The sequence below is a fragment of the Temnothorax longispinosus genome, chromosome 9 (genome assembly GCF_030848805.1).
Source record: "Temnothorax longispinosus isolate EJ_2023e chromosome 9, Tlon_JGU_v1, whole genome shotgun sequence".
Classification (NCBI taxonomy): Eukaryota; Metazoa; Arthropoda; class Insecta; order Hymenoptera; family Formicidae; genus Temnothorax; species Temnothorax longispinosus.
Window position 1 is genome coordinate 3,318,278 of NC_092366.1, and position 224,172 is coordinate 3,542,449.

The 224,172-nt window shown below is 35.4% G+C and overlaps 6 protein-coding genes and 2 long non-coding RNA genes across 32 annotated transcripts; 4 read left to right on the forward strand and 4 right to left on the reverse strand.

Annotated features, from left to right (window-relative positions):
• Positions 1-12,121: 12,121 nt before the first annotated feature.
• Trc (Serine/threonine-protein kinase tricornered) lies at positions 12,122-138,829 on the reverse strand. Of its 5 annotated transcripts, XM_071787343.1 has the most exons (12): positions 76,529-76,641; positions 76,126-76,409; positions 71,327-71,784; positions 23,031-23,107; positions 20,622-20,855; positions 19,661-19,868; positions 19,450-19,567; positions 19,008-19,147; positions 18,712-18,912; positions 18,240-18,392; positions 17,975-18,133; positions 12,122-17,887 (listed from the first exon to the last, which is right to left on the reverse strand). In XM_071787343.1, exons 3-12 carry the CDS (start codon positions 71,499-71,501, stop codon positions 17,772-17,774), a joined length of 1,581 nt encoding a protein of 526 aa, XP_071643444.1. In that variant the 5' UTR covers positions 71,502-71,784; positions 76,126-76,409; positions 76,529-76,641; the 3' UTR covers positions 12,122-17,771. The 5 variants fall into 5 exon arrangements, with proteins under 5 accessions (XP_071643444.1, XP_071643445.1, XP_071643443.1 ...); XM_071787344.1 differs by lacking the exons at positions 71,327-71,784; positions 76,126-76,409; positions 76,529-76,641 and adding exons at positions 130,296-130,423; positions 138,237-138,829; XM_071787342.1 differs by lacking the exons at positions 71,327-71,784; positions 76,126-76,409; positions 76,529-76,641 and adding an exon at positions 108,396-110,415.
• On the forward strand, positions 55,791-63,065 carry LOC139818587 (uncharacterized). 2 transcript variants are annotated; one of them, XR_011733455.1, is made up of 3 exons: positions 55,791-57,777; positions 58,644-58,682; positions 61,473-63,065. It is a non-coding gene; the product is annotated as an uncharacterized lncRNA (long non-coding RNA). The 2 variants fall into 2 exon arrangements; XR_011733454.1 differs by lacking the exon at positions 61,473-63,065 and adding an exon at positions 60,806-60,923.
• Positions 138,830-149,417: 10,588 nt separating the features above from the next.
• On the forward strand, positions 149,418-157,597 carry LOC139818721 (uncharacterized). Of its 6 annotated transcripts, none has more exons than XM_071787558.1 (11): positions 149,419-149,606; positions 149,940-150,096; positions 150,187-150,455; positions 150,549-150,636; positions 150,719-150,815; positions 151,059-151,185; positions 152,965-153,094; positions 153,178-153,445; positions 154,283-154,435; positions 157,055-157,278; positions 157,464-157,597. In XM_071787558.1, exons 2-10 carry the CDS (start codon positions 149,944-149,946, stop codon positions 157,222-157,224), a joined length of 1,455 nt encoding a protein of 484 aa, XP_071643659.1. In that variant the 5' UTR covers positions 149,419-149,606; positions 149,940-149,943; the 3' UTR covers positions 157,225-157,278; positions 157,464-157,597. The 6 variants fall into 6 exon arrangements, with proteins under 6 accessions (XP_071643661.1, XP_071643659.1, XP_071643658.1 ...); XM_071787562.1 differs by lacking the exons at positions 157,055-157,278; positions 157,464-157,597 and adding exons at positions 154,952-155,115; positions 155,190-155,375 and having other exon boundaries at positions 149,420-149,606; positions 154,283-154,537; XM_071787560.1 differs by lacking the exon at positions 157,464-157,597 and having other exon boundaries at positions 149,418-149,606; positions 149,944-150,096; positions 157,055-157,333.
• Blos4 (biogenesis of lysosome-related organelles complex 1 subunit 4) lies at positions 157,500-159,299 on the reverse strand. Of its 8 annotated transcripts, none has more exons than XM_071787572.1 (6): positions 158,983-159,299; positions 158,709-158,728; positions 158,501-158,596; positions 158,351-158,422; positions 158,053-158,274; positions 157,500-157,909 (listed from the first exon to the last, which is right to left on the reverse strand). In XM_071787572.1, the coding sequence occupies exons 3-6, from the start codon at positions 158,579-158,581 to the stop codon at positions 157,817-157,819; spliced, it is 468 nt and encodes a 155-aa protein (XP_071643673.1). In that variant the 5' UTR covers positions 158,582-158,596; positions 158,709-158,728; positions 158,983-159,299; the 3' UTR covers positions 157,500-157,816. The 8 variants fall into 8 exon arrangements, with proteins under 8 accessions (XP_071643673.1, XP_071643672.1, XP_071643670.1 ...); XM_071787571.1 differs by having other exon boundaries at positions 158,709-158,768; XM_071787569.1 differs by having other exon boundaries at positions 158,709-158,800; positions 158,983-159,298.
• Positions 159,300-166,887: 7,588 nt separating this feature from the next.
• On the forward strand, positions 166,888-176,578 carry LOC139818557 (putative fatty acyl-CoA reductase CG5065). Of its 3 annotated transcripts, XM_071787290.1 has the most exons (10): positions 166,896-167,048; positions 170,948-171,012; positions 171,352-171,567; positions 172,458-172,655; positions 173,070-173,266; positions 173,603-173,712; positions 173,813-174,011; positions 174,546-174,785; positions 174,954-175,211; positions 175,931-176,578. In XM_071787290.1, exons 3-10 carry the CDS (start codon positions 171,361-171,363, stop codon positions 176,091-176,093), a joined length of 1,572 nt encoding a protein of 523 aa, XP_071643391.1. In that variant the 5' UTR covers positions 166,896-167,048; positions 170,948-171,012; positions 171,352-171,360; the 3' UTR covers positions 176,094-176,578. The 3 variants fall into 3 exon arrangements, with proteins under 3 accessions (XP_071643390.1, XP_071643391.1, XP_071643392.1); XM_071787289.1 differs by lacking the exon at positions 170,948-171,012 and having other exon boundaries at positions 166,888-167,048; XM_071787291.1 differs by lacking the exons at positions 166,896-167,048; positions 170,948-171,012 and adding an exon at positions 171,034-171,184.
• Positions 176,566-190,710, reverse strand: LOC139818559 (uncharacterized). Of its 3 annotated transcripts, XR_011733438.1 has the most exons (4): positions 190,574-190,710; positions 189,093-189,216; positions 177,138-177,357; positions 176,566-176,692 (listed from the first exon to the last, which is right to left on the reverse strand). It is a non-coding gene; the product is annotated as an uncharacterized lncRNA (long non-coding RNA). The 3 variants fall into 3 exon arrangements; XR_011733439.1 differs by lacking the exons at positions 176,566-176,692; positions 177,138-177,357 and adding an exon at positions 188,405-188,681; XR_011733440.1 differs by lacking the exons at positions 176,566-176,692; positions 177,138-177,357 and adding an exon at positions 188,405-188,681 and having other exon boundaries at positions 189,093-189,245; positions 190,574-190,708.
• On the forward strand, positions 181,695-218,353 carry LOC139818555 (otoferlin). 4 transcript variants are annotated; one of them, XM_071787284.1, is made up of 28 exons: positions 181,695-182,277; positions 188,340-188,398; positions 193,526-193,714; positions 195,840-196,114; positions 200,476-200,737; positions 202,278-202,454; positions 202,696-202,758; positions 203,140-203,224; positions 206,479-206,822; positions 207,131-207,441; positions 207,691-207,934; positions 208,133-208,369; positions 208,888-209,196; positions 209,284-209,436; positions 209,792-209,992; positions 210,073-210,324; positions 210,665-210,715; positions 211,726-212,033; positions 212,475-212,836; positions 213,208-213,393; positions 213,575-214,307; positions 214,705-214,875; positions 215,350-215,519; positions 215,913-216,231; positions 216,494-216,692; positions 216,768-216,986; positions 217,169-217,269; positions 217,361-218,353. In XM_071787284.1, the coding sequence occupies exons 1-28, from the start codon at positions 182,199-182,201 to the stop codon at positions 217,539-217,541; spliced, it is 6,240 nt and encodes a 2,079-aa protein (XP_071643385.1). In that variant the 5' UTR covers positions 181,695-182,198; the 3' UTR covers positions 217,542-218,353. The 4 variants fall into 4 exon arrangements, with proteins under 4 accessions (XP_071643385.1, XP_071643386.1, XP_071643387.1 ...); XM_071787287.1 differs by lacking the exons at positions 181,695-182,277; positions 188,340-188,398 and adding exons at positions 191,958-192,051; positions 193,015-193,075; XM_071787285.1 differs by lacking the exon at positions 210,665-210,715 and having other exon boundaries at positions 181,702-182,277.
• Positions 218,335-221,488, reverse strand: Ns4 (Nucleostemin 4). The gene is made up of 5 exons (XM_071787288.1): positions 220,996-221,488; positions 220,232-220,548; positions 219,503-220,148; positions 218,942-219,364; positions 218,335-218,606 (listed from the first exon to the last, which is right to left on the reverse strand). The coding sequence occupies exons 1-5, from the start codon at positions 221,084-221,086 to the stop codon at positions 218,362-218,364; spliced, it is 1,722 nt and encodes a 573-aa protein (XP_071643389.1). The 5' UTR covers positions 221,087-221,488; the 3' UTR covers positions 218,335-218,361.
• Between the last annotated feature and the right edge of the window lie 2,684 nt (positions 221,489-224,172).

The following is a 224,172-nucleotide window of genomic DNA, read 5'->3' on the forward strand; positions in this document are numbered from 1 at the left end:
TTTTTTATAATTTATTTTAAGATTCTTTTTCTGTAACTTTATGATAATTCATTAAAAATTATGATTAATATTTATTTCGAAATAATTGCGAGGAATAAATTTTGTGGAGGCTGCCATACTGATTAGATGCAAGCGTAAGTATTACATGGTTGGAATGTACAAATATAACAATGCATCATGGATAAATAATAATGGGATATTTGAATCAACTAATACAAAAAATGTGACATTTCTTTTTTTCATGGAAAAAATAAAATAGAATTTGTTTAAAAGTTTAAATTTCGTTGCTTTGCAGTAAAATATGAATTTATTGGACCATATTCGTACCAAGAAGAATATTTGAGTTTAAAATTAGCTAAAGAGTCATTTTGATGAGCATTATTTCATTTGCTTAATTAACCTTTAGATCGCTGAATGTTTCCAAATAAACCACTTTTAATACGACGCAAATGTTCTCTTCTCTTACGGTCCAGAGTAGAAATTTGCACATAAAATTCCGAAAGAAAGAGGAGAAAAGAGACGAGGGGAGGATCACGACACGGAAGGCGAAGAAGCGGCGGAGAAAAAGGCAGCGAAGAAGAGAAAAAGGGGAGAGAAACGGAGTGTCTTAGCCGCCGAGAGGCCGCGGGGTCGCGATCGCAGACAGAAGTATCGCCGTCACGTCGGCCAGAAATCACTCGCGCGCGGGCCCGAGGAAAATTCGCTCGCCAATTGTTTATATTGAAATACGCTCGTGCAGGAATGCATCCCGGCAACCGCGCTGATGTAGCTCGCGCTCGCGCCTCTTTCAGGAATGAGAGGATACCCGGGATCGTGCAGCGCCGAGGTATTCGAAAAAGCAGCCGAGGGCGCATCCAAGCCGCACCGCGCCGCTTCCTTTTCCGCTCGTGGAACCCTCGCGTTCTCGACATATTCTTGCGCGATACGCGCCGATGAAAGCGAACGAGGTTTCTATTTCGGGAGACAGAATTCTCACGCGACTTTCCGAAGCGCGTGGAAGACGCGTAGTCTACATTTTTTCACCGCAAAAATTTCTCGGTCAGGAACGTTAACATTGTACGGGATAAGACAAATGAAATAAATTACGTTTAGTGTTAAATAAAGTATGATTGCGAACAATAGAATTTTCAAAACATAGGAAAATAATGTGCTTTCAAAATTTTTATGATAGATGATAGATAATAAAAACGTTAAATAATTTGACGTTAGAGTCTAGATTTCTATTACTAAGAAACAACCGGATGACAGCTTTTGCAAGCAGCATCAGAAATTGCCGAGAAAGAAACATATGTCTTTCTCACATTCGCGACATGTGGGGGACGACGGATAACGAATGACATCAAGTATTACATATTTACAGTGTTCGCGCGCATCGAGAATCGACGACAAATCAAGGCGGATCGAGCTTCCGTGGACGATCCCGTTGATTCTGAGACGTTTCCACGTGGAGAGGTGTTCTCTCACGATCTATGGAGACGCATACATAAATCTCAGATAAATCACGGAGCGGAGACGGCTCCGGGCTCTCGTCGGAGCGCATGCACGGAAAGCAAAAACTGTGGCTCGGCTTAAAAAGAAGCACCGGTAATCTCGCAGCGATGTATCTCGCCAAACACTTAGAATTTCGATAAATTTAGGTGTAGACGAGATCTGATATAATCGGGAATCCATGTGGAAAACGACAATGTTTCTAATATGGACATGTAAAATAAAATTTTCACTTTTTAAGGACCTGTTTATAAATTTTTGCAAATAATTATTTCGTCTCGTAATAAAATATCTGAATTATACCAAAATTATAAAGATGATAGAAATATTGTTAAGGCATAAATAATTAAATTATTATATTATTAAATTTTTACAAAATAATTAAGGCAAATAATTTGCCGCAAATTTATTAATGGCTCTGGTTAAAAAAAATCTAGGTAATTAATTGAGATTTGCCTAATAATATCTCATGTACGATTACGTTTGTTAATACTGTCCAAGCTAATATGAGTATATTTATTTCTGAATGATCGGTATTCATCATTTCTCTACTTTGGGTTCCCGAAGCTGAAAGTGAAAGAAGCTAAAAGGCAGCGATAAGAACGGACGTCGTTCGAGAACACGTTGCTGGTTTGGCGCGTTTCCAGAAGGCACGCTTCTCTCGGACCCGTAAACAAAGCGCTCTTGACAAGACATACTTTCCATGCCGGCGGCATCTTAGATCGAAATTAATCGTTCCTTTTTCTAGACGCAAGATGTATATATCCGCGACGTCGCGATGTTTGGCGAGTGAATTATTGCGGGACGCACGCGTCCATTCCGCGCGGAATTTCCAAGGACACCATCAAATCGTCACTGATGATAATGGAGACACGCGCGTATTAGTTTTAATTCTAACGATACGAAAATTCTCGCGTTTAACAACAATACATTTTATAACTATAAGAGGGAACAAAATACTTTGTATACCTATATTTATAAGTAAAGATTATAAGTTTCCTAAAAATATAATTCTGCGCTAAATAAATTTCGTTAAGTGCGATCATGAGAGAGAGAGAGATTTCTGCAAAAATTATTGTGCATAAATTAATATATTACAAAGACTTTAAATATTTTCCCGCTATGCAAATATGAGAATGTTGCGTTTAATATTATTAATAAATAATAATACACTTTTGCTGCCTTTTTCATCTTTAAAATCTTTGTGCTAAAATTATAGTTTCTAATATATTAAATTCTACTTCGGCTATAGACAATAAATTATTATTTTATGTTATGATACATAAATTATACATATCTTATGTTATCTTCTTTTTTTGTATTTAACATACAGCAATTTATAATATCGATATTAAATAAGCACAAACGACTTCCACTTTGTTGCATCTTAATAATAGCAAATGTCAGAAAGGAAAAGTGCCCTCGATAAGTCTCGTTTTACGTTCTGCGAGGCCTCGATCTCGTTAATCGCGCGCTTATAAGGAAGAAACGGCGATTGATCGCGCGGAAATGCGGAGAATCCGCTCTGATTAGGCACACGCGGGTTTTTAATACTCGATACTCTCATAGCTGATGATTTGTGTGCCACGTCGAACAGAACGCTTCATTCAGAATCCGTTTCCACCGCACTCGTTATCAAGACGTAAACGCGCAACGAGATAACGTCCCGCCCCGCGCGCATCAGTTAGCTTTGAAATTACATTTCTTCGTCTTTAATCGGGGCAAAATATATTCAGCTGAATGTGCGTGTACTGTTGCGAAACAATTCGCTTTCCGAGAATGATTACGAAATAACGAATATTAGAAAATTATCGATATAAGAAAAAAACGTCTATATCTAAAAAAAAATCGAGATACAGTTTAAGAATTTAAGTGATAGAGTTTGATTCTCTCTCTTTCGGATCTTTTTACATTTTACTATTACAAACATATAATTAAAATCTTGAATGGGCATTTATTATAATGATTTTTTACTGTCTGAATAAATTAAAAGACCGAAAGGGTTAAAAAGATGTTACATCGTGGAAAGGTTAGATATGAATGAAAAATAATCTCTATTAAAAATTACTTGTGTCTTTAAAATATGTCATTTAAAGAGATAAAAGTTATAAAACTAAAAAACGAATATATCAAGATTCTGAAAAGATATGTTAATAGAAGATAAAAATTAAGTCCGTGATCAGAAGAGAGAGGACGGTCGTGAGAATACGAATGTCCGAAAAACAGGAAGCTAACCCGACAGCGTCGGGACTCACGCGACGGCGAAAACTCCGAGAGGAGGATGGAAGGAAGAGGCGCGCGCGCGCGCGCGCAAGAGGATGCTACGGAGATTTTGGTACGGTTCCAGCGGCTCCAGCGATGGCCGCGTTCGCTATATATTCCGTTTTATCGTTTCCCTCGCGAGGAGAGCAGAAGAGGGAGTGAGAGAAAGAGAGAAGATACGGTCAACCCCGGCGATAACCCCGGCGTCTGACCTTATTATATCTCGCAGCGCGCGCGGCGGAGGGCTCTCCTCCTCGACGATATAATTTTAACGGCGGCGCCCCCGGTGCACGTCTCGCTCGCCCATTTCTCTCGCCGTGCCACCGAAAGAGCGAGTGAGATAATGGATTTCCTGGAAAGCCGCGGTAGCGCCCGGCCGGGCCGGTGCATCCGACGGGACAATCGAGGCCGCGAGTCAATGAATTTTCCCCATGAATGAAGCCGCGCCGGTCTCGCCGCGCCCTATCGCGCGCGTCTCCCGCGACGAAAGCGCTCGAACAATCGAGATCGCGATTTTCTTCGCGTTCTTCTCACGAGAGTCTTCCGCGCGATCTCGGCCACAGACGAGAAGTTCAGAACTATAAAGCCGAGCCGGGGTTGCGGAATGCGCGACGAGTTCGATGTGTCGTTGCAAACACGAAACGTTTAGGAGGATTATATGGAACGCATGCTAATCGTTCGACTATAATTGATGTAATCTAAACAAAATTGGTGTGGGGGAAAAAAAAGGTTTTTCCATTAATAAATTCAAATCTTAACTTGAACTTTACAGATGGAGGGATACAGAAGAATCCAAGTACTTAAATATGGCAGTTTTCATTATTTGATTATTCTATTACCCAAATGTCTTACTTTATTCGGTCTGTTATCTGAACACAGAAAACTCTTCTCTCATTAAAAGAAAAAAGCAAAATAATATACATGACGTTTGCTTCTTAAAGATGATATGCCATCTTCTTTTGAAGCACTCGTGGCATTTGATAAAGAGCTTATAGATGGTTTTAAGGCATAGAAATGACACAATATTGCGCAATTAAATGCGTTTGAAAAACTTGTTTGATTTAATAGAGATCCATAACTTTTTTAAGCAAATTATCAATTTTCTAGATTTTTAATATTCTCACTGAGAAAAGCAGATAAAACTCGAGAGTTAAGAAACCGATGATTCTACCGTTCGAAACTTTGCTTGTTGACTGTTTGTATTTTTCCATTAGTTATTCAGATAAAAAAAGGTTTCATCATGTTTGAAGAAGAGGAAAAAAAGAGCTGAATTAATTTCACATCCAACGTACTTTCGAATAAAATGAGAGCGCGATTCTGTGAACGTATATAAATTAATGGATTTATGCATCTCTCTCAATATAGCGCTCTACGACTTTATCCATCTAGCGATGTGGGATTTCCGCGTATTGCGAAAACGAAGATCTATGGATCTAAATCGATTCCACGAATTTTACGCATTAAGATACGCGGCCGTAAAGTGTGATACGCTCGTCACTGTACCGGAGTATTGTTGGTGTGACATAGCGTGACCCAATATTGCATCACTGGTAACGCGAAGTAAACAGCCGTTTTTACGTACATATCGCGTCTAATCGCCTTGAGATAACAAATGCTGAAAACAGTGATTACGATGCATCTCTTTTAATTGGACATACTATCTGTTGACATCGTGACGTTTCCAAAAAAATCGTGAAACAAGAACGTGTTCCGTTCGACGATCTAAATTTGATAAAACCAAGAAAGAAAATTTAATATTATTGTACAATAAAAGAATATAAAAGAAATCTAAAGTAGCATGGATAAAAATTTCAATTTTCCTTCCTTTTTTTACGTACACGGAGAGAATTTTTTGTTATATTTTACCCTTAAATTCACTACAAACTTGGGGCAACTTTGGCAACCAAGGAATTTTTAAAATATACAAAAGACATTTTACAAACAACGGTATAAAAATTACCAAGCAGATTGGTAAATTTTGAAAAATTATTGAAATTTCCTAGCTATACCTCAGTAAAATTAATCAAACATATTTTATATTTTAATGTAATAGATATTAATATTTCTTATAATGGTAGATATTAATCAGAATAGCTCGCATAAAATTCTTGGTGGTACATGTTGTCCCACAACTACCATGATTTCAGGATAAATTTTAAGAGAAAATTATCTCCGTGTAATATTTTCTAAAGGACACCATTTATATTTACTAGAATATATATATTCATAAAATAAAAAAATAAATTAAAACAGATATATTTGCGTGTTAAAGATTTTAAAATAGTATAGATCCAGTTTTGCCATATTTATTTTAAGTGTGTGACAGACATTTTTTCGCAAATTAAGAATGAGAATAGCAACCGTATTTATTTGTGACAATAATTTCTGTAGTCATAAAATTTTCGATTTAAAAAATATAAAAATTCGGAATTATATATGTAGATATGTTAAAACAAATTTAGCTGATAAAAATGTATCGAAAAAATTTTTTATTTAAAAATAATTCGTACTGCATGGAATAAAAACTAAACCTGTGTCCGCGATTGATATAGTAAAGGCTTAATGATAATATCCGACGGCGCGGTACGCACTCGCGCACGGGGATCAAAGGAATCAAAAGGAAGTCTGCCGAGGAACCGCGGTCGCTGCCTTCCGTTTCTTGATGGAGTAATGTGCGTTTGTTATGTTTCAATTGCCGTTTTGCCACCCACGCGCCAGTTCTCTTCAGGCTCATACATGTTGATCGAATCGTCTATTCGATCAATTCGTTTATTCGATCGTCCGCTGACTTATTTAAAATCGCACTTTTGACAGATACGTCCGGTCTTTGATAACTTCGATGCATTTCAAACCGGGTATTAATACTAGAATAATTTTGGTGAAATTAGGTCGCGTGTTTCGATAGCACAAAAAATCAATTCACCGAAATTGTGCTACGATCCTTTCATATTATTTTGTGCACACGTAACTGCAATAAATGCTGTTTAATCTTTTTAAAATTTATAGGAGTGATATAAAAAATTGATGAATTCTCGGCTCCCAAAGCTCATAGCACATTATAAGTAATAATAAATTAACCATTTTTTATCTATATTGCAATTTTAATTATTCTATGTAAAAACAGTTAATTTAGAATTAAATTATTTTAGTTCTAATTGTGATATAGGAGCATTAAAGCAGAAGATTTATACGTACATACATACACATAAGTTTCAACATTTTAGATATGGATTGCATTTATATTCCGTGCACATTCAGTTTTTAAATGTTAAATATGTCCCGAATTAATTTGCATATATTTGTTTAATCGTTGTTTATTTAATCCAGACCTATTCAAAGGCCGGATGTTATTGCCCTAGATATCACGTTTGATTTCGTAATCTGTCGTGATTAAATGAAAACCGCGGGCAACAGCGGAAATAGCGATGGAATTTAAAATAGCGCAAATCGCCGAACGATCGCAAACGTTGCAGCGAGATCGTTAACGACGCAGATTTAAAGCTTCTCGCAAGAGATCGCGAAATAATCATCACGGTAACGGAACGATCGGCAAATTATAGCCGATGCGGTAAGTTAATATCCGCAATGTTGCACAGAGGAACGATAATTTCCTCTAAGGACGTATGATGGAGGGCGTAGCATGTGTTTTCGATTCTCCATCGATCGTTCGTCGATCGAGCGAAAAACATCGGCGCGGCGAGGATGCCGGTGGAGATGCCGTTGCGTAACTCCTCGAGAAATAAATTGCACGAGTAGGAATCGATCGCGCCGACCTCGATTAACCCTTTAACTACGAGTGAGTCGTATCCAAATCTCTCCGCGCTCGCCAAAGTCATTTTTCATGAAATTCCGCGTGGATTTCCTGAAACACTTTTTTTATATTAATATGATAAATGTTTTATCATATATCATGTTAAATATAACAAAGTATCTTAAATTGATGAGAATTACGATTCCAACGTTTTTACAAATTCTTAAATAAGTCGGTGCTTGCATTGTGTGCCTTAATCTTTAAATTGTTTATAGGTTTTCACTTGATATTTGAATATTTGCAATTTCCGAATCATTAAATCTCTATTTTTTTTCAGAAAAATTTTAATTTTAATTTTTTAAGTCACTTTTATTACTAGAATTTATATATATATTACTAAAAATCTAAGTTCACGCCCATATTATAAAAATTTTAGTTTCCTAATCTGCACATTCTTCAATCTTTATATGTCCGAGGGTTTAAATGGCACTCCGGAGTCTAAATATCCGTTGATATATTTGCTGAAGCTTTTATGTATCATTGAACGTAAGAATTACTGGACGCACACAGGCCTAGATCTGAGTAACGAACTAATACACAAAGAGCATAATTTTCATCTCCCCGAGCTCTCAATTAAGCCCTCGACGCGGACTATAAGCGTATACGGTGAATCATGCGAGAATCGGAATGCCAAATCGAGCGATTGTCATAGCTCGTTTAGAGCCCACCGAGACTTTTAGCCCTGGCTTAATTAACGAGGTCGATGGAAGAGAACCAACACCAGAGTAAGTGCTGGAACGCTAATAATTCCCGTTCTAATAATTCCCACCACGACCACGGCTGCATTATGAAATATATTGTCGGTTGTCTTCAATTATCCAAGAATGTCATTAACGATTACGATAATAGCGAATATCGATGTAACTCTTCAACGCGCGTTTCGATTAACCGATATCAAAATCAGCAAACATTTCTAAGTTATTTCAAAACTTTAATTAGCGGGCTCAAATGTTGCTTACGCATTTTATAACTTCGAAAGACTGGTTCTGTAATCCGGTTATCTTATCGAAGATCAATTTTTTTTCTAGCGCTAGAAAAGGAACGTTCTCTATACACTTGAAAACGCGATCGCGATCGTGTAGCATGGTGTTGCAAAGTGGCGAAAAAAGTTGATTCGTTCGTTCTCTCCTCCTCGGGGGGGCTCTCAATTAGTATCTTTGCTCGTGGAAAATGCGCGGACGCCATCATGATGCCGGAACGACGCGACGAACAGCACGAGCGGCTCCGGCTCGCTCGCTCGCTTACGTACGCAAAGGAGGCCCGCTTTTAATGCGTGCGTGTCGGTGCGTAAGTGAGAGGCGGAGCCGTGCCTCGACGGAGGTCATAGGGCAATACCAATCACAGCCCCGTGATAACCATTCTCCTGCCATGCGTCCCGCGGATGCGTGCGTGAGTGCGTGCGTGAGTGCATGCGTGCGTGCTCGTACATGCGAGCGCGAACGCGAGCGTGCGTCATAGTTGCAAAACTAATTATTTCTCGCGGCACTCTTGTTGTCGGGCGTATCCCGTCGAACTTCGCGATTTTCAGGGAGAGGGAAAGAGGAGATAGAGAGAGAGGAGGAAGAGGGAGATCGGCATAATCGAGTTTGCATATGATTTTACCGAAGGTACCGATTCTTCGCGAAGGAAACGGGAACGAAGATTCGTTCCGGCGCTTCCAGGAAGTTCAAAGTTTTCATCGCTGAATCGCGGATATTTGACTGATTATTGACGACTCCGTTCCGGAACTGTCACGTTCGCATCGTCGCCGATGCAGCTGTCCGCTGTAAGAGCCCGCGCCGTTCTCTTGCTATCTGGCTAGCTCCGCATCTGGAGCTAAACGAGTGTCCTGTCAGATTAGCAATTTTATCTGCTCGGTATGAAGATTTCCTTCGCATTGCCGCGCGAGAAACCGATAATTAATTATACGATCGCCTTTAACGCTGGATGAGACTACGTGAGTTTCGGCTTACGATAATGCATGACGGAACGTGCTCTTCATGTTAAATAAATTGTTAATGTAGTTGTAATTACATTATAGAGCTTCTGAAGGAAAGCATAGATAGCAGATATAATTTAAACATTTCAAACTCTTATAGAAATTTAATACTGTAAGTGATTATTTGGCTAGTAATTAATTATTTATTTTGAGTATTAAAATCATTAAAAACAGTACTTTTAATACTCGAAATAAGTAATAAATCACTTACAGTATTAAATTTCTGTAAGGGAACATAAAAGTAGGATGAGTTACGAAAAAGAATTAAATCGCTTGAAATAATGAGATAGAAAGAATTCAAAGCCATTATTTAATAAGAAGCTTCCTTTTATCGAAAAAATCTAATATTGAAAAAATTAAACCTATCCAAATATTTAATCTTTTCAATTTTTGGCTGATTCTTCATCGTGCTGATTTTTCTAGAGATATTTCGCACAAGACTGATGAAGTCAACGCGTTGCATTTGTCAAACGTAATTTGTAAGCACGCGTTTAGTATTCTAGAGAAAGATAGACGTAACTATACGTCGCAATACATGCAAACTTCCTGCGGTCGTTGAGAATTCGTTCGTTGGTTAGCGAGGGAAAGGAAACTCACGCGGAAATGGACGGTAATACATCACCGGGATCAATCCAATCGCATTTTCTCGAGAGTCAACCGTCGGCGGGCGTCGTGTCACGACTCGCATAATCGTACGATTTGTACGTGTCGCTGTGCCACCTACCCCGAGACGTGGGGTTTCTCTCTTCGAGGCAACACCGAACATTTCTGTCGTTGCCTCGAACACGAAATTCGCTCGTCGTTCGGGCGATTCCAAATGCGGCTGGAACACACAACTCGATCATACTATTTTATGAAGAAGAGATACTGAGAGTCCCCGAGGATCTCGTCGAACTGAAAATTAACTTGCATAATTTAGTACTAATTTTCTCATTGAGAAAAATATACATATTTCTTCAAAATTGTATAAAGCAGAAAATTTCGCATTTATATATATTTTAATATTATTTTTATATTTATATGTATTTTTACGTCGTTATTTCAATTTTGCGTGTAATATATCGTATACGTGATAATATTTACTTTCTTTTAACTTAATTGAGTTCTTTGTTTGAAACTCTTTTTCTTCGGCAGAATTAACTGAGATATTTGGGAAAATAGTACACTGTAATTAAATGCATACCTACAATAATAAAAATAAACTACGATAATATATAATTGTAGGATAGTTAAAATAAGAATTTCTTAGAAATTCCTTAATAATTGGCCTAGCCAATATTCCTGTAACGCAATTTTCTTTCAGTATAAGTGGCAGACATAGTCAGACGCCATCTTGGTATCTGTATAGTTTTGCAATTTCTCCTTATGCATTTTTCTTTAATATATATATAGATAATTATAATCAAAATTTTGATTTACTAGAAATTTGTTACTAAAAATAATGCAGTATTGAATGCTACTGTAATTTATATGTAATTAAAAATTGAAATAAAAAATTATTATGTATAATAAGAAATTGAAATTTTTGATAATACCTGATCGACTGTTCGTCGCTGCGAGAGTTTATACATAAAAAAGCTAATAATTAATAAACAATGGTTCTTGAGCGACTCAAATCCGAGCTGCTAACGCCATCATCTCGGTGAAATACTGTGAACTGGAGGCCAGAACTGGATTGAAGATGTCAGTAGCGGACGGGGATAAAATTACCATTCGCTGTAGAAGCAGTTGCGTGCTGCACATATATCTTTATCCATAAATAACAATACTAAAAAAAACAATTTTAATTTGATTCAAAAATTATTAATTTTTCGTAATATAAAGTGCTGATTATAATTAAAATGATTATTACGAAAAAAGGGAGGTACAATGTTTGAAAATAAATATTTCGTACGTAATAATGCGAAATCTCAAAAAATAATATTTTACAAGTATCTGAATTTGATAATAAATTGTTTGAAACAAAAACATACAATTGTTGCATTTCTCTCATTTCAATTTGCGTTAAAGGAGCATTTATTTTTCTTTTTACTCGCTTTTTTAAAATAATTAATTTGATTGAAAATTGAATTAAGATAAAAGGCAAGTTTATATGCACATGTGTCACTTATACACAGAAATATAAAAATCTTTGTAAGATTTTATAGAATCTTTAAAAATCCAAGTTTTAATTTGTAATATAATGTTATAAACAAAAAGTATAAAATACAATTTAATTATAATACATCAAAATGTGTTTTAATTTTATATCGTTTAATGTTGAGGTTGTAATTTAATTAAATCATGCTATACAATATAAAATGATATGATATTTCGTTCAATATATATTATCTTAAAGCCGCAGATATGATACGTGTCCTCTTTATCACCCGAAGTTATAAAGTTATTTTCTTTATTGATTTCCGACAAACTTGCTATTTATATAATTTTATAGTTATACCGTTACACTATTACCGAGCGAATTACCGAACTCTGCAAAGCCTCCGGGGTTGCATCTCCGCCAATGGAGCTCCATGCTAAAAATCGTGAACCATTGGAACGCCATGCAGGGAACACGTGTACGAGAACCGCTTGCGAGAGAGTTAAAATAAAAAACAATTTATTAACGACATAATTACAATAGTATATTCTGCGTGTGGAAAGCAATATTTCTCTTTTTTTTTATACATCGTTTTTTATTTTATCTCGGACCATTCGACAATAATTCCTCGATTTAATCACAAGCCTACTATAAAATATCCGCACTCGATATACCTCGTCCGTAGTGCGTCCGCGTGTGTGGTTCGTGTCCTGGGTCTTTCTCCTCCGTCCCCGAAACGAATAGCCGACGATTTGCGTGTAATCGGTTTTAAATAATCGTAAATCTTATACGGCAAATACCACATACATCCAGAACGGCCAGAACGGCTAGACATCGTGTTACACAAATTTATTTGACGAAATCTATTCTCATACAATCGAGTACAATAATGCGTTCGCCTTTGTGCTTTATGTGTCGAAATCAAGAAATGGGCTCTTGAAGTTTTCGAAAGAGGAAATGATATGATAATATTTAATTTAAGAGACTAATTTATATCGCAATAACTTAAAAATGCAATCTTTAAACTTTTTTAGATTATTAAATTTGTACTTGCGATAAATATTAAAGAAGAACTTGTTTAAAGAACAAATTAATAATTATTAATAATTATTATTAAATATAAAATTTTTTATTAAATAATTATTAATTTTATAAATAAAATTATTATTAATTCATAATAATTAATTAATAATTTTATTAATTATTATTAATTAATAAAAACATACATTTTTCGATTTTTATTAAAGAACGTCTAAATGGTTTGAAAGATTACGTGTTTTTGACATTATGAGAAGTAAATAAGTGCCTAATATAAATTAAATATGTATATTTATTCAAGGCATATATATACGTACGAACTCAGAAACTGAGACTTTTCCATATTAAGTCGCCCATTTAAAAATTCAAGAAAAAGCACTGCAGCATCATTACACTCGCTTGTACTCGCACGACGATGTTATCTAGTCACCGTAGACTTACGACGCGCGGGACTGGCCGTGTCTAAGAGTTTACTATCGCTACGCTTGAACGGGATTAATCATGAAGAACTTCTACCTAATAACGCTATATACTAAGTCCGGCTTATAAAATTCAGCTAAATCACTGTACAAAACGACAACAAAATGAATCGAGCCGCGCTGATACGGAACATTATCGCTATCGCGCAGTTACAGGTGACAGATAACACTCGTATCCCCGAATAAAGAAATTCGTTTCGTTCACACACGATTGTCGCAACACACGTATTCGTTTCTGTTAATCCCGAGCGAAACCCGTGCTGATATTATTTCGGTTCCTCGGCAATGCGCATCGGGACGATTTAAGTGACTCACACGCGACCTAACGGTTTGCGTAGAATACGGATGAGACGTAACGAAACGTGACACTAAGATGGAATAAAATGTAAAAAGAAAAGATAAAATTCTGGAAAGGATAAACCGCGATGTTCTTTAAATGTTAAATTTTGATGTTGGACACAAGCTGTACGTTTGTGACACAAATCTGATATAATTCTAATGGTTTCTCTTTCTCTAGCTGTTTTTCTACAATCATTGTAATCCGAATAAATACAGCAGCTATTCGATATTTGTTATTTATAACTTATAATTAGCGTAAGTTATACATATTTAAATTATAGAATTTTTTGAACTTTTCCTTTGCTTTCTTCTGAATGTCCTTTTTTGTAATTTACTATATTATTTTCAGTTTGAGAACGGTTTCTTCTTAAGCTTCGTTACGCCTCAATCCGCAGTTCTAGATTTTAAGCGTTGTAAAATGATAAGCGCAACGAAATATTTATCCAAGAGCACTTTGCGCAAATCGTTATTTCGCACACGGGGGCAATCGAAGGATCGTCATCGCGTGCGATCCTCCTTGATCCTGGATGAGTAATATGCAGAAAGCAATAGATTCCACGATAAACAATCCATCCGAGAAGTGGCTTTCATATCATCAGATCGGCAACACTAATCTTTGCAGTTTTAGATGTTTACCTAGCTTGACTTAAAATAACTGAGCTATCGCTCGTGACGTAATTTTAATCAAACAAAATAACCAGATCGTTGCTTTTTCATCATTTGCTTGTTTAAATTGCAATTGTGAAATATATGATCAATATAGAATAGTTTAGCATTAAGTCTAGCATTAATATTTGTACATCGCCGATTTGTTTCGAAATTCACTTACCTGCCTCAGATTAGCGCGTCTATCATTTAATTCTCTGTCTAAAAATAGACAATAAAAGAATTAAATCATAGCCAACTTTTTATCTAGTATTTAAGGAAATGATTTTGTTCTATTCATGACTTTTTATAGACGTGTTAAAATTCAATACTAATTATTTATTCTTCAGTGGGAAGAGCTTTATTCTTGTAAGAGAATTTCCATGCCTCTCTTCCGAGACACGCTTCAGCAAAAGTCTTTCTAAAATAATCTCACGCGCAGATTTTAACCGGTGATCTCAGTATTTGTAACTTCAAAACATTACTCATCCAGGCTTAAAGTGTATCGATTAAACAACCGAAGAAACGGCTCCTCTCAATATTCCAACGCGAAGAAATAATTGTTCCGCTTTGCTACATGCGGTCGATATACGTGCGTGTGCGTGTGATTAATCGTATATGTATGATATTACATAATCCGAGAATCCTACCATATCGCGACAGAAAGAAATCACATGAACGAAACTCGACAAGATGACAGCTACAAGAGAGACAGAAGACGCGAATGTGTAGGAAGCGACTCCTATTCGACGAGAGAAAAGAAAGAAAAAGAAGAAAAAAAAATAAGAGGCTCCTCGCCCCCCGAAGAAAAAAGAGTAACTTAACAACTAATTAGTACGAATTAGCTAGGAGAGATCTATCGCGGTTTCTTTCATTTAAATTAACCGTAAAATTAACAACTAATCAGTATTCGTACAATGATAAGAACACTAGCGTAAACACGAGCAAAAACGTGTGATTGGATGATATACCGTACGTTTAACACACCCGTAATGCGATTCATCATGCGCGATATACAATAATAAAAAGTCGAGGATGGCAGTACAGCGGTAACCAATTAAACACCGGAGCTCAAACTGCCTTTGCTCTTAATAATATTTAGTTGCCTCGTCAGTATTTACAGTGTACACCGATAATCAATACCGTTAAGTCTAATTTGGAGATTTCCCTCTCACGTGTCCTCAGAATTACGTTTTACATCAAATGTGTAATAACTCGATACGTGCGTACATACATCTCGTCACCACTCCGCTTATGTTATAATCGCTCGTTCCCTCTCTCGCTTTCAGAAAAAAAAAAGAAAAAATGTACACCCACCTGACTTCGAATTCAGAGCACACCTATAATTCAACACCTAAATTTAGCGCATATTACACTTCCCTCTCTCTTTGCTAAAAGGTATCTCTATGTATATATATATATACTTTTTTTACATATATACTTATATGTTTATATATATGCACTGTTCCAGGGCACCGAAACTTGTTGCGTCGAAGGCATCTCGTGGCTATTGTTGTATCATTTAATTAGACTTTCTCTTTAAATAAATAAATTGCGATCACTTCTTCGTTTTTTTTCTTTTCTTTTACTTAGTAGCATGGACGTCAGAGCATCTGTACTCAATGGCGACAAGGAGAGACTAAAGTATTCCGTAGCTCCCTAACTTTCCCGCTTACACGTTACACTCGTCGATTTAACTCCTAGCATAGTGCAGAAAATAGCTTTCATCTTTTTTTTTCTACTAGCTTCATTTCGCGGGTGATTTTCTTCCTTTCTTTTTTCTCTTTGTTTAAATTACTGGCTTAACTGGTAGTACACCGTAATCTAGGCGCTCTCTGCTTTATTTAAACTACCTGGAGAAACTTTATTCAGTAAACGGCGTTAAGATACATACGCAGGCGGAGTAGTCGTACGAAACTAATCTCTTCGTCGAATGTACAGTACAGCGTGATTGCGTGATTATTAAGTGGAGACACGCCGGAACGTTAACGTGGAAGGAGCGTTGAGAATTTTCTTTTTTCTTTTTATACATGTACTATATTATCCAAAACGCAATTACGTTTCGAACGCGCACGCGTGCATTTCCTTTGTTTAATGTTATAGGTACTTCTGTGTGAATGTATGTTTGTTATCTTAAATGTTACCTAGTCTTTATCGTTATTACGCTATTTTATTACCAAGGTGCCCTGGTTGTCAGCAAAACTACGAAATGTATATCGTAAAATTGTTCACAGTGCGATCGAAAGAAAAGGTATCCGGTTTCATCGAGTGTTAAAATACACGTGCGTACGATTTTCTACATCGTTCGTAACACACTGCCTTATTTCCTCATCGTTTTCCGTCGAAGAAGTGGCATGTCTGGCTCATCTCTTTCGTTTAAACGTACGGGTTTTGTTGGGCTGTCTGTTAGGAACCTTAATAAGGCAACGAAGGAGCCCTGAATCTTACAAGTGTAATCTTTCTCTCTCCCTTCTTACGCCTTTTTACGGTATCTTTTAAAGCCTAGCATCCTTTATCGTGTATTCAGACACGGCTAAATGTTTATTATTGCCTTACAAGAGAAAGAGAGATAAAGAGAAAGAGAGAGACCCGGTACCGAAAGTATACCCCATTACACAATGCTGAAATGCAATGATAAAACATGTAAAATATATATTAGGAAATATATATTATTTGTTTACATATGAAAAGCTTCGCGCGCGTGTCATTAATTCTGTCAATAATTCCCTCAGTTTCGTGAACGGATCTAAGCTCTCAAAAGTAGCGCAAAAATACATAATATTATAAAATTCCATCGTAACAACTTTTAAATTTTCAAGACATATCGAAATACGATTAATCACATATATACAACATCAATAAAAGCGTAGACATCCGCTAACAGACAAAAAGGTCCGAAGGTAGCGGATATTTTCAACAACTTCACATATCACAGAGAGTTAATTATAAATACAACGTTTGAACATAGAAAAAGAGAGAGAGCTTGATTCGAGAGCTTAGCCGAGCGTTCGACAAATGTATTTCGCGCAATAAAATTTTGTTGACACGCGCGTCGCGTAGATAAATAAGAAGTACGTGTGAGGATCACGGGACCGAGGCTCCCTCCGATCGTTTCCGTTTAATATCATTACCACAGAGAGCTTATTATGCTACGCTTCGCACAAAACGCCTCCTCCGCGGCACGACAAGAGTAAAGAATAATGCTTCTCGACGGGGATACAAACGAGGATCACCGTGTAAGTCACACAAAACTTCCCTCGCATCGCCTTATCATGCGTTATCGACGCACGCGTTGAGGCATGCAATATTCGTGTATTGTGCACCTTTATCGCTATACTCTCGCGTATCCATCCGCTTGTCCGGGCTTTCGGTTGGATCGTGCTCTTCGCCTCGCTCGCAACTGTCGATATCCGTGATTGATGCTGCGCGTATTTATGACAATCCATGGTCATCACATATATACAAATAAGAATGACTTGTGTCCGATACTTGAACTGCGTCCAAGAGACAGGATCAACCGTCCGTCATACGCGACACCATTGCCGTCGACGATGGCGGATGAGGATGATGTACCAAGGCCGGAATTTCGATCACGTCAGCTGGCTGCTGATTGACGACGGCGCTGTTGATCGAGCAGGAAGTGAGGGGTTGCTATTTCTTGGTCGGCGTGCCCCGTTGTGTCAGACCCTCGAAGCGCTTGAAGGTGTAATTAATAAATACCCAGTCCTTGTATATTACCTCGCCGTCCTGTGGCATCGGCGCGGACGCTGTAATGAGGCAAAACGAAAGAATAAAGCGTGTGTTTCAGAGACTATTGGATGCAATAATGATAATACAGGACAAGATATACGTACGTATCTCTAATTTCACGTCTGGAAATTCGTCAAAGTTTGACGTGTCGTCGATGGAACGCACCTCGACCGGTATGGCGGCTGGTCTTTCCCTGATGTGCTCCCAATCGACACCGCGGAAAAAGGGCGCTAACTTGAGCTCTTCGATGCCTCTTTGTGCCCCTGCGAGACAATCAACGATAAAGATTAGTTTCACGATTAGATTTATTGCCGTGAAAGAGATTTACTTTTATTTTAATGATTCCGAGATAAAATTCCAGAAATTTACCTAATCTTCTATCGGCTTCGCAGCAAAATCTGATAATGGTATCTTTAGCCTCTTCGCTAATGGGAACCTCCGGCGGAAACACTAACGTTTCTCGCCAGTTCATTACTTTTCTATACGTCTCTTGTGGATTCTCACTACAGAATGGTGGATATCCTAAAATAGAGTTATGTTATTATTAATTAGATCTCTAACATTAATTAATTTAAAAAAATTTTATTACATTCATGTTTATCCCTCTTAGGTATTTTGCAATCAATATAATCGTTGCTATAACATTATTTATATAATATATGTAAACTACATTTACATGATATAGTATTATATGGTATAACAAAGAAGTATACTAAAAGAATAACTTTTGAAACAACTAAGAATAATTAATATAAATAGATCGACAATTATGTAGATCATTTCTTAAATAATTTATTAATTACAAATGAATTTAAAAAAGACAATACGAAAGGCATCGTACCTATAAGCATCTCGTACATGATAACTCCCAGGGACCAACAGTCGCAAGCCGGTCCGTAACCTGTTTGCAGAAACACTTCCGGCGCAATGTAGTCTGGAGTGCCTACCGTACTGTAAGCCAGCGCTCTCCTGTTTCTCTTCCAGCTCTCGGCTCTCCTTTTGCTGTCCATCGCACCGCCGCTTCCACTCCCGCATGATGTCACTGTGTGAGAAAAACAGATGAGGCATTAGTTAAATTATAAACCGACATTACGTAAATATTTATCTCCGGCGCATGCGAGAAACGTCGTTACTTACTGAAATCGGAAGGTTTCGCTTGACTCAGGTCTCGGTAGAAATCAGTTCTATGTGATTTCTTCAAACCCGTGCACAGCCCAAAATCAGAAAGTTTTATGTGGCCCCGTGCATCCAGCAACAGGTTGTCTGGCTTGATGTCTCTGCAGAACAGTTAAATTAATATAAACAATTGTTTACTGTACATACATATAACGTATACAAAAATTACAAGTATAAATGCAGATCAAATTGTGTAATTCGAAAGTTCAAAACTCTTGATTACTAGAACGATAAGAATTAAATTTAAAAATCACAAAAAGACCCTCGCAAATATATTTAGAACAGAAAAGACTTTAACAGATTGAAATAAATGACTTGTAATATAATTAAACTTCATTTAATTACTCTATTTAATTATTTCTCTTTCCAAAACGGATCTTGACGAAACCGCGACGAAACTTACCTATGAATAAAACCTAATTTGTGTATGGAGTCGATCGCTAATGCCGTTTCGGAAATATAAAATTGCGTGCACTCCTCGGAAAGCGTGTCCTTCTTCATGAGCAGCGTCATCATGTCACCTGTAATTCATCCCGCACGAGTTATTCGCGATATATCCAGGAGTAGCGCTTCCGTTTTCAGCCGTGTCGCTGAAGACCGATAGCGGGACTTACCGCCGGGCAGAAACTCCATTATTAGATAGAGATTTATAGGATCCTGGAAACTGTAGTACATCTTCACGACCCACTGATGGTCCGCTTCCACGAGAACGTCCCTCTCCGCTCTGACGTGCGCGACTTGCTCCTTCTCGAGCATGTCCGCTTTCCGGAGGATCTTCATCGCGTACACGTGTCCAGTGTCCTTCTTCTGCACGAGTCTCACCTGTTCGTTTTTTTTTCACAGAACAGCGCGCTTTGAGTGAAAATACCGGCAGACTTCCGTGGCGAGCGATTAAAAGCGTTCTCCCGTTCTAATCTCGAACTTTACGAAAGGGATTCCACTTGCTCCGCGAAGCGAGGCGAAACGCTACTTCTTCTGAGAAGTAATGAGAAAATTTCGCTCTCTCTCCTGGACGTGACTACCGCCTAAGAGAGCCTCTCGCGTATTTCTGTTATTATACGTAATTATTACAATCACAAGCAGAAGTCAATTTTCATCTTTAATGTTAAAAATCGCTACATAATTATAAATAATTTATATGTGGCACACATACGATGAGTATGTCATTTAAAATGTCATTTAAACGAAGAAAATATCATTTATAAGATAACATTAAGAATTGACATTCTTCGACAAAATAAAGACGTTCGGTAACATCCGCTTATTTAACACCTATATTTATGAAATCCTGCAGATATATCTATATATTGTAACAAATCGCATTTACAATTAAAATGTCTTCCGTATTTCTCTCAAATTACGTAAACTACTTACGAACTGCGTGGAAAATTACGACAAATTGTACGCCGATTACGACATCGCGACATTTTGTTCTCATTACATCGCAAAAAAAAGCTTCGCTTCACAATTCCTCGTATCAAAAGCCGCAGCGAATCTAGCGCGCAATTAAACCCACATCTAACTATCCTAACTCGCTCGCTCATTAGCCGCGTGTCATCAGCTATCGATCCTCACCTCGCCGAACGCCCCCCTGCCAATGACCTTGAGAGGCTCGAAATCCTCGACGCCAAGCCTGGACCGTTTCAGCCGGAGGAACTCGGTCTCCTTCTGGGCATGCTGCAGCCTCTTCTCCTGCTTCTGCTGCTCCGAGAGGCCCTCATCCTTGAGGGACTCCTCGAGCTTCGCCAGCCTCTGCTTCCGCTCGATGTGCTGCGCTATCAGATTGCTGTAGTAGTTCTCCAGCGTTACCTGCGAAAGGCAAAACGCGATTATTATCATCATATGTACCGAGCTCGTATGATCCTTTACTTCCTGTCGTCGCTCGAGAGCTCGACGTAATGCGATCGATAATGTTTTATCTCGCGCACGACAAAACCACTTCCGCTGGTCGCGCGCGCGGTTACCACGGCGATTATTATGCTCGCTGAGATTAGGTTCGCGCTCGCGGCGTTTCGCGAGACGTTTCGGAGCCAGCGTTATACTTCTCGCCGGAGCAACCGCGTAGAGACGAAGAGAAAATTCTGAAGAGACTGAAAGAAATTCTTAAATTTTCCTTCAGTAAACTGCCACCTTTCTAAATTGAAATTACAACTGTAGATGAAAATTCTACTTTAATTACATTTCCGCTAGTGTAAATATTTGAGATTATAATGCAAATTATATAATTCACGTTTCAAGAAAAGCGGACGTGAAGTAAGTAAAACGAAATGAAATGAACGGTGTAAAAGACGAGGGAAGATTCAGAGCGTTTAATTATCCTGTTCAAACATTTAATAATCTATTGTAATTACATAAATACGAACGTTCGTAAATGTTGTTAATTACGTAATTCACACGATCTCATTTCTGTCTAGCGGAGTGCTAAATTCCAGAGATTTTTTGCAATTTTCTCCGTTTCTAATTTCCCCAACTTTTTCGGGTTTTCACCAGTTCTCCAAACTTGCAAACCCTTTTCATCGTAAAAGTTTACGCAGACACGCTGACACGGGCAACTTTTTTGCAACGGTCAACAATTGTTATTAACGAAATTATCGAGCATTGTCGGCAACGCCGGCAAACGTTGAGTAATCACGTGGTAATTAGCGTTACACAGTAACTATAGTAGGAAGAATTGGCTAACTTTCGGTAAGTTTTTTTTCTCAGGAAAGCATACGTGGTTATTATAAGCAAGGAGCGTTTCAAATTAAGCGGAAATTTTCGCAATTCGATGAGCAATACAACGTGAGCAGTATAACATGATGATTTCCAAGTATTAATTCGCAACCGACATTTTATTTAGGCTTAATACTTTCGGGAAATTAAATTAATAAGGAAGCATTTTTTTAATTATCAATTTTTTTCTAGCATTCAGATATTTATATCTACTAATCGAGATGTGTCTTTTGTGAGATATATATAGATACCTTTTTCTCTCATCAGTCTCATATTTTATGAAATTTACAGAAATAGCATCGTAAATAAAAATTATCGTACATGCCGTTATTTGTAATTTTATTCATTATAATATAGTAAACAGACAGGGAATTGCAAATTTATTACATTATTAACTGTAATTCTGAATATGGCGGCCGGTGGAATTAAATCCAACCAAGCCGCGTCGGTTGGGTATATAGAATATTGCAATGCCCATCTTGTTAAAACGGCGACCATTAATTAGCAACACAGTACGTCGACATTGCCTCTACATATTGCCGGTTAAAATTGTTCCGGTGTTGACCCACATTTCTTGCTCGTGCAAAATGTTCCTGGACATTCAAGGTTCTTTGCCGAGTAAGCGACGACTGAGAACGCGAATATTAAATTATCATATATGATGTAATGATTCTTCTATCGATTTCTACCGTTCTTTTAGCCGATTGGCCGTACGGCGGGTCCGTGATCAGATTAAATTTATTAAGATATGAGAGCAGTGTTATTACATAGTTCAATTACTATATTATGTAACGAGTTTGTGTAACACCAAGTTCCCTCGCATCAAAGTATGAAAGTTGGTAAGAAAATTTAATCGGTTTACGTGCCCTTCCGCATCGGAAACTTTTAAGATACTGACATACGTGTTTACAGTGTTATTTAATAAAAAAAAATTAAAGAATCTGAACAAAATAAAAAATAAATTGATTCAAAGAGATAATAAAATTGCATCTTTACTTAATCTCAAAATAAAGATAACTCAAAAGGTAATATAAGCTTCTAATTCTCAAATTATTAAATGTCTGATGTTTTATTTGTGCAAAATATATCATCACAGAGAAATATCTTCAAAATTAATTAGAAAATACCATCTTAATATAATCGTATCAATGTTTTATGCTGTACTCTGTATATTAAATCATTTATTCCGAATGAATGGACGAATGCAATATAGAGAGCAAAATGGTCGCTATCTTAATGGAATAATCAAGTTGAAACTAAATCCGAACTCACCTTAGCCTTGGTCGCTTTGTCCAACGTGTGGCCGCTAAATCGGATCGTGCTCTCGGTGGCCGCCATCTCCAGCACCCCTGCAACGAATACAAGAAAAGAGGTCATTCAGTGTCATCAGTCTCCAGAGTTAATGTTGCCTAACGCAACTACTCTCAATAAAAGTATCGCTTGAACGAATTAAAAGGCAAACGACACCCTTGCAAAACTGACAGATAATTCGTTAAACGAAGGAAATATCAGCTATTTTTGTATTAATTTTAGCACGACATTGTTAAAAAATAAATGTACCTAGGATATTTTATATTTTCTTTTCGTAAACAGAGAAATGGAAATATACAAAATATTCGTTGTATCTTTAAACCATTTTTAAATTAAAGTTCAAGTTTTAAATTTTACAGGTATATATTTCAGTAGTATAAATACATTAAGTTTTATGTCTTTCTGAAAATTCTGTTATCAGTTTAATTTTAAATTTCTATTTCATAAATTTTTATTTTCTCCTATAAATACATATATTTTGTATTTTAACAAAAATAAACTCTTAAAAAGTATCTTAAGACATTTAATTGTTGTGTCGATTTAGTCTCTTATATTTTACAAAGTAGTTGTGTTGATATTTTGGAACCAGAAAAAAATTGATAAAACTAGAAAGTTTTATCATTATTACCATTATTGGAACATCGGCGTTGAACACATTTAAGACACTCTATCTTCATCGTCACGCTTGAAGAAAAGAGTCTTATATGAAGAATTTACCCTCTATCGCACGCGTTACACAACAATGTTACACTGCCGATGACGTCGCTTGTCTTTTTAGAAACAAGAAAAAATCTGAAGTTACACACCCACAAAAGATGACGGAACATTATAAACGCGCATTATGAGCAAATTGTCCCGACACTATTGTAAGCGTGGACCGCATTTATCTATTCGAAGGCCGACACGTGGAAAAAGTGAAAAATGAAAACGTCCGTCATATAATTATTTGAGCAATTTTTGTGAGTCACCCTCCTCTGCAACATTAATTTTTTTCTGTGAGATGTACTCGTGACGTCAACATTCAATGCAATAGATATTCTGAGCAATTGTCGAGAAGTTATTTATTTTGAATAATTATAAAAATGGTTTTATGTTTCACATTAATATAGTTGTGATTAAAAAAATCTAAACATAACTGTGTAAAGAATTTAACATGAATCTAGGGCAAATTAAATTTGAATCATACTCTGACTATTCTTAAATATTTAAAAAGTTACTTAAATATTAACATATCGTTTCTATATCGGAATTATTTTGAAACTGTTACAATGCAATTACAAAGTATTAATAAAATAATCGTACAATTACGGCTTAAGAAAATATTCCTACTAATATTCCTATTATTAATTGTGATTCTAATTGGACTAAAGCAAGTATTCTTATATTTTTCATTTTCTTTTTAGAAAAAAACTTATTATTAAGCGTTTCAAATATATATTATATGTTTAATTAATTAGTTACTAATTGTAATTATAATTTAATGAAAGCAGAAAATATTCTTACATTTTCCATTTCATTTTTAGTAGAGAAAACTTACTATCGAGCATTTCAAATAAATATTGTATATTGCCTTTCCAAACGTGAGGAAAATTGGTGAAATATGTCTCATTGTGATTCAATTGAATACATCGCGATACACTGTTTCTACGCTAACCCATATTTTCCTTTGACACTTTCTACACTAATCCGTTTTCCTTTGCAATTCAGGATTAAATGGCTGATGACAGGTGCTTAAGGGTGACCCAATTACAACTTGCTACTCCACAACAAAGTCCCTTGCGTAACTCAAAGGGATTTTCAGGATGAAAGATCCTTTGTTAATTTTGCGTTTTATAGCAAGCTGCATAACGTGCAGATAGATTTACAACCACATGTTAAATATTTGAAATAACAACGTCAAACCGCGAAGAGCTTTACAACAGATGTTAATTTGTAATTACGTTGTAACGCTATTATTCTAACTCGCCATATATCGCGGCTTTAAATAATTAAGATTTATAATTGCGTCTAGAACAGTCATTTAAAGTGAAGAGAGAAGTGAATGAGAAAGATACGAAAGTTGTCATATTGCATTATGTACGTAACATTTTACATTTCGATAATCTTATAACGCGATTAATTATATTAGGGGATTCAAAATAAGTTAGAGATTCTTAACGGTTTGACGAGGTTATGTCGGGTTAAAATCGGGACATTAAACAGTTAATTTTTACACTTTTAGACCCAGAAGATTGCGATGTGATAGGGTAAATGAAGTCACTTAGGTATTTTGCATAATAGCCTTAAAGAGTAGCGCGCCACAAAATTTAATTAATTAACTTTTCATCGACTTTAACCCGACATAAACCTGTCAAACTGGCGTTAAACTTTACCTTATTTTGATACCGCACTATGTAGTCTTCTTTTTATATATAATTATAACATTTTTTATGCAGTTGAAAATAAAATAGGCTGTTTTAGTCAAGATATTTATAGAAAATAAATGCTTATAAAATTTGCAAGGAAATCTTTCAAGACAGAACAAGTCCTCGTTGAATACATTTAAAGTGACAACGGAAGCATCATTACGTTATCAGACGCTGACTGACGGAGCGACAAATCTCTCGTCGTCCGGCTTAAAAGAACGGGACATTTCGCAACCGCACGACAAGTGTGTTTACCATAACGCAAATGATGGTTCTTCACGAGGGGGGTTTATTTCGAGGACACCGGGTGGTGTCATCGAATGAATCATTATTACGCAATCATGCGTTACAGGTATCAGAGTGACAATGAGGCGCAAGAAGATCCGTTCTGTTGGGCAACTTGGCGGTGTTTCCTTTTACAAAAGTTGCACGTTATTACGCTTCCGCAATGACAGCACCGCAATGACTCACTTACAGAAATTTTATTCGTATAAATATTTACGACACTAGAAAAATCGCGACTCTCCGTACGTGTCTTAGCTGCCACATCCTGCCTCATCTGTATTACAATCAGGAGATAATTTTAATTAAATTATTTTAATTACATTATTTATTTTAATGAGAGAAACATTGTCGCGCGTAAACTTCGTTACTTTAATGATCGTGGTATACACAGGTTTTGTCGGTGTAATGGCAAACGTATGCGTTAATCTGTAGCGCACCTATTTGTTTCGATACTCAATTTAATAGGATCAACGGTACTTGGCGAGTGGTATTGATCCTGCAACGTTATGAAACAATTAACGTGGACATTAGTTCCACGTGTAAGACCGGAGCGTTATACGACGCACGAAAGCAATTAAAATGTAAAATCGATCGCTAATAATTCATCTATTAGGTACATCTTATTTGTATTCGATTTATGTGCGTAAATATATTAGTGTATTAAAAAAACTGTTCTGTGATTATTTATTCCGTTTCTTCTGTGTTCGCACTTTGGAACTAGAGCAGATTGTTAAAAGATTAAACTGACACAGAATAACGTGGGAAAATTAACGAAAGTTCAACACAATTTCTTTTTCGTGTTTGATACACGAATTCGCCCGCAATGCAGCGGAGAAAGGTTCGATGGCCCGAGCTCCAGCACGGTGGACCTACATACAAGGGTTTCCCCTTGCGGTTTATTTTATGAGCGTTGATTAGACGCGCCTGTCAGGAATATCGCGCTATCGTAACTGCACACTAGACGTTAATTATCTCGGACATCGTATTAATCATCGTTGCGTGATACGCGTTGCTTAACGGAGTTATGACACAATATATTCAACTAAAAGCAGAGCTCATTTGTTTGCCTGGGGTTAATTTGACTCATTTTAAAACGTAATTAAAACGATATAATTCCCTAAAAAAACTCTTGAACACGTATATGGCATGTACGTCAAACAGAATATTTTCCTGAAGCCCACAGAAGGACTGACTAATATCACGTACATGGACATATGACATTTGTCCTTCTACCTTCAAGTCGCAAAGTGATATTGATCGTCCTGGTTCTAAATAGATATGTTCACGTGTTGGAAAGTGCGAAAAAGTATGAGAAAGATTGATCCAGAAAAGGTATCGAGTGATGACATAATTCGTATTGAAAGCTCTTAACTCATTTAAGCTTTTATTTCTAAAAATTGCTACCATTTTCGTTACTTTCTCCGCTCTTACATAAACACCAGGGAATTATTTGCGTCGACAAAAATAAAAAACAAATAATAATTTTAATATTTAATTTCTTAATCGTTACAAAATCCTATCCTTTATTTAGTAGCCGTTCATTATCGACAACAATTACAACTAGAGTAGCAACAAAGATTTTTTCTTAGTACGCAGACAAACTCTAAGTCAGGGCGCACGGTCAGTTGTGTTGATAATATCGTAACACCTTCAGGTTTCATCTCCTCTGCCACAGTTCCCAAGTACAAACTATCTGGATCTGCTGAAAATCAACAAGTACATACGCACGAATCTGTGCACGTTTCAGGAAGGCTCTTCGGGTCGCACGTGGGTGTAATTCACGTTAAGCGACAGGATGGATGTCTATTAATTGCTGCCGCACGAGTAACACGAGTTGTAGAACATGTAAACAAACTCGGTGACGCGTTTTCCCGGAGCACACGTGTACGCGGATCATGCTCATACATCGTGCTCATACGCCACCGTGTATATCAAGACTTAAACACGATCGAGCGATCCTGCCCGATTACGCCACCATGAAATTATCCAATCCTGCCGGGGAACTTTACAAACGTCAACGGGTTATTGCAGACTGAATATCAGATGGTATAATATGAAAACGTTTGACAGATAGCAAAGAGGGAATATTATTAAACGACGCGCGATGCACAGGCAAGCACGCGCTTCACGAAACGACAAATTATCGTATAAACGCGTCTTCTCATGTGTCATCTGTCATGAATTGATACAAATGGCAAATAAAAATGAAACAGTTACGACAGCACCTGAGAGAGTGCGCTATCTCTTCAAGTTTAAATTCAATAAATTTAATTTACTTTATTTTTCTCTAAAAATTAAATAATTCTGCAAATAAAATCTAAAAAGTACAAATAAATAAAAAACGATCACAATTAGAGTAAAATTAAAAAATAGTAGTCCCTTTATCAGACCTTTGTCGAAAACAAGAGAATTCGAGATGTTGAAAATTAATAATTAAAAGGATTCCACCTGAAACACTAATGTAAGTAATGCAGAACATAAATTTCTGGCAAGACGCAGTCCGTTGTTGAGACGTCACGTCGCAGTAACCTTTAGGAAAGCGGCGCGGCGGGTCGCGTGCGAGAGAAAGAATATCATATGTTCTCCAAGCGGAACGCAGGGGAACCGTAAAGCGGGTCTTAAACGGCAGCGAAACGTGGGTGAATCATAGGGACAGTGTTTGACTTGAAGCATCTGCAATGTCGCGCACTTACGTCGGCATTTCAGCCTTGACGCTTATTAAATAATAACGGCGGCCCACCACCGATATTTATGCGGGCGCGTGGCATTTTGCTCGCATCCGGCGCGTACAATCCGATATCTCCTGTCGGATTTACGCAAATAATCACTACCGCGATTGCTGCCGTCACGTTAGCGCGATTAAAGTTGTCCGCACCCGGAGGAATAATTTCGTCGATGGTAGTTCCTTTTTCTTCAAACTGTATAACTCCTACGCGGCGCGGTGGCTCGCGTTATTCCGAAACGGATTCGTTCATCGATCAAATTACGCGTCGCGACGACAAATCACGGAACTTCGCGCAATTTCATTTCGCGACGGTGAAATGATTTTCTTCCTGTCTCCTTTCCCGATTGATATTTCTCCGACTGCGATTTCCGATTTTCCCGATTCGCGTGCGGCGACTCGACGCCACGAAACAACATATACCGTTGAAATTTCTCCGTTTCCGATTTTCCATCTCGCGACTTTCGATCTGAAACTCTGCACTCCGGCATGGTATTTGCCGATTCGTTTCACACGCAACAATCCGTTGGAACGCCATCCGCTGATTGCGTTACGGATTACAATGCCGCGCAGAACCGTCCCTACAGGCCATTAGATCTAGTTTGCCCATTGCAAGTATACAGAGAGCGACGTCATCAGGAAGTCGCGATGAAGATTCGTCGTGAATGATAGTTGAGTACGGTAAAACTTACGTCGAGGTACATCTCATCTCTCCATAAAGAAAATCATCGAATAAAATTGAACAAGCGCTCGTCGCTCGTACTCCAGAAATGCCTAAACTACATATCTTTTATTTTAAAAAGTAAGGAAATTTAAGTTTTCAAGTTAAGGAAAAATATAGTGAAAGGTTTAAAATAAATTTCCTATTAAATTCGTATGACAAACTCCTCACATTTAAAAAAGACAAAACATAAAATATCTAATTTCTCTTCGAAACTCTTCGTCTCATAAAGCGCCCTATAAAATCTGTTTATTTCATTACAATGTACGTATCTTCTGTGTTTTTAATTGTCTTATACGTATGAATTTGTCGAACGTCGCCCATTCAATTTCATTTCCAAGCAAACAATCGTGCCTCTCGAATTTGCTTAAAGTAATCAATTCTGGCCTACATTTCGCTTCGGATCGGCATAGCCCGTTGCGTGCAGCATGACGATTCTCACGCGGTAGTGATTTCACACGGCTCTCTTTCGCGACGGAGGGATACGGAAAATCGATTTCACGGCGCAAAAAGTCGACGGGGCCGATCCTCTCGTCTTTCGCAAAGCGCGCGTGCGGCATATCGCGTGCGCGCTTTACGCGCACGACCAACCTACTTGCTCGGAGTGAGGATAACCGTAAATAACGGTCACTGCACTTTTTGCCGGATCGGCCGGACGGAATCGGTGAGTGCCTGAGTGCGCGAGGAGATCGGCAAGATCGACGGGGATCCCTCGCTTGTCTCTCGCCTATATTTTCAACGATACTCCCGAAAATAGAGATGAGAGAGGCGAACAAGAGCGAGTACATTTAGATAGGAGAAACGAGAGTTTCTAAATATTAACAAGAAATATTTTTGGTTAACGAGATAATGGTCACAGCGTTCAAAAGTTGATGATACAGCATGAAAAATAGGTAAAGATTTTCTCCAATTTAGTTTTAGGTGCAGTTTTATTCTTCTTTATAAGAAAATTTGAAAGACTAAAATCTTTCACAACAATTAATATACTTTCTGCGAATTAAAGAATGCAGTGGTGTAATATTGACTCAATAAAAAACGACTAATGAATCGACGACGACTTATGACGGCAGAATTTAAGCCCGACAAAAGCCGATTAATAGGATTGCTCGATTTTTAATTTTTACTTCCGGATTTCGTAGCAACTCCTAACGATTTCCTATATAAACGTCCTATGCAGAATGGAACTAATGTTTTCGCAATGTGACGTGGTTTGTTCGGACATATTTTAATACGATTATAAAGCAAATAATACTCCGGCAGAAATTGACGTCGTGTAAACATGGCCGAGTGATGGCTTTCATTCTATTGGTTGCCGAGCAGGGCTTCTCTGCCATATTACATAAGACATGGTTCTCGCACGGGTGTTAAGTCCCGCAGCTAGAAATGGAAATGTAACGAATGAAAATGCGGCAAAGTGCATAGAAAATATTTAATTAAATAGCGTACATTAACATGAGAAAAGTCCTTTACTCCTGGAGGTGCATATATACATGAAAGCCTCGTTGTTAAATAAAAAGAATTATACACGAGAAAACGTATAATTGCAATTATAATAGGTGTAATTTGTCTCCTATTTTTATCACCGGAATTATTTGGCAGTATACAATCGCTAACGCGTTCGTATTGACTTCATCGGAAAACTGTCAGACGTTACTGGACGCGCGTTACTTCAAAGTTGCAGCAATTTTAGCCAACCCTGTAGTAGGATTATAGGGGCCATTAGATTATTTTAAATTTTTAAAAATGACAAAAATAATTCGTGCATTTTTCTTTTAAATCGCTTCCGATCAATAGATGTAAACTGTGGTTTAACCGACTAAATATCCCTAAGAACTCTATCAAATTATCGAGGGCACGTGTCGCGGTGTAAAGAAATCGTAGAACTGCAAGCATATTAGTAGCAAGCAATTTTTAAACACAGCACTTTTATTTTTATATGTCCAAGAAATAAATAAAATAAAATAAAATTATAAGTCTATTAGTCTCAAATTTATGATAATATAAACGAATGTATAGTGTAATCAATATTAAGGACATATATTATCTTCACATTTGTTCTCTTGTTAAAAAAAAAACACGCTTCTGCAGTGTAATCTAAGTCAACACATCTCTTTAATATCTGTAAAGAGCTCAGCACTTCCTTTCAACAATCCATTAAATTATCATTACACATTCACGGGATGATAAGTTAGGACGAGGAGACGGAAAATGCGGTCGAGACTGCTCGAAATTGCATTTTGAGTATGATAAGACGAGTAAGAACGAGGCCTAGAGCACATCGAGGTGAAATATCTGCCTACGAGATCCTCGAAGGGAATACTAATTTTGATCATGCACGTAGCCACTCTCGACACCTCACCGTGATAGATACGCTAGGGGAGAAATAAAATAATAGAGGAAGAAAGCAACAGAATGCGTGGATGGCGAATACATAACATGAAACAGTGTCGACGGGACGATAAAACTAATTTTCGACGTGCAACCTCGCGATGCAAAATTATAATTGTAATGTATAATAATAATTCGTATTCCCTTGGAGAAATATTACAAAGAAACGTGCTCTCATAATTTCAAAATGTTGTCAGCGCAATAATAATTTAATAACTTTGTCATTATTCTATTAAAAAAAATATTAATTTAATTCAATTATCAGATGCTAAATATTATTACATCTCTCTCTCCCTAAATAGTAATTTAATTAATTCCATCCATTTTTATATCTTTTCAATAAATATCTGATTTTTTTATTATATTTGTTCTATTAATTCTTTTGGCGTACCAATCTATTGACAGCAATAGATTAAATCCTTAAATGCATAGATTAAATGTTTAAAATATCATATTAATTAAATTAAAAAAATTGATATATTCGTTTTATTTCACATTATTTATATATTAATTTAACTTTAACAGTATAAAGATTTTGCAGAAAATATTTGATAAAACATTTCAGATATTAGGTTTATTAACAGTCGTTCCTAATTTACATTTCAATGATGTAGCTCATACACATGCATATCTTTCATCATTAGTATTCTCTACTAATTCTAAAACTCGATAACAATAAGTAGTATCGCAAGATTGTGGCATCTCTCATCGGTCCCTGCTTCGAGAGTGCCGAATTCTTCGACAATGGAGAGAAACTTTGGTTATTACGCGACTAAATCGAGGGTGTATGTGTGTGTATATGTGTGCGTGATGCGTCTCACGCGAGCGGGAAGTACTTCGGGGTAAGTTAAAGTTTAATTTGTCGAGCGTATATACGACCGCGAAGAGAGGCCTGAACGAGGAGAGGCGCGCAGAAGTGACATATAGGGTGACGACGCAACGCGGGTTCGCTCCGAGGAACAATGAATAACACAACGAGAAGAAAGGAATGGAAAAAGGAGAAAGAGAAAGGCGGACGAGGAAAGCATCAATGCGTGTAATCGCGCGACTCTCTTTTCTCATTTCCTATTATTTTTTTTTGTAGTCCCGTTTTAACCCTGCCATTCGCGGTAGACCTCTCGCCGCTAAATCGCGGCATCCGATAAGAACTGTTGTGGGAATCGTCGGTCACGACCGGAAATGATTTGCAAGACGATCGAAGATCTTATTTTAAAGCTTGCGGAATTTTTTCGGAATCGCGAAATCGAAGCAGCAACCAACTCGAATTGCGATCTGCGATCTGATTTTTAGATACGCGCTTTGAAAAATGGAAATAAGAAATCAATTTTCTTCAACGAAATGTATTAGCTGTTTATAAAAAACTATATTAATGAGAAAAAATGCATAGGTTAGTACACAAAAAAAGACAGAGATCTAGTTTCATATTAAAAGTAAATATAAATTTATAATATCTATATGAAAAGTAAAAGTATGTACCTAGTACCTATATATCTTGTTGAAACTATAAAATATATATACTTATATCTTATAATTAAATAAAATGTTATTCGCTCGAAAAAATTGGAAATCAATTTTAATTAATAGAGTTATATAAGATGTGTATCTCACAGCATGCATTTTTCACTAAATTATCATGAAAAGCGAAAGATATTTATCAAGGTGTACTTCGTGAGATTCTTATTAAGAACTGCACGCGTTGTTCACACAATGCTTTTTGTCTGCCATTACCGCTACCATTTGTCTGCCGTTTTTATAAATGGCACGACTAGTATAGAGAACTACTAAAATGAACAATACAGTCCGTGGAGCTCTGCTGAGAACTGCGGATACTCGAGAAGTGCGGCAAGAATATTTCTCCATGGTCATTCATGAAGATGATATATATTCGAAAACACGACAATGATCTAATCGCTATCAATAGTCGACGTAGGAATTTGTGTTCCGCACTTCGAGGAAGTTCGCGCAAAAATTGACATAAATGCACTCCGGTAAATATCGCGAGGAAACATTTTGTTAAAAAGACGTAATTCCATTGCTAAATAGATAAAAATATCTACTGTTTCTATATACGAATTTCCATTTATTTTAGATTTAAGTTACACGCTTTAAATTTTTGTACAATTTAATTTTAATATAAATAACGTGTCTAACATTAATAATGCAGAGAGGATTTTAAAATTGATGAGCATTAATTAAAATGGTGTTTTTGGAAAAATATTTACTATTCTATCAGAGGCGTTCGCGAAAATATATCGCAAGTCACAGTCCTGTTGGGCTTCCATTTATTTTATTTGCGGCCAACGAGAGAAGCCGGCTTAATTAGTTCGCAGGCACGCAAGTCTATGTTTATCGCGGCTCTTGACGAGCGTTTAGACTGCGTGGTACTATTTGTATAGGCTGCGCTAGAATGTCCAAATAGCTTTCTTCTAGAATAGAGCCTGGCTTTTAACTGGACAATGTATACCGTTAAATAACTCTTAATGCGAGCATATGGTTGTTTTTTAACGTTAAAGACAAAATTGCACGAGCAATCGAACCATAATGAGCGAATTAAATGAAAAATAAGTAAATATATCTATTTCTACGAGCAAGTTTTTTTTTTTTTTCAAGAAACAAATTTTTGTCCATAGAAAGATTACAAATTAAACAAAATTTTTTAGTTGAATTGTTGAGTCAGCTAATCGTTTCATCATAATTAAATACACAGTGTGGACGTAAGTATGTAACATCGTGCAACATCTATTATACGTTGATTCCGCTAAATCGAAGCGCAACAGAAAAAAAAGAAACAGCCGGGCGAAACTGCTGACACACGGCTATTGCCCGAAATGTCAGATACTATATTTTCGCGTTTTAACACGTACGTGCGAATTCCGCGGCCGTCTATTTCCGTTGAGTATTCCCTCGCAGAAGCAGATAATATGAACATCGCCGATGCTTGCAAATCCACGAGTGAGGTGAGAGAAAAACAGAAACGCGAAGTGCGTGTGGAATAAGAGAGAAGAATAAAAAGGCGGGATCTCGTCAGATCTCTCGCGAGCTACGATAAATATCGTTCGCGCTTTCGCTTTGAGCAGGCAAAAACGTGCTCGCGTGCGAAATATGAGCGAGTGTGCGTGTATAGCAAAAACATATATTCCTTCCGCTACGCCGTATGGCGTCTCGGTCAATCGGCAATAAAACGCAAATCGATCACGAGGAAACATTACTGCTTTCTTCCGGATCGATTACACGCAGAAATAAAATGCAATAAGATAAGTGACATTAAATAAGTAATTTAATTCGAAAGTGGCTAGCGAAATAATCTTAATACTATAAATGCCGATCGCGCGTCGATAGGAATTGGATTTATATTTTCCATACAAGTGATTCAAGATAATATTTTACTGGGATTCACCTGATTGTGGGATCTAATTAAAAAATAAGTTCAGTTATAAAGAGACAGAAATCTAATCTTCGTGATTATGACTTACGAGAAAAGCAATAACAGTTGCATAATTATAAAAATTAATTCATTGTTCCTAACTACAAATATAAGGCGTGGAATTTACCTACATATACAAGCGCGTTGAATTATTCAGAAGATAACATTTTATTTAATTCAATAATTATTTCTGATAAATATTTTCTAAATGTATAAGTATCAACAAATATATTTTTAAACAAAAAAAGTATATATAATTAAATTTTATATTTTCATATTTCCTTAATAACTTCCTTAATAAATGTTCAGATGATTTTATCGACTCTTTTCCGCGAACAGCTTTTAATAGACGACATGTTCAACGTTTACGTGACTTGTGATATAGTTTAACGGGCGTATTCCATTAATTAAATAATTTCATTAAAAACTTAATTGTTTAATAGGAAGCATTATATATGTACGTTCGCCACGTGAGCGCGTATGTCTTGCACGCGTGCCCGTGCATGATAAACGTATAGCCACGTGCGAGACGATATATTCCACGGCAACCGGTAATTGGATCTAGCCTAGTATCTCCCTCTCTCTCTCTCTCTCTCTCTCTCTCTCTCTCTCGACCGGTGAAGCATGCGAAAATAGACGCTGGCCGACGACGACGACGGCGATGTGTCGCTAATCATGGATACATCTAACGACGACGCAAGAAGTCGAGAACGACGTCGCGACGCGCAGCTTCGTATTAATCAATTGAATATTAATTAATTTCGTTACTTTCATGATCAAAGCAAAAGCAATTTATTAAGTTGGCATGCACACCGCGCAGAAAGTGTGATACCTATACATAAAAGAAACGTGCCTTTTAAAAAAAGATTTTTGCTATATAATTTTCTGGGATAATTAAAGTTGTTATGTAACAAAGGCACGTAAACGAAGGAATATTGTATTAAAATTATTTTTCGTAAGATTCATCTCTTCAGCGCCGGAAAGCGTGGATATCTTTTTAGTTGTGATGAAATAGACATAGCATTTTTTTTTTAAATAAAGTATTCGATAATTTTATTTAATATTTATTCAGCCATCTCTTTGTACTAACTTTCAATATTAAATATTTTGGTGATTAAACTTTAGATTAGATTTCTTTTAAAGCAAAGTCCAGTTAAAGTCTGCTGGAGATGATAAGAGTTTTTTTTAATCATTTTATATCATGTCATTAAAACGTAATAAAAATTATGAAGAAAAATAACTGGTAACGATAAGAGAAAATAAAAGGACTGAAAATCAGGCGACCGGAAATGGAATATATGATAATATATCAAATATGACGTCAATCGAAGATATTAATCATCAGATGCGCTAACAGGTTATATCGATCAACGTTCAAGCGCAAACCGTCTGGACGTTGGCGAAATTTGTTTGTCACATTCCTGCCCGTCATCTTAATTGATATCGCAGACGCAACGCGGGATGTTGAATGCAGAAAATTGGAGTTCAACCAACTTCTCCGCGAGAGAAGATAGCGCAGTCTGTAGTCTACAGCCCGTGGCCTGTAATCCGCCGTAGTATAGGCGACCGGAAGTGTGTCGTCCCGCAATTGCGTCTGCGATCCGCGGTACAAGCGGTAGATGCACCTTGAATGGAACGCGAGGATGACGCTCGTTGAACTTCGGCTAGAAATCGTGTGAAAGTGAAAACTCAGCTCAATTACGCATCGAGTTCCACGGTTCCTTATGAGAGACGGTACAGATAGTTGAGAAAGAGGAAGAAGGAACGGGCGGGCGGCAAATGCAAATGTTAGAATTATCGAGGAGAAAGGAGAGAGACAGAAAGAGCGAAAGGCCTGCATCGAATTACATGCAGTGGAAATAGATGAATGCGTTGCAGGCTCGAAACTCTTGCTTTGCACCTTTTGCGCTGTATTTTCAGCCCGCGTCTCGCGTTATGCATGAAACTCTCGCCTGATATCGACACGTCACGTGCAATCTTCATGCATGAGAAAAATTTGAAATAAAAACCGTCACGTAATTTAATGTTAAATAAAGATAAATATACGAGTAGCAATTCTGCAGGTTCCAACTTCGTTTAGCTAAAAAATTTCACGCAAAGCTGAAAATATATATTTATTTTTTTATACTCAATATATTTTATATTTAAATAATATTCACGTATATTTAACTTTTAATAAACTTCAAAGAAATAAGAATTATAATCATATAAGAAAACAAAACCAGAAATTGCAAGGTAAATCGAATCATGTTTAAACAGTATCTTTACACAATAATTATAAAATATTTTACTTCTCATATTGTAATTACGATAATGAGTTTAAGACACTATTTAGCAGCAAATTGGAAATTATTGTAATTAAAATTGCCAACTTACATAGAAAATTAAAAATCGAACGAAATGATATTTTAAACTCTTCGATGCAAGCCGCTTTTAATTGTATAATTGTTAATTGTTTCTTATATGTCATCAGGAATGTTCATCATACTGAAGACGAGATACATATATAGCGACGAGGCCTTATCCAATCGGCTGAGAAAAGGTGATGGGCATCGAGATACACCGCGAGAGCAAGACGGCGCGCGTAATTGCACGCAGAGATATTACTGTTGCACCACTGTATCTCGATGCCAGGAGCGACGTAACAGAGGTGAGCATGATAGTGTCCCAATGATTAATGCTCGCCTGAATTAGAATCAAGCGCGCGCGAGTTTTCGTTTCGACATTAGAAGCCACGCGAACAAGGTGCACCTCGCACAATCATTTGACGAGACATGATTTACAATCGCAAATAAAAGATTTGACAAACGAGATACGGTTTCCCGACGAAGATCAGTCGAGAATGAATAGCGTGAGTTAATGATTACAAAAGACAAAAATAAATACAATCGAGCTTTTCAGTATAAAGTCCTCAATCGTCTACGAGTAGGTAATCAATCGAAACAAACTGTCAATTAATTTTATGAGCACACGTTAGTTCAATTGTAATTTAAATGTTAGTTTACCAACCACTTTATAATAAAAGTACGAATAAGATTGCAGGAAAAAGATAACAATTAATCGAAATTTCGCTCGAGAATTTTTACTTAATATTGAAATTTTCTCTAGTTAAAAAGAAGCATGCGGCAACTTCCGGATCATGCATCTGTATTTATGCAAATAATCTATCCCTGGTATGCATTATTCACCTTATCTGAAAGTTAAAATACAGTATAATGAAATGACAAATGTAGCAATTCAATTATTCCAGATTAAAATGATAATCGGATTTCTCATATCGCTTCTCCGCAGTATAATACGGAATTTAAAGAATTACTTAATGAGATTAATTTCGTGTCTTCCGTATGAACGGAATGAGTGAAATGACAAATGTACCTGTCAAAAATCAAAAAGCCATTCTTATGTCAAATAACGCTTCGACGTTTCTCGTCGTTCTTAGCAGATAATACAATAGAAAAGCCAATGGCAAACTCGTCAGGTGATGTTAATGCAACGCTTGAATGCATTTGCACACAAATGCGTGGAAGTATTTTTACGCAAATACATTTTGCTTAGCGTCGCGTAACGAGTTTATTTTGCATCGCGCGTTGGAAGATGAGACGGCGGCATAATAAATTTATGAATGAAAAGATATTTTTGGTTCGCAGCCGCCGGGTCTAGCGATTTTCTACGAGGATAATAATCCATAAAGCTATAGAGATACACTTGAGAAGCTCTCCCGGCTACAAGTTTTTTACTGCCACGATATCAATATTATCAACGTAAATCGAAAAGTGAGAAAAATTGTCTTGCACCTCATGCTGAAAATATTTTGATATATTTACCCAAAGGATTAATTTCTTCATTTGAGACAGAGATATAACTAAAATATTTAAAAAATAAAATTCTTCCCGATATTAAAATTTTTATTTAACTTACGAGAACGTAATTTGATTCTTAATTATGTAACAAAATTTAATATTAAAAATTAAATTATGAATTATGTATAATATTATAGACACGGCTTGTAGTTAATTAAACTTTACAGAAAAATTTAATACAGTAGAAGTCTCTTCCCGTGCTTCATTATTTACCGTTTTTTCACTTGCCCATTAAAATTTACATCTGAGTAAACCATTTACTTGATTTATTCAATTTATATTACGCTTCTTTCAAATTGTAATCTGTATTCCTGTCACATGTACGGATGTAACAATAATGGATGAAGCAATATTAAATGAGTCTTGCAACGAGGAAATGCCATCGGCCGGCTGATTGAAAATGCATTTCTCGGAATTATGGCAATCATGTCGTCCGATCTCACGGTAGTGTAATAAATCTTTACGAGAAAATTCTCCTGGTGCATATTGCAGTGTATCGATCATACGATGCGGCGCACCTGTTCGCGCGCGCGATACCGCTGCATTTCGCGACAACAACGACGACGACGACGACGTGAATCATCAACGACGACTGTAGGCGTCAATGCCATTATCTTTATCGCCGCGTTTAGAGAGATTAGTCCCGTTCGATGGCTGAACAAATAACGATGCGATGTCGCTCGTCGCTCGAATGCGTTAGCCTGATGGGAAACGAGCAAAGTGCATATTTAATACGGATTTTAAGTGGTCGGCTTGACCACCGACCATTGTTTGAGTCTAAAATTGCATTTAAGCGTATAGTATTCTCGACCACGCGATTAAATCATCGGATATAAAATGTTAATTGCGCTTAGCGTTTAGCGGGTATTTATGCAAGATGCAGTTGTCTGCTTGAGAGAGAGATTACTCTCCATGTAACTTTAATATCTAAATTAGGCATTCTACAAAATTACATTACCGATAAGAGCAGAAGCTCATCCCTGATGATGTAATCAGATTCTACCTCTTTGTTAATGAAGATAATAAAGATTAATCTTACATTTAATTACCGAAAGTTATACAGTTAAGCTTGCAGAAGATTGCTCAAGTAATGGAAAGTTATATTTCTATCTATTTTATTTCGCATGATACGATCTCTACTGAAAAATTGTTTGGTCAACTTAAATAATTAAAAGTGTAATATTTAATTAAAAATTAGAAAATTGCGTTAAGAATCGAGTTCAGATTGCCGCGTGAGACACGAGAGATTTCTATCCAAGAATAAAAATTTGGGCCAATAACGGATTTCATTAATCTCCCTCAAATTCTCGTTAACGATGGTTGCATTCGATTTTTAGTGCCTCGTTAAAACCATCACGCGATTCCAACAATCGTCAGTACTAACGGACGTTGATGAAACGGCCGTTATCTGCTTGAGGGAACTTGATGAATCCCGGCCATAAGTCTTGCAAAATGCTCATATGGTCTACGAAATGACGAGAAATATCATTTATGTCAAAGTTAACTGTAAGGCGTTGAAAGTAGTCATTCTGTACAGTATATTGCAAGATATAGATCTCTTTTAGTTTGTAAAGTATTCATAATTGATAACTTATAGAAGTTATAGAATATTCAATTCAATCGCGCAGACGCATGCGATCTTAATTAATATCTCATTAATTCTTGAGAAATCGCAAAAAGTTAGAGAATTAATTTTTCAATTCAACTTAACTCGCTTTATTTCTATTATCAGACACCCTGTATAATATTTTAACTTTTATATTGTCTAAAACAGATACCTACATCAATAATTTCATTTTAGAATTATAATTTGCAGTACAGCTATCTCGAACACTTAATGTTAGACGTTAAAAAGATTAGCTCAAAATTACTCAAGTCTCTTTTGAGATACGCGAATAAAATATTCGACAAGTTCGTAATAAAAGCGCCAAGCTGGCGGGTTCCTCGATAATTGCGAGAGACCTCATCAGCGAAAGTAAGACAAATTCCAGCGGCAAGATCATCGCCGTCGGCGTCGCCGCAAGCTGAGAATAATGCGATCTGTCCGAATGAGTGCCGCGTTCCCGTTCGCGTTCGGCAGTTCTTCAATATCGTTCATCTTGTAAAGTGGAAGAGGGAGACCGACGCGATTTCGCGTCGCGTACGAGCTTTTACCGCATTTCTGATCTATTGTTTCGTTTCCGTCGCTCGTCGTTCTTGCTCGAGTTGTCAATCTTGGTCCGAGAATAAAAGACATCGAATAATACCGGTGCATTTTCGAGTAGCAAAGATATAGTAACGTGATTCCGCGGATATCGTTATATGTGACGGTGAGAGGATAATAAAATGCCATGATGTAAAATATTGCAAAAGATCGCGATCGCCATGAGGTTTTATGATTACTTTACGTCGCAACACACGTATCTAGGTTAATTAATGTCTATTGTTAAAATATCTTCGCGCTAAAGGCGAATCAGCGGCGCACTTAATCGGCGTTTCGTATCCGCCGTTACGTTCGTTACGCAACTGGCATGTTACACGTGATTATCGTTATTATCGCCGACATTATAATCCGCGATTACAATTAATAGAGTTATCAACTTGACTGCTAACGAGGCGAACTGCTTTAACGCGCGGCTGCTCTAACGCGCTTAATCCCGCTCGCGAGATACCAGAGCTCGAGCGCATTAATTAGCTTTCCGTCCTCTTACGCCGATAAATCGAACTCGCGCTGTTTGCCGGGAGACGGAACATTCCTTTTGTTTTTTGCCAACGCGCGCGACCGGCCCCCAGTTTTCACTTTCCCCTCGACTTTTAGCCTCGATATGGAGGACGAGGAGACGAGAGGCGAGATGGCCATTATAATGGACGTTTATCGTTAAAAGCGATTTCCATTAACTGCACAGCTCGAAGCGGCGACCGACCGGAGCGGCCAACCCGTTGGGAAAAGTGAGCGTCTATTGAAAACTTTCGTTCGCTTTTGCATGTTTTTTGCGCAAATCTCGTCGCTCATACCAATGACGGCTATCAAATATGTCCTTTCAAATATTCTCTCTTTCGGTATTTTAGATAAAAATGTGATAAAACGCAAGTGATCATAAATAATGTGTACTTTGTAAATTCTTCTTGTGTTTTCAAGGGAAACACATTGGGTAATATTGTTGATATAAGTTTGGAAAAAATATAAATAGCGCACATTTTGTAGGAAAAAATCTTGGAAATTTTAACTGGAGAAATATTTCGAATTTAGATACTCTCTGTTTAATTTTTCTTGATTATAATATTCAATTTTAAATATTATTCGAAGAATTTTTAATTGTATCTTACAATTAATAAAGAATCACAATTATAATTTTTTAAATTTTACGTTGCAATATTAATTATATTAAATCATAATTGTTTTGACTGTAATTATAAGTTTATTATTTTATTTATTAATTTTGTATAATAAAAAATTTATTTAATTTGTAAAATTTCTCTCCTACATTTTTGTTTCGGAATATTCAGATATTTAATGACTTTATTAACTACTTTACTAATTAATTTACAATGCGCTTAAAATTCATAAATAAAGAATAAAATATAAAACATCATAATAATGAAATAATAAAATTGAAGATAAGTGTGCCTCAATAAATACATTATAAATATTTAATGGCAACGACAGTTTGATCAATTTTATAAGGATAGCAATCATGAATATACAATTGTACAATCTCAATATTTATATAATCATCACGTGATTGTGAATATGTGTAATATATACCTCTCTTCGTAAGTCACCACTCTGTTATTAAAATTAACCATTAGTATTGTTCTATTTCCATAATTTTATTATTCATATATGAGAATGCAACAAACAATAAACTTCAGGACTCAATATATAAAATATGCAATATCTCGTAATAAACCGTCATGCAAAATGTCAAAAATCCATTCGCAGGTTTTACCGCGGGTCCATCTCGGAAAAACATTCGCGAATGCCAGATTCAATGCGGAGTATGACGTAAAACGGAATAAAAGTTGACTTACGTAACGGTATGTATACTCGTCGGATTACTTTTCTCTAGCAAGAAAGCCGAAGGTCACGATCGATCTTCAAGCCCTGTTCGGATCGGAATAGGTCTTGGCATTCGCTCTTGTTTGACTTTCTCACGGATCGCAGGATCCGCGTTCGAGATATCGCGAGAGAAGATGGATGGAAAGTGCGAGAGATGGAAGATGAGGTAAAGGCGAATCTGCACGGTTCACTTTTGATGATGATTTCGAGTGAAATATTCAAAGCGTCCAAGAAGTGAACATATGTTTCTGTAAAAATAATCATCCGTGTTAAAAAAAAAATAAAAGTTCAAAATATACTTGACTTTCGTTTTCGATAAATATTAAGCATGATATATCCGAAATAGAACACATAAACGTTTCAATCTGAAGTATTTGCATGAATGTTAAATCAAGAATGACATGGAATGATTTATATTTATAATTAGATTATGCTATTGGATTATTTTTTGGTAAATTCTAAAAACAAATTTCATAGATAATTGTAGTGACATCTATCAATCAAAACTCATCCAACATTTTTTGGAAGAATACAATTTTTATTCCTATTTTTTAAATCTTTTAATTTAAGAAATTTATATTCACTGCCCGTATATATGGTAGGTATTTAACATATTTCACATTTTTATGATTAGCTCTCCTCTTAAAATTCAATTTGATATAATCTTTATTTATTACTCATGAGAAATACAAAATCTAAAATCTCACTGAAAACAAATTAAAATCGTTATTAAACAAAAATTGACTAAACCGAGAACTTTGTTTCTCATTTTGTTCTTTCGAAAAATTCAAACATTTCGAAACTGCACTTGATTGTAACACTGTTTGATTAAGTTCTTGATACTGTTTCAACCTGTATAGAAACTCGGATTTGCCATTGGCATTTAATCAGGAAGTCCATTCACGGTCGTAATCGAGAGTGAATCGTGTATATTCGCCTTGAGAATTCGCGAAAGAGATGTTCTTGCTCGCTTGGTGGTCTCTTATTCGTGAGCGATTTCTCATCCTTCGCAGGAGATGTTGGTGCACGGCATTCTTCGCGGAAAGATTTTACAACCGACATCTTACCTAACTACCTCCAAACAGGGCTGTTCGATCCGAACGAAACGCGTTTTAGTTTGCGAAAAAAAAGCATCACAAAGCATCGAAAAATTATATAGAAAGAATTAAAAACAGTGAAACCAGATCACTAAATTTGAATTTTTTTATAACGTATATATTAACTAACAATAAGATTTAATTATTTTTTAAAACTAGAATTTTTTATAAATTGTAAAATAAAAATGTTATTTAATTAACCTTAATTTAGCAATTGAAAACTAGCTATTCCTCATATTTCAGATTTGTATATCTTTTCTTCCAAGATTTTCATAAAAAAATATTAGCACGACAAATAATATCGAATGATATAGTGTTTATAAATCTATCATATTAAGCGATGGGAAAGTTCCACTGTTTTCTCTATTGCGCGTCTGATAATTATTGATTGTTCTCATATCACAAAGCGTGATAGATGTTGAGTCAGTTGAGCGATCGTGGCGTTTTCAGTTTGATCAGCGAGGTGCTATCGATTCCACGTTAGCCAATGAATAATTTCTCGCCTTTAATTTCTACGGCAGGTCGACGACCCGAGTGCATCCGGCATTCGTCGCGAATCAAGTTACAAGTTAGATTACGGAAACCATTTGTATATCGATAGTGTACGAAACATATTACATGTTCTATGGTTTCGCGATATATCGAACGGCGGTGTGGTGACTTTTGATCTCGAGCGCGCGAAATAATTGAAAAAGTTTCTTGGACGCTAATAAAATCGATAGGTGCAGCAAGCGGAGGCAAAGCGTTCTATTCGATAAATGGCCTTTGTCTTTTGTGGAAACTAGGACTATGATAGAGTTTCTAATATCGAGAGCTTTTGGCCGAGCTCCAAAAGCTGCGGACAAACGGGATAGGTGTCGACGTTTCGATAGCCGTTTCGATAAGACGATTCACAGTTTGGAACAATAACTGAAAACTATTTTTAACTGCACTGTTATTAAAATTGTGATTGTCATTGTATCTAAATTAAAAATTAAAATAAATGATCATCGCGCTGTAAAAATACGACTTGAATTGATAAAATTGTGTAAATAGATGTATATAAATAGTTCAATTTGTAATACACCAGTCACGAAATTCCGCCAGCAATAACCTGTCTTCGCTCATTTTATCGTCGACGATATAATTTATGCTTTGAGAAACTGCAGAAGAAAAAAGGAGCGAAGTACATCGTCGGCAGGATGTTAATTGTGGACCAAAATTCTTACTGGATGGATGTTTGCAGTGTGGCGTACATACGAGCTTCAAATATCACGAATTCCTACCACATCACTCTGTTTAACGCGAGGTTTAACGTTTATACATTTCTTTTTTTCACGACAATTATATTATCATAACTCGATATTGTTAAATAACCGGAGTTCGTCCGTAAAAAGAAATGCGAAGTTCATTCTAGAAAACAAAATGTATTTTTCTCTACAGCGGACAATTTTATGTATAATAAGGAACTAACAACCGGCAAACAAGAAATGAGTATAAAGAACAAATGAGTTTATAACTTTAACGAAGATTTTTTACCGCGCCAAAATTGGACTTTAATGAAAACGTTGCAGCGTCATAATTACAAAGCAGTTTTCTGTGAACTCGCAACACATACTCTTAATTTATTTTTTAATGCTCTGTCATCCCTTCTGAGTAATATATTGATTCTCTCTCTCTCTTTAAAAAATCTGAATGTACGTATGTAAGAAACTTACTTTATATATTTGCAATAATAACAAAATAATATAATAGATATAAGTGTAGATATTAAAAAAATAACAAAATATATACACATATAGTAAAGAATAATATTTAAGATATAGAACACAAGATTCTCTAAAAATGGGTCATAACGTAACTTTCTCGAAGTTCTTAGAGAAAAGAACGACTTACTCGCGCAATCGTGATCGATGGCCCGTTACATAACGTTCAATTTGACGGAACAGCTTTTGACATCGTATCCCGCCGTGTCAACGTCAAAATAGAAGCTAACTGTTTGTTTGGATTTTGTAATATCCTAGTACGCGCACTCAACATAAGGTGTCGAGAATACCATATTAAAGTGAACTGTTGTGTAACGTTTGCTTATACTTGAAAAGACAGACTTTAATTTTGATTTGCGCAACATGCGCCACGAAATAAGTGAAACTTTACGAGCGTTTAATGAAGGCAGTTACGCACACGTGATGCATATATACATAACATATGATACTTTTAAATTTCTGTGCGTCATATCCCAAAAATAAAAGTTCAAAAAAAATATATAAGGAAGTTTTATTTGAATAGAAGCAAATTAACGGCTTTGTTATGATTAAGAATGTCATTTGTTTTAATACCATAAATGTGATAGAACGATAGGAGAGGTATGATATAATAAGAGGTTAAAGAATATATAATCTACATGAAGATTAATAGGCCGGCACGCAAGTGGAAGCTATTAACAAATAGATCAAAGCGATATCTATTCGGAAACTTTCTCGCAGCTCGCGCATCGAACCAATTTGTACGTGAGGTCAGTGTATTTTTAGACGGAATCGTTTCGGGGAACAGTCGTATCGAACTCGGTGATGTCCGACTAACGATCAGTCGTTCGCGCTTTTACGCCCATTGCGTGTAAATCAATGAAGAACCTGTTTACATGCTTTTTACATGTTTCTGAGGCGCAAGTCTGCGGTGTTGAAGCAACTACATTCCATACTATTCTTCTTCCGACAAATAAAGATCAACGAAAGAAAGTCGAGCAAACAGAAATAAAAGTTATAAAGATAGCAATCTAATTTAATATTATTCAATGTAAAAAACTCGATAATAAATGAAACACTAATTAAATCATGTATATATTCCTTTTCTATACTGTATTCATAGATTATCGTTGATCTAATTTCCTGTCTCTGGCTCTTTTATCATGTTTTTGTCGAATATCAATCTCTTTGTCAAATAAAAAAAGTACATTCTCAACTGTCGTAAGAAAAGTACAAGCATGCGTAGAGTTTAATAAAGGAAGTTGGTTCTAAATCATTTTCTCCGGTCATATTTTCTTTTCTTCTCAATAATGATGAAATTCCTCGGATAAATAACTTCGACGCGGAATGATCACTGCGCTTTGCCAAGAAATTTACGAGCATCGGGGGACAAGGTTCCATTTCTATCTGCGATGAACACGCCGGTCAATTTGTAGCTTTTGGGCCACTCGCCTTAAAACTCACGGTATTTCCATTAAACGAAGTTATTCCCATCGAGAAATTGCATTGCGCGCTGTTGGCGCACGAACTTCAATACCGACCGTCTTGGAAAATATTTTCACGGAGATCATCGCGCGGTAGAATTTCGCGATATATAGAAATAGCCTAGTGATCGAAAATTCCCATCTTATTCGCATTAGAACTTCTTTTTTTTTAATATCTGAGAACACAACATATCAATTTGTACTGGCTCTCTATTCCAAAATAATCTCTGACGATCTTTACGATCTATATATTTCGGTTATATACGCATGCTAATATTTTACGAAACGTTTATTTGATTTATTGGTCCATCATTTTCATGTGATACTTTATGTATGAGGCATTTATATATACTTTGAGACCGAAGATCAAGTCCATAATTTGTATGATCCACTCTAAGTATGCAAGACCTGATCCAAAGTAAATCTTGAAATTATAGGCTTGATTCGCTCTAATTCTCTCAAAACGCTTTATATTCAATCTGTCAGACTCAAAATTATACGTGCAAAAAAAGGCTATGAATATTTTATCGTTGAAGTAATGGAGCTCTACACTGTGAAAAAATTAATAGCTCTATAGAAAATCAATAAGATTATTCTTTCTAATAAAAAACAGAGCAAATTTAAGAATTATCTTGCTCTGCATTGTTTTATATATTATTTACATAATACAGATTAATGAAATTATTTTTTGAAGGATAGAATATTCCAATATTTCCGTTTTCGACATAAATAATATAATTGTTACGTCCAACTGTCAGCTTTCCGATAAATATCATGAATTATAATTTTGTATATGCAAGGAAAATTGATCCCCCCCTTCTATAACGCTGCATCCTATCTCTCTCATCCCTGTCACACGTTTACATTCTTCGCGCCCCTTTCGTACGATGGTAGTATCCAGGAATGAAGCCTGTCAGGGGGAACCGTTGTTCTAGACAATCTAGACATCCGTCTATGCACGCACACCGAAAAAGCCGATCTACTCCCGGCGAAAATGGAAGTAGCACCCACGCCACGTTACTTGCAGGCGAGTAGCCCGACAGCGGCGTTATCGATATCCCTGTCTTTTATACCGTCACGACGACATCTCCCCGATAGCGATATCGCTACACGGTAACTTCCGGCAGGAAGACAGGCACAATTCTGTATTTGGGTCAAACGTAACCTGCGTGCGTGGAGAAAAACATCGGAGCGCTCGTACGGGAGATGGGATTCGAGCAGATCCCCTGCCGTCATTCTCCCTTTTTTCGGGATCAGAATTGTTATTTAGGTCGAGATACTTGGGGGAATGTGTATCGAGGGTGCGGGAGAAAAATTCCTATCGAATGTAAAAAAAAAATCCGGATCAGTATTTGCAATGATTTGAAGATGTATTATTAATAAAGGATAGATTAAAGAAATTGGAGTAAATCCTGTTTGTTGGTTTTTATAGATATTTAATTTGTTACTGGTTTATTTGTTTCTTACGGAAAAATAATATTTTTTTCAATACTTAACTTTAAGATTCGAAATAAAGAGCTTACATTTTTTATATAATACAAAATAATACGAATAAATTCAAAAAATAAATTCAAAAAAATTGTTTCAAATAATAATTGAATATATATAATATCCTATAAATGCCAAAGTAGATATATCAATGATTGCAAAGATGATCGCACAGACTCGGCATTCATGTTCTTTTAAATTAAGAAATGTAAATAAAAAATAAGCTTTGACTTTCGCTATCCTGCTCTATCTATATCAAATACGAATTATATTTTTATTATTATATTTTCGTTTATTTTCATATTACGTTAACTTAGTTTCATTATGAGCTAGCTTCTATTTCTTTTTCTACAAACATTTCTTGCGCTATCATTCACAAGTAGTGTTGTATATGGGTGTATATAAAGCGTGTAAATGTATGAGAGTATCCACATAGGGTATTAAGCTCGGGTCCGTGGGTTCGTTAAGCCCAAATGACCATGCGGATCAGTTATCCCTGCGGGAGATAGTCGTGCTATCGATATACCTTGAATTGGTAGCGACATCAAGCGTGAATCGCATGATCCCAAAGTTGTATTGACGAAACTGTCTTGTTTCTAACAACGTAACGTCAAGCTCTTGTACGTCACGATCGATATTACGAATTCCACGAGCAGATTGTGAAGCTCGTGATGAAAGAAAGGTGATCACAATGGCCGTCACGAGTTTCTGTGCCACGGATACTCGGACTCTGAGTCACTCGACTACTCGCTCGCTCGCTCGCTCGACCGCTCGCATTGTGATCTTTCACCTAGCAACGCACTGGTTCCCAAACTGGACGCTACAAAAATATCGAGTAAAAAGAAAAAAAAATTTATATACATTTTCCGGTTGAAAATTAGATATAATTTCAACAATGTATAAGATAAATATAAAAGAAAATCTCTTATACCTCTCCAGTATAAAAACAGAAAAATAATTTTAATTAATTAATTACTAAACAGAAAAAAAATTTTAATTAAGTAAAAATATCTAATTCTAAATAAATATGTGATTATATTAAGTAAATATGTCATTAGTACTATATCAAATAAATATTTTTTTGAATCTAAAAAATTTTTTTTCAGTGTATCTGAGAAAGTTCGATTATAATAAATAAGATCTTACCTCATACATCAGAATCATTGTACGTATGTCTATAATAAAATTCGATGTATAATTAAGTTTGGCAACGATACTAAAAAAAAAAGAAGTCGAACAGTTTGGGAACCTCTGTGGTAACGGCTTTAAAATCTCGAGGTAGCAATTCCCGCCGACTGGCACAGAGGAAAGGAACGAGGTACCGCCGATCGAGGATAATGCCCGCTTCGCAGTCATCGAGTGCGTGACCCGCGTTTCGCAACGGTTGACGCCGCGATTCATCATCCAGGAACTAATAAAGTTCCAAGCGTAAAGTTTCAATGAGATCCGCAAAATTTCCAGAAATATTCATTAATTTGTGTAGATATGTTACGTAAAGCAGAAAGAAACGTATTCTCGTGAATTCTCTCTGTGTCCTGATTAACGTATGATATATGTATATCAAGTCCGTATCTGACAATATTTTCAGTAATCCTTTACTTATAATATAAAAATTGTCAGGATTAAAAATTCAAATGGAAAGAATTAGCATCTGTTTACGGCGAGTCACAAAGAAATTTTAAGCCCGGAAAGATATACACTGCGGCCCTGCACATCGCATTTTTCTTCGCGGCGATTACATAGTTGCGAAGAATGCGCGGCGTTCGTTCGGAAATCGCTCTGTTGGGAAAGCGCGTACCGCGAGGGAGCGAAACCGATGTCGTCCGGGGGAGAAATCAGAACACGTGATGATCGCGAGTACATATACGTATTTCGCAAATCGACGAAAGCGTACGAGATCTTGGCGCGCGGCCGAGATAAACAGGCTATTTGACGATTTAATCGTGGAAATTCATATTTTGAGACCGATTTAGAATACACGTTTTTTTTACACCGACACGATTCCGGTCTACATTATTTTTTCTGCGATGGGAAACGAAAAATCTATTCGACATCATACAGCTCGCATCGCACTGCGTTTGCCAAGCGAAAGTTTCTCATCCCTCGCGTGAGATTTTGGTCGATCAAATCATTCGATCGATCAACTTCTGATCTCTCTAAATAGGGCAGTTGAACATAAAAAGTGCAAGTTTCCTGTCTAGTTGTAGAATAATTTTTAGAATAAATTTATTTGCTTGTTCACGTTTATATATAAAAAAAAATTATCATTACTACCAGCAATAACGAGTCATCGCTAATTATATTAAGCCATATACCGCGAAGGAGACACATACTTCGCGAGATTTATCGTCGCGCTTCGTTCATTGGAATGTAGTTCGCATAACGGAGCAACATATACGCACGCGTTTGCGGTATATCTACGGATTTGATCTACCTTCAAGGCTTTACGTACGGCAACGTGCGCGTTGCCGTCTCTGAATATTTACACAATGGTCAGGGAGAAACACACACACACACACACACCACACAACTTCTCTCGCTCATTTAAAATTTTGACGAATGACGTTAGCATCATCAAGGCACTTCTTTTCTATCTTGCCACAAGCGGAATATCTTACGTCACTCGGGATCGAGCCGTTATATGCGTCGTTATGCAGAACCGAGACGCATAATGCACGCCAGGGGCATCAGCATTTCCACGTGCACGCGCGATAAGGTCGTCGGTGGAAATTGATTTCGCGAAACGAGCCGCACTTTTCTATAAATGGGCGTGGGAACAAGTGGCGGTAATATCGGTACGATTATTGTACAATTCGCGCTAATCAAACCAGGAATTCTGACGAGAAACGAAGTTAATTAAGAGCTCTGATAAGAACGAGCCGAAAGAAATTAAGGATCTTACGGTAACGGTGTATGGTGTATATTATTATAAGTACTAACTGTGTTATATTATCTGTGAAGAGAGCTACGCGACAATAGGTTATTAATAAATTAGCGACCTAAATAGTAAATCGTGCGAACGACTTGAAAAGAAACGGGATTAGTACTTTTAAATTTTAATTTAAGAGATTGGGGTTAGGAATGTGCCATTTAAAAAGTAGCATTAATATCATTCACAGTACTATGAATACGGTAAACGTTATCAATGATGAAAATTAATTGGGAACGAAAGCCAAAAAAGCGGTAAATAATAATTTCAAAATTATTCGGGAAAGTAGGTATCGCATCCAGTAACGGTTATTCGATTGAAGCAATTTATAATCTATTATAAATTCATTTTAGGGGGGACTTAAGCGATTTGTTTCCAAGATATATTCAATGTCAAAATGTCTCTCGCACAAATGAGATATTTACACAAATGAGTATACGCGCGTCAGGTATAATAAAGCGTCGTGTTCACGAAGATCGATATTCAGTGAACCAAAATAGAATCCGTTCGGGGGTAACATCCAACGCGAAAACGCATTTTCCCACCTCGCAGGCGAAGCCTCGACATTTCAGCGGTCGCCTCTAATTAATGCCGTTAAAGCGCGCGCGGTATTTACCGCGCGCGGCGGCGGCGGAAGAGAGGAACTTGCCTTGCGTTACCTTCGTTATCGCTCGCGGGGTGATCTCACGACGAGGCGCATCTCATATCCGGTTCAGCGGCAGCGCGGTCAGACGCTCGAGCTCGGCGCGACAGAGGTATCCAATTTTAGCGCTTCTCGCGGCGCGGTGCAGTCGGCGGCAGTCGGTGTCAGACGGCGCGAATAACTCGGCGATGCGGCACTGTCCTCGAGCTGTCTCTCGAAGCTGCCCGTCGAGGATGCACGCGCTCCAGAAGACGTCCCGTCGATCTCTCTCTCTCTCTCTTTCTCCTTCCTCCTTCTCCTCTCACATACACGCGCGCGCGCGTATATATATATATACACACACACACACACCACCCACCGCGCACGTTTCCTTCCTTCGGTTCGATACCGAAAGTCACCTCATCTCTCGCGAACCTCGCCAATCGAGGACGAGCCCAGAGAGGATTTTATCGCGACAGGTGCTCGTCGTGCGAACGCGAGTGATTGGACGCGCGAGACGAGCCGCGCGCGAGTGCCAAGCGGCGACTACTCCGATTTCTTCTTCGGCACAGGACGCAGGGCGAAGAGGGGAGATTCATCCCCGAGGGATGACGAAAAGGCCCGAAAGCGCGATGGACTCTCGTCACCTGATCGTGACCGCGTCTCTGTCCCTCTTCCACCTCTTCTTCTTCTCTCTCTCTCTATCTTTCTCCACTCCGTCTCTCGCTCCGCTACCCTCGACCGCGAGTAGGTCACGTTCTCTGGAAGCTTCCGCGCACGGTCACGTGTCGCGATCGCGGATCCAACGGTCTCGCGATCGTCGAACTCCGAACGTGTGTGTTCTCCAAGTATACGTACGATCCGATTTGTTTCGGAGCGTCTCGATCAAGGGGAACGAAGAGTGGAGAACCTCCCGAGCGCGGGGAGCGTGGGATCGCGGATAACGGAACTTATATACTCGCGGGGCGACGTGACGCGACAGGGTGCACGGTTCTCGGCCGTCTGAGCGCGCGCCGATGCGGAACCCGGTCTCTCGGCGAGCGACCCTCTCGCGGCCGCTTCCGCCGGCGCCGACGCGCGGTCGCCAATCGCTCCGCGGTCTTGTTCCCCACTGTCCTCGGTCACGGTCCAATGGTGGAGCGCGGACGAGCGGACACCTATGCGGCGCGCGCGATGGCGCGAGGTCCGATAAAACGCATCCAGGCGGTCCGCGTCGAGAACCGAGCCGCGCCGGAGGCTTTCTTTCTTCCGTCAAGGCGAGTTCCCTCTCGCGAGTTCTCCCCTCCCCCCCCACCCCCGCCCCTCCTCCACCACCATTTCTCTTTATCTCTTTCTTTCTTTCTGGGCTGGGGCCACGAGATTTGAAAGTAAGCGCGCGGATCCGGCACACGGCCGGCCGCTGCCGCGGCGCAGTGGTCGAGGCGTGATTTATCGCGGGGAGCCGAACGCGCGGGGGTATCATGCCGCGCGAACGCGCGCCCGTTAACGAATCGCGAAGGGGGTCAAACGTGAAGGGCCCGCTCCGATCGCGCTTTCTAAAAATTAGCGACTCCGATGGCGAGCGGGTGTGCCGAGGGAATTCATCGATCAGTATACTGTACAGTCGTCTGCGGTGCGAGACATTGGCCGCGATAAATAAATGCAGGCAGATAGATAGATAAATGTATTTCGAGCTGCAGAGACAACGGGTATTAATTGGAAAATTATATTGCACTGCAATAAACTTACATTTCATATACATTTCTGTATCCACGTGCAAAAGAGAAAAACCTGAGAGATACCACTTTATTTTTTGATGATTGCCTAAAAATTCGTTTTTTATGCGACAGCAACTTTAAGAAAGAGTTATGTGATATTGCATTTGACTCGATTTTTTAGAGGAAATAAAAATTTTATTGTGTTTTGATAAAGAATAAATATAGTTAAGTAACATGTAAAAATAACATGATACCAAAATGGTGTCGAAGACAAAGTTGCTTAAGCGTATAATACAGTGGCAGTCAATGTATTAACGTTATTGTGCCGAGGAACGATAACGGCTGTCGTGAAAAGAAGAGGCAGTTTTTTATCTACTTGCTCGAGCAGGGTGAAAAAAGATTGCGGCGTTCTTATCTCGCCGACCGCGACCATGCGGCCAACACGGTGCGTCGTACGCGGCGCATTTTGGTAAACGCGCGAAGTGCGTTTCCCGGTAGAAAATTGATAAATCTCTTATCACACAAAGCAAATTCGACTTCCGTCATTGTCGAATAGGATATAGATAAAAATAGCTCGTGCAAAATCGAGCGAGATTAATTTATCTCAACATATGTTCGAGTAACGCAGCAGTACATATGTTTCCTTTTTACACTAACAAAGACAATTATAGAACTGCAAATTGATAATTCGTTCCCAGAAACGTGAAGAGTGAGAAAATACAATAGATATGTATTTTTATCACTAACCTACATTTGATAAACAAGTCAACATTCTTTCTTGGAAGTCATTCAAATGAGTAAAAGAGTATTCCCTTCAGAGAATTGTAAAAATAAGAATCCACTGTCGCGGTTCAACTTCTCCAAGTTCTTCGATTCTCGATAATTTCTTAATTAAGTATCTCTATTGAAAAAACGTCAAACATATTTATCGAAAGACATAGATCTACAAAGATTACGTAACAAGGTGAGACGTTCTCCAACGATAACTCCAATATTTGTTACAAAATCGGCCGGAGTAATTTCTTATGTATTTAATATATAACATATAATATTTAGTATTGTATAATATCTGTTATACGATCGTTGAGAAACCAATATCGTTACATCGTTCCGAAACGCATCGATGTATATATGTGTGTTCACCCCAAATCACTTTGATCATCATTGCCGTTAATGACCGCTATACCTTTCCCGGGTCGTCGTGTATACACCGTTTGAGAGCGCGGGTTGGCCCGTGCGTGCGCTATATACGCGTACACGTGAGAATATTGATTCCACCGCGTCAGCTGCTTGCTTGTCCGCTTGCTTGCCTGCTTGCTTGCGCTCGTCGTGGCTTGGTTAGTCTACCGCATTCTAACCCACATTCACGTGCACCGCCACGCGGCCGCGCACAAGTTACTGACTAGGATATCCCCATTCCGAGCGCCCGGTGTTTTCCACTGTATCGGATTTGCTGAAGAGACGGATATCGATACCCGATGAACGGAATTGCAACTTAAACATCCGTAATCGCGACTTAAGCCTTTCGGACACGAGCTTCTGTCTGCCATCGAGGAAATTATATTTTAATTCGAAGTTAAATCTCTCTCTCTCTTTCTCTTTTGAATTTTCCTTTGTACTGAAATTCCACAGTGTAAAGAAATTATTGCGTTGGGACAATATAGAATTGTCTGAATAACTTAAACAGGCAGAAGAATGAAATGAATAATCTGAAATGTTCGTACGAATTTTATGTTGATTAGAACGACCTAGGAACTCTTGTGGAAAGCGTGGTTCTTTTTGAAAACTAAGGTTTAACACTCATAAGGAAAATTCGAAGCTAAATGTCAGGCTCGGAATACTCCGATCCTTCATGCAACGAAATAGCGGCTTGATAATGGGATCAGGCACATGAGTGCGTAATTGCGGAAGCGATCTCTCGCTTCCGATACGCGGACCCGATGGGAATCGTTTAATGCTTCCTTAACGGGAATCTCGCGGGCGGGGTCGCGACCGCTATTCTTTATCCGGCATGCGCTATCCGGATCCTAATGCAGGTCCCCCGTCCTGCGATAACGCCGCACAGCAACCGCATTCAATAATGTCCACCGTCACGCGAGTGGTACAAGCAAAATTAATCCGCTTAAATAAGCCACATCCAAGCTTTTGATACGCGAATCCTTTGACCGTAAAACCTTTTTGTTTGCTTACGATCACGAAGGGAGCTGTAGCCGTTCGGTACTCGGGGTTATCGGCGGCGTCAACGTATCTCGTTCGGTTATAATTGTTGAACCACTTGCGTTCAATTCGATTATTTACAATTCTGCCCGAATCAAACTCGACGATTTGCGTTCCTCCTATATGTTGGTGCAAATTTGCCTACAATGCTCAATGTTTATCTCGTGATTTCAGAGCGATCAGCCATAATAACGATCGTAATAGCGGGCTGAAATAATTAGGCGAAATATTTCTAACGACGTTAGAAGCTAGACTATATTAAAACCCGGTTTCACCAGTTCGTTAATTTAACCGCAGCTTAATGAGTCTCTCTCTCTCTCTTTCTCTCTCTCTCAAGTTCTAATGCTGAGAAAAGACACAAGCATCTATTAATTTCTAATGATAGGATTCATAAAGTTGATTATTTTAAATGTTGATTTACCAATGTGCTGATAATTTCTTGAAATTGTTAAAAGGCGCACGTTCCTTTTAATTATAATTGTTTGGACCTTTGGTAAAGGGAAAATGGCTGCTGAGAATAAACGAGAATCTTACGTTTCAATTTACAGGGGTATATCCTCGAGCTGCTGCCATTCTTCGACCTACTTCCAGCTCATCTTTCTTCTGTAAATATTTGATTGACCTATCTCGTTAAATCGAATATCTTTTGTCAAGCAAAACTCAAATTAAGAGTCTGTCCGTCTAAAATTAAATAAACAATAAAGATCCTACATCCATTTGTTCGATTCAAAATTTACTTAGATATTTCTGCAATCTTGAATATTTTTATGGCTTGTAAGTCAAAAACCATATGAATACCTCTCATCACCGTTAAGGAAAATTCTATCCCAGGCTATGCGAAGAATACTTTTCGCATAAAAAAAGATCGATCACAGTGGCGGAACACCCTGCGTGTCGAGGGAGGTAAAAAGTTAATGCACGTGCTGCGAACGTTATTCCGGAAACATTGGCGCAAAAGCGTGAAACCCGACTCCTTTGTTTCTGGGCACGCTCGACGATCTCGAACGGATGCATTGACCCGCTCAAAAGTACCGTTCTCTAATTGCGGTGAACGCGGACCGTGAAAAGTAACAAACACAAGGTAGAATCGAAATTGATAGTTTCGGGCCGCGGGACGAAAGGTAAGAAAAAGTGTCGGGATGAAAGTCACCTTTTTCGGGGCTTGACCTCGAGAGATCGTAGCAAAAGCGAGCAATATGTCGCAATTAGAGTACCTATCTTACCGAGGTTATTTCTCTTCGAATTTCTAGATATCTAGATAAAATCGCGCAAAAATATTAATGATTTGTAGATAAATGAGAAATACGTTGGCAATTGTTCTCGTATAATTAAAATTGAAATAGCGTTCATGATATTTAATTCTCTTCTGCTGCTTGCGCGTATTTCGTCTCTGCTATTGCTGTATTTATTCAAATGTAAAATTTATAAATTTTCAATTAACAAATGTACATGAAAAAATTGATACGTTTTATTTATCGTAGAGGTAAAACTGAAATAAAAGCGGTGTTCCATTTTACGTTTCAGCTTTGAGGGGCTAATATTGCTGCGAAAGGGTTAACCAACTATCGTCGGGAGGACACGGCCAGGCGTGCAGTCGAAGGATTACGTAAGTTTACATAATTTAGCCGGACGTGACTATCACCCGTAACTCCGCTCGATCGCATTCTCAGAGCGAATTGCAGGCTCCCCGATGTATGCAATAGCGAGGAAGCTCAGTGTGTCAGGATAGATCTCTCGTGGTCCATTTATCGTGAGAAGAATTATACGCGAAGATGGAGTAGATTGGAAAATGGATTAAACAGATAATTTCGACGTTTCGAGAGAGGAAAATGAAGATAGCTGCGGAAGTAATAACGTGTGCCGGGCTACGAAGGAAAAAGCTCTCTAAATTATTTAGCGTCGGGAAAAGTAATCAGCAAACACAATTTCGTGAATTCCGGAGAAAAGCAGCTAATAAATGATTCCTTACTAAATAAATAATTAATACAAAGAACGAACTACATTTCTGTTCATGTTCCTTCTTTTACTTTTTCTCCTTCTGCCCTTCTTTTCAGCACCGCAAAGAAGTATCACAGTATATACGGTCGCCGGACCTCACGTTATGTACTTTCACGAAATCTTTTGTTCCTCAAAAGGAAGAAAATGTAACTTTCGCGCGAATAGCACTATATTTAGACAGAAGAGATATTGTCGCATTTGTGCAAGCGATATCTTTTGATATCGAACTCGTTGTCTCGCCGATAAAGGATATCTAAAATCGTAGATTCGCTTATCAACTCAAGTCTGAGCAAGCAATGTAATTCGCATCTTCGATCGTATAGATTGCGACAGAAAATATTGCTCACATTTGTGCAACTCATACCTATCTTCATATCGAGCTCTTTGTTCCGCCGATAAAACTATAAAATGGAATAAATTCGCTTATCTCTGGATTAAATCGACATGTTTTGACGTATTCTCTTTTTGTTGCAGGTCGGTATGCTCTGGTGTCGGAAATCGTCCGCGAAATGGGTAAATAACGCATTTAAATGATTTATCGCTCGAACGATCTTTATGCAAAAAAAAGACGAACGCTCGTTTTAATTTTATGTTAAATAAGAAAATATTGTAGAAATATTTTAAGAGTTAACCGTCTTTAGAACAGTATTTTTCACATTGTTATATCGGAATTTTCATAGTTGAGAAGACTCGATTACGTGAGCGCGACACAAAAACTTGGAAATCATCCGCGCGTTTTACAACGCGCAACGGAGCGTCTTACATCACATTAATGGCAATCCCTTAACATTTTACGGATGGTCGCACCGCGATTTTCTATTCGGTAACGTGCAGCTGCGATTAGTTTCCGATGTGGGGAAGCGAATAACGCAAACGGAACGAAGGGTCTAAGTGCACGAAAGCGATAAGTCTCGCAAACTTTTTACGAGATATATATATATAACATAGTATTAAACTGCAATAGCACGAGTAATTTTGCGTCACATGGAATAAGAATAAAAAGCAGCGTGTATACGATCAGAGATGCGAATTACATTATTCACTCAGGATAATGTAAAATAATGCAACGCTAATACAAATGAGTGTAATCGCAACCAAAGGATATAAAACAGTAATTTTATTTACAATTATATACTTGACAAAAATTTCAGAATGAGGATATTACTTTTTCTAGAAAGATATTAGAAAAAGTTGAATATATAAAAAAATCTCGTTTTTTTTCTATATACTTGACATAAAGATATTACTGTCTCTTGAGTTATTTGATAAAAGATAGAAATTAATTTATTTGTGGAAATAGATTTAGAAAATATCAATCAAAAATTATATTTTTCAAACATTATCACGATACCTATTATTCTATCGTAAAAATCTAACTATTCAAGGAATATCAAATTACTAATTTCAATGTGCCAGTCTCATTTCATAGATACAATGTTACAACAAATTACGATTGCGTAAATTCAAATTGGGTATTTGCTCGCGGTTAATAATTACACGAAATTGGCTAACGGAACCGATAATGTCGCTAGCACAACTCATCATGGTAATAGCCATTATAATACGACAGAGGATGATATTAACTGAGTCAATGGAATAATATTATTCCCTTGAACGTACAAGTACAAAGTCGTCATCGAGTGAAAGGTACGTTCGACGAGACTAACAGGATTCAAAGCGCTTAGCGAAATACGCGTACAAGTTGTGTAAATAAACGTCCGGGACTGGCTGAATCATGATAGAAAAATCTTTGAAGAAAAAAAAACTGCGTATTCGACATTAGTTTCCATTTTTCTATCTCTGGAATTCGATCTGCGCACGAAAAGGTGGGGATAAACAACAACCGAATTCTTTCTTGCGCAATGAGCATAATTCTAACTCCTTCAGCCAACGAATTTTACTAACTAGATATTCAGAAGAAAAATGTGATACAAGTTATCATTTCACTCAAATGTCTAAATTTCAATAATTCACAATTCAGACATCAAATTAAAAAGTTTTTAAAACAAAATTCGATTTAAGACAGTGACACGGATAATGTTTTATTATCCATTTGCAGAGTTTTCGCATATCTGGCTGTATATAGCTTTTTAAACTTTCAATTCGCGAAATATTTTATCGAAGATAACTTCCGTTGAAACTTGGTAGAAATAACACGGCCCGACCACCCTCCGTCAGTTCTGGGATAACTAGTAAAACGGTAGCCGGTTATTGTCAAGCGTAGCTTCTTTCCCATTGCTACCCGTGGGAATTAAGCACACCGGTCCGTCAGACAACCGCTACGAACCACCGAGGACTACCGCGGAGCACGGTTTGTTCCTGAAGGCGGTAGTATTACCGTGCGCTGGCCGAAGAATATAACGTGTTTCTTTCAGTTAGTCACGATATAACGCGCTTGTAACATGCGATAACTATAGACTTCGTACACAAAATCGTGTTCATTATACAATTTACAGCGGCGCGGGCGGGTGAACGGCACCGGAGGGTGAACCGGATCTAAAGCTAAAATTCTTCGCGCTCATTTGATTCCCTCTCGCATTCACTTCGGGCTGGTCTGTTAATTACTTATCCTAATTTCGCCAGGAAACAAATTTATCCATTAGCGCTATAGATTTCTCTTTGTCTTTTTTTTTCAGACGCGTAATCTGTAACTTTGATTCGCTTTCTAAGCTCGTTCGCCGAAACATGCTATTTGTAGAGGAATTCAGTTCCTGAAATAATTCAGCAGACTTGAAAGTCGGACTAGCAACGTTCTATTGTGCAGCTGAGATAAAACGACAAGTTGTATCTGAACTTCTGAACTGCTTTACCGAAATCTTTATCAAATAACCCTATTTTATTTATGATAAGTTCAAGATATCGAAGTAATTTATTCTTTTTTTTTTCTTCTCTTTTTTTAAGAAATTATAAAAAATATTATAATAAATATAAAATTTATCACTTTCTGCCAAATTTGTGTTATATTCAAATAGCAAAAACTAAATTTACTTTCAAAATAGACTTTTTATACAACTTTTTTCATCTTCTCTAATGAGACAGACTGCATATATCATAATCCTCTACATGTCAAATATTGAAATACTTTGAATTAACAAGACAATTTGTGAAAGACATTAAAATGTCTTTTTTAAATTTATTTTTCCTCTTTTCAATTCACCTCTAACTGAAAACGAGCCTACATTGAAAATAAAATCTTTCTCATTTCGTCTAATTCCATCCTATATGGTGCAGTACCTATATCTATGCAATCTCCCATCTCAATATCCAAGGCATCGAGAGGCAACCTATCCGTTACATTCTCAGGGCAGCTCATGGCAACCGTATATCCGAGTTGGAAGGTTTCGACCGAAGGATCGATGCTCGCCTTCGAGACGTCGCGTCGGGTCGCGCAGGAGCAGATCGAGACACGAGTACATGCTTCGTGCGATCAGCTGTGCCGGATACTCGGTGGCCTCAACAAAGCGCACCACGTGTGCATTCAACCCTTCTGAGTCATCCTAACCCCTTTATTCCCCGCGCGCCACTTCCCTCTCTGTAGCGGCTCTCTTCCCAACGTGTGACGTAAAATGTCGCGCTGGAGCCGAGAGAGAAAGCAACAGGGGAGAAAGAAACAGAGGGAGAACCGTGTCGCAGAAAGAGAAGGCGATGGAACGAGCCGGCAGGGAGAGTCTTATTGATTTTTTCGAACATCTGATCGGCGAGACGGAGACGAAAGATGGGGAGAAGATTGCAGAAGGAGGATAGCGAGATGAAACTGGAAGGGCGAGAAGGAAGGAGTCCTTGCGCGTTTTCGTCCCTCTCCTGTTCGATGGCCTTCGGTGAAGTCTTCAGTGTCCTGTACCTGTGTTGCCACGGTAACAGCCTAGATTCCAGAGAAAACTTGGAGAAGACGCGGAGCAGATGGATAGCTCAGAGAGAAGGCGAAGAAAAGAGAGCGGCTTAAAGGAAACAGCGAAGAGGAGCTCGTGTTACGCTGTCGCGTCCCTTTGTTCCAGATTTCCGCGTCAGCCGCGGTATCCGCAAGAATTAACACATCGCGAAGTACAGACATGCAAATGCGACGGCGCATTCAGAAGTTAGATGGGTAATTCGGTGAGTACGTAAATGAGAGGGCACGAACAGCTAAAAGTTCGACGTATAATTAACTGCTGTCGTTACTCGATCGGAACTAGCTGTTAAAACATTTCTCTCGACATTTTAGAGAAACGAGGGAGAAACTCTCGTATGCTTCACGCGCTTTTTATTAAATGCAATATTAATTACACATCAAAAACGTTTCTACTTTTCTCTTTCCCTCAAAAATGCATGTTTTATTTAGATTTTATTAAAAATCTAGCTCCAGACTTATGGTAAATAATCTGGCTCTATATCAATACTTTAAATGCTATTCTTTTTTCCTGATTTATTTATTTATCTCGCGATCATCGCTAATTAAAGCAAACGAACTCTCGGAAAATTGTTTAATTAAGAGTACGTGTGCCTCTGTTTGCGCTTGCCAAATAAATGGCCCACGTTACGTCTATCACTCCCTCATTCCCTTCGTTGAACTGTATTTACTGAGTACCTGCGAAATGATGCAAGAGTACACGTAGGTTTTTATGTGTATTCCCTCTGCGTGTGTGGAACCACTAAAAAAGTTCGGAGGAAGCGAAAGTATTATGAGAAAAAATTGCGAAAGCTACTTTGCCACAACGTCACCAACATGTACTCCTTTTCTTTCTTTTACCACACAAAATACAAAAAAGTTGTACGCATATGCACAAAGAATTAAAAGCCTTTTAATTCTTTTAGTAAAATTACAGTATTTATATATAATCTTGTTCTGTAATAAATTATAATTATTATGATAAAATAATAATAGTATGTTAATGTAAGAAACTATTATTTCTTGTTTACACATTGTGTGACTGTATCTTTCTTACTGTTATTTTCATTTTTTTAAATAAAAATCTAATAAAAGAACATATTTACTGAGATTAAAAATATTTTATCTTTTTATTTTAAATATTTTTTAAATACATAAAAGCAATTTAATTTATCAAGATAAAGTTTCTCAGCTCCATTTTAAATATCGTATATTTTTAGCCGTATTTTATAAGATAGATAAAACATCTAAGGATAAGAACTCTACGCAACACAATCTATTTCTTCTGTAGATTAAAATTGCAATTCTGATTGTGATAGATCGTGGTATGATTATGACAGCTTAGTTCTGATTATGAAGGTTCGCGTTATGTAAGCGGCAAATCGAGCAAACAATATGTCAGAATTTTCATAAATATACAATGAAAAACCGCAATCGCACCGGTGATTATACGTGCCCATCGAAATAAACAACCATTCCATTTTAGCGCTTTTTTCACGGAAATATAGATCGCCCGCAATTATTTTCTCGCCAACCATCGCTCTTTTCGTGAAAAGCTTTCACGTGAAAAATCGCCGGGGTAATAAATCGAATCGCTCGTAAAATCATTATTTCGTTCACGCATCAGTGGCTTATTAAAAAGGTCGCGTGAGAGAGTTTGCCGTTTTGCATCACCGCGACAAATAACGTGCGATAGAAAAATGTTTTTTGCAAACAATTCGATTACTGCAAGTTCAATGGGAGACAAATTGAATAAAATTGTATCTGATCATAATCCTGGCGGACCAATATAAACTAGACATGAATAAACAAGCAATTCCAATACTTTTTTGAAATGTTGATAATTTACATAGAAATATTCTTATTGTATATTATATAATAAAGACAATAATTATAGTATTTCTTACGTTTTCCGTCTCTCTCCATAAGATAATAAAGTTTATTAGAATAACTTTTTAAAAGCAACCCCATGCATTTAACTGATAATTTAAGACCGTCATTTGTCGGGGAATTCTCGGAAGAAACATAAATTTCAGGAAAGGTCAACATTTTTCACGAGATATCAGCTAACACCCTATAATAAATCTAGCAGCCGCTAAAAATCACCGCAATTAAAATAGATTCACTATAAAACTCTAAACGAACTAAAATTCGCGATCGCTCAGCGAAAAGTGAAGTTGCAGATCTAGTTACAATTTTGCAACCTCGCTCTTCATTTCTCGTCTCATCCTTGCTCCAACGACTAACCCAGCATCTCGGAGTTAGCAAATCCGCACTGATGGTGGATGGACTCAACCACCCCGCGTAACGATGGGCATCCTGCCAGACAAGAACGTTCCGCATGCCAGAATACATAGAGCGCGATAATCCAACCGCTCGCGCCGCATTTCGGAAGATTTAAGGGCGAAAATAAGGTTCCGCTGAAAACTGCCGCGGTTTGCCTGAACGATTTTCAGATGAAAAAAAAGCGACCACGTTACGATAATTCGCATGATGATAAGATCGCAAAGTAAAGAGGGAAAAAGCAGAAATACACGTTTGATCTCAGAAGTCCACACTGGGGGGATATCATAAAACGCACAATCTTCTTTTTACTATAAAATTTTGTTAAAATTACCGTAGAGAGAGGATGCCTATCTTTGGCACCAAAGTTTACTCTTTAGCCTCTAATTATTCTCCGTTTTCAAATTTATTTAAATTTCCATGGAAAATAAACTTCTCGCGAATTAAATTTCGGAGATGCAAACAGATAGTAAAATATAATTGCCCCTTATTTAATTTCACGAATTTTAATTTAAAGCTCGGTTAAAATATTTGATGTTAAAAGTTAAAAGAATGTTTAGAAATGAAGATCCAATCAATCCAAAGATGGATATCAAAATAGCTCTGCAAATTTTGGCTCATTTGATCAATGGCATACGCTGTTGATTGAATGAGAGTGTATCTCGCCAACACATCTCGGTATTGATGTAAAGCTTGTGACGCGCGCATCATTCAGAATTCACGCACATTTTGTGTGTTTTGTGACATTACACAAACACACCCTCACACGTTATTTTTGCAGTTGACAGAAGCGTCGACGTCAAAGTACACTTATATCACCGAACACGACAATGAATCTTTTAGAAGATGCGTGGGTGTATATATCACGTGAGGTATGATTTCAAGTTGGCGTGACTCGGAGACCGTATAGCAAAGGCAAAGAACGACTTCTACTTACTCTTCACGTGGGTTTTACGCGGCAAAACCATTCAGATGGAAACGCTGAAACGGCGTTCTATCGCGGCGGCTTATGCATATTTATAGGAAGACATATTGTTCCTTTCTTATGACACACAACGCGAGCTGTGGCATGCGCTATAATAGATTCTAAATATATTTATAATTGTTGGTATTGCTATGATTGTTTGCAGTATGTTGCAACGAGTTCTATAAGTTTATGAATGTTTCGTACGTATTGTAAATTCTTCTAATAAATTTCAAGCTCAATAAATGATTCAACAATTTGTCGAAATGTATATCTGTGCGGAGGGGTGCCAATTCCTCCGGAAGCGAAACATGCGGAAAAAGACTTGAAGGGCCGTGAGGTGGGGGAAGGGGGAATATAAAACCCTTTCAGCAAATAAAAGCAAACGATAACTGAAAAGTGACTTACCTCATGCACGTTGCGCGCCTCGGTGTCCCAGCAATGCATGCCTTCTCGAAAGTCAAGTATAGTCAAGCCAGTAGATGCGTTCAGATAAGCGTAATTAGGCAAGCCAAGCAGAGTAGAGAGATGTCCAAGCAAATGTCCATGCAAGATAAGTCTGGCGTGTGTATTGGCGTGCATGCGCGTGTGTTGCAGAGAGCTCGATAGATAGTGTTCACACGAGGACATACAATTCATTTAGCATTAAAGTAATATATGCTTTAATAAGCGTTAATAAGCGTAAAAGTTTCATGAAAAAATCAGAATTGTGTAGCATCTTTACATGAATGAAGCATTTTTTAATAATTCAATGATTTAGAAAATTAAAGGATATACAAAAAACTTTTAGATTTTGCAGAATTTACATTTTTATCAATTTTGCCTGAATTCTAAAATTATTCGATAGGTAATTATTCGAATCTGGATTATTTGCTCATTCAATTTTTATATTTTTAATAAAAGTTATATTATTTGCATTATTTGCTACGTCAAAAAGATACATATTGTAAAATCTTATTTAAAAAAAAATACAAAAATTTTTTCAAATTTACGCAAATATTGCAATTATCTGTCCTGCATTTTATCTGTATCTACTAATACCTATGTGAATAACACGAAGTTAATTAGAGATAATATAAATGAATTATTAAGAATTTTAGTTTATTAAGAAAAAATAATTAATAATATCGCTAAATTATTTGAACATGCAATCGTAAGGAATGTATAGTAGTTGGAGTCCTGCGATCGCGAATTTCGGTCAAGAACGCATCTGGCAAAACCGGCGGCAAGCGCATCGATCCTAAGGATGTCAAACCGGAAGTGCCGAAATGGAAAGAAGTTCTAGGTCGGGGGCTCCGTGAACCCAACGGGCTGTAACCCAGTTTCTCGAAATGCGTGGTCGGGTTCTCGCGATGCGTCACATACTACATGCGCGTATGTGTGACATGTGCAATGTGGCTGAACCAATCGCACATTCGCCAATCTATCATCGGCATGCACAGCCGCACATATCGATTCTTACGTGCCGATACTTTCGTTCCGATTAGATCGCTTTTGTTTAAAACATGCCGCGAGAAATATAAATGAGCTCTCGTTTTCTCTCTCTCCCTCGCCTCCTTTTCATCGATATTATTAATTATAATGAATGCATACGCTATTACACGTGTACACCGGGTGATTCATTAGCGCGCCTTTCATCTATATCTCTGGCGTTTCTAAATTTAAAATGGAATGACGCAAGCGGCGATGAGTGGATTTTAAACGACGCACTTTCTATTCGTCATACATTTATAGTCTTTTTTTTTCAGTGACGACAGTTACAATAATGATATTTAACTTTCGCACCTAATTATTCTCATCGAGCTACAGTATTTATCGTATTTATATGAACAATATCTATATATACATATATAAACAAATGTCTTGACTGACTGACTCATCAACGCCCAGCTCAAATCCCTAAACCTAGAAATATGAAAATTCAAAATTAAGACAAGACAAAAAACTCGTTTTTCATCTTTTTTTAATTGCCAATTTATTTGCTGAGGATGGAAACGTTTTTCAAAAGGATATTCATTACTGTCAGAGATAGCTCCACTTCCGACAAAGAACAATATTTAGCGGAAGTACGCGCTACAGAGCGAAAGTCAACGACCACAGTGTGCGTTCGCGGCTTGACAATGCAATGGGACATTTTTTCACTTATAATCAGTAAAAATGTACCTGGCAGTTTCTGTGTTAGAAATATTCACGATTTGCGGTTACATCTCCACTTTCACTCTTATCTAAACTTCTTCTCGTTGTAATTTCTTATAATTCGACAAGTATTTTACACATGCACGCATGCAAAAAAATTCTACAATGCAGGCTACAATGGAGACGCTAATACACAGATACCAGTTATCAGTTTTAATAAATAAATAATTCATTTCTCTACAATCACTAAAGAATAAGTTAAGAGAAATAGTAACAGTTATAAAGTTACTCAACATTAAAAATTAGAAAATTTTGATAGATTATGCTTTTAATATTTAACACATAAATTTATTGGTTTTGGAATTCGCAATCAATTATAAGTACCTATAATTATTTGTATTACAAAATTTAATTATATAGTCATCAAGCACAACCACACCCTAAACTCGATTTGGTCATCGATTTGTGCATTTGTTTTAAATTTATTCGTTTTTAATTGAATTTTATTCTAACAGAAGAGATAAATTATATCATTTATATAATCATTTAGCATCTAACGTTAAAAATTAATATTTAGCGACGAATTATAGCCTTCCATAAAGTTTTAATGAAGGACAAATCGATTCTATAAATCAAGAATTTATGAAACAACTTCCGGCGAGTCTGTCGATATCCTATATTAATAATCCACTCCTATAGGGATTCGATTCGAACAATACAGTGTACCGCGGTGCGAGATGCGTTACACGGGAGGTGCGTGCTTTTCTGATCAAACAAGCGGATCTGCGCGAGAAGCTCATTATCGGCGAAGAGTGAAAGTGCATCCGTGTAGCGGCCATCACTTTGTTAACAGTCATTTTTTTCCGGCAGCGCTTTCGCACGAATCGGCAATTCCGCTCGGTCTAGCGATTTAGAATCGCCTTACACCGTTATCAGCGAACAAATATCCAATCTACGTGCCCGAGCTGCAAGCCCGTGAATTACAATTGCAAAACGCCCGCGAGCTTACGCAACGCAGTCGCACGCGCTATCGATGCTATAATCGCGCCTGTTACGCGGAGCGGAATCAAAACGGATAAACAGGTTTTAAGTCGAAAAACACGTAAACAGGCATTGGACTTGATCTCCAATAAATTGGAAAATAAACGCACGATGGGAAGAATTTGATCGCATTGTATTTATTTTTTTAGACTGCCCATAAGAAAAAATAGACCATTAAGAAAATAAACTTGGAATTATAACGAGAGAAATATTTTCAATAATATCGTATCTTTCTTAACATATAACATTTTCCTAAGATATGATTAGATAAAATAGAGAAAATTCACAAATGGTGCATTTCGCAAACATCTTAAAAATCGGGAAGATTGTATTCTATAGTAAGATTCTGTAAGGTCAAGTAATTCCAGCTCTAGATAATGAAATACAGACCTAGCTTGGAGTCAATTTAGACCGGAGTATATTGATTTATTGCCAACTAACTACTAATATACTATATATACGAGCCACATCGACGGACTATATAGCCAATGGTAAAAGAAACCGCAGCTGAGAATAATATATCCAGACGAATAATATCGATCGTGCGAGGGCTCTTTCGAAAAGTGTTGTGCCCGTAAATATACCCAGGTACTCCTCTCGAAGGTACTATTATCCTAAACGCCGAACGATCGTCGGTTTCTCTTCTCATGCTAAATTGTCTTCGCGATAATCGGCGGTTCACGTTCTGCAGGAAATAACGCAGACAACGCGTTTCTTTGCACATCCGAAAGAACGAAAGCTCAATTTCGGTTGTTGTTCTAATTATGAAGAAGCTCAAACGTTTTCGGGAAAAAATATTACATTATAATTGCCGAAATTAATCCAAAAATTAATCAACATTAACACTGCAAGATTCCACATAATTTTTTTGTATTATTGTCATATTATATTAGACACATTTCTCTCTTCAATCTTGAGCTAGGATGATCAATATTCAAATAGATCCTGTTTAAGAGATCAGCCACTTCCTGCCTGAATATATCTAATAATAAATGAATATTATTGTGATATTAAACGTGATCTGCGAATGCGGTTTCGTAGGAAATACTACGCAAGTTTTCCCGTTGTTGAGGATACCTTCGGTCGCTTTCACTCGTTTTTCCACTTACTTTCTACAAACAGGTCGCCTCCTTTTTCTTTGCTCGAGGAAACAGGACCGACAAACGCGCTTTGGCGGTCGCTTTGTTCATGCAATAACTACTTGTCAACAACTATACTTTAAAGAAAGAGAGAGACCGAAAACGCACATCATCACTTTCCGCTTTGAAGTTTTCACAAAATGAAAAGCTTCTGCATTAGAGCTATGCGTTTAGTCCTAAATATAACTATGTAATTTTCTTAATTTTTATAAACTTTCCTCGAGAAAAAGATAGCGTTTGCTTGCTAGTAAATATATATAGCAGCTTACATACTGTACTTTGGTTTCAATGACTACTTCTATTTTGCGGCAATTTCTACTTTCAACGAGGCATTAAAAAGTAATGTTTCGTCGATTCGACATTCGTTAATCAAGTTGTGACAGCTTGATAAAATCAAGAGATAATACCTGGGCGACTAGACGATAAAATATTGCAAACGTGATCTGCAGATTAGATAAATAGAACTCAGAATTAAAGCACATTTGATGTTAAACATGAGATATACAGAATATAAATACGAGAGATAATTATGCGTTTATCGATAATATGAACTTCATCTCGGCTTATTTAATAGAATGAAAGTAATCATGTGATTTTTATTATCTCCAAGAAAATAAGTGTTTGAAGTTCAAACGGAACTTCGAATGAGAAATCAAACGACACGCTAGATCCACGCGCCAACAGCGTGCGTTTCCGCGCGAGCGAGAGAATAGCGATGCGAGCAAAAAAAATAGTTTCAGCGGATGGACGCGATCAATCCAAAACGGGGAGAGAAGGCTTTCGCACAACCCTCCTCGTACCTCAGTGGAACTTTAACACAAGCTCGAGTAAAGTCGATCGACGTGTATCCATTCGCCTATCTCGTTCGCTTCGCTTAAACGTTCGCGCGGCTATCTAAATCTCCCTAATTATTTGTAACGATTGTGATGATCGTGTCGGAGTGTCGGGCGGATGATCGTCTCCCGTCGTGTTAAAACGAGTTCTCGTGCAAGATCTCCAATTATCGAGATTAAGAACAACGATCGCGCGGAGGCCTCGAAACAGATATGAGGCCTCCTCATATAAAATATACGCATCGCGGACGGATAAGAAGATCTCCGTCTGTATTCGAGACGACGCGTCGCTCACTCCACGCTGTGTACGTACACAAAATTAAACTATGTTCTCCAATCTCCGATTCTTTATTTTTACCGATCCTCCCGCGAATCCTCTCGCGCAACACCCGCGCCGCGTTCAAGTCTGAGCGGACCCCGGCTTCTCAGGCGATCTCGTTGAGATCGATCCTGAGCAAATAGATTACCAGAATGATTGCGATTAAGTACAAATTATAATTTGTTCAAAACACCTACATACATATATAGTATATGTAATATAAAATTGCTAGACAGCATAGTACAAAGCAATTGAAACAAAGTATAAAATAAAATATTTTACAAAAAGTTTTAAAAAATATGTTTCTCGTTATCCATTGTGAAATTATAATTCCAAATAAACCAAACAATAAAAAAATAAGTATAGACGTCGAATAATACATGTGAGAAAATCTAATAAAATGTATATTAGACAATTAAAAATTTACAATAGAAAACTAATTAATTAAATTTACTGAAAAATTCAAGCTATAAATGAAATCGAGGCTCCTATTGTACATACATAGCATTATTTCTTTCCAAGGATAAGATATCCACAATCAAAATTCAGGTATTGTCCGATAGCGTTATTTACTGACCTGAGAGGTAGGATTTGGCGCAAATGATGTAGCCACACATCCGTCCTATCTTTGTCCACACAGTCTTAAAAATCTCGGAGTTGTACATCGGTAAACAATGATAATCGCCTCTTTCTCTTATCTCTTCCTCGATTGTCCCACCTCGGCATTCGCGCGTTTGTACGTCGCGAGACATGTATTTTGCCGTTTGCTGTTGCACGAATGTCGTTGAACCCGTTCGTGGATTCACGCGGCGAAATGTCACACCGATCCGTCGCAATTTCCAAGATCTCGGCTCCAAATCACGCGCGAGATTATGCAATCGTATGTTCGTGTGGACAAGGTGCGCCCATGATTCTTGTAAGACGTTATTCACGTATCGAATGTCGATATCAACCAATGAATCACTCAATTACGATTTATCACTCGATTATTAGCCGTACAAACGACATAATGTGCGATGATTATAGTCGTTATACCTATTATAATGATATCTATGTCATGCTATCGATCTTCGAGTACTTTTAGAATGTAATAAAAAATTGAAATATTTGCTCAAGAATTAGTTAGTAAGCAATAGTTAATAGTAAGTAATAAGTTAAAGTATTTAAAGATTTATGTAATAGTAAATGCTTCTCGTATACTGAAAATCATTTTAAATTCTGTATTGACCGGAAATATAAGTAGATATGTAAATAAAGATTCGGCAGTTGCACGCAGTTCGCACGTTCGCAAAACAAGAAAATATGTATTACTTTATTTATTAATTTTTTATCAATTATATAATACTGCTTTTCACTTTTTGTTTCCTGGACACTATTATACTATTATATATATACTTGTCGCGATCCTTTCTTGAACTTTCAAGTCTATTCTGCTTACTACTGTAATTCATGAGCTGTTTTGCGGCGAACTCTCACTATTTATTCATAATTTTTATTATTAAAGGTAATTCTCAAAGTGAAACTCTAAAGTATATATCACGTTTTAAAGAGACTCGGCCAATAATAAACGAGCTAGAGCGAGCAGTCAAAACGCAATCGGCACGATAAGTAATTAATTGTAATCGTTGACTCGTCATTAAATCGTGCTGTATCGTGACACGATCCTAATGGTCGTATATTATGTCACGGAAAGCGCATTTTGTGTTCTGTCATTTATAGTGACGTTCGTACACGCGGTCCGTCCCTCTTTAACCAGCTGAGAAAACACGAAATTACGCGTACACCCACGTAATTTTCTCGTCCGACGAGCTCGCGGTGATTATTGTGCTTTTACACTACCGTGCAAAACCATATTTCAAACTGTTTAAACTGAGCGACCACCTGTCAGATAAACCCATAATTCTAGAAACTTCATATGTACATAGCGTTTCGTATAAGGCTTTCGAGCGACAAATATAAAGTTGCTTGTCTTTCTTGCGAAGAATTTAAATCAGTTTCAAGGAAGTTGGAAAAAAAACTTTCGACAAATTAAACATTAGACATGTATATACAAGTTGATAATAACAATTGTTCTTGAATTACATCGAATCTTACGCGCTATCGCGCTAGATTCTTGAATTTATGAGTTTTATGGCAAGGTTGAAGTTTATAATTGCAAACATTTCCGAACAATGATAACGTCACCGATTTTTCATGAACAATTATAAGCTTATTTGGGTACTAAATCATCTAAATGTGTAGTGTACAATCTAAATATTTAGTAAAGTAAATTATAACAAGTCGAACGATATACAAAGAAAGAATAATAATTCATTCGATTATCTTTTGAATGACAGAAGATGTACTGCGGCTGAAAATTTATGCAAGCATTGACGAACTTAACTATACGTGTAATCGCAGCATGCGCCGAGTGCCGCTTATCAAGCTTAAGGAATGCGCATTCGTTTGTCAATGTAATGACGATATGAACTAATAAATAGATATTTTCTATGATAGAAAATGAATTTTTCACGCGTGACCATCCACGAAAATATATTTCTATATAATTTAATAATTCTTGTTCCATTATTTTATCGCAAACAGCAACTTCACTTTTAAACGAGTAAAACTGTGACTCGGACAGATATATTTAGCGCAACCGGAAATTATTTATCGCAAAGTTATAAACATTGTGCTTATGACCAAGCAATCAATTGAATTCGATTATCGAAGCGCGATGATACCACATTATGAAACAATGCCAGAGTAACGATTTAATTCAATACCTAGAAAAATTTGTATTTGTATCTGTATTGTAAATTTAATGCTAACTGGTCCGTTTCTACCAAAAATTTATTTAATACTAGATAAAAAAAACATGCAGTAATGCACTATAAGATTTAGATCTGTACCTAATAAAATTGTGAAATAAAAATAATTTGCTAAGTATGTATTACAAACTCGCTGTAGTGTCCGACTGGTTTGCATTTATACAAAAATCAAGTCGACAATTTCTGACGTTAAGTGAAGGCAAAAAATCAGTCCAAAACATTTGGAAATTCTTATCGAATACATTTTGGTTTGTATACTTCAAAATTAAATATTAAAAGTGCATTTTTGTGACTAAAAAATCTTTCACAATTTCAGTTTTGCTACAGAAATAAGATTTAACCGAGTTTCGGAGTCAAAAATGCATTTCTATTATTCTTTTTGACCACTAAATAATTGATTTATTACAAAATAATACATGTGATGCAGCTTCAAGTCTCAAAAAGAACATTATGTTAAGTTTATCTATTCAGGTGATGGTTTATAGATTTCAGATATTTATATATTCAAATGTATGATTTATTCTTTCACTTCATTTACTAGCGAAGAAAAATGTGCAAGAATGAAAAGAAAAGTGATACGTATATACGGATATGCGGATACGTATAACGTTTTGCGATAAATAAACACCGGCGATAACAGAAACGATTAATGTTTTGCTGCTCGTCCATAAGCATGGCGAGTATAAAAAGCGATGTTACTGCCTTTATCTCGAAAAGAATATTCTTTTCTATCTGACGTTATCGAACGCCATACGCTTGTATTTCTTTTGACGTAATAGGAAACGTTAATCTGATTCCAAAGAAGCTTACGCGATCATTGGTTACTATCAATAATATAATTTTTCTTATTTCGTTAATAAAAATCCTAACATTTTTAATCCTTTCATCTCAATTTTCCTTATTTTGCCTAAAATACGTGTTTATCCTTTTTGCATTTTTTGTTAGTATGGAAAATTTTTTTCCTTGCAAAAGAATGTAAAATTACGAGGTTTTAAATATGAATTAACATAACTTGTTATATTTAACAGTTAGTTTAAAAATTTAAACTAGATATGATAATTACATGAATCCTTATCACACTTTAGTTTCAACTTTCGCGAATAGTTTTACGTCTAATTATTTATATCATAATATTAGACTTGCTTATTCAAATTTAAATTATTTACTTAATGTAAATATAATTTATCTAAATATAAAAATATTCTTACGAGCTGCTAGAAAAATCTTAACATGGCAATAATATTTAGCAGTAAGATTCTCAGTTAGAATTATAAGTAAAATTATCGAATGAATTTCTTCTTTATATGAGATTTGTCCTTTATATTTCTTCTCAACTAGACTAGAATTAGAACGCAAATTAGAACCAGATTTTACCTAATTTCCAAATCATTATAAACAGCAGACATTTAAATGTCACAGTGTTTCAGATGTCAAGATCGTTGCAAAATCAATAGCAAAAAATGTAAAGTAGATTCCAATTTAAGCAACTCCTGTTATATCATTCAACATTGCATAATATTGTTGTCATCAATATCTCGTCTTTCTTTTTTTATCCTGTGTAAATTTTAAATTATCGAGTGCTCGCAACTCGTCGCGTCGCGTAAAAGAGTCACGGTGCGATCTTGCTTCGCGTATACTTGGTGCGAGACACTACCGTGTCTCTTGATCGTTGTACGAAAAACATATCACCCGTGACTTACTGAAGAGAGAGTATAGGTACGTGTTACGTAATAATATTTCTAATACAAAATCGTTCGTTTTAATTTCTCTTTTCACATACCACTTTCGGTGTTAATGTATGATTAATAAATCGTAATATTATTGCGATGTGACATGCAAAAAGAGGAAATAGCAATATTATAATAGAAAGTAACGATTTCTCGGATACATTATTCAACCTTTTCAATATTGGTTTACATGACTAACGAAGCGCAATGTCAAGTGCACGATAATTTTCCGACATGTGTCAATAAAAAAATGCTTACACAATGATAACCGAGTATTCTCCAGTACCTTCAATATATCGTAATCTTTCAATATTAATGCAACGCGTCTGACATAAAATATGATATATATAATTCAGATGCATATACATATAATAAATCTTAATTATTCTAAAATATCACACAACTTGTATACAAAATCAATTCGAGCGAATGAACGTGAATAAATATGAATAAACAACTTGTTTCAACGAGCGCCATCACGGCAGCGTCGTTTGCATTTATCGAAGCTGTTTATTCGTGTTTGTTCGTGCTTTTACTTGCTTTGTTTGAATCCGACTTAAAATCCATTGTGACATATTATGCAATGTCAAATATTGCGTCGAATATGTCAAATAATGATATCAAACAGAAGGGTTGCTTAATTCGGCTGGATCTCATTGCCGAATATAAAAAATTAATTATCATATCGTCCGCGATTCGAACTTTACTCGCTCTAGCGTGAAAGGGTTAATAGGTGTACTCGGAAGAACGATACTAAAATAATCGATAGAATATCGGGGACATAGATATATAGGATTTCCTTTTCTTGACTCTTTAAATAATTCTCCGATTTTCGTCACCGAATAAAGCCCGCAGATCCTTAACACTTGGAATCAGCACAAGTTTCGCGCTGTTTTTCGAACCGCGGCACTGTTGCGCTCAAGTTGGAGTTACTTCAGTCTATAAGTCTATGTCACTTATTCTACCGGGATATTATTATCTCGAAGGCTGGAGAACTGTTCGAAGATTCTTCCCCTCGGAGGGACTTGGAACTTTCACGACGAATTTACGTCGCCAAGTTCATAAATCACTCATCCTTGGACTCGCGCTAAGAAACTTAGTATTTGAAGTCGCGATTCTTCTTCTGTGAAGCAATATAAATTTTGGTTCAATTCAATTCCCATGGCCACAGAGACGGGAAAGTGCACTTTATGCCAACTATTCGCCACTCAATCGTAGTATATATATGAGCGTAGATATTACTTTCGCCTATCTATATCGCGCAGAAGCCTAAGCTCCAGATTACACCGGTAATCGAGGCTCGATATTAATCGGCGCGATTTGTGCGTGCGTATCACGAGCTAAGTTACGAACCGGTTGCGCGTACTCGAGCTGACTGACTGACTAACTGACTGACTGAGAAGTTAACACTAGTGAGTGCGAGCGGAGCGTGTGGTAGGATCGGGGGACGACTTCTATGCCCACGCATGACTTCGTCTGTACGAGTAGAAAAATGGACGTAAGTATGCTGTCGTGTGTGTGTGCTCACAGGTGCGCCGCGCACACGCATGTGCGTGAACGCGTACGAGTGTGCCAGCGTTCATGATTTCACATGTGGAAGCACATGATTTGCGCATATTTAAGACACATTAATTCATAAGAACGGAAGTGTCACACTAACACAAATCGGCTCTCTCCGCGAAAAGTGCCATAAGTATGACGAATCGCGAAATGTATTATCGTTAATTTAATTCAATTTTAATTTTATTTAATATAAACAATTTAATCTTATTGAATATAACTTACACTTTTTCTACACACCGGGAGATTATATTATTAGTCAGAACAATAAAAAAAGATTTGTATATAGATAATAAATAAAAGCAGGATGATCAGATTCTATCTTTCATCTTTTTATCGTATAATGTTGAAGTAAAGTGTATCAGTCTTGTGAAATATGTCTCTCTTTCTTGAGAAATTTGCGTTATCTTTCTTTTCCTAAAAATTTACATATTTTTGCACTTCGATGAGAAGATCGATAACTCACGTTCCGAATATTCTGAGCTCTGAGACTTCTATTTTACATCACGATTGCCGATACCGACAACGATGCACTCGCGCTGATAATTACGATATCATTGTTTTCGAATACTCTTAATCTTCCACGTGACGGATATTGTAGATCGGGCAACAAGGTCGGTGGAAGATTTCGAGATTACCGAGATATCCTACCTCGCTTTTCCTGGCACGGTACCAACCGCGCGGTCGAATCGTTAACCGGAAGCCGGAGTGCCGGAATGAGTACCATCAAGACAAAATTTGTGCTACATGCGACGGAGCTGGAGGCCCGCTCGGATGAACTCGCGCTCGCTTAACTTTTCCCTCGGACAACGAGCGGGTCGTTTTTCTACCGCACAACCTAAATTGCTATTCTTGCTGAAATGCATTAAAGTAAATGTACGAACAGCATCTAAAAGTTGTATTTTAGTAAAACCGCTAACCGAAAATACAGCCATTCTGCAACGTTTGAATAATAAACGACAATTTCCATCAAAAGCAGTAATTAATGCTGGATATACTCGGAATGTCTAAACTGTTTTTATGATGTATTTATTGCGCGAGTTGCTCCAAATAATGTATGTTCTTAAATGACAGAAATAATTATCTAACTAAATTTAATATCACCGTTAAAACGAGTTAACGGACTGTACGCGTCATCTCGACGGATCATGATGTTCGATGGGACACTTCCTACCAGCGTGCCGTTACGTGCTGACGACGGTCGAGGGCAAAAAAATAAACAATTATTAATTCGCAACCGCGTGGCAAAGGGGCGAACCAACGATGTGGCTGACAATGAGTTCAGTTCGCTTGGCCCCAATCGACGGTCGCGGTGACGCCATCGATATAAAGTTGCACGCGTGTGTTGACTAACTGTACTTCGCATGAAAGTAGGGGCGGTACACATACACGTAAGCAGGGTGTCCCAGAACCATCGCCAGACGCCAATCCTCTTAACTACTGAGGATAACAAGAAAATGATGGAGTAAATAGTCATCAAATTATAACCAATCGGAGACGGTACGACTATAGACAAATTAATGATTTTAGAAAAATTAAGCTTCAGCTTAATTTTAAAGCAGACAGTTTGTCCCGAAATAAATCTTAATTTTATTATAGAATTTGAATACGCCAAATTATGTTGCTAAGAGACAGTCTAAAATAGTAAATTAAAGAATGGCGGGTAGTAATGGATTACGCGAGCTCAAATCAAGTCTTTCAGTAGATCTATTTCGAGTTTCTGTGATTTCAAGTTCAGGAACAAAAATACACTTAAAATAAACTTCAATATTGCCACGAATAAGAGATACTGATCAATTTCAACTAATATTTCCAGACTTTACTACAAATATTCGTATTTTTGTTAAAAGTTAATAAACTAAAGTAAAAATTATTAAGACAAAATTGTGAACAAAAGGATATTACGTTGTTCGAAAAATTTATTTACGTAGAAAGTGGCACAATTTCATATTTTATTTGTACATGTTTAATACGCATGCATGATATTGTATATAAATTGGACACATTAGCACGCATGAAGAATGCTTGTATCACACTTGAGCTTGGATGTATGCATGCCTATAAACGGCAAAAAGAGTGGTCAGCTCTCGTACGTGCTCCGACATACTATATGTAATACAGAAGAGACGACTATACGACCGATGACACAAATAAATGTCGATTATTCTCGTTATCTTCCGACCGCGCGGTGCCCGAGACAATACGACGAGACGCCAGTTTCTTCCAGCCGCGCGACGACGCGTCGAGTGAAAAGCCTTCGAGATAATTGAAAATCTCAATCATAGCACTCTTGACACTATTATTTAAATTATTGTGGAATATGTAGGTGCATATATGCAGCACCATTAGATATACGGTGCGTAAATGGAAAAGTAAAATAACTGCAGAGTATTTCTATTACATATATATATCTATAAAATTTATGTATAAAACTATAAAATCTTTCAATTCCGCTCTTTACAGCACCATAAAACAATAAGTACTACGATAAAACAATTTTATTTCATACTGGTCCATTTCGGCGAAATTAGTTTCGACAATAAAAATTCAAGTTTTAAAAATAAAAATTATAGTTCCGAATATTTAACAGTTTTTCCGATACAAATCAATATTATACAATATTTCAAAATCCTCTTTTTAATTTTGTATAACGGAAAAATCATAAAACATTTGTGTTAGATACTTCTTTTTATATTTCTAATTGTATCGTAATACAATGTTTTAATGTTATTAAGAGATGTGCGCACCAAATGACATAAAAGGAAGCTTGAAAAATTAATACATATGACTATCTACGAGTGGCGTTTGTAAAATCCAAATATTATGTAATTTCGTTTTAATGATCTTCTGTCCCTCTTTGCGAGACTTATCACGAGTGAACTGTATAATGTAGACCGGCGAGGAGAATTGAGTTAACTCTGCGCTTAGCGGTAAGTGACTCGTTGCACTTGCAGCTTTGTGACTAATAAACTTATAAATAGCCATCGTGAAATGGAAAGTAGTTGCGCCGTTAACATATTTCTTCGGACCCCGTTTAATGTTACAAATATCGCGATTCATCAAAATGAGGTCTGAAACTAATCACGTTAACACCTCTTTTATTAAGCTGCTATCAATAATATTGTGGTGTAAAAATAATTTCTCATCAACAATTCATTTATCACTCTCGCATATACCATATACGATACAAAATTTCGCTGTGGATCAGAATATAAAGGAAAACCTTGTTTCGAAGTATCTTTATCGTTTGGCTCGGCGAGAGATAATTAATGTTACAAGAGTAGATAATAATTAGAAGACTTAGTGCGCCACGTCAGCAGCATCTGATCACAGTTAGTCCGGCAAAATTGGAGCAGCTAATCGGTAACCTAACTCCCGGAGGCAGGCACCCACGCGATATCCTTGCACGACGTGGAAACGAGGCGTCTCCGACACACGTCAGGCGTCACGACGGCGGCGAAACAATATCCGCGCTCTCAATGGCAACCCATGCTTGTCCGGTACGGTATAACACGGTCGCACGTCGTTCAGGGTCTGTCTCACGCCTAAGCAAACTAGATGCCACGCATCTAGAACTCGTACTTTTTAGCTACTTTTTAGAGTCTACGGGTACCTAATGGAACGCAGAGGGATAAAAAAAACTCTGAACACAACGATCGAGTCAGCTAACACTTTTATGGTTTTTATGATTCACGATTTTTATAATCACTATATGTTAATTTTTTGCTTAAGTACGTTCAACAATCTAACAAACATTTCTTAATATCTGTAATGTCAATTTTTTTCTATTAAAACAGAATATGCTCCATAATGCACAAAGCACTTTATAGATTATCGACTAGCCCCGCGTAATAATAGCAAAAGGAAAAATCATTCTTTAAATTATAAAATTTTCTCTCTTTTTTTTAAATTCTATTTCATTATTCTTTTCAAATCCTTATCAGAATTGTTTGATTTTCAACGTTTTAAATTAAAAGAAAAAAAATTGCAGTGTGTGCAATAATAAAGCTGATGAAGAAAGCCAACCAAAGAAGAGAAAAATACCTAAAATGAAAATATTCGGCGGTTTAAAAAAAATTCGCGCAAGCCTCACGGGTATTTAAAGCGGGTGAAAGAGAAAGGTGTGTGTCAGACATGTGTTGTTCCATCTGTGCCGAGAGCGATGCATAAAAAAATACAAAGCCTGTGGCCGAAGGGTAAACGTGATGCGATCGATGGAATGAACAGCGTTGCAACTGAAATTACACATTGCGGAAAAACGCATTGCTCCGATCAAATCTGGCGGGGAAATAAACTGTTGCTTCTTTGAAACGATAAGATAAACCGTTCGCGTTATCTGCGAAATCGAATATGCAAAAGCACGTGGAAGAAAATAGCTGTATTCTACGTAAATGCTATCACCGAGATACAAAATGCTACGTAAAAACAAACGCATAACTTTCTCCGAGTCGTAAAAATATATCTGTCTTCGTTATAAGTGTTTGACTACCACTCCATAATTTACATACGTAAAAATAGATAACCTACTCTTTTCTAAAAAGGATTGGTTTTTTGGTTATTAAATCAATTTTTGCAAAATAAAATCCTGCAATTTTTGCAAAATATTCTAATATAATCTAGTTCATGGACAGCATGAGAAAATATTGTTTTTTGATCCAACTTTTACAGAAATTCGTGAGAATTAACAAAAATATCGAATTTCAATAAAATGTTCGATAAAAAGAAGTTTATAATAATTTAATATAATCTACTGTTTCTTTTTCCACAATTTAATATGAATCACTGGTAGTTATAGGTCATAGATATACGTAATGTTCCTGTCTTTCCACAAGCACATTATGTAACAAATTTGACGCTTGCAACATTTTTTCAAAGGCTGTATTCATTTTACAAAATAATTCTCACGTTAAAGATTCACGCTAGGAGAAACTTTCACCAGCACTTAGCCATAATCCCACTAAATTCATACTCGCGTGTTCCCATGTGCAGTATAGTCAAGTACCTTGTATCAAGTAGCCTAACTATCGAGAATTAGAAATGATCGATGGATGCCTGTAATACATAATATTACTCTCTCTCTCTCTCTCTCTCTCTCTCTCTCTCTCTCTCTCTCTCTCTCTCTCTCTCTCTCTCTCCCCCCCTCATCTTCCTTCTACCATCCTCAGTTGTACCTATCTATTGATCTTAACTTACACTGTGGGAAAATTCTCAAAATACAGTAATTGCTCCAGGTAAAGCAAACATTCCCGATACCTTGGAACATTTCGCTCTTCTCTCTTTCTTTTTCAAAGAAAGCTCAACTCGTGCTTGTGTGTTGGTAAAAAGATAAAAATAACAATATATATTTCAAATAATACGACAGGAAGATTTAACAAAAATATCTGATAATTTTTCAAAAAATATACCAATTGTAATTTAAGATGAGATTACATTGGCATATTTATATTTATTTTAATACATATATTAATTATATTTTAAATTTGAACTAGAAAATATATCGTTTCTGTAAATACTACTCATTGTTTATTTAGAAAGTAAAAGAATTACTATCAATTCACATATAAGAGACTTCTTTGTGATATCTTTTTTTTCATGCTTATCATTACGAAGGCATGAAGATATGTGCATGTCGTTTGTCCTAGATTTCTCGTTTCTTATAACATCTATGGATTCTTTAAAAGCAATTGAGTAGCTTATGTGGCATTAATTGTTCCGTATTGAACCATACCAAATCGTTATTATGCATATATCGTTTTTATCGTTTGCGCCAGTAAAAGTTACGAGGAAGTTTCATGCCTCACTATATTAAATTCATGGCGCAATTACGTTTTTTTGTAAATTGTAGCGCGATAACAAGGACGGATTAGAAGCCGGCGCCGATATATAACCGCGAAGAGCGTAGCCGCGCGAGATTAACCGCTGCACTTAAGAAGCCTAAGAACGAACCCATTACATAGGAAGGTGCTAAATGTGGTTCCGCGAAGTGGTTCTGGCCACGCACTCGCATCTCCGCGATACCCGGAGAGGTTTATGACGCAAGCGGCATTGCCGCCCACAATGACGAATGTACGGCTGCGGCGCATTTATCCCTCTCGAAAGTCGACGAACCCCGCGGCGTTCTCGAGGTCAGCCTCGAACTACAAAACTGACGAAAACCAAGTAATGACGGTGTAGGACGTGCAATTACGCTAAGTGCGATCGTTACGACCGCTACGAATGGTTCGGCGTCATTAATTATTCACCGAAACATCGCAATTTCGACGGGAGCTTCATGAGAAAGAAAACATCATAATAAAAAACATATCATGAATGAAATATATTAAATATTAACATTAAATAATAAGTGTTAATAATATATTAATCATTCCTTTATGGTTTAAAACAAAATTATTATTTTGCATTATTAGAATATCATTAGTTTATAGATATAATAATGATATTGTCATTTTTTCATTTTATATCTAGTAAACCATCTATTTCGAATACTTATATATCACAGAATTTATATGCTTTGCACCGTTAAAGAAATCACGCTTATTTTTCGTTGCGAAAGATTGCAAGTCGTAAACATATATTTTACCGTTGACGTTTCACGAATTGTACGCGACCATGTTAGTATATTATATCTCTTTAATTCTGTTGAAAATATGTAATATCTTGTAATTTTATAAATATTATATGTATTATAATTTATTTAAAAAATGTGTGTCAAATATCATTAAAATTTCAATAAACTTTATTCGTTTGTACATGAAAAGATAAACTACTTTCTTGGCTATTTTTTTTACTAAAGTGGCTAAATTAAATACGAATGTCCTCAAAAAATATATCTTAGAATTTCAGGCGCTAATGATGTCGTAAAATAAGGTGATTAATAGACGCGGACGAGAATACAAGTAAAAATAAATCGTTGATGACGTCTTTATCAGAGCAAATTACGACACGACGAAGAGAGATACGTTGTACTCCTCATTGAAGGCGTGTTTCCGATGGTATATATTTTCGAAAGTAGATAATAAAATCGTTAACGCACTTCGTTAACTACGTCCAAAGGATGAACGAATTTTATACGACTCAATAAAACGCCGTTATATCCGTAAAACAGAATTATCTGCTACACATGTCTCCCGACATTTCTTTCATCTAGGAATCTCTTATTCGATTTGAAGTATAATAATTTCTAATGTCCAATCTTGTTGGACATTAAAAATTTTTCAACGTGCAGTTTAGAAATGTTACTCTATCTCTAACACACCAAGCTCGTGAAAAAAAAAAAAATATACATATATATATATATATTAAAACTGAAGACCTTGAATAAGATGCAGGATAAGACTTTATTGTCAATTTTTACCTAAGAAGCTTATCTCACGACATTGAAACGGAGAATTAAATAAGAGGCTAACATATAGAAGATCTTGCGTGCATAAGTTGGACGGTCGATTTCGAAAGGCTTGAGAGCCTTTTATTGCGCGAAAACCATGCACTCACGGGCGCGCGAGGTAATAACAATAATCCCGTAACACACGTGCGCGAAATACGCTCGTGAAATAAGTATGATAGCGGGTCGAGATTGTCGACCCGATGACCCACTTTGACGGCCAGGACACGCACTACCATCCCGGTTAGCTGGTCCTGCGGAGTCAAGATTGGCGTTGTGCCGAATGACGACGACGCCGTTCCAAACGGCTTACGAGGAGACGGGAAATTTTGGCCTGTCTTTTTATTGCCCTAATAAACTCGATGTCATGAGTATTTGGACACGAAGCGTTTCCTTGACCGAGATAATGATATGACGCGAAAAGTTACACCGTGTTGATAGTATCTCAGAACTATCCTGCAACTATCACGCTTGCCTTTGGATTCATCCCATGACGATCCAACTGGTCGGTAATTTGGCAAGTTAAATATTTTACAAGACAATATTTTTAAAAATCTGTAAAAAACTTTCTGAAATCAAACAGGCGGTATACTGTTAGATACTATTATTTTATATCTTATTCTACTATTTTTAATTTACTTTAACGCAAACTTAATCGATCTATATGCCTTAATTGTAGAAATGCGCAATGCCCAAAAAATAATTAAAATTTTGTAATCAATAAAATTAAATTAAAGAAGAATAACTTATGTAAACAATAAATACAAAATTTTCCTCATAAAACTTTATCTATAGAAATAGAGTTCCTTAAAATTCATGCTAGGAACTAGGAACAAATTTTCTTGGTATAAAGTGAAATTTATGCTAAAGAGTGGTGATGTCAAATTTATCGAAAAATTCGTGATCGAAAATGAGTTTATATCCGAACAAAACTGGAATGATAATGGAAGTAACCAGTAACCTAGATTCGATAGACTGAAAAACATTATTTTCCGATTCCAAGAATTTCGACAAAAATACGTGATTTCGATATCGGATCAAGTATAGTTACAGTAGATGCAAGAATAACGCAGCGTAACCTCGATAAATAGATTTGCAAAAGTAGTTCACGGGTCAAGCAATTATATCTACTGTCAACTGAATTAAAATGGAATCAGGATAAGACAAATACAGTTATCGCAGTGCGTATTTTAATAGGAAATAGTTTGAATATTCTGTATTTAAAAATCATCCTACATTGTCGAAAATTGAATGCCAAAAATCAAATATATCTTTCTACGCTTTTAAAATAAAATTTACGATAATGTATGTTCGATGACCGAGTTGACTTAGAATAAGATCATCGAATGTCCCTGTTTCGTTATAGCTATAGCGCGAAAAATCGAAGCTGCGCGTTGCAGCGATAATATTCTATAAAAATGTATGTGTTGATACAGATTAATATCTGGTTAATGTGCAATATGTCTGTGAATAAAATACATATCCCGATAAAGGTCGACTTTATGGAAATTATGATGCGAGTTCTGCTTAAATTTAATACGGCTTCTATCAATATCTTTAACGTTAATTATTTTTCATAAGCGTAACGTAATAATTAATTTAATAACTGATCTTATAAAAAGCAAAACTAATATGTAAAGTGTACAGATTAAAATGCCTTCCATAATAGGTTAATCTTTAATTTCTTATATGCCTTCTTTAAGTTTCATCAGAATGATATAATTTTCGATTCATGATTCACTTGGGTCTTTAAAAATTCCATTTTTTTTACATTACTATTTTATTACTAGAATGGAAAATTCTTATATTCTTGTATTAATACTGAATTGCATGTACTACAACCTCAACATAGTTAAAATTACCGAAATATTGCCTCCATTGAAATTGACCGCCGACCTGATCCAAATATATGTATAGCTAAATATAGCAAATATACCTAATAGTTTTACTAATTTAATTGCAAATGACAGTACGATCAGTTTCATTACTCCCGAAACCGAGTAGGGATTCAACAAATCGGAGAGGACCAAACGGTGCAAAAGCGATGCTGAGAGTAATCTCGCGACGATTGATTGCGAGCAGACGAGAAGTATGGACCACCGTGCATTCAAGTTCCGTGCCGTAATGGAAAAGCGAATTGAAACGTACTCTCTCCATTATCGACATCCACGTATCCGTCCGGGTGAATTCGATATGACAGTTAGCAACGTCATCGTGATATCAAAATCGAATACACATGTGTATGACTATGGGCTCGGTAATCTTTCACCGAACGTCCGCCAATTCGATCGCGGGATAGGTCGACCGACCAATAATACCCATCGCGAAATATCGACAGAAAAAAAGACATACGGAATTTTTAAGAGTTTCAGCCGATTGCACCGCAGTTGCGCCATTTTCACCGTCGAACGCTATAGCAATCAGTTGATGGCTACATTTTAATGAAAAAGGATAAAGATCAAAGGAGAATCGAGATAGTAACGTGAAGCTGAAACTGTAATACCAATTAATCAATTTCATTTGTGGATAGAAAAACAGCGCAACATATCAAAACATTTGATTTTCAAAAACGATCCTATTTTAAAAAATATATTTTTTTAAAAGAGTATAAATAATTTAAAGAAAAACTGATAATAAAATTAATAAGAATGTAAGAAATGGTGTTTAGAGTGTAATATAGAAAAAATGAGCTTTCCATTTTCAAAGATAATCAAAGATAATCACTGTATCGTTATTCATTTCTTTAAAAAAAATTAGTTGTGCTAAGAAAATTGGAAAACATTTTTGGCTACAATATCTCGTATTATTTAGCTAAGTAATTTTATTATACAGGCAATCTTATTACAAATATGCCTTAAAGCCTGTATATGATTTTGAGCGCCTCATTTATGACCTGCATATTTCACGCGATTATTTAAGCGTCAGGTGAAATTACGTGCGACGCCGACATAAAATTATTATGATGCTCTAACCGATTCACAAGGATTTTAACGTGTAATTGCGGCAGCAAGTCGGAAGAGGGAAAGAGAAGCGATGACAGCGTTTCGGCTGGGTAAAAGAAATGTCCGTGTCTTACGTTATTATCGCGGTTACCGTTAATAACGTTACCGGTCTTATGGCGCTACGCCGCCTTCGTTATATCCCTGAACCTCGTTAAAAAGCACACGCCCAGAGAGTGATGACATTTGACGTCAAGCAACTTGCATCTCTTTAAAAAATTTATCGGACAGAAGCGAATATCATAAAATAGACAAGTCAAAATACTTTAATAACGTATCTCGGAGATTATATATATTGCGAATGTAAGCAGTAAAGAAATGATCCCTATCCCTTCAAAGTTTACTGTTAACGATTAAATCGAAAATATCTACGAGGCTGTCGCCGCGACACACTTCGTTAATCGTGAGAACTATCGCACGGATTAATTGCTGTTCACAAAGCGTTCGTAAGGAATGATCGTATTAGACGTCTCCGTTATAGTGCCTCACGTCGTGTCTCGAAGGGTAATGCGATAAGACACGGAAGACATCCGCGCCGGCTATAAGAGTCGCGCGAATAATTGAGCGGCGACCTTGTGTGTGTAACGCGGCGCGGTGCGACACAAAAAAACAAATATCAAGGCCGTGTGTCAACCGTCGAACATTTAAACGTGCTGTAACGTACGCCAAATACTATACATTCTTCGTATTTCCGATTATAATTATTAATACGCACACAGTCACGATATACCGCAGATCCGTTTTTTAACGCGCTGTGAAACAGACGTTGATCAAATATCTCTCGCATTTCAAATTAATTATTAATACACACAGTCGCAGTATATCATGGTTATCCGTATACTTTATGTTACTCGACACGACGATTGGCGCATCAATGCGCGCGCTTTCGGTCCAAAAAACGGGTAGAACTTAATGAGCGAAAGATTCAATTTAAAGCGCGATTGCGTCTAATATACACGTACAAATTTGAAAAATAAATAATAAATTTTAATTTTAATTTTTTGATCAAAATAGAAATAAACTTCATCTTCTTTAAAGTTAAACTCAACATTAATAATTCCTCTAAGTGTAGTAATTAATTACTCAAATTTTCATTAAAAGGAAAAATTAAATAATATTGTATATAAGTAAAACAGTTAAAGTTTGCTATTAGCAGTCAATATCAGCGGATTGTTACAGCATAATATATGTATCTTATGATATGTAATATCTGTGTCAAAAATTAAAAAAACGAAATCAGGGCACTCAATAGTATCCGAGAATGTGAAAATCAATAAAAGACAATACATTGACATACCTGTAATAGTATAATTATAGCATGCAAATTTTACGCTATATTGACTACAGCTCCTACAGCTATCAAATTTAATCAACTCTGATCGTCATAACTCGAAGAGCATCGCGACTTCGATATTAGAATTTTTAATTAATCTCTAAAATACAATATCGTTAAAGAATCGTCTGTAATAATTGCGGAATATCCTGTGCCAATTCCCCATATATGCCAATTCCAGTACGTACTGCAGTCAAATATGTCGATATTAGTTTGAAATTCAAGAGAAACTTCGCGGCAATGCTAACGCAATATCGAAACAGATATTGATGTACTTTCAACCAGTAGCTGTGCTGCATCGGCTGAAAAATTACAGCCGGATGTCAGTTCGCGAGGGCTATTGTCAGTATCCTGCGTGCTCGCGCATTTCACACGCGCGTGAATGCACGAGCACACGTATGCGTCGTGCGTGCGCGTCGCGTCGCGTTGCGCAAGTACGCACGCTCATTGCGCAACGTGGCGAACGAAATAAACGGGATGGGATAGCCCCGTTAACTCATAATCGTTTATCTTACTTGAAAACTAATAAAATCGGAAAACATATCGTTCGTTTTCATGGAAACCAATAATGACAATTATCTTTAAAAATAAAAATGAGCAAACGCGATCCTACCTAAATTATTTAATAGATTTACTCAAGATTCAAACTTCGGGTATTCTGCAATATTATATTTCATTTCTGGGCATTTCGTAATATTAAATTCCATTTTTATAACATTTACAATATATACATATATACATATATATATAGCCGGTTCACATAAAGTTAGGCAGCTTTCTCGCGAAGTGAAATATCGTAAATAATGAAATAGCGGTGCACTGTCGCAAGTAAAAAATAGCGCGTTATTTCGTCATGCATGTATTTTAAGTTTTAAAATTTTTAACAAAAGAGAGTTATGGGAATAATCTACCTCACCATAGAGGTGCGCTCCATATTTTCGCACGGTATCGAAGTGTCATTACTCGTCGCCAAGCGTCGTGCCGATTAAATCGCGTTACCCCGAGAGTATTACGCGAAATCAATACTCGAAGAGAGCACCTCGTTATTCTCGATTCCAGCATACGAGAATACCGTTTTTCAACGCGAGAGCGTATCACCTTGACCTAAAAAATTCCTGCCGCGGACGTGGACGTCCGCGTTTTAACGCCGGTCCGCGCGGTACTTTATTGCCGCTCACCTAATCCATAATTCCGTCACGCATCGAGCTTTGATACCGGTTTCATACTTTCTCGAACATATACGTGCCGTTGAGATGCCGAAATAGCAGCTGCGACTCGGAATAATAATTATTAACCGCACCGTGTACGCCGGTATTTCTTCCGCATCAGAGAATTAACTTACGGCACGTTGGATTAATATATCCTTCACTTTAATCAAGTCATTCAAATTGAAATGGATGACGGATATAAATAGCGATCGAAAATAAAGATACGAAAGAAAATTAATATATATTCGTAATGAAGCGAAGACATCATTTCATTCTTTATTTCTTTGAATCATTCTCAACTATAAATTATACAAATAATTAAATTTTGTAGTAGAGTTTATTATCTTATTGGTGTTTTCTAGTTATTAAACTGCTTTTTTATTTCCGATAATTAAAATGTAAAATACGACATCGCGATGTAGCATAAATTTAATACTTTTTGCGCAGAAATTGATATGTAAAAATAAAGATGTCATAAGTTAGCAAAAAATGTTAATTTCATTTCCTTATTCATTATTCAACAATTATCATAAATTATCATTTTCTTTAATCTTACTGTCTAATTGTCAATAGATATATAATATGCTGATACATTGTGTTTGCATTGAAGAGTTTTAGATGGCAATGTGAACAACTATAAGTATAGTTCGCGTTATAATAGTAGAAAATTATATTATATAAGACAGAAACTTTACTAAACTCAATAATGTACGAAAGTGTACACTTGCTTTATTGCGAGAAATTGAGTTTTCTGAAGTTTTAAGACATATATATATAGTCTCATACGTTATACCTTGCACTTCTTTGTCAAATACATCGAGAAGAAAAAAGTCAAAATTAAGAAAAAGTAACGGTAAAAAAAATAATTTAGTTTTTGTTATTTATCTAAGTAACGTTTTATCTTATCGCCAATTTTGCGGACAGCGACTGAAATAACAAACAAAATCCAAATTTATCGAAATTATATACCATATGATGACTGCTTTTAAACCACTTATCCATGAGACAATAACTTCCATTTCTATATTATTGTCAATCTTAAATCCATATAATAATATAATTTTTCATACATAAAAAACAAAAAATATAAGATAATAGCTCATATTCATTCTCTAGGATTTTATTCTAAAAATAATTAATTAACTTTAGTCACAGTCAATCTCTAGCACCCCAATTCTAGAGAAAGATAGATAGACTACTCCCCAATACTGCAATTTTGTAATTCCACCGATTTTGTATTTTTTGATGTCTATATATTTCTTTTTTATCTACTTTCTTTTTTATCCTATATATAGAATATAAAGGAAACTAATAGATTTAATTAAAATCGTATTAAAATTAATATGTGGATATGTGGACATCTACTTTGAGACAAACTTATCACGTCCGTAGGAAACGAATGAAACATATAGCAATAGGCCCTTTATTCTCACGTATTTGCCTTGTCTATCCGATCAGATGCCAACCGATTTTTCCACGCGAATACGGCGAGTGCCTCATCGATACTATCCGACAGAATTCAACGAACGGAGAGAAAAGGTGCGGGTTATATCGAGCGAGTGATTGCACCGCGCGTGCATTCACATGCACACTCAACTTCCCGATACCAATACCACGTACGTGGTGTCCCTGAGCTAAATAGTCTCGGAAATTTGTTTATGAAATAGGAAATAAAGTGGTATTGGGTTATCAATGTAAGTAAGGAAAATTTGAAGAGACATATATCTAAACGTGACACGAGCAGCTCTAAGCAGCTCTCATCCGAGATCGCATTTAATCCGCAAAGCAAAAACTTCGCGATCGAAAAATTCCAAGTTTAAACTAAACGCGTGTCTGACATGTTACAACCGAGAGATTACGGCGTATATCTCGTAAGATATATTGCCAGGATACGGAAGATATATTATCGGTCAAAGAGTCCGTGGAATGGAGGTTCCTCGACGTTATTTCGGCACACCCAATATCTCGTAAAACAGCAACGTAGTACGTCAGCTTGTCTCGAAGCGAATGCAAAATCGCGTGACTAGGAACTGCGAGTTTGTATGTCCCGACGTCGTTTCTCAGCAATTTTCTAACGTCGCGTGAAAATAGCCCATGCGGTAATCTGCAGGCATCGATATTTTTATTCATTCCATAAATGAAGAATAGTACTTCCTGACCTATTCCTCAAAAAGCACCTCCAAAAAATAAGACTATATCAGCGGTATCTGAATACACCTAATTGAATATGCAGCGCTTGTAAAATATGGGTGTTTAGCCACTCACAGAATCGAATGAATAAACATGTCGAATGAAATTGAACTTGTCCTTCGAATATCGGATAAACAAAAATATCCAGTAGTATTAATATTTATTCTTGATCAAGCAAATGAATGAATAATATTGTATATATATTGGTTGAAGACATTAATATTTTCGACTCCTTTAGACCTCGAACAATTTCGAATAATCTGCGAGATGCCAAAAATATCACGATATTCTGAATCCTATTTTATTCGAAACCATGCAACAATACTCACGTACCATTATTACATCGGTGAATCAAGTGTATGTACGATTTTTATTCTCGTCTCGCAACCATAATATCTCTTGAATCAGAATACGAGAAAATAGGTCAATAAAAAATAATTTAACGAGCAAGATCATTTAAATATACTTGAAAAAATCTGCTTAAAAAATTCACAAGCGTACGTTGAATAAAGTTACAGAGGAATAGCTGAATAAAAAGTAATGAGACTGGTAAAGAATAAGAAAAAAAAAGATTAAAGAAATAATTTAAAAAAAAGTAATAACTGCTACTGTGCAGTTACGTTCCTGTTGCATTGCCTTTTGAATACTTTTCAAACATTCAAATGAATCATATTATGTCGATAAGAATTTATTTTAAAATTATTTAAGCAGATAAATATTATTATTTAAATATCGCTGTCGTCTTATAACAATAATTCGATTAAAAAGATTAATACATTTGATGCGATAAAGATATTAAGATTTAAATTAAATGTTGGTATCAATTAACTTTCACATACATATCGTATTTTGTTAAATCCGCTAATAATTAGGCAAAGAATTTTTTAGCTGAAATCGGTCAGGGACAGTCCGTTTCATTATGCGCTCCATATTCCGCTAAAACCGGCTGTTATATATATACGATTGCAAACGTGCACGTCCGTATAAATCGCACAGTTCGCCGAGAAGGAAAGGCACACGAGGACTACTTCATAAATTCACCGTCCTCCGATTCGGAAACGAATGGCTCACCGCGTGATAACATATTCGCATGGCGGAAGGCGAAAGGAGACATAACGGACGTAAGGTCGATCGCCTTAAAAGCGCGTGAGAATTTAAGACAGCTTGCGAAATACAACGCCCATAGCCTTGGAATATGCCACGCGTGCTTTCTGCATTACAAAATTTATCGTGAACGCAGGAGAAAGGCGAAAGAACAGCGCGAATCAACTCGATTGTGCCGATTGCCGCATGTCCGTAGATCTATAGTTCTATATCTATATGATGTTAAATATAAGGGAAGGCAGTAAAAATCTCACGCGCGAAAAGAAATAATTTCCTTCCGATTATCCTGATGTAAATATGAAAATTCTTTAATTAACAACGAGTTGAAGAAAGGGCTGTATAAATTAAGGTGAAAACATGTTAATGAATGTCTGAACTTTGCTTTTGGTTTATTTCAATCGCAATTTTGCTTAACAACTATTTAATCGCTATGTAATATCAATTAATCTTGAAACCATTAAAAAATATACACATAATTGATAGTTTTGTAAGAGAGTTTACTGCTGAAAATCACGAAAGAATTTTTTTGACATCATATAATATGCAAATCATGCGCGTACACATCGCAAAGAGAGATCAATTTTACATTATAAATTTTTAGTATTAATTATTTATAGGATGTGAATTTTCAAATAGATATGTTTGAGTCGAAATTCGAAAAGTAAATGATTTACATACGTATGTCAAATTTCCAAGGTGTTCCATGAGACAATTCAGGTAAATAATTTTTGGTTCGTTACCGATTCAGCTCGTTACACGTCGGCAGGATCACCGTTAAAAGTAAGTATAGAAAGATTATTAATTCTTGTTAATTAGAAGGAACTTGATATTCCTATAGAAGTGGGCGCTTTTCCATATGCTGGACGTGCTGATAGCTATTATCGCGTGTTTAAAACTTCCCATTAATAAAGCTCGAGCTTTCCTGCAGCTGCATGCTATTCAACGATGGCAGATGGATTCACGAGCGATCATCCACCCACGCAAATACATTAAATATACGTGAAATACATTAAGTATACGCGACTGTTGTTAATTGCATGCACGAGACAGGTTCGCGTGTGTGCACCCCGCGGGAAAATACGGCGTGCCGGCTCATTGTGCGCGCGACCCGTATACATCTTGCTTTGGCGAGGAGAGGAGATAATGTTCGCGACGCCGCGTATTTCACAACGCGCTCATTGACACAAAGTCACAAACAAATGTCTAATTTTCGGTACGAACGCCGGAAACTGAGTTACGACACTCGCTCCGTCATTCAAAGGATTCGGGAGATCTTTGCACGAAACGTTCGTCTCTTGTTAGGCTGAGTTGGTTAACTCGTGATGACGCGACGCGTGACGCGCTCAGTGGAAACTCAACCTTAGAAGATACATGTTTCATTATTTCACACGTTTTGTCTTTTAACCTTTCTCTGTATCATCGAGGAGCATAGTGAAACCTGAGACAGGCCAATGCAGATATCTGTGCGTGTTGTAACTCCCGTTTGGATATTGATTTCTCCGACTTCTTATCGTCGCATCAGCGAATAATCGCGATAGCTTATAGTGGCGGGAGATACCGGCGACTAAGTAAGCAGAGATTACCGAGAGCTCGTTGGTTTCGCTCGAGCGGGCAACTGGACACGAACATGGGCGGTAACCGTGGCGCACACGTAATTTTCGCAATAACGTTCGTAACAATGAGCAGTGCGCGCGTTTGCTTGCTTGTCCACCCACTCGATGTAACCCCGGCCTTCGTCTCACTCTCGCGGCTAATGTAGTAATATGCTAATAACGCGTGTGTCCCGCGTCAGATGAAATCGTGTGGGAAACGCGGCGCGTCGCAATGCCAACTCGAGATTTTACTAAGCAGTTTAGTAGAACTTACCGTTCATTACGTATTTCAGCTATTTTGCGAAAGATTTGCATAAGATGAAGATAAGCTTTGCAAAGATCTTATCCTTCAAGGATAGTGCTTTGTAATAATTGATAAGAGCACCGATAATGTCGGAATATCTTACGTAAGATGTTCGCTATAGGTTAAAAATGTTTTGATTCCATCAAAAACAAGATTGTGATTGCTTAGATTTGATAAAAAAAAGAACACACGATTGAAACGTATTGTATTTATTGATATTCTTAAAAATAATTGTTTTAAATTGAAAAAATTAAAGATACTTTTCCTATACTTAAAAAAGGAAATAAAATATGATTAAAATAAATAGCTCAAAATAAATGAAGATACCTCTACGTGATTAATTATGTATACGGATTAACGTTTTTTTAGATTAAGTTTTTGCATTTGTCTAATGATTTTATAAAAACAACTCGGGTGAGCTTCTGATTTAACCGTATTAGTTATCGCTTTTTCCATCAGATAGCATCTATAATCGATTCCTGATTGAATTATTCGCTTGCTTCTCTATTGACAATTAAAACTTCGCGAGACAAAGTATAACTTGATTTCGTTAGACTTCCGTTGAGATGGAGCAAATTAATGGGAAAAGCATTTTAGTCTCTAATATACGCGTTGGTCCGCCTGTATAAGCTCCGATTACTATCGATCCCCGATAGTTCAGCCGAGCCTCATTAATGTTTCATGCAGGTCAGGACTTTATTAACTGGACTTTTGCATATTTGTTTCAGGTGAGTGCAATGACCAACTACAATCGGTGCGCCGGCGCCGTCTGCCCGTGTGTAAGTGGAATCACAAATGAGTTTCGTCCGAAAAAGGGCGTATTACGTATATAGGAAACGTGACAGACATGTATACAATTTCATATATCTTTGTTTTTTATTTCGCTTTCAAGGAATTATTTCTTAAATTATATTTAGTTATTTAATTATATGTACTTCTATATAGATAGATTTCATAACGGGCTTTTCTAGCTTCAAATTCATTTTTTGTTTTAAATCCGCTATAACTTAGGTGCTCTTTTTAGGATAATTTAAAATTTTTTTAAATAAAAGTTTTTGCACATCATTAAATATTACATTTTGCTTATACTTATTATTATATATGCTTACATATTTGCGATTTTTATTTTAAATAATTACTACACAGATATCGTATATTCTCTATTGAGTTTACATTTGATGATGATTCCAAGAATCTATTATCACATATTGATTATTATTTATTCGCATCGAAAACGCGCTGACAGTCAATATAATGGCTTCGGCCCTTTGAATGTTAATTGATACCACGAAAGCAACGATAAAGTAATATTATTATAGGCTGTCGTAACATTACGAAAAAGGAAATTAATAGTCACGATACTTTTCTATGTACTGCTTTGCACGTGTATCGGTTCGCAAAAATCGCAGAAACTCATCACGTATAGTATCGTCATTCAATGTTCGTTATTTAGTATGAATTGCAATTCCAGGAGCTGCTACGCTAAACGTCGTAAACGGCATGTCGTGCATTACTTAAAAACAAGCCAGTAATACCAATCAGGCATAAGTACTATTATCTCATCACTGCTTTAATTAAAAGAGTGACAAGTTGCCTTACTTGCGTAAAGAGAAAATCGAGTGTTTTAAACAAGTAATTTATTTCGAAAAATTGTCTTGCATAAATTAAATTTCTAAATTATTTAAACAAATTAAAGATACAATTTCAACCTTTCTCTGAACTAAATAAAAGAGTCTTGTATATTTATATACATGTATAACACTCTATAATAATATAACGTTAAAAGGCATATAAGTTGTGCGCCTGTAGTTCGATTTTCCGAGTTACTTCGAGATTTAGAAGCGTAACAGCTATATCGCGTAGATCCTATTTCCTTCTCTGTCTACCTTCTGCTATATAGTGCTGTTTTAGTAGAAACCTCTTTCTTGCGTGGGAACAAGAGTGAGTTAGAGTTTCGAGGGTACACGTCGTGCCCCGTGGAGAGCAAACGATCCTGGACGTATCGTTGAGACGAGTCACGCGCGCGCGCGCGCATGAAAGAGAGAAAGAGAGAGAGAGAGAGAGAGAGAGAGAGAGAGAGAGAGAGAGAGAGAGAAAGATAAAAACGCGGAACAGGTCCATTAATATTATAGGCAAGGCGGAGAAAGGCTCGATGCGCAAAAGCTAAGAGAATGCTTTTAATTATTTGCGTCCTATGAAGCGGCGGTCGATGCTGATCAAAATTATAGCGACCTAGGTACTCGACTGCAGTCTAGATGAGAAGCAGTTACCGTCCGTCATCGAAAAAAAATTAGAAATAAATTCCGCATATGTTTAATCCAAAATAATATTCGGTTCTTTTTTATCCAAGCCTCGTCGAGCGGAGGAAAGTGTAAATAAGTATCACATTATGCCCATTATGCAAATATAGAAATTAAACGTATATCGGATATATTTCGTTGTCAGTGACGCAGGCAAGTTGTTTGCGAAATTCTAAATAAGTAGGATCTTGGACGTGAGTTGTTTGCGATAACCTTGCCTTCAGACGGATTTACGTGTTACGAAACCGTATTTGGTAGGCGCGAACTCTATAAAATTTCCGAGACCGAGACGCACAGAATGCCACGCGGAAATCGAGTTAATAATATTTATGAATATGACAAATAATAATCTATTAATTTAAAATGTAAATTGATTTAGGTTTCGAGATCTCAAATTTTACTACATAAAATTAATTTTATTTTTCTATGAAAGGGATTATAATCAAAGTTCAATTAAAGATACTTAATAGATACGTTATTAAAAAATCAAATCAAATTTATAGAAATAAATAAGTTAAGTCTATAAATAAATATATTTTATATTGAATCAAGATTGATGTATCTGGATTTTAAATTTTGAGGATGAAATATATTTGCCTATTGAGAACCAGTTTTTTAGAGGATTAGTAGATAAAAATAAAATTCGACGAAATATGCATGCAGAGTCCGAAAAAAGATTTCAGGACGCATAACGCAAAAATTAAATACATCTGACGCTATAGTATCTGTTGCTTTGTTACGTAACTACAGCACGAGCCACCTTCACTTCCTAGTGTTATGCAACACGCGTGTTTGTTCAGAGAGAAAATACTGGAGCGTGGTTCGTATCGGGATGGGGTTCCTGAAACCCGAAGTTACGACAGTCTATTACAGGACGCGCGTTATTATTACGCAACTAACCGATATCGCTTATAGAAATAACCTCTCTATTATGTATTTCACATTATTTCTATTTTACGTTAAATTTTCATTTATTCCATGGCTATCAGTTAATTCAAAAACATATCAAAAACAAAATTTAATTTAATCCACCATAGATTATTTATCGATGTATATAATGTAGTTACTCTGGATTAAGTTATGTATGTAACTTTTCAGTAAACTGGAAATCAAATAATACACTATGCACGTGTATTTTATCAATAAAATAAAAATTAGATTAAAACATTCAAAGAATTTGTGAATATAATTAACGTACTCGAGTAAACAAGTCGCTAAACTTTTTCCATAATACATTTCATTAAAAGCCAAACGCAAATCAATTCTATGACGTTAGTGTATTATCATAATACGTCAGAAGAGATTTGCCATGCAATGCTTATAGTAGTAATAGACGTTAATCGTTCAATGTTTGTCGATGCTTGTATCAACTTTAGATATGAATCTGTTAGTCATCGCGACGAATAGCTCAATGTCATGACTTGATTGCTCACCTGACTCGGTAAGTCTCTCAAACCACCGTACCGGCGACAGTTTCCTCGATCCGCATTTCCGCGCCACCATATTTTCCGCGAGCGACGTTACGTCCCGCGTGCGTGATTTACGGTATAATCGTGAGACCACACGAAGCCGGTCTAACTCGGTTCCGCGGCTCAGTGTCCCGTTATGAGATGCAACAGCCTGCGCCATTAACGAGCGCGCATCATCATATTTGCGAATTTCCACTCATTTCGAAAGCGGACACGATTCTCTCCCGCAATCAACGATGTCTCTCGATGCAAGTGTTTCATGACTTAATTGTATTTTATTGCAAAAGTGATTACCGTACAATAGTAACCATTAAAGTTTGTACAATAGCGAATTAAGTATCCATTCACAAATTAACGATACCAATATGCTAAAATTTGAATCTTGCGTACTGAATACCAATAAAAATTTTAAATATCTCCATTCAAAAGGCAATCAAGTTTTCTTATAAAGAAAAGAATTCATCAATATTGAGATTAACTAAATTTATTTTTAAGAAACAAAGACATTTGCATTCACATCGAAACTTATGAAGAAAGTTTTAACGATCTCTTTATTTTTTATATTAGTTTTCATAATCATATGAAATAATTTATTTCAAGCAAAAAGAGTTGAAACAAAACGATATATAGAAAAGTTCAATTACTTGAGCATAATTGTCATGAAGAAAGTACAGAGCTTTAACGTTGTAATAACTTCTATGTATTTGTAATGATGTAATGTATATAGAACGTAACCAGCAAATCGTTCTCCGTAACGATAATCGATATAAACTCGTGATCATAGCTTGATTTCGATTCACTTATTTGTTCGCTAACTGACGCAAATGAAATCGGTTTCGTAACAGGCATAAGTTAAAGATTATTTAATCATGTGACGTCGTATTTACGATATCGTTACGATATATATAAATTTATGATATCGTTAAATTTTAAATGGATATTTTAATAATTATATTCTAAAGAGATAATGAAATATTTAAGATTAACATATAAGCGTTAAAAATAAATAAAGAATGTACATAAAATAAAAAATGCTATAAAATCTATAGACCTATTTTAATTATATTATGTTATATTTTAATTATAATATAATAATTTATTTCTAATGTTTCCAATGTTTAAATATTACACTTTCACAACTAATCGAATGCACTAATAAATAAATAAAAAATTATATCTATATATATATATATATATATATATATATATCTTGGAGGCAATTTTCTCCATTATTTCTCAATCCAATTGACAGAAAGAACAGAACGATTCTTCACGAGAATAAGAACTGAATTCCTCATTATTCGACATTTACATATGTTACATATTTGATAAAAGAGCCGTCGTAAACGAGTTATTTCTGTTTCGCCGAGACACTCGGCATTGTGGGACTCACGGAGCAAATAATGGCAACCACAGTGTCGACCCGTTATCCTTCCTTCGCGCCGTAACGAGAGACGGCGGTTTCGCAAACGCGGCCGGCGCACCATAAGAGCTCGCCCGAGAGGCGCAATCTCGCGCGCGCTATACGTCGCACACGCGCGATGACAATGAACGCTTTGTTCGCGACTTGGCGTTTACAGATTGCCAAAGTGGACTTCGCGAAAGAGACAAGGAGTCGCCGCGAATTACAAATAATAGTCATTCACGCATAATCCTTGACCTCGCGTGGGAGATCGCGGAATATTTCCCTCGAATATCTTCCACGCGTGGAAAATGTACATTACGACACTGAGCCGTTAATTATAGCATTGAAAAGAATTATTCAAAAAAACCATATGCTTAGAAACACATGAAAACAGCTTGGAAAATATTTTTTAAATAAAATGTTTTAATAAGAAAGAAAATATTTTAAATAAAATTAATGTCTCAGAAAGAATAAATGACTAGATTTTTCTTTCTTATAATACAAGTTACTTTATGTCAGTATCAATATAAATATATAGTATATTTTATGATATTATTAATATAGATTTAGTATTACGTATTTAATATCCATTAGCTTTTAAAAATAATGATTTATTCACAATACTGCTCCCTATGAAAGTTCCATAACGTAAAATCGATCTTTTAAAGAAGTAGGATACTTGCGAGTTTACTTAAATAAAAATGTAGCATAACAATAAACAACATATAAATAAGTTGTATTTTACAATCTATGTAGACAGCTTATACTTTTCGATTAATTTGCGTAACCACAGCAGCCTGTTTACTGTTTAAAAACGCAAGGCTAGTGTATAGCCTTCTACTTTGGAATATGTGATAGTAACGGTCAGTGAATGAGGTCAGAGGGTGAATTGCATTAAGCTTAAAAACCCGGGTCCCAGAGAGAGAACGGGTCATAAAAGTAACTGGTCTCTGGCGAACAGTTAGCGGAGTACCTACCATATAACTAGTGCAAGTAAATCAGTAGGCGAGTCCTTAATCTTAATTCCATTTATTACTTAACTCAATTTGCTCATAACGTTTTTTTTTGTCCCAATACACTTTATGTGATTAATAGACTGTATCGAAGGACGGTATATATATACCTGATGAGGATTCCCGTATCTTGGCGTTCTTTCGATTTACGTTCAAAAATTCTGAAATTACGAGACTCGGTCCTAAGACACAATTTTTCAAATCAAATTTAAGTTTATTGTCATCATGACGACTTCGTCGAAATTATATAGATTATATATGATACAAATGTGTATAAGTACATTAGAATTGATTAGAAACTGGACGATGCGCCTCGGCGCAACGAAAGAATTGCAGACAGTCGCATCCGTTCGTTTTCCACAATCGCGTGAAAGTCTCCCGAGAGAGACCATCGGTTGTGCTAATCTTCGCACGAAAATCGCGTTCGACGGGCCCGTCCTGAATTTCGAAACCGTCGTTACGCGCACGTGCCTCGAAAATGATCGCGGTTTCGCTTTCTTGCTGAGTGTAAATCTCAAAAGGTGACGTCTCGTGACACGCACTTGAACGTGATGCGACCGCTCGATTTCCGCGTATTTCCCAATCGCGCAAAATGAGATGTTATTAGGTAAGCTACAATTTTATTTATAATTCAAATGTCTATAATTTAAAATGCATTTTGTATTTATATTCCAGACGCAGACTTGTATCTAGAATGTGGCTTGACCACTGGATAACTCACAAACAACCCTAGTACCATTCTATTTTTATAAATTACTATTAAATATCATGAGATATTTGTGAAAAAAGTTGATTCACTTTTTGAGACTTTGCCTACTTTAAAATCTTTTTTTTTATTAATTAATGCGCATCTTCCAAAATTGCAGTTTATCTAAAGACCTTGATCAAAATTAATAGAGCAATTGTACGCGATATTTGTCTAATAATGATATAATTATAACTGCTATTTTTAAATAATTTAATAATACTTATAATAAAAAAAATTATTATTATTTTGTACAATAACTATCAATTTATGATAAATTATTGATGAATGTCACATTTTAATCGCGATATCGCAAGTGAATGAAGTGAATTACGAGAAAAATGCAATTTCCCTGTTATATCTCAACTTACGTATAAAATGAATAGAAATACCGGAAAGAACGTCGCAGCGATACAATTGCGCTTTCCAGGGAAGAAGAAATAATTCTCGTTGAATAATTTTGCGATGGTCGTACGTGAACGAGGAAAGGAAACGACGCGGCGGAACGTCATTGTTCTGATCGAAAGGATTTTCAAGGAAATCCAGTTCAGCCTCAGAGACGAGCCAGCGTGCATTTTCCTCGAGATACATTAGTCACGCTCGCACGGAGGGGGGGGAGGGAGGGCGGCGAGTATCACGAGCGTGCACGGAACGGATGTGCACGCGTGTTCCGTGGCGTGTACGTGCAAACTCGCGAGACGGTAAACGTTTCGTTCGCCACGACAGTCGATGAATTCTTTCCCGGCACCTGCGTAATTTTCCTCCTGGTAGATTACGAGGCAATGACCCCTCTGCCAGGGGCCCTAATAGCGGTTAGACGACTGTATAGGAATAATCGTGTTGCGTCGCGTCGCGTCCGCGTTTTACATGTTAACACCTCGCGCGGGCTTCGCTCTCTTGTCGCGGATTACCGCTGGATTACGGTAGAATTATTACGGAAGCACACGAGCGACGCGAAATCTTATGCAATTTCGTTGAACGACAAGCGTTAACATCGCTAAATCTGGACGATTTAAACGGCAGCAAAGAGGTCCTAACATTTTCCGTGAATAGAACTAAAAGCTCGATTCTTTCGTATGACTAATAAATGTTATTTTATATATACAATTAACTTTATGATTTTATAAAATCTCTCGTAAAGAATTAGTACTTCAAATTGCAACTATACTTTGCAAACATGTTAAATGCTTTAAAAGCATGCAAATAAATGTACTTAATTTAAAATTCTTATTACGTCCATCAACACAACCATCAGTGATTTAAAAACGCCAATTAGTCACTTTCAAACGGAGTGTCCCAAAACTAGTGCCTTACAAACTGTGACTACCTTGACCAAAATTTGGGGTCGATCTCTCCTTAATCCATAAACACACATACCTTTTTTTAATTCTAAACCTACACGTAGCGTGGTTTAATCATACAAAAAAGTTTCTAAAATCTATAATAATATTTCTTTATATTCAGTCAAATTTTAACTTGAAACATTTTATATGAGATTCTCTTCTCTCAAAAGTTTGCAAATTTAAGACCTCGTACATTATAGTTAATAAAAAATATATGTGATTCTATGTTAATTTGAAATAGTAAGACCTCTTGAAAGATTTAAAGAACCGATAAATATAATTACAATTGAATCTATTTCAAATCACACGCGAGACAAGTCGAGGTAATTGCACGTGACCTCGCCCACACCTTCGTCTCTCGTGTGTCGAATGAGCACACGGAATGGCACAATGCCGACAACGCGTCGTCGTTAAAAAGCTCCACGTGTATATACTGTATTTCTATACACTTACGTTAACGCCGCAAAGGCGTCTGCGAATGCGATTTACCATACAAATCGGCTGTTCTCTCGCCAAAGCTCGCATTGCACATACATGCACGCGATACTTGTCGCGCAAACACGTCTATCTACCGGGTGTGTCATTGGCTGGCGCGTTACCAAAGTTTCGAAACGTTACGACACGGAGACAAGTTCGGAACGTCGCGGCATCGGCCTCGAAGTGCGTTACGTTCGTGTTAACGCAATCACAAGACATCACGGGAATCTATTTTTTTAATTAAAGGATATTAAGATTTGAATATCATCTGTACCTGCTTACAACAATTCGGCAAAATGCTAATTGAATATATATATTAATCGATTTTTTAAAACTCGGAGTCGAATCTTTCTCACCCATTTTAGGCTTACTTGATACTGAAAACGGTAATCTTACTGATTTCCGATAGAATATAACAGATACTAAAATATTTAAAGTTATATAAATTATAGGGTAATGATAAGTGACTTCTCTTATTCATTTTTTACAAAATCTTCAATAAATCTTCAATTATTGATCGCTACATTTAATTTCTAAATGTTATTAACATTTATAATGGTAATATCATAAAATCATAATGTCAGTTAAAATCTGCTTCTGCTACATAAAATTCATATCCAAGAATTAACTATTTTATTGCGACAATTTATATTATTTTTAGATCGCAAAGACCATGACTGCAAGAATGCTATCAGAATAATTTCAAGATGTAATGGCCCGTTTCAACGGCAAAAAGTTAGTCAGACCGATGGTCGGTCGACAGGTGCGAATGGCAGCCGACAGGTGACAATGTGCGGTCGACCTGTGAGTCGAACGTGGAACGGCTTTAATTACCTAGTCGAACGTTTCCGTCCAATCTAACAGAGTCGCCGCCTATATCCGGAGATACGAGTTTTCACAATATTATCAATGTACATGCGGAAACAAAAATATCTGTCTAGATATTAGCTGTCAGATAAGTATATGTAATAAAATAAGACATTTATACATTTTAAAATTTATACATTTAAGATACAAAAATGTGCAAATTGGACAGCACGATATAAAACGCGATAATATATACGTATAATCGCCCAAATAATAATTAATAATCTATGTATATATTGAAGTTGTAAAGAATTAAGTTTTAAGGCAATAATCTACGGAAATTACATATTACATTACATATCGTGGAAAGTGTGTATTCTTATTTATTAAAAGTAACTAAAAAATCAAAGCCATATTAGTCATGGATCAAAGATTTGCTCTCTACAAATCTGCGAAAGATCATTTCAGCTGGTCAGATCATTCCGTAACCCTCTTTTGCGTCGGAGCCAAAGAATCGTTCCGTAGCACGTCTGACCGCAGCCTACTTTTAACGCATAGCAATCCCCGTCGCGGGCGTCGGCTAGCGTGAAGATCCTACAATTCCATCCAGCAGAACACAATCCTGTTCCCATCTCCTCGAAAAGGACTCGCCCACCTACCCACTTCGGCATCGCGATGCTACGCGACACTATACGGCATGCCGCCGTGCGTTTCTTTTCACGCGAAAAGTATACAGAATGTCGATTATTATTGCGAATGCCGGCGGCGACCTGGTTTTACCTTTTACCGTCAAGTTTAATGTTTATTTATCGAGTTCACAGTTCATCCTCTTTCCGGCCCAGTTATCGCGCTCTGCGTTGCGTTCACGTCGCGAGAAAATACCAATCTCGGGAATACAGTGGCGTAAGAAATTACACTCGGGTTATTATAAGAGATAAAAGAGAGAGTTTGATATTATATTTTGCACACATTAAAGTGTATTATAGAAAATTAGATTTACACTTTGTTTAAGACATACACGCCAAAATTTGCCATTACACGATTATATCGCGCTCTTTATATCAAGCTTAAGTTCTAACGTTTCTCTTTGCATTTCACAAGATTTGTAACTTATGAATTCTTTTAAAGATCGCGTACTTTTTAATAGAATTTTATAGCGACGTAATTATTAATTTATTACTTTTATATTAGCGATGCAGTGATTGACTAAAATAAATTTAATGTTTGATTAACATCAATCTACATTGACAAATATCTATTTTATTTTAAATAAATTTATAGCTTTTCCTTCTTGCAATATATGTATACATATAATGCGGTGCTTAACAGACTGTTATCTAATGGAGAGAAAGTGTCACTCCCCAAATAAAGAAATTCCTGTTGCGTTTTGGTAGTTGGGTTTATCGACCCTGTTTTGTTATTGCGACATTCGAAATCGCTTGTTCTCCCGGTTGTAATATACACAACTCAACACGTGTGGGCTGACTTATCGAATACTGCTCGCAATCGCACGATTTGTATTTCGTCACGTGTACGACCCACTTGAGCCATGAAATACGCGCTAGAGCGAGAACATCAGCCCGGAACGGCGATTTCCAACCGCCAATTTGCGAAGGCAGTTTTATATCAAAAGACAAAATCCAAGGGTTAAATTAATTGCAGGGAAATTTTTGCTGTTCAAGTAGCCGTGAAAGTTAATTCAACGATCTATTTGCTAACAGGCTTTTAAAATAACTCACTTTCAAGACAGAATTATTGGGAACAAAATAAATGCACTAAAAATATTATATATTAATATAATAGTTATATATAAATGGATGAGTTAAACAAACATGTTAAAAGAGAAGAGAAAACTTCGAAATTAGAAGGCGATTTTTATTTCAAAATAAAAAAAACGTAGATTTTGCAAAGCTTTTTTTGTCTTCTGAATATCGACAATTATTTGTAATTGTAGGTTCGACCCTAATTTTCGCAGGTGCTCAACGAAGCGCGCGGTAAAATCAATGCCGGGCCTCGAATGTGGCACGTGTGCTATACGTGTACTCAGTTCCACCCGAGGAAGCAACGGCTTTGTGCGAATTTTAATGCCTCCGTTGGTTGTAGAGTCCTCATATAATTTTACGCTTTGTCGATAAAATTTAATTAGGCGATTTCTTTTGCCGCCCGGCGGAACTTCTGAATAACGCGCGGCGCGTTAGATATACGATATCAATTATTATTCCCCACGAGCCATATAAACGCGAAACGCTTGTTAATGCGCCGTTAGACATTCGATTTAGATTTCACGAGAATTACGCTACCCAATGCGATTTCTCAGGACCGAAGTTAAAACGGTGAACATAAATGTTTGGACACATACAGAATCTAACATGTAAGATATAACTAATTGTAAGAGAGAAAACAAGAAATCTGAATTTTCATCTATGTTAATTTTCTATTGTCTGAATGAATGAATTAATGAATTTTCTATTTCGCAAAATACAAGAAAAATACGCGAAATATATGTCTCGATAAAAATAGATACTAATTTAATTAGTAATGTTTTTAATTAAAGATTAAAAATAACGTATCTCAGCAATAAATAATAATGAATTTTTAGGAGAAGGCACCAAGATGATTCATGTCGTACAACTGTATAATTTATAATAAGATGAAAAAATATGCACGTAGGATCTATCAAACCTCGGTATAGATTTGTAAGATTCAAACATCTGGTACATCGCGCTACGTGAAACCTGTTCAACCGAAGTGCTCATTTGTCACTAGTTTTAGATCTGCCGGTTTCTTTGTTCGACGCTATATGGACGGGACAACGTCAGCGGCCGCGCGCACGTATTATGAAAAGCAGAAATCCGTGTAAGAGAAGAACCGTTAACGCACCGCACAGGTATACATACATATAAATGCGTATACGCGCGCTTCTCCTCAATTACCCATTACTACTACGAGCGCGTATTCACCTCGCACGAACACGTTCTTTTTATTAACGGCAACTACCGCGCACATGCGTATGTGATGCACCTGCGATAACTAACAGTAACGCGTGAATGGGAAAGAGAACGAGAAGGAGATAGGGCGATTGGGCTCGATCTACGCGAATTGAGACAATCGCGCGAGAGCCGCGAGTTGCTCCACCGGTTTGCCACGAATCTTATCTAACCACGATGCCATCGTCGATTACGGTATACGTCACATTTAACAGTTTCCGCAGATAATGTCAAAGATAACGTGTGTTGTAAGTTATTAATTGCACTGGCAATCCTGCACTCATCGTACAGGAAAATTAAATAGAGAAATAAATAGACAGAATTAATATTGTACCCTCCCAAATTCTTGTACATTTCTTAAATTATGATTTTTACCGGTAAAAATACAAGTGTGTTTCTAAAGACAGAAAAAGACCTAAAAACCGGGATATCGAAAACTAAATAGATGTAACTTTCATTGTCGTGATGATATTTAAACGAAATTATTGAATTCGACTAATTTGTTTTTACGCATATAATAACACACTTTTTTGGACCTCAAAGTTTATTAATTTCATTTTTATTTCATATCTTTGTTTTTAAACAACTAAAGATAAAGTTAACATCGCAATAAAATTACGAGTTAAGTATCGATCAGTATCGATCGTCAAAAAAGATCGATCACAAACGAGTTTCATATATCATTGCAAAACCACTTAAGATTAAAGAATTAAATATAGAAAATTTGTGACGAATGGCAACTCTATTTTTATATTCCGATATTTGGATATTTTATTTTGTGCCCAGAAATTTTCATCGGTGCTATAGAAAAAGAATGCTTTAAGTAGCTTTTACAAAAAAGGAGTATAGTCGCGAGTGTATATCTTCTCCATATAATGTCAAGTCCCTTTACCTGTCTTGCCTATCGGCGGTTGCCCTAATCTGCTAAACCACCTGAAGAATCTCCTGGCCGTCGTGGCCGCCGGTGGTCTGCAGCCATCCAAAATAACCACGCCGTTGTTGTTGTTATTGTTGTTATTATTGTTGGACCCACCGCGATCCGGCGGTGCCGTCCTGCTGTAGGGCGACATCCAGGCCGTCGTCGTGCTCTGTATGGTGGCACCCTTGACGGTGGTGATGGAACTGGTTATCTTGGCGCCCGGGTGGGGCACCCAGTCCTCCGAAGCGACCGGCATTTGTCTCGTCTTCTCGTCGGACGAGTCGAAGACGAAGCCGCAGAATACGAAGGTCATTCAAAGTCGCTTGCAGCCCTGCCGCACTAGTAATTGAGCCCTCTCTTCCGGAGGGGGAGAGGAATTTCCGGAGTACCTCCGCTTTCTGCCCCCTCGACAAAGACTCCTTTAAGAATACTCTCGCGTCGATACCTCGATCGAATAACGTTATCTACATCGCACACTGTCGCGATGCTGCGAACTTCGAAGGATATATAGAGATCGGAAATTCTCTCGAACCTGCGAAACTCGGGCCTGCGAGTTCGATATCGCGATTTACGGAACTGGCGTTCGGAGCGCGATTAAAAACGCGAATTCGAAGCGTCAAGCTTTTCGGAATTCTCGCGGAGAGATACACTTGCGTCGCGTTGAGCCGCTGTTTATCGACTGACCGCTCTCTCGCGACTTATTGTCTGCTCGTCGCGAAATCTCGAAGCCCTTATCGGCGACGAGCAAATGTTATCGCGCTGATGCGCGCGTCACCGGGTGATGCTCTTACGTAAGGACAAACACTTTAATTGATTCGAACGCGCTGCTCTCGCCACGTGCTCCTCCTCAACTTGTTGCGTGTTTAACGCAACCCCGCGGTGCTCCGAAATCGATCGGTACTCCGAGCTCGGAAGAGCGCGTAATGCCGGAACTTAGACCTGCGGATCTCGATCGCGGTGACGTCTAAGATTCCGTTTCCTGATAATCTGGGAAAAGCGGTTTTAGCGGAATCGACTACGAGACGACGACGGTCCACTTGTTGAGCCTGCGAGGCACAGCTTACGAACGGTTCCGCGAAGTCCCCGATGGTTCTCCAATTAATCCAGGATCTTCCTATCGCGAGATTAAGCTCTTCCTTAGAACATAGACTCCGTTAAGCGAAATCGAGAAGAGATTATTGCACGTTCGGTTAATAGGTTTTGCTATTTGGTACGTTACAAGGTACTCCGTTTCCAGGGGGGTTGCAGCCTTACAAAGTAATACTAAACGCCGTACATCACGAGGGCCCTCGTTACCGCGACACGTCCCGCACCGTCGAACATCCGTCTATAACAGCGTGGCGTGATCACGACGTCGTTGTGCCCCGCACGCTACCACACAACAACCCGACACTTAGAGGTCGAGGTTAGATATATATAATTTCTCTTTCTTTCTCTCCCCCCCTCTCTCTCTCTCTTTCTTTCTTTCGATCACCGCCGGTCGTGCTCGGTCGATCACGCAGCTCCCTCATTACTCGCGCATCGCCGCGCTGCGGAGAACTATCATCACCGTGCGCAGTTCATTCGCCCTGAACGCGAGCAGACGACTCCGGAATGCCGACGACTTCGGACAACGGCGGTTACCGATCTTTCTCTCTCTCTCTCTTGCGAAGGACGAACAATTCGTCGTGGAATTTCACTGTGCACGTCTGCGATCGTATTCACGTCACTGAATAGGCGAGATCAAAAATCACACTCGCGGAAAACCACGTTTAACCCATCTTGGAAGGGCACGGGAGCGCCGGTTGCGCAACTCTCGCGAAGGACACGTTTTCTCGGTCTCGTATTCCACTCGGGGCTCACACACGCGCGCGCGCGCGCGCGTCCACCCGCACGTACACGACGAGGACGCGGGCGATCTCGACCACGAAGAGACCGGAATCGCTCGCTCGCTCGCTCGCTCGACTCGACTCGACTCGGGTTCGCTCCTTCGGGGGCTCGCGATAGACTCCGCATGCCGCTAACGTACCCACCTCGCCGTGCCTCTCTTCCACCACCTCGTTCGCCGCGGCGCGGCTCGCGCGTTGCTCGTAGAAGACTGCCGCTAATTCCCCCCACCGACTTTCTTGCGCGCTTCCCCGCTCCGGGACCCGGGACACGCACACCCGCGCGCGCGAACATAACTTACCACACAACCACCGTCACTGCTCACCACTACCTGCGCGACCGCAACACACAGCCCGCTCGCCGCCGTCACCCCCTTTACCCTAGCATCTCGCGCGGAGCTGCGTAAAGGCCGTATTACGTCGCGCGTATTGAGAATGGGAAACTCGATTCAAAATTGGAGCCGGTTAGTCGTAGGCGGACAAATTTCACATACGAATGCCGAAAACAGAATCGTATACATACGAATATCGAAAACAGGTCAAGAATCTTCGCCTGTGATTGCGTGGTGCATTTGAAATACGAAAAAAGGAGAAATCTCGCTCTCGGAATGGAAGCAGAAATCGTATATGAATGTAAATCATCTTCCTATTTTTCTCTTCGTGCGTATTGCCAGCGGCGCTACAGAAACAGTGATGATGAATCGCTAACCGAGATTTACTCGAGTAGACGTTAATTTTGAATTATGATTTCTGTGAATTTTATTGCCGGTTTCGAAAGGTGAAGCGTGAAACAGGCTTAATCGTCTCTTTATCTTACTGTGCTTCTTCCTATCCTCCTGCTCTGCCCGCCTGTAGGCCTGTATCTTCATCTCTTTTCCTATCCGTGACTAGACCGGTCTCTCGTGAACACACGTGTGGCGCATATACACAAACAAGCATACTTGATACTTCCCTCTACCGCACACTACACGATGCCGTACGCGTCTGTTGGACTCGCCGCGCCGGGTCGTCAGGTCGGCAGGTTCGTCGCCCACGGACCGACGGACCCTTTTCGACTCTCGTAGAAACTTTTTCGGAAACGTGGTAACCGAATGAAACGCCAAGAGAAATAAAAACAACGCAGGAATACAAGTGTTAATAATGAATTTAAAAAACGAGAGCGCCAGCTCTTATCTCTTCTCTTATCTATTTGTTCATTTATTTACAAAATTTTGCAGCCAATACCCCCGACGGGAAAAGATGCGCGACGACGGTGGACTGGCGAGACGATGCGACGCTATTTGAGACGTGTGTCTGCCTCACATTGGGTATCGCGTGGTATTGTGTGCGACGCGAAAGAGGCGTAGGCGGTGCAACGCAAGCACACGCACGTGTACGTGAATACATGACGGCTGAGGAGGAGGGACCGAGAGATCGGGCCCCACCGACGCTGGCGCACCGTGACTGACAGAGAGTTGCTCTCTCGCGCGTATATGTGTGTGTGTATGCACGACTCGGTTGCATCCCCCCACCTTGCACGATGCACCGAGGTGGTTTTACCTGCGCGCCGCAATCATGCGGTCTCTCGTCGCGCCATGTTTGAAAGTTTCTAAGCCTCCCTCGAGCCCCGTCGCGCACCCCGCGAGACCGCGCCGCGAGAGAGCCCGCGATATAATCGAATGACGAAAATATATTTAGCGGCTGGACAATCTCTTTTCTCTCGTTTCTAAGCGTATATCGAGTTAGAACCCCTAACGCTCTCGGTTCCGGCGCGTTGACTCTTCTCGACTCTTCGCCTTTATCTTCACGCGAATAACCGACTCACGCGGATGAAACGCGACGCGATAGCGCGAACGGTTTTCTCCTCGGTTCGCCGAGATCGAAATGCGATTCATATTCAACGAGCCGGCGTTATCGACCTTTATTGTATCCTCGATATTTGCTGCGAGGCTCCAATTTATCGGCGCTCTAGGAGCGTGACGTTCACGCGCCTCGGTTACGTCCGCGTTCTCAGAACCGGTCAATTGATTCGCTGATAAGTTTAAACAGCGATTCGACATGTACGATCGATAAGTGATCGCTCGGGCGGCGTATGGCTGGTTGCTAACTGGTGTACGAGGGAAAACAAGGGAACGACGCGCGCGGAACGCGAAAGGGAGGAACAGGAGATAGGCGGGAAGATAATAGAGTAAAATGGAATAGGAATCTATTGTAGGCTCTGGAACAAAGCTTTCAGAATTGCTTGCAAAGTTGAAGCGTATTAAATCCACGTGAATTAATAATATGAAGAAAAATGGCGAGTATTATGATGGAATGCTAGACTCCGGTGACGGATACAACGAAAGTAGATAAAATTTGACAGTTTAAACAAATAAGTTGCCGAGAATATAAAATATTTAAATAAATGAACCTATAAATGTAAAAACGTTGTATGTACCTTGTGCATAAATGCGTAATAAAAAAGGAGAAGAATAAGGAAGAGCAAAGCGAGAGGAACTCTCGAGGGCGCTTCCCTGGTAATTTCTTCTTTCCTGTACTATTGACAAACGGGTGAACGTCGCATTCTCGTTGAAAATGGAAAGTCGAGGCAATTATTATTCGGCCGAGCGGCGTAACAGAGCCCGTTCCAAAGGCGAAGTAAAAACAGAAAGCGTGTCCGCGCGCGAGCGCGAACGCAGCGAGACTTCACGCCCGCGTGTGGTGGCGTTTAACGTCCGTCGTTTCTGCAGACAAGACGTGCTTGCGGGGGTTTCGGATACGAACGCACACGCGTAAGCGACACGTTGAACCTCACGTTACCGCAAATGCATACGAACTACGGTTACAAAGAGTCCCATTACAAGCGAATGTTTCATGGGAATCAGAAGTGGAACGAGGAGAAATGCCATTTAGGTTCTCAGATCAACACGTGAACTCTTTTTAAAACTACAGAAATTGGACTTCTTAATTATAAGCCAATTTTTATATAGGTATATTAAAATGTTAAAAAGTTTCTTTATAGATCACATGTATATTTTAGTTTCAGTTTAGTTGAAACCAGATTTCTCTAAGAAAATTATTATTATTTATGTAATTTTTTTACTGGATAACAGAATAGCATTAAACAATATATTCTATAAAGGAATCATCCGAGTTTTCAGTTTTATAAACTGATGCATAAAAATTAAGTATCTACTGTGTTAATCTTGACCATTTGACTTTTGGTAACTCATATGCAATCCATAATTCAATTATTTCCTAATAACTACCTAACAACCTAAATTCAAATATTTGAATATAATAATAATAATAATGAATAGATTAATAGAGACAGACGACGGCGAAATAATTTCCTTAAAATTACCAATTTTATAATAATTAGAATGTCATTATAATCGATATCATTATAATAAAATATGCGTCATCTAATTAATATAAATTAGAGTTATAATAAATTTAATCGTAGTCAAATATGATCCAAACAGTCTAACGAACTAATTTCTTGTAAGAATAAATTTTGAAATCTGGAAGATTTAAATTCGTTCTTATTTTTAAATCCTGCAAGGAGAGAGTGAGTGATCTTCCGAAAGATTTCTCCAGCTCGAAAATCGCTAAATAAGAAATTGAACGAATCATAAACCTATCGAAAAACGAAAAAGTAAGAAACGTTATAACAAATTGAAAGATATGTACAGTGCAGCCGAAGCTTGCTGAAAGTTCGATACCAGGAACGCACAATTTCCCAAATTGCGATGATTAGAACAAATTTCACAGCCATTAGCTCGGAAATTTTCCGTTCGTTCGCTCGGCTTCCATGAGATGTTAATTATGATAAACCGATTACGCGTACATGTATTCACGCATACGCACACATACATGTGCCAACCAGACGATTAGTAATAGCGCAAGTAGGTAATGGTGTAATCAGAACGGTCTCGAGGGCACCGTCACCGACCTATCTTCACCTATTATCGGCATCCTGATGGGTTAGTCGTTAGGAAACAGAAATCGACCGAAGCGGCTGTCAAGGCTTAATTATTTGCGATCGATTTCCGATGCATCGGATACCGTCGTGACATCAGAGCTGCTGGAAAACCGATGAAAACCTTCGTTGTGCCGGCGAATTATGCCAAGAGGTCGCAACGGGGACGATGCACCCGGTATTTTTTTTCGCGCGGCGCGGCATCCGCCGCGTCTGGGTAAACGAAGTCGGAGATTTATAACAGCAGAGCGACTCTTCCGCACCACGTGTAGACAATGACCTCGGTTTATACGACGCGTTATCTCAAGTTGAGGTGTGAGCATAAAACAAACGCGTTACATCTCCGTGATAAGCGAGATATCCCGAAACCACCGGACGATATTTTAAATACATATATTCGAGACCCTGAATGCAATGCAAATATATTCTTAGTAAAAAAAAATCAAGGCGCCATGCGCCAGGCTAATTCTAGAGTCATAAATTTGGAGTCTAAAGTTTCAGATAAAAAGAGAAAGAGAATTCTCAATAAATTTAGTTTTGGAGAAGCAGAATAAAATTTTTCTTTTCGTTTAAAATTTTAAGTGGATTTCGATAGAATTTTAATTAGAAACGCTTGAATATATATAAAAATCTTATTATAGACTTTAAAAAATTACCACCCTGAAGAGTATAACAGATATTAGATATCTTTTGCCAAATACGATCGAATCAGAAAGAGATGCCAGCAGATGTTAGTTGAGGAAAATATTCGAGCAACTTGCAGAATGCAAATTTTGTTTCATATAAAATTAATGTCATTGGCATAATCTAACCGTTAAAATGCTGAAGGATACCGTAACTGCTCAACTAGGTTATATTAATATGATAATATTACCATAATGCGCTCCTATCTAATGTTAAATATTAATATAAATTTAGTTGATTATCTATAAGTAAATCATTTGCAACTGTGCTTTTGAAAAGCAATAGTACTTTTAGTTAGATTCCTGTAAGTATTCGAGAATATATATACCATTTCTATTTTTTTCCTTGATATTTAATTTTAATTTTCCACAATATTTTTAAATATCTCTAAATTTCTTAACTGCTTTAATTTTAACCCCTTTTTAAATATTAGAACATTAAAAAATTTTAATTACGTTCGTCAAGATATATACATTGAACTTTTTTATCGTTTCATATCACGAAATCATTATTTACCTCTATCCATTATGTGCTTATTCCTTCGCTAATGCCACGGATACTTACATATGTCTTACGCTTATTTCTCGCACCATAAAATCTAATAATAGTTTAAATACATTTGTTCTTCGCCTTTCAATCGTAAAATCGTTGTATACTCGTAATGCATGATATGTTTTTCTTTCTAAAATGCGTAAACCTTTTTATTCGGCGAATCGTAAAACAGCTACTTACTTTCTGCAAGCCACCGCTTTACATTCGCGAATTATTCGAGCGAATTACCACGCGTAGCCTCGCCTAACGTTCGCGGCAGGCCATCGAATTATTGTCACATAAAAGTCTCCGCGATAAAAAACCGATATTTTTCCGCGGTGTTGTTAAGCCCGGGCTTGTATTATATATATATACATACACATAAATAAAACACGCATATTAAAACATGCAAAAGGCCATGTTAAAAAGGCCAGAGGGTGAATATAAGGAATGAGAATCCAAGGCTCGTGCTCGCGCCGCTCTGCTCTGCTCCGCTCTCGTGCGCTTTCCGAGAAGGTCTTATCCGCGAGACACGAATTTCTTTCTGGGCATACACGAGATAACAGAGACAGTGTGCATACACGCCAATCGGAACAGGATGTGGCTCATGCTGCTGGTTGTCTCGACCGGCGAAAGGATGTGTCCACACGATGCGTGCGAACACAATGTGTTAATAATGCGCATTGTACACGCGCGAATTGTTTGCCGTTGACTACGTGAATTGTGCGAGTGGCAAGCGAGTGTGTTTGAAAAGAAAAACGCGAGTTTAACGACTTTCAAATGGAAAATGAAATTAACTGCCGATTACGTAAAACGCGCTGTTACCAAGGCCAGGTACGTTGCACACACATACGATATGTATTGTATATATGTATACGTGTTTAGAACATTGCAGTAAAAATAACTACTAAACTATAGCATTTCGTGAATGCTTCAGTTCAGTTACAGTAAAGTTTACGATAAAATTGAAGATATGCGCTACACTCTGTTGACATATATCAGGCACGAGATTTCGCGATAGTATATACTAAAAACACGCGCAGATACGATTATGTTGCAAGTTCAGTACATATAGTAATACTGTGCAATATGTTAATTAATCGAACTCGCGCCGTCAGTTTGTAAACATGTTTCAGAAAAACAGTATATGTAACATTATACGATAATATGATAATATACGATAGGATAAATATGATTAATTAAAATTCATCAATAAAATTAATAAGATTAAGATTCAGTTTGTTATAGAAAACATTATAATTATCTGTATTATAATTCACGTAAACAAAATAGGTATTATTAGAAATGATGATTAGCATTGAAATATTACGGAGAAAATCGGAAAGTTTGTTTTTCCGTAGAAACTTGGAAACTTAGACTTTATCCCTGAAATCTACTATTGGCTCATTGCAAGCAAAAGAAGTTAGCGACTGCTAAGAATGACGAATGATATTAAAGCGTGACCGTACTTCAATTTAGCATGAATAAAAAACCGCGTTTCGCTGTAGAAACTTTATGAGCCGAGCGAGCAAGTAAGAAAAGAACGAGACTTCTCGACTTTACTCCGAGTAAACAAAGTCAGTATGCAATAGGCATGGCAATAATAGTTAAAGTGTTTTCTTACTGATCCGATGTTCCATGCGCAACTTCGCGAGTTTATCTTCATCCATTAACGCGACTGAATAACATAAATTAGCAATAGTGCTATGATTTTATCCGATCGATAAATTTCGCGATCTTATAACCACTAATTGTAAGTTCTCTATTAGTCCGGCTAAGTAAATTAAGTTCTCGGTTTCTACGAATGACAACGACGCGCGACGCTGAGAAGACATAACATTGCGATATCTATTTCCGATGATAGATTATATATTCAAAGGGACCTCAAAGTATCTACGGTTTCGGCGTAGTCGCATCACATCTCCGTCAAAGGCATAACGCAAATGTTTACGGTCGTGGTTATTGAATGCAATTTATGCGGCGAGTTCGGCCATTCGAAGGTGAATGGCATCATCATTTATGCGCCGAGATCGAGCGAGTGACGCAAGAGCACGAGAGCAACTCTCATCATACATCGTGATGGCTCGTAAAAAAATATATCTCCAGCACTTATCGCACGACAAAACAACGTATTGATTACTCGATTATCGTACTACAGCATAATGGAACGCTTCAAATAAGCTTTTGTATATTTAAATGGCTGCTACATTTACATAAACTCGAATGTTTAAGATAATCTTGAGATAAGATTCACTAAGGTCTTTAACTTTAATTATTTCTAAATGTTACTTTTGCACCACATAATTTTTCTGTATTTTCTGGAACATGGAATATAAAATTTATTATTTTTATTCTTTTTTTCTCCTTCTCAATAATATTTCCAGTTGTTAAATAATAAGAGCAATATAGATTCCAGATTGTTAGGTCGTAGAAATCAGGGCACATAATCGAGAAATAAACTTGCAAAGACTTCAATCGTGATACTGAAGAATCGATAATAAAAACCTAATGGGAAAAGTATAGCGGTTCGAAGATTCATTTCCGGATCGTCTTGAAAGTGGGTATCGGGCGGTAATTTTGAAAATTGGTCGGCAAACAGAGTAGAGAATAATAACGGAATCGTGGATACGCGCCAAGAAGTTATGAGGATTGAGATAGGGGCCATAAGGCCCCTCGGCTCGGCTCGCGGGATAGGAATAACGTACTAAGAGTAACGACAGCGATCTCAACGCGGCAAGCCCCGAGAAGTAGGTTAACAATCCGTACGGCTAATTAATGATTTCATTTAATAAGACGCCCGTCTGAACTCTCCGCGCAATTACCGTCGCCAGGACTAGAACTTCGTTACATGAGATCTCGATATGTAGCTGCTGGTCAAGCATCGAGATTCTTGAAGAAAAAGCAATTCTTCACAGCAAAAATAAATGAGCAATGCAAGACACCATTTCGAACAATTTACATATTTCTTTTGAAGATTTCTTTTGAAGAAAATTTTGACCTCAATTTAATGCAATAAATTTATTTTAAAAACCGTTTAAATGATTGAACAAATCCTTTCAAAATGTATATTAACTGTTTCGCGATACGTCGCGTAAGCGCCTGAGAAAACGTATTTCGTGATTTTATATTTGATCGCTTTTTAAAAATTATATTATCTTCGAATAAAAACGCAGCATACAAATCTGATAAAAGGTTTACTAGATTTCAACTTGAGAGATTTGGTTTTAAATAAAGGGATGAAGCAAATGGGTGATATTTTTTAGTAAGATCTGAACCTGGACCTCTCTCTCCCTCCGTGATGGGCATATTTATCAATTCGATCACTGAAGCATGTGATATATCTAGCATGGTAACAGCTAGCATTAGAGTAACAGAAACGCTGTTCTTCAAAAAACAATAAGCGTTCGGCGAGGATGAGTATCGCGGCCGTTGCCGACGTTTCGAATTGTCGGCACGAGGTTTTGTTTTGTCGTCGCGCTTTTCGAGAGGAGACTCTCCCGAGATCAGTCTCAGCCTATTCGCCGATCGAGACAGTCGTTCCCGAGACCGTTCGCCATTAAAAGTATGTGTGTGTTTTCATTGAATTTACACCTATATAAGCATGTTACAGAAATAATAATTATTAGGCTACCAAGATTCAGCCCGACCAAAGGTGGCATCTTCTTTATACAACTGTAAGATTCATATCAGTCCATTTTTACTTATTATTGCTTATTCACGCCGCCCAAAATAAAATTACAATTATACTTAGCATTTCCCCCAAATTTTTACCTATTTAATTCGATTGGTGATTAACCTTGATTCCCGTAAAGTCAGCTCTCTGTTACTTTTCGAATAGTATACCGATCGACACGATGCCGATCGTCTGCGGTCGGCGTAACGATGTCGAGTAATTAGCGATAAAACTAATTGACGCCGGCGCGCGCGTAAAGGCGGCGCCAAGCAACGATTCCGCGATGATTCCGTGAGTTATGGTTATGCAATGCATTAAGGGACAGTGGCCGCCGTGTACGCGGATGAATCCCTCGAGCATGAGCGCGCACGTTCACAGCTACGAGCGTGCACGCACGCACGCGCGTATATATACGCGTGTTAAACGCGTTAATGATCACCATCACGCCGATGGCGGGGCGTCTTGAATATCTTATTAAACGGCCGAGCCATGCGCACGTTTTGCCCTCGCGACGTGTTTCGAAGCGTGAGGAGAACTCGTGCCACGCGTCTCGCCTCGTTTCTTTTACGAGCGCGCCGACGTCGTTACGTTAAGTTCCACTCGCAACGTCGACCTCGGAAAGCGCGACAGAAATTGATGCATAAAACCGATATCGGACACAACCTAGATAGCAAACCTTAATCTATACTCTCAATTTTCCCGTTAAATTTAACACACATCAGGAATTTATTGGAGTCTACTTTAACGGCTAAATGATGTATTCATTTTCTCTTTTTTAATAAAAGAGCTAGAATTGATGATTTTTCAAAGCTTCGAGCAAAACATTTTTTTATGCTGAAAAATAAAGGATTTTAGTGACAATATCTTCGCTTTATTTCTTATCTAAAAAAGATATATAAATTTAAAAAATTACGAATATATATTTGCGAAAAAACTGGAGAAAAAGATAATTATTTGAAGGGAATAAATTGAGTTTTTAGTGCGTACATTCAGTTTTCTTCGAGGATACAATATTTTATGAGAGATATAGATAATGTTGTTAAAAGAGATGTGCAGACTTAAGAATGTTCTGAAAGCCGTCGATCTTGATTCCGTTAGGGAGCGAGGGAGGATTAACGATTGTACATGAACGTTGCAGGAAAGAAAGTAACGTGCGAATATTTGCAAAGAGAGAAAATTGAGATCTGACGATCTACCGGCATAATTATCCGGAAGCAGTTTCTCTTTGTATGTCATGTTTTCAATGCCTGTGTACGGTCTGAGCGCAGATCATCTAAACGAGCAAGTAAACTGCTGATCGAAAACATGTACCTAATTTCGTGGTGATTACATTTTAGAGGGAATCCTAATAGCAATATACCATTAATTACACTACACAAATACCTACCTAACACCTTTTTTTAATAAGACGCATAATACAAATTTAGCATTACATTTATTAGAATATAAGATAACTATGTAATTTCCAATATGCAAATACATGTCTTTTTTGCAAAGCAACAACGTATTTTCTTTACAACAATTGCTTCATCTTATTATTCTATAAAAGTGTTAAGGCACAGTTACCAAAAAATGGATATTTTATATTTTACGTCAAAATATGAAATATGAAATATCTCGTAAACTTATTGTATTAATTTTTTGATAACTTTACTACTTTAATACTTTTATATGTAAAATAATTAGAAGAATCATTATATTTGATCAAATTTTCAAGCTAATTATACAGGATGTTAAAAAAAAGTCACATATTTTGAGAGCAGGTAGTACTCATCAAAACAAGAAGAAAATGTCCATCAGTAAACATGAGTCTTAGGCCAGTATTCATAGTCGGTTCTTATAGTCGGATCTCAATTTAAACAATCTAATTGATCCGGAGGAATATTCGAAGCGCTTTTACAAATATTTGATATCTTCATAAAATTTCTAGATTAAGAAGATGAATTAAGAGGGATCATAAAGTTTGATATACTCTTTTATCTCTTTTATCTCTTGCATTGCAATATCTTTAATGCAAGTAACTCGAGATAATCTATTTTTCTTTTAACAAAACCAATTAATTTCTTTGATTACACTAAGTGTTCTAAGTTTTATTCATTTAGATAGAGATTTTTTGCTTTTGCAAGATTATTTTTCTCAAATTCTAAGGAAAACCGATCAAGATTATCTTTATACTAGAATCTCCAATTGTTAATTAGTAGTAAAAATTAATTACCGATAAAAAATGATTTCTTGCGTTCAAATATCGGAAAAAAACAATCGTACGACTCGAACAAAAAAGTGTCATCACATAACTGAGAAAAGTACACCCGTTATGTATATCGCTGTGTACCTCGCTGTGTACATATGGTGCAGGATTTTATAAGAACTTCGAGCGCGTTCGATCATTAGAATTCACGCCTGATCCAGGACACCTATACGATAAGGCCGCAAGCAGAATTTCATATACTCTCCCGTGTGACTGGGACGCGAAAAACTTGGCGAACAAGAGAAGGCGGGGCATATTTGGCAACGGTTCAAGGGACGTGACCCGACTAAAATACTGCAGTACTCCTCTACATATCGCGTACTGGGTGAAAATACCGCGTCTAACGAAAAACGGCTGATTTGCCCTCAGCAACTTGCGATATCGTAAATCTTACTATCGCGTTTAAACCGTGTTACGAGGCAAAACGTGACCTGGAGCAATATGACGAAAATCCTCTCATCAGATCTTTTCTTTCTTACCGTATATAGGTCTCTTTATTGTTGATTAGAGACTTTTATTACATAATACAAAGTTTTTTTTTCACATAAATTATATTCTATTATATCAACTTTTCAAATAAAAGTATCTTTAATCGCGAAAATTAAACGTTTCTCTTCTCCAGTAAATTATAATATATATAATCATTATATTTACAATTGCTTTATGGTAGTTATAGTAATGTGATACATGATATATGAAAGTGCACAATCAAGTGCTTGAAAGTGAAAAACGTTATACATATATCTCCATTTTTTATATTTATAAAATTTGTACATTAGTTATATATAGTCGAAATATTAAGAGAAATTTATAAAATTATTATAGTAATTTAAATAATGGCATAATAATTAATTAATAATAAGAATTTGTATGGCAGACAATATTAATTATGGATAATTTTAAATGACGATATATATATATATGAAGTTTTGCTGACACGAAAGTTAGAGTTATTTCAGTTGCCTGATAAACCCTAACGCATGCATCTTTAGCTGCATAAGTCAACAAGGATATTTAATTCCACGCCATGTCCGAATTTACATTTTTCTCGCAAACCAGTTTTTATCACGCTTTGAAATATATAATGCTAACGTCCTACACAAGAAATACATACCAAAATGTATGTATGCAACGTGAGATACGCATCTTGTTTCTCGTTAATCTCACGAGTAGGACGAGTGATTTTTCGAGCGGCAGGGACAAGTACCGTTGCCGGGAATGACTCTTTACGTAAGCATGAGCAGTTAATTTAGTACGAGAAATTTAGTACACCTGCCTGATGAGAAAAGGATTAACGGACCGAGGATTAAGGGTTTAGTTGGAGAGAGAGAGAAAGACTCGCGGATGCGTAATTTTCGAAGGCATTCTATCGTCACCCAAGTTGCCCAACGAAAATTAGCGATCCCGCTCTAAGACAGGATTTCCACTCTGATAACGTAAACACGATGGGGATTTATCGTGACAGGCAACAATGACAACAATACAGTAACGAGGCGGCACGTAAAGCTCGCTATTATTTTCTGCGAACGCGCCGTAGAACAGGTCAAGTAAATACGCTTCGTTAATCCCTTCAGTGGCAGTTTCTTTTTTAAATCGTAAACAAACTATCTCATTTCCTTCTCCAATTTCAATTAGATCAGACTGAACAAGAGATTTGGACAAATATCTGTATTTATGGGGATATTTATACCATTGCATGCGTTTTAATATTTTTTTTATGAGGAATGCATGATGACGTAGGTATAATATGCTAAAATATATTATAAACAGAAAGAGCATTTCACTGTCACGTCACATGCAATCAATGTTTTTGTTTTATAATAAATTTTCTTTATCTCTCATGTTATTAAATAATCCTCGTATCTATCTCGTCAAATATTCATCGTTATCGTAATATTATGTAAGAACTGTATAATACAATGATCTACAATCAACGATCTATGACTGTTATTACGAGATTACTATTCATGTTTTTACTACGATGCGCGTATGCAATTTTCATCGCAAACAATGGGAGAGCACACGAGTTGAGCCGAGATGGAAGTCCTGTTCGTAAGTGGACTGGACGCTCGAGGAGCGAATTTCGGAAACATCGATTTTCGCGACGTGGCCTGAAAATACACCGATGTAATTTCGATAAAGTTTATTTTGTTGATGTGTATCGCGCGGTTTTCTCTCGTGGAGAAAAATATTCGCGGAAATATTATACACGCGCGCGCATCCTCCTACCGTACGTCGGTTCTTCCTGCGGAAGTCACGAGAACAATGGTCGTTATATAATGCATTCTGTCGCGTGTACGAAACGTCGCCGATACCTTTGTCTCGCGTATTTACATTTTTTTCCCTTTTCCTTCACCCCACAAGAAAATGCGCCTAGAATAACGCGTTGTAGAAAGCGTTGGGAAAAAAAGATACGAAGGATAATGTTTGTTAGGATTCCATTTTAACAAGGTGGTACGATTACCTGTTCAAAATTGTATATTACGTAGTATTTATGCGCAATTGTTACTTAATCCAATCTAAAATTTAATAAAAATATTTCTTCTTGCTATTGATTTTGCAAGCAACATCATCAATGATACAATTTTCGAATCTATAGTATCGTATATCAATCATGATCCCTAGCTGAGAAGTGCAACATAGTTTCATTCTTTGATTTTCGGAAGCGATATTGCACCAGTGCAGTGTTAGGAGAAAGCGACGTTATCCGCGGAATATTTACGCGCACACAGACGTGTCGGTCGGCACAGGCCGGAGACATCGATATTCGCGGATCCATATTTCGACCTAGATTTGGCTCGGTTACTATGTAAATTGCCAGTACAGTTGGAGGGGTCCCCGTACAACACTGGTATTCTTTTGTTCCCCCCCCCCCCACTCTACGTTAACTCGTTGAGAGAGAGATGCCACGTTGATGATAGTGCCAGGTCAGAAACGTCGCCTCGTTCTCTCGGCCCGAGAAAGGAGTTATTGACTATAATGAAGCCGAGAGACGGAGGTGGAACAAAGGAAACGCGTTGTTGCACGGGGCAGAGCTAAGTAAATAGCAGTCCGCACCACGTTGCTGTCCTCGTGTACGGCTCACGTGCCTCGAGAGATGGCAGAGAGGAACGACTCTTGAACTTCCATACAATCGTCTCTGATTTTAGAACGTTGACTACGGCTAATTGAGGAAACGTCCTCTTTGATGTTACGCATGATAACTGTATGTTCATTTAGGTGGAATGTAATTTAATATCGTTCAAGTTGCATCGGGAGCAAGATCAATCCTAATCCTTATACGAATCGGAATTAAGTGGCTCGCTCTGATTCTGTACACTCGTATTCGACTCAGGCTTGCAGATCTTCGTAAAGTCCAAATTTGTGAAAATTACAAGATTTACACAAGCTTTATGTAAGCTTCTAACAAAGTTAGATTAAACTTTCTTTCATCAATTTCGATAAACTTAAAAAGAAAAATCTACTTGAAAGATTTCTGTGATGACCGTGCAATATGTTCGAAGTTTTAATGATATTGGCATCGATATGAAAAAGACTGCTAAAAATTATTAAAGTAATATAAAACTTAGTGAATATTAAAAATAGATCCTTTCCATGCAAAAAGTAGCAGTAGTAGTAGTAGTAGTTTTTTACGGCAACTCATGCATAAACAAACGACTCAACATTTTGAAGTGCAATAGGTATATGTGTTTCAATAATCTCCATCACAAATCATCTGGTGCCGGGATCGCATAGGTATATCCTCAACTAACGGTCTTGAAAATGAAGGACGACTAACGTATATAAATGATAAAATCAAACCAGAACCAAAGATTGGATCGATGCATCGTGATGGACCATCCATCTCTTTGAGGCAAGTTTAATGATCAACCTGCAACCTGACTTGGTAACGAGTTTTCCGGTATAAAAATCATCTTGCTATGAACAATTGTGAGAATCTTCAAGATTTTTGGGATTGTAATAAACATAGAAACGATCGTCTTAAATATGCAGCCCTGTAGAATAAAACCCTTTTAACTGAATTTGACAATACAACTTTATAAGAATTGGTGTGTAAATAATATTTTAAAGGTCGATAAACATATTCTTTCAAAATATTATGAAGATATATGTACTTTCTCATTTTATATAGTTAGATATACTTAACCTTTTAATTATATTAAGAGACAAAAAAAAATATTTCTCTCTCACGAATGATAAAATAAAAAATATCATATTTCTATAATCTCTGCATGATTAATAGCCAACACATATAGAACCGCTGTATTATACTGATAGAAAAATCAATAGCAATCGATTTGACTGAGTCATGTTCAATGCCAAACAGTGATAAGATTAATTTGTTTATCTTTTCTCTCTTCTCCCACCAACGTGCTTTAACGTTGTTTGAAGTTCGCGATGCGTAAAGTGTCATTGCCATATGGCACGCAATGAATTCAACTGTCAAGATAACGAAAGTATGAGCGTCGGTTGGCATAGAATGATTCGATATCTACTATCGACATATTGGCTCAATAAAAATATTAAATAAAATATTAGTTAAATCAAGTTGAACGGTGAGATAAATTCTGTAATACTTTTATGATTTGTGGTATATTTCCATTATATCTCGCTAATATATCATTACCATTTTACCAAAAAAATTGAATCAGTTTGAGAACAAAATCAGAAAGTATTATATATATTATTATTATTTAAAAATGTTTTTTTAATTTTTTTTATGTGAGATCAGTTATATCTTAATTCGTGCCCTAAAACTAATTTAATTTTATAAAAAACAGATCATATACTTATATTGAAAAGTAGTATGTGAAACATTCTGGTGTTGTATACATAATATGTGCGTAGAAACAAATTCCCATTTATATTTGAATCACTATTATATTCATCACGATCGCTATTTGTAGAATGTTTTAATAATTAAATCGTCAATATAGCAATTGAGTTCAGAGTGGTCTAAACTGGTCCAAGCTGGTTCAAGCTGAATTCAGATTGATCCAAAGTAGTCCATGCTAACTTAATTGTTACGCACACCATAATGCATATACGCTTCTATAAAAATCTTGCAAAATTTTTCAAATTAGCACTTTAAACGATTAAAATTTTTTCATCTAAATCGATTTTAACAGTTTTCTGTTGTATTAGAAACAGGGACGAAGCATTTTCTCAATAAAGATTTTTTTGCGCTCGCGTATCGTGTGTTATTGAAGTTCCGGCCTTGCGTAATCTTTCTTCCCTTATGTTGCACGGCGGCACGATGTCATTGCCGTAATTAATTTGAATCTACCGTCGGGTGCCTGCAGTCTCGTTGCGTAGCCACATACGGCAGTCATACGGTCGTTGCAACGCAAACGCCGCAACGTCCTGTCCGACGGCCACGTCAAGTTTCAATAGGATTTATCTAACTGCGATGTAACGTCATGCGTGCAATGCCACCGTGCTCGGCCGTGCATGTCCACACGGAGCCTCAGGATAATATCCTCCGTCGAGGATTTTTCCTACCGCGGGCGAATATTTCGAGAATTCGCGTCGCTGTAAGGTTCGTCAATTTTAGATATAATGAAAAAAACGGCCAATGCGCCATTCGAAAGAGCATTGTTTGTAATACCCGTTTGTACCTTAAAGGGACCGAAAGTACAGGTTTTTCAAAAAAACGTCCAAGAGGCGCAAGATAAAAGCTTTTATATGCGATCAGAGATTTATTAAACCATTAGTACCATTAATAGCGCGTTTGCAAATTTAGACATAAAACACGCCGTACTTATATTTTATTTCCGGATTATATATTTCTTCATCTTTTCCTTACCACATATTTTTTTTGTTGCTATTCAGTAATCCGACATTAATTTACCCGTAACGAACATTCGACCATACATCATTTCTTAGATTCAATTTTCTCGTCTTGCCAACGCGAGATAATTCGCGATGAAATGCGGCACTGAGCACGCGACTAATCTCGATACGGTTATGAACAGCGAACGAGCGACGAGAGGGATAGAGGCGCGCCTCGCTTTCTCCAAACTGTCTTAATTATTCAACGAAGAAAATGGCTCTCCCTTCTCGGGCTCCTCCCCGGTCACCCCTTTCCTCCCGATGCGGCTTTTAGCAATGCCCCTTCTGTACGACGTGCATGGCGAGCCGTGCTTTAAACACGTCTTTATCGAGTCACGTCGTACGTGCAGCGTGTATTCTCAGAAACGCGTAATTTTGCAAGTCGCGAATTATGCAGCGCGCCGGGTCCATTGAACCAAGTACTCGAGCCTGAGCCGCGGGTGTTCAGTTGTGCCGCGATGCGAACCAATGCCACTCTCAATTCTCGGAAGTGCAACGATGCTTCTAACTATTCGTATTCACGAGTTAATAATTCAATTTTAACGACCGATGCTTCCGCTAAATCAGCGTGTCATTAATTATATACGCTAATCGATACTTTGTACGGAAATATCAACAATAATTTATAACAAAGAAAATTTCGAAGGAAAAATCGAGGAAACTCCCAGAAAAAATAAATACTTACTAGCGATGGATTGATATCAGAAAATAATATGTACAAATATCTTGATGTTATTTGAGATATCTTGAAACTATTCGGTATTCTGTAGAAGTTATTAATCTTTTCCAATAAGGTAAGAGGGCCAAAATTCGTCCCCTAGTCACTTTTTCGTACCTGGAGACCGGATTAAATGATGTAAGAGCTCAAAAATTTGACATTACCTTCGTTAAATATCCCTTTACCTAGAAACCAAACCAAATCGCCTGTATAATCAATTGTTAGTACCCAAAAAATTAATTTTAAAAGTATCTACTTTTGGCGAAACCTCGGGCGAAACCAAAAAAAGTGTTCCCAATTTCGTCCCCATACTAAATTCCGAAAAAAATGAGGTTATTACGATTTGTTTTTTTTTAATTTTTAACTTTATTTATATTATTTACTAAAAGTCATTAAAAAGTGAACATAATTAGTCGGTTGTAGTGAATTAATACAAAATTTTATACTTATAAAAAATTAAAAACATGAATTTAACAAAACTCAGAAAAAAAATAACTTTACTTAAAATAAACATTAATAATCTTATCATTATATTTTTTTAAGATGAGGCCATTTAGCCTTTCAAGCAAGAAGTATTTAGGAACATGAAGGGAAACGAAATTAGGAAAAACCCTCAAACTAACATCGCGGCTCCTAATACCTTCCGAACAAGTTAACCTGACGGCACACAACTCACACACCCTTCTATTGACAACGTACCTAAGTATCATCCTCGTAAATAAAGTATTAATTACATCAATCCACTAACATTTTTAGCTAAACATAACTTGTGAATTCTCTGAATATATTTTCGAGTGTTTTACACTTTTTGTATGAAAAATTCGTATCAAATGTATATAAAAAAAAGATGTTCTTTGCAGAAACGAGAGAAGCGTTAAAAAGTTCGCGTTTATTCAGAATTGTTGACCTCCCCACGTTTCCTTTTCGTATAAAGTCTCTTACAGGAGAAACACATTTTTCAAGGCAAAGCCAAATCCGATGATTCCAAACACGTTTCGAACGTGCTACGCGGAAGAAAAAAAGAATATGGTAAGGCACTCTGTCTATCTCGTTACCCTTCCGCGATCGCAATCTAATACGGAATGAAAGGCAAAGTAAGACACCGTTTCGCGACGGTCACCGTCGAGAAGAAGTGGACGGCGATTTCATCGTGTCGCGTTGCGAACTTCCGCGACGGGACGATTAAAGCGATTAATGAGCGAATTCTTTTCGTGTAGAAACGAAGCCAGATGGAAAGTATACTAACTCTAAACAATGTGGGAATTCAGCAGTAATTAAAGATCAAAAAGATCGGTAAAATAAATTAATCGTTTTTTTATATTTATAAAACTTAAATCAATTTTATTCAAATTAAAATCGTGTTGCGACGGCTCAGAGTGAGACCGTGTGGACTACGGTTACGTTACGTTACGCCACGCGGAGCACGCGTGATTACAGCACTTGGTTTAGCACTGTTTGCTCCATCGGACGTGGCTCCTCGGAACTCACGTCCTAGCGACGTATCGTACAGGCGAGATTAAGAACGAATTATTATCCCAACGGTGAGTTCCTGCCGTTTTTCGTTATCTCTAAAATTGATAAAATTATACTTGGACGTTTTTGAAAACCTTGTACTTCCGGTCCCTTTTTTTAATTTTTTAAAGTTAGGCGCTAACTCCACATCGGTGAGTTTCGGTACGACGCGACGTATGAAACGATGCGAAAGAAACAAAAAATCTCGTGTCGGAATTGGCTGATTTGCGCCAGTATGCACTTAAGTGCAGCGCTCGCGTGCTGCATAAGAATAAGCGCAAAGAATGAAAGTCACGTTGCTGCTCTCCAGCTGTTCTCGAGAGCGTGTGTTTTTGTCCCTTATCCCATCAGTTTTTTGATGCAGGACATTGCCCGCGGATTTTATCCTATATATATATTGCGATGTACTTTTATCCTTGCAACGCAATAACATTAGGGTACATTATGATTGTTACAAAGGCATATTTTATTCAAAGAAAAATTAATGCTCAGAAAATAAACCTCAGCCGTTTTTTCCGTGTATAAAAGTATAATATTTCAGTACTTATTAATAGTCTTATAGACTTAATTTGACAGCCGAAAACTCGATTTTATCTAAATTTGTAAGTAAAAAATGATTGGATATATTATCTGAACGTTATTGAGATAATAAATTTTTATGAAAATTTTAATGACACGTGTTTAGGTCGCTTCGACAAGTTTCCCATTAATCCCGGAAGATATAACGACACGATACATCTACGCGATGTCCGCGAACGTGAGAATTTAAAGATGTCGGCGTGATACCTGAATGACGCACTCGTTTCTATGACTCTCGATTAGAGTGTTTTGGTTACGGTAAACGCTAAACGTATAGATGTGCAGACTCACCTTCCTGATTGGGGTTGTTGGTATTCGGATGCGACGAAGTCAGGGAAGACGGTGTCTCGTCCTCAGCGACGCCCATCGTCGTAGCCGTTTGCTGATGATGCGTCTCCACTTCAGTCGCCTCTTCACACCTGCACATTAATAAGAGATATGAGACTTATAACACTTCGATCTTATATCTGATGGAGTTCTGGACAACGAAACAATTTTTATCAAAAGAGTTACATTATTATGCACTCTATAAAAATCGACCGCTACTGTTAATTCGCGGTTTTGCAAAAAAGTTCTTTAAATAGACATTGAATATAATCAATACCAAAATGTCGTTTATTTCAAATGCAAATTATTTCGTGTAATGTCTCAGAAATCGTATTAATCAAAAAATAAAAAGATATAGACATCGGAAGTCTTTTTCTCGGAGCAAGAGTGTATGCAATAATATTTTACGATAATACAACAATATATCTTACGGTATTATAAAAATAATTTATAGTGTTTAATTGTTTTAACAGTTTAACTGTAGATTTATATTTATCTAAAAGGCAAACTGGATAACTGTTTCTTCACCGATTTATAGTTCTCATTTGCGCATAATCATTGTGTACTGCATTGCAATGCCTCGACGGATGTTATTTGAAGCACATTCGTATTAATTTTATTTGTTCTGTTTTGTTTTCTTTAACGAGAATAAATACGAGAGATGTTTTAGTGTTATCGTACAGCTTTACTAACGTTTTTGTTATTGTAAATAAATCGTTATTTTTATCTTATTAGCGAAAACGCTAATTAAGCACAAGACAAAATTTTCGGCGATATTCCTATAAAAGTACTATAAAAGAGTAAAACCGTTTTTTTTTACCAAATAAAACCCTCTTATTCATCGAAAAACTAATGTAAAAGCGAAGATAAAAATATATGTAAATGATTAAATAATGGAAAAACATCGTGAAATTAGAAGTTGAAGCAGGCTTGTTGCTATGGTAAACCTTAAAGTGCACCAAAGAAGGAGAAAGAGAGAAGTGTATGTTTATATAATACTACCGTGCCCGTAAAACAACAAGCGACCAGTAGAAATCGAATACCGCGGTCGTACTACGAAGATTTCATGCCGATGGTTGGGCATCGTTGCATCTCACTGCATGCACCTACGCATAACCCGGCGCACTGCAGCGGTTAGAGAGGCGCATTCATCGGATCACAGCTTCCGCCAATCTCCTCCCCGCTTCGCTCCTCTCTCTCTCTCTCTCTCTCTCTCTCTCTCTCTCTCTCTCTCGCCTCTCTCTCTCTCTTTGCTTTTCGTCTTGCTTTTGCGTTTCTTTTTTAGTCAAATATTAGTTTAAGTTATACAGTAGGATGCAATATAATTGTCACTAAGGTTTTCTTTATTTTACTATCTTTTTCCTTCTTGTTTTTCTACTTTTTTCTTAGCTTATATTACATTGCATTCTATGTCTGTACTATTTTGTATCTTTGCCCTATAGCTTAGGTTCGGGCATAATAAAATCAAATCAATCAATCCCTCTCCTCTCTCTCTCTCTCTCTCTCTCTCTCTCTCTCTCTCTCTCTCTCTCTCTCTCTCTCTCTCTCTCTCTCTCTCTCTCTCTCTTTCTCTCTCTTTCTCGTTATCCATATTGTCTCTGCGCAAGGTACGCGTGTGCGCGAACGCGCTTATTGTTGCGGTAATTACGCACGTGCAATTACGCGCACGGGCCGGTGCGTCTACAGTGCACAGTGTGGATTAGTGCACGCAGCGCGTCACGCGTACATCGCGGTGACGCCGTCATCCGAGTGCGGTCCAGTCCGCGAAATAGAGACGACGGCGACGACGATGCGCGGCTATAACGGTATGTTGACCTCCGACGCCAATTGCTGCCTGCTTGCACAGCGCACGCGGATGCGGATGCGGACTGCACGTCGGAGAATGTGTGCAACGCGCATTGGCTTTTCGGATGAGATATATATGTGCTATCGATTAATCGGCGATGTGCAGTGCAACGAGGACGGGTACTCACTTTTTCGGGATATATCACGCATATATACGAAAAGCCCTATACGCGAAACAAAATCATGTGATTTGTATATAATTATTGGTCACTTGATGCGGAGGAAATGCGAATTTATTAAAACTGCAATGTAGTGATGATTTGATTTAATAAAATCATATAATTTTACTTCTCTCTTGGATAAACCTCTAAAAGTGATAAAATAATTTATATAAATAATTTTTCAATTTAAACAGATAATTTTAATCTTCAAATAATAAATTTAATAATTCTTTTTGAATAAAGTCATTCAAACTGTTATTAAAAGAAGAAAATAATTCATATGTATATAACAATTAAAATTCGTTCATTCAACTAACAATATTTTTATTTCAAAACACTTTTCCAATCCAGCGGAATTAACAGTTATCATACGATAAGAACTTTCAATTTTTAAAGTAGAAGATAAGGAACAGAATATTTGTACAAATATCTCGTATAAAATAACATTAAATATCTCGAGGAAACAAGGCTAATTAGCGTTCGACCTCAACGTTGTTAGCGCGTGGTCTCGAACACAAGGTCTCTGCGCGCGCGGCGCGCGGTATTATCATTCACGCATCGAAAACTCGAGTCGGCAGGTAGTCCGCTCCGCGTGTCACCGTGTTACTTGTTGAAACGAGATTATTTTCTACGGACAATTACTTCGATTTGCAACTCGTCCAATCAATTGACTTTCGCAATTAACAACTTATAACCGTAATTAACAACTATAAATTTCGTTAGTATTTTTATTAAAACGAATATTTCGCGCGAAGACATGTCACTTAAAAATCAAATAAGATACATAAGATATGATAGGAAACGGAACAATAATTTTTAAATTTGTTTTTTTTCGCGATATTTTATACGTGATATTTATACACAAACAGTAATGATTTCTTTAACGATACCTACATTCAAATGTGTCTTTCAAATATCAAGCTCTGAATTTTTCGCTCTGATTTGAACGCAATTTGTTCATCGACTGATTGAGAGCGCGGAATAATACGCGAATCGCTGAATATACTGAATACCTTCGAAACAAAGAGAATTTGTATTCCGCATTATTTTTCACGATCATGTTTCGATGGGATTCCGCCGCGATGTAAAATAATAAAGCGCGCTTATTAATTCGCGTGCGACCGGTGCGACTAACATCGGGAGTGCCGTGTAAAGTATGGGCGATTATTTCATCGTGATGATTAATACCCGCGATCGTAATTAACCGCGTTTTCGCGAGTGCTGTGTTATACGAGTGCAACGGACGATTCTGACAGAAGAATTAAAATGACCTAAAGTATGATAAAAATCATACTTTATGACCTGAGAGTTTCAACGTAATCACACCCTCGCCACCGCACTCATCGTATCAGTGACATATTTTTTTATTAAGGTAATGAATTTTCGTGAAAATTGTATCAGATATAAATAATATGTAGGTATGCATGTATATGAAAAAATTAAAAGCATTAGAAATAAAGTAACATCTCATAGAGATCTATTATATCTCTTCGAATAGATGCTGAATAGATTAGTATAAATATTCAATCTTGGAATTGATACAATTGTCAATTAATTGAATATTTTGCAGGAATTATTAAACACAAAATTTTCAAGAAACTTCGTAAAGATATATATTGTAAAGATATATTCATTTAATTAACCGTTTATCGTGAAATTTTATGTTCAGTAAATTATAATTCAATTCAATTTTCAAGTTTATTGCTTGGACAATTCGTGAATAATGAAAAACAACGAAAAAAAATAATAACAGTATAAAAAAACAAAATATTAATATTTTGAGAATATAAAATTTTTTACTAAAATTTTTTTACAATATTCACATCTTACGGATAATAAAGATTGGGACAAAATATTTGTGTATATAATGTAAGTATTGAAATATTCCACTCAACAATCATGTAGTACTTTAATAGCATCAGATTTCACGAGAATAATTTACTTCTCAGAATTAGCTGAATACGTCTTTAGTTAATCTCCAATTAAAATATGACTATTGAACCATTTATGTCTCAAGCTATGGAAATTTAATTTGAGTATTTCATTTCGATACGTTTTTCGATACGAGATTCATGACTATAAATACGGGACTGAGTTATACTACATTATGGAACTTTCCCATGTCTTATTTTCAAGAAATCGACGATATACGATGACTCATTTGTACGACCTTGCAAGTGAGAGTTAAATATAGCTCATAGCTGCAACAAAAAAATATCGCGCGCACATTCACCTTATATGCACCAGTACACCACAATAGTACGTTTAATCTTTTTTCATTGCAAAAAACGCATACAAACAATGTCCCTGAACCTCTCAATATTAATATTATTCTTTAAAAAAAAAATTATAATGTCATAAATGTCAAGCCAATTTATCCTCGTATTATAAAAAAGAATATTATAGAGAAAAAATATTGATTCTTAGCTAAAAACTTTACTTTTATTTTTTTATGTGAATAATAAAAAGATTATATTATAACTACGTGCAGATGATTAAAAATTCGAGACGAGAAACGACAATATTATGATCCAATATTGTTAAAACGTCGATAATTAAAAAATCAAGTATTCTGTATGATTTACTTAGGCCAGACGTACTTATGATCGGTAAACAAAGATAAGCGAAGCTCAAAGCGTCGCGGTGAGTCAAAACTGCACGGCGAGAATCGAAATCGGAAGTAAACGCCAAACGCGAGTCGCGATTATTTCAATAACAATGCGACGGCATTGCATGTGATTTTCTTTCCTAATAAAGACGCGTAAATAATTCCGACGCGATAGATCGCGTTTCGCTTATAATGACGAGATGAGAGAAATCGGATCGGGCCAAATTCGCTCGATGAGTTTGCGTTCGCACAAAACTACATGCAATGTATGCGCAATAATTTTAAAGTAATTAAATCTCATTCGGAGTAATTGCAGTGTTATCCATAATTTATTATCTGTTTCGCTGGGGATTTTGTAACAGAGTATATATGCATGTTACGCATTTTTTCATACTTTATTGATTTATATATACCTATATATTCTTTAAATATTCTCAAAATTTATAAAAACAATGTCGCAATTGCAATTTATTTACATTACTGCATATAAATCTCGATACGTAATCAACAGCTCGCTGGAAGTTAAAAATAACATTTAATTAAAAACTGGAACGCTTTCTCTCGAATACTATTTTCTAGTAAATATGAATTATGATGTACGAGTACTGTGTAATATGAATGAATGAATTTAATAAGTTAAAAGCTGCTATTTCAATTGAATTAAACATCGGCAAGTTACGAGTAACGATCTGTTTGCTATAGCGTGCGTATACTCTGAAATCGATGTTCTCTAGGCATTCGAGAACAGTTTGCGCTCGATCGTCTCGTTCATATTAAACAGCTTGCATTACAGTTTGATGAAAGCAAACAGTTTGCTCGCAGTGTTGGCGAACATTCGTGAAATCGGCCGGTATTGGACGGTGGTTTAACCGTAACGTAAAGAAGTCCCTCAAAGATAAAACTTGACATCGAACTGCAATTTTCTTATCGCACCTACGATAATATAATAACTTAACCCGCAGGTATATATACTCGCGTAATAACATTGCCACGGTCGTGCGAACTGATCGATTTTCTCATTTCCCCACCTTTCGCCCGCGATACCACAAACACTTGCCCGGTCGCGTTACGCGAATGACGCGGAATTATATTAATTGCAACTACAAAGTCGGTATATACAATGGGTAACCTTAAAGTATGAATCGAGCAACGGAACGCGCAGACTAAGCACGTAATCGTTGCCGGTTTCCCATCACGTCTCTGAAAACGCTCGTGAGGAGAGAATTGGCAGAGCGCAGCTCCGTCGTAAAGCAGCTCTCTCTCTCTCTCTCTCTCTCTCTCTCTCTCTCTCTCTCTCTCTCTCTCTCTCTCTCTCGCTCGTTCCCCCGCCTCTTACCCCCATATCTTCGTTCTCTTCGTCTCTCGTCCGCGTGTCGAGACTTCAGGTCGTTTCTCTCCCGGCCAACGACCGTCCACCTTCAAGTTTTGTATCCCCTCAGACATCGCGCGCCTTATACGTCGACAGGTAGATGCAACGTTCGAGATATATATATGTATACGCGTCCAGGGTGGTCCGACGATAAGGGCCGAGAATCGAGCAGGACCTCTCTCTTCGTCGGCATTGTCACTTAGCCGCGCTTCCGTATGGATCACGCTTAATCCACGTCCGTCTCTCCGATCTAAGCCGTTCCGAATTGATCAAATTGGGTTGAATGAGTCTGATGTATTTGTAATACCTCCTTTGGCACTTCTAGTCGTCAATTGCATTAAATGGACATTAGGAAATCGTACAGTATTATCAATATTAATTTCTTAAAATTTTATTTCACGTGAATCTTTTAAAGTTTAAATATTGAATTGAAATGCTTCAATAAATATAGATAAAGAATAAATAGGAAAAATCGACATAAAATTTATATAGATAGAATTTAATAATTCCACTATAAGTTGTAATGAAATAATGATATAAAATAAACTGTCATTGTACGATAATTTATATTGTACGAATTCGTTATGCTTATGTTATATTAATTCCTTACGCTTTGTCTGGGAATGATTGCAAAGTAGACAAAAATTAATCCAATTTAATCGTCCAAGAGGCAGATAAGGGGATGGCAACAGATAAGTATCATGGATACGCAAATATCTGACTCACATTTATTCTCGTCAAATATTTTTTATCGAACGGCGTCAATGCCTTCCCGTATAACCATCCCCTGGAATTATCCGCCCCATTTGCATCCTTCAATCACGTCGGTTTTCCAATTGATCCCTCCTTGTATATCTGCATCTTTAACTCTTCTACTTCTCTTTCTTTACTCCGGGCTGCGCATCCCGTGCAACACTTTCGCGTGAGCGAGTCGCGGCCGGACGGGGAGGGATCGCGACAAGAAGGCGAAGGGAACAAAGGGGTGAGGATAGAAGTGGCGCAGGTGGAGGAAGGGGGGAGGAAGCAGATCGGCCCTTTGCAAAAAGCGGCATCCAAAGTGTCGGCCGACCGGTTTCGCGCGCGCATGTACCTGTCACGTATATCCCCTTAAAACGCGACGCTATAGAGAGCGAAAGAGCGAGAGAGAGAGAGAGGGGGGAGACGGAGCAAAGGGGAGAGGGGAGATCAACACATGTATGTCGATCATCCACACATATACGCATACACAGGTCGGATGGAGCAGCGGCGTGCGCACTCACACCGACGCGCATGCACGCGCGAGCGTAGGCGACGTCGTTATACTGGGTGTCCGAGAATCAGCGAGAATCAGCGCGGACAGGCACGTTCTCCCCGGGAGTCGCGGGAGAAATTCGGGGGATCGATTCTCGTTCGCGAAAATACTTATATCCGGAGCTTTTCATCTCCCGAAATAATTCATGGAGTGAAAAATTTGTAACGGAGCGTCGCTCGTCGTTTAGAGCCGGATTTTACTCTCGCGAGATTTTGGATTTTCTTATTTTAACGATATAGAATATTAAAATTGTTAAAAGAAGATCGATCGATTCTCATTGAAAAGAAATGAATAAAATGATTTATTCATTTAAAAATAAAAAAACCTTCGAATTTCCTCGAGGAAGAACGTGTTCGCTCGTTAATTCCGGAGCATCCTGTACCATTTACAAACGTGCATATATACACACGTACACTCGCATGCGGGCTTATGGCACAACGAACCGGTCTATGTTTATAACAATACCGCCGACGACGACGAGGCCGCGGTGGAATCGCGCGACAAACAACGAAACCCTTTCTCTCTCGGTTAAAAGCCGAGTCGCTCGTCGCAGCTCGGCGACTCCGGTGCAGCTCGCGCGCAATTGCAAACGAACGAGAGGCGATCTCGTGTCTGGCGAATGTATACTTACATCTTAATACACGGCCGTGGACCGCATTCGTGGGCAGGAGAACGTTGGTCCGTGGTTGGATGCAGAGATGTCACAAGATCGTCGTCGTCGCGGCCGCCGACTCCCGGCTCGCTATATTCCGCGCGTATTATGCGCGCGAGGATACGTCACTGACGCCGCGATCCGCTCCTCTCCTCCTGCCGCCCCCCGCCCGACCGGTCGACGGGGATCGGGGGATATCGTCACACTCGCGGTATACACGGCCACACACAGGTATTCGCGTTACTACTACTATCGCGCACTCCCGAACTCGCTCGGCCAGGTTCGCGCGACGCGACGCGAGGCGACGTAGCACGACGCGACGGCGGGCGTTCGACGGCACGGCCACGGCACCCGTTTGGCAGCCGTGAAGGGAGAGGAGGCCCCCCGCTCTCACTCTCTCTCTCACGCACTCTCTCGTTCAAGGGTGGACAGCGTGGACACTCGACGACACGGCGGAATCCGAGAAAACCCGTCGCGAGCCTCTCTTCGTAGCGCGTAGCGTGCGAAATGCGTTGACGCGAAGCGGTACACGCGCGCTCTCGCCACGCAGAACGCCGAAAATCCCGGAGCAGATATTGACAAATACCCGGACTCGGCGTCGCGCGACACCGTCGCAGCCAGTCGCAGCTAACGGCAACGGTCTCTCGCCGCGGCATGCCGGCGCCATCGCGCGGCCGCTCCCGCAATTAGTGGCGGCCGGCGGCCGGCTTTCCTGTTTCCGACTCTCCCGTATAGATACCGCTTATGTCCATGATGTGTTCACTTTTACCAATTGCAGATGTTAATTTTAATTTCGCGGTTTCTTTTTTTTAACTTTTTCTAAAATTCTTAGAATTAGAATTCTAGAATCAGAATTCTAGAATTAGAATTAGAATTCTTCCTCATATAGAGGAAGCTTTGTTTTCGTAAATTTTGTATATAAACCTTTAATTGCGTATGTTTAAAAATAAAAAAAAAATATATAAAATAGGGATAGAAGAAACCAAAGAAAAGATTGATTTTTTAAGTTTTTGATGCTAATATGTTCAGTGTTCTAAAATGTCGAAATATTGCATTAAAAAAAAGGTGTCCGTATGTATGTGTGTATGTGCGGATTTGATGTCCGTGGTTCCGCAAATATTGAGATATTGGGCTTAATTTTTTTTAATCGATAGAGTATTATTTAAGGAAGGTTGGTATTGAATTTGGCGATGATCGGTAAAGGGGTTCTTTTTTAAAGAAATATTGAATTTTTTTAGAAATGCCCGTTGAAGTTCGAATTTTTTAGTACTAATGTGTATTGAGAGTAACTGTAAAAACTTTCATGCAGATCGGTTTACTAGTTTCCGAGATATTTTTAGTACCGATTTTTAAAACAGTTTCGAGAAAATTGTGTTTAAAGTTTTACGTGACAATGATACTATATTAAATAGCTGCATGCTGTGGATAAATTGTTGAATTAAATTTGTTCTTATCTTACGCAGCATCGTCGATGCCTGGGCTACAGAATACTTCTTCTTCTGATGATCAACCTTTTTGTTATCCCTTTTTTTAAAAAAGTTTTTTATTCTTTGCGCTTCATTCATACGTCTTTCGACGAACTCAGCGCGAAACGTTTCCGGACTTATGTTTATAGGGACTTTTTTGCTACACATTCAATTTTTTATAAGACCCTGTAGTTTTATTGACCTGACATGCAACATCCCTGTATATCAAAATAATTTTTAATTTTATTGTTACTATTGGAAAAAAAACATAATGTTATTAGAATAAGTTGAATAATGTTAAAATAAACAAAGCAAATATTACTCATTAAAAACGCTTCTTTATTCTCTTGGTTGTTTAAGCGATGCCTACGTACGGTTTTTCTTGAATACAGATAATTTCTCCGACTCTAATGCTATGACACAATTGAATCGAAATTCGTAAAAGAGAGACCATTGATTTTCCAAAACTCGAAACGTTTCTGTAAATTCGAATACGGCATAATTAAAAATAAAACATGCATTATTAAACGTTTTAATTACGCTAAAATTTAAAATGTTATAGTTCTGTATATTGCTAATGAAGGAAAAGAATATTTTTGATGTGATTAAAAAGTATATAGGCGAATTAAATTCTTTAAAATATTGCAGTTATAAATTATCTTTGAAAAAAGTATAAAATATTTGATTATTAGATGGGATATCATTTTAATTGATGTATGATATGAGCAAAACGTATAATTACTCATCAAGAGCGACTGTTCCTTATTACTGTTATTTGTTTAAATGAGTGAACAAGCAAACACGGTATTCTTGACTTTGCCGTTCTGCGGGAAGATCCTACTGTAATCCGGTAAAATTGAAGTGCTTGGTCTGCATAGAAATGTGATGTGATTAAAAATAAAAAAGTACGATAATAAAAATTTTCACGCTTGTACGTTATATTTGTACAGAAAAATCAATATTTGACTATTTGGGTATTTATTACATTGTATAATAAAACCAAGACGAATGAAGTGCGCTTGTTCCCTCTGTCATTTGTTCAAATGATTGAACAAATAAACCAGGTTGTTCTCCACTTTGATGTTCTGCAGAAGCAGCAGAAGGAGCCATAACATAACACGTTGAACTTGAAGCGTTTGGCCTGCATAAAAATGTGGTATAATTAAAAATTACAAAGAAACAATAATTTTTTTAAAATGTTACAGTTGTAAGTTACATTTATGTAAAAAAGTCACTATTTAACTAGTTGGATATCATTACATTGTACAATATAACGAATCCGAATAAAGTGCGTTGGTTTCTTCTGTCATTTGTTCAAATGATTGAACGGGTAAACCAAATGGTTCTCCACTTTGATGTTCTGCAGAAGCAGCAGAAGGAGCCATAACATAACACATTGAACTTGAAGCGCTCGGCCTGCATAGAAATGTGATATAATTAAAAATTAAAAAGAAACAATAATTAAATAAAATGTTACAGTTGAAAGTTACATTTATGTAGAAAAGTCAATATTTAACTAATTGGATATCATTACATTGTACAATAGAACCAATCCGAATAAAGTGCACTTGTTCCTTCTGTCATTTGTTCAAATGATTGAACGGGCAAAACAGATGGTTCTCCACTTTGATGTTCTGCAGAAGGAGCCATAACATAACACGTTGAACTTGAAGCGCTCGGTCTGCATAGAAATGTAGTATAATTAAAAATTAAAAAGAAACAATAATTATGTAAAATGTTACAGTTGTAAGTTACATTTATGTAGAAAAGTCAATGTTTAACTAGTTGGATATCATTACATTGTACAATAGAACCTATCCGAATGAAGTGCGCTTGTTCCTTCTGTCATTTGTTCAAATGATTGAACGGGCAAACCAGATGGTTCTCCACTTTGATGTTCTGCAGAAGGAGCCATAACATAACACGTTGAACTTAAAGCGCTCGGTCTGCATAGAAATGTGGTATAATTAAAAATTAAAAAGAAACAATAATTATTTAAAATGTTGCAGTTGTAAGTTACATTTATGTAGAAAAGTCAATATTTAACTAGTTGGATATCATTACATTGTACAATAGAACCTATCCGAATGAAGTGCGCTTGTTCCTTCTGTCATTTGTTCAAATGATTGAACGGGCAAACCAGATGGTACTTGTTCTTGACTTTGACGCAAAAGAATATATTTTTCTGTAGAAGGATCCGTAATATAAGCCATTGAACTTAAGGTGCTTGGTCTGCATTAAAATACGGAGCAATTACAAATGGAATTATTTAAATTAATGTTATAAATTAGTCTTTTGCAAAAGAGTAAATATTTAAATATCAAGATATTATTATATTGTATGATACAAACAAAACATTAATTTATATAATTACCCATCACGTGTCCTTGTTTCTTTTCTCGATTGTTCACATGATTGAAGAGCCAAATCAATTGTTTCCTGACCTTGACGTTCTGCATTGGGATCTATATCGTTACCCGGTGAACTTGAAGTGCTTAGTCTGCATTGAAAAACGGTGTAATTAGAAATGGGATTATTTAAAATATTAACGTTGTAACTTACTCTCTTGCAAATAAGTATAATAAGAATTAATTTAAATATCAAGACATTATTATGTGTGATATAAGAAAATCGAATAATTACTCATTAAGTGCGCCTGTTTTTTCTGTCGTTTCTTTAATAAATGATTGAACGAGCAAACCAGATGTATCTTGACCTTGACGACGTGCAGAAGGACCCATACTATCATCCACTAAACTTGAAGTGCTTGGTCTGTATAGAAAAATGGTGTGATTAAAAATAGAAAAAAATAATTATTGAAATACTACAACTGTACGTATTATTAATGCTATTATTACTTATTGACGGTGAACCGTAATAGAATGAAGTTTGTAAGTGAGAGTGAGCAAGAGGAAAAAAGAATGGCGGATCCAATATCCGTGAAATTATTAAAATTTTTTATTTTACGTTTGCCATATTAGATCCGCTATTTTGAATTTTAAAAATCCGAATACGGATTTGCAATCAGCGACCCAAAAAACATCTGGATGCAAAGTTTCACGGAAATGATTTAAATTTTTTATTTTACGTCTGCCATATTAAATCCGCCATTTTGAATTTTAAAAATCCGAATGCGGATTCGTAATCAGCGACCCAAAAAACTTTTGGCTGCAAAGTTTCACGAAAATTATTTAAATTTTTGATTTTACGTCTGCCATATTGGAACCGCCATTTTGAATTTAAAAAATTCGAAAACGGATTTGTAATCAGCGCCCCAAAAAACCTCCGGATGCAAAGTTTCATTAAAATTGGTAAAGAATAATTCGTGACTCCAAGGATTAATTTTCAAAAATATTAATTAAAGTTTAAAAAAACTGGAGGGTGATGGAGCAATTCTGACTTCATATTCGTTTTCAGCGGCTCAAAATACGTAGGAATAGCATAGTCAGATCCCCATCACAACCTACTTTTTTTTTGTGGGTCTGTGTTATTATTATCACGTTTTGAAAGGCACATTTATGATCAAAATTGCTAATAAATATTACATGGATGCCCTGATAAAAACTTTTATTCACTCAATTTTCTTTAGCTACTGATTGTTTTATCATTACATTTATTTTATAATCTTTAGTATTTTAATAATTTTTTGATTGTGTACTTACTCATCTCGACTGTGGATTCTCGTGGAATGTATTTTTAAATGTTGTCGTAAATTTCCAACACTTGTTAAGAAGCCTATTGTTTCGCCGTAATTATTACATTTTGCCTCATATCCCGGTAATTCCGAGTAACATTGCTTTAATTCGTCAAGTAGTGTGTAAGTGTGATTATCGAGAAATATTCCATGTCTCTTTAAATGTGCTCTGAATATTGTTATACGGTCTGATGGATAAGATATCTTAATTTCTTTTTTACAGGTCGTGCACTTTACCAACGAAGGTTTTAAATCCTCGAAATAATTCCACCACTTGCTGCGTTTCTTTATCGGTGTCGTCCTGTAATACAGATTGTCTGACACTAAAAGTGGTACAGTGATTGCCTCAACAAGCGTCTGTAGAATTTCTCACAAAGGTCATAAAGAGGCATGGTTTACTTATTAGGATGTATGTTTATACGGATATATCGTTAAAATTTGCATAATTATCAGATCGCGTACAGATCTCCAAACATATCTTTTTCAAAGAAAGGTAAAAAGCGCACCAAGTGTATGTGCACATATTTATGATCAAAATTGCAAATAAATATTATATGGATGCCCCGATAAAAACTCTTATTCGCTAAATTTTTTTTAGCTATTGATTGTTTGTCATTACATATTATTTTATAATCTTTAATATTTTAATAATTTTTTGAATGTGTACTTACTCATCTCGACTCTGAATTCTTATGGAATGTCTTCTTAAATGTTCTCGTAAATATGTTGTATTTCCTAAGAAGGATAATGTTTTGCCACAATTATTACATTTTACCTTATATTCCGGTAACTCCGAGTAATATTGTTTTAAGTCGTCAGAAAATGTGAGAATGTCATTATCGAGAAATATTCCATGTCTCTTTAAATGTGCTCTGAATATTGCTGTACTGCTTGATGGATGAGATATCTTAATTTCTTTTTTACAGGTCCTGCACTTTACCAGTGTAGGTTTTAATTCCTCGAAATAGTTCCACAACTTGCTGCGTTTCTTTCTCAGTACCATAACTGTTCTGTAATACATATTGTCTGATATTAAATGTGGTACAGTGATTGTTTTAACAAGCGTTTGTAGAATTTCTCACAAAGGTCATGAAGAGGCATGGTTTACTTATTAGGAGGTATGTTTATACGGATATATAGTTAAAATTTGCATAATTATCAGATTGCGTACAGATCTTGAAACATATTTTTTTTTAAAGGTAAGAAACGCACCAAATGTACATGCACATTTATGATCAAAATTGCAAATAAATATTATATGGATCCCCCGATAAAAACTCTTATTCGCTAAATTTTTTTTAGCTATTGATTGTTTGTCATTACATTTATTTTATAATCTTTAATATTTTAATAATTTTTTGAATGTGTACTTACTTATCTCGACTCTGGATTCTTATGGAATGTCTTCTTAAATGTTCTCGTAAATTTGTCGAACTTCCTAAGAAGGATAATGTTTTGCCACAATTATTACATTTTGCCTTATATTCTGGTAACTGCGAGTAATACTGTTTTAAATCGTCAGGAAATGTGAGAGTGTCATTATCGAGAAATATTCCATGTCTTTTTAAATGTGTTCTGAATATTGTTGTGTTGTTGGATGGACGAGATATTTTAATTTCTTTTTTACAGGTTCTGCACTTTACCAGTGTAGGTTTCAATTCCTCGAAATAATTCCACAACTTGCTGCGTTTCTTTTTCAGTACCATAACTGTTCTGTAATACATATTGTCTGATATTAAATGTGATAGAGTGATTGCCTCAACAAGCGTCTGTAGAATTTCTCACAAAGGTCATAAAAAGGCATGGTTTACTTATTAGGATGTATATATATATATATATATATATATATGGCTATATAGTTTAAATTTGTCTAATTACCAGAACGTGCATATATATGTATAAAACTTACTGTATTTTTCAAAAAAAGATTAAAAAACGCGCCAAATGTACGTGCTCCATACAAAATCTTTATTAAAGAAAGAAAATTTTGATCTAATTTGGTCTTATAATGCCACTTGTATTTTTTACCACAAAAACAATAATACCAAACGGTTTACGCCAAGTAAATATGATAAATTAGTAACATCTGATTTTCTTAATAATGTTTTTTTATTATGCTTGTTGTGTACCAGTTTTTTTTAGCGATACACAACCTGTTCCGGTTTTTTATTATTTAGATTCACACATAGAAAACACTTGGTGCCAAAGTGTTTTGTGTCATGTCCACTGGACCCTTCTGCTGTCATTGTTTTTGTAGCAAGAAATATTAGTGGAATTATACGACCAAATTAGATCAAAATTTTTTTCAATAAAGATTTTGTATGGAGCACATACACTGCGCGCGCGTTTTTTTACCTTTTTTTGAAATTGGTATGTGTTCTCGAAAGAAAAAGTATATACAGGTAGGTATACATCAGACGGTACATACAATTTATGTATGTGTATAAAGATCGAGTTTCTATATTCAAATACGTGTATTCTATTTTATGGCCTGTGTATTTAAATATTTATGCCAATATACCTCTTAAGTATACAGAGATTCAAGTCATAAGTGTATTCGGCTTGTATATCCGAACATCTGTATACAGAGTTCAATATCCAAAATCCAGTATATAAAAATAATAGCGAGGATGGGGACCGACATCATATTATTCTTTAAATATTGGTGTATCCTGAATTTTGTGTTAGTCATTATATTTGCAATGTAAGTTTTTATGAAACCTACCAAAGTTGTTCATATTTATTTATTACTTTAATTTAAAAATTTATTCTATAGAGCAATGTACATCCCTTATAGAAATTTAATATTGTAAGTGATTTTTTGGCTAGTGATTAATCATTTAAAAGAACTATTAAAAGCACTATTAACAGTGCTTTTAATAGTGCTTTTAAGTGATTAATTACTAGCCAAAAAATCACTTACAGTATTACATTTCTATAGGGATTGAGTACTTCACAATACGCATTCGCATTTTGTATATAATTGTTGTTTTTAGCCAACCTAGTATCTGCTCGGCATTTTTTACTAAAAGTCATCCTTATTTCCCACAAGCATTAACCTTTTCGCTCTTAATGTTGCTGTAGCCGGCATCCATGTAACATTCGTAGATACTATATAGCGTCGGCTATAGCCGACTAACTTTGCTTGTAGCGTATTAAATACGAAGTTTAAAATAATAATAAAATATAATTTTAAAATATAATTTTGTACTTATGTAAATTCCGTTTTACTTTTATGCTTGAAAAATTATATATCTTTAATAATGCAACGAGTTAAAACAGTGGAGCCACAGCATTTCTTCGCTCCAAGGCGAACGCTGGCGGCCTATGCTGGCGTTATATCTCATAATCGCTATATTCGGTCAACACCACCATAGCAAAAAGGTTAAATACTTTGAAATAAAGTGTCGCACTAGATGTGTGTTAAAATTAAAACTCCTGGACCCGTGTGTAGTTTGATTTTGGATATGATCGCAATTATCAGCCTTTTGATTTTTCCATGAATTCTTATTAGTGATTTTTTTGCTTTAAAATTTTAATTGTACATAAAATCGAATATACGAATAAAAACTTAATATGCATAGGCAGACAAGTGAATATCCAGGATACACATATGATTACCGTCTTAACCCTCGGAGAACACACAGGGTCAATTTAACTCTGTTCTTTTTTTTTTTGCCAAAAAAATTTTTAGCTAGAAATATTAAAAATAAAAAAAATAAATTTTTTTTTTAAATTACGTTTTTTTTAAAAGAACACTGGGTCAATTTGACCCTACACACACTTTAATCGTCTACCATTTTAAATTGACTAGTGCGATCAGCTTGAAAAAATTTTCAGATGTACTTGAAACATTGTTAAATCAATTGATATAAATAAAAAGTGCCGTTAGAATTATTTACATTGAAAAGGTAATTTTATAGATTATACATACATGGGCAGTGTCAGATGTAGTCAGATGCGCAATGTCGAGCACGTGGCGTGATGGAGAATCGCGCCTCTCTGCGCGGCGTCGGATGCGCCAGTGTCAAACACGTGGCGAAATATATTTTATATTAAACTCACACCGGAGACTGTGTATCCTCGTTTTTTGATATTGCAGAGCATTATTCGATGTAGAGAAAGTACCTTTGATCTTTCGTAGTCTCAGGCAATGATAAAGCGTAATCTGAAAAAAGTTATAAATATACTCTTTAAAACAAAATAAGATTGAACAAGATATAATCTCTTTTTACTATAATCAACCTAACAGTTAAGAACGCTTGGCTTTTACTTTTGAATTTACTTATAGGAACACATATGGTATATGTCGTTAACTTACAAGTTGAAAAAATACAACGAATTGCTAATACGAGTATACTTATTCATTACTCAATATATGCTAAAGCTAAAGCCCCTAAAGCCCTTTAGACGCAATTGCCTGGAGGTAGAAGTGTACGTCAACGGTTGAGGATTGAGACTGACCCTTTGAGCTAAGCCCTATGCGGTCCCATCACCTATGACATAGGGCCCGCCCCGGGCCGCTCTTACTCTTCTAAGCTGTGGTGGGAGTTGCTTTCACCAAAATTATGGACCTTTGATCGCGTATAAAGCTGGGTCTAATCAACCAAATCTTATAAAATTATATATGAAATAGGCGTAGAAAAGACTGAAAAATATAATAAAATTAGAAATAGATCGATATCTCCAAATTTGCGGAAGTTAGAACAACCACAAACATTTCTACCAAAATTCTAAATTTTATTAAAAAAGAACCGCTTTACCGATCATCGCCAAATTCAATCCCAACCTTCCTTATATGATACTCTATCGATTAAAAAAAAAAACATCCCGATATCTAAAAAATTACGGAAGTTATACCATAAACAAAAAAAAAAGATACACACACACATACATATGCACACAGACATTTTGTTCAAACGTGATTTTTCGACGTTTTAGAACATAAGCAACACATTGGCATTGAAAACTCAAAAAACAATTTTTACTTCTGTCTTTTCTATCTCTATTTCATATATAATTCTTTTAAATTCGGTTGATTATTAGACTTAGCTTTATATGCGATCAAAGGTCCATGTACGAAATTTATGAAAACAAAGCTTCCTCTATGAGAAAGCAAAATTAATTGCTTTAAAATATAAAATCGATCTTATTATATTATATTATATATTTCGGCAATCATAAATAATATATAGAAAAATGATAGAAAAGCATTACAAACTGATATTTTAGCCTTTTTTTCTCTTTTATAATGTTTTTTTAAAGCTGATTTTATAGATTTTTGTTAACTATTTTTGTTACGCGCCGACTCCGGAACTATATCATAACTTGAGTCATTTTTGGCTAAAATTTATATGTAATAAATCTGTTCTCGTCAAGATGTAAGGTAAAATATTATTTGTTCATTGTCGTCAAAGTCGCCATTGTACCACTTAATATGGTCAATTTATATTATAGTGTTGATCTCTGAAAAACTATGCTTTTTATCGTTACAGTTAATTTAATGGTACATATACGATTGTCACGATTGAACGGTATAACTTTTCGAGACATTGTCTCATTTCTATGATTTCGGGATTATGCCCTTTTGGCACATAGGGCCGGTATCACAGTCTCCGATTCACGTGATCCTCCGATTAAACTCACTCTGCATCTCTTTCTAACTGTCCTTCTAGAAAGAGACGAAGAGTGAGTTTAATCGGAAAATCACGTTAATCGGAGACTGTGATACCGGCCCGCATAGGGCCGATTTTACAGTCTCCGATTTTGATCCTCCGATTATATAAACTCACTCCGCATCTCTTTCTTAATTGTCCCCCTTAGAAAGAGACGAAGAGTGAGTTTAATCGGAGGATCAAGTTAATCGGAAACTGTGAAATCGGTTCATTGTCATAGTTTTCAATTTTTGTGATATTGATTTTTCGGGACATTGCATGTTCACCAAAAGCGTAATCACGTCTAGATATCGCGATTCTCGAGATCTCGATACTCGATACAATCGAAGCAGCGAACCTAACCTAACCTGTGTCTTGCATTCGCAGTGCTCCTCTGTTGTGTACGATGTTTACTGTTACGGTCGATATTTCTTCGTTAAAGAATACCGTATCTTGATTGATATTCGTGGCAGATCGTTTTGTTAATCCGACGAATAAAATAAATCAGCATCCTGCATTAAATATTATAATCGATGTAAATATATATGTATATTGTACCTACGAATCTAAAAAAAAGCCAGCAAGTGATTTGTTTATTTCCTTTTTTCGTTTATTTTATAATTTATAAAACGTTTATATAAGTTATTAAACATTCTTTATGCTTATTATAACATTGTGTGTAACGTTAATTAACAGAATTATGTAAAATTGTAACGTTTTATTTTATGATGTTTTACGTAATTGACTTATGTGGGTTTGAAAGAATTAAAATATCTTATGACACCGTTGGTTATTGAAATTTAAGAATCGCAGAATAGGCTCACTGTAATACTTATCGTATATATATATATATTCTTTTTTCTGTTAGAAAGATGGATAATATCTTTGGGAAGGAAGATTCTGGGGATGAAAGAGATGGCGAACGTAAAGATGTTGACGTATATAAAGATATCAAAGTTAATCTAGCGCGAAATTCAGGATCTAAAGATAGTGAAGCTATGGAGATTGATAGTATGCAAGTTAAGGTGCAGATGCTGTCAAAACATTAAACATTTAATTCAATTTTATAACTTATTTTTCAAGAGAGTTAACTAATCATTATCTGTATTACTTAGGCGGAGTTGTTGGATGCAATGAGCTCTCGATCGCAGTCGGATACTGAAGAGACTGAAAACACAGGATCTAATTCTACCTACCGAGTTGTGGAGGCAATAGAGATTGTGAAGCACGAATTTGACAGGAAGGAAGACGAACAGACTGCAGAGGATATATTCAGTAATGATATTATGATACCTCGCGCCAACCCAGTCAGTACGAAAGAAAGGCGGGAGAGTAAGGAGAAGAGCAGAAGGGAGATAGAAGAGGAGGAGAGAGAAAAGATGCAGTACGTATTTGACGTCTTGCAAGTTTATGTGCACGTATAACAAGTTTATTGCTTGACTATTGAGGAATATATTTGAGAACTTTTCTTTTACAGAGTACTAGTATCCAACTTCACTGAAGATCAATTGGACAGATACGAGATGTACAGACGATCTGCATTTCCAAAAGCAGCTATAAAGAGGGTACGCACCTTATTTTTAGTCGTTATTTACAAAAGAAATAGCCGTTTTATTAAAGAACTATTATACTAAATATGTTTCACAGATTATGCAAACCATAACAGGCTGTTCGGTGTCTCAGAACGTTGTCATAGCTATGTCGGGAATTGCTAAGGTATTTGTTGGCGAGATTGTTGAAGAAGGTACGAGCTCTTTCTTAAGGCCATTGCACGTAACAAAGTTTTAGTCGTAATTGTAAGACCATAAGAAAATAGACAAATCACACTCGATTATTCTTCGAGCGCGAGGAGAATAATCAACTGTGATTGGTTTATTTTCTTACGGCCTTACGATTATGGCTAAATCTTTGTTACGTGCAATGGCCTTTATAAGTACGGTTAAAATATTGGAATTTAATTCCAGATTATATTGTGCTTGTTTTATAGCTTTAGATGTTATGGAGGCCCAGAATGAAACTGGTCCATTACAACCAAAGCACTTGAGAGAAGCTGTCCGCAGATTAAGACTGCAGGGTCAAATACCGAATGGTCGAGCGCACAAAGCTTTCTTCAGGTTATGATTAGTCTAATATTTGCGACATATTAATACAATGCTTCTCTTAAGCCCATTCTACAATAGCCGTAAAGTATGCGTTAAGACGTAAGCAGTAAGCTATTGATTAATAGGATTTTTACAATCCAAGAATGATCGACTGTAGTCGGTCAATTTTTACTGCTTACGTCTTAAAACATACTTTTACGGCTATTGTAGAATGGGCTTTATAGAAGCCTACCGATATTAGATTTTATGAGCGTAATCTAAATATAAATTATGTAATTCGCCCAATGATCAAAACTGGGCTTTATACGTATTAAATTACTATGGCTATTCAGCTTTTACATTCAAAGCGTTATCGGCAGTTAGTTAAAATTTATAAATATGTGGTAAATGTTTTACTAGCAATCGTTTTATATTTTTCATCTTCACGTAAATTAAGTCGAACATAGTCACGTATTTTTATATCGAAAGCAAATTTTATTAATACATAATGATTATCAATTTTAAACAGTTATTATTAACAGTTATTATTAAAGCACATAGAGCAGGCAAATAGCAAAATATTTTATTATAAACTCAGTACACACGCATGCAATCATTTGTAACATACGCATATTCATATTTCGGGAGTTTCATGAATACAATAATATATCTTATGTGATAAGAAAGTCTGATGATAACTTTTAATTATCTATATGTAATTTCTTACAACTTACAATTAGTTATATTTTTATACACAGTCAAGATCTTTATGATGTATAATCTTTATAGCATTTTTAAATAGAAACTAATGTAACGTTTTATATTTTGTTGCTATTGGACTTTTTTATCGTTAAATTATTAATATTTGATTCTACGTAAATCTATAAAAGTTTAATTATCAAAATATGTAATAATTTTCGAAATATGTATTATTCTGCAGGAACATAATTATATATAAAAATATTAGTCTCTTTTAAAAAATAGTGATAAATTGTAGTACAATTACAAAAGTTAGGGAAATTAAAGATATTTTAAAATAAAAGAAAAAGAGAAAGACAGTGTAATATAGTAAAAATATAGAAAACTACAGAACAAACTAAGAGCTGTTTTATTATATTGTTACAATCTATATTTTTCATCCTGTTTGCAGGAATATTTATTTAATGTCTCTGATTTTTTTATTTAGTTATTTAACTATGAAAACAAGATAATAATATATTCTCTGATTGATAAGAAAAAATATTTAAATATTCTCTTTCTTGCGTTTCAGATACCGTGTTTATACAGTATAATATTGTATTATTTTGTATTATTGTGATTTCGTCATATTGTGAATTTAGACACAGAGTACGGAGTTTTTTTATCGATATTTATACATAACCGCACGATATGAGAATTTGAAATATGATATGCAAGTATTACTTAAACTAATTTTGACGTATAATATTTACTTCGGCTGCGTAATTTATGAAGTATTAAATTTTCCGAGACCCTGCATCGTCAGAGCATTTGCGATTAATGTGCCGAATTATGAGCACAATATAGTTATATCGATTACCGATCCGTATAATGAATCTGGCAAAAGGTAAAGTTGCCACGTTTATTCAAAGAGTATTATTCTGTATGTTGTTTACACATACAAATGTTTTGCGATACACAAATTCTTTATCGTAATACAAATATCTGTTAATTTCTTAATTTCTTTATAATTATAAGAATGTGAGAATTGCAAGGATTATTTTGCATACGGTGAAAAATAGTTTCTTCGTTGCTCTATAAAAGAAAGATAAACGTTCTCATTTCTGTATACAGCAAGAATACTTGCCGACTCGGTTTATTCGATAGTTCGAAGTGTTCCAGCAATGAAAGACGCTATTATTCGGACATTTATTCGCGATCGTGTCATCACTCCATTCAACAATTCACAACGGATAAACCCAAGGTTCGCAAAAACCTACGCATATATTCTATAACTTTGAGATTCCTATATTTGCAAATATTTTATATTAATTTTACGTACTATAGGTAGAAAACAAGACATTGATCTCGCTACAGCGTTATTGGAAAAGCGCAATAAGAAATTTCCACTTGTCCTACTCTCAAACGGACGCCGATGTGACCTATCGGCGAAAGTTGCTTAGCTACGAGCAAAACTTTTTTGGAACTCGCCCTACGAGAAGTAGCAGGTTTCATAACGGGATACGTGAAGTTATTCTGACAGAAGCGTCGGGTCTAACGGAGAGGAAGCGCAATGTCGCGGCAAAGGATATTGAATCGAACGACGAAGATATAGGTGATAAGACAATGCAGAAGACAATGTAACAAATGCATTGAATAGAAAGAAATTCGTCTCTTGACAATCAATCTTCGAAATCAAGGATTAATTTTAAACCAAATCAGAAACCAACTTCGCTAATAAATGATTAATGATAAGAATTTTTTATTTGATCTAATTAATTGTGACTATTTTTATTAATAAAATAATCGTAACGACGTTTCGACCACTGCTTTTGATCATTATAATCGTCACAACGATTTTAAGAGAAATGATTTTAAACGATTTTAAGTGAGTGATTTTAAAGAGAATTATTGCTTGTAAATATTAGCATCAAAGTTACATTGATTGAGAGGGATCAAAATCCAGAGTCAAGACGATTATTATTAATAAAGATAGCCAGTTAAGTCGAATAAAAAATCCTTATGATTAATTTTAAAATATTCGAGTAATATGACGATTGACCGTGATTGAGACACAACGGAGTCTAGAAAATAATTTGTCACGATGACATCTCTAATCTCTTTCATCGATTTCTCTTACAATATCCTTTGTGAGATAAAAATAGCAGGTACACAAATGTTAAATAATGCATTTTGTAAATATAAAATAATGAAGAAAAACTAGACACTATTCATTACGTATAAAATTAATGTCATAAAAATATGCAGCGGAATAGAAAGGATTGGAAAATAAATTTCCAATCCGGCTTTATAAGTTCGCACATTTCATTATTCCGCAAAACGGACTTCAACGAATTTCTTTTTGTTGTTTTTCGCAGCGTTCGCTGTGAAATCGAAGTAACATCGAGTGAAAAAAAGTGAAACTGCGTTTTATCTTTGCCTCTCATTGTAGATTCGGCGGCGTGGGACAATTGGAGTATTTGGAGCACGTGCAGCGTGACTTGCGGGCAAGGACGACAGGTCCGTTGGCGTCACTGCTTGTCTGCAGATTGCATCGAAGGTCTGAAGAAGGCGCAGTTGAAGAGATGCCGTCTCAAGGATTGCGGTACCAAAGGCTTCCTCGGTTGGCTCGGGATAAAATCATGATCTGTTTGCGACTTACGAAAGCAAGCAATTGACAAGGCTTCTCGACATCATTATGCGAAAAGTACTAATACTAAGTGGTCTGGAGAATGCACAAACAAAAGAGTCCTTTGCAAACTATCAAGAAAAGAGTTTCTATTGTCTCTCTTTGCCGAAATAAAAATTATCTAATTGAATTAACAACAGGAAAAATACACAATATTGTAGGCATTGATCCATAGATATTTTCTTTGATGAAATTTTCACCTTGTTTCTTAAGATATATTTGTATTTTATTGTGACAGTAAAAACTTGAACTTGAAAAATAGATTTGAAATATACATATATTAATACGTCTAATGTATGCAATGCGTGTCTGGAAATATTATTAAATTAGATTGAGTTTTATGATACACAGAGATATTTCTTTTTATGACTACTTTATAACAACAGTATATATAGTAGTTGTTTTTTATTTGAAACTTCATATTTAATGTAGATTACTTCATCATATTCAATGCGGATTTAATAGTGATGTAGAACAAACTTCAGTGCGATATTCCGTATATAATATAAATATATTAACATTAATGACAACGCAAAAATATATGGATAGAAGCCGATTAATCCTTGTTTACTTCGCTACACTCGTGTTTTTTATGGGTAATATTGCTGCAAAACATTTATAATTCAAATACAGTATCACTTTTCTATGCGAAATAACTTTTCAATTTTAGCCTTCAAAGAAGCCATTTCAGAAATTGACAAAGTATCGTCAAATATTACACCTACTGTCGTTGAAAGTGATATCGACACATTAAAGATAAAGTTGGATAAACTCCGACGCAAAAATTATGATGTGTTTCGTGATATCGATAATGATGATGAAGAGAAAGATAATATCCGGCCGCAAATCAAACGAGGTAGTAATACGATTTCGATTGCGTGTAAAATCAACTATTTACCAATTTAAAAATATAATTAAAATTTACTTAATATAATTGAATATTGGGAATTACAATAAAAGCATATCGTTAGAATATATGTATATTGCTATTTGTATTATCATCAAAATTTTCACGCTACAATACATATATGTTTGTACAGTCAAATTTGCATAATCCATAGAATTTTTATTTGTAGCAATGCATTTATTCGCGGAGTACATCAAATAAATTTATTATCAAAATATCGGATACCTTTGTGAAACACACAAAAATTATAACTTGGTTGCGTATCTGAAAATTATGATTATATAATAAAGTGGGTTAAATGACTATGAGGGATAATAAATAAATAAATAAGAGTGGGCGCAAGTCTCGTGTGCAATCGCGGGTCGCATATCGGTCGGCGTTTCTGGCTTTCACCGAGACCGGTTCGAGATTTAGATACCTTCCCATCAGTATCTCAGTACCGATTTATCGGAACGAACATGAACAACATTTGGGCAGTGCGTGGATGGAAATTTCCACGAGCTGTATTACTCGAATATCTTCTTTATGCAACATTATAACACGATTTCAAATTCTTGCAATGCAGGAGTGCTTTGTGCAACATGGCGTAACATAAAATTGTCTTATCTGAAAACAAAATCTATGCTCCTTTCGCCCTAATCATTAAATTCGATCAAATTAAAGAACTAAAACTTGTAACAATATAACATGAGACTCAAGCAATAGATGGAAATTTCCATTGGCCGTTTGACTCTTTCCTTTAATCAGAAATTCTCGCATTGACCAAATAGCGTTGCAAAATTAATACCGAGAACTCTTTGGCAACATCTCATATAATTTATCTTTCTCTGAACATGATTATAAATCATATTAAAGGAAATAGAATCTTAATTTCTAGTTATACTAAAATCCAATTTAAACCAGATTATGTGTATGTGTGGCGTATATGTGACGTACGTATGAAGAAGAATAAGTGAAAGGTACACACACACACACACACACATATTCAATAGGTGGAAGTTTCCACGGAATCTGCGTGTTTACTGGAAATGTTTTTTAATTTTTAACTTCACGCTCCCTTCTCTTTAAAGGGAACCAACACACTACCATACCAAGTGAAAGTTATCAAGAATATTTGAGATGATTGGAATGTTCTCTGTTTTATTTAATATAGTCTTTTACTGACTAAAAACTTCTATAGTAGTAACACTGAGAGTTCTTTATTCGCATTTCGTAGAATCTATGTATTTTTGTTTTATATAAATTATCTCACATTACGTAATTATATCGACCTGACATAATTATACCAATAGACAGTATTTAGTTATTCTTAATTTTCCAGTCATTAAAATTTGATTTTTATTTTTATGTGGTTATAGATTAAATGACCATCTTAGAAATAAATACACTATTTTTATCTGTTACATAACATTTAAATAATCACGCGACGTTTTTACGTATCATATAGATTATACATGTTTTTAATATGACAAAATAATATAATTTAAAATTTAATTACAAATTAATATTATTAACTTAATATTATATTTTAAATTTTATTCAGAGCGAGCCTTTTCTGAGTTTAATTTTAATTCTTTGATTTTTTTTTTCATATTACAAGGGGAATAACTGGTGTTGTATTATTTCAGAAAAAAATAGCAGAGAACCAAAAATATGGGACCAATGGGGCAATTGGTCAACATGCAGCGTCACTTGTGGAATAGGAAAGATCATGAGGTGGAGGCATTGCATAGGCGGACGTTGTTCCTTGGGAGAGAAGAAAGCTCAATTAAAAACTTGCACTTCCGCAGCATGTTAGACCACTTTACACGCACAATGTAGCATTAAGGAAATTTGCACTGCTTGAACAATGGTAATTAATTAAAAAGGAAGCGTGAAGGTGAAAAATAGAGAGTATTTCAAATGAATGGTTCTGTGGAAACTTTCATTTGTTATTCAAAATTCATATACCTTTCATCTTTCATACAGACTTTTTCAATAAATGCGTTTTAAATTCAGAAAATTATATCAGAATATTTTATGCTTTGTTTAATGCAGGATACAGCAGGATTTTGGATTCAAAATTTTGAGAGGTTTAAGAGTGAGATAAATAATGTTTTTATTGTAACATTTTTACAAGCTAGGAATATCCTACAATTACTGTATAGGTAATCATGTTCCTAATAAAATACAGTATACATAAAATCTTGCTAATCAAGTTGCTGTTCGGTGTGATAAATGACAAAAAATATAATGGAATAAAAATCTGTTATAGATTTATTTAATGTTCTTCAATCAATTTCATTTTCTTTTGGCATAGATATTACTGATTCTATACAAAGTTACAAATACTTTTCTTAATCTAATAACAGGTACTTCATAACTTAAGCATTTTTTTATGCATATGTTTTTTATTCTCTTTGAAAATAGTCATCAGACCTATAAATTATGGGCGATTTATATATTGGCACTGCACTTGATGCGACAGGTTCCTGAGTTTTCTTCTAAAAAATCAAAAGTAAATTCAAGTTGCTTCAAGTTGCTATTGTATATAATTTTATGGATAACAATCGTACAAAGTGCACAATTATTTAATAACTTAAAAAGTATACTCTAAGAATGTACCCTTTGAGTAAGTTGTACTTACAAAAAATGATAAAGGATTTAATATCCCGAATAATCTATCCGATACACCTAGGTCAGCTTCAGCCTTGTCTACAGCAGCTTCCAGGGTGCTTAAATTCATGTTGGCCATTGCGACAACATGCTCCAACGCATCTATTCTTTTGCGAAGAATTGCCATACCGTCCTTCATGTGCTGTAACTTTGGAAGATGTTGCTGCATGCATTCGGCACTGCTATTCTCCACCTTGCGGGACAGAGATATTTAAAGTTTCATCAGAATATACTGAGTCGTTCGTATTCTATCTGGATTCCTGGCTAACCATTGCAACAATCGATTGGAATTCCTCTAGCCGTATCAATGTATCCTCTATGACATCGTGGACATTTTTCATCTGAAACACGAACACGAGTCATTTAATAACTCCTCTCAAACAACTGGATACCAATATTGTGGCAAGTGGCACACTCGCCTGATTGCTCCAGTCCACTTTTGCGTAATTTGCGTAGTCTTTAACCAATTGCTCGGTCAACTCCGTCGTATGGGAAGACATCTCCTAGTCCTAATGCTATTGCAATTAAACAAATAGATATGCGTGAGGATTTTTAAATGTTTAGGATGAGACAATCTTAGTATCACCGACCAATTACTTATCAGTTATTTAACACAAAATTTCGAACCTTGTTATCCTTTTTTGCTCCTTTTAAACAGGGGAATCCTCTTAATTTGTTTCTCTTTCCCTTGAACAGGGAAACCTCTTCATATGGCTCGTCTACAATAGCCGCAACAGTATGCAGTAAGACGTAAGCGGTAAGCTGTTGACTAATGGGATTTTTACAATTCAAGAATAATCGACTGTGCGGTTGGTCAATAGCTTACTGCTCACGTCTTACTTTTACGGCTATTTTAGACGAGCTATTAAACGAAGGGTATGCGGACGAAGATTGAACTCACGATCCTTCAGTTGTTATTGTTATTAATCATTCGCACTTACACGAAGCCACACGTTATCACAAAAATACAATAGATATGTGTGTACTATTATAGGTTAGAAAATATAAGTATACACGCAAAACGTCTTGCTAACGCTCGTTGAAAAATGGTGAATGTAATTCTACAATTCTGACATATCGCCCGGGATTAATAAAACGTTGGATCGCGGTCGAGAATCATTAATTTGAGAACTATCCTATCGTCGGAGATACAGGTGTCAACAATACTGTGTGCTACCGATTGTTACGGAACGAAGACTGTCGTGCGCGACATGCGACATCTTGAATTTCATATATTTACATCCGATTAATTAAATTGAGAGTTAAAATTTATATTAAAACGTCCAAAGAAAAAATTTGTCATATAATCACATATAAAATATGTCTATATGATATTGCTATACATTGGAAAAAAAAGTGTTAATCCGAAAAAATATTTAGTCCGATACATTCAACTAAACATTTTAGTTAGTTTAACTAAACATTAGTTGAATTAGTCAATTTTTGATTAAAAAATTTTGACGGTTGACAAGAATGCACTATACCTTTTTTTAGTGCAACTTATAATAAATTAATTAATTGTTGAAACAGTTTAATAAGTAATATAACTAATGTTTAGTTAACTAACTAACATGATGTTTAGTTGAACGTATCGGACTAAATATTATTTCGGATTAACACTTTTTTCAGTGTATAAAGGGAAGTAGGTTTGTTATTGAGATATTGAAAAGAGAGTGAGAGAACTAATTTGCTCGAATATATATATATATATATATATATATATATATATATATATATATATATATATATAAAACCTTGTTTACGGATTAGAATTAATATAAACTATATATATAGTACTATATTTTATACATAATAAATTATTTTTCATCACAAATCTTTCATAATCACCCGTCTATACGTAAATGTAATAAAAAAGTAAATTATTGCACAAAATATAAAAAATTATAATTTTTTTTTAAATATATAACGCATAGAATATTATCCGATATTTTATTCTTTTAGATGTACAACGATGTATAACGTGGTTTCGCGTTAAATAATTATTCAAATCGTAGTTCAAAAGTTAAATAATATTATATTTTTTAAATTAAATTACATAGCGTGTAACAAACTTGCCTTAGTTTATATTGAAAATGTATCTCTTAACCAAGGTAAGGATCAAGAGTTAATCTTTTTATTTGCTTCTTTAGTGTTTTTCAGCAGTCGGTGTACGCATGCAGAAATGTTATTTTACATATACGATTACGCTTGTTTTGCTCATCACAATTATGACGTGATTTTAAGTCTCGAACATGTTTTGTGTTCTTTGTACTCTATTAATGATAAATCAGCGTTATTATAGTTTACGTCAATATAGATAGTAGGCAGATAATGGCATGGATTTAAAAAATGTTATTGTTTGGGTATTTTTCTTTCTCACTCATTTGTATAATCAAAGAAATCTCGCTCGTAAATAGTGTCGGCCGTTTTTTGTGAAAATGTTTATGTATAACTCTTATAATTCCATTTTGCATTATTTATAGCTTACTCTTTTCCAGCTAATTCAACATAGGTACGTATAATACAAGCGAGTTTAAAAATATCATTTCTGGACAAGTTATTATTTATTGAGAAATGGATGGTACAATTAAATTAATGCTTACGATGAAATCGGTATTTAGATGATTATTATTACTATTTAATTATAACATATCGAATAGCAAATAAAAACTTGCATTAGTCTTAGAGAAAAATAAATCGGGACAAGGAGTTATTTCTTAGTAATGTTTATCAGCTCCGATATGTGGATCAATGCTACTCTAATTAAGTTTTCTTTGTTATAACAATGATATAATTTTTTATAATTCAACTGGCAGTTGTTTCAACAGAAAAAAACTTCTTAAGATTGCAAGAAATAGTGTTACAAAAAAATATTCTAACTTTTATTAAGTTATATAATATTAAAAATATTTTATTATCTAAAATATTTCTGACTCGCTGAATGAGTTATTATTTAGAAGGAAATACTTCTGATATATTTGAAATAAGACACACTGAAAATATTCAATTGTATGATCAAATAATAAAGAAATACTTACGAAAATGTTTCTTTAAGATTAAGAATATTTAAATATAATTTAATCGCGTAATTAATCAGTTACGTAATTTATTTATTCAATGGAAACTTATTAGGATGTGCACTGATCAAACAGCAAATGTATTATGTACTTACGCAAATCTGTGAGAATACTCTGCACTAGTCAAATACTGAGGTATTATGTACTTACTTGTAAAGGAGATATACTTCTTCACTAAAATATAATATGGATGGAAAATTCTTTAATTCTCAATAAAATATAATATGGATGGAAAATTCTTTAATTCTCAATAAACTAAACTTAAATAAACTTCAAATTTTTACAGTTAACGTTTAGAAGGAATAAAAACAGATAAAACTGTCTTATTAAAATATTAAATTATAAAAATTTTTAAAATTACTGTTATAAAAACTTGACATATTATTTAAATTTACTTATTATATTAAAAGATTTATTGTTATGATATATATGTTTATAACTTTTTATAATATTAAAGAATTTTGTATTATAGAAGTAATAGCCATATTTAAACAAAGATATAAATTCTATGTCGGCAGATATAATATGTATGTTGCACAGAATGCATTAATTTATACAGTTATCTTAAATGATTGTACTGCATATTATATACGTATGTATACCTATATCCAATAATAGAAATTCTTTAAGGACGTGAAGGAAAAAGGGTAATAATTAGTTGTAAGTTTGTTACTTATTGAACTGTATATATATAAATAATATTGAATTTTGTTTTTAATATAAAGAGATTTATCCACAATTCACCAGACTTAAATATGATTATTGCATAATCAATTAAAAAATAATTTTGCCATTTTTTATAATAACTCAACTGTTTATAATTTTTAAAGAAAAGTTTCCATTTCATAAGAAGCGTTTGCAGTTATCCTTTTTAGTAAAAATTTGGAAAAGGTCTTCTTTGATGGTTATTTGATGTTTTCTCTTTTTCTACAGGTATATTTTTTATTCAATGATTTAGTATTACCGAACGTTGAAACTATCTGATAATAAAAGAGACCAGTTTTCTTTAAGATAGGTATACAAGTATTATCGTTTTATCAAGGCCACGGGGGCTTGGCGGAAGATGTCGTAATAATCTGAGAGGAACATAACATTCCAAAACGATTAATTTTTAATTCCAATAGGATATAATCATCTGGCGTAAATGCAAATTGCATGTCACTTGAAGGAATGTAGTTTTGACATAGATATATGTGACATTAATATTTTGTCAATAGTTTAACCGACATAGACTAGACTAAAGGCTAAGTTACTTTTATTGACATTTATAATATGTAAACACTAATCTGCGTAATCGATGACGTGCATTGCGCAGCGAGTGTTAAGCAGGGCACACACACTTTTTGCAGAACGTAACAGTAAGATTTCGACCAATCGTGTTGCTCGATTCTTACTTCTACGGTTACAGACGGCCGAATCGAGCAACGCGATTGGTAGAAACCTACTGTTATGTTACGTTTTACGGAAAATGTGTGTGGCCAGCATTATTCCAAAGAAATAAATTTTGCACGTATATAAATGAACATATAGGTATATTCTTTTATGCAGAAGAAACTTTTATTATTAAGCACAATAAAATAATACCAGGAAATTTTTAGAATAAAAATATTTTATTAAGCATTATTTGCTGTAACATTTCCTATACATTGTTTTGAATCAATAAAGTTGCTAATAAATTGATAATAAATTATTTCCAAAGCAATAATAAAACATTTTGTTAATTATAATTTAAGATAAGATAAACTATAATAAATTATTTTACCAATGTTAATTTACGCAAATTTAAAAATGTTTTAAATATTTATAAGTTATATACATTTCGACAAAAGATTAAATATTTTATAAAATTACATTCACATTTAAATCCGCAATTAATAAACATTTCACGGTACTTTTTGAATAATATATTATTTCATGAATTACGCTATGTTTTATTTATATTACATTTCTGTAGTCATCTTATTGCTCAATGTCTATAGTCATCTCGTGAATAGTTAAACTTTGCCATTCAAAGTCTGATTGTGATCTCTCGTAACCTTGATCATTTTATGAATTCCCGTTAACTATTTATAGAATAGTTTGCGTCACAAAATTCAGCGAATTGAAATTTCGACGCGCAGTTTCGACATTTCTGTTCCTGGGATGCACATGACGAGAAACAGACTAGAAAAGCGAAAGGTTTCTTTATGTCTACACTACATCCTCCATTCGCACTCACTTGAAACCTGAATTGTGTGTTTTTGAACTATAGGTACGCAAAAAAAGTGTCAAATAAAAATTTATATATTCAAATCAGAACTTATACATAACGTATACTGATTACTCTCGTATATGTGCAACAATCTATTATCTTTTTATAAGAGTTTCAACTTTTTACTTCAACTTGTTTTTCTTGATTGAACTGTGTAAAATACTTCATTCAAGCAAGTTACTTTGTTTAACTACTTATTACTTTGTAATATGATCTTATTTCAAGATTTTCACGTTGAAATCAGAAATATTTTCAAATCAAGAATATTCATTTTTCTGTATATAGAAACCGGAGATACGGGCTCGCGACTAACAAATGCAACGAGCGGTGACTATCGATGTTAATTCACGCTCACGTTTTTAGAGTTTCATGATGGCGCAATCTGAAATTACAATGAAATCAAGTTTCTAGATTTAATGCAACCGATTCGGCGTCGCAGACTCTTCTTATGCAACACTATCACTGCAAAACTGGAGACTCGATGTCCCGGATATGGATAAACGAGAATACTGTGAAAGGTAACTGAGCGAACGATAACTTGCCTCGGTTAACAGGTCTCCGCGTATCTATTCATACAAAATTTTAAAAATATAAAAAAATATGCTTCTTAATTTTTTAAATACTCTTTACCTTACCGACTCTTTCTATTAACTTTCTGATACACGATAAAATTTGTATCTCAAATTTATCTTTGTAAGTTGCTAAAGTTATACTGCAAGAGGAAAATTATAGTAGTTATTGATGAGCATATTGATACAACTATATATAAATACTTTAAAAATTATATAAAAATATAAATTATATAAATACTTTAGGAATTTTTTAAAAGTTTTTGGATGCGTCAGCTTTAATCGATATATCTGGATATAGTAGTAGAAACAGAAGAACTATGTTTTACATTTATATACACATACCTAATATGATACAGTATATACCGTGTGCCTATGACATATAAACTTACTGTGCATATTAAATTATAGAGAAGAAGATGAGAGAGAAAGAGAGAAATAAAAAGTTAAAATATGGACAGTTACTATCTTTAGTTCTTTTAGAATAATTTAAAAAAATCTTAATTGACCGTCTGGTTTAAATCTATTATGTCATTGGAATGTACATAAAAAGAATTTAATAATGGATAATAATTTATTAATGGCTACTTTTATAGGACAAATCCATAAAATATACAATGTATATATATTTTAAGATCTTACTGACACTCTCTCTTTTTCCTATATAGCATTTTTATTTATGAGGTTTCTAATTTAATACAAAAGAGTGATCAAGAAAATAAAGACTTATTAAGATTTTTGCAGGTATTGTAATCGGTGTTTCTTGCATCTGTTTCTGTAGAGAGAAAATTGATGATGCTGAATAATAGGAATTGTAATAATCGATGTTTTTTGCTTTGCGATGTTTTTTTAAATTACTTTTGATTATTTTCGAGGAAACAGAAGGTTTTCTTATTTTCTTGATGTTCATTAATACATATCACAGAATTTAAATCAACAGAGTACATTGTTAAATTAGACGTTAAAATTTATAATTGAATTCCAGTTTTCGCGAAGTTGCAACAAGCATTGCATCGCTACAGGTCAGTAACCTGTGAGGTAGGCGGCTTTCACATTCACCTAATATAATCTCATGATCCGGCTGATCACTCTTATGCATCTTATCCAATAATACCTTTATGTATTTAATCGGACATTAGATGATTCTGACAGCGTAAGTAGCGATTACAGCGAATGTGATGTGTAGCATATAATAAACTTCGTCAATAAAATCATTTCTTACGTCAACTTGTCTATCAAATGTTTTATAGACCGTGGTGCTAATGATTTCCACGGTAATAACTCAGACAAGGAAACACAATGTAAATGCTAAATACTAAACTTTATGTAAGATAGTAGTAAATAAATTTTTACTCCATATTTATACAATTAATTATATTTAAAATTTTTATAGTTTATCTTCACATGTGTTTATCTTTATATTTTGATAATTTGATAATGTATTATTAGGTCAAATTTTTAATGATTATTAAGATGAATAGAAGTAGAGTCAGACTAAATAACGCTAGGTTTTAAACATTAATAAAATATTATAAAATTGCAAGTATAAAATATTATATTATAAAATTATTAGTAAAAAATATTATATTATAAAATTGTAAGTATAACATAAATAAATTAATAATCCCCCGTAGTAGTAAATCTTATCTTATAATTATTTAATTATAATTTATAATTATTTAATTAAGAAAACTAATCGGCATTGCGGAGAAACGGCAACAATAAACTTCGATAGCTTCGAGTATCGACTTTACATGTCTTTTTTAGAAATGGAATTTCTCTCATATGGAATTTCTCACAGTATTTTATATTTTTGGAAAATTATAATTACCATATTTCTTACAAATAAACTGCATTTTTTGAAATTATTATGTAAGCAGATTTTAAGCTTTGCCCCTCTCTAATTGCTGTAATTATATTGTAACTAAAATATTTTATATACCAATAAATATTTCACTTTTTAATTTTTTTCTAAATTTACTATTTTAAATAACTTTCTACAAATTATATTTGATATGTTTGGACAATGTCTTTGTTTTTAATAAAATACTGAATATTTTGCTTTTATCTTGCTAAAAAATAAGGTATAATAAAATCAAGTTTATTATCTTCTAGAGATTTATAATAATAAAATGTTTAATATCATATAATATTTTTTTTTCCTTCAGCTTATTATTTATTATAAGACGCTGAGCAAATTTCATTACACTCGGTCTAATGAAATTATTTAAAAATATATTTCGTTATTTTAAATAAATTCGTTCGATTAAATATTTTAAATTTCGTATATATTCTGTTTTCATCAAGCTATTACTTCCTACACTTCTAAACAATCTCGTGCGCATGTAAGAATTGTGAAGGTGCGTGAACTCTTTATAGGACCAAGAGAGTGAGAGTAGAAGAAAACCGACTTGGTTTACTCTCTCGACAAGAGAGAGAACAGTACTGTTTATACCAATAGCTTTCCGCCAATAAACATCAAACTGTTTTTACGCATATAGGCATAGATATAACAATAGAATATACAAAACCAATGACGGATTCCTATTTCTCGTGACTCTTGCAAACGTAGTTACGTCAAATAGAATGTGTATTAAAGCTAACTACCTGCATTCGATACCTGCATTCGATACCTGCGGCGAATGTCGTTCGGTAGGAAAGGTATATTATATATTAATAATTCTGAAAGATGCAAGATCTCTTTTTGTTTCAAGGTTTGAAGTAAGATAAGAATCTATTATAGGGTTTTGCTTATAGTCCAGTTTATATTTCCTACGTTATTCGAAATAATGACTGGAAAATTGACGTAAAGGAAAGAAAAAGTTCATAATGTGTGTGCCCCGGCGTGTGCAGCTACAGTTAGGTGCAGGTGGGGAGAGAAACAGAAAGAGAGAGATCGGCAGGTCGTTCTTCAACAGTACAACTTTCAGCACGGATTACGAAGGAGCTCAGTAAGTTCGCGAGCACGCCGCGAAGTAAGCGCGATCTATTCTTCACGGAGCAACAAGAACATTGCGCTAATCGCAGGCAATCAAAGGATTAAATCGGACGTGTGGAGCATCGACATCAGGTATTTAATATTTCACATCTATTATCCTCTGCACTTGCTACAATATTATTTTGAAACAGAATCATTTTAATTGATGATTTTCGGATAATCTTTTTTTTAACGGAAGGATTTTTATTCAAAATAGAATTTTTTGAAATAAATCAATAGTCTTAATAAAAAAATTGCGTCTGTTTGTCTAATTGATCTATTAGTTTAGTTTCCATTATTATCGTATCCAGATATATTTTTTTAAAAGACAATTCATAATTTTTGAGATAATTGTTAGATACATTTTTCTTTTTATTCCACCTTTTTTATTCTTTTTTATAACTTTGTAAACATAGCAATAGTATAAATACAGTAACTAAATACAATAAGTATTTACTCTGCATTAATCAAATTATAGTAAAAACAAATATAAAATTTTAAAAGCAGAAGAAATGTCTAACGTTTGTGAATGATTAGTTAGGCAAGAACATAGCGTATAATCTTGAAATATTTTTTAACTTAGTTTTTGCATATTGCGCAGTATTATTATATTTTTTAAAACTTTTGTATAGATTTCAAACGAGAATAATTATCAAATAATTTATTTCTGAAATATTTTATCTTCTCTGTCTTTCTTTCGCCCTTTCTTTTTCTCTCATTTTCTTTTATTTTAGTTATATTTTAATTTAACGTTCACAACCGTGTGTAGGCGCGTGCAATGCACATTAATCCTATTTGACATTTATTCTTTCGAAGATAAAACTTTATGTGTCATCTCAATTTACCTATGTGAGTTCCTGACAGATTGGTTTGTTTACTGAGTAAATCATTGTTATGCTAAAACTAATACAAATTTTAATGCGGTACGTGACGCAACGTTTAGCTGCAAGTTTGCACGACTCTTGTGGATTACGCTTGTATGCTTCGCAGTGCATAGAGGCGTGGATTTTCCTCATTGGATAGAACGATATACAGATAACTTGAAAAACTGCTTTGCTGCATTTTTTCGAATTATTGCATTACGTAACGGAATGCATAGCCGACCTAATCTCTGTAATTATCTAGATGAATTGTGTAAAAGCGAATGAATAAATCAGTTTAGACGCGAATATTATATAATAACTCGAACCATATGATATCATAACTGACTTTAAGTTGAGTGCAATTTAATTTGTAACACCCTTTTTGTAATAACGATGTTTCGTAATATGAGCAATATAGTATTCAGTAATAATTATTTCAATAAAACTGTCACAATTTGATAAGCTTCTTTTCTTCGCGAATAAATAAAGAAAATAATATCAAAGTACATGAAGTACTGAAAAAAATAGAAAGAAGTCATGCTACATGCAAATAGAAAATTAAAGAATTATTATGCGCAGTCAATTTTTTTAACTTCTAACAAGTAGACCATTAACTTTGTAATCATTAACATTGCTGATAATAAATTTTGTGCACTTTGTACACTTTAGAAATTTTATAAAATTTAGTAATTATAATCTATTTTTATCTTTCTTTTTAATATATTGTTAATAATAAATAATTTTTTAATTTTTCTTCTAACTATTAAAAACTTGAGCTGAAATGTACTTAAGAACAGCGTTATTATTACAATAAATGTGTTATACATTTTGATATAGTATCAAAATTTCTGATTGACGGATATAACAATAAATCACATATGTAATACTACCCAGATAGCACAGTTGAGCTTTATGAATTCATAATTAGCTGTGCTATCTGGGTAGTTACACATATCATTAATGCAAATCAATTCAAATTAACAAGAAAAAAAGTATGAATTTTTTATAACAGAAACAATAATTTAGCAGATTCAGATCTTTTTGAATTCATAAAGATCAGCTGTGCTATCTGGGTAGTTATACATATCATTAATGCAAATCAATTCAAATTAACAAGAAAAAAAGTATGAATTTTTTATAACAGAAACAATAATTTAGCTTAGATATATACATAAATCAAGCACAGATTTACATTATTTATTGTTCTTTATATTATTTATATTTAGATTTATATTACATTGAGTGAAATAAATTACGCAAAAAATATATATAAAGTTATATAACATTAAAATTGAAAACATGGAATCTAAAAGGCACTACTCTATAACGCATTGTAAGGCCAGCGTCTATAAACAATAAAAACAAGATACATACGCTCGATAATAGCAAAGCTGAAGGAAGGTTTAACTCTAAACTATAACATCTAAAAATTTCTTTTGCTCGAATTTTGACCGTTTAACCTTCCTTCAGCTTTGCTATTATCGAGCGTATGGACATCTTGTTTTTATCTTGTTTTTTGATTTATATTATTTATTGTTCTTTATGCTGTTCAATGTAAAAATGCTAATAGATGTTAATTTGCGAGACAGATGCGAGATTGATATAGGCAATTTATTATTAGCAAATAGCAATTTATCAATTAATTTCAATATTTCCATTAACTCGGCATTTTCGTAATTGCTTAAAAGAAGAAACAAACACATTAACAGTTTCAAAACTAAAATGATTTTTATGTCACCATTGATCATGAACCTGTTATTCTCGATTATGAAAACCTTGACAGCTATATTTGCAATCGTTTCTATTGCATTGAGCGAAAGAGTTTTAAAGAGTGAGTGCCTGAGTGGCTATATTATTGTGAGAAGCGATGCACGGTTACGACTTGTAAAAGTGTATAACGACTTCACTTTATCGGCGCCCTGTCATTCGAATCAATTTAGTTCGTGCGAAAGAGAATGTGAAAGTGCAAGCAATAACGAGCATAAAAACACAATGCGGACTCGACCTCTACATGACGAACTTTATCGATCGCCCAAAGTTAGCGAATTATGATTTCGATCATGGTCAGCAATAGCAATCATTCGCTGAGTAAGTCAATTTGATCAGCACCTATACTAACAGTGCCTATACCATAGTTAGCAAATATTTTCTCCCTAAATTTGAAATTAGATCCATGCAATCGTGACAAAACAGTTCGATCATCATTTTTTTGTGTAAAGTTTATTTTAAATTTTGAATGCTTCACATTTTATCGCTTACATTAAAATAAATAGGAAAAAATATAAAATACGTCTTTTTTGTTAATTAAGAAGGAGATATAAAATATATATCTTTGTTTTAATGAAAATTTCATGATTTTAAATGTGATTTATAAGTGATAATAAAAAGAGACATGCAATGTATGATACTTCACGCATAAGTTTACAGCAAAAATTGCATGTACATTTTCATGTACACGTTTACAATTAGAGTTACATACATCCAACTTAATATTACATTAGCATATTAATTACTTGAAACATACTGTGAAAATGGTTTTATTTCAAAACATCAATTTGTATAAATGTGTAATACATTACACAATTAGTGTAAGTACTACATTGTGTAATATCTTGCATAATTAATATAATCAGTATGTTGTAACATCTATTAGCTAGATTTATTTTGTACTGCAAAACCTGTTTGTACCTTGGTAAATATAAACGTTAGAGAAATTGTGATGTCTTTAATTTCCCCGAGAAGATTTACTATCCCGGATATAAATCAATCTACCAAATTAGGATCTTTCACGCCTCATAAATACATTTAATACTTTCTTTAAATTCTTTCTTACAATTGAGTAAGAGTAACCGCAAAGTTGATTGCAAAAGCGATTCATATATCATATATTCATAAAAAATACTTATTTCTCATGATAAAAAAATATATCTAACTTTCAGTTTTATGGAAACATTCGATTCAACGATATTAAAATGTTCGTACAGTTTCCTCAATAAACAATAACTGTCTTATAAACTCGCGGATTTACATATGGGTATGGAGAAATGCTTCGCCACTTGAAATCAGACCAAGTTGCAATTATACTATTGCAATTGATCGGCCTTTCACCAATTTTCTCTTCTCTTTCAGCAATTCTTATTTGCTTGGAGATGTGAAGTTAATGCAAGACTTCTGTAGGAAAATGATGCGCTGCGGTAAAATAATAGACCGCCAAGTCAATTTACGAGATTTATGAACCTGCTGTGTGCAGTAGACGAGAGAAGGGAGATAATTATAGCGAACTCGTAAAAAATGCGATAATATGCAGCATTTCGCTTAGTTACGACCGCTGACGTTCGCAAAACAAACGCATATCAAGATTACTTTGTAAATTGAATTTGCGCAGTTTACTACATGTTTTACTAGTGAAATTCTCTCTCTCTCTCTCTCTCTCTCTCTCTCGCTCTCTCTTATTTATTTATATATCTGTGTTTGCCTTGATCGTCAATTTCGTAATATATTGAAAAAACAATTGACAAATTTCTATGTTTCAGTTCGCAACCATGGAGGAAAAAATAACGAAGTCGGAAATACAATCCTTCTTCACAGGCAAAACCATTTTTATCACTGGTGCTTCCGGTTTCATGGGTAAAGTTCTCTTGGAGAAATTGCTGTATCACTGTTCCGATCTTGACAATATCTACGTTCTCATGCGAACCAAGAGAGGCCGCAGTGTCGAAACTCGGCTCGACGACATGTTCAAATTGCCTGTAAGAAACCACGGAAATTATGCTATCTTATTCTTCTTTAGTTTAACAAAGTAATATTACGCAAAATAATGTAGCACCCTGAATTCTCACAAAACACCGTATGCATCTGTTTAGGCTTAATTAATGCAATTTATTTTTATATTTCATTATTGATCATGTTATTTACAGTTAATTCATAATAATACGCAAAAATATTATTGAGAAACTTATTCTGGGAAAAATAAAGACGGTTATAACCCACTTTGGGACCCACGATTACGCGTAACTAAAAATCGTAATTAGCTCCATCTATTTCAAAGATTTTTAAGTTATTCAGTTACGCAAAGATAATTTTTACTTAAGGGGCACTAACCAAATTGTTTTAATTAGGGTTACAATATCCAAATAATTTGATTACTATAATCGTGGGCCTCAAAGTGGGTTATAATTTTTCCCAGACCACGGTTGAACAGAAAGATATATATGTATTATATATATAAAGAATGTTTTACCAAGCACATCATTCAATTTTATGAGATTTAGCTATTAATTTATTCTTCTCAATTGTAATAAAATTTTTACTTCAAAAAATACTATTGTGTTACAAGAATTTCAAAAATACTGTCATATTGTAAGGAATGTAATCGCACAGTATATACGAAGAACTTTGAACGTACGACAAAAATTATTCATAAATCTGTTTTGGATAAATATTTGAAAGACTCTTCAAGCTACGATATAGCTTGAAATCAAATGGCAGTATATAGATATATGGAGGGGTAAAAACCAGACTGGTATAAGTCAAATTTTTTTAAATATTTGACTTACTTTTTTACTTCTCCATATAATACATAATATGTACATATATGCAAAAGATTAGTAATAATTACTAATAATTGATATTTTTACAGCTGTTTCAAAGATTGCGGAATGAGAAACCTCAGCTTTTTAAAAAAGTGATACCACTGAATGGCGACGTATGTTTGCCCAATTTAGGCCTTACTGATGGACAGCGTGAACTTTTAATAAACGAGGTACACGTGGTATTCCATTTCGCTGCGACACTTCGATTGGAGGCGAAATTGAAAGATGCCATCGAAATGAACACGGTAAAATATCAATCGCCACGAAGGAATCTCAAATCTCAATCAACCTTTATTTCTTGAATTGCATCGTGTGTTTCGTGTGTTATTGGTGTTAATATCAAATATGTTACGCATGACTATATTATTGTGTACGATCATCTTTAAACTCTATGTTCACGCGATATTTTATAGATATTCTATAGACAGTACAAAGCGCGCGCTTCGCACGTGCCATTTATTCTCGACTATTATATTTACTTATTCACGCATCAAGATAACCAAAATCAATCTATAATAACCTGTCACTTATCAGTTGTCAAAACACGATTCTCGCGCTGACAGTTAAGATATATATCTAAGATATATCTTTTAAACCTAATTCTATGCGTAATACTTTTGATAATATGTAAAATATATGAAGTTGAAATAATCTTTAAGACAGGTACAAAAAAAATGCTGGACCTGGCAAAAGAAATGAAACATCTAAAATCCTTCGTGCATTTAAGCACGGCCTTCTGTCACGTCGACCAAGAGGAACTCGGTGAGCGTACCTACGACTCGTCCGATGATCCTCAAGATATCATGAGGCTTGTTCAGTGGTTAGACGACGAGAGTATCGATCTTATTACGCCCAAGTAATTAAACTTGACGTTATTAATGATATTCGGCCTATTAATAATAAGCGTGTCCGACGGGTACACTTCACTAATATTAATTATAATATTAATTAATTAATAAGGACTGCATGTAATTAAGTTATTATATTAAAAATATCTAAAATTATGCATATTAAATACAAAATAAATACATATATTAGTATTATTAGTGCATATATGTATAGTGCATGTATGTGATTTCTTTCGGTCAATTGACTGCTTAATTAAAATTAAAATTAACCTAATTAAATTATTTTTTTACATTTATAAAAGATGTAAATATAAAATTATACATATCCACTTTCTCATTTATAGATTACTGCATCCGCATCCAAATACTTACACGTATTCGAAACGTTTGGCTGAAACACTGGTGACCAACGAATACCCCAATCTACCTTGCTGCATCGCTAGACCATCGATCGGTAATTATCAAACATATTTTAATAATTATCAGAGATTATAAAATATCTCGACAATTGCCAGTGAAAAAGAATAAAAATTAATTCATTTTTTTTTGCACAGTAATACCTAGTTATGCGGAACCGATGCCAGGGTGGGTCGACAATTTGAATGGACCAACAGGCTTGCTCATCGGTGCGGGCAAAGGTGTCATCAGATCAATGCATTGCAACGGTAATTATCATGCCGAAGTTGTACCAGTCGATCTCGCAATTAATGCTGTAATTGGGATTGCATACAAACTTGCTACCGACCTGTTGAAGTAAGTATAGTTTCGTTCTGCCCTATATTGTTTTCTTTCTTAATAATAAAACATGATACAATTAATAATAATAAATTAAAGTGAATTCACCGCCTATATTTATCAAATCTGGACTATTTCGCTGATGTAATTGTCTTCCTGTCTATATTTAATATATAAATTATAAATAGTTATTTTCTGGAAGATATTTAAACAGAAATTATAATAAGAAATTTTAGGTAAAAAAAATTTTTAACATCTAAATTTTTCTGTTAAACTTATTTAATTAAATTAATTAAAAAATACTGACTTATTGTAGCTTATAGATTGTTTGATATTAAATAATATAATCATAGGTTTTCGATACGTTTTCTACATATAGACGTCGTCTGTTTTACGATTTTTTGCACAATTATTCTATTTATATGTAATAGAGAAATATTTTTATGTATTAGAGAAATATCTTTATTATATTTTTTTCTGTTCAGACAAAGAAATATTTCGAATTCTTACATATTTATTACACATTTGCTTTTTTATATCTATTATTTACAGATCGAAAACTATACCCGTATTCAATATAACGCAAGGCAATGTGAGACCGACCACATGGGCAGAAATATTAGAAAAGGGCAGAAATGCTCTTCATGCATATCCTTTCGAGGGACACATTTGGTATCCAGACGGCGATATACGTAGTAGCAAATTTGTGCATAATCTTTTCGTCTTCTTCTTTCATATTATCCCTGCATATTTGATCGACTTTCTGATGTTAATATTTCGACAGAAAAGATTGTAAGTTTTATACTTTTTGAGATTTTTTTAAATATCATTTAGAAATTATATTTTCTCATTTCAATATGTATCTATTGTATAATATATTTTTAAATAATATTATTAGAACTATATAAAAATCTTGCCTCTTAGCTTTTATTTCTATTTTTTTTTTATTTTTATAAACAGTATGGTCAGAATCCAAGAGCGAATCTCAGATGGCCTCGAGGTGTTGCAATATTTTACTACAAGGGAGTGGATATTTTATAACGATAAAATCGTTAAAATGCATCATGAATTATCGAAAGCAGACAAGGAAATATTTCGAATTATTATTTACGATATCGATATAAATGAGTACCTCAAAAACATTGTCCTTGGCGCACGGCAATATTGTATGAAAGAGGATTTGTCTACTCTACCGAAAGCTCGTCGGCATCAAAAAATGTGAGTATTATTTACGTAGATTGTATAATGTTTTCATGCAATTGAAAAATACGATTCCGTCAAATTTGTTCAGTCACTTTTTCCAGAAACTTTTGTAAAGGCGCAAATGTTTGAGTGTTTCAATAAGCAGAATAAGAGAAAGAAATGAGAACACAATGTATATTTTTATGCTAATAAAAAATTTCATGTATTCATTTTTTCTTCCCATTCTTGGAAAGTAACAATTGTACATTCCTAAGAGAAACTGAACACTTTCTATTACGTAGAAAGATATTTATTCACATAACAGAAGAGATGGCTAATAAGAGAAACTTAACGATGTTTAAACTTGTCACTTGTTCAAATGAATACATTTTCTTTCTTACGCTATTTGATGTGCATTTCCGTTTTGCATTCTACATATCAATAATTACATAGTACACTATATAATTACGGATTTAGATCTTGCTTAATTTTTCTGAACAATTGAGAACATGATTTTAAATTCCCAAAATTAGAGCAAAAGGTATAAACTAAATTAAATCAATTAATATTATTAATAAATTGATATATATACATATTAAATTAGTATAACCAAAATTATTCTAAGTTTACATTAAAATTAAACTAATTTAAATTTTAAGATTCATTTTTAAATTTTCAATCACTTATTTCAATTATGTCAAACTCGATGCTGTGTAAAACTCATCGTATTTCATAACAAATGTTTTGTGTTTCAGAATGTACGTTGTCCATATTACAGCGGTATATTTATTCTACTTCGGCGTATTATATTTTATTTACAACAATGTTGGGATAGTAAAAGTCTGCCTGGATTCTCTCACCGACGTAATAAAATCACTACCGCTCGTAGGCGGATTACTAACGAAGATGCATCTCTAAGAACGTACTTATACACATTCGACGTTTATTGCGTTATACACATATGGAATTCGACGAGTCGACGAGGAATGGTTAGTGCCTCTGACGATGTTCTATATTGCGTCTCTCATTTGAACCGCTTGTAATTCCGGGCATAAATTATGAGGTGGAAGGCAATTTCAACATACCGTCCATATAGAAATATTGTTATAGAAATATTGTTGATATTAGCTATAAATTCAATATACTTAGAGACTAGATCGTATCGCAGGTGTTTGTAAAAACTAACTATCTAAATCAGTTTTAAACTCTCAATCAAAACGTAAGCTTTTAGGAAATTTCGATGACACGTAATATAAGATACGTAATGTAAAATACGTAATGTAAGGTAGGTAATGTAAGTGCTTTTCTGTAATGTATAGATTTTATTGAAAAATATCGCTACATTGTTCGATACATATGTACAAGCATATTTAATGGAATAAAGGTTTATGTGCGCATAAAAATATTATTTGAAAATAAAAGATTTATTATGCATTAATACCAGCTCATTGTTATAGCAAAAAAGTCCACTAAAACCAGCCGAATAATTTATCATATGCATTATTAATCATTTAAACCTGCAAATAAAAATATGCATTTTTATGAATTTTTACTTAAAAAAAAAGCTTTATTTTTAATTATGCTTATTGCTATTCTGACAAATTTAACAAAAGTCGCAGTGTTCTGCTCGATGACATTTAAAATCGACAATATTAGTTAATTTTATCACCCATTGTTACATTTTTTATTAAATTTATTATAAATTTTATAATTCCATTTATTCTATATACCGTATATTTTCTGATGTATTCACGTTTTCATACATCTGTATAAAATATCTTAATTTGTAAACATTTTGTACAATGCAAAAGATGACAAAAAAAATGTAGGTCGTCTAAGATGGATTTTATAAAAAATTGAAACCTTATGGCCTTCGTTTCTTAAAGAAGATAGCAAGAATGTGTCAAGTATCGCATAATAAAATAACTCTCTCTTCTTTATAGCCAGCACTTTCGGACAAACCTGTTTTTGTTGGTTAAAAGCTCCGATAGATTTGGCACCATAGAGCGTGAATTGCGACGATGATGTAGCTAGATTTTCTGAGCTCTGTATCGGAGCACAAGAATTCATCCAATTTCACGAGTATAACTTCCGCGCGGGACCTCTGATGACCTCAATTGATGCTCTTCTCAGGGTACAAAGGGGTGTCCCAATATAGCTTCGTTGTTACATACAGTTGCTCCTGCGTATTTGTATAGGATTTTGTAAACCGTATCATGAAGCGGAAGCGAGATAATTATCAATAATCTGTATAGTAGTTATAATTTTCACAGTTGAGGTGATATAGACCGCTCGGCTAATTTTTGTTCTTTAACTTATTACGTACATGAATACTCTAACGCGCTTAACGCTCTAACGTGCATTTTAATTGTTATATTTATCCAGTTTAAGACTTTAATGTTTACTTCTAGCAATGCAAATTTTAATCTTAACTTATTTTTCATCTTTTTCTAGTCCTAAGAGTTAGAAGAGAGTTAGTAAGTTAAACCGAGATCATAAGTTAATCTACATTGATAAATATAGACATAAAACTTGTAGTTATCACTCCAAGCAGAAAATGTGGAATCTGCAGATAAGATACTTGTGTGAGAAAAGAATAAATAGCCTGGCGCATATTGCTATATCATTCATTCCTATCTATTTTGCTCCACAGAATGTGTCCGTAGTGTGTATCTCGTGTTCTCTTTTACAATAAATTATATTTGTACGACTTTCTTTATTAATTTATGTCAGTTAAAGTGAGCTAAGAGATATATATAAACTTGCTCACATAAAGAGTGTGTTTAAAACAAGTAATTAATCTTGTTATGTTTTTTGATTAAAGAATAATTATACGTTATCTAATTTGCTTTAGCAAATTTAATTCGTATTACCGTGTTGAAAATGAAAATTTACTCATGTGAATTTACGTGATAAACATTTCAAAAAAAAATTACAGAAATTACAGAAGAGAAAAGATTTGTTCAATAAATTTTGCAAAACCGCGAAATGAGGAAAAAGAACGTTCTGTTCTCTTCTAGGCAATTTTGTTGATAAAAAATTTAACTTATTTAGAAAAATACAAACTCATTATTTAGACAAATGCCTGTTTTTTTTTACTAAGTGGATATTCTTTTCCTTTGACAAACATTAATTATATTGTTATAATTGAAAATGTTATTGATGTTAAAAGTCATTAATGTTTAATTATTATTTAAAGCTGTTTTAAATATATATAATATTTCAAAATTATTTTAAAGCTGTTATTATATTTAAATATTTAATTATTATCATTAAAGTTGCGTCTCAAGTATTTTACATTTAACCGACTGTAATCCATATGAGCCGAACGCGTCGCAGCATCATCCGCGTCATTGAATGTAGATTAATCTTGTCAAAAAGTAATCAAATCGCGTTGCAATGGGAAACATAATCTATGCAGGATTTAAAGCTTAATTGCGGAGCAAGAGGGGGAGGATAAAGCAACAGTTGTAAGTTCCGCATAATATGGAGGGATGGCGCTGAGAAATCCCAGTCAACCCCCATTCCATTATTGATCCACCCCTGTGCGTTCCATTCGGAAAACAGCCCACTAGCCGTCGGTCGACGTGCGGCGCGAGAGCTGTCCCTCTTCTGCTCCAATCTTACTTTGTCGTGACCCTCTACAGCACAATTAAAATTGCATTTGGAGTTGTGCAGGCACGGGTGGCCGTGAGTTATGGGAGAGTATTATCTACGAACTTTTCTCCATTTGTTAAACTTCCTCACGCAACTACCATCTAAAAGCAAATGCGGCGGTTTTCCCCCGCGATCTCGCGATTCTGACTAACAGATTTTATACGAGATGCCGACGTCAGCTTTTATACATCCCCTCGTGTACGAAATCTCTTGAATAAATCGTAGAAACGTTCACGTCGCAGTAGACACACGCGCACGTAGTAGACACGAACAAAAGGAGCGTAATTGGACACCTGTTATAAATGTAACAAAGTTATTTCAAGAAGAATTATGATTTCGTAATTAAGAGCCCGTGCAAAATGCAGGTATTTGTAGAGATAATTAATAATGTAAAGATTTATTTAGCACGAAAGGAATATAAAGATCGAAAAAGCGAGTTACAGAATGTGAGAATTTTCAAGTAAAAACTTTAAGAAAAAACAGAAAATTTCTAAGACAATTTCTATGTTCGAAAGATGAAAAGGCTTTCTTATTCTTGAAGCAATTATATGTTGTTTGAGAAGCATCAAAGAGACCGAGTACTATCATATTCAAATTTAAAAGTCAAAGAGATTGAAAGTCTATCTAGAGAGCGTTGAAGAATCGAGATTACCAGAGTGAATATTTCAGAGTCCAGGGATCCTCCGAGCGTATGAAAATTAGAACGCTCAAGAGTGAAGAGAATTAATGACTTAAGAGATTAAAAATGTGAGAAACACTGAGAACAATACAGTATTTTTTGTGATAAATTGAAGGTATAATTTATGGTCGCAAAAAAGATGCGAAAAGTCGAATGAAATCGAATAAAAATGCTAATAGATCAATACGATTACATTCGGTGGCACAAATCGTATGTCACTGCATAATAGAATTTTCATTTGACTTTTATTTGAAATTTTGATTTGATTTTGAGATAGACAGCTCGTGACAAGTCGAATAATTTCGCAATTTTAACATTTCACAATCACACGATGATTGCAGACTAAAAATTGTCGCAAAACAATCATCAATTTTAATAGACATCTGTCGTTTCTATTTATTTAAGGGTTTTCTCAATTTTAACCAAGAAGTTCAATATATAAATTAACTATGCAAAGCTCAAAAAAGTGCAAACGTAAAAAAATATTATAAAATTAAAACTAAATGTACTTAAACTTTTGTAATTTGATTTTTTAAGAGAAAATTTTTTAAAGCGAGTTACGATACAATTTATTTAAATTTTGTTGAAAACAGATAAATATTAATTTTTTGATTATAACAAATTATTGGAATTTTGTAGTTTAAGAACAGAAATAATTCTATTAATTTATTTTAAGTCGATTTTTCAGTAAATATATTATATAAGACTTTTCTAGTGTAGTGCAATACGATCTCATGATGTTCACGCTGTTCTATCACCTGTTTTCTTTTGATAATATATCAGTTTACGTCCGCTTACCGGACACCTTTTCTTTTACAAACCTTTTACGGACCATCCTCTTTATGATAAACTCGATTTTAATAACTCGGTTGATCTTTCACGCTTGTAGTTTTTGCACGGTATCCAGAAAACGTATTATATTTTCCATAATATCATAAAACTCGAAATTATACATTTATCCTATTTTTTTACCTAAATGTTTGCGGTAACTAAATATTTGGTGAAATATATTGGCATATAAAGGGCATATAAATTTCTACATGTCAATTTTTTTGCGTTAATTCACAAATGTCGCATATGTCTAATTTAATCTTTTACAGATATTTAATAAAAGATAATATATTTCAAATAAAAAATATATTTCTGATTATATCAATCGAGCCTAGATATAATTGAAGAATAAGAAAAATCTTACATAAAGTAGCTATAAAAACCTTCACCTTTCAATATATATGTATATATACATATATGTATATAAATATTTAATAAAGTGTTTCCCCTCTTTATATCTCTTTTATATTTTTCCTTATTCTTTACAAACTGCGTTACTGTCGTAAAACTGAGCATTTATCCTAATGTTTATATTTTCAGGATATGAAATATGAAAAAAAGTGATGTATGATACATAAGAAACTTTTATTTGGCATCTTTGACCTGACATTTTAAAACATCTGTAATGTATGAGGATAAAATTTGTATGTATATTCCTGTACATTTATATGTGCAAATGTATAACTTGACATTTTAATATTTAATTTTATGTAGATAAGTTTTATTATGTTCATATAATTAACTGTATAATTAATTTTCGTCATTAGCATTTATTTAAAATTTTTGTGAAATATTTCTGTGTAGAATGGAACGATACGAATTAAGCAGATCTCATCGGATATTTTAAATTTATATACTTAGGTATTTGCAAATTGTCAAATTCATATTTTACAATTTTTATTTTATTTTATATATTTATCAGCATATAGCGAGGATGCTCAATAAACATCGCAGAAAGGCGTCTAAGAGGTATCTTGAATTTTTTAAACATCCTTTTAGACTTTTTTTTATTTCAGACTGCACTTAAACATTTTTGAACGCATTGTTAAGATATCTTTTGCTTTAAAATTCTAGAGAATGTTTCTTCGACATTTTCACTCATTATCTTCAGAATTCTGTCTCGGTTCTACGAGCTCGTCGCCGTGCGTTTTTCGCTTTTGCGCCCGTTGGGAGTGCACCTGTCGCTCGATTAACCCGACGGCGATTCAGTGTGACATGTGCAAGAGGTATACGTCATCCATTAACGACGCTCGGCGTACACGTAATGGTGAACGCCAGTTTCAGCGGGCGGTGGGTGACGCTGAAAGCCGGCACCCCGACGGCCACCACCACGCACGGGCCAAGGGCGCGTGCGCCAAAATTATTCCCCCGGTGCAAACTCACGGGGGTTGTTTAAGGCGCGAATTCTCGGAGGATGGAGAACAGTCGACGAGCCAGCCTCCAGGAGGCACGTTCGCGCGAACCTCGGAGTCGTGCTCCTCAAAGCCACGACGTGTCCCATCAAGACTCGTGATTCAAGACTGCTCCTCCTCCTCCTTCACCTTGACCTCGCCTAGCTGGGCGTCACACACCTGGTTCGATAACGTACGCAACAACGAAAAGGGATTCCTTGCAGTTGCATAGGTTCTCGTTCATCCTCTCGTGACTGCGGCTGGAGCGGCGTCGGCGAGACACGGATGGCGCGAAAACGGTATCGATGAATGGAGCAACCGATATCGTGCATGGGTGGTACAATGAGAGCTCGTGCGATCATTGAGAATTAGACGAGAGAGAGAGAGAGAGAGAGGGAGAGAGAGAGAGAGGGTCTGGCCTCTATTCAGTGGTTCCCATAATCGCGGCTCAGTAGAAGGGCAAGAATGTCGCTCGTCGTCATCCTGAAGAACATTCAGGGTCTTAAGTGCAAGGGCGAGAAAGTCGCGAAGATCGACTTTCGAGGTAACGTTAGCACATAATTCAAAATTTGTTGAATCGCTGACGTTCGCACGAAGTAGAGTTTTTCACGAAGGCGATCTGTTCAAGTCGATTTTTCACGTGCACAAAAGATGATCTCAAATAAAATTGCTATCCGGAAATGAAAAAAGAGCAATTTGCCATCTCTAAAATCGACTTCAGTAGATTGTTCCTTTCTCGAAAAACCATCAAAGAACTTGTCGAGTACTTTTCAAACATTTCCAAATTAATAATTATTTATCATATTACCCCTCCCCAAATCCTTTTATTTCTTAATCTATTAACATGTATTTATTTCTTTTATTCGTCATTACACCAATATGCGTGTCAGTTTTTCAGAATATCAGCAGTTTTCTTTTTTTTAAAGGAAAAATTATTAGAGATAAAATGTACAGAATTATTCTCTTCTATAATTCACACATAATTATTCTTGATACATAATTTACCCTATACTTAATACACTGCCATTGTATCTCCATTATTTGAATACTCTCAATATTGTTGGTTTAATACTATGCAAATTCCATAGATTAATGCACGCGCATGTCACGTGGTCGGATGCATATCTGCGTGTACACAACCTTTGTCGGCGTTTAGTGCATTATATCCGGGTGATTGATTGTGTCGCAGATTTGCGTCCTCGTTACAAGAGACCTCGGTCAAATCTCCGAGCGATGCTCTAGGTTAATCTCCCTAATTTCGAGTTAACCGGTTGTAGTCGCATGCTGCTATGCGCCGATGACTTTCCGATAATCCAACGAACGTACGTTAATGGAAATTTTTCAATAATTGAAACGTCGACAACAACGTCGATACAATAGATGCGACTTTTATCTCTGCGATTTTTTAAAATCACGCTTTTTCGTTCGTTTTTACAGAAATAACGATAAATTTAATATTTTCAATATCGCGGTGTTCATTGTGCGACGTAGATCCTCTTTCATGATCATTTCAAATATATACCTACATTGTGCGTTTTATTGAGTAGATATTATATTAAATGCCCTATTGATAGAAATAAAACTTTTCGTAATTTACAATACACGGAATTTGTGAGGAAAGGATATAATTTAATGAGAATAAGAACGCGAATAATTGTTACACTTTTATTGTACTTATCGTTTCTAACATTTCTACAATTCGCTTCTAACTTGTTGCAAATGTCTTCGTTAAGTAAAGAATAATTTAATATTATACCTACTCTCTTTATCATGTACAGTAATATTAGTAACACTATTTATTGAGTATTGTGTCAAATGTCCTTTTGATTGATGGAAATGGAGCGTTTCGTAGTTTACAATAGACGCAATTTGTAAGAGGAAGAATAGAACTCAATGAGAATAATAACAGTTAATTGTTGACAATTAGTTGTCACATTCTATTGTACTTATCATTTCTAACATTTCTACAATTTGCTTCTGACAAGTGTCTTTATTAACTAAAAAATAATTTATTTTTAATGTCATACTCTTCTCTACTGTCAGCCTATTGTCTTTATAATGCGCAGCAATATTAGTAGCGCAACAATCCTTCCCTCACACATCAGTGAATAACGGAACAATAAATAACGGAACATAATTAACGGAACTGCGCGAATATTTAATTAATACGAGGCGTGTATAATTAACGTGTTTTCAGAAATGCTTGTTGGATATCTACGTCACATAAATCATATGAAAACTATATTTTAGCACACACTCTCTCAGATTTTCTCGAGATTTTCTAGATGCAATATAGATATTCCGAAGAAAATTCTCAACAGATCTTCACTTTTAATTTGATATCTATTGCTTTGCGATGTTTTGTTGCCGTGAGGCTGTAAATGCAGGAGAAAATTCAAACGCCAGCAGCGAGAGACGCATGCCCCATAGCCTATAAGTTCTATAGCGAGAGTAATGTTTTATTTAATCATACCTGCCCCACAGTTAATGCGAACGCTATCAAAGGAGGACCTCTAGCAAAAAAGTTACGGTGTCCAGCGTCCTTTATACATATGCGCAATTATGCGTAATGAAGAATTAGAGACGTTACGTTCGATATGAGATTAGTGGTTCGGGTTTCCTATAATCCCCCGCCGCACTGTAATACGATGGGAGTTCCTTGCAACACATGTTGTAATACCTGTCTGGCCTCTACTATGGATTACCAATGGCTGTTAGAATCATCGGAATTATGATGCTGATCACAATGTAAATCGCGATAAATCCGCTGTTATATGCGCGGGCAGTGCCGAGTTTAACGAGAAACGTGAGATTTTAGAAGATCCGCTCTGTTAAATGCGCGGACAGTTCAGAGTTTAACGAGGTACGTGAGATTTTAGAAGATCCGCAATCTGGAATCTGAATTCCTCTATAAAAGTATAAAAGTAAATAGACATCCTCGCATTTGTGCAATAATTAATTCTATATATTTTTAGAACTTAGACAACGAGATGTTTAACTGATGAAACAGATGAAACGGAACGTTTCTGTTCAGTTATTTTGTTATGCACGAATATTTCGTCTGAGAATTAAAAATAAAATGTCAAAGTACGTTCTCGACTTTTCAGTAAAGATGACACAAGCTACAATATGCTGATAGAATTTGAAAGTGCACATTTTTTAAATGTAACTTGAAATAAATAACATTTGTTTCTAGAACAGCGCATAATGGAATGTAACAGACACCGCAAGTTTAAGTTACGTTCATTTCCTTCATGATTATCCGTTGTATAGCAAGAACTTCTTATCACACGGAAATGAAAATGTGAAACAGTATAATAGTCATTCGATATACCTTTCAATATTCCTGTTGTAACATATAATAACATTCTTCCTAAATTATTAACAGAGACTAAAGAGAAATTTATTTTACATACAAATGAAAATACTTAAAATTGTATATTTGGCACACATTATTAAAATTAATAATTAATATGCTTATTTGATTGTAAACACACGTCATATACATTACACGCATTTTCTTTGGCAAAACCACCTGATATCACGAAATCGACGTGTTAATGGAATTCATAAACGCTCTATTATATCAAATTATATGTATAATATGTAATTTGCGGCAGAGAGAGAGACGAATATATTAAACTTGACTAAACAGAAGTGGATATTGTTAAATGACTGATTTCGCTTTGACGCAGGTCAACTGCAGAAATATATAATAGTTTATCTCAAATATCGGCCGTCCAAATCCATTGTGTTTTTCGGGTCTTCGCGAATCATAAACAGCATCTCTCTAAACCTTCCTGGTATAATCTCATCAACATTTCGTATGTGATATACGAGAAAATACGGATATAAACGTAAAACTAATTAATTCACCATTGATCATTATTCCGCGGTACAATAAATACCACGGAAATGCAATGATTACGCTTTTCCAACTATGAAATTAATTAATAATAATTATTTAATTATTACAAATGAAGATAATTTGCATTCCCCATCGTATCGTTGAAACAATAATGGTGAATAATAGTGGGGACTTATAACTTTCTGCGTGCATTGTTCATCGTAACTGACGCCGATTATATTAAAGAACAATCCACCGTGACAGTGCAAATGTATGAGCAGCGTTTTGTGTTAAAGATCTTTTCTAAATTTACATGGCAAAATCGTTATGACGTTATTTTCAGAACGGGCATCGATCGCTCGCGCGGTTCAAGTGCCCACTACTAAGCAATTTGCAAATATCCTCGAGAGCGAATCGATAGCTGCATTTCGTTATGCAAACAGAACGCAATATTTATGCATTCGCAGGTAGGTCGCCTTTTTTGTCAATGCTGTTCTCAGCTATTTCTGCATAATTTGCATTTGATTCCTTATACTGTTCGCACGGCAAAAAAAGACGTCTTGCGCCATACATAATTATTCAGATCGTCGATACGGCATAATCATTTAAATTTGTTTTGCATAAAATCGCATATGGGTAGCATACTTGGCTGACAGGAGTGAATTTATAATAATTGCAACACACACACATCGCGTTCTAATTATCATGAATATGCACGCGGTCTAGAGCGTAAGCTAATCTGTTGCGTCTACAACGCAAGATCAAGAAGATTAGATGATCTAGTGCTTATTTATGAATTAGTAGCAACTGAATTCTCATAACTTTACTGTAATTAATTTTATTAATATAATATTTTGTGAGATTTACTTATCGTTAGTAACTAACATTTCGGTTTTATTTAATGTAATTTAGCTTATATTATTCAAACGTTAAATATTGTAACTATATAATTTATTATATTTGTCTCACGGTAAACTTAGATGTTTGACGAGATATCGAGGCGAGAATATATAAAATGGAAAGAAAATTGAAAGAGAAACAAAGTAATTTCTTGCCATTAACAATAGGCAATCTATTGTTAATGACTTTACGCATACTCTATAGATAACACTATGTATTTCTGATATGACTTGCCGGAAAAACCGACGCCCTGTTCCATTTCCAAAGAAAAAACCGGTTCAGTAGAGAAAGTAGTGATAAAAAAGGGTGCTTGCCACGTATTCGTGATGTAATTTCATTAAGCGTTAACGAACGAACGCTCGCGTCTGTCTGCAATTGCGTATGCGCCGCGCATGGCTGACCATAAAGCACCTTATCTACTCTGCGCGAAACTTTCTATCTACGGTAAACCGTTAACAAATTTTGTTAGCTTGTTGGTTAAACTTTTACCGCAGGTAAGATACGCTGCTAGCAAACAGTCTTTTGTTTCCGATAAAGATAAATCAGATAGAAAATAATTGTGAAGCTATACTCGAGATAAATAAGTTGCGATAAATAAAATGGTCAAATATATGCTCTTCCAATTTAATATGTAAACCCGCTTGTTTTATGAAAATCAAAAGTAAGCTAGTAACGATGTATCATATTTATCTATAATATCTAATGTATTATCCCGCCTACAAACAAAATTATTTTTATCATTTTAATACAGCCATGCGCTATATATGTCGTTTAGCTCGCGATTAAATCGCGAGTACAAATAGGACGCGTCACTCAAAGCTGTGGCCTTTTTACATATCTAATAAAAGCATCTAGAAAATTGCACTCTACAGATAAATAAGTAATCAACAAGCGAGAAAAGTAGTATACGGCATTTCTTCGATACTCCGTTGCGATATAAAATCGCATGTTTTATAAAAAAAAAATAATAATGCCGACTTATCGTTAGCATATCTTGTTGGAGTACTATGGCGCTAAAGCAAATTATTTTTACGTTGTTATCCCCAATCGTGTTGTTAGGTGCATCGCAACGCGATTTAATCGTATTGCGATTCGTACCTAGCATGCCGAGAATTCTACAGTAGCAAAATAGCAGTAAGGTATTTACTGTTGCTCGAGAATAAAGGCATTTTGTGTTGTAACTGCTCCAGAGGTATCTCTATCCCATGATGCTCCAAAGCTAACCCTGATATGTTCTCTTTTCCGCTTTATGAATACCAGCAGCAGCGCTTCTGACGTAAAGCCGCAAAATGTAATTTTAATTTGCCCCCGAGTGCCGTTATTAACCGGCAAACTTGTGAAGAGCCTTTCGAATTTAAAATGGAAGCTGACGTGCGCGTGACCATTGCATAGAACTAAACACTAAACATTTCCTTGAGTTGGAAAGGCAAAAGAGTGTGTCAAATTATTTATAAATAAAATTATTTTCAAATCTACATGTGCTCTTTGCGTAGATATATTCCTAGTTTTATAAATTTAAGTTGTGCCATAACTAAAAAGATCATTTTTTAGCATTATATTTATAAAAGAATATTAATGTCAAAACTAAGTACGAATGTATTTATATGTTTATATAATTTCTTTTATTTAATATATACGTTTGTGCTTTAATTTTATTTATTTCTATTTTCTTATGTCTTTAATTATAATATATTTAGATTGTGTTTCGTATTGTTATTATCGAGAACACATTTATATAGCTTCTAATATAATGTCACATAACTTTAACGTATATTATAAAAGTTTTTCTTTGCACATAGTAAAAAAAATCATAGAATATAAATGTGTAAATTATATAGAATATATTTTATCTGTTGCAGAAGTATCACATTATTCGTCGTTACTCGAGGATAGCGGGGATGTCATTGAGGTCGAGCAGGTAAAGTTTCTTCTTTCTTTTATGAAACGCTTGTACTTTTACACAACACGAACACTAGGTCTTCGATAAGTTTTGCAAAATCTCGAGAATACGTTTCTGTATACAAGATTAAGTTTGCGCCTCAACAGAGCGTGGGCGTGACAAAGAAGAACGCTTTTATATGAGGATTATCTCGAGTTTTTCACAAATTATTGGATCTACAAACTTGATACAATTCTGGGAAATCGTCTCGTTGCGTTTTTCTTCCTTCTTTCCGCCGCTTCTGACAAACTCGCTGTACATACTAAATTACAATGAATGGATTACTATCAAAATGTAAAAAAATATATACTTAAATTTCGATAGAAAAAATAAAACGAATTTTAAACATTATTAATAATCATAAAATAAAATATTATGAAAAAAACAGTTTTGTTTGACACAAATTTTTGAAATTATAGAATAAATAAAATCTAAAAATTAAAAGTATTTTTAAAGAACAAACAGGTCGGTTTAATAAATACCTAATGTGTTTTAAAAGTGTTTTGTTTTTAGATATTTTAATAATTTTAAGGATATCTTAAACAAGCAGGGATACTAATTTGATTACTATCATATTGTAGTTTGCAGAAAATATCTTGAGAATATTTCTGTTAGATTTCTAATTAAACACATTTCCCCATTAAATTTCCATTAACATGCGATAAACACGTACCGATAATGGTTCTTTGGATGAAACGTTATTGGTTGGGTATTGGGTATTGAATTATCGGAGTGTCGATGTCCCTTGTTATGACCGTGATAATTATGAACGTCAGAGTAACAAATATGCGTGTCATCTGGAAAATAACGATTCCGTCACAGCCTCCTATTACAAACACATTAAATCATTAAGCGCCACTCCTAAATAATTTAAGCATTCAGGGAAGCAATTAAAAATATATGAGAAAAGGTTCGTCCAATCATTATTTTTCATCCAATAAACAATTATTTAATAAATACTGTTGTTTTTCTATCCGATAAATATTATCGTTATTGCGTTGTTTAATGATTCTCTTGGGATTACGTGATAAAATATAATCTATAATCTACTGTACACTTAATATTTATTGCCGACTGAATAAATAACAAAAGCGATGGCACAAATCGAGTGTAAAATCTCAAGGCGACGACGTGACCAGGTTTAATTCCAAGCTCGAAAAGATTTGCGAAAGATAAACAAAGTGTTGGTTTTCAGCGGCCCGGTAGTAATTACTACTTCTGTGTTAAATGTTGATCTCAAAAAGTTTACTCGGCTCCGATTCTTCCTTTGATTCAGTTTATAGTTGCGTTTCTGTAAATTAAAGAAAACTTCAAAGAGAAAATCTCATAAAAAAATTTCCTCGAGAGTTTCCTAATCCGCATCGTTGCTTTACAGTATAAATTGCACAATGGCAACCTGCAGGATTTTCATAGTCTATAGTACAAAAGCCAGCGCTGGATTTGTTATCAAGCTCGTGATGAACGAGAGAGCACGCAGCCTTGATCATCCTTTTTTCCCGGGATGCAAAATGCGGCCGCGATATTGTGCGCACATAATCAGCATGGCCGCGATTACTATTAATACGTTGCGGCGTACCATTATGTCCATTTAACTTTTTTGTCACGGTCGAAGCGAAGGTGTGTAGAAAAATCGTATAACAAAATAGTAAAATCCTCGTCACACACATGACAAACATAAAAAACGCGATAAATATGCAGTATTTTTGCGATCTGAAAACTTTACGCACGATCGCTGCCGGCTGCGACAGCAGCAAACATATACATTCGCCCGCTATAAAATACGATTGCTTTGCACGAACATATCCAGCGCACACTGAAATGTAATTGCGCAACAACTGATATGACAGAGTCCGTGCGATTTAAATGTTGCTCTTCGCGACGTTAATTTAATCGTTTATTTTACGAGGCAATACGTGCCACGTGGATCGTTGTTTTATCATGATAGCTCGTCAATAGCTTGCGTATGCACAATGGCAAAGTAGCTCTTTATCTTCTGTTTTCTCGTGAAACGGGAATTTCGACATACGTCCTCGAGATATACGTAACACGCGAAATGCGAGAGTATTGCGAAAAGGGCAGGCTTTGATATTTACAGCGGGCGCATTGTGTAGGTGGGATATTATAAATTCCGCGCCAAAAATACAAAATACTCACCCGGTTTATTGCGTTCGGCGACTGCACGCGGATGCGGAAGATGCTTAATAAGTATCGGGAGCTCAATTCAATGACGTCGACGTGAACTAATCCATTACGGCGTTTCCGCGTTGAAGAAGTTTGTCTGACAGCGAGTTGTCTAACAGTTGTGCCCGTGAACGATGTATCGTTCCTCGTAAACACGATCCACGAAGGAAATAAACGCTTCGCAATATCCCGATAGCTCGGACAGCACGAACTAATGAACGTATAAAATTTGCATAAATGATTGAAGTGTTACGCGTATAAATTTTGAGGGTCGCGATTTTATAATGCTTTCAGCATAATTAGGGATCTCGATCTGTTTTCATAACATTTGCAAAGGTTTTGATTGAACATGTGCAAATTGAATTGTGCAAGAAATTCATGGCTCTGAAACGGATTACTCGATATCGATTTCTAGGATTGGTTTTTAAAGTTTTATGTTCTTCTCCAATGGAGAGCAATGTTGATAATTAATAATAAAATAGTAGCTAATGCTGGAACGAAGCCAGGAGAAAAAATCCACATTGTTTTTTTCTTATTTACTTTTCGTAAAAGTTAAAGCAAGTTCGTGAAAAAAAAATAGAAAAAAGTTTTTAATAATTCTCGATTTTGTGAAATGAAAAATTCAGTTCGTAAAAAGAACTTTTGACGAGCTCTCTCAAACTTATCAATCTTTTTGCAGACATAATATTAAAGGTAAAACGCGAATGGCTTTCTGCGAAACACAGATGTGAGAAGAATTTGGTTCTGTAAAATAAAATTTCTAGTCTTTGAAATCCGTATTTTTTGCGTTTTGTTCTACCCGTTTGCGTTGTCACCGCGGGTAACTAAATTAGTCAACGTGGAGCACAAAAAACGCCAGTTTTCATTATTTCTGATTCTTCTATTAAAAAAATTAAAAAAAAGAACTATTACCATTAGAGAATCGGAGCAGCGATATATAATATTTTCTGATTTTATAAGATTGCATTGAAATACCAGGTAACTCTCGAATAATACGATTAATTGATTCCGTGTTGTTAAAAACCGTGCATTATTCAAAACTCCAGTTCCATATAAATATTTAAATTTTAAAAGATACTTTTAAAAAGCAACAAAAGCTCTACCCCCGCATCTACATATGTATGTGCATTTCTTTTACTGAGTGACTGTATTATTCCAAAACTTTGTGCAACTTAAATACCGTGTTATTAAAGAGTTGTCACAATGTTTTATCGTGCTGTTCGAGAGTTCGTGCAAGTACCGTATTATTCGAAAGTCACCTGTATACACATTTCTCTGATTTCGTAAAAATCTCGTAACTTGGTCTCTTCGCTGTTTTTAAACCCTACCGATCTTTAATTCATCTGTTTCTTCGCAGGAGAGAAGGCAAAATTGAAATTGGAACGACGATCAGCGGGTGCAGGCTTTATTAAAAATCATGAAGAGAAAAAAGCGCCTCGCGTTTCTCGAGCGTAAATAATAAATCGTCTTTATCGTGCGGCAGATCTTCGCTTAGAAGCTTTCTCAATATCTGTTCTTTCTAAGTTTCTTAAGTGGTTTTCTCTCGGGTTTTCTCAAAGGCATCCGTGCTCACAATTTATCGATCCATTTTTATCTTCCATTTTTATTTATACTAGACAAGACAGACGCGCGCTTCGCGCGCGCTATTTAGCTTTAACATTATGCTATTACTATTATACACTATTAACTCCGCTTGATACACACAACTGTCAAAATATACGATGACAGCTGCAAATAAAGTATATAAACGCAGCGAGAGAACCAACCGGCATCGCGGAAAACCGACAACAATAAACTTCGATAGATTCGAATATCGACTTTACATACCTTTTTTTAGATATGATTGCACGCCTTTTTTAGAGAGGGACCCTTTTTAGAAGAGAATACATGTATACACATCTCGCGTGTCACGCTATATTTCATATGTTTCTTTTTTATGTGCGTGCGAGCTGAATGCGTGCAAACTCGCAATATAAGTGATTCGAATCGCCTCGCTTATGGCAACGTATAATTAATTTACGAGTATATTGAAAAAAGAGCGATATTTTTCTTCGATATCCAGCTCGAAAAATCTATTTATATTTCACAAAAAATCGACCAACTAAAAAAGATTAATATCTCAATTCTGCAAAAATACAAAATATATTTTCAGAACTAAAAGTTAATTTAAACATAGTTGAATTTGATTCTGTTTCTCTTTCTTTAGGTTTATATTAAAACTGACAAAAATGCAAGATCTTTTTAAAAAATATAAAATAATTTAATTCCTTAAAAATTAAAATAAAACCTGTAGTCACACCTCAGAAGGGATTAATGGCATACCCTCGAGAGTATCTTGCCACGAAAATCCCTTTACATTTACCCTTCGGAATCGGCGTTAAATTGTACCTACGTCCCACATATCTCACACACAGATATATGCAGAAAGGTCACGACGAAATCGAGCAAAACTGATGGCGGTGGAGGACTAGTCACGTATTAAACTTTTTGTTGTTTCTAAACTGTGATGGTGTAGTTACAGCGCTTCTTTCTTCATTAATTAGAATGTTTAAAAAAATGTTTAAGATAACATTGTAAGATATATTACGGTTCTTTTTCTTTTGCCTATAATCTTGCTACTGTACTTTATCTTTTCGTTTTTAATCTTGCTTTTAATCTTGTTACTTTACTTCAAAGTTTCAAAGAAAGTTATTTGATCAGTGGATATGTTGTGAAAAGAAAGAAATAAAAAGATTCAAAGTTTTCTTTATTTATACTTGTTCTTGATTTCGAATGTAAGAAATTTAATTTCGTATAGAACAAATATAACTATACGATCGACTTCTGTCGATTTCACACAGTCTTTTTCATCTATATCTATCGGTTGTCTTATTGGAAAGAAAATCAAAAGACGTGCGTTCTGAATAATTTATTTTCCATTTTCAGAGTTTCACGTGGAACTTAGGAAGACCGGTGGACGAGGCGGAAGTGCTGCAACTAGCAATTGTATCGCGCGGTGTCTTGAGATACGAAAAAGTTGCGGCAAGATATGGACTGGTGTTGCAGACGGTGGTGCGCGAAGGGAGGATTCTGGTCTCGGATTCGCTAGTCGACCTCAATAACAAGCCGCTTCCGGTACGTTTCCGATATCGAACAGAATAGCTGAATACGTAATCGCCGCGATACACGATATACGTTTCTAGTTTCTATGCGCGACACGTAATCGTTACAGGACTCAAATATCGCACGTTTGCCATCGCCTATAAAATGTTATTTTCCTTATAAAATTTTTATAACCATATCTATTCTTTCTTATATCTTTTGGATATTTTCAAATAGTTACCGATAATAATTTTGTACAGCATTTGTCTCAATTTTGAACCGTCTTGACCATTTTTATTATCTAATTGTAAGATAAGTTTTATGCAATGTTATATTCTTTTTTATTAATGACATATGATTCATTACTTAATTTCTTAGTATAAAAAAGAACACATACTTGTAAATTAATTAATTTACGATAAAAAATAGTTACACTAAATATATATGTATGTATACACGTGCGGTACATTTACAATCATACAAATATCTTCAGTGTCTCGTGAGAATTTGCTAAATGATAAGGATCTTCGAATAAATTTACGATAAATTATTGTTTGAAATAACAAAGTTCACATCATTGTTAAATGACTTAAGTCTTCTTGTGTAAAAAAAGAAGAATTAAAATGCGAAGAATTTACAATTCAAATGTCGAGGAATAAAAAATCTAAAAAAATGTTATAAGCCCGCGTATATTTCACTCGTTACAAACCTAATTTAATTGAGATAGCAATTTCAATTTTACTCCTTGCTTACTCTTTCTCCTCCACATTGCAGTTACCATATTAAATGTTTTTCGTCTCAGAGAACATTTTCTCATGAAAAGTACTTACGTGACTGACATTTTAAACAAATAACTGCATCAATGACACATTCTAGATAAGCATGCATTCTTTTCTTTAAAAAACTATGCTTTTTTCTCTTCTTTTTTAAATAAATATGTTACGAGTAAAAAATTATAATTTATTTAGACACAACTGCACATTATATATACATATATATTAAAAAGTTTGATAAATTGAGCTAAATTTGCTAAATTTAAAATTCCGTTCTCCGATTTCTGTCTCTGTTTTATTATGTTAATTAATATTCCAAAATAAAAAACTTGAAAACAGGACTAAAATTATCATAACATGTATCGCTGATAATAGTAATTTTCAATTAAAAATTTTGCATATATAGAGAGTTTTTGTAAAACTGCATTTTTAAGGATCGCTGGAAATTTTATATTAGTCATTTCTTTTCAAGTTGATCTTTAGATAACATATAACGAGTTACCGCGTTTGCTGCTACTGCTGTGTGTAATTATTCAGAACAGACTGTGGAGATGAAAATATCGTCGTAAATTCTCAGAATGAATAAACTGTCACTAACTGCATATTGTTAACAAAGTTGAAATAGAGTGTAAAAATTAAAATTCTTCTCCCAACGCAAGATACATTAACTTCTTTTGTGATCTTTGAAAGTTAAATTGTACTACGTGTCAACCTTTGCTATTACCATACCAAATGCATCAAAATAGGAAGACAAAGCAAGCGATCTTCTTTGATCATTGTGGCAAGACTTAAGTAATTAAAATGAAAATTACATTTTACTTCAAAGTTTTAATATAAATTTGAATGCAATTGAGTAAAATAAAATAATATTTTTTATTGTAATAAACCAAGAAAAATGTACAAACCAATAAAAATTTTGATATTTCATATTTCTGACACGTATAATAAATTGTGGAGCTTTGTCTTTACAAAATCATGAAAAACTATTAGAATAACTTGTATGCAGTTAAATTTTTATTTTACTACTTTCATAAACGTTATTATTTCTCAGACAGAAAAATATTGGAAATATCTCCATTCAACGTTTTCTATTTCCTAAATCATTTACAGACAAATTCATTATTTGCGTGTTAGGTTACGTTTTTCAAGTTGTCCTGATAATATCAGAAATTGCTAGACATTTTTAGATAACCCTGTGCATTTTCCGCTAGGTTACTCTGATTTATGTCGTAGCATTATTTCATGGTTGTCGTTATTACGGCAAGTTTACGCGTGGCACAAGAAACAAAAGTTCGTTCATATTTCTTACTTCCGTTAAACGATTATCTTAGCTTCTATCGATCGATCCCTTTAATAATGCGAGTATGTGCATTTCATGTGTGCAGGCGGTGGTGTGCTTCGAAATTCGATACAATCCTCCAGACGGAAGTTGCAGCTCGTACGCGGTCTCGGAAATAATGGAGGACGAGCAACAAATGTTGATCGACATCGAGCAGAATATCGCGAATCTCGAGAGAAGCCTCGAGCAGGCCAACAGCAGTTCAACCAGCGGAAAAAGAAGAGGATCATGGCATACTCCCGAAAAAACATCAAAAAAAGGCTTCTTGCCAAGGGGTACTTCTCTATCGACCAGCGAAAAATCACCTGACACTCGAAAGCGGTGAGTGACACATGAATGGATCGTTCTTTAAACAATAATATAATATATATATGCATCACTGCGCAGTATATAATTTCAGGATTTAAAAAGTTAATAAAAAATTAATAAAAAGTTAGTAACATGAAAAACAAACGTTTCGATATTCAATACGGTCATATTCAGTGCGCAAGATAAAGAACATTATTGATTCCAACGGTAAACCGCAAATTAATATCTTGTATTATAATTAAAAGTCGAGCCGATATATTACATACCGTAATATGTGACCTTACTGAGAGCCTTTTATTCATTTTATATTTATGTACCTAATATTAGAATGTAAGTCTCCGCTGAGGCTAGATATCAAAATTATTCCAAAAGTTATATAATGAACAATCAATGGAACAAATATTCCATAAATATAAAAATTAAGAAATATTGTTTCACTTGATACAAATACAGATTTGGCAAATTGATACAAATATAGATTTTGATTAAAAAATGTGACTTGTTAAAATCTAAGAAGCCATTATGAGTTCAGTTGCATTCATATTTTATTAAAATTTAACGTTTTGTTAAAATTAAGTCATCATTTTTAAAATATAGTCACGTAATATTACATTCTTTAACCGTTTTAAGAGAATTATCTTCTCTATAAGCATAATTTAAATCCATCTTGTCGCACCTACGTATCGTAATAATATCGTCAAGGCAGAATATTGCAATAATGTTTTTTTGTGTATATTATTACAATGACTCAATAGCTGATTTTATTCAATTTGGCGTTTAGATACACAATGAATCGTCGCGCTTCATAATTTCTTTGACTCAGTATAGCTAGGCAAAGCTGTCGTACTATTACGTCATGATTGAATAGCGAATAATTATTACAGATGCCATATTTTTTAAGAGATGTAAACGATGTGTCAAAACATAAACATAAATAATTACGAGATATAGTTTCGTTACTCTAGCGTTAGATTACACCGAAATATATATTACACGAGGGATACATCGCCGAGAGGGTCAACACAAACTATGTTGAAATTATTCGCCAAATTCATATGTTAAATTACCTATCATATTTATGTTTCAAGCGGATAGCTCTATTTAAAGAACAAAATCAATATTGAATTACCAATAAGCAATTATTAAGTTAATGAGAAACTCACATGTGAAAATTTTCATGCTCTTTTTTTTCATGTAAGAACACACAGAAGCTATTAAAGAAGTTATTTTCGCAATACGTAGCATTATAATATTACTAACTTTATAGAAACGCTTTTAAAAGTTCTACTTTTATCGGTACGCTTTAACCGTTATATAATTTAATTGCGAATATGTATTCCATGTAGGTGAAATTCATGCATAACAATTGTAAATTGAAATATGAATTACTAAATTTCTTTTCAAAATAAATCTATATATTATTCGAGTCACATATTTATCTTATTCCAGAAGTACCAAAACTTAATTGCATATTATTTCGTAATTTTCTATTGCTACCAATTTTACATGCAAAAAAGATGTAATCTAAAGCTAAACATGAAAGAGCTAACCAATTCTTAGCTTCAAATAATTATATCAACTTATAATAAAATAAGTAAAAACCAATATTGTCACGCATTTTTGTAAGAATATTATAAAGAATTATTACGAATTTGAAAATTACGTAACTTTTTACATAGTTACATAGATAAATGTTTGTACTAATTGTAAGAGACATTAAAATCTCTATCTTGAAATTTACAAGCAATTTAAAACCAATTTTTCACTCTATTTAAGCTCAAAACTGCATAAAAATGAACTACACGACGTGTTTCACTTAGTTTCGCATCTCGCGTTCATTTTTGCGAGATACCTACATGCAGAGTAATATATCTTCATTAGCGTTTATTTTACGCGCTATGAAAAAGGTTAAAATTGCATTTTACTATTTTCTATTTCATTTAAACTCAGAGTTGTAACAAGAAAAACGAAGATCTTATTCAGCAGAAGTTTGCATACGTATTTTTTTAGACATTTATTTGTCAAAAATAATTGATATGTTAACAATAATTATTTTTTCCTTTATTACATTATTCAAAAATTCTAATATAAGTTTAATATCGAGATTTGTGTAAACCACATCTGATTTTTATTTTACTCATTCGATTAAACGTATAAAAAAATTTAAATGGTGTATTTTCAGAAAGTTTGCTTGTCACGCTCACGCTCACACGAAAAATTTAGTTAAAATTTTATTTAAATTTATTTTTTACTCAAGTATTTTATAAATATAAATCTATTTTCTGCTGCATTTTTATTCAGAATTTAGAAATAAATAAATCTCTAAAATCACTTACAAATATACATTGACTTTTATAAATTCCCTATACGATTACTTTGATCAATTGACAGCTTTCGACATTATTAAGCAATGTATTATTACGTACTACCGTCAACGTCACCGAAACGTGAAAAGATTGCTTAATAAGGGCGACAGACCGTTCGACGGTGTCCGTGATGCCGGCGATGTGTTAAAGTTCGTTATCACGACGACTCGATGAACCATTTTACGATGGAAAGGTCAGAGGAAGAAGACGCGAGATATATTATTTTTGCACATATGTTACGCTGAGCGATACGTAAAATGTGGAACGGGTGATTTTATATTGGTACAATCTTGGTATAAGATATTAATATAAGAATAAAATACCAACTATTCTCCAGGTATCAGTATTATTATACGTGTGACACAGAAAGCACTATCATAATCTTTTTTTATTTTTAATTTTTATATAAGTATCTTAAATAGACCGCAGCGAAGTTACTTTATACCAAGATTATAGAGCTTAATCTGTCACTAATCTAGAAATATTTGTAACTGGAGCTTCTTACTCTTAATATATAGAAAGAGAAAGAGAGAAAAGATAAAATTAAATTCTCTATAATATAACATAACAATTTTAATACTTATTGTAGAACAGAGATACATGAAAGTTTCAAGCAACTTTATAACAAATAACTTTGTTACAAATTTTTTTAAATATAATTACAATATATTTTTTCATCTAATTGATCTCGCATTTTCTATTTTCTTTTACTTTCTGATAATAAAAGGCGGCTATGGGTTATACTACTTCATGTAGGTATTATTAGGATCTCATTCCGATGCGTTGGGGAAGAAGTTGCTTTTTATATCTCGCAAGAGGATTAAACTCTCTTGGGAGCGCCACAGCAATTCCTGTCGATACCTTTCGACGCGAGGACGTAATCGAACGTAACTCGTGAACGTCCGTACGCGTAATAACATGCCCATGACACATCCTCGTCCGCAAAACCGCCCATCACGGTTTTCCCTCATTATAATCGATGAGGATCGTAGTAACACGGTTGCGATATACTGTAGCACTCGAACCCTTCAATTTTGTCCCCGTTTTCAGCTGGTATACAACACGTATTTCCATCGGCGGATTATAGGGTATATAGACAGGCTTATATACCTATTGGTTCCGGATTTTGTTCAAGCTTTTGGAACTTCAGTTTTTTAAGCTTTTAATAATTTTATTAAATATTAATAACTAAGATTAATAAAATGTAAAGTTTAATTTGCAAATTATATCAGTTGAAGCTATTAAAAATCTATGCATCTATAAATGCTTTTTTCAAGTTTAATAACATACAAGAATAAAAAATGCGTTTCCGCAAAATCTTGTTCAGATTTAGCTTACAGATTAGGAGATTTGGAATTCAATTTAAGCGTTTGCAATGAGTCTAAATACTTTAATCCACCGTGATATGTTTACGGTTACGAGCGGATGGTATATTGCGACTTAAAGTGAGTGACGCCATCGGGTCGGGATCACACCAAAGTTCTCGGTGTGCAACGACAAGAAACCCGATGGAAGTGATATGAGACGTGAGACGTTAGTAAGCGGCTTTCCGAGTTACCTAGAAAAGAGAGAAAAGTTATGTTTATATGCTGTGATGGAGAATAATATACGAAAAAATGAAACCGAGAATTCGCGTTTCTAGAGACTAGAGTTAGAAGTTAAATATCTAAGCCAGGAAATATATTTTTTAATTTAATACTCCTCTTTCTCTCTCTTTCGCTTTCTCTTTCTTTAAATATATTGTGCAATAAAACATTGGAAGATAAAATAAATTACCATCTTTAATTCTGAATGTTAATCTTAATTATACATTCTAATTACAATTCTGTATTACACATTTCAAGAAATGTCAAGGCGGACAACGGCAACTGGTTTTTAGAAAAAAAATCTTGCCTCTTGAATCGTTAAAGTCTCTCAATATAGATTACACAACGGAAATTAGTTTTCGGAATGGTGTTTATTCGCTGATATATTGAATTCCTTCATGGATCCATGCATTTCCTTTAGAAGCACCGCTTTGAGAAGCGTACGATCCCTGCTGAAATTTGGAAAACAGAGACCGCCACGTACTCGGTCCTGCGACAGCGGCTCGGAAACGAGAGAACTTCTCGACAGACAGGATTCCAGCTGTCCGACATCGAACGAGCCTTCGCGAACAAACTCTATGACGTCCCTCGAAACGAATGCTTCCGATAACGACAGTCAATTAAGCGCCAAACCTGAGCAAGAGGAGACTGTTGCAAAGCCGGCCAAGAGATCTAAGCCTAAGGTTTTAATATCTCTTTCAATAATAATTAATATGCATTAATAATTCGTGTTACGTTGCACATGTTAGTAAGAATGCTAAATATAGAATTTTGAAATTTAGTTATTATATTGTACATAACCAACCAATATCTTACATAGTACATTGAAAGCACGAGAGTTTAAAAATAATAATTATATCGAGTAGAAATCTTATATTGTTTTATTATATTATATTATTATTACATATTTCTCGCATTTTATATCTTTTTCTATATTACATTTAATATAAGTTTATATTATTATTAAACACTGTTATATCTTTATTTATCTGAAGTTTAAGATGTTGCAAGTTGCAATATTAACAAGAAAACTTTTACTTTCCTTTATTTCTTTGACAATATAATATAAATTTAACAGACAGATAATTTAAACAAAAACACAGTTCTCGCAAAATAAAGTAATTTTAAAATGTCACAGCAAATTGCATTAAGCATTTACGATAATACTGACATAGCGCAATTATTCGTAAATGACAACGCAATTATCGTTAAATGAGATTGAGGTCGATCGATCCTAAAAAGGCAAGCTTAAATTACGAGCAAAGGGTGAAAAAAATTTTTACGCAAAATCTATTTCGATTTTTTTTCTACGAGCAATTTTGATATCATATGGTATATGTTGTGTGCTTGAAAAAATATTAACAATTCGTAATAATATCGCAAAACAGGATATTTTTCTCTGGAAATACTTTATAAAGAAGCATATATAGAGGTATTGTCCTTCTATTTATTAACTGATGTACAGAGATCTTTAAAAAATTTTCTAACACGAAATAATATACAATATCAAACACTTTGTGCAATATTTATTATTGTGTAACTATTAATAGAGGATATAATACGCTTTAAATAATATATTATATACTTAGAATAAATTGTTTCTTCAGTAGTCGCAAAATTCGATAAAGAGTATAGAGAGAAGTAAACTTCTCACTAACAATTGGCGATCGCTTTTATAATTTATAATCGATAAATATTGTACAAGTACTGAAGAATGCTTTTCCGACTTTCTTAAAATAGAAAAAATCATATCTTCTGAATGTACTGAGAATCTATTCAGAATCTAGCCCATATGTTCCTTCGGAGAAGCGAAATGATAAAATTCCTTCACTCCGAGCTATATAAAAATGATATATGAGAACCGTAAAAGCTTCTTTTGCAGAAGATTTCTCAAATTTCGTTCCATATATGAATTCCTCTAATGATCGACCGAGCTTTTTGAGTTCATTATTACATTCAAAACGTATAACACGTGTTACTAGATATTGTTCTCCGATTAAGTAATTTTAAACGTCGAATCACTACGTAAGGTATGCCTTGAAAGCAGTTGAAAATGATAGAGGCGTATTTTTTTTGTCTCCGTCAAATTACAGCAACCATTGTATGTACGTGCAACGCACCTTCTCGAATTCAAAGGCATTGCACGTGCCGTCTGATTTTCTGCATCGCAGTTCAAGTTATTTAAATCAGGTTGAATCAACGTGAACTTTTCTCGTTTCACAGACGAGCGATACCTGGCAAAGTGCGTTAAAAGCCCAAGATTATCAAGTGTGCGTTACGATCATAGAAGCGCGGCAGCTCGCCGGTCTCAACATGGATCCAGTCGTCTGCGTGCAAATCGGAGATCAACGCAAATATACGAGCGTCAAGGAATCCACGAATTGCCCATATTACAACGAAGTAAGAAGCAAAAAATACATTGTCTAATTAACGGATTTCTGTAATATGGCGAATTTTTAATAAAAAACTATTGATGAAGTGAGATAAATAATTATTTACAGAGGTTTTGCTTTTTTCATGGCATATTCAGATTATAAAAAATTGTAACTGGAGAAATTATTTTCCAGAGAAATCTGATTATTTATATGTTTACAAATTTTGTTTTGCCTCTACTAATTATTTCTCTCATTTATATTTTCAGTACTTTGTCTTCGATTTCCACATGCCGCCTGTTATGCTGTTCGATAAAATTATTACGCTGTCGGTGAGTTTATTCGCACATATTAATTTACGGTTTGAAATTCCGAAACGAGCGATTTAAAATTAATTTGCCCATTGATATTTAATACGGTCGAAACGCAGTTAGTTGCGCGACAAATGCGCGCGTGTTCCTGAATAATTTCGCTCCATTACATATCTTTGTCGTTCGCAATTACGCATTCAGCAGGTATTTAGACGAATATCGAAAATCGATTATTCGAGATTTATTCGAGCTTAAGCAGAAAGAAAGCACATTAAAATTCTGTTTGGGAATTATAATCAGTGAACGAATATTAGACGACGGGTCAAGCGTTTGATGTTCAAAATGAAAGCGCGAGGGCATGAGGAAGGAAGCTCAAACAGCGCATCTTTTAATAATACGCAGGTGCAGCAATCGCGGAATCTCTTGCGCGCTAATCTAACGCTGGGCAGCTTTAAATTAGACATCGCGACGGTATGGGCACAACCAGGTACAGGTTTCACATTGTCCAGAGACCATGGTCGAGTCTAATGCTCGGTGTACTCGGAAATTGCATTCTCCGAGAGGAATTAAATCCGTTAAATCGTCCGTGACACGATGAGTACCGTGATGATATCATAGTTCAAGTACAATTACAAAACACGCTGAAGTTTATACTTAAAATATAAAATACGCAATGCATTATTAGCGTTTAAAGAATATAGTTTAAAATATATAAATTATCCAAACAAAAGAAGCTTTGAAAATATAAAGTAGACAAATACCGAAATGCGAACTAATCAATTGTGTCTCGAATATATGTATATGTCCTTTACAAATAATTGAAATATTTGAAACTACGCGATCTTGATTGTGCGGCAAAATTCTTCGTGTGTTGGTTTTAGCTATCGAACCAAATGGATATCTAAGAGTATCCCTTTAAAAATTTTTATCGCGCGTCGCACGTCTAGATTAAATTCTCAAGTGGTACACCTGGTATGTGACTCGGTATGCGATGCTGGCAAGTGCACTTCATTTTTAGCGACAAGTGTTTTCGACAAATGAAGTCTTTATTACATCACTCTCTGCACTCTGCCTGCGAGTTTCGAAGAGCCCCGTGTTTACAAAGAAGGTGTCATCTTCCTGCGTGGCATAATTTTCAGAACTTGGAGAAGCGTAGAAATTTGTTATGGACGCACTGTCTTTTAACGAGAAAAATCTCACCAACTCCAGTCTCGTTTTCTTAATTCCTACTTTCGTTCTGCGCTTCTACTTAAGACGTTTCCTGAAAGTGCGAAATTTCACGCTTCACGTGACTGAATAATCGCATGCTTAATAAGAGAATCCCTATGTACCGAACTTTTTACGAATTATTCTTCCTTGTTGAATTTAATTGGTAAACGGTTGTCGGCAATGTATTTCGCTTAACGATATTAATTTTAATTAACCTTGCACAAATAAATGTTTAATCTCGTTTTAATAGTAGCCATTTTCGTATTTTATGTGTCAGTAGTAATCAACATACACACATGTTAGTAGTATTGGTGTTCTATCTGTCGAGTTTTCCCCAATATGTTTTTATGCATACTTCGAAACTACGTCATTATTTTTTATAATTATACACAAAAACATTGTTGGCAAACAGTTTACTTAACGGACACATATTGCTTTAACATCCTGATGCATAAAGGCCAATTCTGTAAAGCCAGAGCGCTCTTATGCACAGTAATGTGTGATTAGCAAGCGATTTGCAATTAAAACAATATATTTGAAATAAAACATTTTACAGTCTTCTATATATACTGCAGAAAGATTTGTTCTGCCAACCCACACACAATGCATTTTTCTGGTTACTGTACACTTTTTAATCTTTTTAATCACATTGAAATCTAGCAGAATCATCGTACGCGATCGTAAAATTCATCGATCAACGCTTCGGAAGGAATTGTTAGGGAAAACTGCGGAGTGCCGGTGAAAAAATATCAATCATCATTTATTATACGTCCGACATTCGTTGCGAGCAGAGCAAATAACTATTCTATTTTTATCGCGAATCGCGTTCGCATGCTAGGCTTTTCACCTCCATGTATATGGATGTTCTTACGCATGTACATATCGTAAATGTGTACGCCCAAGATAAGTCCGAACCACGCGTTCTCGCACACGCTAAAGTACCGTAGTATTGACAGGTAGAAATTTTATGGTCGCCCGTATGATCGCACATCGAGATAATAAATCGCTCGTAAACAGATGAACTCCCGCTCAACCGTTTACTCACATCGATTCTTTTCGATCCAAACTTGTTCGTATTGGTAAATAGTCGCGTGTGATATCCGTCTTGATGAGAAAAATACTGTGAATATGAGATTATAAACGTGTCTCTCTAAATTTACTTATTGTTAGAATACGCCTTTCAAAATTACAAACATTCTTTTAACTAAATAGAAGACTTCGTTGAATACGATCATCATATTATATAATTTTTAATATTTTAACAATAAAGTTTATTAATTCTGTTTAGATAAAGTCTAATTGCGAATAATGAAAGTTTAATTTGTTAAACATTTTATTTAAAAATATTAATGTTTCTCTAATACTTTAAAGATATTACTAGTATATTATTTAATTTCTCTAATCAGAAAAATGTGTTTGATGATGCTGTCATACTCCACATTTGTCTTTTAAAGGACAAAATGCTATGCAAACAATGTCATGTACATATATATATATATGTACTAATCTTCTATTTTACTTATAAAAACTATATCGAGATTACGTTATGGCTACTTTGATCGACGCTCTAATAAACTTGAATAAACTAATAACGTGCCAAGGCTGAAGGTCCCGAGCAAAATATCGATTACACTGTTCAAGGTATAAGGTATAACACGTAATCGTACGCTGTTTAATTGCATTAAGGTTGCATAATACGCCGGGCGCCGTCCAGTGCTATCATCAGATATTTTTTGTTTATTTATAGAAGATAAACGAACGCTTCGAATTGATGCATTACAAGCGATGATGGCGCGCATTCGATAAAACGACCACATGTCAGTTTTAATTGGTACCTTCATTTATTCGTACGTTTCGAATACAGTTGAAACTATAATGCGTGGGTGAGGCGTGTGGTTGTCGGACAAACCTATCAAGCATTTTCAAACGAGTTAATAAAAGTGAATGTTTTTGAATGTTATGACAGGGAGTTGTTTGTATTACTCTGGTTTCTCTATTTAAATCGCACTCTCGAAAGATACCTATACATATCCACAAAGATAGAAAATTGAAATAAAAACTAGTTCTTTCAGCTGTTTCATGCTCTAAAAATGACAAAGCTTTTTGATTGCTTTTTGCAGATCTCTCTTTTCAATTTCTAGCTATTCTCTTTTGTCTGTATCTTAATAACTGTCTCATTGTAAACTGTAAATTTAAAATCAGGGAGTTTACCCGGACAAACGCACGTGAAAAGTATATTTTAAAGATAATGGCAGCGTGAGAAAGTTATTTATATCAAAATTATATTTTTATTGTTTTACTTTATTCTGGCATTGTTATTTTTCTACGTAATTATATATTTTAAAGAGCTTTCTTTTCTAAAAGAAAGTGTGCAAAATGTTAAATTCTTCAGTTAAATCCTTTCTTTCAAAGTAGCGTTGTGTACCTCGTGCTGCTTTTAGGGTAAACTCTCCTCATGTTATAATTATAAATTCCTCCCTCCTTTTGACAAATCGCGTATCACGGATAAACGTTAGTAAACTTTATCCTTAGATCATCAATTCTACCACAAATGGGCCCTGCTCACCGACCCGGATGACGTTGCCGGTGGACCCAAGGGCTACCTAAAATGTGACATAAGTGTTATTGGCAAGGGCGACACCGTGAAGATCCCTCCGAAAAGTGAAAAGGACGAGGACGACATCGAGGGAAATCTTTTATTGCCGGACGGTGTGCCGATTGAGAGACAACGCGCGAGATTCGTGGTGAAGGTTTACAGAGCTGACGGCTTGCCAAAAATGAACAGCAGCATTATGGCGAACGTGAAGAAGGCTTTCACGGGGGAAGTGAAGGATTTGGTGGATCCATACGTTCAAGTGTCCTTCGCCGGGCTCAGCGTAAGCTCAATGCATTCTTACGACGCAGTTGGCTAAGCTCGATATTGTAAAATCATTTTAAAATGTCTTACGCTAATTATATTGCCGCATTTCTGCGGCAGGATTAGCTACACGATTTACGATACAATTTGAGAGTAGCAGAAAAATGATTTTGTTAAAATACAAGTTTGACAAACTCATTAAAAGTTAAAAACTAATTCCGCCCAAAACTGTTGGGCTTACTTGAAACGACATTTAATGGAGCGTGCTAGACGTGTCAAAAGCAATCCAGTGTTTTTTATTTATTTATTTTATTATTGGAATTCCAGGGGAAAACAAGTGTGAAGAGGCATAGCTACGCTCCAGTATGGAATGAACAGATAGTTTTTACCGAGATGTTTCCTCCCCTCTGTCAGAGGATAAAGATACAATTGTGCGATAACGATCCGGTGCACGCCACCGTCATCGGTACACACTTCGTCGATTTAAAGCAGATCAGCAACGACGGCGAAAAGGGTTTCTTGCCGACCTTTGGTCCGGCGTTTATCCACTTTTATGGCAGCATCAGAGATTACAGTCTCATAGACGAGCATTCGACGTTGAACACCGGCTTGGGCGAGGGAATTTCATATAGAGCAAGGTTGTGCAGCATTTTATTTTACAATAAGCTGCACATACAGTTATATGTTATAAATAATACAATTAATTTTTTAATTATTTCATGTTTAATAATTACTAATTACAAATAATAAAGTTTTATATTCAATAATTACCAATTACAAATAATAAAGTTGGAATCAATGTAAAATCAAATAAAGAAAAAAATTAATATAGAACGAGATGCTGAATTATAACTTATACTTTCTGTTTCTCGATTATTCACATTTAGATTATTAATAGCGATACGAACTGAGATCACCGATAACGTAGAAATGGCACCGTCGGAAGTCGAAGTGGAACCGACAGTGCCTGTCAACGAAACCGCCTACGCGAGGAACGAGGAGTTCTTTCTGTACGCCACAATCATGGACGCCACGATGATTGACAAGAAGCTCGGCGATAAGCCGATGTACTTCGAAATATCTATTGGAAATGCAGGCAACGCTCTCGACGGTCACAATGAAAGTTTCAAGGTGAGAGATTTTGCACGATCCACTTTCTAGAAACAAAATTAAAAATTTTCTTAATAAAGAAACAAAATTTATCTTGATACCTCGGAAATACTTTTTTTTTTTATTAAGAAGAAAGAATTAAAAAAAGTTGAAAAGAAGTTTTGTAAAAATGTCAATTTTGTCTGTAAAAGTTAAAGCCCGTTTTGCTTGTTTTGACAGATGTACGAGACAGGATCAAAGGGTGGAACGAGTGGGGAAGAGGAAGACCTGCAGGAAGTCTTCGCTGGATCCTGGCAAAGCACCACACCAGCCAGTAAACCAATGACGCACGATAAGATTTATTATTTCTTACCGTACTGGGACGACAAGCCGTGCCTTCATGTAAGAAGCATATGGCCGGATTACAGGCGTCGAATGTACAACAGTAACATTATCGGCAAGATCGTTGACAAACTGGTAAGTTTACGGATTTAAGATTATTAATTACAACTATCCTTGATTTTGATTATACGCACCAATGTTTCTTAAAACAGCGGCGTGTCTGGTCAAATTAATTAAGGAATCAAATAGAGACGAAAATATTAATGTAGAAAGAAATGTTGAATTACTCTCTATCGATTGTTGTTCATATTTAAACTATTGGTAGCGATAGGAACCGAGATCATTTGAGACCATTTTTCTCGATTAAATTTAACATACAAAGATAAAACATTTTTTAAAGAGCTATATTACTTTTATCTTCAAAAATTATAATATTGAATTATTTATCCAACAACTTTTAAATGTTCAACTTTATTTTATCAGAATCATTTGAAGAATATATTTATCTAAATTGGATACCTTTATTCTCTCAAGAGAGTCAGATTCTTGACGGAAACGTAGTTGTAATCTGATTGAGGTGAAGAGATCACAGCGACCGCGATTTAACGGATTTACATAAAACCGATAACGGCTTCTCTTCGTATTCCCCCTAGGAGGAAGGACTGTCGGAAGTACAATCGCACTTGGAAGACTCAACGTGCGAAAAGCTTTTAAAATCTACTCTCGAGGAACTGAGCGCTAATTGTAACCGGTATGTTAGTATTAGCAAGTCTAGCGTGACCGGTCCGGGCGTCGGAAAAACGAAACTGGACAAGGAGCGTGCGAAACTATGCCAGCGGGAAGTGGAGAATATCGGGATTCTGTCGCGCAACCTCAAGGCCGTTGTGACTAAAAGCAGCTTCAAGGAAAGATTGAAGACAGCCCACAGCTATTTGCAGAAATTAAAGTTTCTTGTCGAAGATGTCAGTAGTTGTTTTTCTCGAACGCTTTTGTTGATGCCGTCGTATATGTATGCTTTATAAAACGAAATTGCTTAATCCCTCTTACAGCCGCAAGACTCTTTGCCGGACGTGTTCATCTGGGTGATCAGCTCCGGAAGACGAGTGGCGTACCAGAGGATACCGGGTCGCGAACTGATTTACTCGGTGGTCGACGAGGAATGCGGCCGACATTGCGCCAAGGTGCAGACTATGTTCCTCAAAGTAAGTAAACTGAAAATATGTGTCGACTCTTTGCACATGTGTCTTTTATATAGTTTAATGTATGTATGAGATTTGTCACAATTTTTGAAACAAAAAAATATAATTTTTAACTTGTCACGTCACTTTCATCTACGTTTAAATCTCTCTGCAAAACGTAAGAAATATCTATATGCAATTCGTGTCTCTCGCAATTACTATTGTACTATTTATATTTTTTTTATGTTGCGATATATAACTTGAGGAAATTTAGAGCGCCTAAAATTAAAATAAAAGAACATAAAATTAAACTTTAAAGAAAAAATGTTAGCATCTATTATTATGCAATTCTCGGGTCTTAAATGGAATCTACGTATAGCTTCCAGGCAAAAAGAGATTCGGACCCTCGGGCTGGGCGATCCAAACGAAATTGCAGATCTACATGTGGCTAGGGATACTGAAGCACAAGAAGTACTTCATCCAAGGTTTACCGAAGGGATACGAGGTCAGCCACGAGTTGAGGAACGTGGACAGACCTCGCGCTTTGCCGCCCACTGTAATTCACTATGTCCAGAAGCACGTACGTATTTATTCGATCCGACATAGTTAGCCAAAATATATAAATGCATAATCCTGATGTTATTCTAAATCGATTGTTAGAAATTTCAATTGAGGGCCCACATGTACCAAGCGAGGTCGCTGATCGGCAGTGATGCGTCTGGCCTCTCGGACCCATTTGCGAGGGTAATCTGCGGTGAGTTTTGCAAGTGCACTCAGGTGATCGACGAAACCCTCAGTCCAACGTGGGACGAGTTGTTGCTGTTCGATGACATTTTAATCTACGGCACCGCCGAGGAGATCAAGAAGGAACCACCCTCCATCGTCATCGAGTTATTTGATCAGGATAAAGTGGTAAGTCAAATCTTTATATTTAATCACATCGTTATTTCTTTTGTTTCTACAGACAATTTCTGTGTATTACTTTTAAAACTTTACTTTAAAATTTATCAATTTGTTAAAAATCTATATCTAATACTTGAAACAACAATCAGCAGATTTTCTTAATGCATGGCTATTTTATGTGCGATTAATGCCCAAAATTACTCAAAAATATTCAACTTGTAAATTGGTGAAAAATATGTATTTAATTTTATCTCAAGTTCAGATTTAATTAGAATTATAATGACACACGCGTAAAACGTTACTAGGAAGAATGATCGCTTTTACGATTTCGTAATCATTCTTTTTACAGAGTCATATTGTAGCTATGGACATAACACTGCATGAGGGCTCTGCTTTGACAGTTTGTATAAAACATATTGACATTTATACGATGCCAGATATATAACACGACGCACGTCACACGAAACCCGCACCGGAAATACACATAACATACATTCGGCATGGCACTCGTTATATATATATATGTATATGTGTTAGGATATAGATAAAGCAGCAAACTTGTGCAATATCAGAATTCGCGTGCCTCGAAATTTCGAAGGCTGCAAGTTTCCAAGTCGTGAAATTACTGCGATAGTCAACGAAGAGTTACATATCTACCCACACAACCGCACAACCGCAAATTACTTTTACATAGGACTTGGTTCCCTTTACCTTACTCAGTTTCATGCTATTGTGGTAAATAGATACATCTCTATTTTCCATTGTGAAGTATGTTCAGGCGAGTCTATGTCATTATTCTACGAAAAAGAAACATATATACCGACAAGAATTCTCTAATAGTAACATCAATTTCGAAAGAATATGTAAAAATGTTTATCTATTTAAATAGATTAAATTAAAATTTGTTAAAAAAATTTATATTTATAATTTTATTATTGTTTCTTGTTAAAATCTAAATTTACAATAATCCCTTTCTTAAATAACTACTTATCTAATATAAAAAATTTTTTAATATTCTATATATATCACATTACTTAAATTATATTATAAACATATGTGTACCGTTGATTAATATATAATTATTTGTAAAAATTGATTGTTTGCTATAAACATTAAATTTGAAAATAAAACAATTCAAATACTTTGATGATTTTAATATATATTCTTGTCTTAATTAGTCCAGACTGCAGAAATTACATATATATTCGTTCCCTCTCTTACAAATCCCAGATTTCACTTTGCACTTCTTCACAGTGCTCATGAATATATTTTAATAGTAAGTAAATTTAAATCTGTTAATTTAGATGATAAATGTTCCCCTTCTCACAGTTTCCTCGCATCTCCGTAGCCACACGGTCGATCAATAACATTTCTGTTCGAACACATCGAAATGTCTCTTTACGATTTCAGGGAAAATCGGAGTACATCGGTCGGGCGATTGCGCGACCTCACGTCAAACTCGCCTCCGAGTCTTACACTCCTCCACAATATCCACCGTCCTTAGAATGGTACGATGTTACAAGAGGAGCTTCGAGAGCTGGCGAGCTTCTGGCAGTCTTCGAATTGTTGGAATATCCCTCTACCAAAGATTATGGGTTTCCTACTTTGCCAGATCCCAAAGATTCCAGCTGCGGACCTCAGGCTCCGGGTTCCGGACAGGATCAAGGCCCGATTCTGCCTGTGCCCGTGGGAATTCGACCTACTTTATCGAAATACCGGTAACGTTATTGGTGTTTCGTTGTCGTTGATTTAAAAATTTCTTGTATTTTTTTAAGTAGAAAAGTCTTCGAATAGAATTTTTAGAAAGATTTTGTTTATTAATAATTAAGATTATATATATTTTTTAAATACAATCGACGATATGTATAGTTAATTAATCCAGTATTCGGCTTTTATTCGAAGAATAACATTTCTATTTTTGTAATAAAAAATTATTTTTATGTAACTATGAACAGTTTAACAGTACTAAAGAATTTTAAAGGCTCAATTTTTACAGTTTGTTAGAAATTTTGCTAACAGTTTTTATAATATAATTACGCATTATTTAAATAAAGAAAGACATGTTTAATTTAGGAATATATAAGAAAAAGTGAATATGTCACAAACAAATAAATTGATTGCTACAACACTTTTAAGTAATTAATAGCATTGGCTTTCAGAATCGAGGTGCTATTTTGGGGTTTGCGGGATCTGAAGAGAATTCATCTCCTAACTGTCGACAAGCCCCGCGTGGACGTTGAATGCGCCGGTCACATTCTCTATTCGTCTGTCATAGCAAACGCGAAGAAAAACCCGAATTTCAACACGCCGATCAAATTTCTAGAATTGGAGCTTCCTGAACAGGAGCTTTATCGCCCGCCATTGACCATAAGAGCAGTGGACTGTCGGAGTTTTGGTAGATACACCCTCGTCGGTACTCACACCATCAATTCAATTCACAAGTACATGTACTACCCTTTAACTAAAAGGGCGAAAGACGCTCAAGAGAGGAAGAAGAGTTTGTATCAGTTACAGTGCGCAGGTAATTACATAATCAATCGATTAATTGCGAAACACTTTGAAACTGTTATATAACTGCGATATAAATAGAATTTTACAAATAGAATAAATAGCGAGGGTAATACAATATAGTTAAATATAACCTAAATAAGTTTTATTGGAATAATAATATGATTCTGTTAATTAAAGAATATGACGAATAATTATTTTAATTATGAGTCAAGAAAATAATATCTTACTCTATAATAAATAGCATTGCTTATTATAACAATTTATTTAGATGTTAACTGCAAAAAATTAAATTAATAATAAAGCTAAAAAATAACGTGCTAGTTGCAGATTTAGCGTTTTAATTCCCAGCGTTTTAATTTCAAAACTTTATATTTATTGCAGCTCTCGATCCATCTAAATCGAAATTCCAACAAACGTCATTACTCGAATCGATGACTGATTTGGAAGCTAACAATGGTGATACCATTATCACTCTTGGATTCGAGTTGGGATGTGGTCCTACGAAGAAAGATAAAACGGAACAAAACTTACGTAGGAAGCAGAGCTTAGCTAATGACAACAATATAGGTGTGTTCGTAAAAACTGCGTTTAATTTCATACTATTAAGAGAAAAATTATAAATTGTTAATAAATAAACCTATTATCAATTTGTATTTTTATATCAACACTTTTTGTGATCTCTTTAATTATCTAAATTTTAAATAATATACGATATATAAAGCAGATCTTTGAAACGTCGCATTTTTAGGCGATTTAAGCGCGTTAGAGGACGGAGATGGCTGCCAGGACTGGTGGACAAAGTACTTTGCCTCTGTAGAAGCGATGATCGAGGAGAACAAAGAACTGCGCAAGGAAAAATCCATATTCCAAAACCAGCCAAACGGAACGCTACCAATGCTCCTAGACGAAGCTGTTACGCAAAGTCAGTTGACCGCCTCGGGCGACAAGAATCCCGGAACTAATCCTACAAAGAGGCTGTTCGGTTTGAAGTCACCGACAAACGCGGTGAAGTTCGTCTCGAGGCTCAGTCCGAAGCACACCCAACACAAGTATAACAAGGCTGCTCTACTGAAGGTGTATCCCGGAGAGTTGGAGGCGCAACCCGAGTTCGAGCAATTCAAGGAATGGTTGCACACTTTCGAGCTGTATCGAGGCAAGAAGACCGGCGACGAGACCGAGGACGAGTCAAGGATCGTCGGCAGCTTCAAGGGCGCATTGAAGGTCTACAAGTGGCCGCTGCCCAAGGATCTGCTGGATCACACCGTGATGGGTTTCGATCCGCAATACGGATTCTTCCAGGGTGTCCCGTCGAACGAGCCTATTCACGTTCTGGTACGGGTGTACATCGTCAAAGCTAACGACCTTCATCCCTGCGATCTTAATGGGAAAGCAGATCCCTATGTGGTCTTACAATTGGGAAGCAAGAGGATTAGCGATAAAGAGCATTATGTGTCGAAACAACTGAATCCCGTCTTCGGAAAGTATGTATTTTGTGTGCATCGCAGCAATAAACATATAATTGTTCGCTATTAGAGGGTTCCTGGCAGTACGGAGACTGGATTTAAATTTTCGGGAAAGTTATATGTTTCTATAATTGGAATTTTGAATCTCATTAAATTATGTATTTGCTATTTTTCATATAGCGAATTAAAAATTGTATTTTTGTCTCTTAACAGCATGTTATTTCTTATATTTAAATGAAATTGTTTAAAAGAATGCTTTTTTAAAAGTGAGTCTCGGTTTATAAAATATAAATTTCGCAAAGGTTCTTATTACTCTTTTTATTTTATTTTGTATGTCTTCTTAAAAGCTTTATTCTTAAAATTTAAAGCGTCGTTGTTTCTCTGCACTTTGACTAATTGCAAATTTGCGTTCAAGATGTTTCGAGATTGAGGCAACATTTCCGCAGGATTCTCTGCTTACCGTACAAGTCCTAGATTGGGACTTGGTCGGAACAGACGATATGATCGGCGAGACCAAGATCGATCTGGAAAATCGCTTCTACAGCAGACACCGAGCTACGTGCGGATTCGCGAAGAAATACGACGAGTGAGTTTGTATATATAATGAATAGCATTATATTATTTCGCGCACGGTTCAAATAAGACCCTTTCGAGTAATGAAACAAATCGTGTCACGCAATTCAGTAATCTAACAGCGGAGCTCTTATCACATCAGCAATAACCATTTATTTAAAACTAGCGAATCCACGAAGGACTTTTAACGAGGACTAATGACTACTTTTTCTTCGTAATCTCTTTCGTCTAACACGCATTTACGCTCAGATCATTTTCTTAAGAGCGTCCTATAATTTTCTACTTGCCATGATTTTGTATATATTATTTTCACAGTAATATATATTACTAGATTTTAAATTGTGAAAAGCAACCTATTTTATGCCTTGAAAAGTAACATATGGTACCTTTTAGACTTTAACATAAATGAAAGAGATAAGAGAACAAAATGCGAGAACGCAAATAAATTTCGACGCACGAGATTGATTAAACGTTATTTCTGCTCCAGATCTGGATATAATACATGGAGAGATGCGATGAAACCGACTCAGATACTCTCGAAGCTATGCAAAGATGGTAAAATCGATGGGCCAGTGTATTCTCACGGACGCGTTACAATCGGCAGAAAAACCTTCTCCCTCTCGAACGAGGAGATGGAATATTATGTGCATACGAAGGGTATGTGAAAAGATTGAAATTGAAGAAGAAATCAATATTTCTACGTTTGAATATATAAATTATACATATATGTATATAGTTTTAATATATACGTATATATATGTATATAGTTTTAATATATACGTATTTTGATTTATTATATATCTCGTATACAAATATTATTTAGGAATTATTTCATTAAAATTTATCTAATTACAAAAGTTCGAAAATTAATCATTAATCATATAAAGAAAAAATATACACATACACGAAAGTAGACACACATAAGTAGATAAATTACATAATAAATGATATGTAATAATCTGATATAATGTATTATAATTTGATTTGCGCAGCTTTTAAATATGCGTCGTTGATATAGATGCCTTATCACATAAAAGATTACCGTTTTAGGAATGGAAGAACATCTCGCCTTAGCCGTTCTTCACCAATGGAACGCCTTTCCTCGAATAGGCTGTGCCCTGGTACCCGAACACGTGGAGACCCGACCGCTCTATAATCCTGAGAAACCCGGAATCGAGCAGGGTAAATTGGAAATGTGGGTGGACATGTTTCCAATGGACATGCCCTCGCCCGGACCGTCCATCGATATTTCACCGAGAAAGCCCAAGAGTTATGAATTGAGAGTTATCATATGGAATACAGACGACGTCGTCCTGGAAGACGACGCTTTCTTCACCGGCGAAAAGATGAGCGACATTTATGTAAAAGGGTAAATTTAAACTCCTAAAGAAAATTAATTTTTCATCGATATTGCATACATATGCAAATTAATTTCCAAAAGCATTAGTAACTTTAATTACTATTAATGATAATGAATAAAAAATGATCGAGAGTTTCTTTCAAGTATAAAATATTTTTATCTCTTAAATATAAAATATTTTTATGTTGTATTATAGTTTTACTTTTCAAGATTTGAATAGATACTATTAAAATATAATCATTGTGTACATCACTTTAACATTGCTTAACAGATGGCTAAAGGGACCGGAGGACTGTCAGTCCACCGATATTCATTATCGGTCATTGACCGGCGAAGGAAACTTTAACTGGCGCTTCATATTTCCATTCGATTATCTAGTAGCAGAAGAGAAGATCGTTATCAATCGTAAAGAAAGCTTATTTAGCTGGGACGAGACCGAATGTAAAATACCAGCACGCCTAGAATTGCAGGTAATGTTGAACATGCAGCCGATGCATTTCGATCTCGTTCCGATAGATAATATATAAGGATGACGCTGTTTGCAGGTCTGGGATGCAGATCATTTCTCCGCAGATGATTTCTTGGGCGCGATAACTCTCGATCTCAATCGATTTCCCCGAGGAGCGAAAAATAGTAAGCTCTGCTCATTAGGCATGTTAAAGACGGACGGCTCCGTGCCAATGGTTAACATCTTCAAGCAGAAACGTATAAAAGCATGGTGGCCGTTTTACGTGAAGAAAGAGAATGAAGACATGGAGCTAACGGTAAAATATCACTACATATAAATATAAAATTTTCAATACATATACATATATAATATGTATCTAGTATACTATTATAACAAAAATAGGAGTCTTGTAATTTTTTAAATTAAGCACAATAAACTATTATTATATCAGATTTTATATATTAAATTAATATTTTGTCATAAAATTATTTCGTACAGGGCAAGGTCGAAGCTGAGATACATTTGCTCACGAAAGAGGAGGCCGAGAAAAATCCTGCTGGTTTTTGTAGAAACGAACCCGATCCACTGGACAAGCCAAAGTGAGTATAATAAGATATAGAAATATCAATTTTTTCTCTTGTTATGTTTAATCTACCTTTAATTTCTATATTCTTATTTTTTGTTTTGCAGTCGACCAGATGCATCTTTCATGTGGTTTCTCAATCCACTGAAGTCCATCAAGTACATAGTTTGGCATAATTATAAATGGGCTATTCTGAAAGCTATAATTGCGATCGGATTGATCATACTTTTGCTCTTATTCTTTTATGCAATACCAGGTTACTCCGTAAAGAAGATCTTGGGAGCTTAAAATGCTGTTCGTCGTAATGTATAATTGTTGTTTTAGAAAACAGTTTGACAATTTAAATATATAATCGTAATGCTACATTGTTACGTTACAAAATCGTACAAAATCGACGTAAATTAGCATTTTACTGAATTAATTTATCTAATTTGTCCATAATATATTGGCTTATAAAGATTAGAATTTTTTTATAGTGACAAAATAGAAATTAGTCCGTAAATGGATCTCAGTAGAATTAAAGAATATATACAAGGTGTTTCTGAGCAACTTATATAAAAAGCATAATTGAGAAATACCTTGTATAAAAGTACCAAAGCAAATGAAATATTTTTCGAGGAAACAGAAGTCGTTTATCTTGCACAATTTCGTATTAATTAGGCGAATGTTAGGGCACTAGAGATTGTTTCTTACGTACAGATATTATCATAGATGATTTTTTATGAAATGCTTTGTCCCTGAAATAATCTTAATAATATAGCTTTCTTTTATAATTATGCAATCAGTTTATAGTGGACCAAAGTAACAAAGTAACCAGAATAATTGCAATTGTAAATAACTCATGCACGCAGTGACCTTAAAAAATTATGAAAATGAGAAAAATATTAGCAACAGAGTAGTGGCTTGTGTACAAAGTAATCTATTTTCACTCGTAAAATATTCTGTGTCATAGTGACAATTGTGTTTCGCGGGCGAACACACAGGAAAATCACTCGACTAGTTCCCATTATCATCAGGTTGCTCATTATACATTAAGAAAAAAATATGTGTGTAAAAAAGGAGTAAATAAAAATTACCTGAGTAAGATGCGATATAATAAACTATTTTATTATTCCGCAGATAACAATGAAAACTTATTAGGTGCAAGCGGTACATCGTTTTCCTCGTTTGACGATTCCGTTGACTCATTCACTGCATCATTTGCTGCACTTCCAGAAGATTGCGTCAGTCTTTCATCGTCACTTTCTTCACCTTCAGAAGACATATTTTCAGTAGGTGTACTGAAATGATCCCCTTTATTCCTAGCTTGAATCCATTTTACAGTCTCAACATCTGCGTGATTTTCCCATTTTTCTACAAAAATATTATTTACATTGTTTTTTCATATTTCAAATATAATTTATTTTTATACTTTGTTTCAAATATTTATGTTCTCTAATATATGAAGGGATAAAAGCCATAGCGGTGTAAGTCAAATTTTCTAAAATATTGACTCGTGTGCAATCTATACAATATATAAATTGCGTCTATGTATACAAGTCAATATTTTAAAAAATTTGACTTACACCACTATGGCTTTTATCCCTCCATATAATTTAAGAATTATATTTTAAATATAGTTTTCCAAATGATTTTTTTCATCGAAAAATAATAAAATTTTCGTCTAATCAGAGAGAATGAAATAATACTTTTATCAATGGTCCAATTCGGCGGGTATATGTACAAACAAATTTTTCCTTCTAATGTCATTCGTAGCAACGAATTTGCCGCTCTATATGTATCCAATCTAGCCGCTCGCGCCGTCTTGAAATCCTTTTTGATAGCCCATGCGTCGCAGATATCCATAGCGGACCACGTGTCATCATTCTCTGGATGTGGAATTTTTAACAGTTTTGGTAGATTCACTCTTTCGGCCAAAAATTGTATGACAGTATACGGTTCCCTAACTTGAGCGATCGGGAATGAACCCATTAGTATCTGTAACTCTTTGGGTACAGTCGAGGGAAAGACCAAACCAGGACAATCGCACAGACACACAGTCTTTGTGAGATAAATAGTCTGAAAGTGCTTAGTGTGACCAGGAGTGCGAGACACACTCACGACTTTCTTACCTGTGAAATAAATATTAGATAAATATATTATATATTAATGACTCAAACTCTCAAATGACTCTAATGTTAAGTATAAAATATAAATATTTGAAAAAATGATATCGTAATACAGTTGTGTAATGGAATGGTCTTGCTTACCCATCAACGCATTCATCAAGGAAGACTTTCCAACATTCGGCGTTCCAATACACCCAATGGTCAAAACTCCATTTTTGTATTTTTCATGTTCAAAATAAGTGGTATCCTCCTTTTCTATTGTCACGTTATCCTTGTGATTTATGTCATCTAAATCGTATTCCAAGTGCATCTCCTCCTGAATTTTCTCATACCAGGTACTTAGGTCGACTTTATCCCCAACAATATCTTTGCAAGCTTCCAGCAATTTCTGCGCCCCTTCCGCGGCCATTCTCAATTTTCCTTTACGAGTTCTTTTCTTTAAACCTTCCTCGTTATTCGTATTATTACGGAGATTGTAAGTGGGATACGATGTAAACATTAGAATGTATAATTTTGGATATTGATTGTGAAAATACTCTTTCCAAGCCACTACCAACGCTGGAGGTGCTAGATCGACTTTGTTTAACACCAAAATCATATCTTTCTTCAGTTTCTTCGTCACATAATCGTACAAATACGGAGGGAACATCAGAACGGGATATCTGATGTCAACGATAATCAGTAGGACGTCTGACATCTCTAGAACTCTCCACAATTGTCGCCAGGTTTCTAAATTCAATTCGAAGTAGCTCAAGCTAGCTAATTCCTCCATGCTATTTAAGTATTCCTAGATACAAAGAATTGTTCGTCAGCAAAGCACGTTCGATATAAAGCTAAGATTTTGTTTAGAGCCAGGTCGCAACTACATACTGTGAAATATCTCTGTTCTCTTATCTCCAATTGCTCCTTTGTCATACTGAAATCCCACGGAGGTCGCTTTGGCATGTCAATCCCAGGTGGAAAATAATTATCGGAAATCTCTTGATCCTTAAGACTCGCAGGTTCGATACTTTTAAAAGCTCGTTCCTTGCGCTTTCGCAATTTCTCGTTGGACTCCTGAAAGAATTGTAGTGCGTATCTATTCCTTGAAGATTTGCTATCTCTTGGTTGTTCGTTTATCTTCATCACTTGTCTCTTATGTTCAACATTGCTCTCATTGCTGCAGCTTTCCTCGTCATCTGAATTTACTGTTAACAAACATATATACTATTACAGTATAAATCTTTTACAAATAACAAATTAGTAATAAAACAATAAAATTGCAATTATATCAATATTTTAGAAATAATGCTAAGCTGTGTGAGGCACCAAATGCTTAAATAAAATTTTATTAATTAACCCTGCAACTGCATATTCTTTTTCAGCATCCACAACGTATATGTGAGTCGTTTGCATCCACGGCATATTAAACAACCCAAAACTTTACCAAAAATTCTGAAAAAATTAATGTGTTCCTTGAGATCTTAACTATAAGTTTAAACTATAAGTTCATCTAAACTATAAGTTTAAACGAACGCGCTAGGTAAACAAACCTCTGGAAAATATCACATAGTCAAAATGCCGAGGACCCACATGTACGGTTGCAGAGTTAATTAAATTAGTAACTTTTATATTAAACGCATTTTGATACGTACCAACCAAGGTTCGTTGCCGCTGCTTTTTAGCCTGCATCTGCTGCCTTTTGGCTTTTCCGCTAAACGGAGTTTTTCGCCTTCCTTGAGGCATGTTTCCGCAGTTCCAATCCCGTTACTTCTTTCAACCACTTATCACAGATTTCAAGTGTCGTACGAAAATCGTAAATTATTTATAAAGATTACGATCTTTAATTTCACGAGACGAGAATTTGCATGATGCCGAACAGCTGATCGTTTGACCACTTTAACCATCGAGACTGTTCCAGACTATTCTGGACGAGACCGCGCGCACAAGTGTTTGTCGAACGAAATTAACCGGACGAAGTGACGGCGTGAAACGTGAGAAATTAGGAAACTTGAAGAAATCGTGACGAGATCATCGCGCTGAACAACGTTGCACGAAATTGTGTTGCACAAACAGTGCTGTTTGCTGTTACTGCTGTTAGGTTAGGACGTTAGGTTCGTTAAATCGTGATACGATATATGCCCGCCACCACTTAACGCGAGATGTCGCTACTTCGTTTTTTTCGTGCGGCTTCGGAAAGCGAAGTGAGCCGAGCACTGAGCAGTGTAAAGTAAACATCTATTATAATATAAGTAAACTGCACTTTATAAATGTAAATAATGAATTAAATTTATATTAATTTTTACACTTATATTTATAGATAATTTATACCTTTTATACATAAATATGACAATAATCTATAAAATTAATAATAATCTTCGGAAAACTCATTATCCTAAAAGTTGTAAGAAATTAATACTTTTGAACGAAAAATATACGTAATATAAATATACATTGTCCTAAGATGTAAAAAATGATAATGGTGTGTTACGTTTTCCTAAGATTCTAAGATGTAAAAAATATAAAAACTAATTGAAATGTAAAAAATAAAAAAAATGTTACAAGAAAAATGGACATATATATAATATAGTAATCATTATTATTTCTTTGCAGGAAAATACACAGAATTATAAAAATTTCCTTAATAAACATTTGAAATACGAAAAAATAGCACTTACTGGAAAAAATTATAATAAAAACTATAAATTAACGTTATATTAATTTTACAAACAATAAACGAAAAATTTTGTGTAAAAAGTCAATACATATTAAATTCATTTGTAATATATCCTTCCTTTTGTGTTGTGTTATATATGTAAGGTGAATAATTACTCGTCATTAACGTCGGATTGGTCTCTCTTTTGTTTGCGTAATGCTCGTTGACAAATTTCTATCCGTAACATTGCAGCCCATTGTTAAATAACACAATGATGAAACAAGAAAAAATTAGCAGGTGTTTAAAAGAAAGTTATGTACACTAAAAAAACTATGTAGATAAATCATCATTCTTAGATTTAAATAGTCATCAAATTTCATCAATGCATAATTCAATATTCGTATTATAGTAATTAGTTTTAAGGTCTCGTTATACGTTAAGATAATTTCTCAAATTTATTGTTATTGTAGTCAATAATTAAATGAATTCTAATTGTTTATTGTTATTGTTGTGTAGAGAAACATAATGCTGTGTAAAATAAATTGCATTATATAATATTAAAAGCAAATTAAATAATTACTCACAGCACTTTTTTGTTTTCTTTGTTAATTTTCTTTAACAATTTAATGTACACTATTGTAACATTTTAAATGCTATTATAATTAAATAATGTCTATCGCGGATTTCAATTCCGTAATGTCAAGACTTCTTAGCTCAATTTTATTTAACTGTTGATTGTTTTATTATTAAATTATTTAATAACCCTTAGTATTTTAATAAGTTGTTGAATGTGTACTTACTCATTTTGATTCAGAACTTTTTGCATTTCTATGTACTTTCATATGATTACGTAAATTGCGATTGGTTAAAAAATAACAGTATTGTTTATTACATTTTTTACATTTTGCTTTACTGTTTTCTAACTCCGTATAATGAGTCCTTAGCTCGTCAGGTAGTGGGCGATTGAAAGTTATATTATGTTTGCTCTTTAAGTGCGATCTTAAGAATTCTAGAATAGAATGTTGGCTAGAGGTTGGCTGAACTTCTTTATTTTTACATTTCTCATCCTTGCACATTCCCTGCAAAGGTCCTATTTTCTCGAAATAATCCCATTCATCGCCATAGTTATATAGCCGTGTCCTGTAATTCCATTGTAACCGTTCTGTATTATAAAGTGTCTGATAGTGATACAGAAATTGTTTGCAAAAATTCTTTCAAGCAAAGTGTGGTTTATTTATTACAAATATATAATTTGAATTTGTCTAACTAACAGATCATACAGCTGTCTCTTTCTTTATTCCATCAATAATATTAAACTTATGCTGAAACTCACTTAGCGCTTACGCATGACAATTTAAAATAGTGAAGTCAGGTAGTCAAAAAGTAAAAATAAAAATGGTCGAACCTTTGAAACGTTATCTCCTATAAAATTATATTTTTCGACCTGTATGTATTCTTTTCTTTTAAAGAAAAGAATATGTTTAGATATGATTAGAAATGTATAGATATGATTTTCAAGAAACACGCCGGTAATGTCTCACGCCAAGTTTATTGGAATGATGCTGTGCGGAACTGCGAGAAGACGCCTGTGGTTCTATTACGCGAGACACTTAAATAATTGGAGGTCATGTTTTCATATTTCAGCAACGACTGACATATGACATGAACATGAATCGATTGAGTTCTAACTAGTCTGAATTAAGAGCTGATGTTCAAATTATATTATATAAAAAATAATATAAAGAATAATAATAAATCATTATTATTATTATACTAATTTATACATCTGTTTTCTTTTATAAATTAATATATGTTAGGTAAAATAGATATGTTTGACTAACTCACAACTGCAAATTAGAGCTATAGTCTTTGATATGAAATCTTTTGTATGGCACATGTACTTGGAGTTTCTTTTTTACTTTTATTAAAAAGTTAATTTTGCACGGTTATATTTTATGTAGCAAATTTAAGCATGTTAGAAATGCGTATAATATAAAATATACAAAGAAGATATATTTAAAATGTGCTAGCATGCATGTTTAAAATAAGATATAATAATCTAAATTATACAGCTCGGAAAAGAAAGAGATTGTATGTTTGCGCTCTTCTATCTACTCGGCCCGAAGCTGGCCGAAGTGTCGGCGTCATTAATGCCTTCTCACCTTAGAACGTATAA

Bases quoted from the DNA above. Each gene is read 5' to 3' on its own strand.
- Trc (XM_071787342.1), bottom strand. From the start codon at position 108,735: ATGACCTTCGTATTCTGCGGCTTCGTCTTCGACTCGTCCGACGAGAAG. The intron at 23,108-108,395 runs GTAAAGGGACTT...TATTCGTTGCAG, and splicing joins ACCGCCGATAGGCAAGACAG to GGGTGCTGGAGATGGCGGCC. The intron at 18,913-19,007 runs GTAAGTAACGAC...TTTCTCACACAG, and splicing joins AGCGAAACCTTCCGATTTCA to TGACATCATGCGGGAGTGGA.
- LOC139818721 (XM_071787560.1), top strand. From the start codon at position 149,944: ATGGATAATATCTTTGGGAAGGAAGATTCTGGGGATGAAAGAGATGGC. The intron at 150,637-150,718 runs GTACGCACCTTA...TATGTTTCACAG, and splicing joins CAAAAGCAGCTATAAAGAGG to ATTATGCAAACCATAACAGG. The intron at 150,816-151,058 runs GTACGAGCTCTT...CTTGTTTTATAG, and splicing joins TGGCGAGATTGTTGAAGAAG to CTTTAGATGTTATGGAGGCC.
- Blos4 (XM_071787572.1), bottom strand. From the start codon at position 158,581: ATGTCTTCCCATACGACGGAGTTGACCGAGCAATTGGTTAAAGACTAC. The intron at 158,423-158,500 runs GCGAGTGTGCCA...TTCGTGTTTCAG, and splicing joins AAGTGGACTGGAGCAATCAG to ATGAAAAATGTCCACGATGT. The intron at 157,910-158,052 runs GTAAGTACAACT...TTGATTTTTTAG, and splicing joins TAAATCCTTTATCATTTTTT to AAGAAAACTCAGGAACCTGT.
- LOC139818557 (XM_071787289.1), top strand. From the start codon at position 171,361: ATGGAGGAAAAAATAACGAAGTCGGAAATACAATCCTTCTTCACAGGC. The intron at 171,568-172,457 runs GTAAGAAACCAC...ATATTTTTACAG, and splicing joins ACGACATGTTCAAATTGCCT to CTGTTTCAAAGATTGCGGAA. The intron at 173,267-173,602 runs GTAATTAAACTT...TCTCATTTATAG, and splicing joins ATCGATCTTATTACGCCCAA to ATTACTGCATCCGCATCCAA.
- LOC139818555 (XM_071787284.1), top strand. From the start codon at position 182,199: ATGTCGCTCGTCGTCATCCTGAAGAACATTCAGGGTCTTAAGTGCAAG. The intron at 202,455-202,695 runs GTAAGAAGCAAA...TTATATTTTCAG, and splicing joins ATTGCCCATATTACAACGAA to TACTTTGTCTTCGATTTCCA. The intron at 210,716-211,725 runs GTTTGTATAAAA...TTACGATTTCAG, and splicing joins ATGAGGGCTCTGCTTTGACA to GGAAAATCGGAGTACATCGG.
- Ns4 (XM_071787288.1), bottom strand. From the start codon at position 221,086: ATGCCTCAAGGAAGGCGAAAAACTCCGTTTAGCGGAAAAGCCAAAAGG. The intron at 220,549-220,995 runs GTACGTATCAAA...GTTTGTTAACAG, and splicing joins GCGGCAACGAACCTTGGTTG to TAAATTCAGATGACGAGGAA. The intron at 220,149-220,231 runs GTATGTAGTTGC...CTTTGTATCTAG, and splicing joins GAGAACAGAGATATTTCACA to GAATACTTAAATAGCATGGA.